Source organism: Ceratotherium simum, chromosome 3 (assembly GCF_057802395.1).
Source record: "Ceratotherium simum simum isolate JZ-2026a chromosome 3, ASM5780239v1, whole genome shotgun sequence".
Lineage (NCBI taxonomy): Eukaryota > Metazoa > Chordata > Mammalia > Perissodactyla > Rhinocerotidae > Ceratotherium > Ceratotherium simum.
The window spans coordinates 85,921,419-86,209,776 of record NC_141902.1 but is presented as its reverse complement, the minus strand read 5'-3'; the positions used below and the strand labels follow the sequence as shown (position 1 = coordinate 86,209,776).

At 38.9% G+C, this 288,358-nt stretch overlaps 1 protein-coding gene across 4 annotated transcripts; it reads left to right on the top strand.

The window, feature by feature from the left end:
* Nucleotides 1–45,985: 45,985 nt before the first annotated feature.
* On the top strand, nt 45,986–278,962 carry MCTP2 (multiple C2 and transmembrane domain containing 2). Of its 4 annotated transcripts, XM_087428887.1 has the most exons (25): nt 84,432–84,704; nt 85,223–85,326; nt 87,840–87,888; nt 95,971–96,507; nt 109,917–109,979; nt 111,187–111,295; nt 131,955–132,097; nt 132,883–132,959; nt 133,499–133,610; nt 137,429–137,464; nt 149,372–149,536; nt 151,696–151,826; nt 161,637–161,823; nt 164,131–164,224; nt 177,590–177,692; nt 179,070–179,172; nt 194,379–194,480; nt 196,859–196,933; nt 198,780–198,899; nt 239,434–239,556; nt 242,291–242,332; nt 255,227–255,336; nt 267,953–268,062; nt 273,779–273,876; nt 276,055–278,962. In XM_087428887.1, the coding sequence occupies exons 4-25, from the start codon at nt 96,040–96,042 to the stop codon at nt 276,121–276,123; spliced, it is 2,640 nt and encodes an 879-aa protein (XP_087285013.1). In that variant the 5' UTR covers nt 84,432–84,704; nt 85,223–85,326; nt 87,840–87,888; nt 95,971–96,039; the 3' UTR covers nt 276,124–278,962. The 4 variants fall into 4 exon arrangements, with proteins under 4 accessions (XP_087285012.1, XP_087285014.1, XP_087285013.1 ...); XM_087428886.1 differs by lacking the exons at nt 84,432–84,704; nt 85,223–85,326; nt 87,840–87,888 and adding an exon at nt 45,986–46,126; XM_087428888.1 differs by lacking the exons at nt 84,432–84,704; nt 85,223–85,326; nt 87,840–87,888; ... (1 more) ...; nt 196,859–196,933; nt 198,780–198,899 and adding an exon at nt 45,986–46,126.
* Nucleotides 278,963–288,358: the final 9,396 nt, after the last annotated feature.

Genomic DNA, 288,358 nt, shown 5'->3' with positions numbered 1-288,358 from the left:
TACAGTGTGGGGAATCCTCTTTTGGTCAATGGATGCCTGATTGGTTGTAACTTAGAGGGGAGAGCCAAAGGGAACAACTCACTCTGCCATGATGCAGACGTCCAGGTTCTATTTCTAAAACAATACACCTCAATCATAAAACCTCTTTCTTTGGGTAACAGCCGGCAAACATGTCTTCAGCAATTACATCAGTCAGAGGAGAAATTTCCATGAGACTTCTGTGGGCCATGAAAAGTCTGGTACAGCCTGCTAAATGTAAGTCGTTTCCAGTGAAAGGCATGCACGTGAAGAAGCAGCGGGCTGAGAGACACAGGTGCACAGCAAGCCATCAGGCACACTCTGGGCCCCAGCCTGCTCAGGGATGCTTTACATGCGAGGGCAATCTTAAATCTTAAATCCAAGCTGTGAAGTAAAGTAAGACACTGGAGAGAGACTTTCTGTTTCTGACTATGTGACCTAGGTTATTCAAACACACACTCTAGTTGCAAACAGATGAAAAAAAGCCAAAGAAAGTATTTTTTTAAGTCTTTAAAACATGAGAGAGCTTACCAAGACAGTGAGGAATTATTAAGCCAATAGGACCAAGAAACTACCTATGCAGATATATACATAAACTTGGAAGATATTTTTGCCCTAATGGTATTTTTTAACCCAGGAAACTTTGAGCTTTCCTTTTGATAGTCTAATAGGGTAAGGGGATAGACATGAAAGGGCTGGAAAGGTCTCTTTTTAGGGTAATGGAATTGTTCTAAAACGAGATCATGGTGATGGTTGTGTAATTCTTTATATATGTTAAAATCCATTGAATTGTACACTTAAAGTGGATGAATTTTATGGTATGCAAACTATATCTCAATAAAGGTATTGGGGGAAAAAAAACAAAACCTCAGCAGCTAGGTCTAACACCAATAGGACACAAGTAAGTTTCAGAAAAATTTTAGCAAATAGAGGATTTAAAAGAACACAGAGAGATAAAAATAAGGAAATACAAAAGGATGGATAAAAGACATAGAACATAGTATAAAAAGATCAGTATATTCGTGATATGAGTCTCATATAGAACAGAAAGTGAAAAGGGGTAGAGACAATATGTGAAGAGAAAATGGCTGAGAATGTTCCAGAACTGATGACAGATTCCAATATACAGATGCAAGAAGACCCATGAATCCCAAACAGGATAAATAAAAAAGAAATCCACATTTAGACACATTATAATAATACTGGAGAAAACCAAAGATGAAGAGAAAATCTTAAAAGCAGCTAGAGAAAAAATAAAGATTACCTTCAAAAGAACAAGTAGACTGAGAACTCATTAACAGCAGCAGTAGAAACCAGAAGACAATAGAATAATATTTTCAGTACATTTTAAGAAAATGTCTAACAAAGTAAAATTATATACCCAGAAAAATATCTTTCATGAATACTTACTTGGGGAGATGTATTGGATCTTCTGCATGTTCAGTTTTTGCTTGGAAAATTCAAAGTATCAAAATCTGAGGCCTGGAAATAAATTGTTATTATTTAGAAAAAATCACAAGGAAAATAATCATGATATTTCATTATGCACTGATAGATCTGACATCCAATTTTTCCAAGAACAGTCCAGTCTAAAGAATTAAATAGCCAATAAGTTGTAATATTTTAATTGCAAAAACAAACACACATAGCAAACTATTCTGCTACGTATATCTTCCATTTCCCAGATGCAACACTTTGATGCAATCCCTGACACAGGAAATTTCGCCTTCATTCCCTGACATAAGAGATTTGGCGTGTGGGAGCCTAACAAAGTTTTATCCATGTAAATGTTTAATGAGGGCACATTACATTCCAGGCAAAAGATTACTTGTAGTCTTTACAGATCATTGATTCAAGGTAGTTCATGTTTATCTCCGTTAGTGGTGCTGACTCTAAGTGAGTACATAGATTAGAAAAATTAAGAGACAATAAAGAATAAATTAAAAAGGTAGTGTAAAAGAGGTAGAGACTAGGGTAGAAAGAAAACTACGTGGATTTAAAAGGCTGAAATAAAGGAGGTAATCAAGGGATAACCATAGAAGAGAAGAGCTTGAGCTGAACCTTGAAGTTAGGTAGGACTTAGATCATTGGTAAGGACTATGAATCACATCCCAGAAAGGGGAATGTTGGAATAAAGGCATGGAGGTAGGGATGGATGCATGGTGATGGCTAAGGAATAATGAAATATCTCTTCTACCTGCCTGTCCAACAGACATATTTTTTAAGGATAATTAGTACAATGCTTCAGTAAATGAAAAACCATTTTAAAATAGAATTACAAATTAACACACAGAGAAGCTCAGAAGACAATGAGATGAGGCTATAAAAAGATGGGGTTTTAAGTGTTGGTGGACAAAGACATTGAGTCACTCTAATGGTCACAGTCGAGAATATGCTTTCAAAAGTGTTCCCTATAGTACTAATTGTCCAAATGCATTTTCATAGTCCCCCTCGAAAGTTCTTCACAACTCTTATTCTGTTTCTTTCCTATTTTTCTGTCTTTTATGCTCCCCATCAGGAAGGTCAATTACAAAATATCCTAAGAAGGAGAGGCTCTTAGGGATGTACTTCTGGGAAGATCAATCTCTATAAACTTTCCTTCAAACAATCATCAACTCTAATTTTCAATTGTCAAATCACTCTTAGTCAAATCCAATTTCGTACCTCAAAAAGAGTAAACAAGAGATCAAAGAATAAATCGAAACCTGAGGAGGGAGAGCAGGAAGTTCATTGAAGAAGGTGAGGTTTGGTCCACAAAAAAACCTTTAGAACTAAAAAACAAATTCAGCAAAGTTTCAGGATACGAAATCAGCACACAAAAATCAGTTGCATTTCTATGCATTTAGAACAATTTAAACATTGTCACATATAAGAATGTTATATGAACAATATAACATTTTGAACAATTCAAAAAGGAAATTAAGAAAACAGTCCCATTTATACTAGCACCAAAAAGAATAAAATATTTAGGAATACACTTAACCAAGCAGGCAAAAGCCTTATACACTGATGTGATATTGTGATTTATAATAAGAAATATATATTTGGTCTTTGTCCCGTTTCTGGAACAGAGTTCCTAAAACCCTTAGAATTTCCTAAGTGATGAGAGCAAGGGAGGTGTCTTTCATTATGTTAATGAGGTAACTTTTGGACCATGCCTAAGGATGGGGGCTGGTTGCCAGGAGAACTAACCATGTGATTAAAGAGTTGGAACTTTGAGTCCTATCACTGGCCTCCAGAGAGTGGAGAGGGACTGGAAATTGCATTCAATCACCAATAGTCAGTGGTTTAATCCATCATGCCTAAGTAATGAATCCTCCATAAAAACTGAAGAGGATGGGGTTGAGAGAGCTTCTAGGTTGATGAACACATGGAGGTGCTGGGAGAATGATGTGCCTGGAGGTGGCATGGAAGCTCTGTGCCCTTGCCCCATTCCTTGCCCTATGCATCTCTTCCATGTGGCTGTTCCTGAGTTATATTCTTTTATAATATACCAGTAATCTAGTAAGTAAAATGTTTCTCTGAGTTCTGTGAGTCACTCTAGCACATTAATTGAACCCAAGGAGTGAGTCATTGTAATCTCTGATCTATAGCTGGTAGGTCAGAAGCATGGGTGATAACCTCATCTTGTGACTGATATCTGCAGTGGCGGAGTTGGGGGAGAGCACCCTTGTGGGACGGAGCCCTTAATCTGTGGAATCTGATGCTATCTCCAGGTAGCTAGTGTCAGAACTGAGTTGAATTGTAGGACACCCAGCTGGTATCCAGACAATTGCTTGTTGCTGTGGGGACTCCCCCCTCATTGGTACTAGAAATTGGTTCTAGAAAATGGAACTGAAAATTATAAAACATTGCTGAAAAAAGAAATTAAAGAAGACACAAATAAATGGGAAGACATCCCATGCTCACGGATTGGAAGACTTACTACCGTTAAGATGTCCATACTACTCAAAGTGATCTACAGTTCAATGCAATCCCTGTGACACTTTTTGCAGAAATAGAAAAACACCATTCATACGGAATTGGGGTCATGGGACCCCAAATAGCCAAAACAATCTTGAAAAAGAAGACCAAATTTGAAGGCCTCACACTTCCTGATTGAAATATATTACAAAGATATAGTAATCAAAATAGTGTGGTACTGGCATAAAGACAGACATGTAGACCAATGGAACAGAATAGAGAGCCTAGAAATAAACCTTTGCATATATGGTCTTTGCATATCAGATTTTCAACAGGGGTGCCAAGATCACACAATAGGGAAAGGACAGTTTCTTCAACAAATGGTTCTGGGAAAACTGGATATCCACATGCAAAAGAATGAGGTTGGACCCTTACTTTATACTATATACAAAAATTAACTCAAAATGGATCAAAGATCTAAACCTATAAAACTCCTAGAAGAAAATATTGGGGGAAAGCTTCATGAAATTAGATTTGGTAATGATTTCATGGATATGACACCCAAAGCACAGGCAAAAACAGCAAAAATAGACAAATGGGACTACAACAAACTTAAGAACTTTTATGCATCAAAGGAAATAATCAACAGAGTGAAAAGGCAACCTAGAGAATGGAAGAAAATATTTGCGTATAATTGATAAGGACTTAATATCCAGACTATATAAAGAACTCCTACAACTCGACAACAGAAATAACCCAATTTAACAATGGGCAAAGGACTTGAATAGACATTTCTCCAAAGGAGATACACAAATGGCTAAGAAGCATATGAAAAGATGCCCAATATTACTAATCATTAGAGAAGTAGAAGTCAAAACCATAGTGAGATATCACCTTATACCCATTCGTATGGCCACTATCAAAAAAACAGAAAATAACAAGTGTTGACGTGGATGTGGAGAAATTGTGTCCCTTGTGCACTATTGGTAGGAATGTAAAATAATGCAGCTGCTATGGAAAACAGTATGGAGATTCATCAAAAAAATTAAAAATAGAATTCCCATATGATTCAGGAATCCCACTTCTGAGTATATAGCCAAAAGAATTGAAATCAGGATCTCAAAGGGGTATCTGCACTTCTATGTTCATAGCAGCGCTATTCACAAGATCCAACAGGAGAAAGCAACCCAAATGTCCATCAATGGATGAATGGATAAATAAAATGTGGTGTATATATATATAATTTAATATTATTCAGCCTGAAAAAAGAAAAAATCCTGTCACATGCTACAGTATGGATGAACCTTGAGGACATTATGCTAAGCGAAATAAGCCAATCACTAAAAGAAAAATATTGTATGATTCCAGTTATGTGAAATATCTAAAATAGTCAAACTCATAGAAACAAAAACTAGAATTGTGGTTGCCTGGGGCTGAGGGGTACAGGAAATGGGAAGTTGTCCAGTGGGTATAGATTTCAGATTTTCAAGATTAAAATTCCTACAGATCTATTGTTCAACTGTGTGAATTTAGTTAACGACACTGAACTGTAAACTTAAAAATAGTAAAGATGGTAAATTTTGTATTATTTTTTTTACCATAATTTAAACAATAAAAATAAAGAAAAGAAATGTGAGGCTTGGGATTTGAGTGGTAGGGAGTTAAAACTTAGCTCTGTCTTTGACAAATGACTTCACCTTTCTGTGTTTCGGTTTTCTTACTTATTGAGGGAATTGATCTAAATAATCTTTACGGGTTCTTTCCAGTTCTAAAATCCAATTGCATTGTAGTCATAAAAAGAATATCCTAGCCATTCACTCTGAATAAGACAAAGTCTTTTATAATAAAAACTTTTGAACTCCTTATCTTCCAAAAAATCCCTCTACTATACCTATTCAATACTATCAGAGAGAGAATCAATTCACACTTGATGCTTAGTGATCAGCATTTCAATAAGTAACTCATGCTGGACTAACATGATGATAATTTTAAAAAGGACAATGTTTACCTTAAGCTAGAGGAGTACCTAATTATTAAATATTCATTATATGTTTGATTATTAATCCTTATTGTGTGTGTGCAAGAAAAATTAGAACAAAGTCATTAAAAGCAAAAGATTATTTTGGAAATGGTCCTAATGTCAGGTGAAGATGGTCTGAATGAAGGAAGTGATAGAGGGATGGAAAGAAAGGGATAGAGACGAGAAAGGCTGAAGATGAAACTTAATGGGTGTTCAAAATATAAAAGTATCAAAGGTGTTCCTGAAGCTTCAGTACAGAGGGGTTGGGGTAACAATGTTATAATCAATATTTGTAGAGAAGATGGTGCCTACGTTGAAATCCACAGGACAGAGATCAGGTCCAGAAATAAAGAGACATCTCAATGAGACTGAATGGCTTCTTTCAAATAGAGTGTTTTAAGAGGGAGAAGAGCAAGCAGCCTTGGGCTGAGCCTTGGGACATGGCTGTGGTTCGCTGAAGTCGTTAAAATGGGAACAGGCGCCTTAGATGTTATACAGTTTAATGAATGAGGAAGTTTATAAATAAGGAAGAGGCCCAGAGACAGGTGTAAACAGGAAGGAAGAGGAAGTGATGAAGACAGAAGAAAGAGGCCAAAGAGGCAGAGGGTTGGCCAAAAAAGTGCCCTGTACCAGAAGGCAGAGGAAAATGCTGGCCGGGAGGTATTGGTTAGTGGTGTCCTTGCTGTAGACATGTATGGGAAGGAAGACACTCAGTGTGGGAAAATTCCGGAAAAGGCAGGAAGGGAAAGATTTCTAGGCCCAGATGGGAGAATTAGCCTTGGAACTGTAGGAGGAAAAGACGAGAGAACGAGTATAGAAAGAAAGTTTATTAGTTGGAATTGATTGCTACAAGCAACGACAACAGAATTTAGCTAACTCAAGCAAAAAGGAATTTATTTGGCAGTCTTTGGGGCAACTATCAAAATTCACAGGAAGACCAGATAACCAGACTTAGAAAAAGGGCTGAACCAAGGGAGATGGGGCCCAAAAAAGACAGGCAAGTTCAAACCATGGGATGAACTTAGGTTAGGCCACAACTGGCACTGCTGCCAGTGGACACTCAAACTGAGAACACAGGTGTCATCTTGCTATAGCTATTGTCAGCTCAAAGCTGTGAAACCCCCAACTGTTCTCCCAAGACTCGAAAGCCTGGTGGCAATTGGCTAGACCCTATTTGTTAAACCTCTGTCACCTGCCCAATGCCCCACTGCCATGACTTCCAAGAGTACCCAACTCTTCCGCTTTGGCAGTCAGAGCCTAGGCATACTTGGTTTCCTACCAGGACCAGTGCAGAAATTCCCTCAAAGAGTAAGGCTCCCACAGTCATGAGTAGGCAAAATAAGAGGCACATGTCCACCACATCCCACCTTGCCATTTCCCAGAACTGCACTTCAAAAACAAAAGCAAAACAAAACACACAATGCAAAAGGCTTCTACCTTACATAAAACCAACTCACTCCGTACAACTGAAAATATTCTACTCTGCAAACCAAGCAAGTAAAATCTTTCCACTTCATTCAAGCTCCAGCCCCAAGACCTCTGACTGACATCTATTTTTTTCTTATTTCTGTAGCTATCTTATTCTGATATATTACAAACCACAAAATAATTACAAAGTAAGACTCCAATGCACACGCAGTTTCGGTGGAAAGACAAAAAATAAGGAAGTTGGTTAAAACATTTGCACAATATGATAAGGACGGAAATTCTGGGTAATAGCTCTACTCATCTTCTCTGCATCAGGTCTCATGGCTTTGGGTAATATTGATGGCTTATCTACACCACAGTCCACTCCATACCTACTTTGCCTTCTGCCCACACTTTGACAGTTGGTGGTGCTGAATCAGTGGGGTGACCCAAAATGTCATACATGAGTATTTCAGCCCTCAGTGGTCCTACATGTATAGGGTTATAATAGTCTTCCAACTGTTTTTCATTTTCTGTTTCTTTTTAAAAAATCCTACAGTTATATATTGGACAAGAACAGAGATGAGACTACCTGATAGTACATCAACCCTACAACCATTACAAAATGATGCCCTTCACCACATTGTAAGATTTTAATTCTCTTCAGCCAGACTATTCCTGATTTCTTCGTGGGGGCTTATGTAATATGAAATTATGAAAAAGTTGCTATATCCCTACAAGGTAATGCAAGTCCCTACTCAAATCCTCTACAAATGTTCCCAACTGTTTTATTATCAAAATAAATATTTTTAAACAAAAGATGGCTTAAGAACAAATCAAAATACCTCCATAACCTGAAACCAAATTCCAGCTTTAACTATGTAAATAATGAGTAATATTTTCTTCTCTTTGATTAAACCATTTTCCATTCAAAGTAGAACAAGAAATAAATCACACTTGAAATTCTTATTCCACATACAACTGTTACAGGCTGAATTCATATGTTGAAGTCCTAACTCCCAGTAACTCAGAATGTGACTATATGTGGAATAGGGCCTTTAAAGAGGTGATGAAGTTAAAATGAGGCAATTGGGATGGGCCTAATCCAACGGAATTGCTGTTCTTTTAAGAAGAGGAGATTACAACACAGCCACACACAGAGGGAAGACCACGTGGGGACTCAGGGAGAAGACAGCTATTTGAAAACCAAGGAGAGATGCCTGGGAATAAACCAAACCTGCAGCCACCTTGGTTTTGGACTTCCAGCCTCCAGAACTGTGAGAAAATAAAATTTTGTTGTTTAAGCCACCCAGTCTGTGGTACTTTGTTATGGCAGCCCTACTAAACTAATACAGTAAACAATTCAAAGGAACCAACAAAGCTACTAGTAAGGAAAAAAATGTGTGATTTACCATCTGCTTCTCATATATGTTTTAAATATCTTTCATATATCATAAGTGTATAAATTTTATAATTCCTGGTAGAAAAGCATACTTGACAATTCTTATGCAAATCAATTGTAAAATGTTTCTGCTGTGTTGGGGCAGGCAGTAAAGATCATCTTGAAGGTCCCCCAACTTACTTGATGAGAAGACCCGATGTTTGCTGGTTGTATTGTTGTGAGTTTCACTGAGTCATCTGGGTTGTTTTTCTTTCAGAAAAGGCTTTATTAGTTTAAAAGGCATTAGGCTAGACTTCCAAATTTAAATGACCATTTACTGATGAGATTCATAAGTGTCTTAGGTCAACTGCCCCCAAATCAGACTCTCAGACAAGGAGCATTGTACAGAGATTTATGATTAATGTAATCTCGGGGGAAAACGTGCGAGTGGGGAAAGCAGGAAAGGGAAGGGGAAGAAGCCAAACTGGAGCTTGATTTCAGGCAAGGTTTTACAGAGAATTTCTTCAGGGGATCTCTGGAGTGTAATTTGCGCCTCAGCGCTGTCCTGACCCAAGGCAAGAGGCATAGAACTTTCAAACTCCCAAATCCATCAGTCACTGGCTTAGAGGAAAGGAAATTCCCAGATCCTGCCAAGGACGGTCCTTTGAAAAAAGAGTTGTAGGTGCTGGCTTTTAGGAGCAAAATCTCCTGAAGTTTAGAGGCGCCCAAAATACAATAACAGGGACCCAAGGAGACCTGGTGGGAGTAGCAACATTATACCCGTTGGATTATTCTTTTACTCCTACTTATCTGTAAGCTTCTGGACCATAACCTGGAAGGTCACCATAACTCCTGCAGCCTGCATTGCTTCAGGAACTTCAGCATCACTAAGATTTTTATTAAGCCCAGATACTCCTATCATTTACCATGCATGCCCCCTCCTATTCCAGGAATTCCTTCAGGAAAATTACCAGGCTTTCACTCCCCAGCAAAATCAACTGGAGCGAGCTCACTGAGCTATAGAAAGTCATCTTTATTCTTTCTCCCTGGGCCCTCTCACCTTCTCCTCAAGCCTTCTTCACTCTTTCCATCCTTCCTTTGATCTCTTTCTCTCATCACATTTTCCACTCGTACTCTTTGATGTTCTACAGTTTTCTGGGCTCTTGGTTGAATTTCTTTCAGCCTTGGGCTGGCACCCTTACTATAATCCAGCTTAACAAGAACAATAATCCTCACAATCCAAACAGGAACAATATCATGGACTGCTTTTTTCCAGTGTCTCAAGAGAATGTATGCTTTCTCCTGCTGCTGTCAGCTGGGCTGAATTAAGATTTATTTTCATGTCTCTGTCACAGTCTGGGATAGGAGTATTTAGCTTTTGCAACTTGAAGAAGTCCCTTGCTCTCTTGGCCTGTACATTGACTAATCGAGAATTCGGCTTAATATGGTGTGGTGGAAGCAGGCATACAAGAAGTGTGAGTCATGTGCTGATACAACTTGTCTACACCTTCGGGGCCTGCTCAGGCCTAATCTTTATATATTACTTCCATGTGATAATATTTTGCTAAATGGAATAGACACACAGATCATATTGGGTAACTCAGGGCATTTGGTCACCTGGTTTCCCATAACCAGGAGTTCAGTTTTTATCAAGGCCCAATAGCAAATGAAAAGCTCTATAAAGAATAATTTCTTGCTGAAGAATAACTTTACTAAACCCCAGTGGTGTGAGATTCTCCTACTGGGGTTTGTCACAGTCTTATACAGTATCTTGATCTCCCTCCAAAACCTTAAGTACCGTTCACTGGATCTGCTTAAATTTCAATCTGGACTGTCTAGGGAAAATTTTTTTGTTCTGGGCCCCGTTCAGATTGGGAAGTTGTACTAGTTTCCTAGGGCTGTTGTAACAAGTTACCACAAACTTGGTGGTTTACAACAACAGGAATTTGTTCTCTCACAGTTCTGGAGGCCAAAAGTCATAAATGAAAGTGTCAGCAGGTTTGAGTCCTACTGGAGGCTCTGAGGAAGAATCCATGCCATGCCTCTCTCTTGGTTTCTGGTGGCTGTGACAGTCCTTGGCATTTCTTGGTGTGTAGATGTATTACTCCAAACTCTGCTTCTGTCTTCACATTGCCTTCCCCTCTGTGTCTGCTTAGATCCTTCCCTTTTCTCAAAAGAACATTTGCCATTGGATTTAGGGCACATGTCCTTATAAGGTCTAAATCCGGGATGATCTCATCTCAAGATCCTTGACTTAATTACATCTGCAAAGACCCTTTTTTCAAATAAGTCACATTGAAAGTCTCATGGGAGGGTGGGGGGAGGACACTTAGACTCACAGTCTTCTGAAGGGTCCGTGTGTCTCCATTCCACTCTGGCAGTCCCACATGGCAGAAAAGGAAAAATTTTATTTCAGTTGAAATATTTAGCAATTTTCAGGAGTACTTTTGCTGGTTGTTTTTTTTTTGCTACATGATCCTTAAACTGCAGGAGATAAAATATTCTTTTAATATGGTTAAGTTCCTGGGTTGTAGTATATACTGTGCACCAAAACTTCAGAAATGTAAACTTATCATTCCTTCTCTTTCTTCAAGCGGTCCAGTAGTATTAGAGGAAGCAGCCTCATTCTATCTTTCTTGAAAATTCCATGCCCAACAAACTTTGTAATGGTAGAGACACCACGGCCCCAACACTGGCCCTCAGTGGACACTTTTTTCCATGTGATCACATGCAATAATTTAATTCATTATTTCGTTAGTAGCTAAGTAATTGTTTAAATGTGGCTTCCAGAATCCTATTAATACAACAGGGAATTTCATTATCTTCAGCCCCAACTAAGCCAAATAGACAATCCCAAACCACCACTGCTATCCCATCCCCTACCATGTCCCTTGGTTTTTCTCTACTTCTCAGAATCCATTCCCATACATATTCCTCAGATTCAGTCTCTTACTCCAAGTGGTGATGAGGAGGCTGCTGCTGCTCTGAGACCCTCATCCTCTCAGCTTCAAGCCAAGTAGTAAGAGAAAGGTTATCTTTCATAAGAATCCAGCAAAATTCTCAATGTTTCTCATTGTTTCCCTGGGGCACATGTCCAAACCCTAACCTGTCACCATGGCCAGTGCAATATTCTGCAATGATTGACCAGGCTGGACCCATTCCTAACTTTTGGGAGGGTCCAGGGCAAGATTATAAATAGAGGTCCATATAACATATGTTGAAATATTCTAAAATTAAAAATCAAATTATCTACTAAATAAAATATGTTCTACCCTCTCACCTTAATAATCATTCTTAATAATAACCTAGGAGGAAGCTTTGCATTTAGAATTCTCAGAATCCTTGGAGTCCTACTCTGGATTATAGCATCACAGAGAGGTAGCTCAAAGCCTCACCAATTCTCTTTCCTTTCCTGGCTCTGGCTTGCAGCATGAGGGGCCATGCATGCATATGTATGTCCACTCTGGCCTGCACTTCCATGCTTAGTCTTCATTCCCACCAACAGCCACCTCTTACCCTCCCCTTGAGCCTAAGTATGAGCACACCAGCTGCGTGGTCTACCTTCAGAACGGGGAAGAGATTTCCACGTGTCTTGGAAGCAGGTGGGGATTTGGGGGTGTGTAATTTGGGGATCCTGGATACCTAGATCTAGAACATGGACTAAAATGGGACGTGTGAGGTCTAGCTGGGCACATCTTCTTAGCCTTGTGGATTCTCCACACTGTGGAGATAGTTATGATGCAGGAAGACCAAAGCAGGCCCCTGTAAGCACAGGGTCCAGGGCAGGGCCCTACTTGCCCAGACCTAGGGGCTGTGCTGAGCAAAGTGTAAGCGACTTGTTCCCCGCATAGCCAGGGATGGAATCAATACCATTGATAGACAGGGCCTGAGAGTGTATGAATGCAGGTCTAGGAGTAGTCTCCCAGAAAGAAATTAGAGAACCTCTTTCGATGTAGTGTAAATGGATCTTGGGTGGCCAAGAAATAGCAAATGCCAACTGCACACTTAACATCCAATATTCTTCGAAGGTAGACATTTTTTTCCATCTCCCACTTTGCTGCTTTTCTATGTCTATGGTAGGTTTGTTTGGCTCCCTTCCACCTTAGCTTTCTCTCTGCTTTCTTCATTAGCTTACGGCCTTTCCTCTGCCCTAGTGATTGCGGGCTCTGACCCAGGTAGAGATTCCATTGAGCTTTCTCATGGTGCATAATACCAGTCACACCATAGCCTCTTATGTGGATAATTGCAGCTGCCTCCTAACAGGTCTAGTTCCATGAATCCAGTTTTGTTCCCTTACCCCTACACCCTACACCCTGCCCTTCATCGCTGCTGCCATTCTGTAGTTGGACATTTTCCATTCTGTAGTCAGAGCAATACTTTAAAAAAAAAAAAGAAAACCTTTAAAACCCAAATGATGCACCTACTAGTAACACCCCCAGCCCTCAGGAAAACACTGCCCTCAATCTGGTTTACAAAGCCCGCATGGTGTGGGCCAGGGTGGCCTCTCCTCATCCACGTCTCTCCACTCCACCCCCTGGTCCCTTCCTCTCCAGAGGCAAGGGATTTCTTTTAGTGCTTTAAACACTTTGTCTCTCTCTCCTTCTTCTTTTCTTGTGTCTACTCTCTCTCATCTCCATATCTTCACGAAGGCTTTTCCCTCTCTCAAGCACCTTACGCCTCTCTTTCCTCTCTCTTTCCTTAAATTAATATTAATTATCCTTTAGCTTTTAACATAACAGTTACTATCTCTGTGACGCCTTCCCTGACTAACCAAGACAGGGTCAATTTCCCTGGTTGTAGAGTCCCACAAGAGGATGCAGCATCATCACAGGTCAAACCATTTGTATAATGATATATTTCCTAAATTAGGTAAATTCACAAAGAATGTCACCTTTGATCCTCACCACACCTCTGTGAGGTTCTTGGTTTTATCACTGTTTGGAAGATGAGGACACTGAGGCCCCAGGCTTGAGGGACTTGTCCAAGGCCACATGGGTAGCGATAGGAGGTGTCAGCAGACTCCTGGGGCTCACTCCAACATGGAGCAATAATAATTAGATTAAGAATGACAATTGTATTAGAACTTCACTTGCATCTCCTAAGATGTCCAGGTACCTCGCCAACGCTCAGTTTGTAGCTTTGTCTGAAGATGGGACCAACTGTGGGAGGAAGTGGGCAATCCCTGTAAGGAAACAGATGTAGGAAAGGAAAATTGGATCTGGTTCCTGTCCCTCGTACATGCAAAATATGGGGGGATTTACAGAATACGCTTATAAATTATAACTTTATGCTGAAAGATATAAGCTTAGCCAAAGCAATTTTAAGGGGAGAGTGGTGATTCTTATCAGATTTGGTGTGTTCTATGTCTCAGAACTTGATTGTAAATTACAAATTGAATCCACCCAATAGTCTACGGTAACCAGCCTTCCTGGTTTGTCTTGGAATGAGGGGTTTCATGGGACACAGGGTTTTCAGTGCTAAACCTGGGGCAGTCCTGAGCAAAATGGGATGAGTAGGTCACCCTACCTAATACAGACACCCATGTATATACCAAGGTTTGGCAAATGACCTGCTCCCTCTTTTTGTAAATAAAGTTTTATTGGAACACAGCCATGCCCATTCATTTATGTATTGTCTATGGCTAATTTCACACCACACTGGCAGAATTCACTAGTTGTGAGAGAGATTATATGGCTTGCAAAGCTGCATATATTTACTATCTGGCCCTCTACAGAAAAGTTTGCTGATCTATATATCACCTGGAGGAGATTTTGAAGAAGAGTTGTGCAAAGATGGCTAAAAGATTCCTTGAGGATGACCAAACTCATGTTCTGAACTAAAAACCATGCATGTTTCACTATATGATTGACAACCATCAAATGGCTTTATATGGTGAGGTTATGACACAAATATCCATTTACTCCTTAATAAGAAGGTAATGATAACCCTTAACCAGAAGAACCAAAAGAATATTTGCTGTTTTATTCTATCTAAAATTCTCTTTTTTGTCTAAGTTCTCTTTGCCCTGGGATTTAGCTTCCTCATATCAGGATAATTTGTAGAACTGTAAAAACTCTCATAGAGATTAGAGGACACTTTAAGATAAGTGTTCATTATTAATAACTCCTCACATTGTTACTTGGCTGATTATTCTGGACTTTCACTTCCTGCTTAGTGTCTGAATTAGTCATAGTTTCCAGAGAAGTAGAACTAATAGGATATATAGCTAGATAAATGGATTTGTTATTTGCAGGCTGGAGACCCAGGAAAGCCAGTGGTGTAGTTCAAAGGCCTAAGAGCCAGTAGTGCAGATTCCACTCTGGGTCTCAAGATCTGAGAACCAGGAGCTCTAAGGGCCTGAGAAGATAGATGTCCCAGCTCAGCAGTCAGGCAGACAGCAAATTCCAACTTCCTCCATCTTTTTGTTCTATTCAGGCCCTCAGTGGATTGGATGGTGCTTACCCACATTGGGGAGGACCATCTGCTTTCCTCAGTTCACCAACTCAAATGCTAATCTCTTCTGGAAACACCTCATAGGCACACTCAGAAATAATGTTTAATCAGATTCTGGGCATCCTGTGGCCAGTCAAGTGCACACATAAAATTAACCATCACAGTGTCCAAACTAAAACACATAACCTACTGGAGAGAAAAGTGATCATCCCTGGCCTTACTGGTCTTTCTAAGGAGGACTTGCTCAGAGATAACAGCATTTAACATCTTGGGAGCCACTCTATGGGCTGCACATACACAGGGGTCCCGTGCAGTATCCCGCCTCATTCATCTCAGCAACTCATTGAGAAAGGTGGAACGGGCCCTTCTGCTCTGATGTTACCCAACCACAGAGTTGCTCACAGAGGTAAGTGCCCACCCTGTGTTACAAAGTTACTAAGCAGTGTTGCTAGCATCCAAGTCTTCCTCTTTTTCTCCAAGTCTAGTGCTTTTTAGCTATAATGTATTGCTTCCTGTGTCTTTTGGGATAATCCCTAGTGCAGCCATTAAACAAAAAGAATTATGCGGTTTTAAATACTGAAATATTGCCCAAAACATCCTTACTAAGGACAAAATAATTCACTCCTGGAAAAAGAAAGGTGAAATCAGATTTATTTAGAGAGAACTTGCTGGCTCCTAGAACACTGTCTCTGGCATTATTCTCTCAGACACTCTGAAATCTCATAGAGATTAGAGGACACTTTAAGATAAGCACAAGCCTCAGAGCATGGCGATAGGGAAGCCCTAAGAACGCTGCCACAGATACTGACTTCAGTAATAGTCCTTAAAGAGAATATTTAACTGACAAAATAGCGCCCCCAGCCCCCAGCCTCCCTTTCTTCAGATGCCTTTTAGGAAACCTATTTTGACCCACAAAGTTTGTTTTGGATGATCAGAGAATTTTTTGTGAAGGGGACTTCAAGGGTAATTTCAAACAACCCCATTTTGTTGTCAGTGGGAACTGAGGCTCAGTGAAGCTAAGTGACATGCGCAATGTCACACCACAAGGAAGTGAAGTTCATTGATGGGACCTAGATCTCTCGATTCTTAGTTCAGTGGTCCTCCTTCTGTGAGCCTTTCCCATATAGCCCTTGTTATCTTTTTCTACCAGCTACAAATGACCTTGCAAGTGTACTTCCTCAGAGAGCTATGAGCTTGGGACATTCAGTACCTGCCACGTGGAAGTCAATCAAATCTGCAGCCCATCTCACTGCAGCCTAGTCCTGGCCTTGTTTGAGACCTGAGTTGTACCTTCCATTCTGACTCCTTTATTTTCCTTCTCTCCTCTGTGACTTGGTTTCTTTTACTATAAGTGGGATTGATAAAGTTTGCCTTTGTGTGCACTCAGGAAATTATTTAGTACAATACAGGTCACTTGTGTGAAAGGGAGTCAACATATGGTAGTGAGTACATGGTAAAGGAACAAAGGCCCAGGGAGGGAACACAAAAGCACATTTTCTGCTGCTAACTAGCAGCACTCACTGAGGGAAGCAAATAGTTTGTGTGTAATTCTGTCAATAAGCCTGAGGCACACACCGGTGAAAATCCTAGAAGTGAATATGTGAGCTATGGAGACAGAATTAAGGAAAGAAAATCGAGAAATGAGCTCTGTGCAGAGCAGAGTCACTTCCTGTGGTGTTGTGATTAGGGCTCAGGCATCCAGCCAGATGAACTTGGGGTGAGATCCAGTCTCCAACCCTTGTGAACTTTTTGACCTTGGTCACATTGCATAACCTCTTTAAGCCTCAGTTTATTTTCAACAAAATAAGGAATAATAAAAATATGCACTTTGCTGAGTTATTGTGGAGGTTGCAAACAGCATCTAATGCTGTGCATGAGAACCTAAGAAATGTTAGTTGTTGTTATTATGATGATTATTATTACCAGCACCTTCATCTTCACCATCTTGGCTTAAGGTAGCACCATTTATCCCCCTGGGAGGATCAATAGTTAATGAAAACATCCCAACTAGTTATATACACAAACTATTTATATTTTATTATATGTATGTTTGTGGACACAGTTATAGAATCTTCTATCCAAAGTCACAGGTCACATGTGTTTTAGAATTCAGAACTTTTGAGACTTTAGACAAGTTATGCAGTGCATATAGCATATGCTCGTAACCATCCCAGCAAGTTCTGGAGTAGCACCCTATAATCAATCACATTCACTTTTGTGTCGGAGGTTCCCAAGACCTCTTCCAGGTCTGGTGATTTGCTAGGAGGACTCACAGGACTCAGCATATAGTCGTGCTGATGGCTATGATTTATTACAACAAAAGGATACAAAGCAAAATCAGCAAAGATAAAAGGCTCAAGGGGCAGAGTCCAGAGGAAACAGGCATAAGCTTCCTAGCATCCTCTCCCAATGGAGTCACACAGGATGCACGTAATTTCTCCAGCTACAAAATGTGACAACACACGTGAAATGTTGTCTGCCACAGAAGCTCATTAGAGACTCAGTGCCCAGGGTTTTTACTGGTGACTCGACACATAAACACCCGCTGCCTAGCACATACCAAACTTCAAGACTCCCAGAAGGAAAAACAGGTTTCAGCACAAACCACATTGTTTCTATGAACAGTTTAGGCACAGTGAGCCGCTCCTAAGGGTTAGGGAATGGTAGCAACGCTCCTGAGATCCAAGTGCCCAGATGTCAGCCTGGGGCCAACCTCACAAGCAGGCCTTTCCTAGGATAGCAGTCTCAGGCCTGCTATGTTAACCCTTCCCACACAGCTTTCCGCAGCAAAATATATGAATAATTACACTAAGAGGGATAAAGATGAGTAATTACACAAAGAGGGACAAAGAATGTAACTAGCCTCATGCCACTTCAGCTCAGGCTTTGCCACTAAATCAACTCAGATCAGGCTGGTCATTACTATAAAGTATGTCATGAAAATCTTCTGGTTTTCAGAGCTTCTTGGGTTTTGGAATTACAGATAAAGGGTTACAGCTCTATCACGTTCTCTCTCTCTCTCTCTCTCTCTCTCTCCTCTTTCTTTCTTCCTTCTTTCCTTTACCTTTGCTCAGTTTTATTATTAGGTAAAATTAATAACAATAGCACAAAAGTCAGGAGATAAGAAATGGAAGTGTGTTATTATAGGTTTTATACCACATATAAAGCGGTGTGACATCACTTGAAGGTAGTGTGATCAGTTCAAGACAAACCCTAAAGCAATGACTAAAATAACAACACAAACAGTAAAGCTAATGAGCAAAAGGAGACAAAAGGAATCACAAAAAATAGATTTAATTAATTCCCAAGAAGTTAGAAAAAGAGAGAAAGGGAACAAAGAACAGATGAGACTGATAAAAACAAATAGCAAGATAATAGATCTAAACCTAATCCTATCAATAATCACATGAAATGTAAATAGCCCAAATATCCCAGTTAAAAAGCAAAATGTCAGACTGGATAAAAAAGCAAGACCTACCTATATGCTGCCTAGGAGAAATAAACTTTATAAAGATGCAAATAGATTAACAATAAAAGGATGGAAAAGATATACTATGTTAGCACAAAAAAAAAAGGAGTGGTTGTATTAATATCCCACAAAGTAAATTTCAAAGAATATTAGTGGTGATAAATAAGATAATTTCATGATGACAAAAATGTCACTCAAGAGGACAAAGCACTCCAAAATGTTTATGCACCTAACAGAGCTTTAAAATTCACCAACCAAAATCTGCTGAAACTGTAAGAAGAAGATAGATCCAGGAATATATTCAGAGATTTTTATACCCCTCCCTCAATAATTGATAGAATAAGCAGACATTGAATCAACAAGAATACAGGAAAGTTGAACAAATTACCAACAAACTTGACTTATTTTACATGTATAGAACAATCCACTCCAAAACATCAGAAAACACATTCTTTTCAACCACACATGAAACATTGATAAAGATAGAATTTGGGCCATAAAACAAGTCTCAATAAATTTTAAAAGATTCAAATCATGCTAAGTATGTTCTATGATAAATTTTGAATTAAATTAGAATTCCAGATTTGGAAAGGAAGGGATGACATGAAATTTTTATTTTCCTCTCTTGACCAAGCACTGCAGAATGGGTGTTGACATTTCTAATTCTTTTCTACCTTTGGTAGGATCTTCTGAAAGTGTAGGTAAAAAGCCTTTAATATTAAAAAGGCTTATAATTCAAAAGATTTCTTGTTGTCCAGGAACATGAATTCCTTGGGTAGGCATCTAGGATGTATCTGCAAAAGACATTGCATGGGAAGGCCTGAAGCTGGCAGAACCTGATTATAGAGTCCAGCAAAGTGAGCCCTACTGCCTGTCCCAGGTGCTTCTGCTAAATTCATTTTCTGGCCGTCAGCGTTTATGTGAGTAACCTGTATACTCTTAGAGATTAGACTGGAATGCTTTCTGTAAATTTTGTAGGAAAAGGGAAATTAAAACAGGCAGATGGGACCAGATTTTAAGAAGGGAATTTTCTGTTGGATTTTTGTTTTAAGTCTAAATTTTTGTTCTTTTATCTTGTTAGGGAGTCCCTAAATCTATCTCTTATATATTTTCTTTCCTTTTCTTCTTAAGTGTTGGACAATTGTACTTCCAATATCCTGATTTTTACAAAATCTGCAAATGTCCGAAGGCAAATAGGAAGGAGTCTGAGTGGACTTTGATTTTTGTTCTAATTTCTGTCTTTTCATCTTTAAGGGAGTCTTAATGGCTAGCTGTTACACCAATAAGAGAGCTCCCTAAAAAAGTTTTTCCAATTTTGAAGTTTTTCCAATTCAAAGGACTCATCATCTGGCCGTTGATAAGTAGGATAGCGACTCAAACCAATAAGCCTTTTTATGGCTTAACCATGGACACAAGAGGTGTCCCCAAAGGAGAGTGTAAAGGAAACAGCTCTCCTAAAATCCAAAAAGTTCACTCTCAAAATAGTCTAAGAAAGCAAAGGCTTTCATTGCACAGGCAGTAATAGTGGTGTAGTGAAAATGGTGTCTCTGGTCTCCCAGAATGTGGGACACCTCCAGTCACATACCGGCTAATCTGTGACACCAGGCAAGCACTAGTGGAATGAGATTTTTCCAACACTAACAAGCAACGAAGGTTGAGATAACAAAGGCCCCTTATGGACTGGGACCCTTATGACACACTTCCCTGAGAGCTGGCACAGTCAGACAAAGAGTGTCTCAGAACACCAGTCTATTTGACAGGCCACCGGATGCACCCCGGTAAACACAACCTCTGGATTGGTGGTGGTGAGAGAGGATTTTCTCAGTGAACAAAATGCCAAGCTCTCAAAACAGATAACAAGATGGAAGCGAAAACCTCATACTGTGAGTTGGCTCAAACGGGGAAACCATTGTCAAATAAGAAAATATGAAGACTTTTTTATGTTGTTTCTGTGTAAGTATATGTTATAAGAGTTCCAGAAATTATGTGAAATTCCTGGAAGTCTAATATGTTCTGATATGAAATGTTGTCTGTCAACAAAATTGAGCCTCATGCTAAATATCAGGAAAGTGCTTTAGCTGGCTTTCATGCAAAGGCAGCAACAACAGAATCTGTAAAAGTTATGACACATGCGGATGAAGACCGCTCTGCTTCTGGAAAAAAAAAAAAATTTGATCCTCATTGTCAGACTTTTGCCATCCTGATGTCCTTGTAACATGGCAACAGTCTGCTCCTGAATCAGAGAAATTGAGATGGGTAAACAATGGCTGCAAATTAAACAGTCGGGGCTATGGGAAACCCAAGATGGCCGCTTGGTTCTTCCAAGCTCCCTGGCAAAGCCCATTGTTCAGTTGTTACATTCCTTCACCTGCTACAGGGAAAACTATTTCTTTCTCAACAGGGCCCAGAACTCCCTCCTTTGGGTCCTTTGAACACCTGCAGCTGGACTTCATTCAACTGCCACTTAGTGTGGGTTATCAATATGTTCTTGTCATTGTGTGTATGTTTTCTGAAAGGTTGAAGCCCTCCCTTGCCACAAAGCTGATGCCCTCACAATGGCAAAAAAAACTGTTAGAAAATGTGTTTCTCACTTGGGGTATACATTCTACAATCTCCAGTGATCAAGGCACCCACTTCACTGGACAAAATATTAGCCTTAATGAAAACTTTGCAAACTTTTTGGAATTATCACTGTTCCTCTCACCCTCAATCATCAGACAAAGTTGAGAGACCTAATGGAAAAACTGTATTCAAGCAGAACGAGAATAAATTACATAGGACTGAATGAACTGATAAATATGATTAAAATTTTTATGAATTTTTGTCTGAAATATTACTTTTTTTTAATCATTTGTTTTCCAGATAAAAGGAAATTTTTTCCCCCTAAGTCAACTATGACTACAGCAATTGGTAAGCAGAATTGAAACATTTATATTTTTCTGCCACCTGATCCCTCCAGAATTCAGAAATTTAGTGATCATTCTTATTTTCAGGGTAACATATTTATTTGCCTAAGTTCAATAAGAATCTGTTCTCCTTGTAGCAGGACACAATTGGAAACTGTTTATATTACCAAGGCTTTGACTGGAATGTCATATTTGAGAGAGAATGTGCATACACTCAGATATGATCAGCCAGCTTTAAGGAACCAAGATTGACTGTATGGTGCCAATTAAGCCCCTTGGAAATATTGGTCTGGTACCTGGCTTATGGGGTTCCCAGCAGCCTTACGAGGTGAGTAAGGAAGGTCCCTTCCTGTTAGGTACGGGAACCTCAGGATATCTTTGGAACCTCAAGAAGAGAGGAATTCATCCAACTCTATAGGTATTGGAGGCAAGTCTGATGGCAAGTCCTTGTTTTGGTTTCCTGGCCTCAAGACGCCTTTAAAATTTCAATCTGGAGATTCCTTATGAAAGTTTCCAGCAAAGGAGATTTAAGAGTCTTTATGATCAATTGCTATTCTTGCTGTACTTATGAAAATAACAGGCTAAGTTTCTGGAAACTATATTTATTTTACAAACAAATTAGTTTTACTCTGATTATCTTTGATAGAAATGGAGATGATTTTAGAGACAAAAAAATGTGTTTCAATAGAAACTATAATACACCTTTGTTGATATTAGATTCTAGTGCTGTACATTGTCTGTAAACTGGACTAGATCCTGATTTCCTCTGGTTTCCTCCAACACCTGGCTACAACCTTCTAAACTAACATATCCAATTTTATGCCAATTTTTGATTTGGAATCATTGAGAACTAAAACTGCTCTTTTTCCTGAAGCCCTGCAAACTGAAGCTGAACAACTTGATATAAATTTCAGCGAAATCACCAAAACAGCTTATGTATGGACAATATTTATACCTGTATGGGCTACTCAGAAAGATCATCAGAGACATGCAAACTGCAGACTAGGAAAATCTGTCGGATCACCACTGCCTGCCCTCACTCCATCTGAAAATACTTCCACTTGGACGTCTAGAAATCTCCTCAACTGACTGCTTTTGGAACTCAGAAACTGGAATAATACTCTACTCCAATCATTAACCATTGTTTTTCTTTTGCTTCCATAGAAATGCCTTTTATTGAATACCTGATTGCTTGCACCACAGGCCTAATGTTAGAAGCCTACCTGGATCACTGCCTCCTGAAATTGGACACAACTGTTTAATTGGACTGATCTATTCTCTAACTAGAGAGACTGGTTCAATGAGATGGAACAATCTACCAACCCAACTTCTGGAATGTGGAACTTCTCGTGAAGTTTCAAACGCAGGACCAAAGCAGTTCAGAACAGGCCTGCCCAAATGTGTCACTTTGGCATGTGGAGTATTCTGAGCTAAAGGCACTCAAGACCCTGTGGGCTCAAGAAACTTCTACCTCTCCCTTAAAGAATTTAAATTGAGGGCCTTGCCCATGATAAGAATTATTGCCAGAAAAAAAAATTTTATGACCTATTGGTATGGCAGGGTAAACCTCTAATTAGTGAACATCTGCTCTTCTTATCACCCTATAAATTACCCTCCTCCGCTCTGAAGCCCCAGGCTCCTATCCCATTCCTTGGCTCAAGATGGCATAAATATCTCACTTTACCTTTCTGTCCCTGAACCTCTCATGTATGTGGAGTCTCTGATTCTTTCATGTATGTGGGATTCCCATACATATGAAATTAATTAAAGTTTATTTTCTCCTATTAATCTGCCTCATGTCAATTTAATCTTAGACCAGCCAGAGAAACCTAGAAAGTAGAGGAAAATTTCTTCCTCCCCTACATAGGTCACAGAGGAAGAAATAAGAGAGACTTGAAGCACAAATAGGACTTCATGCACTTTGCTGGCTTGAATTTGGAGGGGGGTATGCGGCAAGGAATGTGGGGAGATTCTAGGAGATGAGGGTGGCCCCTGTCAACTAACAAGGGAACAGAGACCTCTGTCCTACAACTGCAAGGAACTGAATCCTATCAACAAGAATAAACTTGGAAGTAGAGTTTTCCCTGAGCCTCTAAATGAGATCCCAGTCCAGCCAGTACCTTGCTTTCAGCCTTGTGATACGCTGAGCAGAGTATCAAGCCATGTCACGATGGAATTCTGAGCTAATAAATTGGTGTTGTTTGAGCCACTAAGAATGCTGTTATTTGTTAGGTAGCAATAGAAAACTAATATACTTCCCAACTCATTCTATGAGGACAGCATTACCCTAATAGTAAAACCAGACAAAGGCATTACAAAAGAAGGTAACAGACTAATATCTCTCACAATCAGTGATGCAAAAATTCTAAACAAAACCTTAGCAAAGTGAATCTGACAATGCATAAAAAGGATAATATACCATGACCAAGAGGGTTTATTAAGCTACGCAGGATTGCTCTAACATGTGAAAACCAATGAACATACTTAGCCATGTTAAATTAAAAAGGAAAAAACAGAATAATTTCAATAGATGCAGAAAAAGCATTTGACAAAATTCAAAATCCATTCTTGACTTAAGAAACTTTCAGCAAACTAGAAATAGAAGGAAACTTTTTCAACCTGATTCTCTATAGCTAACATATGTAACAGTGAAAGACTAAACGCTGCTCCCTTGAGATTAAGAATAGTAAAGGTGTCTGCTCTAACAACTTATATTCAACATTGAACTGGAGGTTCTTTTCAGTGCAATAAGACCAGAAGAAAAATAAAATGTACCCAATTTGAAGAAAAATTGTCTTTATTCCTGGATGACATGATCGTCTATGTAAAAAATGTAATTGACTCTACCAAAAAAGCTACTAGAACTAATAAGTGAGATTAGCATGGGTGTGGAATGCAAGATAAACGCACAAAAATCAAATATATTTATATATACTGGCAAAAAAAATCAGAAATTAAAATTTAAAAAACAATAACATCCACAATAGTATTCAAAAACGAAATATTTAGGGATAAATCCGACCAAAGACGTATAAGATCTGTATTATGAAAACTATAAAATACTGCTGAGAGAAATTAAAGAAGACCTAAAAATTGGAGATATATTTCCTTGTTCATGTATTGGAAGACTCAATACTTTTAAACTATTGCTCTCCCCAAATTGATAAATAGATTGAAGACAATCCCAATCAAAATTTCAGCATACTTCTTTGTAAGAAATGACAAGCTGATTCTAAAGTTCATATGCAAATGTAAAGAACCTAGAAGAGGGCCAGCCCTGTGGCTTGGTGGTTGAGTGCGCGCGCTGTGATGCTGGTGGCCCGGGTTCGGATCCCGGGTGCGCATCGAGGCACCACTTCTCCGTTCATCCTGGGGCCGAGTCCCACGTGCAGCAACTAGAGGGATGTGCAGCTACGACACGCAGCTATCCACTGGGGCTTTGGGATAAATAAAATCTTTAAAAAAAAAAAAAAGAACCTAGAAGATCTAAAAAACTTTGGAAAAGAAGAACAAATTTGGAGCACTAATGCCACCTGATTTTAAGACTTATTATAAGTTACAGAAATCAAGAGACTGTGGTATTAGTGTCAAGCAAACAAATAGATTAATGGAACAGAATAAAGAGTGCAGAAATAGATACATGGACACATACATGCACGATTAATTTTTGACAAAACTGTAAAAGCAATTCAGGGGAGAAAGGATAATCTGAAAAAACTGGATATACATATGCAAAATAAAAACAAAAAATAACTCTGATCCTTAACACGTACAAAAAATTAAGACAAAATTGATCATGGATCTAAATCTAAAACCTAAAACTATAAAGCTTTGAGAAGGAAACATACAAGAAAATCTTTGTGACCTTGGATTAGGCAAAGAGTTTTATTAGATACAATATCAAAGCATGATTAGGAGCGAATAAAATTTTTAAAAATTTGACTTAAAATTTAAAAATGTCTGCTCTTCAAACAACACTGTTGAGTGACTAAAAATACAAGCCATAGACCAGGAGAATATTTGCAAAACCTAGATCTGATGAAGGACTTGAATCCAGAATATGTAAAGAATTCCAAAAACTCAGCAATAAGAAACATCACAATTTAAAAAATGGGCAAAAAATTTGATCCAACACTTTAGTATAGTAGATATATGTATGCCAAATTAGTACATGCAAGCATCACAAGTCATTAAGGAAATGCAAATTAAAGCCACAAGGAGATACCACTACATACCTATTAGAAAGGCTAAAATTAGAAACCATAACAAGTGCTGGCAAGTAGGTGGAAATGTTGGAACTCTCATATACTGCTATTGGGAATGTAAAATGGTTCATCCATTTTGGAAAATAGTTAGCAGTTACTTTAAAAATTAAATATATATGTACCGTATGATCCATCTATTCTACTCCTAGTTGTTTACTCAAGAGAAAAGAAAGCATATGTTCTTTCAAATACTTGTACACAAATGGTCACAGCAGCTTTATCTGTAACTCCCATAAGTTAGAAAGAACCCAAATGTCCATCACCAGGTGAATGGATAAACAAATTATGCTATATCCATACAATGGAAACAATGACCTATTGGTATACACTACAACATGGATAAATCTTGAAATAATTATCCTGAGAGCAAGAAGTCAGATAAAAATAGAGTGCATTCTGTATGACTCTGTTTATATAAAGTCTAAAAAATGCAAATTAATCTATAGTCATAGATGCAAAGGGGCATATGAAACTTAAGGGGGAGATGTATATATTCACTGCCTTCATTGTGGTGATGGTTCCATGGTTGTATAAATAAGTCAAAACTTATTACTTATTAAACTTAATTGTACACCTTACTATGTATACTTTATTATAGGTAAACTATACCTCAATTTATTTATTTATTTATTTATTTATTTATTTATTTATTTATTTATTTATTTATTTATTTTGGTGAGGAAGATCAGCCCTGAGCTAACATCTGTTGCCAATCCTCCTCTTTTTGCTGAGGAAGATTGGCCCTGGGTTAACATCTGTGCTCATCTTCCTCCACTTTATACGTGGGATGCCTGCCACAGCATGGCTTGATAAGCAGCGCATAGGTCCGTGCCCAGGATCCGAACCCATGAACCCTGGGCCACAGAAGTGGAGAGTGCAAATCCAACCACTATGCCACCAAGCCACTCCCTCAATATGTTTTTTCATATGTTTGTGAGGAAGATCAGCCCTGAGCTAACATCCGTGCCAATCCTCCTCTTTTTTTTTTGCTGAGGAAGACCAGCCCTTGGCTAACATCTGTGCCCATCTTCCTCTACTTTATGTGGGACGCCGCCACAGCATGGCCTGACAAGCAGTGCGTTGGTGCGTGCCCGGGATCCGAACCCAGGCCGCCAGCAGCGGAGCTCGCACACTTAACCACTACGCCATGGGGCCGGCCCCACCCTCAATATTTTTTTAAAGTAACAGTTACAACAAATTCTAGTGTAGGATCTATTTCTAACAATAACATATTTAATAAACTTAAACTCACTGAAATTGATTTTAAAGGTTGCAACATTCTATGAAAGAGTGTTTTGTGAAAGAATGTTTCACAACACTCTGTGAAAAACTAATTCTTTCTGAATTAGTCTCTCTAACTGAAACAGAATTCAACCAGTCAATAGGCTTGCTAAAATTTTTTGATTTTTAAGATTTGGTTAAATGGTTCTATCTGTGCAAGTCTTCCTACTCTCCAATTAAGACGGCAAACACAAAAAAGCAAAAGCCCTTCTGTAGATACCACTGGGAAATGTGTCCTTTAGTGAAGCTGTCATTCCTGGCAGCAAATCCTTGTCATTAGTATATCCATGGGTCCCACATTCCCCCGAGCTTTCACCTGTGAGAAGCTGGAGTAGGAGACAGCAGCCTCATGTCAAACTTACTTTATTTATTCACGCATATTCCTTTAATATGGGCATTCAGTCTCTTTTAGTATTTCTCCTAAAAGGAGGTAGGCATAACCTATTTTAAACCACCCACAAAATAAGCAAATAAAAAAATATTTTCACTTTCCTTTGTTCCTTGTCTTCTCCCAAACTCACCTAAAAACAAGAATTCTGTTTTATATGAAAAGATCCATGCATGCAGAGATTTATTTCCTTAAAATATGTCATCTTTATAAAGAAAAACTGCCGATATGCAGGCTGTATAAGGGAAGGAAAAAAATAAACCTTAAAAAGAAAAAGAGATTATATTTAGTCCCTTGTACACGTATATTAGAAAACATCTTTGCCATGTGAATTCATGGAGGAGGGTCTGTCTGAGATGGGATCCTTTTAATCTTGAAAAGAGGGCAACAGAGAACACTGTAAAATCTACCAATAACCCCTGGATGAGTCCAAGAGGACTGGGAGAGCCTGAGTCTCTGAGGTACCCCTGGGTCTCCTTAATTTTGAAACTTACATAGTCCCTTTATGTCATTGCAATGGAGCTGTGCATTTGCCCAGGAAATGCTCTCACACTTTACAAGGCTTGCTTTAGGAGGGGCAAGGCATGACTTAGCAGAGCCTCTTTGCAGATTACTGGAAGTCCAAGTGTTCCTCCCGTTCTGGCTTGTGTGGGGATAAATGAGGCACCATTTAATTGGGCTGGTGGTTTTTCTTGTGCTTTCCTGTTTGGAGAAGGATATTGACAGCAGAGGATGCCAGGTCACTGACTCATGGACAGTGGAAACTGCCAGAGTGCAGAGCAGGGGACCACACCCACCTTCTAACCTTCATGCTCTTCATTTTTTTTCCAAAAAAACTAGACCCCGGTCTAGTCAATAAAACAACAGACCAACCCAGATTGGAGAGCATTCTACAGTACACCTGGCCAGTACTCAAAACTGTCAAGGTCATGAATGACAAGAAAACTCACAGACCAGAGGAGACTGGGGAGACATGACAGCCAAATGTAATGTGGCACCCTGGACTGGATCCTGGGATAGAAAGAGCCCATTGATGGAAAAAACTGATGAAATGTAGGGGCCAGTTCTGTGGCGTAGTGGTTAAGTTCAGCTTGCTCTGCTTCGGCTCCCCAAGTTCACAGGTTCAGATCCCGGGCGCAGACCTACACCACTTATCAAGCCATGCTGTGCTGGAGACCCACATACAAAATAGAGGAAGATTGGCACAGATGTTAGCTCAGGGCTAATCTTCCTCAAGCAAAAAAAAAAGAGGAAGATGATTGACAACAGATGTTAGCTCAAGGCAAAACTTCCTCAGCAAAAAAAAAAAAAAAAAAAAAGGATGAAATCTAAATAAAATCTGGAGTTTAGATGATAGTAAATACCAAAGTCAGTTTTTCAATTGTGACAAATGTACCATAGTGTTTAAGTCATTACCAATAGGGGAACCTGGATGAAGGGTGTACAGGAACTCCGTGTACCATCTTTACAACTTTTCTGTAAATCTAAAATTACTCTAAAACAGAAAGGTAATTAAAAAATAATTCTGAGAAAGATGTTTGTACCTTGTTGAAACTTAAGTGCCTACAAAGAAAATTTATAGCTGACAAGGATGATGGGTGAATAAATGAAATAAAGTTATCTAAGCAGATGATGTGTTTAAATCTTTGCCTCTTTGCTCTGAATTCCATTGTTTCCTTCAAAAAAAAAAATTGGAAAGTCTGGTGAAACTAACAAGTAATTTAAGTTAAAAAAAAAGTCTTCAGAAAAATGTAAGCCCCCATATCTAAGGGACAAAAAGGACTGCACAAGGGAAGAGGTAACATCGTATATATTTTTTTGTACTCCCCTTGTGCAAACACACATCCAATGTAACACACGGCATGCAATAGCTGTTTACACATCTGTCCCCTCCATTATACCTTGGTTTCCTTGTGAAGCATTATCCTATAGGTTTAAAAGTAGTTTTTAGAATCATTAGATATAAATATAAATAAATTCCACCTTTCCAATTTACTAGCAGAGACTCTGAACATTTCTCTAAGCCATGTTTTAGTTATAAAATTAGGTACTACTAATTAATCTTCCGAAGTGGCTAGAAGGATTTCATAGTGTTTAGCACTGCGCCAACACATAAGTACTCAATAAATGTTAATGTCTTTTTTCATTAAGGTGTAGAGAAAAATATGTGCTTCCATGAAAAACTATGCATTATCTATAGAAAATCCTTCCAGATTATCCAATTTTAGCCTTTCATTGCCCTTGAACTATTTTATAACTCAGTAAATTTTAGATAATTAATAGCAATGCAAAATAATTCTTGTGCATAGTTATGCAAATTAACTCTGTCCAGTAGAGGAACAACTACCCCCACCACTGGAAAAGGTGGTTTTACATCTATTTACAAGTTCATTTCAATATTCTTTTATTCCATTGTTGGAGGAGGTCATTGAGAGGATGTGACCCCTGGTTGACCCTCAAGCTGAACCCTGGGCAATCAGAGGCTCCTCACTCCCTCCCCTGCCCTTGGAATGTAAGCTCTGCCCACCATTCCCATAGTGGGAGCCAGTTTTCAAGGATGTAGCCTTGAGATAGCAGGTGTTGTTGAGACCATCTGGACTGAATATGTTACTGAGACCAGTTAAGGCCTCTATATAAACTTTTAAGATCACAGTGTACAGGTGCCGAGATCTACTTATCTTGCAGCCACCCAAGACAAGCCTCATATGTAAGTTCCCTCGTTTATTAAATTCGCCACCTACGAATCTGGAGTGGTCTGCCTCTTTCTTGGGTCTCTCCTTGCCCTCCCTGTACGGGGTCCAGTTTGCAAACCAACATCCATACAAGTTTGTGTTTTTTGGGCTTCCCCTTTTGAACTGGTTGTAACATTTTAGCAGAGTGTCCTCATTAATAATGAGTTAAATAAAATCTCTGACACATTCATTTTACATCAGTATGGTAGCCACGATTTCTCCATTTTTGGAAAGTTATCCTCTAATAAGGACATGCATATTATTTTATTCATCTTTGCATTCCCAGTGCCTACTCTGATATAAGATGTGCACTTAATGTTCATCAAATAGAATTGACACTGGATTTCAAATATATGGGCAGTTAGAAGGAAGATGTGAGATGAAATTCAACAAAGACATTGGGCTACCTATTGAAGATCTTTTTTTTTTTTTTTTTTGTGAGGAACATCAGCCCTGAGCTAACAATCGTGCTAACCCTCCTCTTTTTGCTGAGGAAGACCGGCTCTGAGCTAACATCTATTGCCAATCCTCCTCCTTTTTTTTCCCCAAAGCCCCAGTAGATAGTTGTAGGTCATAGTTGCACATCCTTCTAGTTGCTGTATGTGGGATGCGGCCTCAGCGTGGCTGGAGAAGCGGTGCGTAGGTGCGTGCCTGGGATCCGAACCCCGGGTCACCAGTAGCGGAGCGCGCTCACTTAACCGCTAAGCCATGGAGCGGCCCTGAAGATCTTAACAGAGCTGCAGAGAAGGATAAAATTTCCAGTGTGAGGCAACTGTGGCCTTATCAATTAAGGCCCAGAACTGAGCCAGTCTTTGCTCAGGAGGAAATGCGGCTACTTCACGGCCACACAGCCAGAAGCAATCTTTACCATTTAAAGGATGCTGAGGGGGCTGTAGTGGAGGTGGATTATCACAAGCAGTAGTAATCCTTAATGCACACCTGCTAGCCCCCCCAAATAGTCAAAGAGCTCATGCTATCCCCAAAGGCTTATGTGAAATGCTTAAGACCACAGAGTTTAGATTTGGACCAATCTAGGTTCAAATTCCAGCATGTACTGGCTACATGACTGTGGAACTGGGAAGGGTGACTCGCGTGGAAACTTGCATGGTCTAGCACACAATATCTATCAATGAAAGTAACCCTTACATTATAGTTACTGGAGAACTGAGGTAAAGTTGTAACAGGTCAAAAAGCCTAAGGAAATTCAAAAGAGAAGACAAGATAGAGTATAGTTATTTCATTTGAATTAATATTGTAAAATTGTCTTTATTAATCACCATTACAGTTTAACGATCATTCAGCCCTCTGCCCTCCTTTTACTACTGGAAAGCTAAAGCCATTAGGGGTGGTTGAGGGGCTGTCCCGAAGTGGCATGGTGAGTGCATGTCAGAGGTGGTGTCAGAACTTAGTCTTCCAATCTCCAGATGTAGAGCTCTTTCTGAAACTGCACCAGCTCCTTGTCCCAGATGGATGGCAGCGGAGCTGCTTTCTGCTTCAAACAGCCCATCAGAGCGCTTTAAAGAAAAGGATAAAGAATGTGATGCAACGCAGAGTGCAGGAGGCTCTGGGTGCCATTCTCAGTGCACTTGAGAGCAGCGTTCTCGACAGGAGGTCCCTAAAATTTTGTACAAGGCCACTGACTTTAAGGGCTTTAGGTAGGTGACCTCTTGGCTCTTTGTCTATTAGGCCAAATATTTTTGTAAAATTTATTAACTAAGCAATGATACTAGATCATCATGTTCAACAAAATGGGTGAAAAATGCTCACCCAGTTCATTCTAGGATTAAGACTGCAATTTTTTCATAAAATTATGGGGAAAAAGAATCTGACATCTGAATACTAAGTTAGCTCACAAAAGGCCTTCCCTGGAGGGGGAGCAGAATAACTATTCACTTTTCTTTTGTTCTTTTTGTGACCTTGCTCTTAAGTGTGTGTGTGTGTGTGTGTGTGTAAGTGTGTGTATCAAGCTTCTCTGTTCAACAGTATGGTAGGTATTTGGAGAATAAAATAGAAGGGAAAGACATCTAATTTCTATGACCTAAAAATCTAATAAATAAACAAATATGTCCAAAAAAAGTCTTGTTCAAAAATGTTGATAGCACCTTTATTTGTAATAGCCCCAAACTGGAAATAGCCAGGAGTCCATCAATAGGATGGATAAACAGACTGTGACGTATTCTTATAACAGAAAATTACTCAGCAACAGAAGGACAAACCACTGATACATGTGGGAGAATGGATGAATCTCAAAAACTATGAGAAGAGAAAAAAACCTTTACGCAAGAGTACAGATATATTATCCCATTTATTTGAAGTTCTAGAATAGGCAAAATTAATCTGCAATGAAGACAATGTCAGAACTGAGTTACCGTGTGTGTGTTTGTGTGAGTGTGTGTGCATGTGTGTGCATATGGATTTGTGTACGTATGTGTGCATAGAGGGGTAGATATTGACTAAGGAGGGACATGGAAGTAATTTTGGAAGGTGAAGATAATGTCCTATATCTTGGTTACACAGATGTACCTATTAATCAAAACTCAGTGAATTGAAACTTAAGATTTATACTATTGAATTTATATAGGGTTTGTATCAAAGGAAAAAAATTCTAGTTAAAGTAAAAAGAACTCTAGTTAAGGGGGCCAGCCTGGTGGTGCAGCAGTTAAGTGCGTGCGCTCTGCCTGGGCAGCCCAGGGTTCACAGGTTCAGATCCTGGGCGCTCACTGATGCACCGCTTGTCAAGCCATGCTGTTGCAGCATCCCATATAAAGTAAAGGAAGACGGGCACACGTGTTAGCCCAGGGCCAATCTTCCTCAGCAAAAAGAGGAGGATGGGCAATAGATGTTAGCTCAGGGCTAGTCTTTCTCACACACACACACAAAAAAGAACTCTAGTTAAAAGTACAGATGGGAGGATGCGTAAGAAAGTTTCCAGTTTATTTTGAAATGTGTCCAAAATTAAACAGATTGGTTGATGGGCAGAGGCATAGATGTATAGATATATAACAAAATGTGTAGTGGAATCTAGGTGGTGGATATACAGGTTTTCGTGGTAAGTCTCACAAGTTTGTTGTAAGTTTGAAATTTTTCATAATAAAATGTTGAAAAAGTACCCAATGAATTTGAGGAAAAAAGAATTACATGGAATGAGCTTTATCGTCATCATCATTATCGTCACTATTACATCCACCATTCATTGAGAATCTGCTTTGGTTCAGATATATTCAAAATATTCATTACCATTACACTAATCTTCTGATGTAGATAGTATTTTCAACTCACATATAAGGGAAATGAATTTGCTCAAAGTCACTAGCTGATAAGTGGCCAAGCTGAGCTTATATTCTACACCAGGTTTGTTCTACTTGTTTATTTGCTTTTATTCTCATTATGACCATCCTACTTCCCCAGTGTGGGTCAAAAACAACTAAAATATAGTACAACGTTCTACAGACTCAAGTTTAAAATTTTGTTGTTCAGATTATAGGATACATTGGGTAAGCAGAAAAAGGAATGATCAACTTGAGCAATAATTCCATGGAACTGTATGGATAAATTAGGAAGGAGAGCTAATTTGAAATGGGAATTTGCATGACTGACATTGTGGTGCAAATGGCTCTAGAAGTGGCAAAGTCTAATTGTATACCAGGAACTACTGGACTGGATTTGGGATGGACGGAACCACTGTCGGTCAAAGACAGCTTGCATGTACTGGAGTTACTCATCTGAGTACAGTAACAGAGAGGCTGCCACCTTTACAAGAACCTTTTAATGATGTATTTGTACCTTTGTTCAGCTTACAAACGACAGATGCATAAGGGTGCTTTAGATCATGAGTCATATCTTTGATTGTTTGCCAATTACCTTGGAAGGCAAAGTTGCTAAGTGACTTCATGCTTGGTGGCTTCATTTCCAAATTACTTTAGGTTATATTACTCTAGAATGCAATGAGATCTTGTCCAAGTGCCTTGAGGAAAAATCAGCTTATTCTCAGTATATTTCAAAGAGAATGAGAAGCAGTGCCCTGACCTAAAAACTATGCTTGGTATCATTGAGACCCGGAAATTTGTCTGGTTGGTGTTAAAAAGACTGCCAATATTCAGAGTGGTGAGCCCTGTGTGAATCTTAGATATCATTGTTACTTGTGCAAAGATACTATTTAATACTGAGGCAAAGACTGATAAAATATGAATGCTAAATCCACAAAGGCTTACACTTAAAGAAAGTAGACTATTTAGACTATTTCTCATAAGATGGCATAGGCTGTTTAAGATACTGCTTCCTTGCTTTTGGCTGGAATTGGATCAACTCAGTGAATCAACACTGATGATGTCATAGCCATCAGCTCTCTGACTGGGTATTGATGACATTATCAGAGGGCTGGACATGTTTATCAGAGCTACTGGTCAGATATTTATTGTAAACAAATTGAAAATAATAATATTAATATAGTGAACCTCTGGAGTGCAAATACTAAGAACCTTTGATCTGGGTCCAATCTCTTGAGGAAATCGCCTGAAAAATGACACTATAATTTGACGAAGAGTTAAGTTATGAACTCAGATATCCTAACTCCTAGTGTATTTCTCTATGATTTTTAAAAATTTTAGTCAAGTCTCTTCTCTCATATAGAATAAATGTCATACAGGTCACTGAGAGGCTAAGATAGAGTCAAGTATCCATAGGATTAGACTTCAGCTTCTGGCCATGATAAAATAAAAGAGATTAGATTTACCCTCCCACAACTAAAAAAAAAAAAACACAACCAAAATATACAAAACAATGGTTATCAGGCATTAGACAGCAGATAGTACTTTGATCCCTGAGACAAAGGACATAAATGAGGCAAGCCCTATGAGTGGCCCAGCTTACTGTCTGGAGAGTTTTCAGGCCTCAGACTAGGGATGGGGACACCAGGCAGAGCCCAATGGCTTCTCTAATTTGAGGAGAGATTAGGGAGGCCAAGGTGGCCATAATTTGTGGAGGGGAGTACACAGAGGAATGATCTAGAGAGAAAGAGAAAGAGAGGAGAGACACAGAAATCTACAAAGGATTCCCCTCAAGTGTTAGTTGAACACTAGTTAGCCCATGTATATTAGGAAACAAGGGAACTGCCAAAATTGGGGAAAAACCATCAGTAGGAGCAGGTGGAACAATCCCCGAGGTTCATACAGGGCCAGGAATAGTTCAAGTTCCCATAAGACTTTGGAAAGATCTCCTAATACATAGGGTAGAATCCTCAGAAGGTGGAACCCCAGACCAGAGACTGTTCTGGATCTACTCAACAAAGCTTAAAAACAAGCCTTGAGAGAATCAAACTATTTCCAAGTAACTTATCTGCCTTCCAGAAAAAAGCCCCCAGATACTTAAAGGAATAATAATTTAAAAGAATCAGCTGTCAACAACATATAATTCACATTGCATTACATTTAATCAAGATTTACTTAGGCATGCAGAGAAGCAGGAAAAAAGGCCCATAACAGGGCCGGCCCCGTGGCTTAGCGGTTAAGTGCGTGCTCTCCGCTGCCGGCGGCTCGGGTTCGGATCCCGGGCGCGCACCGAGGCACCACTCCTCCAGCCATGCTGAGGCCGCATCCCACATACAGCAACTAGAAGGATGTGCAGCTATGACAGACAACTATGTACTGGGGCTTTGGGGGAAAAATAAATAAATAAAATCTTTAAAAAAAAAAAAGGCCCATAACAAGCAGAAAAAATTATCAACAGGAAAAAATCCAGAAATGAAACAAATGCTGAGAATTAGTAGACAAGGAGGATAAAATAGTATTATCAATATACTCTGTACATTCACTGAAGTAGTGGAAAGCATGGGCATGATAAGAAAAATAAAAAATATACAAAAGACCAAAGTCAAAATTCTGAGAATGAAAAATAAAATGTCTGTGATGAAAAATATATTGGATAGGATTAATAGCAGATAAGACATTGCAGAAGGAAAAAAGTAATTAACCTGACCACATAGAAATAGAAACTAGGGGCTGGCCCAGTGGCATAGTGGTTAAGTTCGCACACTCTGCTTTGGTGGCCTGGGATTTGGAGGTCGGATCCCGGGCGTGGACCTAGGCACCGCTCATCAAGCCATGCTGTGGTGGCATCCCACATACAAAACAGAGAAAGACGGGCATAGATTTAGCTCAGGGACAGTCTTCCTCAGGCAAAAAGAGAAGGATTGGCAACAGATGTTGTTAGCTCAGGGTCAATCCTTCTCACGAAAAAAAAGTAAAAAAACAAAGAATAGAAATTATCCAAAATGAAACACACAGAGAAAAGCAGCCCAAGGGGGGAACAAAATGAGCAGAGCATTTGTGAGCTGTGGAACTACATTAAGTGGCCTAACATGTATGTAACTGGCATCCAGAAAAGAAAAAAGGGAGGGTCATAAATAATATTTGAAGAAGTGATGGCTGCAAAATTTTTCATTAAATCCAAATTTGATGAAAACTATAAACTCACAAGTTCAAGAAGCTCAACAAACCCTAAGTAGATCCTGCATCAGACATTATTGCATGCTTGGAGTGCTAATTAGGTGTGATAGGCAGCCTGTAAACTCTTAATCTGTGGCCTCTGGTTTTCCTGCCCTTGTGTAAACCCCTCCCCCTGCACATGTGATGCATTTACTGATTTGTGTCTAACAAATAGAATATAGCAGAAATGATGAGATATCATTTCCAAGATTAGGTTATAAAAAAACGGTGGCTTCTATCTTGGACTCTCTCTTTCTCCCTGTCTCTGATTACCAGTTGACATAACTTGGAGACACACAAGCAGCCCATGTGGTGAGGAATTATGGTTCGCCAGCAACCGTGTGAGTGAGTTTGAAGCAGATTCTCCAGCCCCAGTCGAGCCTTGAGATGACTATGGCCCTGGCAGATGGCTTGACTACAACCTCATGAGAGATTCTAAGCCAGAAGCTCCCATCTAAGCCACACCAGGATTCCTGTCCCACAGAAACACTGAGATAATACATATTTGTTGCTTTAAGCCATGACTTTTTGGGTAATTTGTACACATCAATAGATAACTAATACGTTGGGTATATGTATGAATCTGAAACCAAAAAGCTTATATTCTACAGACTGTCCTTGCACAGAGTAGGTATTCCAGAAATATTTGGGAAACGAATGTTTGAAAGATAAGACAGGTACCAAAAATAACTATTTTATAAAGATAAAAGCAATTGCTCTTGATTGAAGCATTTTAAGATTGGTAAGAGTATCGCTAGCCAGCCCTTGTGGTCTAGTGGTTAAGGTTCAGCACTCTCACGGCTGCAGCCTGGGTTCGTTTCCCACTCAGGGAACCACATCACCCGTCTGTCAGTTGTTACACTGTGGTGGCTGTGTGTTGCTGTGATGCTGAAAGCTATGCCACCGGTATTTCAAACACCAGCAAGGTCACCCATGGTGGACAGGTTTAAGTGGAGCTTCCAGACTAAGAAAGACTAGGAAGAAGGACCTGGCCACCCACTTCTGAAAAAATTGGCCATGAAGACCCTGTGAATAACATTGATTAGCACCAGAAGATGAGAGGATGGCACAAAAAGACCAGGCAGGGTTCCACCCTGCTGTACACAGAGTTGCTAGGAGTCAGAATCGATTGGATGGCGCTAACAGCAAAAGGGTATTGCTATGGGGGTTCTTGGAAGAGAAGGATTGCTTCTGGGTGAGAAATGAGGGAATTCTTTGGGGTGGAGGCAGTATTTTACGCAGGCTTTGAGGGGGACAGCATTTGGCTACATTTTGCTGACAATGAGTCTAGGCACTCCCAGTGAAAGAAGCAGTAGGGCGGTGGGAGAGATGGGAGATCAAGCTGTGTGTATAGGAAACCGTGAGCAACAGGTAGTGTGAGAAAACATGAAAGAAGACATTGATGGAAGAAAAGATACTTTTCATGCACAGATAATTGCGACTTCTGTCTTCAGCTCATATTATATAGATACTGCATATTAACACAAAACATTAATTCTTGCAAATAACTCTTTTATTTAACATTACACTCTTCTTAGTAGCAATGAGCATATGCATCTACCAGAGGTGAATTTACAGGGATGAGCTAATGAGTTTTCTTATTCTCAGAGAATAATAGTCAGATAAAGCCAATGGTAGCCTGCTAATCTCTTCGCTAAGCAGAGTACTGCTGTATTTCAAAAAGCTGCGATGACAGCTACACCTTGAAAGAGCTGTGATCACAAAGAAGAAAAATCCATTTTCTTGTCTGACTTACATCACAGCTACACGCAGTATGAACTTTGATTATACTGGGCCCATTTGACGTACTATCTTATTTATCTTGGCACTTTCTGATCTTCTCGTCCTGCTGGTTTATAGTTTTTCCTTGCCAATTTAAATTCCAGCTTGCTTACCCACACTGCTCGTTGATCACTTGCTTTTTCATTTTTAATTTCCGCCCTTAGGTGTCCAGTCACACTTTTCTTGGGGCTGCTAATTCTGTCCTTTATTCTCCTGCCACCTTTCATCATTAAGTGACCATGGAAGTTTCCAGCTTGTTGGGGACACAGCCTCCTCGAGCACACTTTGTTAAAATGTGCACTTTGGAACTAGACAAAACATGAGCAGGCCACAGGACAATGTCTTCAGAAGCATTTTAAAAGCTGGCCCTCTGAGCCTACTCCTTCTGACTCTACTTCCAGCTCCCAGAGAAATATTCTTTCATTTAACAAAATTGGAATTCACGTAATATACTAAAATACGGTTTGTTCAGTGAAATAACATTATATTGGGACTTTGTTCTCAAGAGAAGTGATTAATTTTCATTGCTGGAGAAGAAAGATAGAGTCTGTCAGAAATGAGGCATTAGAGACACAAAACTTAACAAAGGTACAGAATGTTTTAATCTCTGCACGAGCATGTAACTTTTTATGGAATTCCTGAGCACATTTTACCAGTGAATGTGTATAGTGAAGCATACTCAGTTTGAAATATAAGGCTGGGATTTTCAAATGAGAGTTACCGAAGCAGAACCACATTTTGCAAATTCATAAAGTAGGGCTCTATTTCACCAAACACCATCAGAAGTAAGGAGACAGGTCACAACTCACACTCAGGGTGGGTGCAAAGGTCATTGTAAAAAGTTCAAAACTACAACCAAATATATCTGACATTGAGAGAAGAGACTAAGAAACTCTCTTCCCTTTAAATGGTCTAAAACATATTTTGTGTTTGAGTGAATAGGGTTTTATTCTTCCCGTTCTTTTTTTTTTTTTTTTATTCTTCCCATTCTTCATTTTATTTTATTTTTTTTATTTTTTTATTTTTTTTAAAGATTTTATTTATTTATTTTTTTCCCCCAAAGCCCCAGTAGATAGTTGTGTGTCATAGCTGCACATCCTTCTAGTTGCTGTATGTGGGACGCGGCCTCAGCATGGCCAGAGAAGCAGCGCGTCGGTGCGAGCCCGGGATCCGAACCCGGGTCGCCAGCAGTGGAGCGCGCTCACTTAACCACCAAGCCACGGGGCCGGCCCACCATTCTTCATTTTAAAATCGTCCTACTAGGAAGCTCAAACTAAGCAAAATTATTTTTCTAAAGAATAATCCCTTTAAAGGCTGTGTAATTTTTCAATATAGTTAGGTGTTTCCCAATAGGGAAAAAAGAAAAGATTTAGCACCAGTATACTGGAAATTAAGAAATTCATTTAGTTTTTGTTTTTTTTGTATGTGAGGAAGATTAGTCCTGAGCTAACATCCCATGCCAATCCTCCTCTTTTTGCTGAGGAAGATTAGCCCTGGGCTAACATCTGTGCCCGTCTTCCTCTACTTTAGAAAGGACGCTGCCACAGCATGGCTTGATAAGCGGTGCACCTGTCCGCACCTGGATCCGAACCTGCGAACCCCAGGCCACCGAAGCGGAGCACGAAAACTTAACCGTTACATCACCGGGCCAGCCCCTAAATTCATTTAGTTTTTTTTTTTTTTTAAGATTTTTTAGGGCCGGCTCCGTGGCTTAGCGGTTAAGTGCGCGCGCTCTGATGCTGGCGGCCCGGGTTCGGATCCCGGGCGCGCCCCGAGGCACCACTTCTCCGTCCAACGTGAGGCCGAGTCCCACGTACAGCAACTAGAAGGATGTGAACCTATGACATACAACTATCTACTGGGGCTTTGGGGGGAAAAACTGAATAAATAAAATCTTTAAAAAAAAAAAAGATTTTTTATTTATTTATTTTTTCCCCTCAAAGCCCCAGTAGATAGTTGTATGTCATAGCTGCATATCCTTCTAGTTGCTGTATGGGGGATGCCGCCTCAGCATGGCCGGAGAAGCGGTGCGTCTGTGCCCGCCCGGGATCCTAACCGGGGCCGCCAGCAGTGGAGCGTGCGCACCTAACCGCTAAGCCACGAGGCCGGCCCTCATTTAGTTTTAAAGTCAAATTTCTTACTATTTTCTTCCCTGTTTTGGGCCCAGATTTTCTCAGGAAGTGGCAACAATAGTCATTATAAAGATGTACCTAAAAAATTAGTGAAGCAGGTAATTGTATACCAAGCCAGCTTGAAAATATTGTTATTATGTGTTTAATAAGACCCCATGTATTTCTTGACTACTTTTCAATCCATTAATTAGCGATTCTTTACTTTCTTTCTAGGTTATCATTACAGCCAGTAATTGGGGGCTGGATGAATTAAAACTTATTCAAATTATATGTCCCAGACAGTCACTAAGATAGACTGGAGACTTCAAGTCCAAAATTTGTTAATATCCTCAGCCAAAAGTGTAGTTATTATTTCTCCCTATGTATCTGTATTTTAATTTTCTGATTAAATTAGTAAGCGATTAGGGGAGTATTGCTAGATGGGTCTGGCTTCATTCCTCAAACTGATCTTCTGCTGGTTGAGCGTGTGCTCATCCTTGGGTGTGAGCCAGGTGTCAGCCATGAGCATCTCCTTGCTCAGCACCTGGGGCTGCATGGCGTCCCTTCTCCTGCTAATTCTCTTGTATATTTCTACCGGGTCTCCTGTACCTGACTCTCCACTTTTCTCACCGGGCCCTGCAGGTGCTGCTGTCAGAGACTCTTCCCTCTGACATTGTGTGGTGCTTATTTGTTTACATGTCTTTTTCCTCACCAAAATGGGAGTCCTTGCAGGGCAGAAGCTATCATATCTTATTTATCTCATGTCCACAGTGTTTACCATAGAGTTTGACACATTGTTGATCAGGGGACACGACTGACTACCTGGCTTCTGGCCACCTGCATTATGTGGCCAGCACAGAGTTAACAACAATTGAATTTGAGTGCCTTTAGGTGGGAGTGCCCTCTCCAGTTTGCGACAGTCTCTATTTTCTTGTATGTGGCCATAGTCACACGTTTATTTCACCAGCCTGGCCCCTGTAGGCATCCCAGTTGATGGCCCTAGTTGTAGCTGCTCGGTGTGTGTTATATGGATGAATGTGTCAAAGAATGTACATCTTATTGCATGGAGAATTGATCATTAGCCTAATATTCTGGTTTTAAAAATTCCTTTAGTTTCATCTCAGACTTAGGACAGTAAAGATAGAAAAAGATAACTCTACTGTATGATGTACAAAAAAGCCGTCTGAATATCTGACAGAGATAGGCCACTCTGAGCATTCTAGTAGTCAAATTAGAGAGGAAAACAAATTCAGTTGTGTCATTTATAGAACTCAGGGGATGCAAACAAACCAGTTGCTGTGGGAAAGCCTAGGTTTGCATTCCTGAGATGATTGACAACTTCTACCTCGGATCATCTAAAAACAGGCACTGGAATTTTAAAAACAATGACCTTGACCAACATTCCAAGTGCGAATTCAACAACCCATTTCTCAAGGCTGCTCCTAAGATGCCCTCACTACAGCCAGTGGCAACACACTGGAGCACAATCCAGCAAAAGCTATTCTACATGGGGCCACAGCAATGCTGTGCAGTATGACATGCTCTCCTTGTCTGGTTTAATCTGGGGGAAGGTTTAAGCAATAGCTAAATGGATGGAATTCAGATCACAGACATAAAAATGTTAGTGCTGAGGGAATACCCTTGAGCAAGGTTAAGCTTCACCTGAAAAAGCAAATTTGGGTCTGCTGTACCCATCTGATGAATGAGTGGACTAAGGCTCTTAAGATTTACCCACCATGTGTCTATTTTAACTTTTTAAAAGCAGCTATTACTAGATGCTTAACTTGGCCATAGAAATTCTCACCCATAAAGCTATAATATCCATAAAACTATAAGTTTGAGCAACTCACTATCTATAAACATTTCCAGCTAACTAGCTTATGTTAAATATATGTGTAGGTATTTGGAATAACTTGCTACATAGGATTATTCTTAATAAGACAAGTAAATTCTAGTGCTGGTTTCCAAAGAAATGTTTTATAACAAGTTTTCTTTCTGAGTAATTGGAAAGTAGGATTCCTTTTCTGTTAGAGAGCGCTCTTTTGTTCAAGAAACTGACACCCTACCGACCACCTGCAGAAAAACACAGCAAGTTAAGTGGCCGAGCCAGCACTGGAGTGAGTCACTAAATTTGGTCTCTGCACACCTGCCACTATAAAAAGGGGATATGCTTTCCATAATCTGTCATGGCAATTACAGGATAGAAAACACCTAACTGAGCAAATATAATAACAAAGACTAATTGTGCTAACAATAAAAGGAACACCATTTTCTCAATGCCATGTAACAAAGGGCATACGCTTCCTTATAGCACACACTAAACATATGCCACCTGGACAGATGTCTAAATGTTGCCTTAACCACGACATTGGTTTCACCTCGTGGTAGGTCTAGATCTATGTGTTTAGTATCTCAGTTGTTTTTCTACTTCAGCTTTTATTGGCCCAGAAATGACAAGAAGCACCAATGAAGGAAAATGTGAGGGATGCTAGGTGCCAAGCCCTTATATCACTGTTAGCAGATCTCAGAAACCTTTCTCTTGGGCATTCAAGGGACTTGTACTCCCAAGACTAGCCTTGAGTCCTCCAACTAGAGCCAGACTGGACTGACCGCATGGCCAGCTCTGGCGGGATGACATAAGGAGGCCTGTTGAGATTCCCTGGGAGCAGAGAAGAGCCGAACTTTCGCTCCTGTGCATTTATAAACAGAGTCTTCTCTCTTTTACAGAAAATTCCTTTAACCTCATGGCCAGAGATTCTAGGTGACTACAGCCATTGTAACTCATCCTGTTTAAATCGCTCTGGCTCATTCAAACAGGCAGAGTGCCATTGCTAAGATACTTCCACTGCAGTGCTTTTGACTGTTATGACATGCAGCATCAGCTGTGACAGCAAAGGAGCACATGGGACCCGCAGAAGACACATCTGCCACTGAATACTTAAAAGAACAGGTGAAATTATCAGATTGCCATGCAACCAAGCATATGTTGTCTAAGATGTAAAAGCAATTGATAGGATTCCAATAAAAGAGTGGAGAGTGAGAAATCTCCACCTCAATTATCATATTGACAATAGAGTTGTGTCTTCAGAGGCCAAATACCCTGTTGCTCATATGAATTAAGAAGGCAAGACAGAGAAGGTAGCCCATTATAACTGCAGATTTTATTTTTAAAAAAGTAACAATTATGACATCATTGACAGTGCCTAAAGGCTTGGTTCAAAACCTCTTTAAATCAAGAAATTCAATGTAACCATAGTGTACTGAAAATTTATCAGCCACCTAGATGAGCCCAACTGCTGTCCTACGTACTGCGTTTGGTTATGCAGTGAAGCTGAACTGGTTAAAGCAAACACTCTTTCCCCGGGTGGAATATATTAGAAAGAGGCAGGTAACATGTTTGAACAATTAAAAAAAAAAACACAACTCAAGGAAACCGGACAGAGGAGCATGTTGTGGTGAAAGAGAGGAGGTATGACCTTAGATTTCTGTATCTTTAGATGTTTCACTTTCTATAGTTTAATGATTGAAAAATGCTGTTAGTCATTTGCAACTTGCGGTTGGACTGCCGGAACCACAGAACAGGAACTCCATTGTGGCAGGAGTTAGAAGCAAAAAGCTTTTCGTGTGGGTTCACTTACTATTTTAATTCACTTGTATTGTCAGTCGGCTTTAAAGGTACGGCTGCTACTTCTCTTCCCTACTGCTCTTTCTCTTTTATACTTTTCCTGAATTCCCTCTGCTCTCTAAGGCATCGGATGTAGCCTGCAGGGAGAGCACAGTGCAAAGAGCCCAGACTTGCCATGGGCCTCAGGTTCTCTGACTCTGCTACTAACTTGACTCATACCTTCAGGCTGGTCCTTTCACAGTTCTGAGGCTAATCTTTCTCATCTTAAACTAGGGATATTATGAACTGTCTCACAGGTTTCTGAAAATTAAATGTGATCACGTGTTACATGCCTAGCGCAGAAACTGGTGACCAGTTATGTTCATCACTGGCAGCTATTATACTTTTCACGATGACGGTAGTACTGCTTTCTATCATGTCCTCAAGTCTCACATGTTCTACATTTTCTTCTTCCGGGCCCCCTCCATTTCCTACCGTACTGTTATTATCATTAGCTGACCTTTACTAACTGCTTCTCAAGGTCCAGGACACTGTGGGAAGTACTGTATGAAAATCATCTAATTATTTCTCAAAATCTATGCAATAGCTATGATTTTAATCTCAGTTTATTGAAGGGAAAGTTGAAATTCAGAGGCATTAGGCGAACGCGCCGGTTTACACAATTAGTCGCCGAGCCAAGATTTGGTTCGAGGTCTTTCTGACTCCAGAGCTGACCTCTTAACCCCCAATTACCCCCATTAACCTCCTGTCCACCTCACAGACCGCCCACTCGCATAAAAACCTATACAATACCGGGCCTGTCCCACACCCAATTTAGCGTGTTTCTATAACTCTCTTGTATCTAATTTCAAAACTGCTGTTTCATGGGGGTGGTGGGGTGTGCATGTGAGTCCCTGACCTCCTGGAAGGCAGGGATGGTGTCCTGTGTATCTCCTCCTGAGCCGCCCGACGCCTGGCAGGGCACAGACTCGGCGCCCAGAGGACGCGGGCTCGGTAACAGACAGGAAAAGAAACTGACCAGGCAGAGATAAAGAGTCAATAAAGTGCAAGAGGATTATAGAGGGAGGAGGAAGCCAAAGAGCGCAAGGGAAAGGAACAAAAGGCAAATATTTACTGAACACTTAGCGCCCGTCATCGCACCTAGGATGGATCTTGAAGGGTCTGTTGTACTGGGGCAGCTCGCTGGGCTCGTAGGTCGGCTAATCTATATAGATGAGGAACTAAGGCTCAGGAAACAGAGCTCTGTGCATCTGAGTGGCCGACTTCCACCCACATTTGCGCACAGGTGGCCCGGGTTTGAGGGGTTGCCTGGCTCTGGTACATCTTGCCAGGGTCAGGGTGGTAAAAACGGAGGCTGCGCTCTTCCCACTGATCCTTTAGGAACCTACGGGAGCAAGGGTGCACTCCTCGGAGTATCAGCGACGACAAGTGACTAAGCAATTTTAAGTTTGCAAGCCACACTTGTCCTCTTTCCTTACTCTGAACTAAAATGCGAGTAGACTCAACTCTCCTAGTCACTGCCAAGCTTTTTAAACTCATCTTCTTTTTCCTGTGAGACAACCCAGACGAATGAGTTACAAGTAACCTCTTCCTCTTCCCCCAGCCGGTGCCCAGAACCGGGCGGCGGCGCTTTCTCGCAACAGCCGGCAAAGCCACCGGCGGCCGCGCCCGCGCTTCGGTCGGGGGCGGCTCAAAGGTGACGCGCGGCCGCCTCCTCCCCTTGAAGGCGGGGCTCGCGTGCCGGGCTGGGGAAGTCGGGCGGCCCTCGGCGAGGCCCCCTCCCCTGCCGCCTCCCGGCTGCTCCCTGCGCGTGCGAGCGGCGGCCACGGCGACAGCAGGTCCTGCGCAGGTGAGGGGCGCGCGCCGGCCCCCTCTGCAGCCCCCGGGACGCAGCCTCGGACAGGTGAGGGCGGTGCCAGGCTCACCTGGCAGCGCACGCGGGCGGGGCATCGGGGTCGCCGCGTGCTCTTTCCTGCGGGTGTGTCTGATCTCAACAGAAGTGGGGAGATGGGGAACCCGAGGCACCGGGATGGGAATTCAGGGGAGCTCCTACCCCGGAGCTGCTGGTTCAGGGGTCAGAAAGGTGTTCTGAGGCCAGGAGGCAGAAATACGAGGCGTTGACCGGTGGAGAGCGCCTTGGGGGAGGGCAGCCTGCCCCAGGATTTCTACGCATTTTAAAGGACAGGCATTCGTCTCCCCTGGGCGCCCTGGAGTTAGTCAGTCACCGCCACCGCCGGGACTCTTTCTGCAGGTCAGTCCCTGACTTCTGTGGGATTTGATGCGCTCCCTTCGTGGAGACCTGGAGATTCAACTTTGGTTCCTTGCGCAGACATTTGTTCAGCCGCACGAGAGCAGGAAGCCTTAGGATAATTGTGTACAGAGTGTCTTGTCACATGAAAAAAAAAAAAAAACTACGGTGATGGTGGTGGTGAACCTGAGAGGCGATTGCTTCCGCAATTAGTTCCTCAGCCCACTGTCCATTTGTTAAGCAAATGGTGCGCTGAGGGCTTGTAAATGTGGTTGGGTTTCTGTAAGCTAGATAAGGACGTGTTGAACGAAGTTCTTTGCGATGTCTGAGGGTTTCAGCCGCGTCCAGGTGCTTACGTGAGTGTGCTCTGGAAGTTACATCTTCAGAGGCCACTTATAGTTACCAGTTTCCCCGTGAACCTTGGGACTTGAGAAAACCTGTTTCACCGACACACTGAATCGCAAACAGGTCTATGAATTATGATTGCCCTTAGCATTCCTTTTTCACTTGGGTCAGCAGCATTTCAATTTAACAGATATTTGTAGTACGCCTGTTCGAGGGGAACCTCTGGAGGGCCGGGCTGGCGTGCTGTTGGGTAGCACAGGTGTTGATAGAAAGGGGAACTTCAGAGCACTCGTTGCTCACAGATGGATGTACAGAAAGAGACCAAGGGCACATTGTGCCTTTGTCTCCGCGGCTCCTCTTTGATCTCTGGTAATAAACATTTAAATACAGGGAGAATGTAAATCTTTGAAGAGTGTCTTGTCATTAGCCTGTGCTGACATCCAAAGTGACAAGGGTTATCAAAACCACCCTTAAAATAAAGTTATTAAGAATCGCCTCTGTGCCAAGCACCAGGCTGGGCAGTTAGTCGCATAAAATACGCAAAGTAGATAGTACTTTCCCCGTACTGATGAGAAACCGAGGCAGGAGGAATCCAGCAATTTGTTTAAGGGGACTGGTGGACCTGGGAATTGAATGTGGACATTTCTAAGTGCAGAAGCCATGCTTTTTCACTATTCCATGCTGCTGTGAGACAGATAGTGTAAATTGGCAGATTTAATGGAATAAGAATTCAAATTTATATTCATGAAACAATCCATGTCCTGGCAGTCAAAGTAACTGTCATGAATAAAATGAACGCTGTTTTCATTCTACTCGTGTGGTTAAACTATGACCAATCTAGGACAAGAGGATGAGCAGGTATTTTTAAAATGTAAAATGTGTGTCTTTCTTAGTGTATTTTTCAGGACCTAATATATCCAAGTCGGGCAAATTACTAAAAATTTATATGTATTCCTTGTATGTTACACATTGAAGTAACAGCTGATTTTCATACTATTCATGTATTTTAACATATTTCAACTTGATTTCTTTCCATAGCTTCCAGGTGAATAGAGCCCGCTGTTGTCACCCAGAAAGGACTTTGTGTGTATAAATCTAAAATCATACAGGAATATATCTAATATTTATTTTAAAAGATATATCTATTTTTCCTTAAATCTATCTCTAGAAGTGTAGAATCCTACAATACACTTATTTGGGAAGGAATCCTAAAATTCCTAATTTAACCTTTGCGTAAATGATCCATAACAACTCAACTGACAGTTTCCTTAAGTGCATGTAAACCACAAAAGTGATTTTCAAATTAAAATTATAATACCGTATAAGATGAGAATGAAAATAGTACTTAGAATTTTAAATAATATTTCCTGACATGGAGAGCATTTGCTTTCTTAAAACTTTCCTTATGATTGTTGGTAATTACACAGAAAAATGGAGAGGTTTCATATTTAAATTACCTTAAGGTGTTGAAGAAAGGCTTTTTGCCTGTGTTGGGAGGATCAGGTAGGATATTCTGCCTGGATAGTGCTTGGCATAATTTCTTTTTTCTCTGTCTTCAGTTGACAGTGAAATTGACGAGCCACCAAATGCTCCTCTCTAGGAGCATTTGAGATCCTACCTAGAACATGTTTATAAAAGTGTGCTTGGCTTGGTTAAGATGCTGTAATGCAGGGGCAGAGTGGGTGATGAATTAGAGAAATTCCCAGAAAAGCATAAGGGCCGAGGAGAAGAGTATGCACCAGGTGTGAAACGGGCAGATCCACATTTTGTGAGACCTGAAAGGTAAACTATTTGGGGATCCTCTTTAAGAAAAATAATACAAAATTAGTGATGAAAGTGAATGTTTACTTAGAATGGAAAAAGAAATTACAACCATGTGTTGGAGATTTCTGTCTCTTTCTGCTGAGCTCTTTTTGGGCAGTTTACCAGAAATGCTTACATAAAAATGCTTCCTGATTACAACCCTCTCCCTGAGAACACTCAGCATCTCCCAGCGATGTGTAGCACTCGTAGGGGCCTATGCCAGTGAGAGGCCGGAAGCTGAAGCTCCATTGCCTTCACAGAGAGAGAGGGCGAGTTGTGGCTGGAGGCAAAGGACTCTTGGTCCACTGAGCGGAGAAGAGGCTGTTGGCTGGGGTGGGAGGAATCATGGGCTCATCGGGCACTCGGGGCACTTCATGTCCCATGAACATTCTGAGAAAAAGGTCCTTGGTCTCTAAGACCTTCTAGTTTGGTTGGTTCTCCAGGGATGCCTTTGGCCATTGGCCCTCCCAGTTTTCATTCTATCATCACCATTTATTGAGAGTTTTCTATGTCCCAGGCACTGAGTAAGGCAAGGTCCTGGTTGCCAAGGAGCTCCTAGTCTCCTGGAGCTGATTTCATTGATGACAGTATGGTGTTGCAGATTCTGGCGTGGAGGCCTGGAGGGCTCCTGATGCTTGAGATGAGTTTGGAATTTTTGGTGGAGTTATGAAGATGAAGGAGTCCAGGAAGAGCATACTACGTGTGTAGAAGGCCATAGAAAGCCCTGGGTGTTTGGGTCCATACACTCTCCTCCACTGATGAAGTGAGGCCCCCTTAGTCAGTGTTTCTCAGCATGTCTTTCCAGAGCAGCAGAACCCACATATATGAGACTAACTTGTTAGAAATGCACATTCTCAGGTTCTACTCCAGCCCCCTGAATCAGAAGCTCTGTGTGTGGAGCATAGCCATCTGTGTTTTAAGAAGCCTTCCCGATGATTCTGGTGCATGCTAAACTTTGAGAACCACTGCTGTTAGTATTTGAGAGGACTGGTAAGGGATAGAATCCTCTGTGGAGATGGAAGGAGGGGAATGAGATTAATACTAATGCTAATATATTAATATTGTAATATAATTATAGTTTATATTTCTGTCACCAACATAGAGCCCTCAGATTGTGCCAGGCATTCTGCTAAGAAATATTAACTCTTATAATCATTAATACAACCCCACGAGGCAGGGCTATTATCACCTCCATTTAAATGTGAGAAAACTGAGGCGCAGAGAGGTAAGTGTATTGTCCCTGGTCACACAACTGGAAAGCCATTCAGCCAGGATTCGAGCGCAGGCAGTCTGCTTCCAGCACCTTCCCTCTCATCCTGCCTGGGAGAGTTTTCATGGATGTGATTGTTGTGTGTTGGCATTGTGGGAGAGGTCTGGAAGGCAGGCCTGAGACTGCTTGGAATGGCCCTGTTTAACAACCATAGTCATTTGCTGACCACTTGGGGTTAACAAATTTTTCTTTAGGGACTAATTACTGGATTAGAGAGTAAGGATGTTCTTGTCATTTTCTGCTAGTGCAAATTGTTAAAGTTTCATAAGCAAATGGACATGATTGCGTATACATGGTTGCATAACATGGAAATGCCTCTTTCCTCAGCTTGATTATGGGCTCACATGGATTTCCCCAGTGGGTGACTGTGGAAGGTGGCCTTGTTTCAGAATGCTGGGATTTATCTGGATATTAGCACGGGGCTTCTCTTCTAAAGGCCAACGCCTTCTCCAGGCCATGGAGGACTTGAAGATGATGGTGTGTTTGTCCATTATGTCCTGGAAGGTATCTAGAAGAGCTGTGCTCTGCATTTTTAGTTTTTTTTTTCCCAGGAAACAATTGTTCTCCGCAGTTCTATACACTTTATCACAGAATAGCTCCGTCGGGTCAGGCAGCCTGAGTAAGAATAAAAAGCCATAGATATGAGTACACGTGTGAGTGTGTAGAATGGTGGTTTGCCTTTGGGTGTGAACCTTAGGTTACTGAGTCTTCATTTCTTCAGAGACAAATGTTTAGACAAACATTAATTTGAGCTTCTGGCGGGCAGGAGAATTTAATTCTGGGAGTATTAGCTGTCTCATCCATGCATTCATTCATTCATATGGCGATTTGTTGTCTGCCTAGTTGTGCTAAGTGTTAAAATACAGTGGTGATCAGACAGACATGATCCCCACAGACGACTAGGGAGAACTTGCTCTGCAATGTTATGGGTGAATGGAGTTAGATGCCCTAATTCTGTCAGTGAGTCAGTGGGCGAGGAGGTAAGAAGTTATGCTAGTTCAGGAGTGAGGTTATAGGGCTTGGCTTGAGGCAATAGGGAAGCAGGGGTGTGGGGGGATTTGACTGATATCTAGGCAATTACAGTGACGACCAGGTGAGTGTGGGTGAGGGGCGAGAGGGAGTGTTGGGGCTGAGGTTTGTGCGTTGGGCTCCTGAGTTGGTGCCAGTAACAGAAGTGAGGACTAGAGAGAAGACTGTTTTCAGAGGATAATAATGAATTGCGTGGACATTGTGAGTTTGAAATGTCTGGATGGCTCCAAGGCAGAGGTTTTGGGTGGACAGTTGGATAGGATAAGGGTCTGCAGTCCGGGAAAGAGGTCTGCAATACAGAGGTTTGAAAGAACTGGTCTTTTTTTTTTTTTTTAAAGATTTTATTTATTTATTTTTTCCCCCCAAAGCCCCAGTAGATAGCTGCGTGCCATAGCTGCACATCCTTCCAGTTGCTGCACGTGGGACGCGGCCTCAGCATGGCCGGAGAAGCGGCACGTCGGTGCGCGCCCGGGATCCGAACCCGGGCCGCCAGCAGCGGAGCGCGCCCACTTAACCGCTAAGCCACGGGGCCGGCCCGTGAAAGAACTGGTCTTTAGGTGGCCATTGAATAATCGTCTAATTGTCAACTGATTGAATAATGCAGCTGATATAACAACCGAATCATTCAATGCATTGCTTAATATCAATGATTTTGTCGTGCTGTCTCCTAAGGAGATTGGGTCAGTGAGAAGCATGTCAGGAAAGAAATGTGCACTTTTCTCCTGGCTAGGCAGGAGAGGATCGGATTCCAGTTCCTTTGATGTGAAAGGTGAAAAGGGTTTACTTCCGCTCATTCTTTTGAGGGTGGAGAGGAATTCTCCACTCCCTTGGCCTTTAACATGTTTGGTAGCCTGAGCTCTGGCCCGAGCGAGGAGGTGCTCAAGGCGGAGGAGCAAACAAGAGCAGGCTGGAGCAGGGGTGTGACAAGGGGAATGTTGAAAGCTGGTTTTCAGAATTGGAGCCCATGTAATTGTCACAAGGTAAAATGCTTACCGTCTTACTGTCGATTTTCTTAATTTGTTATTTTCCATTATTAAAAACACTCACATCGTTTATGTACTATATCATGTTTATGGTAAATGAATCGTAAAGATCATGCAGCGAGACCAGTGTTGTTTTGTAGCTACTGCTATACAAATGTTACAAGATCATTTTTTTTCTAGAAAATGTAGGTTTTCCTAGGTGCTCAGAGTTAAGCCGAAAGCTTGTTTAAGATGTGTTGAAAAGTAGCTGAGGGGCCCGCCCTAGGGTGTAGTGGTTAAGTTCAGTGCACTCTGCTTTGGTGGCCAGGGTTTATGGGTTCAGATGTGCAAACCCATACCACTCATCAGTCATGCTGTGGCAGCGACCCACATGCAAAATAGAGGAAGATTGGCACAGATGTTAGCTCAGGGCCAATCTTCCTCAAGCCAAAAAAGAGGAAGATTGGCAACAGATGTTAGCTCAGGGCCAATCTTCCTTAGCAAAAAATAAATTTTTTAAAAAGTAGCTGAAATAGATATGTGTTCTTTTATCCAAAAGCTGTTAATTGAGCATGTATTATGCGTGCTATGTGCTAGAGTTTCCCTTGTGAATAAAACAGGTAGCTCCCTGTCCCCTTAGAGCTTAAGCTTAGAGCAGAAGTCAGACGGCTTAACAAGCGAGCACAGTCAAGTGTGCTGTTTGCTAAGGCTGAGGCATTGGGGGCTGTGGGAGCAAGTGGTGAAGGGAAGCCTCCAGAGGCAGGGCTGCCTGTGCTTAGCAGGAAGGAGCAGAAGGAGTTAGCCAGCAGTGGGCAGAGCGTCCTGTGGGCAGGGGCATCAGCATGGAGCAAGGTTTGGAAAGAACAGAGAGATTTTTTTGAGAAATTGATGGATGCTTTTGAGGAACTGAAAGTTTAGGATAATCTGCTTCAACTTTGAAGTTAAAAGTCACCTAATAAACTAGAATATTCATGAGAGATCTGTGAACTGATCAGGAAAACTGAAAAAGAAAGTATTAAACGTATCTGTGTGACTGTGACCCATGTTCAGTTCTAAGAGGCAACCAAGGTGACAATGGAAAAAAACCAAAGCAAAACAAAAATAATGATTGTGTTATATTTTTTGGTGGTGGGGGGGGACTATTTTTAGCCTTATGAAAGATGTTGGGGTTTAGTCTGAGACCTTAGGTAGCATATCAGAAAAGAATATTGTATTACCTGAACCACAATAACCACTGTTATTGCTATAATAGTCTTGCCTAATGTAAAAGATTTCATATATGTATAATTAGCTTAGCTTTCTAGGTTTGTGGTCTGGAAATGACCTTTGGGGTCAGCTCTCCCACCTCCTGATGTCCCCTCATGAACAAGCCGGGGCCGGGAGGTGCTGCAGGCTTGCCTAGCCTTGTGTGGTCAGTCAATAACAAAGTCTGTCGGGTAAAATGTCTGTCGCTCTTTGTCCTCAGTGACACGCTTCACTTGCACGTTTCTTGTCTGTTGCTGGAACAGGCCCTGTAATGAACTATCTCCATCTTCTCTTGAGTCTTTATCTCTACAGAGCTCCCTCCCCCTTCTTCCTTATTTCCTCCTTGGTGTGTGGCATGCACTTTCTTCCTACAGAGTTTAGTGTTTTGAACTTTGTAGGAACCCTTGGCAGAAGTTACCTTCAGCATTTTAGGCCTGTCTAAAGAGGTAGAATTTCTCTGACTTTCCTGTCATTCTCTTAAATCTCACGTGAGCTGGCGCAGAGACACTTATCCTTAGCCAGGAATGAGAAGGAACGTTCTCAGGAAGTTTCCTGTGTTAACATTGAACCAGAAGACACGGCAGAACTGAGAAGGTACATGATGAATTGTTTTTAAATAGCGGGAACCATTATGTGACCAAAACAAAGTTTGAACATGTAGGCGTGGCCCTGGTTGTTAATCACAGATGGGTATTCAGTTCTTTATTAACTCCTTCCTGTCCAACTTCCAACCTTGTGTCAATTTCTAGCTTTATCACCATGAGCTCAAGATCCTAAATCACTAATTTATTGCTTAGTTTTGGGTTCAGTTGGCAATAGGTGCCTTTTTGTTTAGTGTTTGTTTCCTTTAGCGGAAGAAGTTTTTTGCCTTTCCTAGTTTACAGGACATACAGACTCAGCTGCTCTAGATTTCGGTTCGTGTGCCAGCTACCTGACACTGCTGAGCTTCTACTAGGTGGCAGCATCTTCTTATACTCACTCTGATCCTCTCAGGAGCCCTGCTAGGTAGGGGTCATCCCCATTTTGTAGAAGACAACACTAAGACTCAGGGAAGCCATGTGAGTTGTGCGGGGTCACCCCGTTGGATGGAATTTTACTTTTTTCCCCTACTATTCGATTCCAAGGCAGTGCTATTTCAGTCATTCCACTCTGCCTGGCTTCCCTGGAAAGGTGTTTAACCACAAGACTAGAGAATCTCCAAGACCCATTCCAATTAAGATTCCAGGAATTTCTCTGCATCCTGGGGTTGGAAGCAGCTGCTCCACGCATTCCCAGGGTGAAGGCAGAGTTGAAACCCTTCACCGCAGAGGCTGCTTTAAAAAGCTACAGCGATGAAGCCTGGAATCCTGCTAACCCTGTTCTTAAGATGGATTCAACATGGTCTTGATACATATATCGCTTTAGAGCAATTTCCTGCCAGCAGATTGTGAATACACGAACCTGGATAGTCTGGAAAGGTCTCTCTCCTTCATCTGACCCAAGTGATACCTTAAACACATGATTGTTATAACAGATTTGTGGAGCAAAGCAAGCAGTCTCTTATATCGAAACATCATGCTTAATGCCTGGATTTTCACAGGAGAACTACCTCACAGGGTTTATATTTTTAAATCGATGTCAGCTTTTAAATACATGCAGATGTTGACATTTCAAAACCCAGATAAAATTCCTGTGGTGCTATTGATAGGATCTAGATACTTTTTTGTTATTTATTTATTTTTTCATTTATTTATAAGCATTAGGTCCATTTATCACATGAGGTCTTTTAAGGGTCCACAGTATACAACTGAGGTTGATATTCTAGTTGATGTGGTCTTGGAGAAGCTGGAGTTACTTCTGCTGAATGTTCTGCTTATCCCCATGGGGGCTTCTGAGACACCACCCAGGAGCCCTCCTTTAGGCTGGACATAGAGCCTGTGGCCTCTTAGGACATGGTAGCAGATAGGGAAGTGGGAGGATGTAACTAAAGCTCCCTGGCACCCTGCAATCTGATGGCCCGTGCACAGCCTCCTGTGCCTTTGAGTAGAACGCTCATCAGTGTTGTCGGCATTCTTTCTAGTAGGAAGTCAGTCATTTTACTATATGCAGTGAATGATTAGTTGGGTTTTTTTGGTTAAACTATTTTTTACAGTAAATTTTGCTGATCAATTCTGACTGTCTTGTCAGTGTGGTTTTGATAGTTTCTCTGGTTTGTAGTAATATCCTGAATCTGGCTGGTTCAAACACCGGCTCCTCCCAAGGAAATGTTGTTTCCTGCTAGTGGCTGTGGGTCAGAGCTAACTGACTTAGTACTTATAGAGAATTGATTTTATTGTTGCTTTTGACATTATGTGATAAATCATAGTATGAAATAGTATAGAGCAACCCCCTCTTACATACACACACATATTTACACTGTGTTGATACCTGAATATATTTTTTTTTCTGGAAATGAGCACTAGAAACTTACTAGTGGTTCCTTCCTGGAGTTGGGCTAGTCTGGGCTGAGTCACTTTTCATCACGTGCCTCTCTGCACAATTACAATTTCCTGAAGGCACACCTTGAAAAAATATTGCCAGGGTTAATTGGATGGTGAGATAGCAGGCCTTTTTTTGGAGTCTCTAAAATGTCATTTAAAAAAAGTCATCCTTGGATATGAGAATGTTAAAAATATTTTGAATTAGTTTAACATTTTAAAAAGTCTTTGGTATTTATTATCAGATTTTGTCAGCCAGGCATCATCTCTGTTTGAAATTAGAACTAGCACTGCAGAGCATGATGGCTGAAATGATTAAGGAGAGGAAAGTTACAAGTTATTCTGTCCACCCAACAAGCCTTCTTGGAGGCCACCTCTGATGAGGTAGGCATAGGATGGGACCGCTTAAGAAACTTCCACCCAGTAAGCCAGCTGTGGAGGCCCACGCCATGACTCCCTTAACCCACCAGGACCCACTTACTGGGAAGAGCCAGGGTTTTGGATTCAGACAAACCTGGGCTCAAACATCCACTCTACCATTTGTAGGACTTCAATGTCTCCAAAGCTTGGGTTTCTCAGTTATAAAATGGAGGTGAAAATACTTACCTTGGGATGCTGTGAATATCAGTAATAATCCCTGTAGAGTGCCTTGCTTATAATAGGTACTTCATAAATTCCTATTATTCAAGGAAAAGAGGGAGTCCGTCTACTTGGTAATAAGTAAGCCTGCAGAGGTTTGCATAAGTGAGTGCCCACAAGGTTATGGCAACTTTTCCCCCGAGATCAGATACCTCTGCACTGCTGATGTTTTGTTCTACATTTTCTCCTAACCAGAAAAAAAGTAAGAAAGGGTAGGAAAGAAAGCATGAGTAGGAGCTAGTACTCAATTACACTATTTCAAAAAGCAACTGGAGATACATTGTAGGGAGCAATAAAAATGATCTAATGCAGACTGTTTTCCCCACTTGAGGCTATTCTTTTTAGAGATGAGACACTACCGTCCTTTTTTTTTAACTTTACATTTTTACTTTCACTTTTAAGGTGTTTTCCCCTTTTGCATGTTTAAGTCTTGAGGTCAGAAAGCAGATATTGGACATGCACACATCCTATTGATTGTGCTGGATTTAGCATTTTCTTGGTGATTACAGTATAATTTTCTGAAAGCCCAGCCACTCGTGGGGGAAGCCTGACAATGTTTCCTAAATATATATGGATGAAAGAATACCGAGGAAGACTGTCTTTGAAAGGTGACACCTAATCAGTGGTGGTGTTGGGTTCACATGCCTACATTTCTGATTGCCAAAAAGGAAAAAAAAAAGAAAAAAAGGATTGATTAGCTATGATTTCCTGTTTAAATCGGGCAGTATAGAAAATGGAAGTGGTTCCTAGTTTCAAAAGCTTGTCTCCTTGGAGAGTCAAGATCCATCTTCATGAAAAGATGATTAGTGGTACCCTCTTGGGAGCAGAGAGGATGTTAAAGGCCGGTGAGATCTGTTTAGGCTGAGGGGGGAGGGAAAATGTGAATTGAGTCTGGAATGATGAGGAGGAAGTGACCCTCAAAGTCTTGTAGAGGTTGCCAAGGAGAGATTGGCACTGTTTGTCCCTGTTCCTCTCACCGTGTGTGGCCTCCTGGAACTTTGCTGAAGGCCTGTTTGCAATGCTGCACATTTTAGGACTGGAGACTGTGAAGCAGGAAATTAGGTGACAGAGACTGAGGGGCAAGGTTGCATGAAGATCAAGAACATGGAGTTGGGGTGCTGGGCCTGAATCTTGGCTCTGCTAGATATTATCCGTGTGACACTGAGCAAGTTACTAAAGCTTTCTGTGCCTCACTTTACCCATCAGTGAAATAAGGCTTTAATGGTACCTACCTTATAGGTTTATGAGGATTAAATGACAATATACCTAAAGCTCTTGGTACACCATGCCTGACGCATCTCACGCCACATGTAAGGAGTAGCTGCTGCTACTGTTGTTTTAACGTTGATGGTAGGGAGGCTCATTTTAGCTTTAATGAATTGTAATGCATCACGTTTGCCTATCTTGATAGAACCTAATGATTGCTTCCTATTTAAAAACTCATTTGCAGTATTTTAGCTCAGTGGGAAGATTTGTTCAGATATTTCTGATCACTCCAAGCCTTTTCCTAGCTGACGTTCTATAAAATGAATCGCAAAGTGCATGGGACGAGAGACTGTAGAAAATTGAGAAAGTTCATTTGTGAATTATCAAGTTAAGCTGTTATATGATAGTGTCCACTTCATCGGGCTGACACTGGCATTGATGGAATCAGAGTGTGGGGAAAAATCGATATAACCTTTTTAAAAGATGGATTGTTTTAATATTGATAATAGTGTTCTTTACCTTTTCATTTGACAGATGCTGCTATAATGGAATGCCTGATTAATGCTAATATGTGCTGACTACATTCTGATAGTAACTCCCTTGGGTATTTTGAGACAAAAAGTTCTATGATCTGGGCAAATGTCACTTTAATGCATCACTAACAGGTTTAGAAGTACATTCTTCAAATAAACCATATTTCACATGAGTGTAGGAAATATTCATTAATCTATATTTTAAAAATCTTTCTTAACTCACAGGCAAGGGAAGTCTTGGTGTGTATGTGTGATTCATTTTAATTCATTAACCGCAGTGTTCCTCATTTGATTCAGACATTTGGATCAGTTCACAGGTAATCAAATGCACATAAATCAGTTCCTCATGAATGTGTCTTGGAGGCCTCACCTGTTGCCTTTTCTTGGTCCTGACATGCTGGGGGACACCAGCTATCTCCAGGATCCTCAGGATTAAAAAGCATCTCAGTTTACTGAAATCCAAATGCTGATGGGAAGAGAGAAAAGGGGGCTGGGTTTGTAGACTTCTGCCGTCATGTCCACTCCTAGGATCCTTCAGTTCTTGGTTGATAGTTTCAGAGATCAGTTATGTGAGCTTCTTCCTGTGGTGAAGTTCAAGGGCTTCATTGTCAACTTGTTGACTGTGATTTTGTAAAGGTGATAAGAGGAGTAGACTGTTCCATTATGAAATGATTGAGGAAAACCAGAGGAGAGGCACAGCCTGATAAAACATGCTTCATCCTTACCATGGTTACGCCCAGGCCTCTAGTGAGGCTGTGTCAGGACTGGTGGCCAGTACTGATTTAGTGCTCTGTATCTGGTGCATGAAGCTGCTCACACGCCTTACCACAGAGCAATAAATATATTACCCAACGTTATTTAACAATTAAACATTTATTGAAAAGCTTAATAATTGTGAGGCTTTTGAGGTTGATGGGATATGCAGACTGGTCTCTAGGCAGGCTTGGAGCTCTGGTAATCAGCCATTGTAGTAGTAGAAGGAATTGCCCTCTGAATTCATTCATTCATTCGTGTATTCATTCATTCCATCAAAACTTATTTGCTATGTGCCAGCTCTTGTTTTAAGTGCTGAAGATGCAGATGGGGACTGGGCAAATACAGTCCCATCTCCTTAGAGGACTTAATTATTGTAGGGGCTGGGAGGTGGATTGGGGAGACCAAGTAAACAAGCTAATGAGATAATTTTGATTATGAAGCCATGATGAATGTGAGGTGTGACAAGAGATTGTGGTGCAGAAGTGCAACTTCATACTAGAGGGTCGGGGTCAGGTCAGGCTTGCTAAAGAGGTGATGCTGGGTCTGAGACCTGAAAAGAGCCTGGGGAGAATAGATTGTGTAACCAACTGCCTCAAACCAAAAAAACGAAATCCCTAAACTTCACCCCAGATGTTGGCTGCACCCATTTTCTCCTTGTTCTGGGGGTGCTGATTCTCCTTCATCCAGTCATTACTGTTAGACATGGTAAGCCTGAACATCCTGGAAGTGATGGCCTCTCCCAGGCGAGGTCTTCATTGTGGGGCTGTGAGCCTTCCTCCTTGGGCACAACCCAAGTCGACTGAACCTTTGCACCTAACGTGAGCTCCTTCTGTGTTTACTTTCCGGTTACACTGACTGGTTAGGTGAGCCTAGAGCCTGCTTTAATTTTCCTTTCATGCATAAAACACATGTAATTTCACCTGATGCTTTTAGCTTTCTGTAAATGACACACCGGTCTTTCATAGTCTCACACTATCAAGATTCTGCCCACTTGTGTCGAGACACCTGCTGGAAATTAGGGCTTCCTCTTCTTTCAGTCTGAATCTTTTCAACTATGGATTATTTTTACCCTCTTTCTATCATTTATGGAGTTTGAATTATTTTGTGTGTTAATGGAAAATGAATAAAAGCAGCCAATGAGGCTTTGTGAAGGTGCAAGCATCTGAATCAAGTACCTTCATGCTCCATCAGTGGAAACGTGCCCTGCAGTGTAGACCCTGCCACGGTGGCTGGAGCAGGTTCTTTGTATTTCATGTTGATTCACTCAAAGTACAGAACAGTACAGTTTAGCTCTTTCAGAATAGAAACAAGTGATAATATAGAATTATAATTTTATAGGAAAACAGAAATTATCAAATAAAATATTAAACCCAAATGTAGATGCTTTTTAAGCCCTTGTGTAGCTAGATACTTATACAGGATGTTCTCCCTCTGGAAGCTTCTGTTCTGCACAGAGACAATTAACATGAAAATATTTTTTTGTAAATACATAGGAATTATAGTAACCTAACAATAAAACAGGTTAAATAGATGTCTTTTGTGATTCCCTGACACGTCTGTACCACGTGAATGAAGGGACTACATTTATTTTTAAGAATTTATTTTTAGAATATTAAATTCTAAAACTGTATACATGGACTTTTCTATCTTGGCTGTTGGACAAGAACTCATTAGCTATGTCATGTTTTGAGTTGCTAAGGTCCCTCGAGTTGATGGTTTTAAGGAACGCCATAGAATACACTTGGTCCCTTGGCAGGATCTATATTTCTGATGTTAGTGCCAAGACAGAGGTGGCAAATAACTGGCATAGAGCCACTGTTCCCCTTCCAACCCAGGGCAGACATGCTGATGACATCATGTTTCCCGCTGAGCCTCAGAATCCTTTGCAATAATAGCTCTTCAGGCAGCTGCCATCAATTGATCTGAGCTGGCCATCAGAAATCTAGTTGTCATCCAAGATTATTTTGAATTAAACTTTCCTTTCTGCTGGGGAAAGCACACACAAACGCACACATACACAAAATATCACTTCACACAGTACTTTTATTTTTACATGTGTTTATTACACAAACAGCATTATGTCAATACCAGAGGAAATAAAAATAAAAAATTTGGAAAAAAAGCAAATATTTCTGCCTTGAGAAAACTAGCCATTAAACGTTTTTCCATGTTTCCTTCCAGTCTAGTCCATACTTAAACATCATTTTACAGAGCTGTAAACATAATTTAGTTATAATTTTGTAGTTTTTGTGTTTTCCATTTAAGATTATATCAGAAATCATTTTCCAGGTGGCTACATAGCATCAGAGAATTAAGTTTAAATGGCTGCATTAATGAAAATTAGTGGTTCATATTTCTGTTCATGATGTATGTGTATTTCTACAAATTCATCACTGAAATAGTATGTGTTTTATGCTAAATTTCCTAGGCTTGTAGTGTATTTATATTTTACATTAACCTCGTTGTCACCTTGTGCAAACTGTGCAAGGCATTCTATTCCTCACCTGCAATCATGGAGTTATTTAAAATTTCAGGTGGTGTGTATGTATTGGCAGTTAGTATAGAAGCCTATGAACCATGTATTTTTGTGTGCATTTTCTTTAAAAAACCCTAAATCGAAAAACACATTAAGGCAGATCGCTGGGATCTCCAAAGAACTAACACCATGGAATAACCTAGAAAACAAAATTATCTAAGTGAGCTTATACCTTACTATGGGGACTGAGAGTTGTGTCAGGGTCTTTGTATGTCAATTTTATATAATGATGTGAGCTCTGCAGGGAGAAATCACTCAGAGAACCATAATAACATTAAGAAAAAAGTGGCCTGAAATAATATATTTTGATTTTTATGCTTATTTATAGAATTCAATATGAAGGGACTAAGAGAGCAAAATCGACAGCATAGCCCAACAATTTTAGTACAAAAATGATCTGTTCTGGGAAAAAAAACTATCTCTGTTATGTTATTAAATGTGACTATTTATAGAGTGAGAGGCAGCAGAAAATGTGCTCATAGTCAAGTTTTAGCAAATATCTTATTCAAATGGGAAGCAATATGTTGATATTTATAAATTGACATAAGCAGCATGACTGTGGAAAATGATTTGAAAAGAGTGGCCTTTGGGTGGCTTTTGTTTGATAGACAGTATATAAAAATGTGCAAATTTTACATAAATGTTTGGGCTGGGAGCATCCCTTGAAAAATCAGGGCAGCCCTTGGCCACAGTGAGGAGGACCTTTGCTCCGGGGAGCCCTGTGCTCTCTCTGGCTTGCCTCAGCCTCCACTGCAACTCATCTGACTTCAGCCTGCACATGCTTTGCTTCTTCTCTGGTGCCCATGGTCACCTGAGGTTTTGACTCGACTATAGTAACATATGTCTTATTTTACCTAATACATCCTCTTAAAAGGTATCACTTTGTAGATCCCTATATTCACTCCAACTTGGCTTAAAAGTCAATTTTACAACTTATTTTTTAACTTAAAAAAATGGAGTAAAATACACATCTCATAAAGTTTACCATCTGAACCATTTCTAAGTGTCCAATTCAGTGGTATTTAAGTACAAGCACATTTTAGTGTACCACCATCCATCTCCAGAACTTTTTCATTTTCTCAAACTGAAACTCTGTGCCCATTAGACACTAACTCGTCATCCCCCTCCCCCAGCCCCTGGCAACCACCATTCTACTTTCTGTCTCTATGAATTTGAAGACTCTAGGTACCTCACGTAAGTGGAATCATACAGTATTTGTCCTTTTGTGACTGCCTTATTTCACTTAACATAATGTCCTCAAAGTTTATCTATGTTGTAGTCTGTGTCAGACTGTCCTTCCTTGTATGGTGGAATAATGTTCCACTATATGTATATACCACATTTTGCTTATCCGTTTATTTGTTAGTGGACACTTGGGTTGCTTTCATCTGTTGGCTATTATGAAAAATGCTGCTATGCACCTCGGTGTACAAATACCTCTTCGAGCACCTGCTTTCCCTTCTTTTGGGTATATATCTAGAAGTAGAATTGCTGGAACAAATGGTAATTCTATGTTAAATTTTTTGAGGAAGGAGTATCCTGTTTTCTATGGAGGCTGTACCATTTTAGAGTCCCACCAGCAGTGTACAAGGATTCCAATTTCTCTAGATTCTCACCAACAGTTATTATTTTCTGTTTTTTTTAGTTTTTATTTTTAATAATAATAGCCATCCTAAAGGGTGTGAAGTGGTATTTTATTGTGGTTTTGATTTGCATTTTCCTAATGATTAATGATGTTGAGTGTAAGTTCTTTTTAAAAAGTTTACTGCAGGTATAAGACACAACCTTTAAATTGTCATTGAAAGAAAATTACCTGGAGAGTCAAAAGAACTGGATTCTAGCCATGTCTTTATACTAATTAGTCATTTGACCTTTAGTTCCATTTAGCAAACATTAATTAGGCCTCTGCCAAGTGCTGATCACTGCACTGCAATGCCACAGAGAGGAGAAAAATAAACCACAGTGTTTCCATTCATGCCTCTGGTTTATAGTTTTCTTGTCTCTGAAAGGAAACAGCTTAAATCTTTTCTAATTCTAAAGTTTTTAACCTGTAATCTAAGGTTGTAAGTGTAAACCAGTGTCTCTTCAGATGAGGCAGGATTCTCTGCCATCAAAATAAGACATGAAAACTATAATGTAGAGGGGAAAAGGCAATTGTGAGATTTTTTGAGGGGTCTGTGATTAAAATCTGAATCTTATTCACAACTTCCACTTAGTTTGATTTTATATGTTTTTATTTATGAGTTTGATTTTTTTAATTTAACCTATCTTAATCAAATGATACTATTTATTGTATCTTCACTGTCATAAGATTCCAGAGTATCTCTTTTCTCTTTACAGCAAAGCTTCTTGAAAGGGTGTCTCTTGTCATATCTTACTTTCCTAGCTTGCTGCATTCTGGCTTCTGTGTCCCCGAAGTCTCTATTTGCCCTCCCAATAGCCAAAAAAATGGACCCACCTCAACCTTCATCAGCTGACTTCTCTGGAGTATTTGAAATGGTTGTTCACTCCCTCTTTGAAACTTCTTCCTCTTTCAAGCTTCCTTGATCCTACTCTCTTTTCTTCCCTGGCTGTCCTGTGTCTCCCTGGCCAGTCCTCTTTAGTTTTCATTATGAGTTCTCTTTTCTCTGTGCTGGCAGTAAACGTCCATGATCCCTATGGTTCTGTCCCCAATTCTATTGTCTTTTCACTTTGCACACTTGCGTGGGAAGGGGAGAGGTTCCTATCTTCCTGATTTCTTTTTTTTTTTTTTTTTGAGGAAGATCAGCCCTGAGCTAACATCCATGCCAATCCTCCTCTTTTTGCTGAGGAAGACCGGCCCTAGGCTAACATCTATTGCCAATCCTCCTCCTTTTTTTCCCCAAAGCCCCAGTAGATAGTTGTATGTCATAGTTGCACATCCTTCTAGTTGCTGTATGTGGGACGCCGCCTCAGCATGGCCAGACAAGTGGTGCGTCAGTGCGTGCCAGGGATCCGAACCTGGGCCGCCAGTAGCGGAGTGCGTGCACTTAACCGATAAGCCACGGGCCGGCCTCTATCTTCCTCATTTCTATCCCAGACCTTGTTCCTAAACTCTAATCCTGAATATGCAGTTGGGCTATAGTCTGTCTCAACTTTGACAATTTATCAGTCCTTCCAACTGAACACATTCAACATGGAATTCATCTTGCCTTCTATAAATAGCTCTTGCTCCTTTTCCTTGTGTTCATTGGTAGTTCCACTGGATTCCCTGCTGCTGGTCTAGAACCCTTAGATATCTGCCTTTGCCTCACCCTTACCCTACCAACACATATAATCAATAGATTAAATAATTCAGCTTCTCAATCAATCGCCTCATCACCATTCTAATTACTATTTCCTTAGTCTAGGCCCTTGTCATGATGGGTTGATGCATCTCCTACGTGCTCCGTTAGCGTCCCATTCCTAACACCTCATAGGTTACACTGCATTGTATTGGGATTGCTTTGTTATCATTCTCTCCGACTGAATTCTGAGCACCTCAGGAGAATGAATGGTGTATTTCATTACCTTTATTACCATTGCATTCCATTTTTTTTTTTTAACTCATATAAAAATGAGCAGTAGGATAGTTCCTTGTTTTATCATGTCACAGATCTAATTCCACTGCAATATTCATACAATTGTAACCAGTAAAGTCCAAAGACGGAAAGATAAAATTTTCTCATCAGCTTAAAAAGAAAACGAAAAACAGGTGTTGTTATATAGCTCACTGGTGGCTTGAAACCAACATCTGTTGTTAACGTGGCTCTTTATGCTCTGGAGGACACTGTTTACTTTCACCTTCAATGACTCAAATTTCAAACTGTGTAAATCAAGGTTGCACATGCGTGGACAAAGAGGATGGGGCAGCAGTGGGTGACATGATAGAAAGCTTTGAATACCTCGATGGTGGAGTGGTGGAGTGGACAGCAAATATTTTCTTTGTAGCATTTAGATGTTCCTTTCTAATTGCCTCTGTTTATTATTGCTACTTATTCATAGGATATATAAATCCCATCACTTTTTAATTAGCCTTTATAATTTTCTGTACTGTTTCCCACTCTAATGCACTAATAGTTATAATGTTGTCTACAGTGTCTTTTTGGGTTTTTTAATTCTTATTTTAGAATGATGACTGATTTACCCTGAAGAGAGATTTGGCAATCTCCGGTTAGGGATGGTAAGGTAGCCTAAAGTATAAGAACAGATTTTGTGACAGATTTTTAGAGAGAAACTGGTTGAAATCCTGACACTGCCATATATTAACTGACAAGTTGCTTAATATTTCTAACCCTTGATTTCTTCTCGTGTTTAATTAGAGTAATTTTACCCATCTCTGTTATGGTTGTGAGGATTCAGAAAACTCTTAGACAAAACATGTTCAGTACACTGCTTGCCCATAGTCACCACACAATAAAAGGTCACTAATTATTATCCTTAAACTGATTACTTAGATTAAACTAGATTTGGAAATTTGGTAAATGGACCCAATGAATGTTTTCTTGAAGTAATTATTTCATATGTGGATGAAATTGAGATCAACATGATGCAGCTAAATGTTAAGAAAACATAGATTTTATATTCTGATAAATACTAAGTTATAGACATATTTGTTAGTGAATGAATTAATTAAATTGTCATACTTGTCCTTAAGAGAGTAAACATTAATTTGTCATTGACCACAACCTTAGATGACCAATAACTCTTTACAGTCGTGTGTTGCTTAATGATGGGGTTATGTTCTGAGAAATGCGTTGTTAGGCGATTTTGTTGTGCCGACATCATAGAATATACTTACACAAACCTCAATGGTATAGCCTACCTCACACCTAGGCTATATGATTCTGATCTTATGGGACCACTGCCATATACGTGGCCCATTGTTGACCGAGATGTCCTTATGCGGTGCATGACTGTATTTAGAAACTAAAGACTTTACCAGAGAGAATTTTCAAACTCTGTTGCATTGCTTATAATTTAAACAATGTTACTATATTATGTCTCTAAAGTTGAAGTTTTCAGAGGAGTTTAATCTGGAATTTTTATAAAAGATGAGTTATACTTGGGAAAGGTCAATGAAAGTGATGCTAGGTTTGGCAAAGCTGGGATTTATGGAAACACAGCTTTTTAGAAGTCTCCTTGGGAGATTAGACATGTTCTGCCTCCTTTTTCTAAAGACAGTGTTCAGTAGATAACATTGAATAATATTTAAAAAATAGTCCCTAACGTTTTGATCTTAAAGCTATACACTAATTTTCCTGGTGAGATGATCAGTCTAGTCAGGACTGTTACAGAAATGATTTCAAATATATCTTTAGGGAAGACTGCTAAGTTTCAGCTGTGGTCAGCCAGGTACTTTGGAGAACTAAGAGAGAAATAGGACTAGATCTTTCTAGTAGAGAGAAGATTTTCTTCTGTATAACTGAAATCTTCAGTATTAGCAACCATTTAGATATAGATGGCTAGAAAGTTAACTTAATTTTTTTTAGCAGTTCTACTTTTGTCCATAGCACTTATCACCATCTGACATAATGAATATTTTCATAATCATTTCTTTTATTTGTACCTATTTTCCCTGAATAGTGATAAATCCCAGTTAGATAAAGACCTCTAAGAAGGAAGAGTGTACCCTATGGGGAATCCTGGGGTATTTTGGCAGGAGGGAGTAGAGGAGGGCTCTGGGCTTATGTTGGGTGGTGTTAAGGAAGAACCAGGGGAAGCCAGGACCACCTCTGTACTGAGGGCTATCCTGAAGCCAGGGTGGCTTAACGATTGAGTATCCCAATAATCTTTGCTCAGGAGTCAGGAGGAATAAAGCAGGGTTGGGGGAACCGGTATGAAATAAATAATCAACAGTAGGGGGTTATTATTTCATTTAGCAGCTATGGCATGATCGTAATCTTACAGGAAATGTTTTCTATTGACCTTACCCTCTCTGTTAGTACATCACAGTGTGATTTTTAGCAAGGATGACTTTTATTTTCTCAAATGTCCCGTGAAGGCTTTTTCTTTACTGCCACATTCCAGTGTCCAGAACAATTCTTGATGTACAGTAGGAATAAAATACACACACCCATCCTGTTGGATGAATAATAACTTTTATTGATGATAACCTTGTCCTTCGACTGTACCCCTACACAATAGGGGGCTCTTTTTAGAAAGGAATGAAAGTCCTAATAAACACTTCCAAAATTTGCATGGCATTGTTTAGATTGAGAGGCTATGATAATGTCACTAGTGAATATCAGGAAGGCAGACTTTCTCAGGGATTAGTGTCTTTTCTGTGAGTGTGGTTCTCAGCGAAGTAAAGGATCTTTTTGAAGGGAAGTGTAACTTTCTTATGTTCTTATTTCCTGCATGGATGGACCAGCCAGTGCATAATGACAGATGTGGTGTAGGGCTTGGTATTTCCAGCAGTGCTGTAGATCCACTTTATTGAAATCTGAATAACCAGAAAGCTAAAAACAAAAAAGCAAATAGCAAATCAAAGAACCTTTGATCCTTTACTCTTAGCTAGTGTTACTCTTCTGACTCTTGCTTTGTGTAGGGTAGATTCTCCCAGCAGCCAGGGTGATCCTTCAAATGGACAATAGATCAGAGCCATCCTCTGACCAATCTTCACCTCCCCTAGCCCTCCCTACTGCCAGGACTTCCCTGCTCACTTAAAATAAAATCTAAAGTCTTTGTTGGCTCTAGCTCCTTCTCTGATGTCATCTCTTCCTACTGTCCACTAATCATCCAGGTCTGGCTATATTGACCTCTTTGCTATTCCTAGGATACAGGGTGCATGCTTCTGGCTTTGAGGCTTTGCATGGACTCTTCCCTCTGTCTGGAATCCTCTTCCCCAAATAGCCAGTGGGCACTTAAAGGTATCTGCTCATACGTTACCTCCTCCTCTGTGAAATGGCTCCATCTCCCCCCTCCATGCATATATATCCCCCCTGGAACACAAGCTTCGAGAGAACAAGTCCCTTGTCTGATTTGGCCACTGAACTGATAAATGTATAAGAGGTCAAGGCAGACTTGTAAAGCTGATCCTGGGAGTCCATTCAAAAGAGGAACTTTCACCATATATTATAGATCAGACAAATTCAACCTTATCTCCCATACATTTTGCGTCTGTCACAGTGGTACATATTCACTACAATGACCTGGGAGCATTACAAAGAAAAGTCATTTTGTTTTTGGAAACATCATCATTTAAAGAATATTTATAGTCATTTCTGCATATTGACCTTTCATTGTGCTCCAGTCTCATGAGGGTTTCTAATCCCTGTGTGTTATTAATGATATCCCAGCTAAATCAAGCCTTTACTTAACCAGATTTCTCTAACCCTGCTTTATGGTAAATAGATTTATTTTAATGTTTGAGTTTGAATTTCGCCACTACTTATGAGTGACTCCTCTCTCAAAGGAAATGCAAATCTTTTTTTTCCTACCTGTGGCTCATCACATGGGTCCACAGAAAGGCATCTGTGTGTACTTTTGAAAATGCAAATTATATGAATGGGCCGGAGGAAGCAAAGGGAAGCAGTGCACAATGTAGTTTGTAAATGTTAGAGTCAACCTAAGACAAATGAGATCATTTGTGAAATTAATGCTTAATGAATTCCCCAAAACCCGCTTTAGCAGAGCTGACAGCAGTATTTACCAAAAACACTAAGTCACACTTGCAATTTTTAAAAACAAGCATCTTGCCTATTTAAGCATCTTGTCTGGTTTGTATTATGTTCATTACTTGATACTTCTTTCTGAAAGAACAGACACAGTTCTAAAAATAGTCATTGCCTAAAGGGGAAGAACAAATTCTTTTCATAGTATTGCAGTTTTTTTTTTTTTCCCCAGCAAATTAGAGGGTTTAATTGTTCAGTTGGCTCTAGAAACATTCTCCCCATGAAACGTTCATCATGCATCCTATCAGCAGGTACTTTTTGAGCGGGCACACCCAATGTAAGTTTATGTATTTACTTATAAATTATGTACATGTACTGTGATACTGATATTACATATATTATTAAACATACACAGAAAGATTAAAAGGACACATTAGATCAGTCTGAATGGAAGCTCCAGTCTTTTCTTTGCACACCCCATGGCTATCCTGGAGCCTCCCTAGGGTGTGCTCAGTCCACTCTGGGGACTCCCTCCTGCAGCCTAGAGCACGTCATGGATTTGCAGGATCTCAATAAAAATGCACCATGAAAAGGTGCCCAAACCCTGCACAGGGAGGCTGGAAGGAGAATAATTTGCTAAAGGTCCTGAAAGAAACTCACTGAAGTCTTAATTCTTCATCTTCAGCGATAACGTGTTAAGGTGCATAGCCCGGTGCCCGGTGTGGGCAGCTGGTTAGGAAGCGGAAGTTGATGCTCCACGTCTATTTCTGGGGCTGTTCTTCTACTGCAGCTGTTACCGCTGCTTCATAAATCTCTTCTCTGAAATTTCGAATTTCAAAAACTTCTGAAAATGGAAAGTTTTTTTTTTTTTAACTTCTTTGGTAGGAAACTCTGACCTGAACTCTTTTTTTTTTTTGTGAGGAAGATCAGCCCTGAGCTAACATCCATGCTAATCCTTCTCTTTTTGCTGAGGAAGACTGGCTCTGAGCTAACATTCATGCCCATCCTCCTCCTTTTTTTTTTTATCCCCCCCAAAGTCCCAGTAGATAGTTGTATGTCATAGTTGCACATCCTTCTAGTTGCTGTGTGTGGGACACGGCCTCAGCATGGCCGGAGAAGCAGTGCGTCAGTGCGCGCCTGGGATCTGAACCCGGGCCGCCAGTAGCAGAGCGCACACTTAACCGCTAAGCCACCGGGCGGCCCTGACCTGAACTCTTATGAAGCTGTTTGGTCTATTTATCCTATGTAGTGTGAATTTATTATTTTTTAAATTTTTTAACATTTTTTTAACTTTATTTATTTATTTTGCCCCTCAAAGCCCCAGTAGATAGTTGTATGTCATAGTTGCACATTCTTCTAGTTGCTGTATGTGGGACTCGGCCTCAGCATGGCCTGAGAAGCAGTGCGTGGGTGCATGCCCGGGATCCGAACCCCGGGCCGCCAACAGCCGAGCGCGGGCACTTTACCGCTAAGCCACGGGGCCGGCCCTAGTGTGAATCTTGATGTGTTTGATTATGGGGTGCTGACTCAAACACCAGTTAGGTTGTTATGTGATATATAACACTTCCTTTCTGAAATCTTAAATTCTGAATTCCAAAACAAACCTGGCCCAAGATTTTCATATAAGGAAAAGTAGAGCTCTGCTGTTACTACTTCTGCTCTGAAGCCTGAATTGCCCTGTTGTTTAAATTCTTCTGTCAGACTAATTTTGTAAAGGACACTGCCTTTTGGGGGTCATGATTACTTGTGAAGACTTTCTTGAATCTCTGCTGTAGAAAAGAGTGTTCCTGCCCTGATTTGGTCACTTGTACCACTGTTGTCATTTATACCTTGACTATGATAGGATGGAACAACTGATGACTCTAGTCTAACTCTTGTGCGCTTTGATGCCCTCCTCACTGCCAGATAATGGCCCTTTCCAGATTCCATACATTTGGTGAGAGGCCTTCTGACCTCTCTGTTGTTTATCTTTCTTTTTTTTTTTTATTGCGGTAGCATTGGTTTATAATGTTGTATGAATTTCAGGTGTACATCATTATACTTCTATTTCTGCATAGACTCCATCATGTTCACCACCCGAATACTAATTACTGTTTATCTTTCTTAACCTCTCTCTTGCCCTTTCGCTAGTCACCAGCTAGGTCATTTGCTTTATCTCAGGAATATACGAAAAGACTCTACTCCCACCTCTAACACTGTTCTCCTTCTGTGAGTCCAGCTTCCGCCCTCATCATCTCTGTTTTCTTACTCACAGAACCTTGACGTCCTCTTCCTGCGGATTCTGGTCACTGGGCATCTCAGTGGAGATAATAAGTCTGTGCAAGATTCCTTCGCAACTCAGAATCCAATGGGACTTCCTCTAGTGTGGTGTATTTAATTCCAGAATGCTCCACCATCTCTTCGTCATCTCTTCACCAGGCTGTCTACCCCCTGGGACCAGGCCCACTCAGCGTCCTTGCTGTTCAGGTGTTGGCGTCCTCTCTTGATCATAGGATGCATCCCTCACTGACAGGCTGCCATGCTTTCCAGAGTGACAGTTTTAAGCCTTCTTTTGCTTCTGACCTCTCATCTGCCCTCATCTCCCACCACAGGTGAAATGGCTGGGCATACAGGTTGTGGCCAGATAGTAAATGGGGTTTCAAATTCCACGTTAAGGATTTTGAATTTTTTCCTGTAGGTGGTGCAGGGTCCTTCGAGGGGATTCCATCTCTACTTTGGCAAGACCATTGCTCTGGCGGTGTGGAAGAGAGATTATAAAGGAGAGAGGGTTGAGAAAAGAGTCAGAGGCTTAGAGTAAGCGCTCAGCTACCCTTAATACCCTTTATTTCATTCTCACTTCATTCTCATTTCAAAATATTAATGTAATTGACTACTTTACCACTTGATTAGTGAAGCGGCCTGGCAGAGTGGAAAGCACATGGACTCTGAGCTGGGCAGCTGCGGGTTTTAATGACAACTGTGCCGCCAAAAATAAGCTGGTGACCCGGGGCAAATTACTTAATTTTTTTTCTGTAAAGTAGAAATTTTTATGATTACTCATAATCCTTGCAGGATTTTTGTATTATATAAATTAAATTTGTAACATGTAACTGAGTACCAGGAACATAGTACGTGTTCCATAAAGGTTGCTGTTTATTCTCCCCACGCCCACAATGAGATATTTGCAGTGAGGTCTGACTTTGTGAAATCATACATATGAAGTTGATTCTTTTGATATTCCAAATAGTGTCTCTATTAATGGGTAGAGATAATAGTGGTTTCATCATGTTAATAAAAGAAATAGTTTTTTAACCATATACCAGGCTATCAAATAAAATCCCTTCTTGACTGGTATTTATGTCTTTTTGGAATGAATTCATGCCACAGTTTAAAACTAATGATAAACTTAAGTGTTTCCCATTATACATAACTTTGGAACATCCCTTTTAAACCAGTGTGGTCTCTGTGAGATTGCATTACTTTGTTGATTAGGAAATGATATTTATTTCAGGACTTTTGAAAAACATTATAATTTCTTATATATGTCAATTAATCTAATTAGACGAATATTTAATTACTTTTGGGAAACTAATAAGTCAATATTTTATTTCCTTCCCCTCTAACTATTGTCATTATACATTTTATTCCAGCAATATAATCTACTGTATTTTTTTATTCAGGATAATTTAGCTTATTTTAAAAGATAAAAAATAAATTATACTTAAAGGGTTTTTAGTTGAAGTCACATAAAATATTACAGTGTTATGAAGTACCAGTAAATGAAACTTTATAATTTCTTGTTGTGTGATTATCATTAAATTCATTATTTCATGATGTCCTTTAATATGTGTAATATTTGCTAACTGAGCTTCATTTGAAAAGAATTTTTTGAAATTTGCACTTGCCATTTGTCCATCTCGTGTGTATATATATGTCTTTCCTAGGCTGTCTTTTAGCAAGTTATTACATGGACTGTTTCTTTTGAGAGATGACTAGAAATTGCTGGAAACATATTGGCCTAGCATCATTTATCAATATCAATGGTCTATAAACTTGCTGTTTTAACTTTAATTGTGAAAGAAAATTCAACCATGACTGCAAGATTTATAGAAGTCGTAGCTACAGTGTTTATATGTTCCATTTAGTATGCATTTAAAATATATATTGCTTCTCAAAGCATATTTTAAAAGGTTTGTACTATATTACTTTAGTTGCAGAATGAATTGGGCGTATAACTCCTCTATGGAAAAAAAATCTAGATTATTATTTCTTCTTTATAGTGAGAAATAGACTTATGTCTTTGTGACCATAAACCTGTTTATTATGCAGGATGGGACATGTTATGCACTGGATTTTTGGCTGAATACTGACTGGACAAAATGCCTATCAAAAGAGATATAGAGTTGATTTTCCTTATTCACTGTGGTTATGTTCTATAATGTCACCAACAACACTGAATTAGCGAATACTGCCCCATTGCGTCTATGGGAAATACAGAGTTAGGTTCCTGTGAGCGTCTGGTCGACTTTTTGTCAACCTATTAATTCATAACTTTTTTTTATGTGTGTTTCTGTGTAAAGACACCTTATCTTATATATATCATTGATTCATTAACATTGAACTCTCAACCAGCAGCTCTATAACTCACGCCTCAACGAAGCTTATCTAACACATGTATTTTCTCCATAAGGCACATCACAGCCTTCTTGTGCTTAGGAGCATTAGACAGCACTTCAGCACTACACTCGGGGGCCATTTAAACAGTAAAATCACCAAGAAGAAGCTAAACAATGTGAAAGAGTGGCACTACATAGACCTGAAAAATGATGCTTGTTTAGAGCATAAGAGCTGAACCAAGAAGGCAGAGCATCGACTTGTTCAACCTCAGCTCGGACTATGCACATCGGGCCGCTCAAATTTTTTGCTATTCTGTGACTGTCTGTGAATGTACACGAATATGCTGCCAGGGTTGCAAATAAATTTTCGTGAGCAGGCAAATTCATAAATACAGGATTTGTGAATAATGAGGATCGACTATAGTTAGAATCAAGTAATTTTGAGGCCATGTACGCCTTGAGTTGCTAGTTGAGCAGTTAAACCATTCCTTCCCAAGAGCTGGATCTGGTAGAAGTGAGAGTAGATCCAAGCTCTCCTCCTGGAAGGACTGGATCTCTACCTGGTGCTAATGCTTGAGACCTCCTAGATGTTTCTCACCTCTTCTGGGTCACAGTCCTTGTATCCACTTGCACAAGTGAATCACCTTTACCTCCTCTCTCTCATCCTGCGGTTAGCTTACCCATCCTGTCGTAGTTCCTATATTGGGAGATATTATAGTGTAGTGATTACGAAAGCAGGTTGTGGATTCAGGTGGCCTCGGTTCAAATCCTGGCTTTACTACTTACTATCTGCCTGCCCTTGGGCAGGCTATTCAACTTCTTTGCACATTGTTTTCTGATCTATACAATGGATGTAATAACATTGTCTACCTTGTCCTGTTCGCAATTGATGAGAGCATATGTATTTAAGATGTGTCAGGCATTTAAAACAGCTGTTGGCTCATTAGCCCTCAAATGTAAGCTATTAACCCACTCAGTTATCCACACCCAACTTTCCTTCTTATTTTTCTTAAGGATTTCATTATACACCACCTTCAAAAAAACCTTCAAAAAAAGTTAAGGAAAAGAATTAAGGTGAAAGGTACTCAAGTATAAAAAGGTAAAGCTGAGGTGATGTGAGGACAAACTATGAGGTTTGGGAGAGAGAAACTCTCAGTTTGGCCCTGAGTTCTGACCAGTTCCAAAAAAGAAAGGCCTGATTCTCATTATCTTTTAGATAAAAACAGTTGTTCCAAAAGTGCACAGCTATTTCTGGAATTGAATAATTTCTTTCTTGATTCTTCATAGGCACCTTGATATTCAGATACCTGTTACGCTGATTTGTAGTATGTTTGTGTGCACGTGTGCCTCTCATTGACCTTGGAATCTTGGAGGTTGGGTGTTACCTCATTGAACTTCTGATCTCCAGGTCTAGCCTCCAGATACTAACTCTGCAGAGAAACCCCTGCTTCTGATGATTGATTGCCAAAACACTTGTCTCTACAAAAGCCGTGTGTTTGCTTTTCCTTCAGTTTTATCATACACACAACTCTAGTGCAGAAAAAAGGCATTGGGTGTTCCATAAATATGGTGAAGGCGTAAGAGGCACATGAAGGAACTGAGTCCAGTGTGGCGTGTATAAGAGGCCACATGGACTTGGGAGACATTGTGGCTGGGCCCTAAAGACATGGTCTCCATGCTTTTGGTTCACGCCCTTCTATTATTAAATATTTTAAAATACACACTCCTGTGTATGCATTTATTTACCTGTAGATTGCTGATACATAGTTCAAAACTAATATAGTATGTACATTATAATTTGCATTAAAAAAGATGTTGAAAAGGAGGGATAACTGTTCTAAAAGTAGATTGTGGTGATGGTTGCAAAACCCCCCAAATTTACTAAATATTATTCAATTACATACTTAAAATGGGTAAATTTTATGTTATATAAATTATGCCTTAATAAAGAAATTTTAAAAAGGATGAGATGAAATTAGCAGTATATAAACATTTTAAAACCTAAGTTTAAAAAACCCTTTACTCTCATGCAATTTATTAATAATTAAATACTCATTTTTACTAAGAGCAATGTGATTAAACGTGTCATCAACATTTTTTATTACCTAATTGTTTGATTAAAAAAAGGCTCATTCTAAGAGTATAATTACCACTCTTTAATAGTTTTGCCTGTGTTTCATTATTAGTATTATCTTTAGTCCATAGTTTCTTTGCAAGAATCTTTTTCAGTAAATTAGATACCCTCTTTAAATCTCTTTAGCCAGGCATGCAGGGGCATATGCCCACGTGCACACCCACACACCCACACTCTCTCAATATGCAGCGCCTGGAGGCTCCTGAGAGCATGTGGCCTGTGATGTCTGTACTGTGAAACTTCCGTTCTTCCCGCAAAGCAGCTCATAATAGCTTGTGATTGGCTGATATGTGGATTAGGTGAGGGGACCACATGCTCTTCCCCTTCCTGGCTTTATCAGCACCTTGAGCTATGGGCATTATGTGTGTATATGTTTTGGTTTGTTTGTGTTTTCATTGTTATAATTTCTTCTCTGACTCCTCCTCCAGGAAGTACGCTCCCTGAGTCCAGGGACTATGTTTTGTTCATTGTGGCATTTCCGGCGCTTTGACCAATTCTTGGCACAAATTCTTGGCTTAATAAATATTGTCAAATGAGCAAGTCAATCTGTGTATTAAGTTTTAGCGACAATGAATTTTTCTCAATTTTAAAATAAAGAAAAATATACGTAGAAGTTTTCTTATTTAATTCCTGCCCACACTGAGGGACTCACACCCAACTTTGGAGACCACTGCCTGTAGATGGGTGGGTCATGAAAAGCAGAGAATGAGGTACTTTACTGCCATAAAGGTGTGGAGGCGAGCAGCAAAGGCACAGAGCCAGGAGAGAATGTGCTTCATTGAGAGACCAGACTCCCCCTTCTGGCATCTGACATTTGAGTCAGACCCACCTTACCAGTCTCTCCTTATAAAGGGAAGGAATGAAAAAGTTTAATCAGAAATTGAAATAGGTAAATGTAATACCTTATTCAGAACACTGTAAGGCAGTTTTGAAATATTGTGTAAAAGGGGCTGCTGGTGATGTTTGAAGGATTTGTAAGATGTGACGAGACGCATTGCGACATAGGACTCCTCCACATTGGCAGGACTAGCAACGACCGGGAAGTACTCAGATGAATTGCATCATGTCAATTTGTTTTGAAGAACTGCTTTGTAACTTGACTGAAACCAGTCGGTTCAGTTTTCTTTTTCTTTTATTTTTTTAAGATCAGGTTTATTGAGGTATAATTTACATAAAATAAAATATACCCTTTTTAGGTATAGTTATCTGAGTTGTGAGACATAGACATTCATGTAACCACCACCACAATCATGATATCGGAGGTTTCTGTCACCCTTCCTGAAGTTGCCTTGTCCCCTTTTGTAGTTAATTCTCTCCCCTTCCCCTGGCAACCACTGATCTTGTTTATGTCCACATAGTTTTCACTTTTCCAGAATGCCATAAAAATGGTATTATACAGTATGTTGCCTTTTTGGTTTGGCTCCTTTCACATAGCATAGTGCCTTTATGTTCATCCATGTTGTTTTATGTATTAGAACTTCATTTCCTTTTATTGCTAACTAGTATTCCATTGCACAGATGTACCATATTTTTAAAGTCCAATCATTAGTTAGTGGAAAGTTGGGTTGTTTTTAAATTTTTGACAATTTGAATAAAGTTTCCATAAACATTCATCTACAGGTTTTTGCGTGGACATCTGTTTTAATTTCTCTTGAATAAACACCTGTAAGTGGGTCATATGGTAAGTGTATGTTTAATTGTGTTAGAAACTGTCAAACTGTTTTCCTAAGTGTCTGTACCAGTTTGCATTCTTACCAGCAATATGTGAGAGTTCCACTTGCTCTGCATCCTTGTCTGCACTTTGTGTTGTCAGTTTCTTGTTTTTGCTTGTTTATTTGTTTTTAGCCATTCTAGAAGATAGTTGGTTTAGTTTTGAGTGAAATGGTATGGATATAGTCTTACTTTCATTTTCCTCTTTTTTTTTTTGCTGGGAAAGATTCGCTCTAACGTCTGTTGCCAATCTTCCTCTCTGTTTCTTTTTCTCCCCAAAGCCCCAGTACATAGTTGTAGATTCTAGTTGTAAGTCCTTCTAGTTCTTCTATGTGAGCTGTGGCCACAGCATTGCTACTGATAGACGAGTAGCGTGATTCGGTGCCCAGGAACCAAACCGGGCTGCCAAAGTGGAGCATGCCGAACTTTAACCGCTAGGCCATCAGGGCTGGCTCTTATTTTCCTCTTTTTAATTCTTTAACTTGGTGTTATCACTTCTCTTTTCCTTGAGGAAGTCTCCCCACCTTGATTTTCCACTTCACTGGCTCCTTTTGTGTATACTATAGGATTAACACCTCATCAAAGACCATCAACAGTTCTATTTCTGTGTATTTGTAGTATATGTTACACACTGCCTTGTTCTCCACTGAATTCTTACCATTAGATTATAAACTTCTGGTGGGCAGGTTTTGTGCCATTCTGATAAGAACCAGAAGGCACTCAGGTAATACTTCTATATTGATTGATTTTTAGGGGATGAGAAAGAGTAGAGTCAGCCCTGAGAAAATTATTTTTTTTTAAAGACTTATTTTTAATTGTTTTGTATATGAAATGTTGTTGGCAGTTTTTTAGGACTTAAGAGAAACATTTTTGCCAGATTTCGAGTTCTGAATCGGGGATCAATTGGCAGAACACTGTTATTAATGTTATTGCTTAAGATATTAGTATAAGGACTTTTTAATTACTCCAACTACATTACTGTGTCTTCTTCACTTAGGATCAAATGCTGTTTCTAAAGTGCCCATTGAAATGTTTCCTATTGAAGCAATTAGGCTTGCTTGGGCTTGGTTTCAATTTCTGCCAATTTTCAAGCTTTCTTCAAATTCAACTGTAAGCATAATTAATATTTTGACAGATAATAATATAGATTTATCCCTACAACTTTGGTTATCTTGAGTCATATCTTTTTAATGATTACATTATAAAAATTTGGGCTTGGTTTCAAATTCTGCTAATTTTCAAGCTGTGATCAAATTCAATTGTAAGCATAATTAATATCTTTAGATAATAATATAGATTTATCACTCCAACTTTGAGTTTCTTGAGTCCTATCTTCTCAGTGACTACCTTATAAAGACTTATTGAAATCTGATGTCTCAGGATTAATTTTCAGTGTTTCCTATGTAAGCACTCCCCTGTGGATAGAGCAGCTTTTATAAGGATGAAATTTATCAGGCTCACATGTAGATGATTATGCATTGCTATAGGCTGTTTTATAGTATTTCATGTTAGTTTTTCCTCCAAGGCATATATATATATTTTTTGCAGGGAAAGTTTTGCCCTGAGCTAATATCTGTTGCCAATCTTCCTCTTTTTTTTTTCCCTCACCAAAGCCCCAGTACATAGTTGTATATTCTAGTTGTAAGTCCTTCTAGTTCTTCCATGTGAGCTGCTGCCACAGCATGGCTACTGATAGACCAGTGGTGTGGTTCTGCACCCAGGAGCCAAACCTGGGACTGCCAAAGCAGAGCGCGCCAGACTTTAACCACTAGGCCATCCGGGCTGGCTCTCTTCGTCACTTTTAATGGAGGAAAGTGTGATACTTTTATTTTTAGTATCTGTCTTAGAGACTGCCTTAAGGGTATAATTGTGTGATTATCTTTGAGTATATATTTTCAAATTGGTTGCAAATCTCTAGAGGTCATCAATAAAATTATCCATAGCACGTTAGAATTATTGAGTTTTCTTGTCTGCTCAGAGGTGGTATAATTGCTAGACAATAGGTATTTGCTGCTTCTGTTGGTATAGGTATGGGCTGGGGTAATGCTTTGAAAGATGATGTTATAAGAGAAACTACTGGCTTGATGTTTTGGAAGTAGGGGAATGGTAAACTGTGTGAGATGCTTATTTAAAAGATGGGTATTTGCATGTAAAATTTCCTTCTTGCTTTTGACAGGTACAACCATTTCTCTGAAAGATTTTGCTTTCTATTCTGAAAATTTGTATTGATTTGGTGGCTTCCAGATATACACAATTTGTTAAATATGCTGTTTCATGCCAGAGTAGGAAGCCATGTATAAGGTTTCCTTTGCTCTAAATTAATGTTTGTCTTTAAGCTAGAAATTAATATCTGCTCTTCATACTATCCTTCTGCCAGTAAAGTCCTAAAGATACTTCAGGTCTTCTGTTTCTGCAGATAATTCCTAGAAAAAGAAACCTTTAAATGTGATCAAATGTTAGGCAGGACATTTGTGGTTTATCAGTTGTTTTCTAATGTAGGAACTGGTTAAGAGAACTGTGTGTGGTTTAATATGGGACCATTAAGCTCAATTATGAGAAGAAGTGAATTACCTTCTCTTACATTGGGTGTATACTGTTAAGAATATGAAATTGTTTATTGGACAATGCTTGATTTTCAAAACTTGGGTCTGTAGCCACATGGCAAATAATATTCTGATAAGGGAATCAGGAACGTGTGTGTGTGTGTGTGTGTGTGTGTGTGTGTGTGAGTGAGTGTGTTGGCAAGTGGTGGGAGCAGTTCAGTCAACAAGTAATTATTGATCACTGTAGCCAGAGAAGCATGTGCCTTTAGCATGAGTATTACATCTATTTACCTCTAACCATGATCAAGTGTTCTCACCTTGACCTACAGCCCCCTTCTCCTTTAGCCTAATTTTTTGGAAGTCATCTAATCTGTTGCCTCCATTTCTTCCTTTCCCACTCCCTTCTACATCTACTCTAGTCGGATTTTCTTCCCCCTCACACCACCAAAACAAGTCATGCCAAGATTACCAGTAATCTCTATTGGACCACATGGATGCTTTCAGGACAGATGTTAACTAATCTGCATGCAGCACTTGATGCCCTTGACCACTTCTTCTATAAAACACCCTTCCTTTGTCTTCTCTGTTTTGGTTTCTGTTTATCATAAGGTGACAACACACTTTTTCCCCCTCTCTTGCTATATCTTTTTAGTCTCCTTTGCAAGTTTATCTTGCTCTAACAGACTGTTAAGTGCTGGAGTTCCTTAAGGCTCCTCTCATCTTTCCATTTTCTACTCTTCTTGGCACTCTCATGCATTGCTATGCCTCCAGTTATCATCTGAATGCCAGTCTCTCCAAAGTCTATCTCTAGACCTGACCTCTCTCTTGGCTCCACAGTCATTTGCTCAGATGCCAACTTGGCTTCTCCAGCTGAACTTCTTAAACACAAAGAAGCCATGATTGAGTTCAGAATATTCCTTCAAAATCTGGACTACTGAGTGAATGGCCCTGGTACTCTTTAATTGGGCTGGACTCAATCCCCTCTCTCTCATCCCCTTTACTGCGTCCCGTCAACTCAACATCATTACTATTTCTCAATACCTGTGCTCTTTGCTTTATTGATAGAACAAGAAGACAAAAGAATCAGAAGAACCTATATCTAAACAACACAGTCAGCCAGCTTCAACTAATTGGCATGTATAGAACCCAAGAACTGCAGAATTGACCATAAGCTGGGCCATAAAGAAAGCCCCCAGTTGCAGAGGAAAGAAAACATATGGATTTTCTTTCTGACTTAATCCTTAGGAATTAAGCTAGAAGTTTAACATAAAGATAACTAGACAATCCCTTTTTTTTTTTAGCAATTAAGCACTATACCGCTAAAAAAACCTATGTGTCATAGAACTTAGGGTGGAAATTAGGAAGTATTTTGAATTGAATGGTAATTAAAATATGACATATCAAAACATGTGGGATGCAACTAACTCAGTGCTTAGAGGGAAATTTATAGGATTAAATGAATATATAAGAAAAGAATAGTCTGAAAATCAATATCTAATTTTTCATGTTAAGAATTTACAAAAAGAATAACAAATCACAGAGGGTATAGAAAGAAGGAAAGAGTAAAAATAAGGACAGAAATCAATAAAGTCAACAAAGGAAAAGTCAGCTTTAGAAAAGATTAATAAATAATCTATATTTACTGTAAATATAGATTGTATATACTATAAATATAATATATAAATACAAATAAGAAATAAATATTTATTTATTATCAAAAAAACAAGAGATAAAGTATATTGTCAATATACTGTTACATATTGAATGGGAAGTCATGGTCAGTGCAGAAAGGAAAAAGAAATAGTTATTTTAGAAAAGATGAAACAAAATTGTCATCATTTGGAAATAATTTAGTGGTCTACATTGAAAGCCAGAATTAATTATAATTTACAGATAAGTTATTAGAGTCAATAAATGACCTCAACAATGTGGTTGGAATTAGAATCATGTATAAAAGTCAATTGTTGTCATATATACTAGCAACTCGCAATGAAAATATAATAAAAATATCAATAACTACAAAGCTATGAGGTAGCTAGGAATTAATTTAGCAAAATAGGGGGAAGACGCCTGTTACGAACATTTTAAAAATGTAATTGATGATTATTAAAGACTCTTTAAAGTTACCATATGATTCAGTGATCTTGCTCCTTGATATTTACCCAAATGAGTTAAAAACTAATGTCTGTACAAAAAACCTGCACATGGATGTTTACAGAAGCTTTATTCATAACTGTCAAAAATCAGAAGTAACCAAGATGTTCTTCAACAGGTGAATGGATAAACAAACCATGGTACATCCATACAATAGAATATTATTCAGCGATAAAAATAAATGAGCTATCTATCAAGCCACGAAAAGGCATGGAGGAAACTTAAATGCATATTACTAAGTGAAAGAAGCCAGTCTGAAAAAGCTCTGTAATGGGTTTCCAACTACATGACATTCTGGAAAAGGCAAAACTATAGAGACAGTTAAAGGGTCAGTAGTTGGTAGGAGTTCAGGGGGAGGGGAGGGAGGAATGAATAGGTGGAGCACAGGGGATTTTTAGGACAGTGAAACTAGTCTGTATGCTACTGTAATAGTGGATGCATGACATCTACTTTTGTCCAAACTCGAGGATTATGTAACACAAAGAGTGAACCCTAAGATAAATTATGGACTTTAGTTAATAATAATATATCAGTAACAGTTCATCAGTTATAACAAATATACCACATTAATGCGAGATGTTAATAATTGGGGAAATTGTGGGATATATGGGAACTTTTTGTATTTTTGCACAATTACTCTGTATACCTAAAACCGCTCTAAGAATAAAGCCTATTACAAAAAAAAGGTATACAGAAAGTAACCATATTTGTGGCTAGGAAGATAACAGTATCATGAAGCTGTCCTCAGATTAATTTGGAAAGCAATTGCCAATCAAAATGTCCATGCTTTTATTTTATTTATTTATTTTTTTGTGAAGAAGATCAGCCCTGAGCTAACATCTGATGCCAATCCTCCTCTTTTTTTTTTTTTCCTGAGGAAGACTGGCCCTGGGCTGACATCCATGCCTATCTTCCTCTACTTTATATGGGACGCCGCCACAGCATGGCTCGACAAGCAGTGCGTTGATGTGCGCCTGGGATCCGATACGGCGAACCCCGGGCCACGGCAGCGGAGCGCGCGCACTTGACCCCTTGTACCACTGGGCTGGCCCCTCTATGCTTTTATTTGGGGGTGAGAGTATTAGACAAATAAATGGATTCTAAAATTTACATGGAAGGGCAAAGGAAAAAAGAAACCAATCTGCAGGACCACAGTAAGGTGGGGGCCTTACCCAACTAGATATCAAGACTTACTACAAACCTGTAGGAATTAACAGTTATGTGGTATTGGCACAGGTATAGATAACCAGGTAAAGACCTTATATATGGAAATTATATACCTGATAGAGATGGCCTTGTAGGTCATTGGGAGGGTAGGGTGGGTCTTATCAATAATAGATGTTTTGACGTTTGATTATCCATGTGAATAAAAAATAACACTTCCCCTCCATCTCAACCCATGAGCAAACAATTCAGGATAGAATGAAGATTGTGAAACGCAAAACTTGAGAGCTTTTCCAAGAAAAACATATGAAAATATATTTGTGACCTCTAGGATTTTTAAACCATACCCACTGCATATATGACACACACAAAAATTACAGCATGTAAAAAACATATATTGATAAATTCAGCTCACCGAAATTTTTTGTAAATGTGAATCTTGGCATCATATAAAGTAAAAAAAAAAAAAAGATATTAGGTGAAGAGACTTGCAACAGAAATTAGTGAGAAAGCATTATTACTAGAATTTTTAAAGTGCTGTTTCAAATAAAAAAGAAAAAAAACCCAAAGCTATCATCCCAATAGAATAATGGGTCTCCTTTCACAATTTCAGATTTGCAAATATTAAAAAATCTTGCAATACATGTTGCACAATAGGAACTCATTGGCTGATGTTGGGTGTATTAATTAACATACCTACTTTGGAGAACAATTTGGGAAATACCTAGCTAGTCAAGTTTAGGATACGTAAAACTCTGAGATATGGTGTTTCTCGATGGGACCTCACTTGTAATTTGGGCAGGATAAGTCTCTCTTCTGGGGTTTCATATCCCTGATTCACACCCACTACACGTGAGTTATGGCCCCTAACATGTCATTAAAATTACCACACCTTCTTCAAACATTTCGAATCACTTCTAGGGGGCCAGTCCATGGCTGATTGAAAGACTCCGGGAGAAACTAACATATGTATCAGAAGACAAGTCTAAGAATCTTCTTTAAAGCTCTGTTTATCTCTGTTTGTACTAGTAAAATAAGGTAAGCATCTTAAATATCTATCTGCAGGGAAATTAGTAAATTATAGCATCTTCTGACAGTGGAATATTATACAACTGTTCAAATGACTTTAATAAAGCTACTTTTATCAATTTGTGGATAAAGTTCTTGAAGGAAATGTTGATTGAAAAGCATGGGGTAATATAGCACTTATATAAAACTTATAGTAAATAAAGTTTGTAATTATGAAAAATAGTGCTATGTTTTTATATCCCTGCATAACATCTAATAAAATACCTGAATACAGTTTTAGAATATTGGTTACTTCTGGCAGGGCATGATGGGGAAGTCATCAGAAAGACGCACACAGGAAGTGTAATTGTAGTTAAGTTTTTATTTCATAAGATATGTCACAGGCCGGCCCCGTGGCTTAGCGGTTAAGTGTGCGCGCTCCGCTGCTGGCGGCCCAGGTTCGGATCCCGGGCGTGCACCGACGCACCACTTCTCTGGCCATGCTGAGTCCGCGTCCCACATACAGCAACTGGTAAGATGTGCCTCTATGACATACAACTATCTACTGGGGCTTTGGGGGAAAAAAAAATAAATAAATAAAATTATTAAAAAAAAAAAAAAGATGTAAAGGAAGAAAGGCAGCAAGTGGAAACATCAGCAGCTGAAGTAGAAGGAATGCCAAAAAAAAAAAAAAGATATGTCGCCAGTATCTCTGTTACATAATTTTCTATACATATTCGTATGGCTAAAAATTATTTTTTTAAGTAAGAAAATTAAGTGTGAAACAGCAACAAGAGTAGGTGTAGGAATACATAACCAAGGCTGGTAATGTTTGAATGGAGCTAATAAGTTCAGAGATTGGAAAATGATTATGAACTGACATATATGAAGAATGTTGGAGTGAAATAAAAAAATCAATCAGTAAAAAAAAAAGATCAATAGAGTAAACAGTTTAGATCAAGAAAAATCAGAAAAGATTAGAGAAGACCTCGGGGTAGGAGAAATAATATTTAAACCTACTTATTTAGTATTTATTTAATATTTGCAAAGCCCTTTGATGGATGGATATGATCTCAATGGATCCTAACAAAGAATATGGCAATAAAACAAGAGACATAAAATGAGAAGCGAAGTCTACGGTACATGACATGGTGGTGAGCTACTTCTTATCTTTTTAAATTGACTTAATTTCTTTAGGTACAATTAAAGTAAAAAGCGGGATGCTGAAGAAGTTTGCATTTATGATCTCTGAGAGTCAGTGTTCATACTCTTGTACTGGCTATAGAGAATTAGAAAGCTGCCAGTAATTACGAGTACCTGGAAATCATTGTTTCCACCTCCCTTTCCCGCCCCCAGTTTTCATGGGATAACTTCCAAAATTATAGGATGGTTATTTAGGCCATCCATCCCTGCCAGACCTCTAGACGGAGATAGTTCAATTAAAGAGAAATGGTAGGCAGCATTGGGAAGGATAGAGGCCTGCATGGTTTGTATTCCCTGGTAAGACTGAGATGTCCTGCAGGGACAGGCTGGCTCAGCTTTTGCTGCCAGAGCCCCACCTTCCCCCAGAAAGTTGGGTTATTCCTTCTTAGCTGTTGGGTTTCTGGTTCCTCTGACATGTTTCTGGATGGGCAGATGCTGCTCACAGTTAAGCATGGCCCAAAGAAGATTTGATTGACTGTTTCTCATCTCATTTTCTTTGATTAACTGTTTCTCATCTCGTTTTCTTTCCACTGGCCTTGCAGACCCATCAATTAATCGTTCTTTAAGTTGAGCTGCCTTTCTTTTCTTGCTTGTATGTTTAAAATTTTAGTGCTGTAGTGAGATTTCACTTTTCCTTTTCTTCTTTTTTTAAAAAAAATCTGGTTTGTTTTCTTTCAGTTACTCTTGGTAAGGAATGAATCAGAATAATTTAGATTACTTTTTCCACATCTGTCCATTTTGACAACTTAGGCTAAAGCATTGAAATGCCAATTAACATTTCCGTGTTGAGGTCCCTAAGACCACCCCAAGGTTCAGTGACTCTCTAGGAGGAATCACAGGGCTCAGTACTGTGTCATATTCACAGCTATGATTACTACAAGAAAGAATACAAAACAAATCAGCAAAGGGAAAAGTGCATGGGGCAGTCTGGAGGAAACCAGGCGTGAGCTTCCAGAGTCCTCTCCTGGTAGAGCCGCACAGGACATGCTTGATTCCTCCAGCAAACCAGATGTGACAACACTTGGGAAATGTCCACCAGGGAAGCTCATTAGAGAGATTTTTGTATTGGGTTTTGATTGTGAGCTGATCACGTAGGCACCCTCTGCCTAGCGTGTATTAAAATTCCAGACTCTTAGAAGGAAAGTGAGTATTGAGCATAAACCAAATTGTTTGAATATACAGTGTAGGCCCAATAAGCTACTCTTGTCAGTTAGGATGGTGGGAAACCTTCCAAAATTCAAGTTCCCGGATACGAGCCAAGGAATAACCTTGCAAGCAGGCCTTTTAAAAGATAGCAAGGTCAAACCTACAGATTATGCTTTTCTGCACAATTTCTTTATTTTTTTGTAGAATGCAATGTTAACTCAGTCAGGGCTCATTTAAAAATTATGTATACCTTTTGTAAAACTGATTCTGGTCATTTTGGGGCAAGATAGTTACTGTGGATATCTTGTCAGAGATGGAATTAAAGAGAAAGTACAAATATCTGAATGCTTTAGAAACCCTAGCCCTCTCTCTCCATTCTTCCAATCCTCTCCAAGCACAGAGTATGAATTAGGAGTGATGATAAAGAGGTAAGCAATTCTTGGACGTCTTTCTGTGGATGGTATTCTTGAGAGACTAGTAGTGGGGCAGAGTATGGTATTAGCCAGAAGAGACAGGAACCACTTCTCTATTAATACATCTTGTTTCTTTCCAAGAACATATGTAGTGGGATTGAAAAATGTATTCAGTCCTTTTGGTTGATCTTAATTTTGGAGGGGTTTCTGTCCCCATGATATATTTTTTGATAGTAAGTCTAGCATATGGAATGATCTCTCCTCTCTCAATTGGATTGTAAATTTAGTAGCAAGTTGAATGATAGATTGAGAAGCTGTATTTTAGAAGAAAAAAGCCAAATTTAGTTTACAAGCGGAGACATTGTCTGTGCCTTACATGGAACTGATATGGGGAGACCTTTCCACTAAGGATAGTCTCCTTTCGATAGGAAGGAGGGTTGTTTCTGCTACAAGCACAATTAAATATACTCAGGTGTACAGATTCTTATCCCAGTTCTATCAGAATGCTGAATAATCCTTCTGTAGAATTTCATTTGCCTTCATCTTTTCCCATAAGCTGAGCATATACCATGAGATTTTCACTTTTATTGAATTTAGTTTTGATTTTTCTTTTTTTCCCTCCATTTTAACAGAATGTGAAATTTTCTTTCTACTGATGAGAAATAATGGTTAACTAAAAAGATAGCTCAGTAATGACACATTCTGACTAGTTTTAACTACTTGCTGCTGTATCATTTGAATTCTGTTTAGAATGTGAAAACAAATACTTTTCATCACATTTACGCTAAAGGAGAATTTTGAGAAGCACAATTTGAGTCAGTGTGACTGGAGAACTCTAATATGCAGAGTAATAACTTATGCTGTTGTCATTCTCACCTCCTTCCTTCCTTGTGTTTCCTGTTCAGAGTTTGTGGTCCAGCTTCAATCAGAAACTTTTGGGCTGGCATTTAAAAGGTTTGTTGTTCTTTTTCCATTTGGCCAATTGCTAGTAGCCATCTGGGGAGGATGTCTGGGTTAAAACCATAATAAATGAAACTTCCATTAAGCTCCTTGGCTTGGGGCCATTTCCTGTAAAGACCTTGTCCTGCCATTGGTGGTTTGAAGAAGCAGAATGCTTATTTTTGTTCAATAAATGAAAGCTCAAGTTTAGTAGGTAGAGTAGCATAGGTATCTTGTTTTGTGAAGAGATTCTGCTTCTAGTGCTGATGGTGTGTAGAGCATGGGCTACATTTTAACTTATAGCCTTTTGGATGTTTATGATAATGACTTATGAACTTATGGTAGAAGATGGAACAAATATGTTTGTTTGTTTTTAAATATCCTTTGAGATAAGGAAAACTGAATATATTTTAATAGAGAGTTGGATTTAGCTCACCAGCCTTTTCTTCAAACCTAACTGATCCTTGGAATTATTCTGTAAGTTTCCTTTATTCTGGAGAATGCATTGTTGATTGGAAGGATGATATTTTCAAGCATCAAAGAGACCACAGTCCAACAGTGTATTAGCTTTACACACACCTTTAAGAACTCCTTTTTTTTTTTTTTTAATTTTTTGTTTATTGCAGTAACATTGGTTTATAACATTGTAAAAATTTCAGGTGTACATCATTGTACTTCTATTTCTGCATGGACTACATCATGTTCACCACCAAAATACTAATTACAACCCATCACCACACACATGTACCGAATTATCCCTTTCACCCTCCTCCCTCCCCCCTTCCCCTCTGGTAACCACCAATCCAATCTCTGTCCCTATGTGTTTGTTTATTGTTGTTATTATCTACTACTTAATGAAGGAAATCATACGGTATTTGACCTTCTCCCTCTGACTTATTTCACTTTGCATTATGCCCTCAATGTCCATCCATGTTGTCACAAATGGCTGGATTTCGTCGTTTCTTATGGCTGAGTAGTATTCCATTGTGTATATATACCACAGCTTCTTTATCCATTCGTCCCTTGATGGGCACTTAGGTTGCTTCCAAGTCTTGGCTATCGTGAATAAGGCTGCAATGAACACAGGGGTGCATGTACCTTTGCAAATTGGTGTTTTCAAGTTCTTTGGATAAATACCCAACAGTGGAATAGCTGGATCATATGGTTGTTCTATCGTTGATTTTTTGAGGAATCGCCATACTGTTTTCCATAGTGGCTGCACCAGTTTGCACTCCCACCAGCAGTGTATGAGAGTTCCCTTCTCTCCACATCCTCTCCAACACATGTTGTTTCCTGTCTTGTTAATTATAGCCATTCTGACAGGCGTGAGGTGAGGTGATATCTCATTGTAGTTTTGATTTGCATTTCCCTGATAGTTAGTGATTTTGAACATCTTTTCATGTGTCTGTTGGCCATCTGTATATCTTCTTTGGAGAAATGTCTGTTCAGGTCTTTTGCCCATTTTTTAATTGGGTTGGTAGTTTTTTTGTTGTTGAGATGCATGAGTTCTTTATATATTTTGGAGATTAAGCCCTTATCAGATGTATGGTTTGCAAATATCGTCTCCCAATTGTTAAGTTGTCTTTTCGTTTTGTTGATGGTTTCCTTTGCTGTGCAGAAGCTTTTTAGTTTGATGTAGTCCCATTTGTTTATTTTTTCTGTTGTTTCTCTTGCCCGGTCAGATGTGGTGTTTGAAAAGATGTTGCTAAGACCGGTGTCGAAGAGCGTACTGCCTATGTTTTCTTCTAGAACTTTCACAGTTTCAGGTCTTACATTCAAGTCTTTAATCCATTTGGAGTTAATTTTTGTGTATGGTGTAAGGTAAGGGTCTACTTTCATTTTTTTGCATATGGCTATCCAGTTTTCCCAACACCATTTGTTGAAGAGACTTTCTTTTCCCCAATCTTTTTTTTTTATGAGCACATATTTTTATGTTTAGATGTTTGTAGTTCTGTATGCCTGGTTCTGTACTACTTGCACATTTGGGGAAATTATGGTCAGAATGCTTTTGCAAAGCTTGTTAAAAGAGCTCTGGTTCCAGGTAAAATGGAATAAAACCACTCTAACCTTTTTTTCTCACTAAACACAATATGAAACCTGGATAATATGCCTAGTGAAGCTAATCGAGGTCTCTGAAAAGTCAATATCAGTGTATAGATTATAGAAGAACACCAGAATTGAAATACCACTAAACCAGAGACAAGTTTACCACTTTTTTCCCCTCTGCTAATCCTCCAGCCTGAATTCGATACAGTCCAAAATCCAGAAGTCAGTATTGGACACAGACAGAGATCCAAGAGACACCATCCTGTTCTGGCTCAAGGAATGGAAATGTGAAGCCCTAAAGCTCAGAGAAGGGAGAAATCCCCCATCTTTTTGGCTCCTTTTTCTCTGTTTTGTTATGCCCCCAGCTCCCTGGCAATCTGGTGGCAAAGGCAGTAGCAGCAAACGCAGCTGGCAACGAGAAACAGCAGGAGCCAAAACAGTGAATTAGGGGAACCTTTTTTCTATTTGGTGAAGCTGTAGTTCTTAGTGGCAGGGTTAAACCATTTCTTTCTTTCTTTCTTTTTTTTGAAAACTGGCTCAATCCTCCCATTACTCTGGTATGCTCATAGCAGTGGATTGTTTCTGATTGGAGGATTGAAAAGGGGAGTTCTAGGGTACAAGAAAGTATCAGGGGAGACAGCTGAGAAGGAGGGGCTTGGGAAATGATTACATAAAGGCATGAATTCCTGAACTCATCACAACCTGCACATGTGTGGATCTGATCCTTGTTAGCATACCAGCAACTCTGGAATGGAGTTAATGAATAGAATTCCACCCAAGTCCCAGACTGACCTCTACATGGTGTGCACCCAGGGCAAATCTGAATGGCCCTTTATAGCTTTTGAAAACGGAACTGACATTGGAACCCCAGCCCACAGATGGTGGGTTGGAATTTATGGCCGGTAGCTTACCAATTCAAGTGCCTGATAAAACAATAATATCAACATTCTCCGTAGATTTACATAAGGCACAAAATTTTATAAGAACAAGATGTTCAGGATACCGTTTATATTGGCATATGAAGAACTACAAAAATTTCAAATCATGTGGAAAAAGACAATCAATGGGTGACAATGGAAATATGACTTCAAAGCAGCTATTATAAAAATGCTAAAATGAATTATCATGAATCCTGAAATAAAAGTTATGATAGGAAGTATCAGGAAAGAAATAGGAGATATGAAGTAGAACCAAATGGAAATTTTAGAAATGAAAAATACAATAGGCTTTCTACCTCGCCCCCCCCAAAAAAAACAAAAAACCTCACTCTATTGATTTAATAATAGAGTGGAGATGACAGAGGAATCAGTAAACCTGAAAAGACATCAATAGAAATTATCCAATGTGAACAAAGGGGAGGAAAAAGATTGAAAAATATTGCACAGAGACCTTGGGACTGTTGGACAATAGCAAAAGGCATAATGTTTCTATCTCTGGAGTCCAAGAAGGAAAGGAGAGAAAGAGTGTGGCTAAAAAAGTATTCCAAGAAATAATGGCTGCAAACTTGCCAAGTTTGGCAAAAGACATAAACCTATAGATTCAAGAAGCTAAGCTAACTCTAAACAAGATAAACCCAAAGAAATATACACCCAGGCATATCATAATGGCTGAAAACTAACGACAAAGACAAAATCTTGAAAGCAGTCAGAGAAAAGTGACACCTTGTCTATAGGAGAATAGTGATTCAAATGACTAAGATTTCTTATCAGAAACCATGGAGGCCGGAAGGAAATGGTATGCTATTTTTAAAGTGCTGTAAGAAAAGTGTAGAATTTATTATCCAGAACAAATATCCTTGAAGGTGAAATGAAGACATTTTGAGATGAGGGAAAACCAAGAGAATTTGGAGTTAACAGACCTACTATAAAATAACTAGTTAAGGAAATTCCATAGACAGATGAGAAATGATACCAGAAGGAAATTTGGAATATCAATAATGGAGGAAATGGTAAATATAATAGACTATTCTTCTTTTCTTGAATTATTTAAAGTATGGTTCATGATTGAAATCAAAGTAAAACATTGTCCGATGGGAATTTTCAGTGTGTTTAGATGTAGTATATAAGACAACTTATAAAGGGAGAGAATGAGGGGACCTATATGATGTTATGGTAAGCAGAGTAATTTCCTCCCTGTTTCCCACAGATATCTACATCCTAATCCTGAGACCCTGTGAATATGTTACATTAAATGGCAAAAAGGACTTTGCAGATGGGATTAAGACTGTAGACCTTGGGATAGAGAGAGATCCTTTATTGTCCTGGCAGGCGAAGTCAAATCACATGAGTCCTTAAAAGTGGAAGAGGGAGGCAGAAGAAAGGATCAGAGGGATGCAGTGTTGAGAAGGACTTTCCTGGCTGTTGTTAGCTTTAAAGATGAAGAAGAGGGCCAAGAAATGTGGGCAGCCTCTAGAAGTTGCAAAAGGTCCTCAGATGGCAGCTAGCAAAATAATGGGAACCTCTTGGTCTGGAATGACCAAGAAACATATTGTCTTCTAGATCCTCCAGGAAAGGATGCAGCCTTGTCAATACCTTGATTTCATCCTGATGAGATGTGTCTTGGACTTCTGACCTCCAGAATTGGAAGATAATAAATTTATCATGTTAAGCCACTAAGTTTGTGGTTTTTTGTTATGGCAGCAATAGAAAACAAATGCATGTGGTATGGTTTCTCTATTCCAATTGAAGTGCTAAATTATTGATTCTAAGTAGAGTGTGAAAGGTTAACTATGCCTGTTGTAACCCCTAGAGCAACCACTAAAAATATATACAAAGAGATATAGTCAAAATTACAATTGATAAATTAAAATGAAACACTAAAAAAAAGTTCACATAACCCCTAAGAATGCAGGAAAGGGGAAACAAATAAAATGGCAGACCTAAATACAAACATATCAATTATTACATTAAATGTCAACTAAAAGATAGAGATTGTCAGATTTGGTTTAATCAGTAAGAAGATGTAACAGTTGTAAACATGTATAGAAATGACAACAGACCTTCAAAATAAAGAAACACAAACTGAAATAACTGAAAGGAGAACTAGGCAAATTCACAATTATAGTTAAAAAATCTAACACTACTCTCTAAGTAATACAAGCAGTAGACATCGAAAATCAGCAAAAATGTAGAAGAATTGAACCATCGACTAGCTAGATCTAATAGATATTTACGTAACACTCCATTAAGTGCTAATTGAAAATATTTCTAAATGAATATAAAAACAATCCTTTTTAGTGTATTTGCAAGTTAAGCTATGAGATGTGAATAATGTATTTGTGTCTTGCTAATGTGAAATACAAGTTCATATTTAGAATAACATTTTTAAAAGCAGCAAAAGTTGTAAAATATTTTAAAATTTAAAGCCAGAATGACCCAATATAAAATAATTGAAATAATAATAATTTAAAAGCTAGCTAACATTATATTAAAAATTTACTCTGTGCCAAACGCTATTCTAAGCACTTTATATGGACTAATTCATTCAGTCCTCACAGGATCCCTATGAGGTAGTTGTGGTTAAACTCATCTGTAAAATGGAAAGAATAATGAAATATAGAGCTCTTAAGTAAATTGACTAAGATATCCACATTGGGGATTATGACAACAATATCAATAATAAAAAATAGCTTTTCTTGACTGAACACTTCCTCTGCGTTGGACACTGTGCCTTACACTTTTTCTCATTTTGTTTCTAAACTAGGTATTATAATCCCCATTGGATAGGTGAGAAAATTGAGGCTTAGTGTGATGACTTGCCCCTGTTGGTACATCTAAGTAGAATGTAGCAAAGCAGAAATCCAACCCATGGAGACTGTCTGTAGAACCTAAGGTCTTCATCTCTGTACTGCCTACTGAAGATACTGCGTTCATCCTGGGAACTGAGAATGGTTCATCCTTGGATGCTTGTGGTCATCAGGCAGGGGGCACAGAGTCACATAGTCCTGACCTTCAAAAGGCATTGACTTCCCAATGACTATCCTGTCCTGGAGTGAGATAGGGCTGGGTAAAAGTGCTTAGATCCTTGATTTTAGAAAATGTGTTTTGTTGTGGCTTGTGACCGCTTCTATCCTCAGCCAAATGTGACAACCTAAGTACAGGCCATGTTGGAGTGACCTGACCACACAGTTCTTTTTCGTATTGCAGGGGTTGATTATGAGGCACTTGACACTTAGAATGAGAGTTATTGCTCCAAATTTGATTTTGATTTGTTCCCTAATGAGTCCAACCTGTTGTATCTCAAATTACCTTTTTTCCTGCACTGCATTTACCATACTCTGTTATTACGTGTTTGTTTGTGAAGTATTCCTTTTAGTCACATCAGCTGTTTGTGGGTGATACATTCCTGCAATCTTACATTCTCAGGCTGAAGGTCTGAAGCTTGCTTTTCCTAATATTTCCATTTTAGAAGTTTTGTGAGTTCTTCTGACCTGGTACATTGCGATATGGACAGACTTCTCACTCTTATAAATGTTTTTCTCTCTAGGCACCTTTATTTTATTTTATTTTATTTTTTTTTAAAGATTTATTTATTTATTTTCACCCCAAAGCCCCAGTAGTTAGTTGTATGTCATAGTTGCAGAGCTTTCTAGTTGCCGTATGTGGGACGCGGCCTCAGCGTAGCCGGAGAAGCGGTGCGTCGGTGTGCGCCCGGGATCCGAACCCGGGCCGCCAGCATCAGAGAGCACGCACTTAACCGCTAAGCCACAGGGCCGGCCCGGCACCTTTATTTTAATATAAATTTTAAGGATATTCGTTGAGATCCTAGTTGACATAAGCCTGTGTTTGTCCTTCAAAATGCACCCTTAACTCTGGAAAGGAAGATGCTAAGTTTAAAGCAAGGATTGGCAAACTGCAGTCTGCTGCCCGGTTTTGTAAATAAGGTTTTATTGGAACACGGTCACACTCTTTTATTTGGGTGTTGTCTATGTCTCCTTTGGTGCCACAACAGCAGGATTGAGTAGTTGTGACACACCATCCAGCCCACAAAGTCTAAAATATTTACTAATTGGCCTCATCTGGAAACTGCCTGCCCCTGGTTTAGAGACGTAGAAAAGCACCCACTTGATCATACAGGTTAAACATGCTATTATTTTTCTAGTAAATGTCTCTAGCTCTGCTTTCCCTGGAGAAGAAATAAGTAGTTTTCTTTTTCTTTTTAAAATTTTTTCCACCACACTTTATTGAGGTATAGTCGAAAAGTAAAAATTATATATATTTAAGGTATACAACATGATGATTTAATATATGTATACATTGTGAAATGATTAGCACAATCAAGTTAATTAACACATCTATTACCTCACATAGTTACTATATTTGTGTGTGTGCGGTGAGAACGTATAAGAGCTGCTCTCTTAGCAAATTTCAAGTATGCATGGCTATTATAAAAAAGACAAGATATAGCAAGTGTTAGTGAGGATGTGGAGAAAAGGGAACCCTTGTACACTGTTGGTGGGAATGTAAATTGGTACAGCCATTGTGGAAAACAGTATGGAGGTTCCTCAAAAAATTAAAACAAGAACCACCATGTGAGAACTAGCGATCTTGCTTCTGGGTATATCCAAAGGAAATGAAATCAGTATTTTGAAGGGATATCTTCACTCCCTTGTTCACTCCAGCATCATTCACAGTAGCCAAGATATGGAAACAACCTAAGTGACCGTTGAGGGATGAATGGATAAAGAAAATGTTATATATGTATATACATATATGTAATGGAATATTATTTAGCCATAAAAAGAAGGACATCCTGCCATTTGCAACAACATGGATGAACCCGTGGGACATTATGCTGAGTGAAATAAGCCAGACACAGAAAGCAGTCTTCTTCTGAAGCATTTTTTTGTGTGTGTCAACCTCATAGTTTCATTCATTGCTTTAACTTTTCTATAACTACTCTGATAAAAATCTTAAAAATTCAGTTCCTTAAAAATGCTTTTCCTGATATTTGTAGACATTACCAATCAAATGTTTCAATCTTGTTCACTGTGAAGTCCCCTAACACCACTGAGAAGTTTCATGTTCTCTCTCCCTTTATTCTGTTTTCTAGGGGTCACTGAAGTTGTTTTAGTAGAGACACACTCTTTTGCGGAGTGACTTCTTGTGTCTTCATGCGGCCATGGATCTGGATAAACCATCTGTCTGGGGCTCCTTAAAACAGCGGACCAGGCCTTTGCTAATCAACTTGAGCAAGAAAAAGGTGAAAAAGAACGCAAACAAACCCCTAGACTTAAGGGCGAGGCATCACCTGGATCGCCGCCTCAGCCTCTCGGTCCCTGACCTCCTGGAGGCTGAGGCCTTGGCCCCCGAGGGTCGGCCTTACTCTGGGCCCCAGTCCTCCTATACTTCAGTGCCCAGCAGCCTGTCAACTGCAGGGATCTGTCCCAAGACCAGCGGTAGCTCCTTGAAACAGTCTGAAGAAGAATTGGATTGGAGCCAGGAAGAAGCTAGCCACCTCCACGTGGTGGAAACGGACTCCGAGGAGACCTACGCCTCTCCCACCAAGGACAGGAGAGCTTCCAGCAATGGCATCTTTGATCTGCTCCAGAAAACTCCCCTCGGAGAGGATGCACCGGAAGAGCCGGAGGTGAGACCAGGGCTGGACACTTTCCTGAATTTTTCTTTTCTTTTTTTCTTCTTTTTAAGTGCATTCAGTGCCCTTGGAAAATTTGGTTAGGAGTTATTTTTGTGGTTAGCTTGAATGGAGAGAATGTCATTTACAAGAATTTAAATTAAGGTAATATTGATTGCACACAGTGTTCCCATTAGATTTAGAGTTGACCTCTATGTATTTTAAAACTATACCAAACTATACAAACTAGGACACTTAAAGGCATTAAAAGCCCTATTGGATGAGTACTCCTTTTTCCATCTCTGGACAAAGAAATTAACAGCATAACTTTTCCTCTAACTTTTTGCTTAAATGTGTATCTATCTCTCTGTCTCTGTATCTTTCTCTCTACACCATTGCCCAGTCCTACCATAGAGAAAAATGCACATTAATATTCCTAAGAAATGTATGAATGTATTTCTCCCTTTGACTGCCAGAGAGGTTGAGCTTCCTTATACACGTGCGTGAACACTTACTTGTGGGCAACTTCACTTGAATTCTCTAAAAAAAACTAAAAAGCCAAAAAGTAAAGGAAACAAATTCCTATCAATTCAGTGATTTACACAAAGCTTTCGTATTTCAGTAAGATCAAACAGCCGAACATAATTATGAGGCAAATCTTATATTTCTAGGAAGAGTTTAATTTAAATTCAATCACTAGATTATTAAATCATGATTTGGATGATCAATTTAATCAGATTTTTTTCAATTCTTCCATTAATGACACTGAAGTAGGTCACAATATTGAGTTAAGGGGTTAATTTTTCTATATTCCAGGTTAGTGTTATAATTGCATAGAAAACTGGTTATTCAATTGGGATTTTTGGTTTTAATTTTAGAATCAAAGCCTATTAATTATGCCGTACATTTGAGTTTCATTGGGGAATGGGATTGTGCATGTTCTGAGGATGTTGTGGTCATATTCTTTAAATTACTTTACTATTTTTTTCATTACCATTAACATTCATGAAATCCTTTTTACAACAATTTTATGATTTTTACCGTTTATAAAGTTGAAATGTGTTTTCACTCATCAAAATATAAATTAAGTGAATTATTAAACTAGTTCAGTATGAAGGAGGTAACGTTGAATTATATACTGAGGTTATCTTTATCTTCTTGTTACTTATTAACTGACTGGAAAAAAATGGGTGGGCTTCTTGGCTTTGATATGCCAATAATTTCAAATTAGAAGAATTTTTTTTTAAAGTTAGTGCTGTGAAACTATTTTAGCATTTCAGTAGACTTTGCTGAATATAAAAATTTGAATGCCTTCTCTAACTCAGGCACCATAAGGGTTACTACTGGAATTAGAGATGGATAAGAAAGTGACCCTGCCCTGAGTTAGGATCTACTGGGAAGCAGCTTTGCAGAGCACTAATTGTAGCATAAGAGGCAAACAGATATCAGGACTGTCCGTGCAAACCTTCAGGCCGTGTCTTCTGGGAGCTCAGTGGATGGAGGAGATCAGTGTGTGGGGACCAGGGGCGTGTCATGTGTGAGGCAATGTCCAAGCTAGCACAGAGGATAAGCAGGATTTGACAGGTGAGGAAATATGGTGAACATGGGCCTGAAGTGTGGATGGGGGCAGTGAGGGGTGGTGAGCGTTTTGCTCTGCCTGGAGCAGAGGCTTGGGGGGCTTCCTGGTGTGAGGTATGTCTGGAAGGGTGGGCTGTGCTGAGAGGCTGGTCAGTGATAGCACATGGATGGTTGGCAGATGGAGGGTTGGTAGCGGTTATTTTCTCTTCTCTGGGCTAAATGCAGAAAAGCCTGGAATACACAGTCCTTTCAGAATAGGTTATTCTGGGTAATTTGGTTTTCTCTTTTAACTCAACTATTTTTAAAAAAAAACCTTCTTTCTCGAAAGACAATCTTTTGCTTCTCTTTTCCTGCCCTGGGAAGTACAAGATAGGACTGAGACTGATTCTTTCTTCCATGGCCACTTGAGTGCCATTTATCTGCTTGGTGGCCTGTTTGCAGGGGATGGAGGGACTGGGCTATAGCTAATCAGACCTGTAGATCACTTGTGGTCAAGTGCATTGTTCTGCCTACCCCCTCCTTCCTCTCCTCCTCCTCCTCCCTCTACTCCCCCTGTATTTGGTGGGCCCCTCCCATCCTTCCTCTACTCCCCCTGTATTGGGTGGGCCCCTCCCATCCTCCCTCTACTCTCCCTGTATTGGGTGGGCTCCTCCTACTCCCTGAGGATCTAATTTTTCACATGGTACAGAAGTTAGCACTCCCTTACTATCTTTTCCACTAGGCTGTGTTAATTTGGGGACTGGGTGTGGCTGGGGGAGTCATGTCTAATTTGTCTTTGTTTTCTCAGCGCCTAGCTTGGTGCGTGGTACAAAGCATAGGCTCAGTCAATATTTATTTAGTACAGAAATCAATGATAGAAATGTGTGCATTCAGGTTAAAAGTTTTTTGCTAGTGATTTTATTGTGAGTTCTCTTTAGTCTATCATTTAACTGAGGTCAGCATTTTTTTTTGAAAGAAACACATCATACTATAAATTAATTCTCTTTTTATATCGTATTAACTGAAAATAGAGATTTACGCAGGTGTAGACTTTTCAGCCCAAGTCTGATACTGATTTTAAATCTGAATGTGTTATCTCTGCCTTTTTTTCAATGAAGATGGAAGTCCTGGCTGAATTCATGTTATCTGTGAGTTTTGGAGTTGGTTAATGCAGATTTCCAGCATAGTTCATCTCCTTTCTTCCTAATGAATAGTGAGCAGCTTTCTATCACTTTCATGGAATAGGGGGAGAAACGAGGAGGAAGGAAGGAGTTGGCATGTGACAAGCCTGGTGTATAACAAGGACAATTAGATGATTGCCAGGTATCTTTGGTGTGACTTATTTTGTTTGTAGCTTTCCAGAGAGGGTAAAGCAAGGAACATCCGTGGTCTGAGGCGCCCGTTGGGGTTTGCCTCACCTGTTTTATGTCCAATGCTGACTTGGCTCCCGGGTGAGCTGCAGCAGTGGGATAGGACCCCAAATCTTGGTATTGTCTAAACGTTCTACAGTCACTTTCCAGTCCTGCCAGTGTCAGCAAAGGAAGTGAAGTGTTGGCTTACAGTTATGAGGAAATGGAATGATGAGGCAAAGAAGAAAATTAAGGATGAGGGAAGAAGAAAAAGGAACATGAGAATGTAGAGGCCAGGTAGAGCCTGGAATAGTCTCAATGCACGTGCTCAAATGAGCCGTAACACCAAAATGGGAGAAAGTGGGTTCAGAATAAAGGATACATTGGTGGAAGAGGATTCTCCAGACTCTTGAGCCCTGGATTCATATCACACTGGATCTCCCATAGGAACCCGATCTCAACTTGACTTGACAGAATTCACTGTCTCCCTGAACTGCCCTCACACATACAGACCATCATTTCTTGGCAACATTGCCATTATTCACCTAGTTGCTCAAGGAAAAACCTGTGAATAATGTTAGACTGTTTTACTTTCCTTGCTTTTCACATCTTGTGCAATCTTCATTTATCCATCTCATATCTCTCTCCTCCTCCCTTATCTACTTCATTCTTCTCTTACTGAAATCCCCTCATCCTTCAAGGCCCAGCTGAAATCTTCCTTTTCCGTGGTGCTTTTCCTGACTCTACAATTAGTATACGCACCCTGGCTTCGTTTGCACAGTATGCCACTTTTACTACTATTGAGCACTAACCTCATTCTGCTTTCTGTAGAAATCTGTAGAGAGAAAGGGATTAGAACAGGTAGAGGAGGGAGAGAGGGGAGGGCAAATGGGTACTGGGCAAGGGTGTGACTGGGTAAGACCCTGAGAAGGTAACCAGGCTCCAAGACCTATATACACTGTCCAGTGGCCATCTGCCCTGTGGGTTGCTCATGATAACCAAATGATAATGAGACTAGCAACAAATGGCAATCACAACTAATTTTCAATGAGAATAAAATACTGTGTAGACTTTAAGGTTCATTTTGATATAAACAGCTCATTCTTCCATTGTTGTTAAGTTACTTTGGAAGTCGACTCATAATCAACACCTGCTTCATTAACTTCTTAGGAGAAATGACTACTTTGTAACTTATTATGCTTGAAATACTTGCAGAATGTATGTTAGGTACATTTCCTCCCTGAAGTCAGCCTATGTGAGAAGTCACACAGAATCAAGAGATTGCTTGGTGAATATGAATCATGGTGAGAACAGATAGGTTCCACACTGAATGGCATCTGGCATGCCATCCATCTCAGAATAGGGATTGAGCTGCAAATGAGAACGGGACATACTCAAACTTTGTTTGCTAGGGCCTCCTACATCCATCTCCACATGCCAGCCTGCCTAGCCCATGAAGCCAGGATTCTTAAAGTCCTGTGGCATAGGTTCTTTCTTCCATCTATAGCATTCAACTCCAAACTTTTACCTAGGCTTCCTTGTATGACCTCTTCCTTTTTGTGGTTGACACATTATTTTATTAGTTGTATTACCACTTTCAATCAGGCTAATATATTATCATGGTTGCCCGGCCACCAGGTTATCTCCTTTAGGTGACTTTGGTTATCTGGCCTCTGATGGATGAAAGGAGGTCTTAAAGTTTCATTTTCATTGCTCTCATCACTAAGACTTGGGACTTAGGAGGTGGTAAGTGCACGTTACGTTACTGCCAAACACCACCGTCACCTTGTATGGTCATCCGTTGCTTAACGATGGGGATACTTTCTGAGAAATGCATTGTTAGATGATTTCGTCATCGTGAGGACATCATTGAGTGTACTTACACAAACCTAGATGGTTTAGCCTACTACGCACGTAGGCTATATGGTACTAATCAGATGGTAATCACACACCATCACGTATGTGGTCTGTAGTTGACTGAAACATTGTTGTGCGGCGCGTGACGGTATTTAGTTAGTTGTTTAGAAGTCAGCCTCTCTTGTTAGATTGGGAGCTCCTGAAGAGTAGAGATGATGTCTTCTTTTTCTTCTGCCAGCCTTTTTGCAAACCTTGCTTATGTGAAATATATTGATTCATTTGTCTCTGTAGTTGACTTGCAAGCCACAGACCACTGCTAGGTGCTGTGGGGGCTCTAAGAAATTCAGTTGGGTTGGGAAAGGTGATGATACGTGGAGGCCCTGCGTGGGTAGGGTGAGCTCTAAAGGAGTTCCCAAGTGTCAAGTTAAATGTGCAGAAGGTAAGTTAAGGAAACTCAGAAGGAGAGTAGCTTATTTTTTCTTCTTTCCTTCTTACCTTGCTTTTTCTTCTCACTCTCTCCCCAGTCAGCATCCCTCCAGTAGTTATTTTACAAGGTACTCTCTCATACCTTGTAAAATCAGTTAAGTATTTAGTCAATACAGACAGCTGCCTCTGGTTCCTGTCCCCAGCATTGATGACGGAATTGAGATTAGACCCAGATACTGGAAAAAATGACCAATAATACTAGGCAGTGTCTAGTCAGTGCTAGACAACTGGTTGAGGTGAGAGGAGAGCGGTCGCTCTGAGTAGGTGGTCAGGAAAAGCTTGAGAGGGTGTATTTTGACGATAAGGCTCAGATAGGTGGAGAGTAAAGCTGAGCAGTTAGGTTTCATGTCCATGAGGCTAGAAAAACAGAAAGCTCTTAGCTCAGTACCTGGCAGTCCCAAGTACCTCACAAGGACTCACTGCCATGATTATGGTTGTATCTATTGGTGTTATTATAATTATTTTTATCATTACGTTTTTCAGAATGAAATAGCGGGCTGAGAAGGTTTAATGATTTACCTAATGTCATCCAGCTAGTAAGAGTCAGAGCCAAGATCTAAATCCAGGACTGGCTAAATCCAAAACCTGTGCACAAAACTGTGTGTACAATAAGAGTTTGGAAATGCAATCCTGCATCTTGAGAGAACTCAGAGCTGGTGGTTTAAAAAGTTGGTCATCAAAGGAAGACTTATTTTTCTGTGTCCACTGTGCCTCTTTTTTTTTTTAATTTTATTTATTTATTTTTTTTCCCCAAAGCCCCAGTAGATAGTTGTATGTCATAGTTGCACATCCTTCTAGTTGCTGTATGTGGGACGCGGCCTCAGCATGGCTGGAGAAGTGGTGAGTTGGTGCGCGCCCGGGATCCGAACTCGGGCCACCAGTGGCGGAGTGTGTGCACTTAACCGCTAAGCCACGGGGCTGGCACTGTGTCCTTTTAATTGCAGGGATAATTATAGTGATCGAATGGGCTTATTGTCATGGTCAGTAACTAATAATCCTGAATGGAAGGATTATTACCCCCCCATCACCCATGAAATCTCAGAATGGGGTACGTCCTTCCCTGACATTTCATTTGGCAGTTGGAGTTTTAAACAACCAGCTTTGGTGCTTGCTTGTGTGGTGAGTTAAGTAGTTTCGAGAAGTACCCTACTGGGATGTTTCCAGAAACTCTGCTTGGCAACCACAGAGCTTCAGTTTAGTGACCACAGAGAAGCCAAATGACAACCACAGAGGAGAGAAAACAACCTACAGTTTGCAAAATGAGACAAGTGCATCAGTTTCTTTTCACTTCAGTTATTTGTTCTTTGCTATTTTTGTTTTATCTTAAAAATCATTACTCAATATCATGGTGTTAGCAAGACAGGCATGTCAGCCGTGTCCGAGGGTCCTTCATGGACTTAGCCTCTTTTTTATTCTTCCCTCCCTCCTTCCCCATCTGTTTCCCACCGACTGTGTGCTGGTCCTGTTCTAGGCGCTAGGAACCCAGCAGTCAGGAAAATAGACAACAATCTATTTCCTCAGGGAGATCCTATTCTGAACGGTGGCAGGCTACAGATGTCTTCAGAAAGCAATCAAGTTAATGGAGAAAAATAAAGCAGACAAGGCGCTCGGGATTGCTGGGGTGGGGGCGTTACAGTTTTGAACAGAGTGGTCGGGAAAGACCTCTTCTGAGATGATGACATTTACGCAAAGATCTAGAGGAGGCAAGGAAGCAAGTTGTGTGCATGTCTGGAGAAAAAGCACTTTTGAAGGAGAAAACAGTAAGCATAAAGGCTCTCGGGTGGCAGGAGTGTGCCTGCTATGTTTCAAGAAGGGAAGAAGCAGTGTGGCCGGAGAGGAGGGGATGATGGTAGGAGATGTCAGAGTGACTTCTGAGGTGGCATCATGCAGCCTTTCCCATCCTGCCAGGCAACTCTGCTAGACAGCAACTCCCCGGGCACTGAATGAGCAGGATACAAAGGAACCCTGTGGGCTCAATGCTGTGTCTCTGATAGGCGGGGCAGGATGGACAGTAGCGTACAGGTGGTGCTACTGTAGACACTGCAAATAACAGTAAGTAGAAGCTTTGCCTTGGAAGAGAGCTGTGGAGGAAGTGTGCACAGGCTGATGAGCTGTGTATGGAAGGGCAGGTGGCATTGTCCTGAGGCTTCATCAGCCAGACGTCTAACTGTGTCACGATAACAGTGTCAGCAGGGAAAGGATGGTCGGAATGGAGGGAGGGACTTGGGTTACTGACCACTTTCATTGCATTTTTTTCTCCAGTCTTCCCAAACACATCTACTATCTTAATAATAATAATAATAACAATAATAATAATAGAATAGCAACACCAATCTAATACCACTTACCCCGAGAGGTTATATGTAAGGAAGTCTGCTGAGTGCAATATACATGATATCTCATTGGACCGCATCTATTTGGTTCACTCTGTATATAGATAGCCGAGGACTGTGTCTGGCCCAGAGAAGGTGCTCAGTAGATATCCTTTGAATGAATAAATTTTTCTTCTAACAACCCATAAGGTAAGTATCTTTTTTTGCCCCTTTTAGTGATGTTCCTGTGTCCTGAATTTTAAGTGAATTTTTCAAGGACCCAAAGTTAGGAAGTAGCAGAAGTGGGATTCAAATCCAGGTCTTTCTGACTGCAGAGCTTCATCTGCCACTGTGCAGAGCTGCCTCTCAGTGTGTCAGGCCAGGTGTTCTGTTTTTGGATTCTTCTGGTTCTGGGTACAGTGAGAAGAGTGGAGTATTCAGGATACGCAGGTGAAGGCCTGACTCTCTTGCTTCCCTTTGGCAACCATTTAGCCTCTTAGCTCTGGCTTCTTTATGTGTACATTGATGATATTAACGACTAATGACTTTGATGCAATGTAAGAAGTTAATAGGAGTGTGTATTGTAAATTATATAGGCTAAGCCAGTTAAGTGCGCGCGTTCCGCTACTGGTGGCCCGGGTTTGGATCCTGGGCACACACCGATGCACCGCTTGTCTGGCCGTGCTGAGGCAGCATCCCACATACAGCAACTAGCAGGATGTGCAACTACGACATACAACTATCTACTGGGGCTTTGGGGCAAAAAAGGAGGAGGATTGGCAATAGCTGTTAGCTCAGGGCCGGTCTTCCTCAGCAAAAAAAGAGGAGGATTGGCGTGGATGTTAGCTCAGGGCTGATCTTCCTCACAAAAACAAAACAAAACAAAAAAATTATAAAGGCTAAGCAAACGTAAAGGGGACCATTATTCTTTTAAACTATCTACTGGTAATAAGCATGAAAAAACATTTATGGAAGATCAGTGGACAAATATCACTGAATATGGAAAGAAAGGTTTTAGAGAATTATATCAGGGGTTGACAAACTTTTTCTGTAAAGGACCAGGTAATAAATATGTTCAGCTTTGTGGAGCATAAGGTCTCTCTTCCAACTACTCAACCCTGGTATTGTAGCATGAGATCAGCCATAGACAGTATATAAATGAGTAGGTGGGGCTGTATTTCAAAGTTTAAACTTTATAAAAATAAGTGGTGGGCTGTAATTTGCTGACCACTGTTTTACACCATCATGTGATTGAGTAGGGTATATGTATACATGCACATGAACATACATACACATGACTTATATTTTGTATATTAGATAGTATTCCAGGGTAATCACTTTTAGAGAACATTCTTAGGGGTGGGGGAAAACTAAATATGTATATCTTGATTGTATGATCAATAACCTTCCAAAAAGTTGTGTAAAGACTGAATATGAGTAGACTCAGCCATCTGGTCGACCTGAGTTTTTCTGAACAGACATTCCAATTTTGACCTCTAATTGCCATGTGGGTTTTGATTCTATCACTGCATCCAGGCATGGCTTCATGGTCTGTCTAGCCATGTGATCCCCTTTGCTCATTTTGCTACTTCCTTGCCCTGTAGGTATTTGTGTTTGTGACTACTGTTGTCCAAAGTCTTCATATTCTCAATAACCTAGATGTGGGCTAAGTAATTAAGCACATATGTATTATGTGTATCATTTGCTATATACATATATATATATATATATATTTTTTTTTTTTTTTTGTGTGTGTGAGGAAGATTGGCCCTGAGCTAACATCTGTTGCTAATCTTCCTCTTTTTGCTCGAGGAAGATTGTCGCTGAGCTAACATCCTTGCCACTTTTCCTCTGTTTTATATGTGGGATGCTGCCGCAGCATGGCTTGATGAGTGATACGTATGTCTGTGCCTGGCATCTGAACCCGCGAACCCTGGGCCGCTGAAGCAGAGCACCAAACTTAAGCTCTATGCCACTGGGCCGGCCCCTATACTCATATATTTTAATAGAGTATTTTTCAAAGACTATATTAGTGATCTTCTCAGCCAACTTTTTACTCTTACTTAGCTCTCCTTGGTGTGGGTTTATGTATCCTTCCACTGAAGTTTAAACAGCCAGTGATTGCTTAGATTGTTTATAATTTGGCTTCCTGTGTGTACTTCACGGTGAGATCCTTCAGACAACCATGGAGGTGGTATTTGTATAAGATCACATTTAGTGTACACAAAAGGAAAATGTTGTTTATTTACGTCAGTATCTTGCTCTTAAGATCCTTGGTAACTAGAGATTTTCTTTTTTAAATAATCATCTCATCTATCCTAATATCTTCCCATATCCTATTGAAATTTAATAAATTTGCATTCTTGCAGATGGAGATTCTCATCTAAAGTGAATGCAAAGTATATTACCTTCCTATAAACTTTGGTTTACCAAGGTAGTATGGAAATATCAGTGCAAATTTGCTGTCATTAAAAGACACACACACACACACACACACACACACACAAACCACTTATCTGAAAGGTAGCAGTGAGAATTGTGTGAGAGATGACTAACCTCATACTAATTTTCATGCCCAGATGTTAATGCTGTATTTCTGAATGTTTGTATGTAATTAGATGGCTTTCTCATATTAAGACTTTTAATCATTGTTAATATTCAAAATTATTTGCCCTTTCCTGAGTATGTTCTTGGAGATAATTGGTTTGAAATAGTTAAAACCAATGCTTAATGGATAAACAGACTGGACATCTACACAATGGAATACTATTCAGCGATAAAAAGGAATGAACTCTTGATACAGACAACATCTTGGATAAATTTCAAAGGCATTGGGCTGAGTGAAAGATGCCAGTATCAAAAGATTTCATACCGTATGATTCCATTTATATGATATTCTGGAAAAGATGAAACTGTATGATGAAAACAGATCAGTGGTTGCCAAGGGTGGGGGATGATTTGACCACAGTGGGACAGCATGAAGGAGTTTTTGGGGTGAGGTGATAGAACTGTTCTGTGTCCTGATTGTGGTGGTGGTTACACAAATATATACATGTGTTAAAAATCATAGCACTGAAAGCACATGCAGAAAGTCAGTTTGACTGTGTGTTATTTTTTTTAAGTAAAATTAAAAAACTCAGAGTGCTTGATTATGCTTGTAGAGAACATCAAAAAAATTTTTCTAATGGTTGCGGGATACCAGCACTTCCTGATGATGAAAACATTAATTGTGCTCTTTTTAATGAAAAACTCATTGATGTAGTTACTAGGTTTACGAAGAAGGTGAAAATAACGCAACTTTTATCAGTGGCTAGTACCTTCAGCTCTATGCAGAGTGTAGGGAAATACTCAAAGTTATGTGTCCCCCTGCGGCTGTAACTCGGTCCTCCTGTGCCCGTGTAGCGTTTCTCCTCTTCTTTATGGTGATCACTTTCCTTCCTTGGTGTGTATATATGGTGTGTGACAGTTACGGTGGCTGTGGGAACCGTAACTTTAAGTTCTGTGACTTTTCTGTGAGTAAAACCAGCCATAATATTGAATAATGTCATCCTTCACATTTAATTTCCATGTTGTTGTAAGTGGAAGACATTGCATATTTGAATAAAAGCTCTGTGTTCATTTTTGATAGCGTGTAATTGATGGTGGTTATGTGGACTAATTTTGTCACTTAATTAACATTATCCTTAAGTCCAGTGAGGCCAACTCGGGAGAATGTGTATGGTGTGCCAGTCTGAGGGGTGGTGCTTTCTAAGCACCCATCTGTCCACTCTTTTATTTGACAGAGGAAGATACTTGACCACCATGATCCTTGGCTAGTAACTGTGCACTTTACAGAGAAATTCTGATCCCAGCACAGGTAGTTTTGTGGAATTGCCTTCAAACAGAATTGGTTAAGTGGAGCATTGATTCATTTCATGAAACTGGAGGCACTACGGTGGGATGTTCAGGCTGCAGAGGATCAGACAGCAGATGTTACCTGCTGGCTCTGCATGTGAAGGCATGGTTGGACTTTTTTGGTTTTATAAATCAGGCAGAAGAGGAATTGGTAAGCTTCTAGGAAATAATAGTGTGCAGTGTAAAAGGCATGAAGAGAAATCTTTTGAAATTGGGAGAGTTGAATAAGGTTCTGATTGTTGTCATAAAGTACTCTTTAGACGGTCCCGTCCAACTCACCTGGATGTCTTTCTATTTTTAACAAAAGAGGAGGCACCAAGAACCAGAGTGGGCGTGTTTAGGAAAGGCCCTGCTGCTGCCTCTTGCCTTGTGTGCTAACAGGTAAAGCATGGAGAGGACTCTTGTCCTGGCTGGGCAGTGGTGGCACTTCCAGGGCCAATGGGCTCTAGTGACTGAGGTCCTGGGACTCTTAGAGAAAGGTTCAAGTATCTGAAATCACTCTTGATCCTGTGTGAATCAATCTCAAGTGAAGGAATATTCACAGTCAGGGGACCTTAGACCTGGTGTGGTGGAGAAAGAGGCAGATGTGAGAACCACAGATGCGAAGAACAGGAGGGCCTCTGTTCCTGATGGTGAGGGCTTGTGTGGCTCCAAGCTGTCTTGTGATCAGGGCTCACTTCTGCCCAGTTGCAGCATTTCTTGATGTCACTGCAGGCAGAGGAGGTGGACCAGAGCGCCCCTGTTTGTTTGCCGCCCGTCACCATCCATCTTGAGGTCTGAAGAATTGCCTTCCTGCTCTGGAACCTGGGTTCTGTTACTGCCTCAAGTTCCACTTGAGAGAGAGAGAGAGAGAGAGAGAGAGAGAGAGAGAGAGTGAGTGTCTTGGAAGGCAGGCCACCATCCAGGCAGGATCTCTGAAGTGTGCCAAGACTTCCCTGATGGTTGCTGTGGATGAGAAGGACCAATGACCACAGTGCTTCTGCTTCCCACCTCCACCCGCAATGGTTCATGGTCATCTAAGCAATCTCTGCAGGCTGTTGCCTACCTCTAAATTTGCCCATAACTTTGGAGTTAGCCAGCCTTCTTTGGAGGGAGAAATCCATTGTTTTTTACACAAGAAATCAGCCATGGCTAATATGTCAAGCAGATAGGAACATATCCAAAATGCTGGAGGCCGTTTGCTCATTTCCCTTCCATCTCTGCCTTTCCATGCAGTCAGCCATCCTCACATCTAGCCCAGAGACCTTCATAAAGTCCCAGAGCTCCTCCAGATTCCTCATTTTTGCAAATAAAACCTGCCACAATGGAGATGTCTACTGTCTCCCACACTGACTGCTGTATGATGCATACTCCATTGCCCTGTGGAATCACTTCCTGGGTATCTGAGGCATATGTAAATGAGGAAACATAGACGCTTCCCATTCTGAGGTCATTTGTTCAGAATTTGCATTTCCTGGTTTTTGGTTGGTACGTGTACAGTTGCTAGACTCGTGGAGGGCTGGCTTGAGGAACGTCTTTCAGCACACATTTTGACATGTTTCCTCCCTGCCTGACAAGCTCGCCTGCCTCTCTGGTTCCTGAGCTGCCGTTTGCCCTTGAAGGCTGGGGGCCAGGCAGACCCACCCTGGGAGGGACCTCACGGGAAGGCCCTGATGCTCCCGCTTCCTTCACCAGGAACAAAGCTGCTCTCATGTTAAACCCTGGATGAACTAGGGATGCAGGAGTGGCCCAACAGGAGAGCCAAATGGGCCTTTTCCATGCTCTGATCAATGACTGAGAAGGCAGAGGCCGCAGCCAGATAGACTCCTTGTATTGCCGAGACTTGCCACGCACACAGAAAGGCAGCCTGCACGTTTGAAACTAAGTATGCAGATGACAGATTCAAAGGGAAAGACCTGATAAAGGATATCCTTGCAAGTTGGTTTTCTTTTGCTTTTTTAAAGCAGAGTTTTTTTCTTTTTATTTACAGAAGCTCTGTGGAAGTGTGGATCTAAATGCTTCTCTGACATCCCAACAGTTTGAAGAGCAATCTGTGAGTGACAGTTCTTAAAAACAAACACTAAAGTAAATATTGTAATATTTCTTATCAGATGTTTGGATCTGTGTTTCTTTGCCTCTTTCATTTCTAAAGAATGCTGAACCGTATCCACCAACAAAGACAGGCCTTGTGAATTATAGCTGGACAAGAGGAATTCAGTGTCTGTTGATTTGTCAGAGTGGGATAGATTCTTCTAAAAATACAGAGCAGCTATGAAATTGAGTGAGATAATACAGGAGACAAAGTCATTTTGAAGTGCTTTGAAACGTGGACAGGGAAACTTTCAAAAGAAGGCTGTGGAGGGTGACTTAGCCACGGGCTCGATTAAGTGAATGTCAAATAAGTGAACGATAAATTATTTTATCTGTCCTTTCTCTTTGGAAAGACAAAAATTTGAACTGGTGCAAAACTGTAGTTCAAAACTTCAGTTGGATTCATTTAATAAATATTCAAAAATAGACAAGTTTGGCGGCATGCCCATAGGAGTTGATGCATTCCTGGAGAGGGAAGTGAACTGCATTAGGGGGAGGTGAGACTGTGAGGGTAAGAGTAGGGGACACCAATAGGGGGAGCCAGAAAATGAAATAAAAATATGCAGAAGGTGGGAGAACGCTGCATAGAGACAAAGTGAGGCACCTATGGACACAGGGGAGGGCCGTGTGTGGGATGGACATGCAGGCTCAGTGGGTGAGCAGCTGAGTGGTTGTGAGCTGAAATTTTTTTCTTCCAGGCAGAGGAGGTGTACCCGAGTTGATAGAGGTTGGTGGGAAGGTGAGAAGAGATAAGGGAGACATTATATCTGAGTTTGGAAATGTAGACACGTGTCGTGGGAGCTAACCCCACAGCTGCACTTCTGCACGCTATTTCCTCTCTCCGTGCTCCACCGTGAGTTACAGCATAAAGAATCCTGCAGGAAATGAAAGAGTTATATTTATACCACTTATCTATTCTTCTTGAAAAGTTAATATTGCAAAGATATCATCATGATGGCCGCTGAATGCTGATAGAATCCCACTGGGGAGAAGTAGAGAGAACATGTTAACAGAGCAGTGTAACCAAGTCATCAGAGGGAGTGGGAGTGGGAGATGACACTGAAGATTTGCCATTGTAGTGAGCATTTGTTTTTCCTTAAATTAAGAAGTGTTTCTGAAGCTCAGTTCCTTGGGCCCAAGACAACTGACTTACTTCTCCGTCTGTGCAGACCCTCGGGGAAGCTGGCGATGGCTTGAGTAACCTGCCCAGCCCTTTTGCCTACCTCCTCACCATACACCTGAAGGAAGGCCGGAACCTGGTCATCCGAGATCGCTGTGGTAAGGCCTGGCTCTGATAAGCTGTTTGTAGTCTGCAAACCTTTCTCTCTCCCCTTGTATCCACGTTGTTAGTCTTTTCTATCTCAGCATGGTTTATGGAGCTCAAATCTAAGCCTCTCCAGGTATCAAGGCATTTGCAGCAGATTATTTAGACATGCTGAATCTTACTGTCTTTTTCTATTATTAAATTAATAATAATCATCAGCATCCTCATCACGTAATACACATAGATGGAAATGCCCTTTGAACCGCGCTCCTTCCTGCCCTGAAATCCCACTGGGCTCCCCTCCCTCGGGATAACATCTGTTCCCTGTATGTGATTGATTTGTTCACCTTTTCCACCTGTTTCTGTGTATTCACACACACACGTATACACATACATATATATATTTAAACTAAAATGATATTGTAATGTCCGTATTATTCAGCAATAAGCTTTTTTAACTTCACAATATGTGTTCAAGATTGACCATGCTTTTCCATGTAAATATATCTTTCTTTTAAATACCATACAATATTCCATAGTATGAAGTGTTATTTATCTGTTTCTCTCCTAATGATAGCTGTTTTCCTCCTCCTTTCTCAGCAATATAAATGATGCCACAATGAACATCCTGTGTATGCCTTTGTATATAGATAAGGATGTATCTTAGAAAAAAATAGCGTGTCTTTAAGAGCAGACAGTGGAGCCAGACTGCCTGAGCTCAAATCGCGGCTTCTCCATTTATTGGTGTTTGATTTAAGAAATGCTCCTTGACCCTCTGTGCCTTAGATTCCTTATCTGTAAAACGAGGATAGTAATATTAACCTACCTTATAGGCTCTTGGAAGGATATATAGTAACTTATATAAAGGGCTTAAAAACTACCTCTGGTTTCTAGCACTTAATAAAAGTTAATTGTTTTTAGCAGCTGGGACAGAACTCAGAAATGCAAGTATAGGCTCCAGGAGATGCACGGTTTTAAATTTGAAAGATGCTGGCAAATTGCTCTCCAAAATGGACAAAGTCTGCTCTCTCCTACACTGTGTTTACGTGTTCCCCATCTTGTCACTGTTGAATATTTACTTCCATCACTCTTCTGAGTTTTCAACAGTCTCGTGGGTCGGGTGTCGACTGTGCTCCCTGGATTACGATCATGATGAACGTGGCCATTTGTATGTACTCTTCTGTGAATTTCTCTCTGTATCCTTTGCCCAGTTTTCAATTGAGTTTTTTCTTCTAAATTTTTGTAATTCTTTATAATTTTCAGCATTAACATTTGCTCATTATATGTTGCAAATACTTTTCTCCTAGTCGGTTGCTTATCCCTCATTTTTATGGCCTCTTTTGTCCTTCAGAGGTTTTACTTTTCATTATAGGCAAACATATCTGTTTTTCCTTTGTGGTCTTTTTTCATTTATTTTGTTTAGTAGGCAGGACCATTTTATTCTAAAGAATTTTGTGTCTTTCTTCAGGTCTTGGCCAATTTCTCCTGCTGCTGCCAATTTCTCCTGCTGCTGCCTCTACTCTGTTTTGAAACACCTGTGAAACGAAGGGTGGGCCTCCTAGACTCTTTTATCTGTCTGCTGTCTCTCTTAGCTTTTCTTTCTCATTCTTCCCATGACTTTTTCCTTTTCAGAAGAATTCTCAGCTTGGTCTTCCAGCTTAGTCATTTTCTTTCAGCTTACCATTGGGCCATTGCGTTCACCTATTGACTTGTCATTGCTTTCATTTTTATAACTGCCTATTATTGTTTCATGAATGAGATGATGCCGTCCTGTTTTTGAGAGTATTAGGTATACATTTAAAATCCGTTGCATGCTTGATCCTTTGGATATCAGTTTGTTGTGTTTGCTGCTCATCTTTTTATTTGTGTGACCCTGTTCCACCGTATCTGGATGCTATTTTTGCTTATTGCATCTTGCCTTCTCTGAGAGTGAAGAGGGTTGGGACGAGCAGCTGGACCGGGTGAGCCTGTAGTTCAGGCTGGCTCCTTCCCATTCCTCCTAGTCATCACCAGCTCCTGGTTATCACCTGCCACCTAAAGCCTTCCTCTCTGGATTACTGCTCATGCTCACTGTTCCTGCTTGCAGTCAAGTGCCCTTGCTGGTCATTGCTTGACACAAGGGGGAGAGGACAGTTCTGGCCCACCCAGATGCTCTGCATATGCTGTGCCAACCAGCCACAACCACAGCTCAGGCCATTTTCTGCTTCCCGTATCTGCTGCCTCCAAGCTTGTAGCATTCCTGATTCACCTGCCACACACCCTCCCATCCTCCCATCCCACCTCTGCCCCTGAAACCTTTTTTGCTGTGACTCTCTACTGTTCATGTTTTGGGCTATGGAGCCTTCCATCAATCTGATCTCACCTGACTTCCATCTTTCAGGGCTATATAAAATATGCCCACTTTTTTAAAGAAAACAAATTAGTATCTCTCTCTGTCTCTCTGTGTATCTTTTTGTATTTTCTCAGTTGTAGGATTTCAAAGTAGTGAAAAAAATCTCCTTTTCTACCTATTGGTAAATAGTATTTTCTTTCAAAATCATAATTTCTTATCTATCAATTGTGAAACTTCTTTTGTTCTGTCTTTGTGTGCTATTGTTATAAATGTATGCATTTTAATAGATGTATTTCTTATGGCTTTTAATGATTCGGGGCAGATAGCATTTCACACCTGAAATAACATCTAAGGGACATGATCATAAACTAGTGTAAAGTTTCCTCCTACGAATATCCTGACTCTTTCTCTGAACCTGCCTGGTGTCCATGGGTGCTTCTGTCAAATAATGATCACCATCAAGCTTGTTTTTTGAAAACTTATCTAGAGATTAGAAGTCTGTTCTGTGGAGAAGGTATTTAACTTTACTAGGAAGAAAGTGTTCTAAACCTTTAAGAAACGTGCTCTGTTTTAAGTTTTTGGAAACCTCCAATAGTATGTAACTTTGGAGATGTGCACAGGCCCTGGACCTCTTCTACGGGCCAGCTGCCCCTTTTCCAGTTTTCCCATCTTTTCTGCTTCTTTCTCCTATTGATGTGAGTTATCTGGTGACACCACCCTTGATATGTCATCCTGATACACTTACAGCAGATTCCTAGTAGATGGTCAGTAAACTTAGCAGATGATGAAGAAGCCATGTATATAGTAGAAAATGACTGAAACAATGGGGTTTATGTGTGTTTGCTCTGTGTCTCGCTGTTTTAGGGCCAAAGGAGAGACTGTAGTCTGTGCTCTAATCCCAGCCATTGTCACGTCTATCTGCATAGTTTCATCACAATTAAAACATCACATGACAGTTTGGCTTTATCTTGTGTAAACCTAATGTTATCGAAGTATAAATACCTAATAAGGAGTCTAGGTTATAAACTGTGCTGTTCCAGCACCTATGTCATTTATAACCAGTGGTAACTGTTCTTGTCTGTCTTCTTATATTTATTGGAAACATTAATCATTATTTATTAAGCAAATAGCCCCCTCCCAGCCAGTTCTTTTTCTATACTTGGGGGTGTGGCATGCCTCCCTATACTGTGACTATATTAATTTCTGCTTAATTTTCACAAATATTAAGTTAGTGACCAGGGTATGTTCCGGAGCCCACTCCGGAAGCACTCAAATGTCCACTGTTGATGTAGGCAGGGATCATAACTCTTGGCTCATGTGCTCCCACACCTGCCTCCTTTGCCTGGACTGACCTTACTTATCAATATAGCTGTATGTTCTGTGGAACCCAACACAATCTCAGAATTTTATCCAACACAGTTTTTTGGAGCAGTAGTTCTCAAACTTGAGTGAGCATCACAACAACCTGGAGGGCATATGAAAATACACATTGTCCCCATCCAGGGTTTCTGATTCAGCAGGTCTAGGGTGGGATCCAAAAATTTGCATTTCTAACAAATTCCCAGGTGATGCCAATGCTTTTGGTCTAGGAACCACACTGTGAGAACCGTTGTCCTAGGCAGCTACTGTCTACTAGTGGGCGCTGGCATTTGAAAAGAAACATATGCTTCTCCTGGTAGGTGAAGTTTACCTCTCTCTTAGCCACATTTTCTTTTCCCAGGGCTAGACCTCATTATGTATTTGCTTTCCAGTATTGGTCTCAAACTTTACTTAATTTGTTTTCTCTGAACATAATTTTATTTGATACTAGCCCAATTAACATAATTTGGTACAAAGAACTATGTGATATGCTGAAGTAATAAATATGAAAGAATTTTTGAATTATCTATAAATTTACAGTATTTATTCTATATAACGTGTTCTCCAATTCTGTAGATATCAGATTGATAGCTGACTGTTGCAACACTAAATATCCTTCAATATCTATTCAAATGGTACTCCTCCTTTGTAGTCTTGTAAGTTTTTCACAGACACAGGCTCCCTCTCATCTCAGTCCTGTAAAAAATTTACCTCTATAAAATATACACTTTTATCCTTAATTGGATAAGTGACTGATCCTTCCTGTTAAGGTATTAGCACTATATTAGCTGGGAGACTATTTTATTCATCTTTGTACACCCTACTGTGCAATACTGGTGGTTTGCACATAGAATGCTTTTAATAAATTTTAGTTCTTCATTAAGGATATCCAACTTAATTGCAAGACTTAAAGAAAAGGAGTATTAAAGGCTGTAGTAAGAGGGAAAACATCTTCCCAGAAGGGAACAGAGTTCATTTACTCACTCCTTTCCTCAGCAAGCATGATTGAGTCCCTTCAAAGAGACGAGCACTGCACTGGTTCTCAACTGGGACCTGGTGATTCAAGTCAGGAAAAGGACTCACGAGATTTTAGAGATGCAGGATATCATGCAAATCACCTGCTTCAACCACTGACTTAACAGAATCTTCAATTCAGGAGATTGAAGTACAGACACTAAATGACTTGATCAGGGTCTCGTGGGGAGGCAGAGGTTGGGGCAGGACTCGGGGCCCACTAGGTGGCTCCATGGAACAGAGAGAGGATTTGGACAGTACAGTCTAGTTTTCTCAGCTTGGGTCTTCTTATGGAAGCTTACTCAACCTCTCTGAAATTTAATTTACCCATCCGTAAAATGGGCATGATGTAACTTGCCCTATACTGTGGTTATAAGAGTTGAAAAAAAGAAAGTATATATTGCATAGTGCCATACATATAGCAAATAGTCAATAACTGATAATGTGTTATTAGAGTTATTAATGAATAATAATAATGAAAATATCCCATGTCCCTGACTCCCAGTACAGAGCTTGTCTGTGTCAACATCCCCATCGTGACCTGAGCAGTCGGTCCTTGGCTTGGGTCAATTTGTCAGTACCCCTGTGCCCTCTCTCTATGCTCCATCTTCAGCATAGGAGTTTGTTTATGTTTTATTTTCCTTATATATTGAATCATGTATTTAATGTTTCATTCTAAAATATAATAGATCAGATTGATCAAATAGTGATTTTCAGTTATGACAGGGAGGCCTTCAAAGGGTTGTTGATGTGTGTTGTTGCATCCTTGACTGTAGAGGAGCTGCTCCAAGATAGTTAAGTCAATTGCGCGGTCTCATTTTTGAATTTTTGGGGAGAAATAACATTTTTGATGAGTCATTCTCTGCTAAGGAAAGAGTTCGATATTTTCTTTGGGTTGTTATGTAATCATTACTGCTTATGTAACTCTCCCTCTAGAACGTGGGTTGGCAAACTTTTTCAGTTCAGGGCCAGAAAATAAGTATTTTAGGATTTATGGGCCATAAGGGCTTACTTACAACTACTCAACTCTGCTGGAGGAGGGCCAGACAGCCATAGATAGTGTGTAAACTAATGGACACCACCGGGTTCCAATACAACTTGATTTACAGTTGTCTTGGGCTGGATTTGACCAGGGGCCAGTTTGCCCACCTTGGTCTAGAATATTATGATCTGATTTGGATTTTTGCTCTAAGAAACTGCTTTTTAGAGTTGGCAAAGTAAAAATTGTATTTAAAATAAAGGAGATATAATCTAATCAGGAAGTGATCTCTTGATCACTTGACATGATCACATGAATTGACACTCATGCTTTCAAATTAAGTATCTAAGGAAGCATTTCAGGAATATGATATAAAATAATGCAGAAAAATCTGGAAAGATTGGGTAGAGAACTCATGTTCTTCTGTATTTTCACAGGCAGTAAAGGGAAGAGTCATGGTATCCCTCTCAGGAAAAGACATTTTTGACACACCTCAGGAAAGGTGTGAAGAGGGGCTTAGAGGGTTTATGATTTAGGATTGGAACTTCTGGTCACTTCGCCATCCAGGAACACGTGGGGAGGCGCCTCTCGGAAACCAGGGCACCCCCTCTCTGTCACCACAACATCAGGACAAGGGACTTCCTTGGTGTAAAAAGGGCTGTGAACATTTTATCTAGATCTCTCACTTCTCTGCCTCAAACACAGGGCTGGTTTGTTAAACAGACTATCAAGGTGGGATTTTGAGATTTTCTGGGGGTTTTGGTGAAGTTCGTTAAACCACAAAGCTGTTGATTGTTCTTTGGGCAGAACCAGGAGGGAGCTCTGGCTTCAGAACAATGCATAGGGTATGCAATGGTGTCGGGAAAGTAGTGTGTAGTTGTCACCCAGGGCACCTCAGGGTGTTTAGTTGTCAACATCTCTATCCTTTGTATGGAATATGTGTGTGTGTGTGTATACACTGAATAGACCCAGCAAAACCTACAGATCATTAAAAAGAACAAAGTTAGTGAGGGACTAAGTAATAACTCACTGTCATGAACATGCCTATCCATCCATACGTCACTGTGGATAGAAGGATCATATTATGGGAGGCTGAGAAGTTTTAATTAGGTCGTTCTAGAAGCGTGGCCACATTTAGAAGGTTGCTTCTTACAGGTCATTTTCCAGTTCTTCAAGAATTTCCTTCCACTCTCTGGCGTGTCATCCTTCAGCCTTTACTGGACTCAATCCAGTATTGGGGAGCCCAGTACTAATGAAGCAGCCCCGTGTTTTTGCTGGGCAACTTGGGTTGCGATAGTGGTCTTTCTAAGGATGAGCCTCACTCGAATGCTGTGAAATGTCCAGGCATTGCCTTGAGCTCGCCTTCTTGAGTGATCTATAGGAGAAAAATCACAGCCCTCCTCCTCTCTCTGCTCTGTCCTGGTTACTGCCTGTTGCCCGTCTGCAGATCTCTCTTAGTCTCTGTCTAACCCTTCCCCCTTCCCTGTGTTGGAGGAGGTCATCGACAGGACACGACCGGCACTTGACCCTCCAGCTGGACCTGGGTCATCAGAGGCTCCTCACCCCCTCCCCTTGTCCTTGGAATGTACGCTCTGCCCACCGTTCCCACAGTGGGAGCCGTGTTCAAGGACGCAGCCTTGAGAGAGCAATGTGTTGTTGACGCCATCTGGACACTTTACATGATGGAACCCGTTAAGGCCTCTATATCAACTTTTAAGATTCTGGCGGGCAGCTGCAGAGATCTACTTGTCTTGTGGCAGCCCAAGACAAGCTTCCTATGTAAGTTCTCTTGCTTATGAAACCTGCCACCACCCAGTCTGGAGTGGCTGCCCCTTTCTTGGATCTCTCCTTGCCCTCTGTGTATGGGAGCCCATTTCAGATTTCACCCGGGAAGCTCCTAAGGTTTTGAACCAACACCCTGTCGCTCTATCTTTCTATTCCCCTCTTCTTCCTCCTGATTCTTCCTTTTACTCCTTTGTAGTCCCCATTTCCTTCTCATTTTGTTTTCTGGAAGGTTCTACAAGGTGTAAAGTTTTTGGCCAAACAAGACACATGCCTGTTTTAAGTTCTTGATCTGAGCCATTGTCTAGTACCTCTTGAGGGTCTCAAAATTTGACATTGATAAAGCAGAGCAATATGATATGACCCATCAGTTTTAAGTCCAACGGCTTCATAATTGGGTTGACGCATAGAGAAAGTTGAACCTTGGCTCAATATCCCATGGAAGGGAATGTGGCCGAGAAGCTATTTCGATGTCTTAGAGCTGGTAGTGCTCATGCCAGCAGCCCTGTTTCCTAGGCCTGCCCTGAGCACCAACTTTGTGACATGAGCAGGTCTCTTGTCCTGGGAAAAATGCTCTGCTCCAACCCCCTTAAATCCTACAACATTAATTCCTGGAAAACAACAGCCCTCGCATTAAAACCCTGTTATAACGTGTGTCCTGCTGTGGACTGGAAGAATACTGTGTTGCTGGTGCCCTCTGGTGGCCAGTTTTCAGTATTGCAAAAGGGAAAGAAAAGCCCTCTGAAGCTCCCTGTAACATTACTAAGGCCATAAAAATCACTGGCTGTAGGCCTGAAGGTTGAGGGTTGATGGTCTTTGTGATGTGAGTTTTAGCTGGTGAAAATTCATGACATCTTCATCCAGCAAACTGCTCTCTATTCCCCACACAGGTAGATGGCTGTTCTTTGTTTTCAGAGCAGGGACAGCTTCATTTGCACATTGCATTCATACGAATGCATTGCGTAAGTCATTTTCCTATTTGAAAGGAATAGTTTAGACAAAAGATTTAAAGATCTCCCACCAGTGTGAAAATTCGGCTATGTAATAGGTGTTTCGTAAATTATCGAACTGCTACCCAAATGTTCAAATGTCTGGACCTCTGATTTCAGTCCTATTTTCCTTTTACTGATTTTTAAAAAATCAGATCACTACAATATATTCAATACAAAAGTCCAGGCAGCAATGACCTAGTGCGATGCCTTCATCCACGCCGGGTTTTCCCATGTTGGTCACCATGAAATCTAAGGGGCATTTTCTGAGTCAAAGTTAATATGGGGAAAATAAAACCATCAATCCACCATAGAGTCCTTATTCAAATAATGCACCTTTAAAACCCAGTCTCTCTTTCATTTCTGCTGTCTCACAAACGGAAAGTAGGAACTGATCTCGGAAAACACCCTTAACAACCACTCTTTGCTCCCATGGGGGGAAGGTGAGGGGACAAAATCTATCTCAAAAAGAGAGAAAAGCAAAAGATGTGCAAAAGGTGCAACAGATTCTGAAGAAACTGGGAAGAAAGGGCATTATAAAACCAGCGGAAATGCCATAAAGTCCTTCCCTTTCCCAGAGGGAAAACGCAAAAATAAAACCCAAACAAGGAATAACTAAAACCAGACACAGCAATAATAATAGGTCCTGTTTACGGTAAATTCCTAGGTTACCCCCCACACACACATGTCCCCACACGTGCCCACATGTCCCCACAGGCACAGGCATAGGTTAATCCTCACCGTCACTGCCGGGTGATGTCCCAACAGTGTTCTAACCCAGGTGGTTTGCACCTGGAGTCCACGACTCTTACCACCGTCCAGGGCTCCCAGCACTTCACAGCACGCACAAAGGAAAAGGATGGTTTTGTTGGGCACAGCAGGATAAATGGGAGGGACCACTGAGAGGCTGGCCCCATCCCAGCAGAGCTGCCCCGAGGCTGAGAGGATGAACACTTCAGAGTGCCCCATTCAGAGCACACCAGTTGGGAAGCTCTACGCTGCTCCTCATACACAACACAGAGTTCTAGAAACACCCACGTGTCCCTCGGTTATAAAAAGGAGAACGTGTTTCTCTCTTAGTCTAATACAAAAGTATCCTTTCTTTTTAAAGAAGAAATATATAATCATAAAAATTGTACAATCATAAAAATTTTATTTTGAGAAGAAATTAAAAGCTGCAGAGGGCATCATTCATCATTCTCTGTTTCATCAATGTTCCAGATCAGGAGCATTCAGCATTTTTATTATTGGCAATAATGCCACAGCAAACATTCTTGTGCCTAAATCTGTGTGTACAACTTTCATTTTCATGTCTTTGCAAGTCATTTATTCGAATGGGTTGGATGTTTTCTGTCACACGATCTGAGCATTTCAAGACTCTCATTGCAGAATTGCCAGCTCACTCTTGAGAAAGACTTCTCTGTTGCACTCACCCACCCATAGCGGATAAGTGGTCCACTTCCGTTTCTCACCTACTCTGGGTATAGATTATCTTGGTTAATTTGATAGAGAAAAAGTATTATCTTGTTTTTGTTTTAATCTGTACTAAGAAATTTGGACCCTTAGATATGTCTGGAGGTGAGATATTTGCTTCTCCTTTGTCCAGAGCCTATTCCGTCCTTCACTGTTGCTCATTCTTCTTGTTCTTGGATATGTTCACATATATTTTTCTAATTTGTCATTTGCCTTTTAATTTTGTTTTTAAAGTTTTTGTTGCAAAAATCTTTTCAAGTGTTACAATCCTGTTCTGGATGGTTTCTTCCTTTGTTTTTGTACCTCGAAAGGCCTTTTCTCTCTTGAGAGAGGTACACATTGACCTATATTGCTTCCCTTTTCTGTCTGGTTTTACATTTTTCATTTCTCTCTTTGACTGTCTCACTTTTATTTTGATTACTGACCTGGAGTAGGAACTTAGTTTTACTTTTTGAAAAACATGGCTATTTAATTAGCTAGGACTAAATACTATATTCCTTTTCCTAATAATTAGATTGCCACTTTTTAAATTCTGTATTGAAATGCAATACCTATTTGGGTCTGCTTCCTGGATTTCTGCTGTGTTCTTTTATTCAAGTGCCAGCACCACACTGTATGTTTTACTGTATGGAAAGGTCACAATCGGTACTTTTTATTTTGCAAAAATTGGGGTTTGCTTCACATTGGAGTACCTTCTCTGAACTCCAGATGGCATGAGATTATTGGTATGCTTGTGTGGGAGCCACAGGAGCAGATTTGGCCAGTGTATCAGAAAGACTAGCACTCAAGAGCGAACTTGAAACTTTCAAAGATGCGAACACTCATCCTGGAACACGGGTAGCCATTGGTTTTCCTGCACTTGTTGGGTTTCACCGAGGTCCCGTGGCAAGCAAGTGGAGCTGAGTTTTGAAAGCTGTTTCTGTTGATTCCTTTCCCACTTTGATACAGTTATCTTCAGTCCCCCATGTTTGTCCTAATAGCCTTTAATGTATTTCCACAAGTGAGCTCTTTTCTCTGGAGATTTTTGTGGTAGGTTTTGTTTTGATACTCTATGCATCTTCATGGATTGATTAGAAGGTCTTGATGCTCTCCTGCTTTATAGAGTCAGTCACCTGTTCTTTCAGTGGGATTGTACCCAATTCCTATGAAGTACCCTGGAGCAGAATTCGCATGTTTCCTATCTCTGCTGCAGGTAACAGATTGCCTTACACTCAACTGAAGATCATTGACTTGAATTTAATTAAGCATGTCTTCCATTTGGTTCAATGGGACATCTCTATAGCAGGTGGTTTTATCATGTGTTCATTTCTATACCAATATAATACGTGCAGCATTGTATGCTGTGTTTCCAGTAGTTCTTTGTGCTTACTTTGTTTCATTGTCTGTGATGTCAATGTGATGTGTTCTGCTTGAGGGTCTGTGCATGTTTTACCCAGAGAGTGAGATAAACAGAGGGTGTATCTGTGTATTTCTATATGTCCGTGATTTCCTCGTGGCTTTATTTTGATTTCAGCTGTAGCACTGGGCATTTGGTTCTATCATGCCATCACACCTCAAATATTCTCGTGCTGAATTTGAGGCAGGGAGCATGGCATGTAATGGTGAAGGGTATTAGTCCAGAGGCTATCACCATGTATCAAATTACATCCAATCTTAGTAACCCAAAACAACTATATGTTCTTAAATTCTGGGGGTGTGAATTTAGACAAGGCACAAGTGGCCTGTCTTGCAACACATTGCCTGAGGCCTCAGCTGGGAAGACTTAGAGGCTGGGCTATTGGGACTGATCACTTGAAGACTTGAAGGCCTGTTTACCTCCATGTTGGGTGCCTGGGATGGGATGACTGGAAGGCAAGGACTGTTCCCCAAAGGAAGCCATTCATGCAGCGTTGGCTTCCTCACAGCATGGTGGCCTCAGAGTTGTCACACTTCTTATGTGGCAGCTCAGGGCTCCAGGAATGAAGGTCCAGGGCACAAGGCAGGAGCTGTGTCACCTTTTATGGCACAGCCTTGGAAAGAACACTGCATCACTCCCACCATACTGCATTGATGGGAGCGGTTGCCCCGATTCAAGGGGATGGGATGGGTACCCTGCTTATGGACGAAAGGAGTATCAAAAGTTGGGGAGTTATGTTTTAAAATTGCTCTAGTTCTGAAGGCTTTACAGTGAAATGGATCTGTATCTGAGGCTTGGCTCTGGGAATGCACTAACTTTCCTCATCCTTAAAACAGCAATATAAATAGTGCTTATCCCTTATAGTTTTTGGAGGATTAAATGAGATCACACCCATTGTTAGTGTTATTACTAAACTTCAGTCCTTTTCTCTCTTTTCCATAAAGGCTGGTGTCCGTTTCATTAGACTTAGATTTATGCTTAAACAATATCTTGGGCTTGGAACATTTTTCGTATTTTTTTAATGGAAGGGAGAATGTTAAAGTATTAATAATGCGTGTACTTTGCAACGTGGGTTTCTGGAACACCGAGAGCCGACATATGTATAGATCTGGTAGTTTTCACCATTTACAGAGACTCTGGCTAGTGTCTCTGTGCATTGGCTCTCTGGTTTCCTCTTGTCTTATTTCTTTTCCTCCTATCTCCTTCTAGTCTCTTTGTACTGCTGCATCCCAGCCATTGCCTTTCCTCTCTTTCTTCTTGTCATGTTGTTATGTCCTCTTCTGACTTAACCTGGATCTTTCCTTTCTGGTGGTACAGGGACAGCCATACATGATGTCTCTAAGCAGAAGTTCACACCCCTGTGTGCTTCTAATCACCTGATCAAGAATAGGGGTGCACACCTCTTCTCTTAATGACCACTTCACCAAAAGCCAATGTGTTCAATAATCTATTCACCAAATGGCTTACTTATTGAATTTATCAATATATCGACAATGTTTTTCTTTCATCTGTTTATAAATTTATAGCTATTTATTTTTAGAAAGTTATTGGATGAGACCACTTAAAAACAACTTTGGAGGTCTCTGGGTCATATTAGTTAACTGGTTATGAAGACAAAACAAAAACAGAATTTTAAATAATATTTAATTTGTCTCAGGCCAAAGAGAAGGTAGAAGAGACTGGACATGTCATAGCCTAGGCTGCAAAGCCTGGAAAGGGGATGGGTAAGGACAGAAAAACAGAGGATATTAGGAGGAAGACGGGTGGGGAGAGGCCTGAGAGTAGGGGACGATAGGGGAGTCTGGGGGTGGGGTGGGTGGGGCTGAAGGAAGTTTAAGGAGGCCCCAGGAGGACCTCCCTCCTCACAGCTCCCTATGTCCCATTATTTATTCCATATGAAGTTTATAAATAGTTCAAATAGTTCAAATTAACAAGTTTGGGTAAAATTGCTAACTTTACATCATTGATCCCACTGTAGATTAAATTGGCCATTGGAAATTCTTTCAGAATTTGGATTTTGGTAAATTGCTTGGAGCTATTACATCTCAGAGTCTACTTGTGGGCAGGCCTTGCCCAAGGGGCCATTGGGGTGTTATATGCGGTTGGGCTCCCTTAGAGGAGGGAAGTCAATCATACTCAGGGGAAAAGTTCTGGAATAGTTCAACCAGGATGTGCTAAATGGCAAAACACAGACAGACAGCAAGGCTGGTAGAATGTTAAGGAGGAAACTGTTCTTTTATGGTTGGTAGTAAAAGAACAGCTCCAAGAAGCATGCAGCTGCCATATGCAGTTGGATGGGCCAGGGTGAACCTGGGAATGTGCATCTTCCCTTCATTTCATTTTAGTGGATAAAACCTGGCTTGGAATTCTGCTAGGCTTGAACCTACTGCTATCTTAAGTGATATAAATTTTGCTCAGCAAAGGAAAAGTAGTTTATTCTTTCCCATGTGACTGTGGAAAAATGCCCTCTGAATTTCCATAATGCCCATTGTGGTTTCTGAAGCAGTCAGTTAGGAATGCAGCACTGGGGCACAACTTGATCTGAAAATCTCAGTTTAACTGCTAGAGGGCAGCAGCAGCTGTGCAAAAATCTTCCGTAGCATTTTTTCTGAAAATCAGATCTGGCTCTTTTATTTTAGCCAGCCTCAAAGAAAGTCTGAACTGGTGGACCCCATAAAAAACAGATCAGGTTTAGTTCTTTTTCGGGCAAAAAGAAGAGATTCCAAATATGTGTGTATATTGAGAAGGTTCTAAATGTATGTATATAAAGAGAATGAATAGTCACTTATTACTCTTAAGCCAGAAGATAAGAATAAAGTCAAATTTATACCTTTCATATGTTTCCAAATACTGTTTATGCAGGATGCATTCATCTATATGCAGATCAATTTCCCTACAGACTCGGTAAATAATTGTTGACTTGAATCTGAACTATTAAGATCTGCCAACAAAAATTATCAGATATTACAAAATGTAAACTTGTAAAAATATGGAGATAGTTTCCTTTCATGAACAAACAACTACTCTGAGAAATGCATTTAATTAGGAAACTTTTCTAGCTTAAGATGACTTTTCTTTTGGAGAGACTGTATGGTTAAAGTTTTTAACTTAGCAAATGAGTTTTGCTGATAGTAAATAAGTGGGTTTTGCCTGCAAATACTGCTTTTGCTTTCAGTGCAGTGGATTTTTAGTTCAAATTAGGAGTGATGTTTTTTAAACTATATTATGTAGTAAGTTTTCATATATATGCACAAATATACGCATTGATAACCATTAAACTGATTAGTAAAAGTATATTTATAGGTATGGAAGGAGGCTGGTGTGTTATTGACTGAAGACAGCAGGTAAAAAATACAATATGAAGGCTGATTCCTTCTTGTGAAAAGTATGTGTGTTTGTGTGTAAGGTCTAAGTACACATCAACATATTAAGCTTTTCTAGATGGTGGTAATTTTCTTTCTTTTTCTTCTTTTTTTTTAAGTGCATCTTGACTTTCTACTTTTTCTACTATGGCTATGAGTTGTTATATTAGAAAAAGCAAAGAGAAGTTGTTTGTAATTAAAGCTTCATTCCGGACTTCTTTTATTTGCGTATTAGAGTGGTTCTTGAGCCAGGCAACATGATATTGTCTATTCTATTGACTACTTCTGTTGCTACTGGCCATTTTTTCCATAATACTCTCAATGTGGTAGCAGCCCTTCAAGATGATAAGTAAAATGCCAAGAAGAGAACAAAATCTTCAAATAATATGGTTCTTGATGACTCTCCTGATGATAGATTTAAGTTGTCGTATGTCCTTCTCACTGAGCTGCCTGTTATTTGCATCAGACTATATCTGTGAAGTGCTTTGAAATCCTCTGTGATAACCCTAGGACTGTAGGTAGGGTGGTAGTCAGTACTCATGAATACTTAGTGGTTATACTAACTATACTTAGTTTTTATACGTCCCTTTCCTTCCAGGACAGCTCAGATTGTTTCATGAAAAATTTCTCAAACCACATGGATCCTGGTGGGAAGTGTATGAGATAAGGAGTTTTCGATTCAATTTATGAAGAGAGAAGGTGATATAAATTTCACACCTTTAGAGATGGCAATAGAAGGGACCTTACAGAGATAAATTATCAGTATGTGTTATCTTGGACAGCTAAAATTGAGTAAATGAATATTTAGTGCTACATATATTGTTATACACTCTCCCCCTTTTAACTTAATTAAGTAGTAATACTAAAAATAGTAGCACTAACTTTGGGACTCACTCAGTAAATGGCTGGAGTCTGCTATCACTGAAGTATATTGGTTCATTCAGTTCTCAAAATAATCCTATGAGGTTGGTATTTTTCGATCTTACAAGTGAAGACAGTAAGGCATAAGGAAATGAGTAAGTTACCCAAGGTGACAGAGTTACTAAAAGGAAGGCCTGGGATTTAAATCCAATATGCATATCTTACTTTAAAGTTTATTCATTCATTTATCACATATTTATAATACCTCTACCATGCGTATTAGGCAATCCTGGGAATAAATATTACCTTCCAGAGCTTTGATTTGGAGGAGTTTAATATTATATTCATAGGTGGTCCAAATAAAATGTTTTCTATACTTAAATAATTTTATAAAATACAGAGTAGAAAAGTTTTAAACTGTTTTTATTGTTGTCATTGTTTGTCTTTGATGCAGTTCTTGGCAAAGTTTAATATTTTGTTCTATATTGTGAAGTTCCAAGTAAGGAAAGAGTAAACAGTTTTTCCCAATTGTTTGATGACATAACGCTTTCAGTCCTTGGAGCATCTCTCGAGATGAGTGTTCCACGGATGAGTGAGTGCTTTGTGAAAACCTGGATCGGTACCTCTTATGGTGTGGGTGCAGCTTTCTCCTCATTCCTCAATGCCCTGGTGCTGTATTATCTCAACTACCAGGTTTTATTTTTTTTTGCTTTAGCCTGTTTCTTCTTCCTTCTGAATTATAAGCTGCTGCCAGATTTATATTTCTAAAGCTTGGCTCTGATCATTTTACTCTCCTGCTCATAAGTAAACCTGAATTTCCTTCCCTCCTCACACTAAAATAATTCCAGATGGACCAAAGGCTTAAGTGTAAAAAATGAAAAACTACAAAATCAGTGGAAGGAAACATAGCTGAACTAATTTAAAATCTTATAGTGAGAAAATTTCTTCTAAGCAAAATGTTAAACTACAAAGCCGTAAATAAAACTTTGGTAAATTTGACTCAATAAAAATGAAAATAACTTATTGCAAGATATAATGTGTTTAAACAAATTAGGACAAGATTTATAGCCAATGGCTGATTTCCATAATTAAGGATTCATTCAAATCCATAAGCAGATGACAAACCATGAGCCCATAGAAAAATGGGCAAATGATATGAACAAGAATTTCCCTAACAAAGAAATACAAATGTAGGTCACTAAAATATGAAAGACCCTAAGCTTTACTCAAAACGTTAAAAATAGAGAAAACTGGAGATACCATTTTTTCACTAGCTATTGGTTTAGAATAAAGGTTTATAACATCTAATGTTGGTGAGCATGTAAAAAAATAAATACAAAACATATACTCTTCATGGGAGTGTAAATTTGACAAACTTTGGAACAATAATTTGACACTGTCAGAACCCGAAAAGGTACATATTCATTTGCCCAGTAGTTCCAATGTTAAAAATTTCTTTTGAATCTGTAATCACTTATGAACTCCAAGATAGTCATACAAGGATGCTTATCCTAGTATTGTTTGTACTAGTAAAACAAAATTGGAAGCGACATAAATGTCCATTATTTGGTAACTAGTTACATAAATTAAGATGCGATAACACAATGAAAATTTAAGCAATTGAAAAAAAATTAAAACCTGCTGAATCTGTATTGCTTGTATGAACAGAACTCCAAGGTATGTGATTTGTGAAAACATAAAGTCCAGTGCAAATAATATGATTACCTTCGAGTTAAAAACAATTCTTGTATTTTTTCCTGTAAAACACCCAGGAAACTGGTATATTTGAGGAATGGGAATGAGGAACGGTTGAGGGTAGAGATTTTACTTTTCATTTCATACCTTTCAGAGTTGTGTGCATGTCTTACATTTGTTAAAACATAAAAATGAGAGAGAACAGGAAAAACAAAACCACCCTGTATTTCTTACAGAACAAAACTAAAATCATTTTGTTATTTTAGGGGACTTCAGCCTCAGACTCAAAAACCTGCCTTTTAAACTTTATTTCTCATATTTTTTTCCCCTTAATTTCTGGATAAATTGAAATGCTTGCTTGGCACTACACAAATCGAGTCATTTTAGTCTCCTTCCCCTCTCACCGGCAGTACCAATTCCTCCTAATGAATGACCTCAGTCCTTCTCTGCATGTTAAGATCCACCCATATTTCAATTCCCGTCTCCTTTATTTCAGCCTCCACCAATGCTCCAGCTAGAGCTAATCTCTCCTGCCTGTGAATTAGCATAACCCCCAAGTTCAATTCTATTTTGACACTTACCTCTTGGACCTTGCCTTATGTTTACGGTGTGCCTGCTGCCCGCCAGGTGCTGAAGAAAAGGATCTGGGATCGATTTTCTTTGGTCACACCCCACGGTGCCTAACACTGAGCCACGCTCCGAAGTGACCCGTAAGTGTTTGTGGCATGTGAGCGATCTTAGCAGGCCTGACAGGTACAGACCAAGGGAGACTTGACAGTCCATAGAGTCATTGAGTACGAGCAGAAATAAGAACTGGCACACACGTTGTCGGGAGTGTAAATTGGTGCAACATTTTTGGAGGACCAGTGAGTGGCTGGCTGTTCATCTCTCTCGGCATACACAGGACCACAGCGTATTTTGAATGGAGCAGGAAACTCCAGCCGTTGATGCTTAACGCCTTGATATTCTAAATTTGAGGTTGTGTGACTCCATGGGGTCTTGCATGGAATTGGTGGCAGCTCCAGGATGAAGGCAGCCCCAGGATGGAAGAACCGTCTCTGGCCTCCTAGCTTCATTCCCCTCCCGAAGTACCACCCTACCTCTTTATTCCAAAGAGCCTCATTGTTTATGAAACTCTCAGTGAAAAAGGTTAAAGTCCACCCATTCAGGTGTCATCTCGTCATTTGTATAATCTGAGAGTTGCATTCCTGAGCCGCCGACCCCTTTTCAGAACCTGCCTAGTTGAGATGTCACTTCCCTGACAGTGAGACACTTAGGCTCGGAGAGAAAAATCACAGTGTGCTCCCCGCTTTCTCAGGTTTTCCCTAACAATTAACGCTGCACTAACTTGACACCCTCTTTCCTTGTTTGGCTTTGTAAACCCTGGTCCCTTTTTCTATTAATTCCAGACATTAATATTTTCTTTCACACAACTGCCGCCATTCACCCGTGAAACAGTTTGAACATTATGTAGCTGTCAAGATGCCTGGGGATTACCCAGTATGCTTTGCCTGTGAGAAAGTGACACCACCGAGGCCTAGTTTTGAGATGTTTATTTTGAGAGTACGCTGACAAGCATGAAGGCCTGATCCCAGAGTGGCGATTTCATTTAATTAAAGCCCTCTTTTTATTATAGTTTTTCGCCTACTTTTTTTTTTATATATATATCAGAATGATTGTTAAAGTCTGACTTGCCAGAGGTGTTCTCTTGTACTATAAAAGGGGGGGGGCGGATTGCTCACTCACTAGTGAGTATTGCACTGAATGGCTGTGAATGCATTCATTTTTACTATCCTGCTCAGAACTGCAGCTCCGCGTGGTTGTGTGTGCGTGTGTGTGTGTATGTGCGTCCACGTTTAAAATCAAGACTGCTGGGCTTCTGCCCCTGTGTTGCCAAACTTAAAATGTGAGAGTTGAAGACATATATATGCATATTTTTAGTTTAATTTCTTTATTTTAAAGTTAGTAGCCTCACAGTACTGGGAGGCTAACTTACCAAAATTATATACCTTGGTTCATCTATTAAGACTTTTAAATGATGTATGTTATCTTGCTCTATAGTGATGTTACTTTCAGCTAAAATAGTTGGGAAATGTATTGCATCCATTTTCAGTAATTTTTAATACTGCAGCTAAATGGAAACATAAAATCAGGAAAAAAAATTGAAGTAATTAATGATGAGTATTAACAATTTGGTAAATGTTTGTGACAGAGTAGCCTAGTTAATTTTTGATGTGATATTCTTAGACTATATTGGCTTGTCTTTAATATCAGGAATTCATGTCAATACATATGTGGGGGCCTATGCTGGGCACCGTCCAAGGCACCTGGGATATATTAGTGAACAAAACAGACTGTTGGTCTTTGTGCACTTATTCATAGTTCTAAGTTCCACAATTAATTGTAATGTCATAGCTGCCTATATGAGATCTTTTTCTTTCCTTCTGGCATCATCAGCTGACCTTCATTTATCCCCTCATTGATCATTCATTCGTCTGTGCCTTCTTTATTCATCCTTCACTCCGTATTAATGCACAAGTATGTCCCAAGTGTGATCACACTTGCATGCGTGTAAAACACATGCACAACTCATAATTCGTATATTACGTTTGTGAGCTTGTTTTTTCTCATTGATCTGAAAAGTGTGAAGGAGCGTCCGTCATCAGCCCTTCTTTCTGCTTTGGATATAGCGGCTGGAGGGACATTATTGATTCTTTTTGGCATCTGTTTTGAAGCTCCCCAGGAGAATCTGGGCGGGTCAGGGGTGTCGCCCCAAGGCCAGCTGAGGGCCTGGTTGATGCCGAGTTCAGCTGGCCGGGAGAAACAATGTCCGATGCTTTGCTGCAGGTGCGGGAGGCAGCGAAGAATGGCAACTTTGTCGATTTAATCTCTATGCCCCCAGTTCCAGTCTTAGCTCTGTCGCCCCATCTTTTGAGCCAGTGGTTCCAGAGATTGATTTATTTATTATGATTATATTCTAAAGTACAGGGTTCTGTTGAGTCAGCCATCTGGCCAAATGTTGGAACGCAGTTTCTTTCTCTTTTCACTGAGTCACTGCCATTCTTAGGAGGGGCAGACTTCTCCCCAGGACTCCTGACACTGTTGGCTGGTGCCGGTGGATTTTATTTCTTGAATTTTTGTGGTATAGTGATGACGTACCCACAATGAAACAAAACAGAAACAGCTCAAGGAGCCCATTTATATTCTACCACTAAAAGCAAAGAAGAATCAGTCATTTACCCCAAATTGTTTCATTTCTCTCCTCTCCACCTCTGGGGCCTTCAGTCTCTGCATAGGGAGACGTTTGTTCTGAGTGTGCTCAGTGAGATGCTTTGAGCCTTAGGGAGTGTGGAAAGAATCTTCACTTAATGGAGACACTAGGCTTTTACATATATTTTTAAAACCTGTCTTGCTCTCTTTTTCTTTTAAAGGCACAAGCGATCCCTATGTGAAATTTAAGCTGAATGGGAAGACACTGTACAAAAGTAAAGTCATATATAAGAACTTGAATCCAGTTTGGGATGAAATAGTTGTATTACCAATACAAAGCCTTGACCAAAAGCTACGTGTGAAGGTAATCACAGGTGGCTTTCACATCTGCTCTTTTATTAAAACCATTTATTTCTCTGCAATCTTTGCCCTCTTAGAAGTCAGCTTCCCAAAAATTCTTTTATTATTCTTAAGCACTGGGTTAAAATATTAGTATGGAAGGAATTGTTTTTACCCTTTGTTGAAACTGTATGTTTTTTCCTCAGATCAATGATATATACTCTACAAAAAAATCAGACTTAAAATAATATCTCTATTGACTGTATTTAAACTTACTGAATGTGAAAGAATTATTACTGCTAGTGCCGTGGCGACGAGTACTACGGCCTGTCTCATTAGGAATAACTTTATACTTAATAGAGCTTTAAGCTACCGGTTGTAAGTATCAATTGCTCTAACATCTGGGTTAAAACTGCATGAGTTGAGTGCAGGATGGGATTGCTATAGAATATTTAGCAAATTTCTATTTAATTGGCAGATCTGCTCACCGTGAAAAATACTAAATTTTAATGAGAGACCGTTTAAACTACAGAGAGTGGTCCATTGTGCATAACACTTTAATGCATGTGAATACTGCCTTAAAAGTATTTTGTGGTGTTGTTTTGGCTGTGGTAGGCAAAATGGGCAAGTTTGAATAATTTTGCTCTCCCCATTGTCTTGGCTAAATTCTTCTTTTACTGTACTGTACAAATTATTTTTAGATCTAGAAGACTGAATTCAAAATTCTCAGCCTATTGCATTCATTAATAATTTGATAAACTCAGCTGGTTTACCGTATTAATGTGTTACTGCCCTCCTCCCTCTTTGTAGGTATATGATCGAGATTTAACTACATCTGATTTTATGGGTTCTGCATTTGTCATTCTCAGTGATCTTGAGCTTAACAGGTATTGTGTTTTTACCTTCCAATTGTTCTTAGTGAATTTTAGAGGGAATTCAAGATAATGTTAAATGGTATTTGTGTATATCAAATAACAGAAAAACAAATCTGAGTAAAGGAAAGAGTGCATTAAAATGTAAGTTTTTCTATGATTTTTGCTTTTTAGCTCCCACATGTATTCGAGTTGACTAATATGGAAGATATTAAATCTTCCATGTGTTCTAAAAGGTGTATTGAATTTTATACTTTCAATTGTTAATATTCAGGTTCATTAACCTACCTAACTTAAAATTAAAACAAGTATTCACATTTTATTTGGGCCATAGGGGAGAAGAATCAGTTAACCAACTGTTGAATTAGGCAATACCCAACACTTTCTCTACCCTGAAGATGGTTGGTTTATTTTCACTGAATTTGGTGCTTTTTTAACTTGTGTCTGACGCTTATTCGGAGGTCGGAGACTTTTACCATAAACTCCTGATGCATTATAAGACTCCATAGTACTGCCAATAAGTGCTAACCTTTTTTGTTGCTTTTTGCTTGTAGAACGACTGAACACATTTTAAAATTGGAAGATCCAAACAGTTTAGAAGATGACATGGGAGTGATTGTGTTAAATTTGAACCTAGTAGTAAAACAGGGTGATTTCAAGAGACATGTAAGTGTGGGCTTTTTGTTCTTTTGTAAATCCTTTACTGCAATTGTGCTTTGGTTACTGGACTCCCAGATGACTGATAGTTTTGTAATTATTTTTTGGAGGAAACAAATAGTTTTATAGAAACTTAAAGTACCTATCTGTGGTTGTATAATCCTTTCTTTTGGAACTCTGGAAAGAAAATCCATTAAGGCATTATCTCTGTTTTGGCTAGGAATGTGGATAGTATTGCTTTTATTAAAATGTATATACTGCTTATGGTTTGCTTGTAACATTATCTGAAATATACTTTTACTAGGTGTTAAGTTTTCCATTTGCTATTTTCTTAGGTACTAGATGATTTAGGCATTATTCAATTATGAAAAGCAGTTCCCAGGATTTAATTATTGCATTGTATATTATTAAGGTGATCATGTATACATTTGCAGCATTTCGGTTTCTTCTTCTTCTTTTTTTTAAGCTACCAATCTATTGAAAGTACTTTTGGGAAGATATAGATTTTAATATTCTCTGATCTATTACATGGAAATTTCTAGTTAATGCACTACTTGTTGAAGATGTCTATAACATCAAAAAGCATTGGATTTTGTGAGGATATGATAGAGACTGTGTTCTTATGAGCAAATTCGTGAATATAAATCATAATCTTATTTTATATTTAGGGATTATGCCTTATAATTCCAAGAATTAAAATAAGAACAAAAGTATCTTTGATTATGTTATTTGAAAGGTATTCTTAAAGCCAACTAAAATACCTACTTAGAAAAGGACTAAGACGTTAGAATTTAAGCATGTTTAGAATCTGGTATGAAAATCTGAAGCCTGTTTATAATTAGGCTTCCAATAATACTTCTTGAATTGAGTCAGTGGGGTTGATGAGAATATTCTTGATGTTGACATCACCTTTTCTTTTAGTTGTAATTTATTTTCATGATGAAAATCATGACCAAGTTACTGGTAAACTCACAGAAAATAGCTTCAAGTGGGAAAACTGCACAATCACTTTTCAGTTGCCAGAGGGTCAACTAAATTGTTGCTATTTTTAATTTGAATTCTTTACTTATGAGCATTTACTTGACAATAACTGGAAAAAAACTCCATTTATTAATTTTTTAAGAAGTGGGACTGTTAAAACTTGAGACCTCAATAAAGCGGGTATTTTGATGTTAAAATGTCTTGAATTGGTGTTGAAAATAAACTTTTTTTTCCTCTCCAACATAGTGAAGGAGGGATTTTCCTTGGCTTCTCTTAGTCTCGACAGTATTGCAGTATCAATACGCACAGTAGGTAACCAGTTCCTTGAGCTGATGCCAGGTTAAAATAACATGCACTGTAAATAAGTATCATTTGCCACATGGTTGAGCGATTGCCAGCTGACATGTTCTGAAAATTTCTTACTTATTTAAGTGAGGTTTATAAAGTTGGATAATTTCCTCATGAAAACAGCTGCATATCTAAGCTGCATACTAGCTGCATATTTATTCCCCTTGTGAATTTTTCTGTAGTATATTGGATTGTGTTTGGCAGTAACATTGGCACTTAAAATATATTTAAATATTGCCAAAATTTGGAGTTTTCAAGTAATGCTGTTTTAGTTAAAATTTATTTCAAATTGCAGAGCAATTAATACTAGAAGCAGCTTAAGTTTGTTTTTATAAAACATGACAGAGAATATCTTTTCCGAGTCCTAAGAGTAGCTGTGTGTGCTGTCTCATTTTCTTTGTTCTTTGCTTGTCTGGCGGAGGTCTAGTGGACAATATATTTATTTTATATATGTTTTATGGAGTATTATAATATAGAAAAACCTGCCTGCTCTCATTTGTTCTGACTGGTAGTTGTATTTTTCTGTTTATATACTTGATCAAAGTGTACCTGAGCGAGGAATAATGTATCCTGGGTCATGTGTGGTTCTTCAACTTAGGGTGCATATCAGGGGCCCTGCGGATAGAGTAGATATCAGAAAGCGTTTGTTCTTTTCATTGAGTTTAAGTTAATATTTAAAGACATCCTAATATTGGGTTTTTAAATGGGAATAATTAACACGCACCACTGGGAAGACAGTCGATAATTTGATTGGGAATAATGTGTTTATAAATTTCCATTTTAATTTAAAGTCTGGTGGAGAGATTTCAGTTTGAAGTCTCAGTTTTGTACGCAGATTTCTTCGCAAAACGTCCGTGAATTGACCGTCTCGTCCAGGGATGTGAGTGTATATGGGCATGGTACAGTTAGAAGGTCAGGGACTGGCTGGAGGGCTGACGAACCTGCCATCTGTTTCCTTTTCTTGGCAAAAATAGGATTGTGGTTAGAATTATGGGCTCTGTCATCAGACTGCCTGGGTTTGAATCCCAGCTGCAGTACTTTCTAGTTTTGAGAAGTTACATTATCAGGTCAAATTCACAGAATTACTTAACCTCTCTCAGCTACAATTTCCTGTGTGAAATGGGGATAAAAAAGAGTATTTTACAGGATTGTGAAGATTGAAATTATCAACTATAGTGCTTGTCATGGGGTAGGCACTCGATATATGGTAGCTCTTAGTATTGTAGTAAGCAGACAGAAATATTCATTTTCCATTAATTTCCTTAGCTGTTTTGTTTACCTTTTATGATTGTTATAAAAATAAAATGAGTTACATGTCAAAGGGCCCTAAAAAGCCATGTGTACCTATAAGATGGTAATTAATTTGAGTGGTTGTTTTGGGTGAAAATATTTATCAATATGTTGTTGAGAAAATACAAAAAGAACTGATATTAATACTCAGATTGTGATATCTGTAACTCTGTCCTGTGCTAAATGTTAAACTCACAATTTCACCAAGGGAAGTGTTTTTAGTGAAGAATATTTTCAAGTGATTTCTGTACCAATGTTTCCAGTTGCTGGTCACTGGATTGTAAGTGGATTTCCTGCGAAGACTGTTTATTTTCTGTTTTATAATTTGTTGGGAAGACATATTGGCAAAGTGGATAGGTCATTTGCCTAAAGGTATTTTTTCCTTAAGTACAATAGTAAATGTGGTCTGCTCAATTAGATTCATAATTGAATCGTCATCTTCCAAATTTGTCCAAGTTTTAACGTCCAGTTAGCTGGTTAACCAGCCAAAGTACAGCTTCGCAGTACTGGACGGTGACAGGAGTAATGAGAGGATTTTGCTAGGAGAGAATTTTAATTGTAGACGAATTTCAGCAGCCTTAGCATGACAAATGAGAGATCAAAAGAGAACAGCAGTGAAGTTACTTGCTGTTCAGAAAATTTTTTCTTCCCTTGCTCAGTGCCGTATTAGCCTATTTTTCTTAATTGTGCAGGAATGACTCAGATTTTTTTTCCTATTATTTTGAATATTGAGATTTAATCAGTGGAGGTAAATGGAGTTATTTTTCTAGTATCTAAAACTATGGAAACCTAAACATGAACTAACATTGTCCTTAAATTTCTTAAACATTTTCTTAATCCTTTCTGAATATTTCAAGTAGGAGAAATCTGCCTTTTCACTTTGCTTTTAGAGGTAAAATTATAGTGTTTTAAGGCAATTAAATTAACAGCATAAATGTATTTCTAAGGACTGAGCAATATTCATATGTCCTTGTGTTTTCGTTATTGAATACTGTGAGAAAACGATGTAACACAACCACAGAAATGTGATTTTTCTAACTATTTTCTTGTTCAAACATGATTTCTCTGTAACCAGGTTACAGAGAACTTGGGTGTTAGTTGTTTGAATGTAGTCTGTACCATCTAACTAATATAATAATTATATCATTAACGATTCTATTTTTCTTTCATTTTGCTCCTTTTCACCATTCAACGGACACAATCCTTAGCGTTGGTCAAATCGGAAGCGTTTAAGTGCCAGCAAGGTAAATATAGCTGTTTTCTTTTCTTTACATCGTTTGCTAAAAAGTTCCCCTTTGTAGCAAACACAGATATGTACATGATTGATATTATCCAACCTTTGCATCTAACAACCTCCTTTTCCTCTTACTGCTGTTATGAATAGGAAGGAAACAACCTCCCTTTTAAAATTTCATTTAATAATGGCACAGCCAGATGTTTGAACTTACACTTGGTTTGGTGGTGACATTTTATATGTACTGGCCACATTAGAATGTTACACTTCATTAAGCTTGGATTATTTGGAGTGTAGTGCAGTTAGATTTAGTCCTTTAGGAAGTTATTTACCATTAGATGGAAACTAGCTTTGGTGTTATAGGGGCAATAAAAAGATTAATTGAGAGGAATATACGGTGTATTTTATAAATCTCTTTTATATTACTTTTATTTTACCATTTATTACTTTTTTGGTGAGTTAGTTAAAAGATTTCTTCATGAAATACTGGTGATTTTTTACATTGTTAGTATCTTTTTAAGCAATTATGCACTGTTTTCCAGTTTGTAAAAAGTAGAGGAGTACCAAGGTAGGAATGCATTATTAATTTATCCGGTTATTAAATTAGCACATTGTAAACTAAGTAGCTAAATGTCAGAATTAGTGTAAAAATAAAGCAAAAAAAAACAAAAGAATATTTTTAACTTAATTAAGCAGCTCTGCTACTTTTTAAAGAGAAATGACCAACGCGGAGGTGACCGTGATGTGTGTGTGGATGGAGGGGAGGATTCGTTGACAATCTCTGTATGTGCATTTATTTACACACACACATATGTGCACAAATATATGCCAGCTCTAATTTCTAACTTCATGATACTTCATTTGTTTACTTCTCCGTAAAATAAGGAGATTGAAACCAAGATTTTGTCAGCGTATAAGAGCGTGTGTGTATGTTTGAAAGAGAGAGAGAACAAGATTCGTAACCTGACTAGCCCAAAGGCGTTTTGGAAGAAAGGCAGACTTTCCAAACCTTGCTTTTTAAAATACAAAGGAATCAAAGTTCTGACTCTTACTAAAATGTATATCCTTTGCATTTTGAACACTTTAAAAATAACCAGGATAAGGTGTCTTGTTATCCTACCAGTTCACTTGGTTTCCAAGACTCTGGTTCTTTTTAGAAATAAAATTGAGAGACAATAAATAAAATGTGAGGCTGTCTCAAAAATTCCTCCAACTTTTGTCTTATTCCTTTATAGTCACTAGAGGGTAGAAGAACATCATTTCTTGCCACAGAAGGGAGCCCAGCTCTCGCTCTCCCATATTAAGAGTTTCTGTAACCATCTGAAGCAGTAAAGTTTCCCAGCATGCTTTGGTGAAACCTGACAAAGCAGTATTTTCTCGTTTATTGATTCTGCTGCTGCACTAAAACACTGGTACTGTACATCAATAACCATCTTTAGTTAGGGAGCTCCGGCCTGTGGAAGAGCGCTGGCAGTTTGTGGAAGAACATAAAGGCTAGAAAGAAAAATTGTGAGCTTGGGGAATATTGGAGTCCAGGGAGGACAGGCAAGGTTATAGAAGAATGGCCAAAGGCATGAAGAGGGAGAGAAAAAATGTTGACGGCCTGGATAAAGATATCAAAAATATGAAAGGAACAGAGGATCCTGGAGAGCAGTATTTATATCTATATTGTGGAGTTGTGTCTTACTGCTAAGCTGCTATCTTCTTTTTTCCCTATCATGGTACTTTCTAGAATTTTGACTTAAGTGCACTGGGCTCAGAGACTTAATAAATGCCCAAACCTAGTACCTATGTTTAATCAAACCTTACATGAATAGAGCTCATTGAAAGCTATTTGTGATCTTATATGAGAGATGCAGTTTATATATTGTTGAATAATTTCAATTGTTGGGTTGACTTTTTGCTAGGGTTCGCAGGTTTGGAGAGAAAAGTGAGAGAATTTCTAATATGGCTTATGGAAATGAGTCACGTGGAAAATCTATAGACGCTGTGATTAACCCTCTGTAAAAGTAGTTAAAATACCCTGATCAACCTATCTTGGTATTTTTAAACCATAAGCTTCTTTTTTAGGATTTCCATATTATATTTAAAAGTTAGGTAACAGAAGTTTGACATAAAGAAGATTACTTAGCTATGAGTGTCTAAAATTTTACTGGTCCTAAGAAAAGTATTACCTATAAGATGTCATTGACTTTTTCACCTCAATCTCATTGTTATAGTAACTTAGCTTTGTTTAGATAATTGCTTCTTAAACCCATACATTTATAATTTTGCATCATTCAAAGGGGTCCAGAATGGCACAGTCTTTGTGGACTGTCTTCTAAAGTGCTTCCTTACTATACTGACCTGGATTTTAATACAGTAAATATGTAGAGATTGCCTTTAAAAATAGATTTTGGTTTCATCCAAAAGCTTTTGTTTACCTTCTGATGAGCATTTTAAAATGAGCATTGAGAATTTAATTGAGTAGGGCCTGAATCAGATAGTTCTTTTTGGATACATATTATACATAATCTTTGCTGTAAACAGATCTATTTCCAAACCTTCCTTCTGCCTTTCTAATGTATGTAATAGTTATAGAGATAGAAAATTAACAGAATTACTTCTCTTATATCAAATAGTCTAATGGAAAAAAAACGCAGTGATAAAACATGGAATTGATGAATCACTGATTGTATTCAGAAATTCTGTGTGCGCACACACACACCCCTACTTTCATTTGTGTCTGTACAGGTGCTCTGGTTGACCACAGTACCCTTTTAGTTATGGATTTCCCTTACTTTAGATGAATTTGCAGTGAGATAAGTGTATATTCTTACATCACTCTCATGTGACCCACTGTTTCATGCATTTATATGTCAGTGATCTAAGGTGAGACACATCACATACTAGTGTGATATTTTTTTCTGTATGGAATTAGTTGACTAGTGGTGCCAATTTTTTGCCTGTTTGGCCTCGTATTCTTTTTTCTGTGTTCCTCTCTGTTATTGCAGGGGCTGATCACTGCAGGATACATTTTCTACGTCCCCCTCTCGGGTGGCCTCCAGCTGGCTTTATACCATGAGTGGACTTGGCAGGACACTACAGGGCAGGACAAGGGAGAAGCCAGGCTGTTTCTCCCCTCTCCTTCGCTCCCATGGTGTCTCAGACACGCACTGCATTTTGCATCTTCCATTAGTCCGCCCTGCTGTGGTTTCAGCTTCTGTCAGGTGATCCTGACCCCAGTATTTACTCTTTTTGTCTCTGTAGCCCAGGGGTTGTCGAACTTCACCTGAGGGCGAAATCCAGCTCTTTGTCTGTTTTTGCAAATAAAGCTTTATTGGAACATAGCCATACACATTCGTGTATAAATTGTCTCTGGCTGACAGTGGCAGAGTAGAGTAGTTGGAACAGAGACCTTATGGGCCACAATACTAAATACTGTCTGGACCTTTACATGAGAAGTTTGCTGTCCTCTGCTCTAGCCTAAGAGTTTTAGCAGCTTCATACTCTTGCTTTCCTTAGGTTTTTCTCTGTATTCTCTGTTTGGTCTCTCAGCAATTCCCTCACCTGTGAAACCAGTTGTCTGCATTATAGATCCCTCTGTTTTCAATACCTGGAATGGTTTTCTTTTCCTGGTGGATTCTGAAACAAAATATAGAGGCTAAGCCCTTGCTTTTGGCTCTTTTTTTTGTGTGTGTGTGAGGAAGATCGGCCCTGAGCTAACATCCATGCCAATCCTCCTCTTTTTGCTGAGGAAGACTGGCCCTGGGCTAACATCTTCCTCCACTTTATATGGGACGCTGCCACAGCATGGCCGGAGAAGCGGTGCATTGGTGCGCGCCCGGGATCCGAACCCGGGCCGCCAGCAGCAGAGCGGGAGCACTTAACTGCTACGCCACGGGACCTGCCCTGCTTTTGGCTCTTTTTGATAGTTTCTTTAGTGGCATTCTTTGTAAGAATCGTGAATTACATGGTGAGGGCTGTGCATGTATTTAGGTCATGCCCTTCCTTGTCTTCTTTCTCCTTTTCTACTTTCTCTTTTTTCCTCTCGCTCTGTCTGTCCCTCTGTTTCTATCTGCCTGACGTCTAGGACATACAGCAGGCAGTCAGCCTCTCAGAAAGGCGGAATCGGGAGCAATGTTTTCCTTAGGTTGGCCTTGAACCCCGAGAGCTGTCCTATTGTGTGGACCAGCCCCTCCTGGCTCTGCTTGTTTTTCCACTTTGGCTTTTTGAAGTCTGCAGACCCCAGACTCATGGCACAGCAGCCCGTGTGACAGGGTATTGGTTGGGTGTTGTGACTATTTGGTGGGGCGTGCTGTCTTGCTGTGGCATGATGTGGCACCTCTTTCAGTTCTGACCCCTCCGATATCCTCCCGTCCTGGAGTGACCGACTCTGGGTTAGCTGCCTGACCAGATGAGTGGAATCTGAGAAGTCTTGGCCAATGTTATTACGGTTCTCCTTTTGCCTTTGACTCGGTCCTACAGGTTGACGATATCAATTTTGCTTCTGAACACTGGTTCACTTAAGACCTCAGTGCAGGGTTAAGCACTTGGCAGACAGTCTGTTTAGAGGCTTTATTATTTTGCTAAGGGCTCGGACTCTGGTGGCTCGCAAAGCATGGTTTTAACATGCTTAGTTTCTGGCAGGTGTCTTGCCACAAGGCTAGTTTAATGTGGGGGAACTTAAATTGTAAGAGGACAGTCAGAGAAGTTGGAAGGAAGCTCTTGCTCTCTCTCTCTCTCTCTCTCTCTACCTGTCTGTCATGACCTGCTCTGTGACCAGAGCCCAGGGGAGAACCAGGAGGAAGTTTAGATGATCGTTTTGTCTAGCTGTATAGTTTTGGGTTGTGAAAGAGCTGTTCAAACTGGCACGGACGCCTCTCTTCCTACTTGGTCGGTCGGTGCCCTGTGTAACTGCACCTCTTCCTCTGTTGGAATCACATCCCTCGCTTCTGTGTAGGCCCAGGAAGTAATACAAGCAAAAGCCTTTTGCCAGACGTGTGGTTCATTTTCAACCAAAGGGAGAGTGTTGTGCCTGCCACACTCTCCCAATCAATAGAGCACTTCTTGTTTGTTTTGTTCTTTTTCATTTTCATACATTCTTAACTGAACTCATATGCCCACCCATAGTAACACTTTTTAGCTTTTTATTTTCTTGGTTAAACTCAAAGGATTGGAAAATTGCATACCCAAAACAGCCGTATATATCTATATATCTATATGCCTATCTGTCTCTCTCTGTTTATATATCTCATTTAATCTACCTAATTTATTTGTCTGTCTATATATTTGTCTGTATCTATCTATATATCTAATCTAATCTATCTCATTTATTTGTCTGTCTATATGTCTGTCTGTATCTGCCTGTCTATCTATTGATCTGTCTAGAAATGGCACTGCACGGGCCCACTGCTGAAAATCCTAACCCCAGTGCCTCTGCTGCCTTGTTATGAAGTCTAGGTCAGCGTTACCCTGGGCAAAATGACCTCTGGAGGCTTCCCTCATTTCTTGGGGCCTCAGTCATGCTCAGGGAAGGCCATGAGTTTATTGGAACTCTCAAACCTGAGTTTTCATCAAATCGCTCCTATCAGTGATATTAGAACAGTTTTGGCCAAAAACCTCTCACTGAGCACGTACTCTATTGGCAGGAATACTGTCCTGGGAATTTGAAGATGGATAAGACTTGGCCGTTAGAACTGATGAGTTAGTAGGAGAGATGAGAGTACAGAGGTGGGGATGTTCAGAAGGTACAGTTAGACCCTTGTCCTCGCCTTGCAGGTGGGCGAGGTGTTTGAGTGCTGGGGACAGAGAAAGCTTTCAGAGAAAGAAGACCGGAATGAATCCTACCAAATGAGAAGGAGGAGGAAGTGAATTAGTATAAGATAATGTGCATGGTCAGCACTCCAACCTATTCATTATTGGGATCCAAACAATTTGGTTTTCAAAATGGATCCCCTGGATGAGCAGCATGAGCATCACCTGGAAATTGTTAGAAATGCAAATTCTTGGCCCCCATTTCAGACCTCTTGAATCAGAAATTCTGGGGATGGGGCCCAGCAATCTTTTAGCAAGCCTTCCAGGTGATTCTGACACCCATTCATGTTTGCGCACCACTGGTGTGGACTAGGGTATGATGTGGGATGCTGGGAGGGGTGTGAGATGAAGGTAGAGAGGGAAGAAGGGCAGGCCTTGTAGGCCAGTAGCCAGTGCTGCTAAATCTCAGGTAAGGCTGGGATTGGGGTGAGGCAAGCGAGGTGCCCAGAGTGCAAAACATCAGAAGACACCCAGCCTCAGGGGCCAGCCCTGCCCTTGCAGAAGCCTGAGAGTGAGTGCCTCACTGGCCTGTGTAGTTGCAGTCCTGGACAGGGTGTCCTTCAAGTGTGGTGTTTTTTTTTTTTTTTGTGGTGAGGAAAACTGTCCCTGAGCTAGCCTCTGTGCCAGTATTCCTCTATTTTGTATGTGGGACACCACCACAGCATGGCTTGATGAGTGGTGTAGGTCTGCGCCCAGGATCCAAACCTGTGAACCTGGGCTGTTGAAGCACAGGGCGCCGAACGTAACCACTACGCTGCCGGGCTGGCCCTGCTCTTGGAGTATTTGAAGTGAAAGAGAGACACAGAAATATGGGACACACAAGTGAAGGCCAGTAGGATGACACAATGAATCAAGAAATACTAGATGAAGAATATTATTGTATATGAGCACAACATTTAACTGTGAGCTTCCAGAAGTCAAGGTGTAAGAGAAAATCCTGTTGAATCACATGGCATCACATGGCATTCATTTTTTTTCTTTTATTTTTTAAAATAGTAGTAAGTAGTAAATGCATTAGAAGTATTTTCGTTCCCTGGGTCCTAAACCCTGAGAGTCATTGGGTATTTATAGACTTTATGAATTTTTTAAAAATTTTCTCTTAATCTAATTTTTATTTTTAATAAAGTCCAAAATTGAACGATGATATCTCCACATAATCAAAACATTCAAATTTAATATAAAATTTTTATAGCTAATGTCTTTGTACACACAGGTCATTCACATCCTTGGGGCTGTGATATAGTTTTTGTCTACAAATATAAATCTCATCTTCCTTGTCCATGTCCATGTGGGAAATTTAAAAGGCTTTCTTTCTATCCTTATGCAGGGATTTCTGTGTAGTTCCAGGAGGATTTATGCCTCAGGATTCCCTTCAGATGATATAAGGAGCTGCTGAGAGGAGCTTTTCTGGGAGCCTGTTGCATGAATGTATGGATCTTCTCATGTCACGCTATAAAAGCTGTTGACAATGAGCAGTAGTTTTACATGTTGAAAAAGCTTGAAAGGAATATTTCAGGGAAACCTTTTATAGACCGAATGTTCTCCCTTAGCTTTTCTTAGTGGTGCCAACATAGTTTGGAATCTTGCTTTACTATTTATTTTGCCTACAGAGTTAGTGTTTTTTTCATGCATTTGTTTCCATTGACTGCCTACTTTCTCACAATGACTTAGGAAAAATAATTAATGAGAGTCAAAATAAGATGCATTGGCAACATTGGAATACATATTTTTATACTTCTGTAACTGAGATGATATAAAAAGTATCTGAGGACCTAGTAGGTATGCCCTGCTAGAAAAATCTGGTGAAAAACTTTTTTCACTTCCCGTCTTTTTAATTTTCATCCTTTTTTATTTTTTGGTATTTTGTACACCCAGGGGAGTACTTTGAATAATTACCCCATGGCATTGGTCAGCATGGTCAGTTCTGGACTGTGGCACAGCTAAATATAACATTGCTTTTGATGACCGCAGGCTGCGGCCCCAGCTCTTGGACTCCATGCCCTCTTTTCAGGATCTTTCTTTACTCCTGACCTTTCTGCCGCTCTTCCTGGCTTGGGACAGATAAGAGGCACTGAGCTGACACGTCCATCATCCCTGGGTTTTCCTTTGCAGCCACGCCAAGGAAGCGGGATACTGGAGTCCACATCGCCGTCTTCCCAGCATGCCACTTGGCCAAAATCCTCAAATAATGCATGTTGCCAAGCTGTATTCCATTTTATGTGTCCCAGGAATGACAATCTCTTCACTGTTTTGAGAGTCTTTTCCTAGATCAAAAACTCTTGAGAATTGTCCACCTGTTGGAAGTGAGCAGGAGTTCCACGGCTTGCTTATGCTTTGAATCTCTCTCCCTTTCTTCCCTTCCTTCCTTGTCTGTGGGATTTTCAAGACCCAGAAATAAATGAGTGTTTTTGAAGCTGTTTCATTTTTATGCAAGTCAATATGTTTCTAAGTTAACTATCACACCTTGTTTTCTCTAGCAATAACTCACTGGTGGGTTTTAGGTGGAAGTCACTCTTTCTGTTTAGAAGAATGGGTGTGGATTTGCTGGGCTGGGGGTAAGGAAGAGAGAGCCTATGAATGACTCAACAGAGAAATAGTAAAAGGTTCTGACCCTTTGGGAGGAAGGAGAAAAATAACAAAACCCTGATGTACTATATTTCATCCATTATGTCTGCTGAGAAATTAGGGTCAAGACCCAGAAACTTTGCTCTCTCTCCCAGTGTTTGTTTCAGCTCAGGTGGGGTGGCCTTCTCCTTTGATGGGTCATTTCCTTCTCTCCTTTCACATTCCAAGCTGCATTAAGATGACAAATTTCACTTACAGGCTCCGGCACAGACATGAAAACCTGAGCTATTGAGCTAACAGAGTGAGTGCAGAGGAGTCGATTTATTGTAGGGAGAAAGGGAGTGTTCAAAGAGGACAAAAGATTTTGAGAGCCCAGCTCTGCATCAGAGGACATGCAGGATGGCCCAGATGCTGCCCCAAACCACAGACTCTGCTGTTAAGCCTCATCACAAGTCTCAAGGCTGGAAGAGAAATGTTAAAGTAATTAGGAAACTTCTTTAAAGCACATACACATACCCCAGAATCTGTTGCTCACAGGTGAAACTTTATTTGGACATAACCTTATAGTGGATTTTGCAGAAATATTTAGGATGAAATAAGTGGAATCAAGGTCTTCTGTTCTTTTCTATCTGTGAACTCTGCAATAAATACTTCTCTTTTCCTACCCTCCCTTTAGTAAGGGGAAAAAAGAAATCTTGAACAGCAAAGAGCAGGTCCATCACATCAAATATGACTGCGTTAAATACTAAAATGTTCAAAGTCCGACTGTGATAGATAAAGGCTTTGATGGAAAGTGGATATTTCCCAGGGACATTACAAGCAATAATCCAGATGTTGTGGTGTAATGCAACGAGTGTCCGTGGATAGATCAGGAGCTCCAGCCAAGCCTCGCCTGATGTAGGCCTTCGCCTCGCCCTCCCATGCTGTTCCGCCATATGGAACCTATCTCTAGGCCCCCTTAATAACCAGCTTTGGATTCCATTTTCACAGAGCTCATAGAGCTAAGTGGGGCTGTTTTATGGACAAGTTAGATAGAAGCCTTTCCAAGATAAACATCCAATTTGAAATTAGGACATACCAAGCTGCAAAATTATTTTAGGGCATATTTCATGGAAGCACTGCCATTTTTCTTAGGCAATTGCCAGACTGTAGGATGCCCTTTGATCCCTTGTGGACATTACTCCCTTCTTTATAAAGAGGATTTTGAAATAGTTGCAGTGTTTAGGGAGGAATATATCTGTCGGAACTTTGAAGCATGGCCATGGGACAGGTCATGCTTTAGCTTGTTGGTTGGCAAGTCAAACTTTAAGGAGAAAAAAATAAAAAAGGAAATTGCAGCAGGATGTATGAATCAAAATCTCATTTTCTTTTTAAAGAAAGAAGTTTTCAGCCCGTATACTTAATAAGCTATAAAATGTATTGTGTATCTACATCTTTATGCACACATATAAACACATAAACATATATATTTATGTGTCTGTTTATCTATAAATTGTGACGGTGTGTGTTGTTTTTAACAAATATAAAATTGCTTAACTTTATTTCGTAAACCTTCATTATTGAATGTATTCTATCCACAACCCAACTGTAAATAGAAGCTAAGAAAGAATTGTTCATGTTCTCCAGAGGAGAGGTGTTTTTTTTTTTTTTAATTAATTCTTTTCCCATCTGCTTTCCCTGTTCTGTCTCAGCATCTCCAAAATCCCTGTGTGTGAGTGTGTGTGTGTGTGTGCATTTCAAGAGAAAAGTAACACAAATATAAAGTTTGAGAGTATAGATTTCCTTAAGTCTATTTTGCTTAAGGTACAATCAACCCTAAAATGATCAGCCAAATGCTTGGTGTGGCATTGTTGCGTCATTTATTAAGAGTGGTGGAGCGACGTGTGTTGGGTGAGGTAAGCTGGTATATAATTAATATGGTACTGACACACCATTTGTTGTGATAAATTGTGACTGGTGTCCGAGCAAATTGGTGTCTAAATGATCTCAAAGATATATTGAGCAGATGACAGGAATGAATATATAGTGTTAGAAATTCATTGCTTTGCTATGATACTCAACGCCATTTACATTCTTCAGTCCATTTATTTCTCCTTCAAATAAAGCAGTCCATGCTTGTGCCATTTCACTTACTGAATGGAGAACGTAAATGAACTCCACCAACTAAATGCAGCGTGTGGATCATGTGGGGATCCTCACTCAGATAAACTAACCATAAAAAGACATTGTTGAAACCTTCAGGGAAACATGAATGTGTGCTGGGTATTTAACAGTATTAGGGAATTATGGTTACTTTTGTTGAGTGTGATCATGGCATGGTGCTTATGTAAAAACAAATATGTATTTTGCTTTCACATATTTCAGCCAGAAAAAAATAGTGAAGGGATAGATGAAATAAAATTGGCAAAATATTGAATCTGGTGAATAAGTACATGGAGAATTATTATACTATTCTATCATTGTGTATGTTTGAAAATTTACATAATGGAAATTAAAAATAAGATGTGCTTGTCCTCAGGCCCGCCCTGTGGCTTAGCGGTTAAGTGCGTGCGCTCCGCTACTGGCGGCCTGGGTTCGGATCCCGGGCGTGCGCTGAGGCCGCGTCCCACATACAGCAACTAGAAGGATGTGCAACTATGACATACAACTATCTACTGAGGCTTTGGGGGAAAAAAAAAAGGAGGAGGATTGGCAGTAGATGTTAGCTCAGAGCCGGTTTTCCTCAGCAAAAAGAGAAGGATTAGCACGGATGTTAGCTCAGGGCTGATCTCCCTCACACAAAAAAAAAAAAAAAAAAAAGATGTGCTTGTCCTCTTTATAATTTAATAATAGGAGATGTTGGCCTTTGTCTATATTCTGTTTAAGATGTGTGTGAGTGTGCGTGAGTAATATAATTTAGAAAAGGAAAAAAAATAAGTTAACAGTTACTGAACCCCTACTGGGTTTCAGGCACTGTGCTATGTACTTTGTACATCCTTCCCCTCCCCCAAGATCTGCAAAGATCATTTGACTGGCTAGCTGATTATAAGGCTGTATCGGGAGTTGTGAATCTCACTGTGGTGCTGGGCGTTTCAGTAGGAGCCCAAGGAATAAAGGGAAGTGGGGGCAGATTCAAGTGTGAAGGATAATGCAAACCAAAATTCAAAACCGTTATTTCTAAATGCCCAGAGGTATTTTGTTTCCCTGCAAAGCAATGCCTTATTCTTATATCTCTGTTTCCCAGAATGCCTTTCTTCCTTTCCCACTATTAAAATAGCCAAGGGCCAGTTGAAGGATTCCTACCAAAGAGCGTGTCTGGGTGGGAGTACAGGCCAGTGCCAAATGCAAGTGTTGCTCATATCCATCCTTCGCTATATTGTTACAAGTCCAATGCTTAGGAAGGAAATCGGGTGACTGTGATTGCAGGTTTGCAAAACCAGTGAAGAATAATAATGCTTTCACCAGGCAGAGAGTGCTATTTATAACCAAATATTGAAAGCTGGAATTCCTGTGATCACCAAATTCACACTCAAGAATTATCAGCAAGTTGATATGTCATCTTTATTTTTTGTATTAGTCCTCTCTGATACGCAACCTACGGCTCTCAGAGTCCTTGAAAAAGAACCAACTCTGGAACGGCATTATAAGTATAACTTTGTTGGAAGGGAAGAATGTCTCAGGAGGAAGCATGACAGAGATGTTTGTCCAGTTAAAACTGGGAGATCAGAGGTATAAAAGTAAGGTAAGTTCTGTCAATTCCTTAAGGAGAAAAATATCTTTAAGAATGAAAAAAACTGAAACAATGTTTTCTCACCCTATGTTTCAAAAAATAAAAGTAATTTATTTTTAATCCTCCTGATTATATTAGGAGCATCCCAGAAAACAAAATAATTGTATAGATGTAGTCAATTAATATGGGCATTTGATTGCTTAGTATAATTTATTTTAATATAGTAACTAGAGCTAGAGAAAACATTAAAATAGATTTGAATGCATAATTTATTTTCATTTTGAAAATAAGCAAACGATGTTTCACACAATGCGGGAAAAGGATAACTAAATGTTTTCAAAATCCTACAAAAATAAAATAGCATATTATAATTGGATAAAAATATTTGATATAACTAAAGTATTTTAAAAATTATTTACTCTTTGCTTTCTCTTGTTAGTATTAACACCAAAAATAGACATCTAGTGCTGCTGGTTTTTTTGCTGTGATTTTTAAGAAATAAACTATCAAAAGTATTAAAAGTGGTTTGTTTTGAACAAAAGTAATGGAATTTTTAGCTCTCTTTAAAAATCAGTCATCTTACTCTGCTGATCCGAATTCCATTTAATTTTTAGTCTTAGAAATTTGGTGTGGTTTTTATTTCAAAAACCATAGTCTCCAAACCATGGTAATTAATTAGTTTTACATAACTGTCAGACAAGAATATTTCCTATGTTTTAGGATTGAGGGAACTAGGGTACTTGAAAGTTAAGTCACTTGTCAAAAGCCACACGGAAAAAACAAACAATGGAAGATTTTGAAAATAGACCCAAGGATATTTGCAGCTCAGGCTTTTCAGAGTAGAGAATATAACAGATGCAGACAACTTGGAAAATGATTTAGAGAGATAAGAGGTTGTCTCTGCGGCACAGTTTTCAGTGCAGAATCAAATATTAACATCATTTACTCCAGCACAATGAGTAGAGAATCGACGCTCACATCGAAGAATCGTTTATAAGAAATGCGAAAAACTGAGGGCGACTTATGGCAGAAATACGCAGATAATTATTTTAACCAGGTAGTTCAGGCTGTGCTTCACAGCGAGTGTATCCAAGGTAACCACATCTCTCCACTAAGATTCCTTTAGCCAGCCAGGGTCAGGCTAAGGATTTATAGAAAAATTATTCATCACTAAGCGCACTTAGCGTTTTGGACTAAGGTGAAGTGTAGAATTAGTCCAATATCTCCTACATTCCCCTTTGGGGAGTATTGCATTTAATTTGTGGTCTAACAGGTTTTTTTTTCTTTGTGGTTTCTAAATTCTGTGATTTGTTAGAGTACGCCCAATGTGACAAACAGCTTAAGTGATGTTACGTGAGGTGGGCCACAGCTGAGGTCTGAGTGGTCCCTTTTCCCGTGCAGGAGTGATTGGCGCCAGGATTTCATAGTTGAGGCTGTGCCCTTCGAGCCTGATACTCAGTGGCCAGCATTTTTGCTCACTTTTTATTCACAAATTGAATCTCTGCATAAATAAAACAAAAATGAAAGTCTTGCCAATGAATCAAACACATAAGCAGTTTGAAATCACTTTTGGAGAACACAGAAACACTTGTGGATGTTTCAAACGATGCTTATTAATTTTTAAGTTCGGCTGCAGTGAGATTTCCTAGTCTTTCTGTCACTCTAGTGCCTGGATTCAGTAAACTCAGATTTAAAAATAGGCAGCAACGTACAAGTTATGGGTTTCTCATGTAATGCATCTGACAGATGTTAATTAAGACCCCAAACTGTTAATTTATATAGTTCTTAAGCCAGCACTGAATGGGCGTGCCAATAAAAATGTTACTTGCATTTGATTAACTAATAGTAATAACTTCTGTAAGAGAGAACAACTGTAAAATGTCTATTGAGATATGTCATATATAAATATAATTTACGGTTTCTTGTGGGGTAATGGTATTCTTTCTAACTTGGTGGATAAATGATTGAATCTGGCCATGAGCTAAAGGACTAGTGATGTTTTGCAATTCACGAAACCTCGAAGTCTCTTTCATTCCAAAAAGGAAAGTTGAACTTTGTAAGGGAGAGGCACATCGTGATCTCCTGCAGTGTAGAAATGAAATGAATGTGTAGCTGCTGTAGCAATGAATGGCATTTTAAGAAAATAAATATTATAACTGCATGTTTTCTAGACACTGTGTAAGAGTGCAAATCCGCAGTGGCGGGAACAGTTTGACTTTCACTACTTCTCTGACAGGATGGGCATTTTGGACATTGAAGTGTGGGGAAAGGACAGCAAAAAGCACGAGGAGCGTCTGGGCACGTGAGTCTGCTCTGCTTTCTAATCTGGGGGCTGCGGGGGGGTGGTACTATGCAGAGCTTGTCTCTGCCTGAGGCTGGGCTGAGAGACTGTCTTGACCTGTCTGGGCTTGGAGTAAAACCTCATGTCCCCACCCCAGGGAGCCATACAGAAGCTGAACCCTAATCTTTTTTTTTTAAATTGGTAAATGTCATTTAGTTTTGATCAAAACAGAGGAAAACAGTATGCATCAGGAATTCTCTGAGAAAGATAATGTACCATCTCAGACTCTTTGGGAAATGTTTATATAAATTTCCGATATACCCTATACTTTTGGTTTTGGTACTTAGTGAAATACCATCTAATTTAGTAAGAATATAAAGCTAGGTGTCCCAAAATGATGGAGAATTTTCAGTGTCCTTGATGAACTTTGTGGCAAACCGTAATGACATCTATTAAGGCCAGATCTGTTTTCTTTCGTTTCTTTACTTTGGACCATCGCAGCTTAATTGAGGGACTCACCCATACATAACGAACGGTACTGTGAGAGTTATGGCTTCCTCATAGGGCTGTTGTAAGAATACAGTTACATGAGATTATGCTGGCCCATAGTGAGCATGAGGGAAATGCTGGTGGAAGCATATATCATCTCTGATCTTTCAAATAGCCCTGAAAGTTAGCAGCATGTTTCTCATTGTATAGATGAGGACATGGAGTGCAAGAGGTTTACAAACAACTTGGCCATGGACTTCAGAGCAGCGAGTGCTGGGTCAAGAGTCTGTGTTTTCAAAGACCAAGTTCTTTCTGCCTTTTGTTCATCCCGTACACATACAATTTTTATACAAACCTTAAATTTAGAACATAAGTGTTTAAATGACCCTCAACAGCTGTTTGTCGTCTTTTTCAAACCAAGTTCTCTGGAACCCTGGGGTCAGGGAGGTGCCTTGGGGTCACTCCTTGGAGAATGGGGGGTCTCCTAAAACCTCTCCCCTGGGGCCAGAGCATCTCAGCTGTGCTCTCTCTTGGGGTTCCATTTGAGGGGAGAGTTTATTGCTGAAAACTAAAGATTGAAAACGCTCATCTGGTATAAAACCCCTTCATTTTACAGAGGAGGAAATGTAGAGGCCCAGGGAGGTGACGTGTTTTTCATCAGCAAGGAATTTAGAGGCAGAAATGGGATGAGACCCAGCTAACCCAATACCTCGTGCAGTGATTTTTCTACGTAAAATACTTAGCACAGTGTCTGGCGCGGTGTTAGCTCTTCTTGCTGGCATCACCCTTCCCACGTCAGTGGCTCATCCTGAGATAGGTGGGTGGAGAGTTTGGTACTCATGGAACGTTCCTCCAGTGTTTCTCAACAGAGGGACCCTGTTGCATGGGACTGTCTGGGATGTTGCAGGATGTTTAGCAAACCTGGCTCTCACCCACCTGATGCCAGTAACTTTCCCCAATGTTTGCATGGAAAATAAACACACATACACACACAGCACATCCACATTCCATCACGCATGTCCAGACACCCCCGAGTAGAGCAGCACTGCCACCAGTTAAAACCTCAGCACTCTATCCTCCATGTGTCATAGCTCTGGTTGTATTGCTTTGCATGGCCCCCTCATCCCCAACTCTATGGTTATCTAGCAAGTAGCAGTCATTGCTTCGTTGGCAATCTCCCAGGCTAGATTTGTGCTTTCGGAGAGCAAACTAGGTCATGCCACACTCTCCAGCTCAAGCAGGAGGCCTTCCTGTGGTCAAGCGTTTCACAGATATCACCTGTCAGATACTAGTCTGGTCTTGTCTCTCCCTCCTCCACCTACACAGGGTGACTGAGACACCTCAGACACTTCTCATTGCCTCCGACACTTGTCACCACTGTGCCATACCAGTGCCCTGCCCACACCCATGGTGGGAGGATCAGACACTTTGTGCTAGCCCGTGGAGCAAGGATAAGTTATATTAATGTACAAATGCAGAGAACTCCGTGTCCCAGAGCATTATCTGAATGGTGGGAACTAGAGCCTCCGGTGATGAATGGCCGACCTGTTCTTTTAGTAGGTGCAAAGCATAATGCCCTTTCATTCCACATGTCATGGTGCTGTCATGCGGCCTTCACATAATAGGAAATGCTTTTCCAAATGAGTAGTGTTTCTTTACAGACACAAAAAATAATTTAAGCTGTCCCTTTTATTCCATGTTTTGTCATTTTGGTATTCATTTATTATTTTAGCTATTTCCTGTTTGTGACTTAGACATATACCTGCCCCAGTGGCCATTCTGTCCTTCCTCTGCATGGATTTAAAGGATTTTTTTGGTATCCTTTTCCTTTTTCCTCTCCTGAGGTACAAAAGATAACAAAAGTATGTCTTGGGAGCTGGCTACACGGCATTACCCTGCAAAGAACTTCCAGGTTGGGGGAAACCTACGCTAAAAAATATGGTGCTTCTCAGAGTTAAAGGAGAGATTGTGTTGGCACATGTATGTCACAGCCCTGTTACTTACTGTTCCTTCTCATTTTAAAGTTTTCACTTATTTCTTTCTCATTTCATTTTCCTTGTTGTTGCAATTCTAAGGCTCAGTTATTTATCTCTCAGCTGTAGGAAAATACCTTAATGCAGTAGGAGGCTCTTGATGCTGTGAGTGAGTCATAACTGTCTCCTAAGGCCTGTCTCCTATCTTGTTTTTGGATAACACCTTGATGCTGGTAATTTACAGCTCTACTTGGCTTCTCTGAGGAAATTCTCAGAGAATGAGAGAAGAAACACCAGCCTTTGAGTTGCACATTCCGGGGTCGCTGGTAACCACACCGTTTGCTCGCTGTGTGACCTTGGGCAGTAAATTTGCTGGTGAAATCTGGCTCTCTATCTGTGTTATGGGGTCACTGGCCAACTTGCAGGGTCATCATGACTGTCAGCAACAATGTCTATTTGATACTTAGGTCTTTTTTAGCACTCAAATAGTAGACATTATGACTATTAATTTTGAGATTTTTATGTATAGTAATTATATATCCCTACAACATTTGCAACTAAAATTATGCAATTTAAGTAAATGAAACATGACTAGTCAAATTCAGCATAGTTTTGCTTTTTCAAAACAGTATAGACATTTTTTGTAGAAGTGAGCAGTGTATATCTTTGAGGATATAGTGGAAGGACGTTCATTGACTCGAAGGATTGAGTGGTGTAGATTAGCTTGAACGATGCTGGGTTTTGTAGCTGTAGACAAAAAGCTGGAGTAGTGATCGGTTATGTTAAGAGAAATCACGTTGTCATTGGTGGGTTGCTAGCTTGGTGATGGTTAAAATATGGCCCTGCCTGGCAGCCAGCCTCCTCCAGGCTCCCCTGAGTCAGGTGGAGCTTTCTGAAGTCCCCTTGTGTCGTGGTCCATCTGTGAGCTTCCACTGAGCCACAGGGAACTCCCGAGGAAGATGAGCTGGTGGGAGGAAGGTGCTCGAGCAGATCCAATGCCCCCTGAAGCCTGGTGCCCACCAACTTAAGTGTTTATTCATGGGCAAGGAAAAAAAAAAAAAACAGTTTCTGATCCTGGAGTCGATCAATGGTCCAGAGACAGTGAACTTTTAGAGGGAGTAAGAAATAAAGCTAAGTTTAACCTGCTCCAACTTTTAAACAAAATGTCAAGCATATAAATATAGGTTATCCCATTGTAAACCTGTGCCATTTCAAAATAATCATATCATTTTCTTAAAATATATTTTACATTTCAGAGTGATTCTAGAGATTAACTTATAGAATATTCTAGACTTAACTTAGTTTGGAGAAGTTAAGAACGAGAGTCCACAAGCCTGTTTTAACTGGGCTGCCTCAGAGTCAGTCCTCTATCCCGTGTGGTGCCTTAGAAAGTGGCTCTGACATTCAACCAGTTTATTAGTGCAGTGGAGAATCAGGGCTGGGAAATTCCTCTGGACAAATTGCACCCCATGTCGTTGATCTGCTTTTACAGCCGGGCTTGACACATTCGCCGTTTTCTTCCTGTTCACCCCTTTCCTTAGCCTCTGAGATTTACAGCTTTTAAGACTATAGCACTCTTTTCTGCCCCTTGCATTTAAGTTAAAAGCTGACCAGTCTGTAATATAAAACATAGAATTATGGTAATGAATAAGAGGTTAAAAGCTATCATGGCAAGTGAAACTTGAGCAGGTTTGGCTGACTGATATGGTAAAATTATGTGTTGAATTAAAACATTAAAATGCTGTGGGATTAATGGAGAAAGACAAGAACAGGAGGTCAGAAACAATGCTAAATCAGCACATTAACTGCCTGTGGGCTGGAGAGGAGAGCTTTAATATATGCCTGTTGCCGAGGGGAAAAAAAATAATTGAGTCCTTGTTTTCTTCAGGTGAATAGAACCATGGACTTTTCAATCTGGGAGGCACCTAGTAAATATATTTATTTCCATTCCTTTCTTATACAGGAGGGAGAGTAGAGACTGCAAAGGATTTAGTGAGTTAACATAAAAAAGAGCCTTTATAATTTGGATGTTTTGCCTTTGAGTTTCATTATGCCACTGGCATTCTTTTGTTTGTTTGTTCATTTTGTTGAACAAATACAGAGCACATTGTGTATCAGACAGCCTGCAAAGTGCTGAGGATTCAGTGGAGAATGTTACAGATGTGGATCCGTTCCTCAGGCACTCATAAATTTTGAGCTACTGCAAGTCAGCAGGCAGTGGCTTGGGAGTGGAAGGGGCTGCTTCCTGGAAGAATAGAGGTCTAAGCTCAGACCTGTAAGAGGGGTGGTAGTTAGCCTGACAAGGAGATTGCAGGAGAACTCTCCACGAAGATAGCGCAACATAGGCAAAGGGCTAGAGAGGAGGAAGACCACAGTCTCTCTGAGAAATTTGAAAGGAGTGAAAAGAGTGGGTGGTGACATGAGGTGAGACTAGAGAGGAGAGCAGGAGTGAGGTCACAAAGCCATAGGGTTCCATCTCCTGCAAATGAGCCATGGCAGCTCCTCTCCAGGCACAAAGGCATGAGTGACTCTGCTATTTTGTTTCCATGATACAAAGCCTGTTATCGCAGTGGAGCTCTTATTGACCAAATATTCTAAGATCCAACTTGGGAATGAGAATTTCCCAGTCACCTAAGGGCCAGTGTGTAGCACCTTCTGAATCATTGTCCACACGTTGTCACTCTCCCGCATGTGAGGTCCCACACGATGCCATGGGAACAGCCCTAATACAGTAATGCCCGTTAATCACATTTCTTGCATAGATGCTCTGGGCGTGTGTTTTCCACAGTTTCTATCAGATAGAAGAGCAATTTTATAAATTTTATTGCTTTCTCAGTTTTTATTAACTAACATTGTTGGAAATGTTGGCCAGAGTTTCTTGGGCTATGGTTGAGTTAAAAGTTATTTTTTAAAAATTATTCTTAGGTCAATATCTCTGATATCTTTATCAGTGTGTTTGTATTGTCAGCAACTAACCTTGAAAATTTTTTAAATACTTCCAATGGTGTAATTCACCACAGCTAAATTATTAGCATTTCTTTAGGTTAGGGGTCAGCAAACTAGGGCCCATGGGCCAAATCCTGATGGCTGCCTGTTTTTGAATAAAGTTTTATTGAAAAACAGCTGGGTTCATTTGTTTACATAGTCTATTACTGCTTTGATGCTACAAGGGGAAAATCGAGTAGTTGCAACAGAGACGATATGGCCCATAAACTAAAAATATTTACTTCTTTACCCTTCGTAGAAAAAATGGTCTAAGTGCCTATCATTTATTAATGTTGGTGTGATTTTTAATGATAATTGAAAAATTCATTATGGGAGCCTTTTAAACCACATATCTAAAACTTAGTTTATTTTTCAAGGAAAATTTGCATCCACACTAGTAAGCTAAGTTTACATAAATGCTCATAAAAGGTTTCCATTTGTGTAGTTTGAGAAGAAATTAGGGGATACAAAATGGAGGAGAAAAGAATACCTAACACCACCTGTAACATTCTGGAATCAGACAGTGAGTGAGCAGTGTTTATGGGAACGTGAAAGAAGGGAGGAGGAGCGGGTATTTTCTTTGCCGGGAAGCTGGCTGGATCTCTTCTCCTCGGCCTTCTCAGGGGCTAGTCCTATACTCCACCCTTAGCAGGTAACTAAACAGATAAAAGAAAACTTTGGAAAAGACAACAGATGCTGTAATGCTTCAGTAGCGACTAGAAAGAATTAAGAGACCAACCAAATTATTTAGTATTTTCTTTGGGTAGAATCTGGTACACTATAGGAAATGGAAAAAGAAGCCCAGATTCTCCTTTCAAGATTATGCCTTTGATGAATATATTTCAGAATGTTTTTGTCTTACAGAGTTTAGAATACTTAACTTTACTTGAACCTAAAAAAAGCCTTTTTGTTCACGTGATACTTACCTCTCTTCAGAAGGTTCTATGAGTATTGCAATAAAAGTATCTGAAATTCTGAAAAAGTCTTTTTTAAAAAAAATTTCTGATGCCAGCCCAGTGGCGTAGTGGTTAAGTTCTCGTACTCCACTTCAGCGGCCCAGGGTTCGCGGGTTCAGATGCCAGGTGTGGACCTACATACTGCTCATCAAGCCATGGTGTGCTGGCATCCCACATACAAAACGGAGGAAGATTGGCACAGATGTTATCTCAGGGACAATCTTCCTCAAGCAAAAAGAGGAAAGACTGGCAACAGATGTTAGCTCAGGGATAATCTTCCTCACCAAAAAGAAAAAAATTTTCTTATACTTCTTTTGCTGATAATACAGTAATCCCCTTCCTAGTTTGAGGTTAACGCAAATAATTCTTCCAGCCTCTGGCTGACCTTTAGACATGAGGATGAGCTGGAGCAATGTGGACAGGTCTTGAAATAGAGGAAAATGGGAGGCCTAGAGGAGAAGGTTCTGTATGAAGTTCGTTTCTTCTTACTCCCATCTTTCCTTCTTTCCTCCGGAATGTGGGAATAAATAGAGAAGAGATGCAGAGAGCAGGTCAGTTGTAGAGAGTTTATAGAAAGTCATCTTTAGAGGGGAGCTAGTTGTTAACACTGGGGAGAGAGTACCTTTAAATTAGTTCTTAAGACTTAAGACATCAATTCACATCATGGGCAGGGACCCTAAGAGGCTGGGTCATAACCCATGTGCAAAAGGATTAAGTTTTAATTTTGGTTGATATGATGCTGATATATTAATTTAATTTGTTTTTTCAAGTTACTAAGAAAATGAAAGTAAGTATTTGGCTGAATTCACTCATTAGTTAACTGAGAATGTAGAATCCATTAGATTGTGCTGAAATCCCCAATCTGTGGTTTATGGGGCTCTTTTATCTAAAATATGCAGGGCCATTTTCATGCAGGTGTTCTTTCTTCATTATCCTAATAATATTTAAAAATAAGATACGTGCAAAAATTTCACAGTAGGTGGAAATGACTGAAAAGTTTGTGAAAATGTATAATTTCTGAGAAGAAACCCAATATTTACTTTGCATTTCATCTGGTATGTGATTCAACGTTTGTTTAAAATAATAAACTGCTGTGTTCAAGTAAGTTGTGCCTTTAGGAGAGTTTGCAAAGTTTTGTAAATAGGCTCATATTGCTCACAGTCTTTTTAGATGACTTCTTAGAATTAGTCAGGTCTATTTTGAACTATCCCAGAAAAATTTTATTGTTGCCTAATTCTGCATCATTTTGATTCCCAAACATTTTTTGTTCTCAGAGCTCTTTTCTTTAAATAACTTTTAGTTGTTCAAAAAATGAATAAAACCACCATCACAACAAAAAGGTAAACTTTTAAAGGACAAAAATAAATTGCCGGAGCCGGCCTGGTGGCACAAGCGGTTAAGTTCACACGCTCCGCTGCAGCGGCCTGGGGTTCCCCGGTTTGGATCCTGGGTGCGCACTGACGTACCGCTTGTCGAGCCATGCTGTGGCGGCATCCCATGTAAAGTAGAGGAAGATGGGCATGGATGTTAGCCCAGGGCCAGTCTTCCTCAGCAAAAAAAGAGGAGGATTGGCAGATGTTAGCTCAGGGCTGATCTTCCTCACACACAAAAAAGTAAATAAATAATAAATTGCCATTATTAATGTTAAAATAAATGTGCCATAAATAGATTATTGGTAATTTGGACTAATGAAAGTGACCACCGGAGAATATTCTGACACATTGGAATCATTCATCTTCTCATAAAAAAGAGCTCCATTAAATGAAAGTGTATACAACAGTGTAAAATAATGCTTAGTATTCTAAGCAAATGTACAACTGCCATATTGGTTAAGGAGTCGTGGGTACTTAGTTTTGTAGAAATGAGGTAAAGCATTTGACTTCCCTTTTTTTCAAGCAAAAGTAATTCCCCATTTACATACTTGCTTATGAAATAAAAATATTTAGTAACCCTTCTTTTCACAGTAGTAAATTTTAACTTTAAAATTTTCTTCTTTGCTACAGAAAAAGAATTGTTTTGATTCAAATCATAGAGGATTATTGAAAAAGATTTTTTTTTGTAATGTGTCTTCAGTAGAAATACTTGTAAAAGCTTTAATTGCCACTTTTTCTGGTAGCTGGGATCACTTTTGGTAATTAGAAAATAAATACCCACATAAATTCAATTTTATAGGTACATCAGTATTAAAATTTTTTTATTCTGTAATAAAAACTGGTATAGACTTTTAGTAATATTGCTATTTTTCTTTTTAATTGGGAAGGGATTGCAAGCTTTCTTTAAAATTTATTAAAACTTTTTACATATCCATGTGTCTCAAAATTGTCATTGCTTTATATATTAGGGAAGTTCACCTATTTCTAATTCTCTGCAAACATACAAAGTCCATTGAAGATTTAGGGTAAGAGTCCATCCTTGTCGCACATTATGAAAGTCAGTGCTTCCATCCTTTTATACAGTCTTGAATATTCATCTTATTCAATAACTATGGAGGGCAAATGAGAATAACACACAAACGCACACACACACACATATCACATCTGGGAACTACCACTGCCTTCCCTCCCTCTCTCTACTTGGACCCTGCCTCCTTTACTCACCTGTGCATAAATATAGCAGGTGTGGTCCAGGCAAACCCAGAGTTTTCAGTGTTAAACCACATAAATGGCTTAGCACTTGAGCCCCCCTTTTTGGTGTTTGCTTCTGTATTTAAATGTGTTTGAGATTTTCAACATCGCCAGAACATTGGCTGTTAAGAGGCGGAAAACATGCAATTTATAGCAGATGGGTACAGCCTTTCCTAGCAGTGCTGCTGAAATGGGATCAATCAACAGCACTTCATGCTCCATTTGTCCAAAAGAAATCCACCTGGGGAAACCCTGTGGAACTGGGCCTATTAGGAAAACACCTTAACATGTTTCTTAAATAAAAACTCGCCAGTTGGCATTAATCTGGAGGAAAATGGTTTCTCCATTAACCCTCTCCTTGCATTTCTCTTGTCTTTTCTCCTTTTTTCTGAACCATGACCCTTTCTTCTTTTTCCTGGTGAAAGACACAGCACAGAGAAGCCGTACAAAGCCCTCATCCATAACGCCTAAACTTTGAAACTTTTTTCCTGCCTATTTCTTGATCTCGTCTTTCTGCAGACCTTATTCGGCGAAGATCCGACTCTTCTTTTTTCATTTGCCATTCCCTCCCTGCCTCCTTCTCTTTGATTTTCTTTACCTCTTCCTATCCTTAATTTCAGAGTGTGTTAGGTTGGGAGTAAGTATTATGAGCCAGGGGGCGCCTGCTACCTTCACTGCTCAGTAAACCCAGGCCCAGACAGAGTGCGGTTTCGGGGATGAGGAAATAAAAATCAGGTGCTTTGGGGGTTCCAAAGTGGCCGTGAGTTAATCACTTTTCTTTCTCATTTCCTGCAACTTTTCCAGGTGTAAAGTGGATATCGCGGCGCTCCCTCTGAAGCAAGCCAACTGCTTGGAGCTGCCGCTGGAGAGCTGCCTGGGGGCTCTGCTGATGTTGATCACACTCACTCCCTGTGCGGGGGTCTCCGTCTCCGATCTGTGTGTGTGCCCCTTGGCAGACCCCAGCGAAAGAAAGCAGATTGAGCAGCGATACGTGAGTGCTTTGCCTATTACGCTGCTCCCACCTCCCCTCGCCACCGCTTTTAAGTTAAAACAAAGTCTATGATTGAAACACTGCATAAAAAGAGATCTTTGTTCAAAGTTTAATGGTATATCTCATAAAACAAGACATCAGACCTAGAGGTTAATGCATTAGTGAGAAGGTGAAGGTAGATTACAGTTTGCCTTGCTATATTAAAAGCCAAAGAAGGTATTTTGAATTTTTAGCTTTTAGGAACTCTGGGGAAAATTGAAATCCTCAAAGAGGCGAACTACTGTTGAGATGTCTGCATATGTAAATAGGAATTTTAACATGTGTTCACAAAAATAGCATTTTTTTTTTTACCAACCATTAATATTTGCAATGTTATACTTTTCCAGAACCTCTTAGGATCAAGTGAGAAAATGCTTGTGTCTTACAAAGCAAAGCCTAAGTCTAGGCAGACACAGAGACTGTTATTCTGTCCACCCTGGATAATAACACCAGTTTGTGATTTTTGCCTAAGTAGTCACAGTGTGCTTAAAAGTCCACTCAGCATTTTTAAATCAGATGGCTTTGTCCTCTTCATTTATTTTTTGTACTTTGGCTTTACAGCTGTCTTTATTTGAATTCTGTTTTTATCCCATCTTGTTTGTAAATCAATACATTTATTTTATTGCCACACACGAAAGGCATGTTTTAGGAAAGTGGCGTGAAAATGAGGCAAAGATGAATCCCTATTTAATGAGAATGTTATTCTCAGCATAAACTTTAGTGCCTCCAAAATTCTTCACTGTGCAGGTGTATCGATTAATTGAATAATTCTGTATCTTTGGGAGTAGGAAACTTAGCCACACATTTATTGTCAACACAGATTTTGCATGCGAGGTTGGCACATTCTAAAGAAGTTTCAACAAATTCCACCATTCATATTCTCTGTGATGACTTTAGTTAGCAAATGAAAATGTGACGGTGAAAAATTAAGCTTTTTCCCAAACTTTCCCATGGATAAATTGCAAAATTTACCAAATTCATGAGGAATGTCATGTATTTATAAGGTGACATTAGATAAGATCGTAATGACTGCTTTGAATAATGCCTCAGGATTTGAGGAGTACTAATTGAAGAGAGGTTTGAAGAGGCTAACAAAATAGAAATATCAAGTGTTTTTTTCAGCTAGTGACCTGGCTAGCGTGTGAGAGGGAAGGAAGGCTGTGTTACAAGACACAAGTTCCAGCCCCCTTGATTTGTTTTTTAGGTTGTAATAATAGATAATCTTCAAAGGCATTCCCACCTCTACGTTGTAGAAGTGTTTTATTTCAAATGTTTTCATCTTAGCTTAAATACTAGTTTTTTTTTTTTTTAATGTTGAAAATACAGAGCTGAAACAATTTTCAAAAATTCTTAGCAATGGTGCATATTAGGTTAGGCAAACCTTACCTGTTATTAAGCTTTTGTTTTTCTCTCCTGAAATGCCTAAATAATAAGGATTTTACTATCCTTCCATAAATCTCTAGGGTCGGATTATCACAGATTTTTAGTGATCTAATGATGGCGGAAATACTATATCCAAAGGTTTGAAAGCAACATCTTTTTCAGCAGAAGCGTTCTGGAGGCATGCGAAGAGAGTTTATCTGCTTATCTCTTTCATGCACAATTTCTGAAGGATGCAGTGTGTATAGATATCTAAATATTGCTATACATGCATAAGAATTATCAGTGGATATATTCAAGCTTTGGCTCATGCAAACTAAAAATTAAAGTAAATATAAATACCAGGTGATACTAGATGCTCAATCTCTAATATAATGAGCTGGCTAAAACATGGACCAGAAAATTCACTCTATTTCCATCCCTCCTCTCTTTCTAGTGGTAACAAGTATCTATGAAGGGTCCAAGTTTAGTCCTCTGCTATCCATAAAGTTTGCACTAACTAGGTCGGAATTATGTTGCCTTTTGGGTGGTTTAAAAGTCTCATTAAAGAGAAAGAAGGGGAAAGAGAGAATGAATGTAGTTCCATACACATTTTCCCAGTGGGATATCTGTGCTATCACCAGGGGGCGATGTTAAAAGTAGATTGCATGTGCTTTGTAATTTGTTTATTTTGAAGCTGTAGTTAATTAATTCTCAGTCACTTCTAATCTGGTTGCTGTAAATGCCTAACTGTCCTGTTGACTGATATAATGCCTTTTGGAACTTTTCTAAGCATTACATGAGAAAAGTGAGGATAAATCTAGAATGTACTTCCTGTAGGGCTTGATGGTATTAAATAGTATATTAGAACACTATTTTCATTTGTGATCTACTTTTCTTCCCCTCCAGTGCTTACAGAACTCCCTGAAAGATATGAAGGACATCGGCATTTTACAAGTGAAAGTTTTAAAGGCAGTCGATCTCTTAGCAGCTGATTTCTCAGGTATAAAACATTTTCATTTTTAAATCATTTTTGCTTTTATATATTTCCTGCTTTGAAATGATCTTTTGGCAAAGCAACATGTTTTCATAAGTAGAAGCATGTGTGCAGCGATCGTGGTCTTTCCAGTAGAGTAACAGAAGAATAAAAGATGCAGACAAGCAGTTTTTTCATTTAATGAAGATTTTTCACAAAATTGTTTTCAAATAATTTTACTATGATTAGATAATGTACTAGACGATTGGCTTTCAAAGATATTGGTGGTTAATTAGTGTCACAACTTCTTTATTTTTAAATTAATTTGTTGATAAAGCTTTTCTACAGTACCTCAAAGGACAGATTCGACTCCTTGCCTTCGCTCCCTCTCAGTGCTCTGTGCTGACAGTGTTTCATTCTTCATAGTATAGACCACGTGATTCCTAAATCTGAGTGTGAGAGCCAACCTGGCTGGCACTTCTCTGTAACAGTAACCGAAGTCTTGGCCATGGACCACTTTGCAGTTGACGCTGTCTTATACAAAATTTTCTTGGTGCTTCACTATCTTGAACAAAGCATGTCTGCTTTGTCCTGAATTATGCTCGACTGTGACGAGAGGAATCCAGACATTCCAATGTCTGATCGGACGGCGAATCTCCACTTACTGCCAAATTACTCCCTTTTACTGACTAACAATATAGACACTTGCATGACGTGCTATTTACCAAGTAAATTGATGGATACAAAGAATATTATACAGCATAGTTCTGTCTGTTGACACAGTATTGCATGTCAGTTTTTTAATCTCATACTTTTAGAATGTGGTCTTCTCTTTCTTCCACATAGAAACAATTACACTATATTTGTGTAACTTCTGAACTTCTGAGACTGAGTTTGAGGAAGCTTAAACTTTGGAAAAGAGAATTTTGATTTTAAGCACTTTATATTACAAAAATGATGGAAAATATAAACTTAGTTTAAAAAAAAAGGAGTTCTCCTCACCCTCCCTCAAAAAATGAACAGATAGAGATCACTACACTGTAAGCCCCTGAAATAAGGTGATCTCTGTCTTAAGGAAAAGGCCAGTGAAAAGATCCAAAAATGGTTTTTTGGCCAATATGAATATATAAATTCATCTCAGGGTTGTGAGGAAGATCAGCCCTGAGCTAACATCCACGCCAATCCTCCTCTTTTTGCTGAGGAAGACTGGCCCTGGGCTAACATCCGTGCCCACCTTCCTCCACTTTATGTGGGACGGACACAGCATGGCCTGACAAGTGGGGCGTCGAAGCCTGCCCGGGATCCGAACCTGGGCTGCCAGCAGCAGAGTGCACACACTTAACCACTATGCCACAGGGCCGGCCCCTCTTAATGATTACTTCTAATGATTACTTCTAATATTCATTAATTTAGTTGTAAATGTTTATAGTCTCATATTGATTTAGAAATTTTCCTTTTAAAACTTATAGTTTATGAAAATACTTAATTCAAACATTTAATGTATGCCTTTGACATGAGTAATTTTGTTGTCACTCAAGTGCATTTAGAGTTATCTACCAGTTTTCCAGAGCAAATATTTTTACTTCCATCTAAGTGTTTAGATTCAGCACTTTTTGAATCTGATTGCTGATGTTTCAGGAGATGTTGTCTCCAGCCCCAAGAACCCATTTATGGCTTCGAGCAGTATTTTCGAAAATTCTTTCTGTAGTTGTATATTTTGTGATCTCCAGGCACTAATTGCAATGCATTAAAAGTTTCTTTAAAGGCTTATTTATGACTGCATCCATTTGTGGAAACACTTTTTTAAAACCTAGTTTTTTTACCCATTCTATCAGGTGACTTTCATAAAGCCCCCAAACTAGTTTTTTGGAGGTTGTTTCAGGCCAATGTATCTTCTCCAAAGAGTACTTTGACTGTTAAAGTGAATAGGAGAGGAACCTGAAAAATGGGAGTCTTGGTAAAGACCACAATATAAACAAAACCCTCTTTTCAGAAGAGTGATTTTGGGGGAAAATGTTGGTGTCATTTTCTTTATATTCAAGATATTCAGTAGATAGTTTTGGCATGGATGAAGGTGAGTACCAAAGGATTCTGGTAACGAAAAGCAGTGGTTAGAAATCAAATAATGCTGTGTGCTTTGACTAAATGCCCTGGTGTTTTACTATCTCTGTATTATTTATGAGAAAATTATCACTCTTCTGAATTGAAGCAAAGATCCTTGTCATTAGCTAAACATGTCTTTAGACCGTATTGATATTTATTTTTAGAATCAAATTTCACAGTCTATGTTCTTTATAGGTTGGCAGGCTCCTATGTGAATCCTCCAGTCTGTTCCCAACAGGAATATTGCTTTAGGGCAACAAAGCGGACCTAATCCAGAGAATAGTAACTTTTCTAAGTGAAAAAAGAAATGGATTCAGATGGCGGTGAGGTAGCAGTAGGGATGTAGTTAATACCTCCAAGAGGTTTGTGATCATATCCTATGGGGGAATCACACATTATTGTTGTTATTGTTACCAGTTCACTTGATACAGTAAACAGCGCCAACGTCACTTGATCGTGGATCGCAAGAGCTACCCGTAATTGCCAGTACCAGGACATTTAAGAAATAAGTAACTATTTATACCCCATGCCCAGCATTTTCCAGTCAGCCTTGCTGTATAAATGAGTGTTCCAGTGCAGTTGCTCAAGGAACAGAATATTCACCCCTGCAAATAAAAAAGAAATACATTTACTCTGAATAACCAGGGGCATTCTCAAAGAACGGTGGACGTTTTAGATAGAGTGCAAAAGGGAACTTTCCAACCTTCCTACTTTTCTTTCATTATAGATTTTTCGTTTTTGTTTTGTGGTAATTGATTGTTTCTTAAAAACAATACCAAATAACCATAATAACTGATGCTTCAAGTTTGTTTCACCTAAGATTCAGGGAACCTGGTAAGGCGAAGTCCATGAGGGCAGGTCTTGGCAGTGGTCCAAGTGGAGGTCACGGTTACAGTTTGCAGTATGCAGGGGCCTCATGTCCTAGAGGAGGAATGGATGCACTTGGTGAGCCCTGTTGTCAGTGGTTTGCCTATTTTAAAGTTATCTATATCTTTGCAAGTAACAATTAGAAAAAGAAAATCAGTCAACTGTGCCCCTGTGGTCAGAGTAGAAAGGATATTCCTCATTAGTGGTTCTTGAAATTATGATTATATAGTCATAAGATATTAAACTTTGGAAAAATTAAATCCTCATTACTTTCCTAGTATTTTAGGACATTGGAATAATATATGTATGTATTATATACATAATATATATATATACTACATATATACACATATACTATGGTGAATTTCTTTTCCATTAAAAATTTTAAAATATGTATTTTATATACAGAAAAATTAATGTATCCTTTCAAATATGTTAAAAGATATTAATAACCTAAATCTACGTATATTGCCAATAGTAAGATATTTGCAGAAGATAAAGGCACCAATGCTCTAATGTAAAAAAAGATATTTATTGTTTTTTCAATTAATTCATTATTTTATAAATATGCTTTTTATTGTGTGATTAAATCTATTCAGTATTAATAAATTTATATATAGCTTGGCATTTTTTATGTCTGACATTTGTATATAAGTGAGAAGACTTTTTGTTTTAAAGAATCTGAAGTAATCTGTCTTCTCATGTAGCCCATCCCTCTAAAAGTGGTGAAAGATATTTTAATGTTCTCTACAGCCAATATTAGATGTGGATAGCCTTAAGCAGTTATTCTAATAGAAGAGCCTGTCAGATATTTTTATTAAAGAGTTCGTCTCATAAACACCTTATGCCCAACGTAAGCTAAAATTTTTAAGAAATAGGTTATCCAGTCTGATGTCGTTACTTCTGTAGTAAACCAGGCCATAGCCTTGATTCACGAAACAGATGATAAATTGTGCTTGGAGACTCAAGGTGAGCAAAGCTGTTTGTAATGTTGAATGAGACCAACGTACTTCACTTAACTGCAGCTAGTCCTCAAACTCAGCTGTTTTGAGAACAAAGTGACCTGCGTTCTAATGATTAAGAGAGAGAGAGAAACGTTTTGTTCAGGACGAAGCTGAGAAATGGGCAGTGCAACAGGCTCTCTCTCCACAGTAGAAGCTCAGAGAGAAGGGTGCTGCATCTTCTGCTGTGCCAGGGGCACGTCAGATTCATGAAGTGACGGTGCTGGAAAAGAAAAAACAAAAACAGCGGAGTTTATTTCATAGACTATGAAAAGATAATGAAGTAGACAATAGATAAATAGAAAATTGTTCGAGAACTGAAATATTTTCTGGTCCGAATTGTATTTCAGCACAAATGACAACACTTACCTTACCCGTTGAGAGATCAACCAGTGAAGACTAGGAAACTGTTTACTGCAGTTCAGCGCATATACGGAGAATTGTTCTGGGTAGCCTTATTATAACTGATGGAATATTGTGAGGAGGCTGCTGGAATTGTAACATGTCGGAGTTACTTCGGCATATCATTGCTGAAACCATTATGGTCACCGTTTGCCTAACGCACCTGCCAGAATCCAACACCTGGGCAATGACTCTTCTCTTATATTCTTAGAATCAAAATGTGGGTTTCGTACATCTTCCTCCCTGTTCAGTAAGCTTTCTCTTTATTAATTTTGTTCTTTAAAATAATTCTTATATATTGACACCCTTTCCCCTGAGGAATCTTCCAGTGGCAAGACTGGTTATTCTGTAGTCTCCTTCTGCTTTATTCCTCCATCCTCTTACCACTACCAAGATGCTCCTGCCCATTAAGAATTCTGGCATAAAATAGAGGAGATAGAAACTTAGGAGAGTTTTCTTTACTTCACCACGCCAACAGTAGCAAGAGCAAGCAAAGCAGTGTTGCAAGCCGTCCTCTGTGTGGGATGATAGTAAGTAATATAACAACATAATGTAGTATACGTTTCAATATCCCTTCTTTTTGCAGCATGATCCTGTTTAATTTTTCATGTTCCTATCATTGTAGTAATCTGTATGTCATGATGAGAAGCTGGGGGATTATCAGGAGGCAATGAAGCAACAAAACTAGAAATACCATCTTTACTCACAACTTGGAGTTACTTTTTCTTGAGGATTTTTCTTTCGTCCTTGTAACTTTTTGGCACTTTTTTGCCATACAAATCCCACTCATCAAATGCAAAAAGTTTCCCAATGTATCTAGATCTTGACTTCTTGGCAGTAAGGTTGTCACTGGGACCCTTTGTCTGTTTCCAATGTTAACAAGACAACTACCAAGTTAATATAATCTTAAAATATCTTTCAGAGGAATGGAAAAGACAATGTTTTCAAACAAGAAAAAAATGTGGGTTATTGTGAAGTAGGCTTGTTTGATAAATAAGCATGTTAGGAAGCAAAACAGTGCCTGATCCAGGAGAACAAAGATACGTTTAATTCCCTAACTCCCTGCTTCTCTCCAGGGAGCCCAGTATAGCTTCCCAACTGCTTTTTAAGTTTGTTTCGACTTAAAGTCAACTTGGTGGTAGATCTAGTGATCTTCCAGAAATAATCGCTGAGCACCTACTGTAGATCAGACACACCCCTAGGAAGCTTATGATCGCTTCATTCTTCCTGCTCTGCTGCAGAATGCCAGTAGAGGGCGGTGTGTACCATTGAAGTGGATGAGGACCTTGTTCAAAATCAGTTGGCATTTGCAGTTTGCTGGTTCCTTGGCAGTGCCATTAGGAGGAGCTCTTGGTCTGTTCCACACACATAGTTTATTCCCATGACTGTAATGAAGGTCTCCATTCTTTCATTAAGCACAACAACCCATTGCAAGTGACTGTAACTCATGCCTTAAGTAAATCAATGTTCAGTTCAAAGATTTATTCACTGAAGATGAAAATTAGATGTTATTTTTTTGCCCTTTGTTTTTATGCTAGTTGCCTCTCATTTTAATCCCTATATATTATGGTACAGAAGATGTATAGAAACAGAGACCCATGTGTAAATCTTGGTTCTACCACATACTGGCCTTGGGTCCACTCTATAAGCCTCCATTTCCTCATGGGTATTTTGAGGGTTAAATTAAAACCTAAATGAACACACCTGACACATATTACATGTTCAATAAATGCTATTTCCATTCTTTATTAAATTTATTTTATTAGAGAATAGTTGATATGGGGAATTTCACAGGTTATTGTCTTGATATTTTGTTCATAATTTCCCTGATTTTAAATAAAGTTGGAAATACCAGCATTGCTAATCACTTTTAGCTTTTCAACCACTTTTAGAAATCTATAATTACTATACTATATGTTTTTTTCTTTTTGTTTCTGTTTCTATTGCCTGATAAAAGTGAAGAAAAAAATATGCTTTATGGTAGGAAAATTCTCACACTTAAACCAGTTTAGTGCTTGCATTCTCATTCTGATAATCTGGATAGTAGTTTTATCAATGTAAAATACTTTTGTGGGCTCATCAATTTTTTTGTTATACGTAAAAGTACTATTCTGAGAAACCGTTGACCAAAATCCGACATTTTGATCCCATGTTACGGAGTAGAAATATTTCAGCCATATGCTATAATACTGACTTTTGAGGAGCTGCTGTAAATTATAACACTGACCCTGAGTTTTTTGTTTTTGTTTGTTTGAAACATAAAACTACTTGTCTCGGAAGAGAAATAGTCCTATAGTTATTGTTCCCTGGAAATTTTAAATCACGTGTCCGTTTTCTGGTTTGTTTTCATTGTCTGTTTTTTCTGAAACTGTATCCATACCAATACCTTTCCTCTTAAAGGTGCCCTATCTTCAAAGGATGACTGTAATTGCCATTTCTCGAAAGCTGAGCAGTCATGATTGAATGCTTTTAATTTTCATGAGAACCTGATGGATAGCTGAGCCCAAATCAAGACCAACTTTTTAAAAACACATCAAAAACTACATAAATCTGTCTTTGGCAGGCCATCTGCTTTAACAGTCTGCCAAAGAACACGGTCTCTAGTCAATGTAAAATTTGGGAGTATATAGAAGATTGAGCAGTTTGTGACTTACTGGCACCTTGAGAGTGAATGAATTCAGTCCATTTGCGTTGTTCTATGAATTAACAAAGCAATCACTTCAATCTTCCTGGTCGACTGCTTAGTAATAACTTGATTTGTTCAGCATACGTACCTCCTCTGTGTGAGAGCCTGTGGTAGACCCTGGTGACATGTGGGGAATGGAATTGGTCCCTGCCCTCACATGAAGTGACTAAACCAGCAGCATCTTGCTAAGGTCAAGAACAGAGTGCCAAGGGTCATTAAAGGGACACCTGACTGGTTTTCCTGCAGAAAGTGGTGTTTTAGCTGAGATGTCAGGGATGACAGCAGACGTGAAGGAAAAGCATTTTAAAATGAGGGAACAGCATGTTCCAAAGCTTGCAGGGCTTTTCCAAGGTCTGGAAGAAAGCAAGTGAGAATAGAGGACAGAGCAAGGGGGCCCTGAGGGGAGAGGAAGCCAGTGTCTTAGGTGGGACTGGATTATATAGGAACAGATGGGCCAGGTGAAGAAATCAGGGGACTATTTAAGTAGGGGAGTGATATGACTGATATGAACTTATAAAAGTTTATGCTGGTGGCTGTGAGGAGCAGGGGTTTTGAGGGGGCAAGAGTGAGAAAGGGGAGATGTGAGGCAAATTCAGTGGATGATGGTGTTTATGGAACTTGAGTGGTGACTGGGGAATGAAGTTTGAAGAAGGAAAAATTCTTATGTCACTAGTTCTTGGTCTATGTGCTAGAATATTAGAACATCAGAAATTTAGTTACATAACAGATTAGCAAACTTAAGTCCTTCTCTTCCTTTGCTGACCTCTCAGGCCTAATGTAGACCTGTCTGCTCATTGCTCTGGACGTCTGCCACAGCCAAGTGAGCAGGGCCCCACCTGTGTGGCCATAGAGGCCATTGTTTGGATTAGAGAAGCTTGCAACCTGATCGGGAAGGCAGGACATACTTGAAAATTTAGGCCCAGGGTGAATAGAGATCAATGTCTCTTCTTCTTTTAAAATCTATCTCAGCTCTTAGCTCAGTGCTTTCCACATTGTAGGGAATCATAAAGTATTTGTTGAACAAAGGAACATCATACAGTGAGGCATTATAATACCCAAACTAATGACCACAGGAGTCAGGGGCAGGGGGTGGGGGCTCCCTGGAGCCTAAGGTTGTAGAGAAAGTTCCATGAAGATGATGCATCTTGAACTAGGCCTTGGAGGTTAGTTGGCCTTTGTATTTTTGGAAAGAAGGTGTTTGGGGGAGCAGGGAGAGCCATTCCACATGCAGAGTAGGAAGCATGACTGATCCCCATACCTCTGTGTGCTGGTTAGAGTTGGGGGATAGACATGCCAACCTCGATAAAGGGTTTGGGAATAGAGGATAGATCAGGATGGATTGTGTGGGATAAGTTGTCAGAGAGCACAGATTTTCAGAATGAGCATTAGAGTTGGCTCCAGTATATGATAGTAAGGTTTATAAGCAAATGGTTGGAAATAAGGCATGAAGGGAGAGTTTCTGGAAGTCTAGTCTGGCATGGCCCTGTTGGTCCCTCACCTTCCCAGCCTGTCTGAGCTGTCAGGCTCCACACTTACCTTCAGTAATTATCTTCTAGAAATCCTTCTTCTAATCCTGCCCCTTGTATTGACAGTCTCTGGTGGCTCCTAGCTGCTGGATGAGTAAAAAGAAATGAAATCAAATGATGAAAAGTACTGGTCATGGCCTTTAAGGCTTCAAGCCAGTCTCTGCATTTATCCACCCATATCTCATATTTCCTGGTTGCCACTATTTAGCTGTGTATATCTCTGTGTGTGTGTCTGTTTTTCTGTCTGTCTGTCTATCTTCTTAATAAATTTAAGGCTCTGATCTGTCCCTATCTCCTCAAGGAGGACCTACCCATTTCTGCTAGCCAAATCGACCCCTTCTTAAACCTTGTTTAAGATTCACCTCCACTATGAAATCTTTCTGGACTTTAACCAACCAAATTAAATTTGTGTGAACTTTAGTTTCCTCATCTGCAAATGGCACAAGCATTCCTCACCTCAGAGAGTTGATGTGAGGGTTAAATGAGAACCTGCATAAAGCATGGTTTCTTGCCCAGAGTCAGAAGACCATGGCTCCCTCCAGCCAACATCCATCACTGGGAGCTAGGAATTTCCCTGCTGCCCTGTCTCACTGGGCCATGGCACTCTTGACGGGGGGTGGTAGGGGGCATGCATACGTATGTGCCTGCATTGGGCCCCTTAAATTAAGTTTGTTGGTGCTGTTGAGTTGATTCTGATTCCTAGCGACCCTGGGTACAGCAGAACAGAACCCTCCCCGGTATTTTTGCACCATCCTCTCAGCTTCCAGTGCTGTATCAAACAATGCTCCTCTGCTATTCATGGGGTTTTCATGGCTAGTTTTGTCAGAAGTGGGTGGCCAGGTCCTTCTTCCTAGTCTGTCTTAGTCTGGAAGCTCTGCTGAAACCTGTCCACCATGGGTGACCCTGCTGGTATTTGAAATATCAGTGGCATAGCTTTCAGCATCACAGCAACACGCAGCCACCACAGTATGACAGCTGACAGAAAGGTGGTGTGGTTCCCTGACTGAGAAACGAGCCCAGGCCGTGGCGGTGAGAGCGCCAAATCAGAATCTTAACCATTAGACCACCAGGGCTGGCTCTTAAATGAAATACAGGGCTAAATGTGGAACAGAATTGTACAAATGTGGAATGTAAGAGAAGTAAGGAAAATATACAGCTGAAGATCAGAAATGAGAGCAACGCAGCTGCTGGCAGGGAGTGTGAGGAAAGTTTTCGTTGAAAAGGTGACATTTGCTGAAAAGCAGAGATTATTATGAGAGTTCCTTGAAGGTAATGACTTGGTGGTCTGTGTACATCAGGGTCTGGTTCAGTGCCAGGAGCAGGGTTGGTACTTAATAAATATTTGTCAGATGAATGTGATGTGACCTCTAAAATACATTTATTACTTGTCATTCAACTTCTGTAACTGATATGAAGGTAAAATTATTTAAATGAGAACCCTCTACTTGACACTCAAGGAATATAAATGAATTTTAAAGTGGTGTTGAAAAATAGCAAAGACTATCGAGTGCAAGCTGCTGTAACACCACCATGAAACTAATCGCCAGTGGTGGAACTGTGTCAAGGTGACATGGCATCTGGATGTAGAAGAGGTCATCTAGATGTTTTACCTGTAAAAATAGGGGAGCAAAAAGAAACAGTGCTGACCCGAGCATATATATGTCAGTTGGCCTGGTGCTGTTTGCTCGGTACCATTGGGGAACATTTGGACATTTCATTTATTATGGGAGATCATTTTTATCACAAGTAAAAATATTCATTATTTAAATTTTATTGAAACTCCCCATATAATCTGCAACCTTTTAAGGGAAAGAAATCAATCCATAAAGCATACATAAATTACTCTGTAAATGTTTCAATATCTTTGTTTCTCCTTCCCCCCTCTGCCTGTTTATACTGTAAATATTAATAAATGCAGCATTTTAATGAGCTTTGACGGAATTATCTTCAGAGAGTTGGTGCAGTGTGTTCCTTGGAGACACACAACTGAAGTTCCCAGTTTCTGGAAGGAAGTCTGTTGCTCATTAGCTGGGACAGCTAAGAGTGTGCTGGCTCAAGAGAGAGGGGGCCACGGCTCGAGCCCACCTGTGTCTGCGCAGGCCCGCCGCATCTCTGCCCTGCTGTGGAGTAACCCCAGGGCTTTCATTAAGAGTGTCTGACGACTTCCCCGGAGCGAGTGCTGATGGGCTGTCATGTTGCTTTCTCTGGAGGAGCGGTGCTGGCACCTCCTAACAGTCTGACAACCGGTTAGGTAGCTGTTTCCGTGTGAGTCGAGGAATCGAGCGTCGTCTACCTGAGCATTAAGCCAAGAGCACATGTTCTCTCTCATGGTCACGGGTTTTGAAGAGGCAATGTATTCCTCCCCATCCAGCCCCTACCCCGTCCCCGGCAAAATGCGTTCCCAGAGTAAACCTGTCTTTAATAAGCAAGACTTTTGGCGGATGCAGAGGGGGTTTTGTGTTGGTTTGATTTTGGCTGCCCAGCATCTGGAACCCTTTCTAGGTTGGGAGGTTTCACATTGTATGTTTTGGAGAAGGGGTCACAGCCCACTGTCATTCATGGAAGCTGAAAAGCCAGTACAGACAGTCGCGGACTTACAATGGTTTGACTTTTGACTTTTCAACTTTACAATGGAGTGAAAGTGATACACATTCAGTAGACACCGTACTTCGAATTTCGAATTTTGATCTTTTCCCAGGCTAGCGATATGTGGTATGATCCTTTCTCGTGATGCTGGGCAGTGGCAGCGAGCCGCAGCTCCCAGTCAGCCACGCAATCATAAGGCTAAACAACCGATACACCTACAACCATTCTGTACCAGACAACCATTCTGTTTTTCACTATCAGTACAGTGTTCAATAAATTACATGAGATGTTCAACACATGTTGTAAAATAGGCTTTGTGTTATATGGCTTTGCCCAACTGTAGGCTAATGTAAGTGTTCTGAGCATGTTTACGGTAGGTGAGGCTAAGCTATGCTGTTCAGTAGGTTAAGTATGTTAAACGCGTTGTTGACTTAGATATTTTCAACTTATGATGGCTTTATCAGGCTATAACCCCGTTGTAAGTTGAGGAAGAGCTGTTCTCCCTTTCTGAGCCCTGGCATTAGGGCATGAGTGCTTGGCTAGGCAGGAGCAATCAGGTGCTTCTGCTGAGGCCTTTACATCGACATCAAGTGAAGCAACGAAGCAGGAGTGGAGAATTCACAGTAGAGGCAGCCACACTCAGGGTCCAGGGACGGGAGTGCCTGGGGGCCAGTTTTCCTGGGAAGCAGAGGGCACACCAGGCTTTCCTGGGGTGAGATATTCACTGAGATTCTTGTGCCTAACTATTCCTAACATGCTTTGGTTTCTAGTGATTTTCAAGCCTGATTTTCCAATCTTTGCAATGATTCTGAGAGCTGTTTGATATTATTTTTAAAAATTCCTTTTCTACTAAATTTAGGCAAGGACCATTTCCACTGTTTATAACTGACAACCCAACTCATTCATTTATGTCCATGGCTTGATCATTGTCTCTAGGCCACTGAGATAATAGCATTTACTTAAAAGCTTTGGCCAGGCACCCAAGTGTCCAGGCCACTAGTCAGTTGAATGGAATCTCCTGTTTAATACTGAAACATGCATCTGCTCTTCTTCTCTTCTTTCCTTGAAATATAATCCTGATGCAGGCTCCTGTATGTGTCAGCCTCTCTATTGATGTGCAGTACCTCAGAACTCCTGGTTATTAAGTGAATTAGATGTAAGTTCAGTGACCTGAATGGTAGGCCAGTAGGTCAAGAGGCGTGAGCACTCGTTGCATTAGGCCCTGGCCTGGGATTCCTTGGCCATTTGTTGGAGGAGCATCTGTCCTTATGCCCCCAATTAATTTAGTGTGTGCTGCTTTGTAAAGTGCCAATGTGCTGCAGAGGCAGGCGATGTGTTCATGTCGTATGGACATTATAGAACCATTTATTCTTTCCCTGACAGTTCCAATTCTAGATCCCTCTGCCAAACCCAACAATAGGGGAGAGAATTTTTGCATAGTGGTGTCTGTCCAGCTTTAGATTTTTGATTTTTTAACCTTTTTTTTTTCCATTTTTCTTTTGGAAGATGTGTGAGGTAGGGTGGAAAAGGAAGAGGTGAGATGGGAGAAGTTAAGAGTTAAGCTTCATTTTTTCTTTCTTTTCAGATAAAAACTTTGAACTTACTTTATAGAATTATACTTTTGCATGTTTATGAGCACCAAAAATGTAGCATATATGTTCTCATAAAGTGCTATATATATATAGGATCATACGCGTTAGTGGCCACTCACCCCAGAGCAGTGTTTTAACTCCGAAATAGCCATATTGACACTGGTCTCGCTTCTCTCACAGCCGTGTAGAGCCTGTAAGTTACCATCGGCTTCCAGTTACAGGAGCATGATTATCTATATTGACTCAAAGAGAGTTTAGGAAGGAAACAGACAAGCTTCTGTTTTAAAACAAAACCCAGAAGTGGACTCTCTCACATGCCAAATTGACACCTGCTCCTATGAAACCTGGTGGTCATTGGCTCTCAAAGCTGCATCTGGTATGGTCCCAATCTGTTAAGTGTGCTGAAATTTCAGCACTCGTAGGCCCTGTCCATCTCCCACATTCCCACATAGCACTTCCACAGGGCTTGCTGGAAGGAGAGGTTCACCTTAGCCCTTTCAGCAAGCACAATTTTATTGTTATAGAAGTGCCTGGCTTTTGTTTACTTTGCCTCTGTTGCTTTAGAGATACTTTTGTCTCTGACCAGGGAGATTCATTTGTCTCTGACCAATGTCTGTGTTCTCTTCCAGGAAAGAGTGATCCTTTTTGCTTGTTGGAGTTAGGCAATGACCGGCTTCAGACTCATACCATTTACAAAAACCTCAACCCCGAGTGGAACAAAGTTTTTACATTGTAAGTGCTTTAGCTTCTGGAATACCAAGGAGTGGCTTTAACTTAGAGACCAATTATCTCTGATATGTTTGGGGCAGGCTGTGGCCCTTGAGTGGAACTTTCTGTCCATTTTTATGTGCAAAGAGTGAATTTTATTGTTTTTTCCTTCTGAAAGCCTTTTATCCTTTCATTTTATAGAGTATGGTGTTAATAGTAGAAGAGACCATTCAGAACTGCAAGGGAGTGTTATAGGAGGCATTTGTAAAGTAAATCTTTTAGTGACTAAATTAATCTGTGAGTAGGTAGAAGCTTCCGTATATCCAGACTAGTTCATTCCTGGGTTAAAGAAAATTACAAATGGAGACCTGTCTTAAATTCAAGGAGCTGTATGTTACAAGATTATTTTAATGTCTGAAGGCGTGTATTCTGCCAGAGTCTTTTGGAAAATACAGATTATCTGTGATTTCTCAAAGACTACCAAAGGCTTTTTGTATTTGAGCCTATCTGAATGACCTCCCCACAGCGATGTCCTGCCCGCTCTTTCTAATTCAGGCATTTAGGAATCTGGATATATTTTCTAGTTTGTTTTAAATTCCGAAGCACCTGACCCTCAAGAGGAGGCATCTGTTGAATTTGGGTGAAATGGTGGCACATTGCCCTCACAATGCTGAAGAAATGCTCTGTCTGTGCTCATAACTGAAAGAATAAAGTTTGTTTTGAATGGAGTTGATGGTATAGTGGAAAGTTCTCAAGGATCTATGAGCAGTGGATTAACTCTGCTAAGCAAGTTTGCAAATTGCCATATGCAAGAGTCTCTTGACTGCCCAACACACTGCCAATGACCGTGGCTCCATTTTTCATTGTTGCTGATGTCTGGCTTCTGGTCAACATAAAAATGTTTCTCACTATGCATGGGATTTTTATTATTTTGTGTTTCAACCGTAGGAAATTTTCTGTGAATCTCAGGAAACAGTGATTTTGACCACTTTTTTTTAAAAAAGGGGAATTCTTCATTAATTTAAAGTAAAGAAAATCTTATTTTTGCTCTTCTTATTTGGAAGCTACTTGAAAATCACTGTCCTCTTACGCTCCTCATTCTGTCTCCCACTCTCTTTCTTCATCCTGTTTCTTGAAGAGTCCTACCCTTGAGTGCACATATACATGGAAAATGTCATAGTAAAAAAGTTGGCTTTTTTTCATGTGGATGTCTGAATCTTCTATGATGGAAGGTTTGGGAATACAGTCAGTTTGATTTAATTTTTGCAATTTAATTAAATGGTAGTTTTATGCTCTAAGGAGATACAGACTTAATTAGTGAAACCATGTTTTCAGATCTTTGTGGAACAGACTTCACTTGTGTGTTTTTGTATATAATGCGTGGTGTGTTTCTTGTTTCAGTCCTATTAAAGATATCCACGATGTTTTGGAAGTGACAGTGTTTGATGAAGATGGAGATAAACCCCCTGATTTTCTTGGAAAAGTTGCCATTCCCTTGCTGTCTGTAAGTTGCCTTTGTTAATAAACAATTTGTGAGTCATTTTACAGTTGACAAGTTTCTATAGTCTAGAGTTGCTTTATCTTTGTCAATCTGGGGGAAAAAATACTCCCAGCTATAGCAGGAGACAACTATTTTATTCCTATTCTTATCTAGTATTTTCAGACAAAAAGCAACATGATTTTCTCTGTGTCAGTTGAATATTGATTTAACCAACCAAAAGATTTTGACTCGTCTTGCAATTCACTCTCAATCTTTCCATCTTAAGATGGGAGTTGCTCTTTGGTTTCAAGGAATACACTTCTATAACTGATGTGAAACACATACATGTATCAGTTCTACTAAAGACTGTTTTTGCAAAAGTTCTATTTGTCTTTTTGTAGTCATGTTTGCTTTCAGTCTCAAAAAATGCTTTGTGGAAGAAAACAAAGAGCCTCTTTTGGAGAAAGAAGGCTGTTTCTGGTAGTCCAGTTAAAAGATAACATCCTAGAGTAAGCTAAGAGCTGAATGAAAAAATGCCCTATAAAATTCGGAGGAGAAAGCACCAAATAATACCTTTATATGGGTAAAGGAGGGAAGCTGGGCTCTGAATTCACCTATTAATCGGACATTAACGCTTGTACCAAATGTGTTCTAGAAGAGAGAATTTCAGTCTTTTATCCTACCATCAATACAATTTGTTGTAGAGTCATTATGGCTTTATCAGTCAATAAGGCTTTATTTATTTCTTCCCAAAGACTTATTTTTCCAAAGCTATTAGTGTGTTTTTGTGACTGGAGCAGACTGTAATTTAGCCATGAGATTAGACTAGCTCACATGATGTTTACAGAGGGGGAAACACTGCACCTCTCAGTATCTCTTCAGTGTTTGATCACTTGGTTAATTTCTCCCCAAGTTCTCATATCCCTGATGTTACTCGAAGAGAGTGCAGGAACAGCTGCTCCCTCGTAGAGCCAGTTCCTGCCAAAGGCTCTGAGCCATCAGCAGCAGGCCACGCTGACTCTCCAAGAGGAGATAGTAATTTGGGATTTCCCTCCTTTTTTTTATTACAACTTTGTCAGTTATTCCTGAAAGAATATATATTTCTGACATTTCTCTTCTTGTTTTTATAGATAAATCCTTAGTAGCATATCTTATTCCTTGCTGGGTGAACACTATTTGTGTCTTTTTTAACCTCCCTCTGTTTGGCATATAAAAGTTTTGGATATTTGGTCTTTCTGTAATACACCAAGTTGACCGACCCACTTTCTTCCCTCTGTCCCTGCCTCCCTTGTAATGTACGTTATCTGTGTGCTGTTGAGTTCGATCTAAGAAATTATCTCCAGCTAAATCAGGTTTAGGGCTTGTCAACCTGAGCACTGTTGACATTTTGGGATGGATCATTCTCTGTTGTGGGGCCTGTCTTGTGCATTACAGGATGTTTAGCAGCATCCCACTAGATGCCACTGGCACCCATCCACCCATCACTGTTGTGACAATCCGAGACTTCTGCAGACATTGCCAAATGTTCTGAGGGGCAAAACCACTCCAGTGGAGAACCACTGACCTAAATTAATACAGTTTTCAAACTATATCCTTCAAAATACAAAGTGGAATGATATGTGAAAGACTTCTTTTAAATGCAAGTAGCCCCCAACCCCCTTAACTTTTCTCAGGTCACTGATAAGCTGCCCCACAATCTATGCATTCATTTCTTTGATAAATGTTTATTAAGTGTCCGGGTTGTGCCAGGCCTTGTTTTAGGTGATAATGCTCTGACAGTGACTGCAGTGAAGCTCCAACTTATATTTTGGTTGCAGGAGGTAATAAACAAACAACAAAAAAGAAGCAATAGACAGTATCTCAGGTGGTGAAAGGTGCTGTGTAGAAAGTAAGGGGAAGGGGGCTTTAAGAATATGTGTGTGTGGAAGGGGTACAGTTTCCCATGAGCTGGCCAGGGAGGGCCTCACTGAAAAGGGGCATTTGAGTGAGAACTTAAGGAGATGAGGGAGAAAGCCATGTGGATATCTGGAGAAACTCTTCCAGGCAGGAAATCTTCGAGTTCCAAGGCTCTAAGGCAAGAGCTTGACTGTCAAATTCCAGAAATAGCAGGGCAGACGGTGTGGATGGGACGGAGTGAGCCTGGTGGAGAAGAGCAGATGTGGAACAAGAAAGGACACAGGGGTGGGGTGGCTGGGAGAGGACTGATGAAACTTTTAAAGACTTTGGCTCTTTCTTAGTGGTGATGGGAAACCACAGGGAGGTTTCAAGCCAGGAAGTGCTTGGTTTGGTTTACACTCTTTGTTTCTAATGTAAAAGGGCTGTGGCACATCCAGACATAACCCCAGATCTGAAAGGTTTCTACTGTGTAAAGGCAGCATGGCCTGAGACACATTATTACACCATGCAAATGGTATAGGGACTGTAGGGGCCCAGGAATGTTTTGCTGAATAAGATGCTTCAGCAGCTGTTTTTTGGTGTGGCTGTTTCAATTCAGATCCATCTCCACTTCTTTGACTAATAAAGTGGGAAGGTGATCAGGTCTTACAGGGGATCTGTGTGGCTCTTCCTCTCATTCGGTGGTCCACTTGCAACATGCGTTCTCCAAATGAATTGATTCCCTATCTAGAGTGTAAATATGATAGAAAAAAAAAAAAAAAGCCATAACCCTCAGTATCTATAACAAGCAAATTTTAAGTTGTTCATTATTTCATTAATCATTTTATTTTCCAAATAATTCTAACTTGTGATTTAGAGGGTATGTTTTAAAATTTATTTGTTTAGATCTAGGTTTTTTCCTTATTTAATATCTGTTGAGTAATGCTTAGCTAGCAAGCCCTGTGCTGTGCACTTATCATACGTTAAATCATTAATTCTCTGACAACCTAAAGAGGCATGCTTTCAGTATTATGACCATTTACAAATGAGGAAACTGAGGCACAGAAAAGATGCTGTAGCTGGTAAGTAATAGAGGCTAGATTTGAATTAGGCATACTCATGTGAGAGCCTGAGCTCCTAAGAGGATGTTATACTGCCATAGTGAGTGCCTATTAAGTAAATATCATGCCCAAAGCAATAACCAAGATCTGTTTTGTGCAACCACTGGGCTCAGTGCAAAAGTGTGGGTGGGCAGGTGGGACTCAGAGTCGAAGACGTGCATATCCTGGGTGATGCCTGTGGAATGAACACATAAGACCTGAAATATTGAGGAACAAGAAAATGTGAGGTGGGAGGGATCAATTAACTTTAGGAAGACTTTAGGAAATGGAAAGTCTGAGCTGGCCAGGAAGGAGTAGGGTGTTGATAGTGGCTGGTGGGTGAGGGGAAGAATGAAGACCATTCCAAGCAGAAGGTAAAGCTTGAACACAGAAGCAGAAGTCATGCTCTGGAAACAGAGAGGCCTTGATTCCTAGGGCTCAGGGTGAACGGGGAGGCTGGAGAGGGAGACTGAGTGCAGCTTATGAAGGGCTGAGGGAGGTTGGGGTTGATTCTTTTAACAGGGAGTATGGACGGCCTGGGGATGGAGATCTCAGAGCAGTTGACTAGGAAGAAAGTTTTGACTCCAGTGTGAAGCAAATTAGAGAGGAAGAAGACTCTTCCTGGAGGAATTGGTTGAAACTCCAGAAATAAGCATCAAAGAGAAAACTCTTAGATTTTGTGTTCTGTGCTTCTGAGAGGAAGGATCTATTTCTCTGCTTTTTTAATAGGAGAGAGAATCATAAAAATGGATTCGTTGGTACTTCGCTATTATCTCTATAGGATCTGGAACAGTATTCGATGATACCTTATATTATATTTAAAAACAAAAATTGTATTTCTTGGAGAAGCATGTGAATAATTTTTGTGAGAGTACATTTTCTTTAATCAAGTCATAAACTAAAACTTGATTTACACCTTCCGAGAAAATGCAAACTACATTTTAAAATGTCTAAGTATAAAGTATCGAACGTACTTCAACTTCTAATCTCTCTCAAAATGGTAATGTACTAAGTGCATTTCACTCTGTTAAATAAAGAGCCTGTTCTGAATTCACTATATCTTTTAATCAGGATGAATGTGCTGGCTGACTATTGGCTCGTTTAAAATCCATATTCTAAAACCAGCATATCTATTAATGGTGGTGAATTGTTCAAAGCATATACGTTCAAAGATATACATCAGAATTGAAGGAATCCAGGCCAACGAGTCATCCTTCTGTATATCTCATTTCTGGTCAACGTTTAAAAAAATAGTTATTTCAAAAAATGATTATATAGCTATACAAAGCTTTTTACTCATGAGTAAAAACAATAGAAAATTGTGATTCGAATGCATTATAATCTGAAGACTTCTAATATTTGCTCATTTCCACATTACTCCAAAAATCTTCTAATCAATAACATAGTAAATATGCATTGGAAAGCAATAAGCATATTTTAGAGTTTTAAAACATTCCAGCATAGACACTATCACCTAATAATTATCTGATTCAATAGATTTATTTAACATTTCTCTCCTCAATTAAGTGATCCTAATTTTCTCCTGAAAATCAGTCTGGTTTCTTCTCATCTGGGTCATTCCTTTTATTCAGACATATGTTCACACTCTCAGAATTATCTAATGGACCAATTTCGGAAGACTTTGAAAATCAGCTTTCTGTAAAATAGGAAAAGCATATATTTATTGTTATATCCAAGAAGAAATCGTTTACAGTTTGATGAGGTCCTACATTTTGAGACAAATTGGAGTCCTCTTGCGCGAGCCATGCCAACACGTGCAAGTGGGTCTGTAAGCAGAGGCACAGGCCTTTACGTAGCCTCAGCATTCTCTGTGAATCCATGTGCACAATAACTAGCTGCACCAATAACAGCTTCACTTAATTAGTTTTATGGGACAAATTTTCTATAATTGCTTGTACCAAATAAATGTCCAGGCAAATCTTCATTTGCATTTCCAATTAAGTATTTGCCCAAGTTTCACTTATGATGAGCTTTGCACGTTGTAATGGGCACACGTACACAATCCTATTTTTTTAGGTTAATGCTGAAATTTTGTCCATTAAATAATATTTATAGTTTACATTAATATCTATGGTTGTATAACCCCATAAAAATTTTAGCAGGACTAAAATGGTGGTTTTTGAAAACATTCAGCTCTCCTCCCCGCCCAATCCTGATCCAATACATTCATTGAAATAAATAAAGGATGACAAAGTAAGGCATCTTTTTCTGTCGGCCCTGGAAACTAGGAAAGGGTGCCTTTATCATGCTGGAATTATCGTGAACCACATGTAGTGTGGAAGGTGGATGATTGGTTAGGACACACAGGCTAAGGGAGAAAGAAGCACTAGTGGGATTCCTGTAGTGACCTGTAACAAGAAGATGGCAAGCATAAATCCGAGCATATCATGCATGATGCTAAATGTTGAATGGGTTCAACTCTTCTGTTAAATGGAAAAACCTTACAAGGAGTCAGAGAGTAAAGTCTAACTGCTGCTTCTTTGAGACACCTCAATACGGAAATGGATGAGCAAAAGTATAATACACAAATGTAAATAAATGGAAGTCAGAAACAGAGGAGGTTTTTTTTGTGGGTTAAAAAACAATTATCAGTCAAGTTATAATAGACTTGAACCTTTATGTGAATAATTTCCTGTAGAAATGTAAATATATATATAATATCTGAAATATAAGAAAAAGTTAGAATCACAAAATCATAATATAATCTATCCAGCTTTAAAAATATCAAAAACAAAAAATAAGGTTGTGAAGTGATGTTTCTTGAAGGCCCGAATGTTGCAAGTCCACGTCGCGGGCAGTGGACGCTAACAGTGACAGTCAGTGCACACCATCTACAGCTGCTACATTTCTGGGGATGAGACCCTGGAATTTCCTTTTCTTAGCAGGGTCTCAGATGAATTTTAGGCATGCTAAAGTGGAGGTTCTCAAACTTCAGAGATTAAGCAATAAATTTGGTGTACTGTATGTGTGTGTATGCACCCACATAAACATATAAAATATTCTGTTCAAATACCCATTTAACATGTTTAAGTATTGATCACATTGTGGGTCCAAAATGCCTCAGTAGATTTCACAAAGGCAGAAACTGTACTGTGGTCACAATGCTAAGCAAATAGAAATTAATAACAAAAATGAAAAAGTATCAAAACACTTGGTGGAAAAAAAAATCTCTAGTAGCTAATGTAGATACCAAAAGTGCAATTTTAGACTTCTTAGAAATTAACAATGAAACACTATGTAAAAACTATGGATACGGGCCAGAAGTATTATTCAGAGGAAATTCTTACCTTGAATGATTTTATAATTAAAGAACAAAGGTTGAAAATCAATTAAGCTTCTCATCAAAATGAACTAAAATAAATAAAATAAAACTAAGGAAATTAGAAAGGAATTGATGAAGATAAAAAAAAGAGCGATAGTGTAGAAAATATATGAAGAATGTATTTGATAAATCCAAGTTTTAGTTTCCACAAAAACCAATGAAACAGGCAAGCCATTTACAAGGCTAATAAAAAAAAGAAAAACATATGCTATTAAGAGTGAGGATCAACAAGAAATATAGGGATCGCTATGAAGAGGACAACTAAATTTTACTGAGGAGTATGAGAGAAAACTTGAATAAATATAGGGACAGCCCTTGGGAGAACCTGAGTATTGTAAAGGTGTAAAATCTCCCTAAGTTAACTATAAATATAATACATCTCCCCATTTGGAGAAATTAATGTGTAAAAATAGCAAGGAAAATTATCTTAAAAAATATAGAGGAACTTGAATATCAGGTATTGAATACACTGTTTAGTGAAAATAATTAATTATGGGCTGGCCCCGTGGCTTAGTGGTTAAGTGTGCGCGCTCCGCTACTGGCGGCCCGGGTTCGGATCCCAGGCGCGCACTGACGCACCGCTTCTCCGGCCATGCTGAGGCCGCGTCCCACATACAGCAACTAGAAGGATGTGCAACTATGACATACAACTATCTACTGGGGCTTTGGGGAAAAAAAAAGGAGGAGGATTGGCAATAAATGTTAGCTCAGAGCCAGTCTTCCTCAGCAAAAAGAGGAGGATTAGCACAGATGTTAGCTCAGGGCTGATCTTCCTCAAAAAAAAATAAAATAAAATTAATTAATTAATTATGAAAATATCAGAAAAAGTTATCAACTCATTCCACCCTTTTCTCCCTGCCTCCTGCCTACCTGCAAGTAAGAAAATAACAGATTCAAATCATGTAATGAACAAGTTTTTTGAAACCTAAAGGCACAGACAGTTCTTACATTATTGAAATTTATTAAGAACATACAGAAAGTGGAAAATTTATGAATTTATTTCCTGAGACTAGCATAATTCTAATATCAAAAACACAGATTTAATAAAAACAAAATTATATACCTTTCATGGAATACCAGTAAGACTCAACATATTAGGAAGTCTAATTGTATAATTTATATCATTGAGATATTAAAGGAGACAAAAAACTTGACAATCTCAATAGATGTGGAAGGGGCACTTGGTAAAATTTAACATAGATTCTTGATGATGAAAAAATAGTCTAATAAGTTAGTAATTGATGAACACTGCCTTACCATGATGAACAATATCCGTGAGAAGTATCACCAGCATCAGACATTTCCTGGAACACCAAAGATATTCCTTCTATTTCCTCATCTTTAAAATAAAGATAACAATAGTTTCTACTGCTAGGATTGTTCCAAGAATTTAATAAGTTTATGTGCTTATGAATTAACTGTTAAAAATTAAGTCTTTAATGTCAGATCCAGTGAATGCAAAAATATAAGAAAAAATAAGTTATATTTTAATGAAGGGAACATATTATTTGCAGGTACTGTCTGATAACATCAGATATTATCTATAAAGAAAATTAGTAGATGACATATTGGAATAAAAAAAGGTCAGTAAAGTATAAACAAGATCAAAATTAAGAAAAAAAAAAAAATCAATGGCCATACCCAATAGGAAAACATTTAAACAACCTAAAAATAGCATCAAAGAGTATAACAGCAGGAAACAAAAACGATTATAATGCTTAAAACCTGCGTGAGGAAGTTTGAGAACTGCACTGAAGGACATGAACAAAGACTAAATACTTGGAGATCATTTAATATATAATAGACTTGAAACATGAAGTCACTGAGGAAAGGGTGAACTAAGTGATCGCTATGTAAGTGATGCTGGGAAAATGGGCTGCTTTTCCATCAGGGGAAAATGTGTCAGTGTGTTACACCAAACACAACAGCTATTTCAAGTTGGATTAACGGTCAAGCACTTGAAACAAACTCCATAATTAAAACTAGTAAAATAACAGGGAAATCCTATATAAGCAAACTGAAAAACGGGAACGATAAAGGAAAGAAACCTTAAGATGTCAATATGGCGAAAACAAAAATCGCCATCGTGAATTAAAAGACAAAGCATAGACTGGTGAAAAATACTTGCAGCATAAAAACGAATGGGTAATATCACTAACTTAAAAGGTTGTTTCTTTTTAATCAATAAGGAAAAGACAAGTCAACCTAGCAGGAAAGTTAATTCAAAGAGGTAGAAATCTGAGTAGCTAATAAGCATGTGACTGGCTCATGCTTTATTCAACCATGATTGTGGCTGTTAAAAGAGTGCAGAAGAGGGAGCCAGACCACCTGCGTTGGCACCGGTCTTCTCCCCTAACAGGCTGTGTGATTTTTGACAAGTTCCTTAACCTCTCTGTCTCCATTTTCTCCTTGATGAAATGAAGATAATTCTCATAATACCTTCATTGGTGGTCTGTGGTGAGGACTGAGATGGTTTGGTAAATGTGAAGTGATTACAGTAGCACACAGTAAGCTCTTATAGTGTAAGCCACCATCTTCACCACCCTTGTTTTAGTAACTTTTAAGTGATCAAATTAGTTTAAGCAATCAGATTAACAAATATAGTAAAGATTTTTCATCGGCAGTGATAATTAGGTATAGAAAAAAGGACTCTTAAATGCTGTTGGAGGAAGCATGACTTGCTATAAGCTTTGTAGAAGGTGCCTTGATAAAATGGATTAAAATTTAATATACACATATCTTTGAATATTTATATTCTGGGTGGCTCTTCTAGAGAGGAAACTGGGACTTGGAGATATGCAGTAATTACCCATGGTCACACAGATGCTAAATGCCAGAAATGGGAATTGAAACCAAGTCTGTCTGGCTTCACAGCCCTACCATGGCCCACTGTTGTTAAACATATGAAAGATAATGTTCATTCTCATCAGTTATCAAAAAGCACATATTACAACAACTTGAAGCCATTTTATTCCTATGAAATTTATGTTTATTAAATAAAAATGCCTACGGTTGGCAAAGTTGCAAGGAAATGGACAGGCTTGTTCACTGAGGCTAGGAGTATAAACTAAGACAGCATTTAGGAGGGAAAATTGGCAATACTTGCCAAAACCATAAATCTAGGCATATCCTATGACTCAGCAATTCCACCTTTAGGAATTTATTTCTCAGAATGTATCATGGATGCACAAAGACATCTGTGTATAAAATCATCACAATTGTTAAAAATTGGAAACAATCTTAGTGAGTTACAATGGAGGACTGGTAAAGTTAATTATAGAATATTCGTAAACAACCGTTCGAAATTATGTAGAAGAATCTATTATTACATTAGGGAATGTTTCCCATACTTTTATTTTTTTAATTTAAAAAGACAAGTGATTAAAAAGTATATAAATTAAAATAAAACTAAAAATAGATGTTATTTAACAAGCAATTTCTATGTACTTGTCACTGTTCTTACTGCTTTTTGTTATTTCACAACAACCTCTGAGATATGTATCATTTTGTATTAACATTTTACAGATTAGGAGACTGAAGAACAGAGAAGTTATGTAACATATCCGGAGTTATCCAGCACTTCTGGGGCAAAGCCAGATTTTAAAATCAGTTTATCTGCCTCTAGAGTCTCAAATTTTATCCAATACACTATGATCCTATTTTTATAAGATAAATAAATACAAATGTACATTAAAAACTAAAAATGTGTTTATTTGTTGAAGAATATAATGTTGTAAAAATTGTATTTTTTCTTTTTTTTAAACCATTTTTGTAAATTTTACACAATTCTTACAATTAATATATGTTACTTTTGAAGATAGATTATATTTTAGGGAGAGGACTTGATAAGAAATGCTGGATACACCAAGGTTTTCTGCCATTTCTGAAGTTCAGAGGTGGGTTTTGGATTCGGACAGTGAATGGGATGGATTGCCTGGGAAGGGAGAAGAGGTGAGGTTTAAGTGGAGAGGGTCTGGGGTAATGAACTCAGTGCTGCCTCTACTGGCTGGTGGTTGACTGTATCAGGGCAAACAATGACTTTATGGGCATTTTAATCTCTCGTGCTGTTTGTAACTCATGCCATGGGAAACAGGCCTAATTCCAAGTGGCAACATGAATGTGAATCACTACCAAGTAAAGTATGTTTATTTTCCTCTTGCCCAGCCAGGTGTCTGTCCTCATCATAATTTATTGGAGAGTCACTTTGTGTGTGCATCAGCTAATACCAACTGGTGTATTGTGGTGTTGTCACACTGTTTTCCCTTCTGTGTAGAATGAAAAGCATCTGATAGAGTAATACTTATTTACACCCAAATATTCTCCATTTTCTTATGTGAAGGTCAAACAATGAGGGAATCAATATGACTCTGTAGCTTGGATTTTGATCTTAAATGTGTATGTTTCCTCCCTAGACCAACTGATGGTTTTATTCCTTCCTATTGATTCTGATTAACTTTGCTATTGAATCAGTTAGTAACTTGTTACATCGAAGAATTTTATAGTGAAGTGTAATAATGATAATTCTTTAAAAAGAGTTCCAGATGAGAAAAATATTTTTTTCTCTGTTCTTGCATACCAACCTCTGTTATATGCTGATTATAAAATAGTTTAGTTTTCTGATATAATAAATATAATATTTCTTTGACTCATCAATTAATTTTATAGCCCAACTTTTAAGAAATTCTTTATAGGGCCAGCCCCAGTGGCCTAGGGGTTAAGTCCAGCACGTTCCACTTTGGCAGCCAGGTTCATTCCCCGGCGTGGACCTATGCCACTCATCTGTCAGTGGCCATGCTGTGGTGGTGGCTCACATACAAAAAGAGGAAGATTGGCAATGGATGTTAGCTGCAGGTGGATATTCCTGAGCAAAAAAAAAGTTCTTCATATTTATTATGCTTAAAGCTTATTTAGGCTGATTTAAAATTCTATTATATAGAAAAAAACTAAATAGTTTAAACATGATTTAAGGTCAGATTAAAATTCAAATCAGACTATCTTCTCTGTAATTTGTCCTCTAGCTCCAAGATCCTGAATCGCTACTCAAAAACAGACTTCCTGTTCTTTTTCATTCTCTGGCTACTTTAACCAGGAATTAACTCTTAGCCTGCTCTTGGTAAAAGCTTTCTGATATATCCTATTGTTTCTGAAAATAATGTAAGGGGACACATTTCCCTGATTGTTTAAGTTGTATTCCTAATTAGGTTAAATGTGTATTACCGTCCTGCAGAGATGCCGTCCCCAAATTATTGGTTAATATCTGCACTCTTCACCTATGAAAAGGCCAGTATGTATGCAAAGATACATGATAAGTCAATTTGAAGAGTTTTCTTGTAACACTAAATTTAAAGACATTATTATTATTATTTTTAAATTATTTTATTAAGGTTATATTGCCTTATAACAGTGTAAATTTAAGGTGTACATCACTATATGTCAGTTTCTCTGTAGACTACATCGTGTTCACCACCAATAGTCCAGTTTTTGTCCTTCACCATACATATTTGCCCCTTTACCTCTTTCACCCTCCCCCACCCTCTTCCCCTCTGGTAACCACCAACCTGTTCTCCTTATCTATGTGTTTATTTATCTTCCACATATGAGTGAAATCATATAGTATTTGTCTTTCTCGGTCTGATTTTTGTGTGTGTGTGTGTGAGGAAGATTAGCCCTGAGCTAACATCTGTTGCCAATCCTCCTCTTTTTGCCGAGGAAGATTGGCCCTGGGCTAATATCCGTGCCCGTCTTCCTCTACTTTATATGGGATGCCATCACAGCATGGCTCGATAAGCGGTGCATCTGTCTGTGCCCAGGATCTGAACCCATGAACCCTGGGCCGCCGAAGCAGAGCATGTAAAGTTAACTGCTACGCCACCGGGCCAGCCCATTTGATTTATTTTGCTTAGCGTAATACCCTCAAGGTCCATCCATGTTGTCACAAATGGCACAATTTTGTCCTTTTTTATGGCCGAGTAGTATTGCATTGTATATATATACCACATCTTTATCCATTCATCAGTTGATGGGCATTTGGGTTGCTTCCCTGAAAAACATTATCTATTATTTTATCCCATGACCCTTATATTTGGGTGAAATGGAATCCTTGCAGATGTCAGCCTAAGAAGACTCTCCAAATGAACTTAGAGACCTCCTTTTGTCATAAATTGAAAAGTATATCATTCTTTTTTGCCCTGACTGACAGAGATCTCAAAATTAAACTTGGGTGTTAATTGGAGTGACTATCTCATACCTAGAGACGAAAGCATATATAGATTCTCTGCTCTGAATTTTCTTTTGGCTCTGCTTTAATTGTCCTATTTAATAGAGGTTTTAAAATTATAAACTGCTAGAAATAATTTTCAGAGTTCTAAGTATAAATAATAAACATAGTTCTCGACAGCAAAAATATATGTTTAGTTATCATTTCCTATTATATAAATGCTCTCATATAGGAGTTTAGCAAGTTGGGATGTTACAGAACTTTTTATCCTATATTCTTGTGTTGGGAAGTTCAATTATATAAAGACCATGATAAAGGAAAATATTGAAAAAATAGTCTCTTTGGTTACTATTTCAGTTTAATTATGACACTAAGTATTTTTAATCCAAACATGTCCCAAATATAAAGAAATGTAAAGTAGAATACTTCCTTTTTCCCTTACTCTTTACCTTTTCCCAAAAGATATTCCTTATAGCAGACAGACTGAAAAAGAGGAATTAACCAAATATTCATCAATAGGAGAATTAATAAATTGTGGTTTATTCATATTTTGAATATTATATAGCAGTTTAAAAAAATGAGGCAAATCTATATACTAATACAAATTATCAAATCATATTGATAGACACAAAATGAAGTTGCAAAATACATATACTTTGACACTTAGGCAAAAAATTTAAAATACGTTTTTCAAGGACATATTTATGAATATAAATGCTCAATAAAAATTTAGGAAGGATACATGCCAAATTTATATCTAGTTTCCATCCAGGGTAAGGAATTGTGATATTTATGGCAGTTCAAAGGGACTTTAGTTTTCTTATGGAATTTTTCAAACTTTTTACAAATTTTTAAACTTGTAATTTATACATTTTAAGATAATATTATATTAAAGTGCCAAACATGAATAGGCTTAGTTATACCTCTACCTTTTCAAAACTACTACAGTGTCCGTAGGGTGATTCTGTCTTTTGCTGACACAACGCTAGGACATTGAGAAAGAGGAAACGATGATTTACCAAATCAAAAAAAAAAAAAAAATTCTTTTATTATAAAATATTTCTTTTTATACTGATACCTCTTGTTCTTCTGCTGACCTTCCCTAACCCTTAAGAAATCATGGAAATTTTAAGATAACAGCACAAAGACTGTGGGTTGAAGCAAATCTAAATTGGACCAAAGTCAGCTTGGCAAATTGTCATGCTGTTTTTGTATTTATTTCTTTCAACTTTAACACTCACAATTTATTAAGTGAGACTGTGGATAAAAGAGGAAGCTCAGAATCCTGTTTGGACACCGTTTAGGAAGGAAACCAGGTCTTTATGGGGCACCCCCTTCCTCTTAGCCACTGGCCAGGAAAACCATCTTTCTGTTTAAAACCTATTCAATCTGAGAGAGGTGGGGTGACTTTGGGAAGGAAGGTGACCTCTCCCTTGTAAAGTGGAATGGCTCTGTTTCCCCTCGTGACTTATTCAACTCATTTCCACCACTGTTTATAAGAACACTTGTGCTGAATGCTTGTAGTGACAGCAATAGTCATTTAAAATATGACTCAAATTTCATGGCCTCAAATTTCCTATGTTATTTCAAATCTTGGATCATTACAATCCCAAAAGGAGCTTTTGGTCAGCTCAAGTTTTGCTGATGCCCATTAGGAGTTAACAGCCATGCTTCTTATAAGCCAGAAGTTTAATCAATACATATACTGTGTATACTAAAGGCATTGCTGCTATCAAATCTGAAAAGAATATGCCTTAATGGGAGTCAGTTGTTTCCGAATGACACGGGAGATGTTTTTCTTAGATGCCTTACTTGCTGGGGTCCACAGGTAGATTAGTGTATGGAAGTGGCGGGAGATGCTGGCTGAGAGAGGATGTCAGAGCAACGTGTGCATTTTGAAGGTTTGTCAGCCCTTTGTGCTTTTTGAATGTTTTTGCATTTTGACCTCAAGTTTAGCTACACTGATTTATTTAATTTGCATTGCTCTGTGGCTGTGAAACACTGGTCATTTTATTAAAATTGGTTCCTTTATTCATTTCTTGAAATATTTTAATAACGTGTTTATTTTAGAATAATTTTAGATTTATAGAAAAGTTGCAAAGCTAATACAGAGTTCCCATATAGCCTTCACCTAGTTTCCCGTAATGTTACAACTTAGATTGCCATGATACATTCATCAAAACTGACAAACTGGCATTGTACATTACTGTTAACTAAACTCTGGTCTTAATTTGGATTTCACCAGTTTTTCCATTAATGTCCTTTTTCTGTTCCAGGATCCAACCCAAGGTACAACATTGCATTTAGTCATCTTATCTCCTTAGTCTTCTGATTTATGACAGTTTCCAAGTCTTTCCTTTTTCTCATGACCTTGGCAGTCTTGAGGAGTACTGGCCAGGAATTTTGTAGGATATTCATCATTTTTTAATAAATAAAAATGTATAAACTCTGAGATTTTTGAGGGAAAGCCCCTATAGACTTAGTAATAATTTGTACCACTAATTTTCCATTAATACACCAGTTTCAGCCTGGTTGTTACTTTATCTTCTTATCAGTTACAACAGCACTCTAGAATTAAAAGTTGATTTATGATGGATTTAATATTTGCTTCATCTCTGTGTACATGCTCCGCTTTGCCAGTTCATCCAGTTTAAACCCCACAGAAAGTTTGTATTTTGTCTATTGTTTGTGACAGATTCGAGATGGACAACCAAATTGTTATGTATTGAAGAATAAAGATTTAGAACAAGCTTTTAAAGGAGTTATTTACTTGGAGATGGACCTCATATATAATCCGGTAAGTCTGTCTAGGCCATACCTCCCAGCTTCTCTACACCTAGAGGAAAAGGTGACCAGCCTGGAGAGGCTCAAATCAACGTAAAATGTTTCAGAATTCTTGCAGCTAGAGAGAAAGAGAACTGTGTTTTAAAACAGCCATAAAATCAGTGCTGGACACTCCGGTTTTCAACGGCTATTAATCCTGTTGGGCCAGTAGAATTGATGGTGTGTAATTCTCAATAAATCTAAATGTCAAGGAGAAAAATAAAAGAGAAAATTAGTTTTTTAGCTTTATTCCCAATAATCTTCTTCCCAGGCAATAGTTGGCTGTTGGACAGAGAGATTTTCAAGCCTCTGTCATATTATTTAATTATTATAGTTGATGTCTTGCCATCCAACACTATCAAGACAAGTAGTTACTCAACTGGAAACTACAGTTAAAGGAGAAATTTTTTTTAAGTGTATCTTAAATCTTTAGTTTAATGTAAAATGTGTAAATATACATTTGTTTGCCCATCTTTAGGTATGGGCCTGAAATTTTTTTCTTAGCATGGATTTATTATTTTTAGTTCTACAACATATTCCTTGCATAAATATACCTATGAGATCTATGGTAATTTCTAGTTTCAGTTTCTTTGAAGTAGAGATGTACTTTAAAGATACTGGAAGAACAGTCAATATAGAATTCTTACAGATTGTTTTTCCATATAATCATTACCTCAATAACAGTATCTTTTTAGTGACCTACCTTTATCAAGGATTTCTAGAGCAACATAAATTTCAGCTCTTTTGGTCAGTGCTTATATTTCAATGATTTGTATAATAATTAATTAAAATATAGAATTACAATCGTGTGTAAACTGTCATAGACAGATTTGGGAATTAGCACAATTGATTCTTGCTGGGCATACGATTTGACTCTTGTGAGCAGAGATTCCTAGGCATGCAGGAAAGTGGCCTGTTTAGCTGTGAGCATTCATATGCCATGGTGTGAGCAGTAGATTCTAGAAGGGGTAGGGAGAGCACAGTTTAATCCAGGGAGTGGTATGAATGAATGTAGAGTAATGGAGCTTCGCAGTAATTCTAAGAATGGCTGCCATGTTTTAGCCACCTACAATGTGCCAGGCTCTGACATTATTTCGTTTAATCCTCACAATAAACCTGGTAAATAGGTATCATTAATGCCATTTTGTGATGAGCAAATGGAATTAAACAGGAGAGCTGATTTGCTAATAAATGAATGAGTCAGGAAAGAGATCCAGATCTTTCTGACTCTGCAATTATTCCTGTGCTACACTGCTTCTTGTTTAGTGTCTTTAAGAAACTATTCATAGGGCCGGCCCGTGGCTTAGTGGTTAAGTGCGCGCGCTCCACTGCTGGCGGCCCGGGTTCGATCCCGGGCGCGCACCGATGCACTGCTTCTCCGGCCATGCTGAGGCCGCGTCCCACATACACAGAAACTAGAGGGATGTGCAGCTATGACATACAACTATGTACTGGGGCTTTGGGGGAAAAAAATAAATAAATAAAATTATTAAAAAAAAAAAAGAAACTATTCATAAAATCAGTGGCAGCGGAATTTTCTGTTTTATTCCCAGTAATGCTAGAACTCTGGCACAGTCCCCAGTATGGAGAGCTGTTGTTATTCCTCTTCTTCCCTATTTCTTTCCCTTTCTCTTCAAGGAAATCATATGTGCATGTTGCACCACAGATCACCCTTTATCTCCTATTTTCTATTGGCAAGCACTTTTTATATAGACTCTGCACACAGGTAAAACCTGAGTTATCGGGGGGGAGTCTTAAATAGAAAATATGTTAGTTAAGTGATTTTGCAGTCGTCCACGATGTGGAGGAGAAGGACTTGAATTCTATTCTTTGAGGTTTTCCTTAGTGTGGTGATTTGGACAAACCTCTAAATCCCTCGGAGCCTCAGTTTATTCCCTATAAAATGGGGCTAACATGACTCATCTACTTATGTTTCCGGATCATTGAGAGGAAATGAAATTCTCTGTGGAAGATGTTTTTGTAAGCTGGAACCTGATTTTCACATGCAAGGTATTTTTGGTGAAAGTTGTCCAAAACCTTGATGTGAGACTCTGAATTGAGAACTTCATCAACCCAGTCTCTACAGTGGTTTAAAATACCTCCATTGATTTGCAAAGTGGACACAGCTCTCTGGCATCTCTGGATCCAGTGTGACCCCCCGAGTGACTCTCATGAAATGAGATCCCCAGAAACACATACAGGGCCCAGGGGTATCCACCATTTCCCTGCTCCCTGCCAAAGGCCTTAGGGTCAGAAGGTATTGGTTTCCATGTTCTTCCAGTCACCAAGAAGAAAAAGGGAAGAATGAAGTCCATATAAATGCTACTCTCTTTAACAATGATGTCTTTCTAGATCAAAGCAAGTATTAGGACCTTTACTCCTAGAGAAAAGCGCTTTGTTGAAGATAGCCGCAAGCTGTCCAAAAAGGTAGGTCTGTACAGTAAACTGGCTTGTTGGTACACTCAGCACCCAGCACCCCAAGTACTTATTTATCATTACTTGTTTGTATCTCTCCCTCTCTCTCTTCCCTGCCTATCTCTTCACTCCTTTCTGCTTGTCTCCCCTTCTTTCCCAAAACAAGGACTTCAGTCAGCTCAATAAGAAGGGAAAGACTTACAACATATCTATTGGATGAAGCAGAGGTGTCAGCGCTTTGTTAATCTCCTGAGTCATTCTATAAACAAACGTTCCTAGCGTCAAACCTGCGTAAACGTTCTCCTGAATTTACGTGTCCTGCCTACCTTGCTTTAATCACAGCCATTTTAGTCTCAGCCCTTCTAAGTTCCAAGGGCATATTCTGCCATGGGGTCCATAAGGGAATTAACCCAGTGGATCTTTAGAGACTTTTAGCTTTGGATTCACCCGCAGCTGCTCCTGTCACTTTTGTATTGTCTAAATTGGGGATGTGTTGGCATTTTACCTCGTGTTGAATTCCCTCTCTCTCCCTCTACCTGTTGCCCTTAATTCCTCTCTCATCAGTTCAACAAAAAGTGAAGATCAGGGCGCAGTAGGGGAAGTTTCACATTTTTTTTAACATGACCTTTACCGTTCTTTTCAGAGTCCCTCCCTATCCTCTTAGACACCGTCCAGGATCTCACTCTGTAGCTATTGTCCCTCTTCAGTTGTGTAACAAAGAACAAAGTGTCCCTTTTTAAAGTGTTTATTACTTCCACCACTTCCTGTGTGGGGAGCAGCTGTGCATTACATAAAGCGGTTAAATATAAAGGCAGCTCCTCATCCTTTTGTTTCCCATGAACTTCTGGGCGCACTTGGGAAAGGCCTTAAACGTCTTCTGAAGGGAGCATCCCAAATGTTTAGTTTCTGTCTGCCATAACATTGAGTGTAATATTTATTTTGTGTAATCTGAGTAAATGTCTTATTTTTTTATTATTATTATTGACTTTTGCTCTGTTTACTTGAAAGTTAAAACCTGAGTTGAAGTAGGTGGGGTCGCTGCTTTTCAAACACAGTGAAATGAATCTGCCTACAACTGGGAGAAAAGACATTTCCTTTGCCCAACACACCTCCAGGAGGGTGGGGTGGGCTCCGACAGCACCAGGGCATTTGGGGCTGAGATCTGGGAGTATGTCAGGATCCTCCCCATGTGCCTCTCACCACTGAGTGTCCCCAAATTTTCATAAAGTTGAAACTTGTACTTATGATGCAAATACTTAAAAGCACTTACTGTGTGGCAGGCACTTTTCTAAGCCCTTAATTCTCGCCACAATCTGCAAGGTAAGTACTAATATCAACCCCATTGTATAAGAGAGAGATTAAGAAACCAATCCATGGTGGTGGGAGAACCGGATTCCTTTTCTAGGACTATACTTACAGACTTTTTCTCCAGGACTAGATGAGCTAAAACACTTGCATATTTCTACTATAAATCTATTCATCTCCTTCCACACTAAACAACACAGACACTCATTCCCATTCTCTCTGTCTCTCTCTCAAACATACTCACACACACACACAAATTCACACACACGAAATGCTTGGGTACTGTAGCTTTAACCAGCTTAGTTTTGTGCTGAACCTTATTGAAACAGGCTATCCTCCATCAAAAGAGCTATAAAATGCATTGGATTTTCTTTTCCTCTATGGATGATCGTATTTTAAAAAGAATTTCAGAAGAAGTATTAGGATTTTTCTTTTCTATTATTATTTTAATTGGCAGCTATACAAAATATAATTTAAATGACCACGTTGCCTGATCTAGAGCATATTTGGAGTACTTAAATCTAGTTCACTGTTTTCCATTTTTTTCAATCAGATCTTATCAAGAGATGTAGACCGTGTGAAAAGAATCACCATGGCAATATGGAATACAATACAGTTCCTTAAAAGCTGCTTCCAGTGGGAATCCACACTGAGAAGTGCAATAGCATTTGTGGTAAGCTTCCTTTTTTACGTCCAAATTATTTGCTTCTGAGTCCCGAATCCAAATGCAGATGGGTTTATTTTACTGACGTAGAACAGAATGCTAACACATTCAACATAGCTGAAGTTTACACCTGTAAGGAAACTTTAAAACATAAATGTATACATTCATCTTTCTAAAATATACTACAGCATAGGTGATTATGTAGGAGATGTCTTTTTAAGACCATACGTAAGTCAGATTTACCCTTAAATTGCCTAAATCTTACTCATATACTATCTCTTGGTAAGTTTAAGAGAGCCAATAGTATATATGCGGTGGTTATTATAGCCGTGTTTGTATAATCCCTACGTTGTGTATATGTCTCTCTTTCTATACTAGTAAATACCAGGGTTTTTTGAAAAATCACAGGACTAAATTGCTCTAATTTATGTTTTAAGTAAATCATTCACAAACTTTGATATAAAAAAACATGTATTCATATCAAACCACTTGAGACATAACTGATCACTACACATTATACTCAACACTGCAGAGGAGACCCGCCAATGTATGTGAAATGCACTCTTACTTCTCTCTGATAACATTGGCCCATCCTTATGAGTGTAATAACATCACGTAATCTCAGAGCTGCAAGAGATCTTACCATCACCTAAGTCAACCACTGAGAGTCCAAGAATCTTGTAAGGAGATGAAAGTTGGCACAGCGCCCTCACTTTACATCTCTGTGCATTCTCCTTCATTGGTAAAGGGACTTGTCCTTGGTCAGACTGGTAGTGTCAGACATGGGAGGAGAAACCAAGTCTCTCAACTGCCAATCTTGTACATTTTGTGTTATGCCATTAATTTCTGTACGTGAATGGTCTGAGTCATGATCGTCAGTAAGTCATGATCCTGGTTCTTCTGTCTCCTGTTTTCTGTTGTCAGTGCTCTCTCCTACCTCACAGCCTCATTAAAAAAAAAAAAAAAAATTAGCTCAAGGTGTCAGTGGGTGCAAAGTCACTCCTACCTTTATTATGCAAGCAAGTATATCAGCTCCATAAGAGGCTTTTTCTTTGCCAGGGGAGAACATTTTATTTGGTCTAGTTAATTTTAGTTTTTCATTGCTTCAGGATGTAGAGGACCTGTGAAGGCTGCAGCCTTGATCTGTAATATATTTTTTCTTTGGTCTGAAGTTGCCAAAACAATTGGCCTTAACCAAGACATGAAGGAGGATTTCATTAATCCATATCTGTTTTTGTCTTGGCATTTATTCATCCACTCCCCTTTCTCATGTTCTCCTCAGCTTGGGGGCTTCATGTGTTGACTTCCTCTTCAGTCTCCCCACCTCCACTTCCCACCTGAATTCTCTTTAAAAACTTTCCATGAAATGTTCTATGATTCTGGGCAGAAGAAGAAAGTCAACACGATTGGTGGCTTCTTCCAGTCAGCACCCCAGCCAGCCCCTTCAAGGAGGAGAGGATTTCCTTTTTCTTGAGCTTAGTTTCTGGCACTGTGATTTTTAGAAAAACAGAGATCTGTTGCACTGGATTATGTAGGGGAATGACAGAAATGATTAATGGGCCGCCGGCTTGATCTGAAGAAAGATTAGAACAAATGAATAGAAATAAGTTGTCTAATAGAGGGGACTTCTAAACGGGAAGGAAGCCTTGGCAGTGGGGTCACATCTGCACTGCCTGTGCCCTGAGTATGTCCTCTCTGTGGGGGCCACACCGCAGAGCCCTCTGTCAGACTGGCGGACGCAGGCTGCCATATCGTCCTTTCAAATCTCTAAGGCCCACAGAATGGAAGATAAATGTGATGCTCTTACTGCTGGTTCGCTGAAGTGTGATTTTGCAAGGATACGTGGGTTTATGAGACTGTGGAAGCCCCACTGTGTGTTTGTTGGGGGACATTTTCCTTTGGACATCTTTGAAAAAAGGCAGAGTCAATTAGGAAGGATACATGCATAAACTCTCTCTCTGGGTTTTCCTGAAGGTTCTGGAATAAAGAGTGCTCACTTAAACACATTAAGTTTTCAGTTTTAATTTGAGACTCTATGTGTGAAATTTTATCTCACATTCACTTTGATCAGCCATGGTGGATCTCAGAGATACTGCAGATACAGAGAGGTGGGTGTCTCCCCTCCCTAAGCTGATGAAGTATAATTTTATTAGAGAATATTTTTGTTACTCTATCATGAAGTTCATTCTAAAGCTATTTCTGCTCTTAAAGCAAGAACATATAAAGAAAATGCAGTTTTAGGATAAAATAAAAAATATATTTGTCTCCCTTATTTTGTTTAAATAAGATTATAGGTAGCCAAGCCTTCATTTTTTTTGAACACATTTTGTTTTCATGGATGTTGCCTACAGACTTACATTAGCTGCTTGTAGAGTACTGATAGGGGATCCACACCTGGAGGCTGCCCTTGGCTGTAGTGCTGTGCCCCTGACTCTCTGAGACTCCATTGAGGGTTGTCTTTCTGCAAAGTGTTGGATCCTCAGGTTCCCTGGGCCAGAGAGAGAGAGGAAGGGAGGCTGTGACGCTGAAGCCTGGCTCCTTCTCTTCCTTGCTCCACTATCGAGAGTGCTGTATTTCTCACTGGTGAGGTGTTCTCCTGTGATCTGCTGAGGACAGAATGCTGCTCCTGGTCCTTATTCATCAGTGTTAGGATTTGTTCATGCTTCATCCGCTTAACTTGCCATGATGGGGGCAGGACAGTTTCGTGGTGGCCTGAAGCAAGGTCTTAAGTCAAGGATTTATTAAACAATGGGACTACATTTGAAGGCCTTTCTATTTTAGAAATTAGTGTAAGTGATATTTGAGAGTTCACTGCCTGGGTGTGAAAAGAACCATTTTGGCTGAACCAGTCCCCAGTGGGGCTTTTCCTTCCCCTAGAGGTACAGAAAGTGACACTAGCACACAAGCTAAGGGCAGAACTATAGGAACTTTTTTCTCACTTCTGTTTTGTCAGATAATATAAAATAGCCTGTTAACATCATGTTAATATCTCTATTTTCAGATGATACAAAGCATGAACGTTATAGGATCATGTTTAGTGTATTCTGGCTGTTAATTTTAAGACTTTATGAAAGCAAACCATACATTTTCTAAGGATTCCTATGGATGTGTATATGAATATATCATGTCTTGTTGAAAGCAGGAGTTAAAGAAAAGCTGCCTAAGATCTAGGTCCATGTGGTGTCCGGTCAGAAGTGGGTACAGTTTTTCCTTTTTTCACTCAAAAAGTCATATTCTCAATTTTCCCACTTGAAAGACAAATTACTATGAGATGACAATTTATTGACAGAGGCCAAATGTGACTAAAATATCATGCCTAGAAGAAGCCTTATATTATATTATGTTTCCCTCTGAATGGATTTGTAAATATACGTGCTATTTTATAGACATGCACGTGGTCATTCCCAGATGCAGACCTTGAACTCCAGGAATAATTAATAGCTCATGTTGTTCTAGCGCTTACTGTGTCAGGCACTGTCCTAGGCATTTTACAAATATTAACTCATTTAGTTCTCACAGCAACCTGCTGATTTAGGTGCCAGTTATTACCTTCTTTTTACAAATGAGAAAAATGAGTCCATAGAGGTTAAATAAAGTGTCAGAACTCATATGGTTTTAAGAGACACAGCTGGGATTTAAACCCCGACCATCAGGCTTTAGAGTCCATGTGTTTAACCACCGGACATATGGCCCCTTATTGATGCCCAGGATGTAGGATTATGGTCCTTGTATTTAGATAGACGATAATGACTCTGGGGACAACCATATTGGTCATTTCAGATATGTATTTAGATGTTACGAATTGGAGTTAAGCCTGTTTCAAGATGCCTTAGTGGAAAGAAACCCTCGTTATATGGGTGGGAATAATTCTCAGTCACAGTTATCATATTTGCAAGAGATGGAGCCAAAATTCAAGAAGCAAAAAAGGTAGAAATGTCTGTAATCTCTTTGGGGAAGAGCCCGGACCCTGGGAATCACATGCATATAATATCTTTGGAATCCAGCTTGATGGTCTGGAAAACCTCAGTGCCTGGCTCCAGGCTGAACCACAAATTGGAGTCTGAGTTATTTTTTCCCCACTTTTGGGAGAAGCTCTTAGATGATGTAGAAGGGGTTTCAAGGGGACTGTGAAGGCTGAAAACAACTAAATGGAGGGGCCATGGAAGGAATCTATACTTTTCATATTCTCTTCAAGAATTCCAGGTTGTCCAAAATAAGAGAGAGGAGTAGAGAAGAATAACTATCTACGTTAATACATTCCTTCAAAATGTCTTGAAACAGTAGCTGTCAGAGAGATAGGCCCATATTTCTAGTGTATGTGGGGGGCTGCTCTATTGTATATCCCCGTGTCTCAGTGCAAATGCATTATTTGGTGATAGTTAAGATGAATTGAATTTGTTCTCAAAAGATAATTTCACATTGTGACATTTGTATTGTAGAACCAATCATATGTATGGATTTTTTTGTTTGTTTTGTTTTTCGTTTGGGTACTTATATTTTACAAACCCCAATATTGTCTTTAAAAAAAACCTAGGGTTATTTTATGGTATAAATGCATTAATTTTTTCATATGACACAAAAGCATTTACTTGACAGGTGGCATCATCAGAAGATTATTTTAAATAGCAAAGGTCTCCTCATGCTGTAAAAAAGGATTGCATTTATGTAGTTTCATTTTTCCACCAATCTTCCAGGCACACACCTCTATTGCATCAAGGGAGACAAGTCTGTGGGGCATTGATGGATTCCTTATTTTATTAAATTTTTACTTGGACGTTTGATGCTAAAAAGTAATCTAAATCTACCATATATCACTGGGTATCTTCATAAAGCTATGATTTTAACATCTGTGACTTTTTTCCTGAATTTTTTGAGTATAGGAACAGGAAGACTTTATTCTTCAAGGTTGACAGGGCCTGCAATATGATACATAATTTAAGGCATCAATCAACCCCGCCCCCAATAAGGTTAAAAATAACAATTCTCCACTGTTTTAATGATATCCCACATTGAACATATACAGCATTCTTAGCTTTTGGAGATCCTAAAATTTTGAGAAATATAAAATGATTTCACATTGAACTTAAAAACACAGCAGCAATAACAGAACTGACCCTTCCAACACACAGCATGTGTGTGCGTACAGACACACACACACACACAAAGAAGCAGAGGGCTTTTGAGAAACAGAAAGTTTTTTGTTGAACATTTTGTGAGAACAGTTTAATAAAAATTTCATATGAGACCTTGAGGATTGCATCTGTCCATGGTCCCCTCTGTGGCCCGAAGAACATTCAGCTTGAATTGACTTTGGTACAAATAACAACTACAATGGAAATTTTATTTTCAGATTGGACTATTAAAATTGTGCTGGCCAAATGTCTTTTTGATGCTTTAGCTGTTTATATGTCAACTGTGTCTAAAAGATTTACTTTTCCTTTAAATTCTATCACCAATTTATTCACAACTAAATGCACCTGCATTTGATTACACTTTTGGTGCCTATTTCCACATCCACCAGAAGTCACAACTGGACGTGCAGAATAGATACCACTGCCTATTCAGTAGGTGTTTCTGCAGTTGGAGCTCAAAGATTAACGATATTTCCATAAAGCTGAAAAAAAATCCACAGTTGCAATAACTATTTTGTCTGAAGGAGAAGATTTTTTTTAGATATCTTAAATGCATTCATATGTACTTATATGCAAAATGTATAAATATATTATGTAAAATACTTAAACTATTTGACAGTTTATTTGTGTTATTTAACATTTATAAGATGATTTCTCAAATCTTCTTTTTCACAGAGGACTACATAATAAACTTTCAGAAATATTTCAGAGTTTTTATCCAGCATTTTTTTCATAAGGACAATCCATCATTACACATTGTGATTGTAATTTTTTACAACATAATTGCACCTTCTATTGACAACTTCTCAGGCATTAACTAATTATGCCGCTTAATAAAATTACAGTAATTGCATTAAAAGATTATCTGTTGAAAATTTAAAAGGACACTCTTAACTATTTTAGCATATTTTCATGTTTATATTTTGAACTTTATAATTGAATTGCGCTTCCAGACAGAATCATAGCTACACTGACTGAAATCAATTGGTATGTTGGAGCATCCCGATTTTGACTAGTAAGCATCAGATCTTTATTTTTTTCATCCTAGAACAGCACACATTGCCGGTCTTCACACGGCCCTGTTAGATGATAAGTGACTGGTTAACTCCTCCGTCTGTGTTGTGGGTCCAGCCCCAATATGAGAACGCTCTGTCACCGCCCACTACCTCCCTGAGCTCTCTCTTGGGGCGCCCTTGCAAGGACACCTGTTCTGCCTTCTGTGAGTTTTCTGGTTAGGAGCCATTGTCTTTTGCAGATTCCAGTGGATTCAGTCTAGTTCACGCTACTGTCCAAAGATACCCTACTGTTAATTTGAACTTGATCCTGATTTTAAGATCTTAAATCTCAGAGAAAGAAAAGACTCTAGACATGATGTCACTTCTTTACCCAGCCAATGCTTGAGTGCCTTCTTCAAGCTTGTCCCTGATTCTCTCTCTCCCCCTTTCTACAACCGCTGTTCATCCAGTGTCTCATGCACTGTTAGATATTGAGATACGAAGAGGATATTTTCATGTTAAGTAGTCATGAGTCCATGTGTCTCCCTCTCCTCTTTTCCTGTCTCCCTTTCTCTTTCCTCTCTCCCTCTCTCTTTCCTCCTTCTCACCCGACCTAGCCCCTCCTCCCAGCCTCTCCCTGTACCTTGACACCCCCCTACTTTCTCTCCCACAACTTCCCTCCAGTGTCCTCCTCGCATATGTAAAACCAAAGTGGTAACCTTTTAGTTATTAAAGCACACCAGAAGAAAAATTAAATTTGCCCTTTGGAGATCAAATAAGGTAATATTTTTAAAATGTGAAATGAGCTACAAATGAGGGTAGGAATTCTTATCTGATTCAACTATTGGTAGGTGATGGTGTTGCTCTTCTAATTCAAAGAAAGGGCACGTGCACTCACGCGAGCGCGCGCGCACACACACACAGAGTTGCTGTTTCATTGCAAAGGGTGTTTTATATGAGAACCTGTTCACTGATAGGGTAGAAATGCAAACTATTGTATTATATGCCATGTAATTGCCGTTCAAGAGTCAACTCTTTCTAGGGCCCATAAATGCGCACGGAACCACCAAATGCCAAAGCATGCATCTTAAGGCTGTGCTAGTATTCTTCATGTTTGACCTAATAAATTAAATTCTTTACATCAAAAATAGGAGGGATTTTATTTTGGTGACCTAATACTTCAGGTTAATGTCATACACTAAAAAATTATTCAGTGTAACATAGCCATTTGATTGAAGGATTGTTTTAGGACATTGTGAGCTGCAGAATGGCAAAGGCTCAGACTTTTATCTTTGTGTATATTCTTTTTTGTGTGTGTGTGTGAGGAAGATAAGCCCTGAGCTAACATCCATGCTAATCCTCCTCTTTTTGCTGAGGAAGACCGGCTCTGAGCCAACATCTATTGCCCAAAGCCCCAGTAGACAGTTGTATGTCATAGTTGCACATCCTTCTAGTTGCTGTATGTGGGATGCGGCCTCAGCATGGCCGGAGAAGCGGTGCGTCGGTGCGCACCCGGGATCCGAACCTGGGCCGCCAGTGGTGGAGCGCACGCACTTAACCGCTAAGCCACGGGGCCGGCTGCTTTGTGTATATTCTTACTGCTTACAGTAGTGTTGAGTAGACAGCAAGCATCTAATCAATGCTTCCTGAAGAGTGCTGGAACTAATGCAAACCATCTGTTCCCAGGTAACGGCTTTCTTTTTTTTTTTTTTTTTAATTTTATTTATTTCTTTCTTTTTCCCCAAAGCTCCAGTAGAATGTTGTATGTCACAGTTGCACATCCTTCTAGTTGCTGTATGTGGGATGCGGCCTCAGCGTGGCCGGAGAAGCGGTGACGGCTTTCTTTTTATTCCAACTCCTCCTCTGACCATGACAGTCTATGGCCCTATCAGAGGGTAAAATCCAGAGACAACCTAGCAACTTCGTCATCATCTTGTCTGATGTGCAGTTTCATAGATTTCTCTTGACCCTGCCCCTCCAGGGGAGGTGGTGCTCATTTGCAGCAAAATGGCCAAATGGCAGCCAGCGGTAGAATGCAGGAGGAGGGAGGAGCTGGCAAATTTCTAACCTGTATCAACAGCCCCTGAATCTGGGGGGATTTTATTGTTGATTCTTATGGAGCTGAGTGATTTTTTTCCCCTCTCCATCTGTTTCTATATCTGACACCTAGATGTGCAGACATTTTGTATGATGCAAAAATGGAAAAGAATATTTAGAAATAAAAGAGAGGGAGGGAGGGAGGGAGGGAGATATCGAGTGCGGATGTGTGTGAAAACAGTTGTAACCAATTCCCTGCTTCTGTTTTGACCTGTTGAAGAACTGTGCTCAGCACTTATATTTCTGGCTAATTCGATATTGCCTTTTTTGTGGTCCGAGTATTGTCATTTGTTTCTAAGCTGTCATTTTTATTAGTCTCACTGGCTGATCTTTGGTGCTCCCCATCAGGAGGCGTGTGCTCTCCTTGTCTGGCTGGGCTTGGCAAGCCGGTGGGACGGCCCTTTTACAGCTGTGTGATGCTTGCGCACTTGCTGGGGTAGCCTGTAATTAGACCCACCACAGGTGACAGTTACAAGAGAGCCTGGTAATCATTCTAGCTGCCTGATCTGATGTTTATGGAGAGAAACCTTCTTTGTGGTCTGGTTAGGGTTTACTGGGCTGGGTTGTCCTCTTGCCATTTGATTTATGGTTTAGAAAGGTGTGTTTTGCTTCGTCTCCTCCTGTCATCGGATTGTGTAAATAACAGAGCTGATTTTGGGAGGAAGATTTTCATTGGCCTGATATTCTAGCTGTCACTTCTATAAAAAAAGATACCAATACAATTAAATCGAAATTCCATTCAGTATGTCATCATCTGAGTCATGTTCCTGCAGGGTGTTTACTGACTGTTTTAATCTCATTGAGATTTTCTTATAACTCAAATCCATATTTTTTTTGGCCCTTTAAAATGACTTTTCTGTTTCTGCCCAAGCTTTCAAAAGTTTTTATTTCAACTCATTCCAGGGATGCTTCATTTTGTCAAGGAAACAAAGAAAAAAAAGAGAAAGAAATGCACGTCTTAGCTCAATTGACGTTGAAACAAGACCCCCATGGCTCCTGTTTTAAGTCTGGAAAAGCATGGAGCCATAGAATGTTAAATCAGAGGGACTTGCATGTTCATCCATAGGGGAAGAAACTGCAGGCTTCTGTAAAGTGACGTTCCCAAGGCCTTGCAGCTAGTTAGAACAGAGGATTTTCAGCCCCTATACCATCTTTACAGTGTGTGACTTTTGTGGTCATGAACTTTGCAGTTATGGTTTTAGTTCATGAGTATGAACTGCATCTACACAGTATCCATGGATTATGTTATTAAAAAATAAAAAAACACTTTTCCCCCTCAAGTCTTACATTTAGAAAATATTTTATAAGTCTGTAGAGTTGTTGCTCAGAGGGGTAATATGCTCTGGATAACCAAAAATCCGTATTGTTACTTAATGTGCGTTTGGCTAAGCCTTCGCTTACTGCAGATGAATCTTCTTCATCAAGGCTTTATGGTGATAGTGATGATGATGAGGAAGATGATAACATGACGATGATGATGATCTGTGTTTTTGTGTTCTGGAGGTGTTTAAGTTTTTACTTTTGCTCTTAAAACTTGTTCTGACTTTATTGGTCTACAATAACACTTTTAGTGAGATACTGTTTTACATTTGTCTTCTGTTTAAAGAACAACAGAATCCTAAGTATGAATTTGTTGATAGCAACATTTCTTCTGCTCTGGTATAAGCCAGGTACATGCACTTATAAACTTTTTTTGTAAATTATTCCATGACAAAAGCTGCTTTCCCTAGAAAGCATTGACATCCTCACATTTTTTGTAAGGAAATTTCTATAGGCTAATTTCCCTTCAGAATTCTACTGTGCAAAATAGGAAAATATGATGTGTGCTTAGCTGTTAAAAAATTAGCTGCCTGTAGCCTCAGTCAACTACACCTTTTCCAATAAATTTAATTTTGCATGTCATTGGTGATTTTTAAATTTTTAATAAGGTATATGTTTTCAAAAGAAAAATAATTGATTTCCTGGCAATTTAGTACACACATACACAAAAGGGGGGACCAGGAGGAGGAAGAAGGGAAGAAAGGAAAAGAGAAGAAAAAGAATAGCAAGTAGCCTGACCATTGCTCTAGTTAATTTAAAGAGAGTCCTGCAGGTGGCGATAGAAACTCATAAATGACAGAAATCCCAAGGTACATTTCTGTGGACTGCTTCTTGGGGATTTTAATTTCAGCAACTTATTTTTAACTTGATACAATCATCTACAAGCAGAAATCATTATATTAGTAAAAGAAAAAAATCAAATTTTCATGTTGTGTAATCTCTGTTTTTATAATAATTTTATCAGATATTCCATGGTGTGTTTATCTTTATGCACGAAGGATAAGATCCAGATTATTGCTGCGTTGGTGCAGATTTCATATGACAAATTTTAAGTCTGTTTTTCTTTCTTTTACTTTTCTTAACCTACAGCTAAAATTTGATGGCTATGCCATTGATTAGATTTATAAAGTCCTTTGCTCTTGAGTATTAATTTGCTTAGGCATAATGCCGTGTGGGAGTGTGTACGCAGACATACCTTGAAATCACAGAATCAAATCCAGTTGCTTCCAGAGGGGGTTTCCTTCCTTAGCTAATTGTTGAAGGTTAGTTTTAATCTGAGCGAGGTCACAAATTTCTTGAAAGCTAATTTTACCCAGGGATAAAAATAAAAATACAACATAAACAATTTTTTAAAAAACATTAGAAAACGCATAATGGATATAATATTTTTTAAATTATTTTCATTATTTCATTTTGCATATTGGGCATTTTCAAACCAAACTTAAAGCATTCAGTGGATCTTCCTTTTCTGCTAGTTAAGGTTCAAAAGTTCTTAAATTGCTTTTTGTGAATATATATGTTCATTTGCCATTTTTTCTTCAGTTTGGGTTTGAAAATGCTAACTATAAAGTGATTTGCTTAGACATAAAGCTAATTTTCAGCTCTCCTCTTGTAGTCTCATTAAAAAAAAACCTTTCAGTGCACATTTTTAAGGGGAAACTGCCTTGATTCTAAGAAAATGTAATTGTTTTGGTTTAAATGCTTTAGGCTCTAGATGTTGAGTGTCAACAGACAACTGTGATAGTCTTGAGAAAATTATGTGAGTTTCAGTCTTTGTCTCTCTTCTAAACGTTTCTCTAAGTCTTGTGGTGAAGTTCAAAACCAATAAGGTCTTGTATACCATACCCTTGGATTCAGAATTTCTTGTAATAAAAGAGGGAGAGAAAGGAGGAAAAAAACCTTCTAGCCTTCTTATATTCTGTTTCAATTGCTATTCCAATTACTCATGAGGGAGAAGAGCGGAAAGCAAGTCAGACCCTTGGAAAACCTATTTTGCTGCCTTCATATAAAGAATATTCAGTTCTCTGCTCTGTTAGCAGCTGACCAAAATCTAATCCATTAAAAAATATATCGTGGTAAGCAGTTCTTGAAAATGTTTATAATAAATGGTAACAGCCAAGCTTCCACTGTGAGATTAGCAGTTGGAACAGGATGTGTTCATCGGGAAATAGGTTATTGCCTCGCCAGTGTGTCCTGGCGTGTAACCTGCAGAATAGATGAAGGCTTAAAAGCTTGCGGGCGCAAGGAGTTTATTTGATTTCCCCCTTTGCTTTCTTTTGCATATTACAGTGTTGTTGATCACACACGATGTTGTTTCTCAATGAATCTATTATGAAGTGCATTTTGTAGACAAAAAGCATGGAATGTTTTGGAGGTCGCCACCGCCCCACCACGTCCCATGCTCATCAAATGACCTATGCCTATTAATGTAACTAATTCACTTTTACAGAATGGACTTTGTAGCTTTAAAAAATAATAAGAGAATTGTGAAAGACTGTTTTCCAGAAGTGTGGACTCACCCTCACCCCCATCTTAAAGAAATACTGCTGAGGATTATGGTGATTTTCCTGCTTTTTGCTTGATTGCAGTCCAGTCTCAGAGCTAGTGGACAGCAGTGCTCATGAATAATGCCTTCTGCGTGGATGATACCTATAGTAACCCACGGAGTGACTAAGAGATCAAATACCCTGGCTAAAAAGCCTTAGGGAAGCATTATGTGTCTGAGGTCTGATCTATTGTCTGGGAGGTCGGAGAGTGTTAATGCACTCTGCAAAGATTACACTCCCTCTCTAATTGCTCCGACACTTCCTTAAAGGATTTAAACAGTCAGGAAAGGTGATGCTCCTTGTCAATTTTTGTCTTCTGCCTACAGTTGAAGTTTATCTGTCTTTCCACTGAGACCACTAGATCAAGTAACCTAGCAAGTGTCAAAGGCGTAAACTCGGAATTAAGAGTGAAAGCAATGAGGGATGTTATTTACAGCTCCATTATTACTTGCTCTTTAAATGCTTTGCATTCCATTTCTGGTGTTTACGTTGTGAAAACGACGGCCTATCTGTGTTCAAGAGGGGGAGCAGAAAAGAGTCCCAGGCTTCACTTGGACTTTTGATCAGTTTTGTTTTCATAATCTTTTCTCAATGCCATAAGGCCTAGTGTGGCATTTTGCATTTAGGTTACTTCAGTTGAAGATGTGGAGAATGGTGAACTTTAGTATTTCCTCTGTACTACCTCCCCCACCAACACACATACACACACACTCACACACACACACACACACCCCCTTCTGAAATGTTCATCCTGAATTACACATATACAAGACCGCCCCACACATAGGACCTGATAACTTTGTTCAGACTATGATTGTAAATTTCAAATGTCGTGCAAACATATTTTTAAAAAGTTCTCCTCTCTACATTAGAGAATTCTTACTCAATCCTGTGTGTCCAGGAGCTGATATTAGTAATTTTATTAGACTCTGTATCTCTTATGTTGCTTTGATTATAACTCAGTATTTTCTAAATGACACTGAAAAGCTTAAAGGAAGGTTTTACCGGTGCTTCTAGGATGGTTTGTTGTTAGTGCCCTTGAATTGATTCCAACTCCTAGGGACACTGTTTATGACAGAGTAAAACCCCACCTGGTTTTTCTGCATCATCTTCTCACCTTTCGGTGCTGTATCAGACTGCCATTCATAGGGTTTTTGTAGCCAATTTTTTTTTTTTTTTTTGGAAGTGAGAGGCCAGGTCCTTCTTCCTAGTCTATCTAGTCTGTAAGCTCCACTGAAACCTGTCCACCATGGGTGACCCTGCTGGTATTTGAAATACCGGTGGCTTAGCTTTCAGCATCACAGCAACACGCAGCTGCCACAGTGCGACAACCCATGGAGGGGTGGTTGTCTCGTGTGGTTCCCTGACCAAGAAACAAACCCGGACCTCGGAGGTAAGAGCACCGACTCTTAACCACTAGACCACCAGGGCTGGCTTCCACAATGGTAGCTGAGGAAATGTTGGAGATCTCTATGTCTGAGAGAGCACATTGAACTCCTCAAATTCATAGTCTATACTGCTGTAGAAGTGAGGAGAGCAAGCTCGCATTTTGCCTGAGTATTTTCTACCCACAGTTGCATCCTTAAGAGGTAAGAATTCCTCTTAGATCAGTTCAAATTGCTAATATATGTGGCCTAGAGACTGAAATATATTTCAGTAGCTTCCAAAAGAGACTTGGGAGGATTCCCTGTAATTCAAGATGATAGTCTGAATGATGGGTGGAGGGGATTTTTTTTTAAGAGATCCTTGTTTGTCCCCTGGGATTTTCACACCTTTCGGCTGATGGCACTGTATTATACTCATACTGTATAAAGCTGTCAGTGTATTCATTATATGTGTCTCCCGAAGACTCTGAGCAGATGACGAGAACAATTGCTAGAGGGGAAGAAACACATTCGAATCAACATCTTCAGAAGAGAATTTCTCTAGTGTCTCCTGTTCCTGCTCCTACGTGGACTGTCCCTCGCACTTTTTCTCATTGCATGTTCTCTCACACTGTTGGTAGATTACACTGAATGTTTCATCTGTATATAAAAATTAAAAATTCAAACAAAAATCTGGCCCACATGAAGAACAGGCCCTTTGGGCATATGGTTCATTATGCATATTCATTTAATTACTAAAACACTTGGGATGGCTTTCCTGCCCTTGCTTTCAACTTGCAAAGTTGGGTCTTTTCTATTGCACAGAAAATGTAGCACAGAATTCTGTTCTGAAGGAGAAAAAAAGAAAAGGAAAAAAAAAAGGAGCCTTTGAAGAAATTATTGGAATCCACCAAAAGGAGGTATGATTCTCAGTATGAAGCCGACAGAAGTAGGAATTTCTCTCCTTCTCTTTTCCCGTCTTTTTTCTTCTCTTTCTCCCTCCCATTTCTACCACTGCCCCTGAAGGCTAGTTTTACTGTGGTTAGTTTATATGAATGTGAGCAGGGAGGAATGTGAGACTAAGGATTTAGGTTTCAGTACATTCCCTCTGAGCGACTCAAGTCTCACGATGAAGCTGTTTCAGTTTTATTGGTTAGAAGGGAGCGCTATGAAAGTGTGACTTTAATTGATTTTTCAGGGCAAACAGGTGGTGATGGTTTAGACATGGCCTTGCCTCAGTGCCACTCCTAATTTGAGGCCACACATATAATAGCTTTATTAAAATAAACAATGTCCTGGCTTTGCTTTTACCTGAACATCTGCCTCTTGGTTTGGAAAGAGCCTTTTAAAATATTTTCATTCTGTTCTTAAATGGATCAGATCCTAAAAAAAGCTGAGGAAGACTTTATTTTCTATTTATGTCATCAAATATATTATTTTTTGTTTAAAATGAAAGACATTAACATTCAAACAGCATCTTTAGATAGGATCATTGTTTCAGGAATTTTTGTTGTTCTTTTAGGCACGTTTATTTACATGATACAACAGATTTTGAACATAACAGGCCAAAAATGGAATGCTGGGTTTTGATTTGAACTTTTATTTTGGTGAGCAAAAGATTGTTATAGTGAGTGCGTGTATGGGTATGTGTGTGTGTGTGTTTCTGTGCATGCATGTACACGCTTAAAGAACATATTTTGGATTTCTTCCTGGTTTATAGTGATGTCTCAGCATTGTAGGAAAGCTTCTTGGATTCCTCCTGATCAAAATAAATTCAGGACTCGGAAAAGCATTTTTAAGCGAAAGGAAGATCCAGACTTTGGCATCGTTTTTGTTTTTAGTGGCAAGTATGTGTGGCTCTGATACAAGCACAATTTTTGTTTTTGATTAAGCAAATAGGTAGTCTATCTGAGTAACGGGAGACCATCCAAGACATTTCTTGATATGATTCCTAAAGGAATTGTACTTTGCTATAAATAGCATCGCTCCCTAATCACTATTGGTGGGTTCCTGATTTAAGGCACCTTGGTCTGTTTTAAGCACACTGGATATGTGCAGAGCTGTTGCAGGCTTAATGTGAACGTATGGCGACCCTCCTTCTTTTAGTGCCAGAAATAAAGCTATAAGTGGAGTAACTTAATACAGTGAACTGCTTCCCTTGATCACTGCACTAATGCTAATTAGATACACTTGCTTTATTACTCAGAGCGTTTTTTCTGTATCCATTCTGATATAATCTTTCTATGAACATGATGGAGTAAGTCGTAAGTGTTAAGTTTAAGCTTTTAGTCACAATTGCAGCCTAATGTTCATGTGACCAAAGTCAGAGAACACATCTAGAGAATGCTTTGCCCACTTAGAGTACAATTAGAGCCCCCTCGGACTTCTACCACGGAGGGTGCCCACCATTACGCCTCTGAAGTGAGTGAGACACTTATCGGTACATTTAGTGAAATTTTTTCTTGACCTCTTCAGGATACCCAGCTTTATGGGGAATAAATAAATGTGTGAGGATTTTCCTCCCTTCCCTTAATCAGAGCCGAGAATTTACTGATGGCTTTGAAAGATGTATTTACCAAAATCAGACATTCAACTGCTCAATTACCAGCTTCTGCAAAAATACGTAATGAGAAATTTGTTGTCTGATTGTAGGAATCTAGACCTGAAATTATGATCATTCTAGGGGGAAAAAGGCAATAGTCACAGCACATTAGATGCTTTCTTTCATTTAGTTTAGTGCTTTTCTACTTTTTAAACTAGTTCTGCCTTTATGAATGGTATGGGGACTTTTATTGGGCCATAGGTGATTGTTTGACTTTTTTCCCCTTATATAAAATCATCAAGAAATGTGAAGTATAGGGAGGCCAGTAGCATGATACATACATTAAAGTGATGGCATTTTAATAAATGCTTCATATTTAAAAGAGCGAAAAGATTATGTATTTAGTAAGAAACATATGTATAAATACAAGTTACAAGCATTTTTTTTCTGTTTTTAAAAAATCTCATAATACATTCAAAAGGGGAAAAGAAAAGTCAACAAAAACTCCATGTCTGGAAGAATACAGTCTAAAGATTTCAATTTATATTTAATATTAGGATTATGTGGACTTTTTATTTACAGACTTCCTCTAAAATCAGAATGGAATTAGCTACGTTCTTCATAGAAATGCTCAGTCTAGTGTTATTGTGAAATTGGCAGTTTGAAAATTATATACATTGTTTATTCAGTCATAGAGGATGATAAAAGTGAGAAACACACCATCCAGGTGTCTTTCTGCAAAAGTATTGGGAATAAATTACGAGTTGGGGTCATTCCCACACAAAACTAGAACTAGTCGTTAGAGTTTTGCCTCTGAGGACAAGGCAAGACACCCAGTTTGTTTTTCCCCCATTGAACTGACCAGATCATTCTGTGTCATGTAGGAATAGTCAAAGACAATGCCAAGTAAACACCAGAAATGGTGTATTTCAATGCTCAAGAAAATAGACAGTTAATGAATGTGGATTCGACAAACTTTCTATATCTATGATGGCAACCAGAGCGTGACTTAGAGGCACAGGTTGAAATATGAAGGTTTTATTAGAGGACAGGAGAGAAAGGTGAGGGTCAGGGCAGGAAGGGCATTTCAGTTCTGGGCCCATTTGGAGTAGAGGTTTGCCAAAGCCTTTCTTCCATGATTGGTGTCTACTTTCCCCTTACCTCTTTCTAGGTAGAGACTAGACCAGGAAGAACAAATCCCTTCCTGGACTCACTGGTTCCTTCCAAAGGTGTAGAATTGGTTTTCTGGTCAGTCTAGATAGCCTTTCATAATTTCCCTAGGTGTATTCACCCCTTTTACATTATAACACTTTATTAGTTTTCTATTGCTACTGTAACAAATGACGACACGTGTAAGTGGGTTAAGATAACACAAATTTATTACCTTACAGTTCTGGAGGTGAGGAGTCTACCACAGGTCTCACTGGGCTAAAATCCAGGTGTCGCAAGGGCTGCGTTCCATGCTGGTGCCTCTAGGGGAGAATCTGTTTCCTTCCTTTTTCCAGCTTCTAGAGGCTGCCCACATTCCTTGGCTCATGGCCTCTTCCTCCATTTCAAATCCAGCAAGGGTATGTTGTTGAGTCCTCACATGGCGTCGCTCTGACCTTGCTTCTGCCCTCACATCTTTTCCTGACTTTCTTCTTCTGCCTCTGTCTTCCACTTTTAAGGACCCATGTGATTACAGTGGACTCAACCAGGTGATCTGTGTTAGAAAGTTGATTAACAACCTTGACTCCATCTGTACCTTTAATTCCCCTTTGCAGTGTAACATATTCAAAGGTTCTGAGGAATAGGGTGTGGACATCTTTAGGGTTCCATTATTCTGCTTACCACAACTAGGCCCCTCGTTACTGTCTTCCATTCATGTTGCTTTCTGGTGGATAAGGATTTCTGAAGCAAATGCTATTCCCTTGCGTAGGAAGTAATTTAGTGAGAGGCATAAATTTGGAAGGAAGAGGTTACATACTATGAACATTTTAATGGAGAGTGGCTGGGAGGAGTACAATTACAAATATACAGAAGTCAGATCTTATCAGCAACTTGAAAGGTTTTTGCTATTTGGTTTGCTCCATCTGCCTCCCCTATGGCTGCTACTATATGGCTGGAGGGCAGGAGGCCTAGGAGGAAGCTGTGTGCCTGTCCACACAGTAGATCTTGGGTATGAGATCCCCAGTGGGGAGGGGAATGGATGCGCTAGTTCCAGAGGTAAACCAGAAGGGGTAAAGAGACTAGGAGTGTCTTGAAAGATTGTCCAGAACTCAGAAGTAACTCCTGGTGATTGGATGAGTGTAACTGGGAATAAAATCCAGTGTTTCTCCACATGACTCCCCACAGTTAATCAAAATCCAAGCCATGTTTAAAGAGCCAACAAAAGCCCACATTCTCTGTAACATGTCCCTTAACTTCCCAGACAAAAGCGACCCTGCCCTTTCTCCTGGGCTACTGTAGTTTCTTCTAAAAACTTTTTTCAGTTTCTCATTTCCTTACCCCATTCCCATACTTTGCTACCAGAATTATCTAGATAGATTTCTGATCCTATCATTTCTCTGTTTAAAAATTCGTGAATGACTTCCCATTTAGTTGAGGATTACATCTTCAACTTACTACCATGACATACAGGCCTTTCCAGGTATGGCCCCCGCTTAGTTTCCCAACCTCATCCTCAGCCCGTCCCTCCAGGATCCAGCCCCATTGGACATTTTGCCATCTCCAAGCATGCGAGGCTTTTAAAAATTTTTACCACTGCCATGTCTTTTGCTTGTACGTTGTTTCTCCTGCTAACTTGTTGGTCTAATCTAAGCCCTGCTACTGCCTGGCATTGAGCCTAATACAAAATATTAACTGAGTAAATGTCTTCTCATTGAACCGATGAATGGCCTGAGAGCTTTTCTACAGAAAAAGTGAAGTAGAGACCAACAAACCTTATCTTCCAAGTGGTTTTCTTCATGCGTCTATCACGTCCTTTGACTTGGACCCAGTCGTTCATCTGCTTCAAGGTGCATGGTGATGACTCTTCATTTTCATCACTGCGTTCAGGCCTCTCAACAGTCCTGAGGCAGATGTTACCGTTCTCATTTTACAGATGAAAACATGTTACATAATGTTTCCAAGATCACACAGCTAGTGTAGGGAGAGCCATGATTTAGGTCCAATCAAAATAAATATATCCCGGGCTGGCCCAGTGGCTTAGCGGTTAAGTGCACACACTCCGCTCCTGGCAGCCCGGGTTGGGATCCCGGGCGGGTACCGACGCACCGCTTCTCTGGCCATGCTGAGGCTGCGTCCCACATGCAGCAACTAGAAGGATGTGCAACTATGATGTACAACTATCTGCTGGGGCTTTGGGGAAAAAAAGGAGGAGGATTGGCAATAGATGTTGGCTCAGAGCCCGTCTTCTTCAGCAAAAAGAGGAGAGTTAGCATGAATGTTAGCTGAGGGCTGATCTTCCTCACACACACACACACACAAAAAAAATAATAATAATAAAGTTAACAATATATCATTTAAAAAAAAACAAAGATAAATATATCCTAAGCGCCATTGAATAAATGCTTAAGTTAGAAAATGTAATTGCTTCAGAACTATTAGAAATAACACAACAGGAAAAAGTACAACATAATAGTTAAGAGCACTCGGCTCCATATTCAGACTCACCAAAAATTAAATTATTAACAATTTCATTTCCTCATTTAAAAAATATTGTTTTGATTACTTTGGAATCATATATAATGATGTACCCTGATTTTTTCTACTTACAACCATATTTAAATAAGGCATGATGGGGAACTCAAATTCAGGAATGTGTGTGCGAGAGAGAGAATTTATACTGGTAGCTGCAGGCTGATGGAAACTGTCTTACTCCTTTTTTTTAAATACCAGCAGCACAATGCCCCATGCATAGTAAACACTCCATGAGTGTTGGTTGAATGGGTGTTTGAATTGTTTCATCAGTTCAGCAGTTTTAGTTGATTTGAAACCTGTGATATATTTGACCACCTTGGCTTTCTGGGCATTGATGTAGAATATAGAATGGAAGTAAGCCATTCACCAGAACTTTTCGCTGCTCACTCTTTCTGAGACACACACAACTGTCCACACTGGGGGTGCTGCACTGTGCTGGGCGGGGGGTGGGGTGGGTCGGTATTTGGAATTCATGCATCTGGAGTATCTCAAGCCCTGTCCTCTCACATTTGTATGATCCAAAGCCAGAGTTTGGATTCTGATTTAGGGCTTCCCGGTCTGCCCTCCAGAACATTATGAGCTGTCTTGTGTTGTGACATTACCCAACTGCAGTGCTGGGTAACAGGTTATTGAAATGTGTAGGGTTCAATTAGACTTTTATTTTAATGCTCATTTTCACTCCTGTTTCCATTCAACAAATGTTTGAGTATCTATTACATACAAGACGTTATCCTATGTTTTACAAGAAATACAGAGATAAATTACATATGCTTCACATTTCAAAGAGCAAAACAATTCTGGTAAGGGAAATAGACTTGAATGAAATGGCCATGATACCAGGCAAAATCTATGTGCCTGATATTTTATAGTACCGATTACAGGGCAGTATGAAACACCAGGTAAAATAATGACTTTTCCAACCAGGAGAACCAGTGAGGGAGGAAAAAAACACATTCCTGGAGACACTTGGATTAAGGTACTGAGAAGGAAAACAAAAGCAGTTTTTAAGAACAGCAAATTTATGTGCCTGGAATTTAGGAAACATGGTAGGAGACAAAGAGTCTGAAAGAATTGTAAATATAAATTTAGGCTGTATTTTGATTTGATGGGCCTTGAATAGCAAACTAAGAGTTTTAGACTTTGTCTGTAGAGAGTAGGCAAACATAAAAGCCTTTGAGCAGAAGAGCACCATGATGAGAACTAAGCTTTGAGTGATTACTTTGGCCCTGATGTGAATAGATAGGAAGTAGAGAAAAGTATTACAAGTACTATATGAATTAGAAGTGTGGAAATGTAATCTGAGGTTGTAAACTGGCAAACAATGGGGACCATATTTAATCCACTCAGTGTGTGTATGTGTGTCTGGGAGGGGAGGAGACAAAAAAAAACTATTCTAAAGTAATTGAATTATTCCCATATTTTAAAAAATGGAAGAGTTCACCTCATGAACATTTTTAAAAACCTTTTATTTTGAAATAGGTTAAGACTCACAGCAAATTAAAAAGTAGTGTGAAGAGTTGCCATGTACCTTTCAGCCAGCTTCTCCTAGTGATAATATCTTACATAACTGTCAAAACCAGGAAACTGACGTTAGTACAATTCTATTAACTCAGGTGCAGATTTGATTCAGATTTCACCAGTTCTTACATGCACTCTTTGTTGTTTGTGTTGTTAGTGTTGTGTAGTTCACATATCAGGTAAACATCACCACAGTCGTGATATAGAACTGTTCCATCATCACAAAGAAACTCATTCATATTACCTGTTAATGTTCACATACACCCCCAATCCTGACCCTGGCAACCACTTACCTATTCTCCATCACTGTAATTCTGCCACTTTGAGAATATAATATTAAAGGACTTGTATCATGTATTATTTAACCCTTTGAGATGATGTACTTTTTTTCACTTAGCATAATGGCCTTCAGATCCATCCAAGTTGCATACATCAGTAGTTTATTCTCATCATGAACTTTTGAAAAATCAGACTATTGGGTAATGTCAGACCTAATTTCACATGACAGCAGTCAGCTGAAGTTGAGTAGGGAGTGGACCCTTTGAAGAAGGGATATAATCTGAGCTTACCCTGGTCCCCACCACTCTCTATAGTCTTACACCTGGGCTTCCTCTACTTCTTTACATTTTACCCTGACCTCTGTGGGTATTTGGGTTTGTAACCCTTGGCAGTGGCTAACATTCCAAAACTGATGTAAAATGAGCAGTGTTTCACAGGTTAATATATGTGATATGGGAAAAGAAATTGTATCCCATCCTCAGATAAGTTGGAGAAACAATGTATTAAGTAGTAGGACTTGACAAGAGTTTTTAAAACATTTCTGTGTGCCCTATCGTGTTTATACAGTGTCTGTAAATTTATTAGACCACAGATTTTTTTTTTTTTTTTTAACATTTGCGATGACAGAGGAATTCGTCCAGGTGTGGGGGAGAGGTCCAGGAGGTCAAGGAGGTTGGGGCTGTTAGGAAGAATGGCAGCTGCTCTTTTTGCCCAAGTCTGTCCACAGAGAAAGCAGGGTAACCACAGTGAGAAGTGCTGCTCAGAACCTCAACATCACCCACAATTTTGTAACCATCATAGTTTGGTTGGTGTTGTGTGTGTGTGTGTGTGGTTTTGGTTGGCGTCTTGTCTCCTTTTCTTCTTTATTCCCCATCCTGGCCTTCCTCACTTTCAAAACCGGCTCTTTGTCCTTCATAGCAGCTGTACACCAAGAGAAGTGGGTGCGTGGGAGCCCTCGGTTTTGTGGCATTTGAAAGCATTCCTAGGTCACTGAAAAATCATACCCGTTGTTTCTAGTGGTACGTTACCTTCTGTAGAAAAAATTCTTTTGTTATTAAATATATTGTGTATACGAGGGAGTTTATAAAACTGTGTTTGCACATATACGAACAATTTAAAGAATAACAGTGAGAAACACTTGTATATACCTACCCCCAACTTAAAAATGGAAAATTCCTCTTGTTGAGAAGTCCCTGCTCTGCTTCTTTATGATTGAATCCTTCTTCTTCCCCCATCCCCAGAAGTAATGATGCCACTGAATGTCGTGTCATTCACTCAGTACCCATTGTGGTTTTGCCACCTTTCTATCTCTCTCTAAACAATCTAATTCAATTCTGTCCGTTTTTTGAAGATTTTATAAAAGGAATCATGTAGTACTTTTCTTATTCCATGACTTGCAAATTAATTCCCTCAATACTATTTTTGACGTTCATCCGTGTGGTTCATCTTCATTCTGTACGATATTTAATTTTATGAGTAAATTAGTTTATTTATCCATTCTACTCTAGATAGACGTTTGGATTGATTCTGGGTTTGTTCTATTTGGCTATTTTGGAAAGCGTGCTTGTAAACCTTGTTATAACCTCATCTGGGGGACATGTGCAAGAGTTTAGAGCAATGGCTCCCAGTGTGTGGTGCCTGGACAATAGCAGCAGCAGCACCTAGGAACTTTGTAGAAATGTAATTTCTCAGACCCCACCCCAAATCTGCTGAACCAGAAACTCGGGGTGGGGCCCAGCAATCTTGTTTAAACCAGTCCTGCAGGTGTTTTTCATGCATGTTGGAGTGTGAGACCTGCTGTTCTCGGGTTTGTACTTGGGAATGGAATTGCTGGATTATCTGATAAACATGTTTTGCTTAATCAGTTAATGCCGACCATTTCCCAAGTGATTGAACCATCAGCATCAAATGGAAGGTATCATTGTTCTGCATCTTAAAAAACTCTTGGCGTTGTCTGACTTCTTAATATTGTCAATCTGATGTGTGAAGTAGTACCTTGGTGTGGTTTTAATTTGCATTTTTCTCCTTACTAATAAGATTCATATGTTTCGGGGTCTTTGCGCTCCTCTGTCTTTGTCCTACCTTTGCCTAATTTTCTTTTATTTCATACCTTTTTGTTAATTTGTAGAAGTGTTTTATATAAACCAGACACAAATTCTTTGTAATGGAAATATCTTCTCCAAGTCTGTGGCTTATTTTTTCACTCTATTATCGTTTGATGAACAAAATTCTTATGTTTAATGTCACATTTATCAGTTATTCTCCCTATGGTTTGTGCATTTCATGTCATGTTTAAGGAATCCTTTCCTATCCCGAAGTCATAAAGATATTCTTGAAAATTTTTTTTTATGATTTTGCCTTTTACATTAAGTTTTTTAATCTACTTGTGATTTGATTTCATTTTTGTGTTCTGGGTATCCAATTGACCTAGTACCATTTCTTGAATATTCTACCTTTTTCCCAGTGATCTGCAATCCCCATGCAGCTATAAATGAGGTTTCCATGTACAGGTAGGCTTATCCATTGGTGTCTTATCTATATCTGTACTAATATTTTACAGACATCATTTGGGTTTAGCATTTTTCTTCCCACTTTATTTTTCACCTTCAAGAATGCATTGCCTATTCTTGGCTTCTTGCTTCTCCACATAGCAGTTAGAAGTGAGTTGTGTTCCACAAAAAAACAGAACAACGCAAAACCAAGATTGAAAATAATTCAGACTCAAAATTATTGAGTTAACTGTCAAAATCGAGACATTAGAAAAAGAACCAAAGAATTAAGCCAAATTAGTTAGAAGTAAAAATAAGAGCAAAATCAATGAAGTAGAATACATGTGTAAAATAAAAAAGAATAACAAAGTTAAAAGTTGTCTCTGAAAAACTAATAAAACTGATTATTCTTTTCTGAGAATTTTCAATCTCCTAAGAGTAAAGACGCAAATAGACAACATCAGGCGTTAGAAAGGGAAATTAGGTGAATCAGAGATTAAACATAAGTGTATTATGAAATTTTATGCTGAAAATGTTGAAACGTGTGAAACAGATCAAGCTTGTAGAACAACGTATCAAAGGGACTGGAAAAAAATGAGAACCGGGATGGTCCTAAACGCATTAAATAATTGAATCAGTAGTTTAATGTCTTCCCAGAAAACAAAACGTTAAGGCCTAGGCAACTTTAGAGGCAAGTTTTACCAAACATTCAAGGAGCAGATGAATCCTATCTTATGTAAGTTCTTTTCTAATTGTCTTCTGGCTGTTATCTTTTCTGTTGAAAAGTCAGTTGTCAGTTTGATTGTTGTTCATTGGGAGGAAATGTGGTTTTTTGGCCCAGTGTCTGCCTTTGAACTTTGTTTTGGTCATCAGTTATATGCAGTTTTACTGTGAGGTGCCTGCATGCAGTTTTCTTTCTCTTTCTCCTAATTGAAGTTCTTTATATTTGTAACTTCACATCTTTTATAAATTTGGGGAAATTCTCATCCAATATCACTTATAGTTTTTTCCCTATTCTCTCTTTCCTCTCTCCTTCTGGACTCCAAATTTTTACGTATAAATTAAACCTTTCTCAGAGTGCCATATATCTGTTTTACTATTTCTTACCATATTTGTCTGTGCTTACTTACCATATTTATCTGTGCTTAAAATATAGACATTTTCTGCTAATACTTCAAATTGTGCATCCTCTCTTTTTCTGTTCTGCTATAACGATTTTAAAATTCATATCTGCTAACTCTAACATCTAAATCACCTGTTTGTTCCAGTTGTCTTATTTTTCTGTTGATTTTTGGTCATTGTTTTGTATCCTGACCATGCCTGGTTATTTTTTATTAAATGCTGGATAGGATTTATTAAGACATTTTAGAGGGTATGGACTATGTTATCTTCCACCAGAGAGGATAGAGAGGGGGCAGTTAGGGTCTAGCAAGTCAGTATGATCCAGTTGGGGGTTGAAATGACCCAAGATAGGATTTCAAGCATTTTGAGGATTGTTTCTAGTTTATCCCTATGCATAGTGCATAGCCCTTCAGGAGTCTCAAAAAAGCCTGCAGTGTTTACTAAAGCTCTTTTTTTTAAATAGTCCTTCGTCTTCAATTTTTGTCTCTCGACTCAGAAAGATTACCAAAAGCTTTTAGTTGCCAATTTCTGCTTGGTCTCAACCTTTCATCCTAAGCATGCATGTCTTGGAATGAGTAAATTTCTCAAGGAGATATGCGTGCAGTGTTGGGCTTGAATCTGTGCATTCCTTTCGCCCCTCAAGTCATGGCTGCCATAGTTTCCCTCTACTCCGATTTTTACCTCCATAGATTATGAAGATTGAAGCAAGCTCTCAGCTGCTACTTTGTGCTCAGTCACTATGCCCTACTCATTGAATTGACGAAAAATCAAACAGACCCTGAAGGAGATAAAGCAGTAGCAAGCTGAGGTTCCCCTCACTGCATGTGTCTTCCCTCCTTGATCTTGTCCCCTCGGTCCTGGATGCCTCAGTTCGTTTGTTTGTGTTTATTATCCAGTTTTGCTTCTTGGGTTTTTGTTTGTTTGTTTTTTGTGGCTTGCTTGGTTTTTTTGCAGGAAGATTGAGATAAAAGCTTCTGCTTTATCCTAAAAAGCTGAAGTTTACATTTCTACTTAATATACGGACTTAACAACAAGAGTGTCTTACAATGATTTAAATCAAGCCACACCTCTCCCAATTTATGCGCTTTTGCTGTGCCCTATTTTAGTTCTAGATTGTCTCGTTACACATAAATTAGACTTTTTTTTGTCAATCAATGTTTATTTAGATTGGTATACACATTTACCCTGGCTTCTGAGCACATGTGTTCTTACATTCAGGCTTTATACCAGGGACAGTTTTCCTTTTCTTTAAAATAAATCTTTTGTATATACTTTCATGAGGGTCTTTTGATGACAAGCACTATTGGCTCATGTTTTGTCTGAAAATGTCTTTACTCTTCTTTAAAGACAATTGCTAGATACAAGATTCTGAATTGAAGAAATGAAAGCATATAAATGTTAAGTTCTTGTACCATTTTCTTGCTCCCTTGTTGCACTGAGATATAAAGTCACTCAAATTGCTTTTTCTTTGTAGTTGAACTATCTTTTCTCTCTAGCTGCTTTTAAATGTTCCTTTTTTCCCCAAGTGTTTTCAGTTCTCCTATGATATTTAAAGGCCTAAATTTTTCTTTATTTATCCTGATAAGGATTTTCAGGGGCTTCCTATGTTGGTATCAATTCTGGAAAATTCTCAGGTTCATCTTCGTATATTGCTTCTTCCCCTTTCTCTCATTAGCATTTTGCCCCATCCTGAACATCTGTCAGACATATGTTAGACCTTCTCATTTCTGTCTTCCATGTCTCTTACCTTTCTTATATATCTATATCTGTCTCTCTCATCTACATTCTGAGTGATTTCTTTGGAATTATTTCTCAGTTCACTAATTTTCTCTTCAGCTACTTTTAGTCTGTGGATTAATACACCAATTGTGTTTAAATTTCATCCTCTCTGCTTTGTATTATTCCTCACCAATAATCCAGCTCAGATTCCATGGCCAACTTTAAAATAATTTCTTTACCTCTCTACCTTCGTCACTATACTCACCTAAATCTCAGGTAAGCATGGCTATAGAAAAACCCATTTAGTGCCTCTCCACAGTTCTATTACATTTCTATAATCCATTCTCCTTTCCTGTCTTCCAGACTATTTCATAAATTCTCTTCTTTGTTCAACCTCTAATACCTTCTCCCCATCCTCACTCACTCACTTAATGACCATGGTTGACACAAGTGTCTTCTACTGATATCCAGCCCCCACCATGTCTATCCCCCTACCAACATCTGTGCCTGTGTCCTCTGCTTTCCTTCCTGTGACTATGAATGAACTAAGTTATTGCTAAGACCAACCCTCCACTTTTGCATTGGATCCCACCCCTGCCCAATGATTCAAGAATATTGCTCCAACTCTTCTTTCTTCTGTCTTCTATATCAGTTTTTTTTTCTCTCTCTCCTGAGTCATTGCTACATCCCTTCCAGCTTCCACCCTGTTTCTTTGCTCTTCTTTATAGCAAACTGTTTCATAGAGTTTTTACTACTCACTGTCTACAGTTCTTCTCCTGTTCTCTCTTAAACTCCCTCTTATCTGATTTTTGTCTTATCACTCCACCAAACTGCTCATGTCAAGTCATCAGTGACCAGTTTTCAGTCATCTTACTTAGAAATGTGTTGTTGCCCTCTTCTTTAAAATTCTTTGTTTATCTGGTTCCCAGGACACCACAATCTCCTAGTGTGTACCTTTTTCTCTGGCTGCTCCTCAGTCTTCTTTTCTGATTTCTTCTAATCTTCTCAAACTCTAAATTTGTGCTTTTCTGGAGATCAGTTCTATGCCATTTCTCTCTACAGTTACTTCCTCACTAAAATTATCCATTCTGATACCTTTAAATACTATCTGGATGCTGATAATACACAAATTTATATCTCTAGCCCTAGCTTCTAACGTGAGCTCCAAACCATATATCCAATACCTACTATATGTCTCCACAGGGACATCTAAGAGATGCCTCAGACTCCTCTTCTCCCAACCTGCTCTTCCTACAGACTTTATCTCCATTAAAGGACAAATCTAGTCTTTCAACTTTTTAAGCCCCACACCTTAGTATTATCTTTATGATTCCATTTTTACCTTCTCATCCAAACTGTCTGCAAATCCTCTTGGTCCTACTTTCTAAATAGAGTTACATGACCACTTCTCACTAATTCCACTGCCATCACCATGGTTCTAAGCTGCAATTAACCATAACCTGGATCATCACACTAGCTTTGTAAATGAAACCTGTGCTTCTGTCCTTGTCTCTTTGTGATGTGTTCTTATGCACCAGAATGAACTCTCTCTAATAGGAGTCAGATCCTGTCACTCTTCTGCTCACAACCTTCTAACAGCTTCACAGCTCCCTTAGAATAAACATCAAAGACCTTACAGCCCTGATCCAGGCCCTTTGTGTCTGCTCCTGTTCCTTTTTCACGTCTTCTCTTTCTAGTCATCTTGCTCACTCTGCCTAAGCCACAGAGGGTTCTTGCTATTCCTTGAACACACCAGGCATACTCCCACTTCTGGACTTTTGGATTTGCTGTTCATTCTGACTGGAAACACTATCACCTAGATTTCCACGCGTCCTCCAAGGACTTTGCTTGTATGTTGCCCTTTCAGCAGGGCCTTCCCTGATGACCCTACTTATAATTGCAGCCTCAGTCCCATTGCCTGGGATTCCCTTCCTTTCATCCCTGTTTGTTTTTATCCTTATGGAAGTTTTACCATCTGATATATAATGTATAGTTATTTATTTTCTCTGTCTCATCCCTAATCCCAAAATACAATGTAAGCTTCATGAAGCTTTTTTTTGTTTGTTTTGTTTTGTTCCCTCTTGTGTCTGAGTCACTGTGGTTCATAGTAGATGTTTAACAAATAAGTGCTGAGGGAAACATGAACAGTGAATCTATGCGTGAAGTAAAGTAGTGACACAAAGATGGGCTTAGTGTGTAGTGCCCGGGGATAGGACTGGGGGGGACACGTCAGAGATGAGAAAATACTCAAGCAGTGGAGGCAGTAGCTTTCTACATGAGAGAAGGGTATGTTCAAAAGCACAGAATTCCGAACACCATTTTATGACTTAGGGTATGCAAATGGTACAGCATGATTAGGAATCTAGGATGTTGTCTTAGGAAATACAGTCAAGTCTGAGCCAGTTCAGAGGAGGTCTTAAATGTTAACCTACGAGGTCTAAATGTCATGATGTAGGCCAGGAAACAATGGAAAATTTTAGTTGGGTGAATGGCGTGATGAGAACTGGAGGTGTTTTTTGGTTTTCTGTTATTTTGTTTTGGTATGGTGGTAGCTAAGACATTTTTTTTTTCTTTTAACAACAGTAAAAGCAGTTAACGTTTTCCTGAGAAGGGGCAACTTACTGATTTGTTATCTTAGAAATGAATGTGTACTTGGTCAAATTAAAAACAAATTGTTATATTGCTCTCTTTTTGTGTAACCCTGGAGTTTTTTGGAATAGAAGTAGTATAGCTTTGTCTCATCTTTACCCAATATCATTATAAAATGATCATATGTATGTTAAGCTCTCCCCAAATTACACCCTGTACTTACAGGATGGTCATTCATAAAGATTGCATGATTATTTCAAGAGACATTCTTTTCAAATATGCAGATTTAATCTTTCCTGTAACAAATTAACTGATTTAAACAATATTCTGAAGGAAGTGTACATGTGAGTGTATGTATTTTGCCCTTTCTCATTATTTGTTGTCACAAGGACCACTTCAGTGGTTTTTCACAGAAAGCTAGGCCCCTCTTCAGTTTTTTTCAGATCAAACTCCTTACAACCTCCTTGAGTATTTGTTCAAGGTCATCGAACTTTGAAGCAACAGTGCCTTAACCAAAATAAATCAGCTAGCCCTTCCTTTGTGCTTCTTCGGATGTTGCTTCTTGATACGATTTTAACCTGGGGGTCTAGTAAGGTTGGAGTTTGGGCTGGTGGCAAGGCAGGTGGATGTTGGGTGGATTTTCATGTTTTTCTTCCAAAATATCTCTTCCATTTTTGCTATTACTTTAAGCTTTAACTGTATTTATGAACTGAATTTTGACCTCTTTATTCTCTTTCTTAAAACCCAGTGTTTGGTTTGGGGTGTAGGAATGGGTGATTTATAGCAAAAAGTAGATTTTTCAGCTAATGATGAAAGTTAAGTAAAAGTTGATATATAAATTTCTCAATAATTTTCTACCACAAGTGAACATTTAATTTTGTTTTTGCGTGCTTAATATATTATGCCATCTTAAGTCATCTTATGTCATTCTACTACAAAGTAGAATAGCGATTCAAGATCACCTAGTTAATCTGACCAATGGTGGGTCAAAATCATATTCTGTAAATAATGGTCATATTGACTGGATACCCAAATCTCTGTGGCATGCCTAGCTGTTTATGAAATACAAACATAAAATAACCTATGATTTTGTATGAGCACCCCTACCAAAATATTTGTATTCAAATGAGGATCTTGGTTTTATTGTTCAATTTCTTTCAAATATTACTTTCTTGGACAATATGTAGGTCAAAATGGTGAACTCTAATCTTTATAATCATACTTCGTACGTTGTTTTGTTTGTTTTAACAAATGCAGTGTTTTGGCTATTTCCTTGTCTTGAATCCACTCTCAAATGACAGGAGGACAGAATCTTAAGGTAATTTTAAATGAGGAGATCCCAAAGTATTTGGGGAAATAATCATGTCATTGTACTTGGTGTCCCAAGTTAACTACTTTGAAGTGAGGGCATCTCCTTGGATGTGTAGAAGATATTTAATGGTTGATTGGTTGGTCAATTACTTAGTTAATTAGTTATAGACCACTTTATAATGAAACCGGGCAGACTTAGTCTAATTTGTTCTTTAAAACTCTTTGTGACATAAGATAACATCCTTCTCATGTCATACCTAAAGAAAGAATACCTAGAGGATTTGTTCAAGTGTCTATGACAACTCTGGCTAAGTTCTTCAATCACAGCTAATTTGGAACCACTGACACCCTAAGGTATTTCTATCTTTAGGATTTTCCCCAGAGAAGCACAAAATCTCTTTATGAATCACTTTTTCTCGGCGGAGATTTGGCATATTTCTTATATCTATTTTTATAAAAATTACGGTAAACAAATTTTGGGGCAGAAAGTGAAGAAATGTTTCTAGTTGAAGATTTGAGTTAAAGATTTCTTAAAGTTACATTTTTTAGGGAAGGGATCAGATCAGGTCACCTTTGCATCTGCATCTTGGAACGTAGGAGGGAAAGCCACATGACAGGTTCAGAAGCTTTCTTGGTGTCAGAGAAATCAAGCTTCAAGCATTGGTTCTGACATTTTATAGGTGGTGTTCTGTTTTATTTCTGAATATGGTTCCAAGGTACGGATATATTATAGTCAATTGCTGGGTAGACATTTGGGCTGTTGCCAGTTTTGTTGTTATTTGGAATAAAGCTGCTGTGCTATGAATATTGGCTCACAGATCTTTTCATGGGACATATGTTAAATATTTAGGAGTAGAAAAGCTGTGAATTATGGTAGGCATGTGCTCAACTTTTTGAGAAAGTGCTGTGTGGTTTTCCAAATTGGTATCATTTTGTATTCCTACCAGGAATGTATGAGCGCTCCAGTTGTTCTACTTCCTGTCAACACTTTATCTTGTCAGTTTTTAAAATTTTAGCCTTTCTAATACTTGTTAGTGCTATTTCATGGTAGTTTTTCTTTTCCTAGTGAATAATCATGTTGGATATCTTTCCATGTGCGTTTAGGTATTCATATAGATTTTTTTTTTTGCGTGAAGGGTCTGGTCAAATCTTGTACCTATTTTTATTGAGTTGTCTTCTTACTAAGTTGTAAGAATTCTTTATATATTCTGGATATAATTTCTCTTTCAGTATATGTATAGAAAGTATTTTCTCCCATTTTGTGACGTTTTTTCATTTCTTAATGTTTTCTTCCAAAGAGCAAAAGAAGAATACTTTTGATAAAGTCTGTTTTTTCTATTCTTTACATTATTCTTTATACTTTTTGTGTCCTAAGAAATCTTTGACCATTCCAAGATGACAAAGGTTTTTTTTCTATGTTTTCTCTAGAGGTTTTAAATTTTTAGCCTTTACCTTTATGTATATGATCCATCTAGAGTTAATTTTTATATATGGTAAGCCATAAGGGTTAGTGATTATTTTTTTCTGTACGTGTATCCAATTGTTCCAGTGCCATTTGTTGAAAAGACTCTAATTTCTCCCATTGAATTACCTTGGCAACTTTCTTAAAAATCAATCAACTGCCTATAGGTGGATCTATTTCTAGACTCTATCTTCTGTTCCATTGATCTATGTCTATCTTTTCACCAACACCACACTGTCTTCATTACTATAGCTTTATAATAAGTTGTGAAATCAGGTAGTGAAAGCTTTATTTGCTAAAATTGCTCTGACTATCCTATGTCATTTGCATTTCCATGTAATATTTAGAATCAGCTTGTCAATTTCTACAAAATTGAGATTGCTTACATCTATAGATCAATTGTGGAGAATTGCCGTCTTAGCACTATTGAATCTTCCAATCCATGAACTAGTGGCATATCTGTCCACTTATTTAGATATTCTAGAATGTTCCTCAGCAATGTTTTATAATTTCCAGTGAAGACATGTTGCTCAGGTTTTGTGCATTTTATTCGCATATATTTTATGGATTTTGCTGCTACTATAAATGGAAATTTTAATTTTTCATTTTCCAATTTTTTGCTGCTAGTAGATAAAAATAGAATTGATTTTTTAAACATAACTTTATATGCTGTTACTTTGCTGGATTTAGTTGTTATTTCTAGGATTATCTTTATAGATTCTTGAGGATTTTCTATGTAGAAAATCATGTCATCTATAAAAAGAGACAGTTTTACTTTTCTCGTTTCTGATACTCATGCCTTTTATTTCTTTTACTTTGTTGAAATGGCTAGAACATTCAGTCCAATACTGAATAGAAGTAGTGAGAGCAGATATCCTTGCCTTGTTCCTAATTTTAGAAGGAAATCATGCAGTTTTCTCTGTCATAGAATCATTTTGTCTGTTCTAGAACTTCACATAAATAGAATCATACAGTATGTGCTCTTTTGTATAAGGCTTCTTTCACTCAGTGTTTTTGAGATTTATTCATATGATTGCATGCCCAAGTGTCTTTCTTAGCACATACAGATGTTTTAAACTTCTTTTCTTTTTTTTTTGTGAGGAAGATTATCCCTGAGCTAACATCTGTGCCAGTCTTCCTCTACTTTGTATGTGGGATGCCACCACGGCATGGCTTGATGAGCAATGTGTAGGTCCATGCCTGGGCTCCAAACCCACGGACCCCTGGCTGCCAAAGCAGAGCGCATGAATTTAACCACTACACCACCTGGCCAGGCCTCTTTAATTAACCTTTTAGGGCATAATTTACATATAATAAACCACTGCCAATTATGATCAAATATGATAACTATAAGATTTTTGTAGGTGTCCTTTATCAGATTGAAGAAATTCCTTCTATTCATTATTTGTGTTGAATTTTTTCATCAAATTCTTTTTCCACATCTATTGAAATAATCATGTTTTTTCCTTCTTTATTTTGTCAATATTGTGAATTACATTGATTGATTTTTGAAAGTGAAACCAAATCTTGCATTCTTGAAACATACTCTACTTGATCATGCTATAGTATATATTTTTCATATATTTCTTGATTTGATTTGCTATTATTTTCTTAAGGGTTTTTGTATCCTTGTTCATATTGGATATTTGTCTGTAGTTTATTTCGTTGTAATGGGTTTGTCAGGTTTTGTTATCAAGGTAATGCTGGCTTCATAAATTATTTGTGAAGTGTCCCCTCCAATATAATATTCTTTCTTCTTTAAATTTTTGCTGGAATTCAACAGTGAAACCATTGAGGCCTGAATATTCTAGGTGGGGGCATTTTTGCTAATAAATTCAATTGATCTGTTCCATTTTTTTAAGTTGTATTTTTAAATAACTTTTCTCTTTGTTTAAATTGTCATTGTTTTCCTCAAAGTTGTTCATTTTATTCTCATCTCTGCCTTTATGCTTATAGCATTTATTCTGTTAACATTTAATGTAATTATTGATATTATTGTCTTTGGGTTACCATTTTATTATTTTCCATTTGTCTACTATATTTCTTTTTCCTCTATTTCCCTTTTCTTACCTTTTAGAATTCCATTTTAATTTATCTCTTGATTTTTATCTATTCTTCCCTGCATTATTCTTTAAGTGGTTGCTCTAGAGATATGCATGTGTGCAAGTGTGTGCATATCTGTGTAATCATCCCTTCAATTTTCACAGTCAATTTAGGATTAATATTATATCACTTCACCTAAAACACAGAAACATTGTAACTCTTCTAAGTCTGTTTGCCCACCTGTCCCTACCCTCCTTTATATTTTAATTTTCATATGTATTACATCTAAATACATTATAAATCCCACAAAGATAATATTATAAGAATTGCTTTAAACAGTTATATGGTTTCTAAAGAAAATAAAAGAAAAAAATAATCTTTTATATTGACCTATGTGTCTACCTTTCTGATGCTCTTCATTTCTTCCTGAAGTTTCAGTTTCCATCTGGTATCATTTCCCCTCATTCTAAAGAACTCCTGTAGCATTTATTGATGTGCAGATATGCTGGTGAAAAATTCTTTTAATTTTCTTTTATCTAAATCTTTATTTCACCTTCGTTCTGGAAAGATGTTTTCTCTGGATATAGAATTCTGGATTGACAGTTTTTGGTTTGGTTTTTGTTATTTTTTACAATTAACTCTTTAAAATTGCTGTCACACACTCCTTGCTCCATGGTGTCTGATGAGAAATCCATGGCCATTCAAATTGCTGTACTCACATGCGTAATGTGTCCTTTTCCTCTAGTTGCTTTCAAAGTTTGCTTGTTATCTTTGTTTTTCAGAAGCGTGATTATGATATACATACCTAAGCCTGGTTTTCTTTAAATTTATTCCGTTTGAGTTTCTCTGGGAAGTGTCCAGCCAGTGATTCTTGATGTGTTTTCTTATCTTCTTCTCTCTTTCTTTTTCTGAGATTCCAAATACCTATGTTAGAACTTTTGCAATTATCAAATGGGCCTCAGGCATTCTATTCATATTTTCCAATCTTTTTCTCTCTTTCAGATAAAATGATTTCTTTTGCTATATCTTTTATGTTGATTGACTTTTTAAAAATTCTACTATTGAGCATATCTACTGAATTTTTAAAATATTTCAGACATTGTGTTTTTTAGTTGGGCAATTTTCCATTTTATTCTTTTTTATATTTTCTGCTTATATTTACTAATTTATCTTTCATTATGAGTTTATTTTCCTTCACCTCATTGAACATATTTTTAATAGATGGTTTAAAGTTCTTGTTGGTAATTCGACATATAGTTCATCTTGGAGTTGGCATCTGTTGATGGCCTCTTCTTTGAAAATGGATTCCGTTTTCCTGACTCTGTATGTCCAGTGATTTTGAATTGTGTCTTAGACATTAGGAATGTTATATGGTGGAGACTCTAGATTCTGCTATATTCTTTCAAATAAGGTTGATTTTGTTTTTTTGTTTTAAGAAGGCATTTAACTTCGTTAGAATCAAACTGCATATTCTGTCACAACTCCTGTGGGTAGCAGCTTTGATCGCAGTTCAGACATTGAGTTAGTTCCACATGTATGCCACAGATTGTAGCAGAGTTCACATACCGAATTTGGAGTTTTCCTTTGCTTACTCTCTCCTTCCAGTGTACCTCTGTCCTCTCTGGTGGCCCTGGTTGTCCCCAACTCCTTTATCTGTTTCCTCCATTCAGACAGATGGCAAATTTCTCTATTGGTATCATCAACTGTACCACCCCTGTACCTGCAGCTACTCTTAGGTCAAAGATGCAAAAATGTTAAAGTGACCCCATGCAGATCTGATTTCTTCTTCCAAGATTCCAGCTCCCTTGAAAAGTTTTAATAGCTTCGAGTGGTTCAGAGTCTCAGATAGTTGGTCTTCTTTTTAGTTTTGCCCAAGGTTTCTATTTGTTTTTCCTGGAAGATATGTTTGTTAGGAAATTAATCTTTTACTATAAAAGTGGGAATTATGCATTGATTTGAAAAATATTTCTAAAGGCACTACTGTCTCACTCTAAAAGAGTTTTGGGTCTTTTGAATGTGGTGTTTAAAGATGGCTCAATCTTTGTTGAAAACGCTTTCTGGGATTACTTAACTATACCTGATAGAGGCAAATGTTATGGCAAATGAAGGGTTTAACTAACAGCCATCCCTCTAATATTGATTGATATATAAGTAATTTTATCAAAGACATTTTATAAATAGCTTTGTGATGAAAAAAATAAGTTAAAAATATGCTCTTCTTAATTTTTCTCAATAGTATTATGTCAGCCTCTTTGTACTTGAAGTAATATTTAGCAATTTAAAAGAACAATAAAATCTCACTTATCCAGTACATAGACATTTAGAAACAACCACCATTTAGAATACAGTTAAAACCCCTAATCCTAAAAGAAGTTTAAGAACAGGAAAAGGGAACAATTAGGAAAATTTCTGGCTTTACATAGTAGAGAAATTACTGTATTATTTTCTCTACTTTTTTCTGTGTTCATAATAAAACAAAAAAGTAAAAGAGGGGCCAGCCCCGGTGGCCTAGTGGTTAGTTTTGGTGCACTCTGCTTCAGTGGCCCAAGTTCGGTTCCTGGGTGCAGACCTACACCTCTGTGCTGGCGGCCCACACACTAAAAAAATAAAGGAAGATTGGCACGGATGTTAGCTCAGGGCAAATCTTCCTCAGCAAGAAAGAAAAAAAAGAGCAAAAGAGAAAGGAAGGTTTAAGACGATAGAAAATTATAGGAAAAGATGTATTATGAACTAATAAATAAAAGAAAGTTGATAAAGCACAACTAGATTAACAGACTGGAAGAAGTCAACAACATAATCTGCATTGATTCAAAAAGTATTTCAAAAATTCTATACTTACTCATAAAACATTTGTGTGTAGGTTTAACACTAACAGAAAATATAAGTAGCATATAGATTGAAAGGCAAAAGGAAAAATTATCGTGATTTGCAGTTTATATGATTTTCCACATCAGATCTCCAAAAGGATATATTTGAAATCTCCTACAACTGAGAGACCTCAGAAATAATGTGAGCAACATATAAAAATCAGTATTCCTGTACCCAGCAGTAACCAATTAAAGTATGTAAATTTTGAAATGACCCCATTCATAATAGTATCAAAACTCTAAGTTACTTAGAAAAATATTAGTAAAACATATGCAAAATCAGTATGGTGAAAGTAATAAAATGTTTTGAGTTAATAAAAGAAATCCTGAATATATGGAAGAATAAATAATCCTTTTGATTTGAAAGGTCAATATCAGATTATCAAATCTCTCCAAATTAATATATACATTCAAGGCTATCCCAATCAAAATTTCACCAAGAATTTTATGGAACTTTGCAAATTGATTCTAAAATACATGTGGAAGGATAAAGGACAAGAACTATCCAACATAATTTTGAAAGTGAAGTAATAGAGACTTGCCCACTCAGATATCATCTGGTTACTAAACTACAGTTTTAAAATGTGGTCTGGGTAAAAGAATAGAAATATGTATATCAATGGAGGGATAAACAGCAGACACTCCTGAGGGAACTTGGTATGTGACAGAGATGTCAGTGTACATCAGTGAGAAAAATAGGGATCGGTGCAGTAATCTAATTGTAAACATTGGCTCTCTGTAAGGAAAATGTTCAAATTGTATGCTTTTTTCAAATATAAACCCAAAAGCATTTAAGACAAAATAAGGAACACACATACATATATGCACACATACACGCAATTATCTTTTGGAAGAAAACACAAAGAAACAGCTTTATCATCTCAGGGTGGAATATGATTCCTTAAGTAGAACATCGAACATTAAAGGCACAAATCCTAAGGTTGAAGATTAATATAGCTGACTACATTAAAAAATAAAATCACTGTTTCAACCTAAGTTTTCAGTGACAAGGGAATATATGGGAAAAATTGCAGAGCATTCGTTTGAATGGGGTACCATATATCAGTTAAAATGAATATACTTGATTTATACATACACCATCGATAGATCTATAAAACATAATATTGAATAAAACATTTTTAGGACGATATGAACACTTTGATGCAGTTTATATTATTTCTAATATAAACCTTAGGTGTCCCCAGGTGTCAAGTATTCACACCGATTTTAGGACATGGTTACCTCTGGGAATAGGAAGAGTAGGACCAAGGACGTTTGACGCTGGGAACCAACTATCTGAAATGTTTAATTTTTAAAAAAGAAAGAATAATACATAAATCAGAAAGATAGATTATGGCATGTTAACAAGTCTTTATGCTCAGGGAGTGCATGGGCATTTGTTAAATTAGTCTATGTATTTTTTTCATTCTTGGGATATTTAGTAATGTAATATAAAAATATCACCAGAGGCATAGAGAAAGAAAGAATAGACTGTAAAATTTTATATGGTGCCAAAATAATCCTGATACCAAAACCTGAAAATAACACAAAAAGGAAGCGACAGATAAATGTAACTCATGGATGTCTGTGCAAAACATCTTCAGGTGTCAGCAAATAGAATACAGCAGTGCATTAAAAGACTACTGCACGTCACTGAAGAAGGAGTTTCTCCCAGAAATATGAGGTCACTTCAATATTAGTAAATTATAAATACCGTACACCATATTAATGTTCTAAAATGAGAAGGAAAAACCCTCCTTATTTCAGAAGATAGTGAAAGAGCAATTGATCAGCCACCATTATTCCTGATTTTAAAAATAATAATAAGTAAATCCTTGTTGAAACTGATGGAAGTATTCTTGTTTAAAAAATGTTTTCACTAAGTTTGGATCAGAAACAAAAGAGGATTTATAAAATATTTAAAAGATATAAAGAGTAATTAATCAAAACACTTGTATGTGAACTTTCTAGTTTTAATATGGTTTATATAGCTCAAACTACAAGCCAATGGCAGGCTTAATGTTAGAAAAATGGACACTAGAAGCATTTTCATGAAGTTCAGGAATTAGACAATGATATCCCTCTCAACAGTTTTATTTAACATTGTTTTGTTAGTAATAATGAAATTAAATATGAAAAGAGTAAGTTATGGATATTAGAAAAGAGGAAACAGAAGCAATTCTTTATTTGTAGATTATGTGACTGTATTCTTAGAAACTCCAAAAGAATGAAATGAAAATCTATTTGAAACAATAAGAAAATTCAGTAAAGTTACTAATTTAAAATAATACATGCAAATTATTAGCTTTTAGAGGCAATTACCTGTTTGAAAAATATAATGGAAGAAATAATTAAATTTACAATAGCAACCAAAAAAATAAGCAAGAAACATATAATATCTACAAAAAGAAAACTTTAAAATGGTAGAAAAAGTTTTTAGTAACAGGTAAAACAATACTGCTTTTGGAAAGGAAGATTCAATATTTAAGATGCAGAATTTGCCTCTTCTAAGTTGATATGTTACAAGAGTGACTTTGTGGAGCACTTACTAGCTGACAGTTGATAACCACAAATTATCTTATTTCAGCTTCTGCACTACGTGTGAGTTCGAAAAGAAAGTGAGGCTCAAGTTGCAAAGTAATTTGCCCAAAATGTCATGCCTGCCTCATGTTATCATTAGCATATGTTCTTTTCTTATTTGTCCTATGAATTAGTGTGTTCCTTGGAGGTAGGGCCATGTCTTATTTGCATGTATGTCCCCAGTGACCATTATAGCATAGGCACTTGGATTCAAACCCAAGCTCTCCCTTGTCCTTCTGCAGTAGGAGTCTCAGATTCAGAGACATAGAAATCGGGCAGGTACACGCATACCTTGTCTGGTGTAGGAAGTTCTAGCCCATCATTTTCTTGTGGCCATCTAGCCTCAAAATTGGAAGATTGTAAGATTTTTAAAGAGACTTTGGAAACCTAAATTTTTACCTAAAATATTTGGATTTTTCAACATTGGCAGCCAATTTAAAAAGTAATCATTCCCTCCAGTTCAGATAAACCTCACTGTTGGCAAAATTCGGCCTGTGGCCTCCGTCTTCATGACCTTGGATTTTTCCATACTACTTTACGTAAATTCTGGTACACTAAATCCAGGAACAAAAAACTGAATAGGGTTGATAGGGTAATGGGGTTTCCAGATATGGGGCTACTATATCTGTCTATTCCAGAGTGTGACTGCCCAACTCATTTCTCTATCTTCCTCATTCTACTACCAATTCTAAAACTTCGTTAATCATCGTTTGTGTGTGTGTGTGTGTGTGCGCGCGCGCGCGTGTGCGTGCGTGTGCTTTAACCTGTTTGGAATGATATAGAAAGAGTCCTGGGTTTAATCTCCTTATGTCAATGAGTAGGAATTTAAGATTGCTCCCATACTGTTTTTTCAAGCAGTCATTTGGTCTTATTTGTCTTCCCATCAGGTATTTCTGGTCACTGTCTGGAATTTTGAACTGTACATGATCCCTCTGGCATTATTGCTGCTGTTTGTCTACAACTTCATCAGACCCATGAAAGGGAAGGTTGGCACCATCCAGGACAGCCAGGTGAGCAAAGATGCCAATAATTCTGACATTTGACTAGAGAAAAATGTGTTAACAACAATAAACCACCACCACTGCCAAATCATGGCCCAGGTCCATTGCATTTGAGACTTCAGGAGCAACGCTGCACATGTATCCAAGTTACGGGGGAGATCTCTTCTCAGGTGTAATCTGGAGACTTCCTTCCATGGCATCTTATGTTCCCGAGTCTTGGCCTACATTCTTAGCATGAGGAGAGCCCTCTGGTTCTTGGTCCTCATTTCTGTGCCAGTAGCACATGGCTGTGTGCCCAGTGGTTCTCTGTCGGGTTCCTGTGAATAACATTCTTAACCACTAGAGAAAAGCCTTTGGTGGCTCTCTGATCCCCTTGGGGGCACACAGAGCATCTGGGAGGCTGCCTCAGCCCTCTCCATGGAGTCACCCCATACAATGTTCTCCCCTGACCTGAAGGCTCAGGGGATTCTTGGAGGTTTGCCAACTCCCAGGACAATCGGGGGGCAGGCAGGCATGGGCCCTTCTATTCTCAAGTGCCCAAGTTTTTCTTGTAATTCTGAAACTCCCCATAGTATTGAAGGAAGCACAGGCAAGGCCTCTTCTCAGAGACATCCCCCAGTGTCTACCGACCTTACAACTTTTCCGACTTTCCTTCTCCTACTCCTCTTATCCAAGCCCTCAGGATCTTTTTCTGCTCCAGGTGAGAAGGAACTTGTATTTATAAGCTTGCTTTATCAATATTGGCATACCAGATTTAAGAACCAAGTTTTTAAAACAAAAATCCAAGGTCTCGAGACTTGCTAACATCCTTTCTAGAAAGATCACCTTCACGTTGAGTTTGTCAAGACTCAAAAGCTGACCATCTTCACCTGTCTTTCCTTATAATGTTCTCGTAAAAAAAAAATCATCTCTGAAATAATGGATGTTTCTGGACTCATTTGGGATAGAAGGGAAGTGGGGAAAAGAAGTGTTGTGGCAGGAAGTAAAACCTCAGACAAATTCACAATTCTGTTCTGTTTTATTTTTGATTATTGGGTGCAATAGACATGGGCATATATCAATAGTGAGGGCCCTGAAGATGCTCGAACCAACTAATAAATAAATAACTTTAAAGTACAGGTTCATTTAAGAACTAAGATTCACAGAGGTACAGATGAGGGAAACTTTTACAGAGAAACATCGGTTATAAAAAATGCTGTCAACTAACATTTTTACAATTTTAATCAGATTTTATTTTTCCCGCTATATATACACGATGTTTATAGCATGTATATGTGTGCATATGTGTATATGTATATGTGTATGTATTTGTATGCAGGTTTATACAGATGTATGTGTTGGTACATAACTATACTTATGTGTATATGCATATAAATATGTATGTGTGTGCATAAAACCTTCTTAATTTACAGAACATTTTCAAATTCATTACCTAATTCAATCTTGATAACACAAGCCTGAAAGAAGCAAGAACTACTATTTTCATTTTATGCTTGATGAAACTAAGATTCGGAGTGGCAAAGTGGTTTGCCCAAAGTCACACAGCAAAACAGCACTGGAACAATGTCTTAAGCTAAAGACTCTGTCTTAAGCTGAAGACTTCTAACTCCTAATTACATTTTTTTCCTACCATTGTATGTTTTCATTGTATTCATTTTTGTTCATTTGCTTTCATGAAACATGTGTGCTGCCAATGGTGCATAGGTTATTTCTCCAGGATCAGTGAGTCTCACACAGACTGCTACTTGAAGCTCATGGGAATTCTGGGAGGTAATGCGGTACCAGCCCTGGAGAAATTACCTCATGACTGCTCCATGGTTTTATGGAGTATAGCAGAGTACTCTCTGGATACTTCAGAGTTACTCCCTTTTAAGAGCATGGTATTGACCATTCTTATTACTATTGGAACAATGGCATCTAAACAGCATGCCTGACCTTTGCAAGGTTAAGAAGAAAGGTAAGTGTTCAAGCTGAAAATAGTCCCTGGTTTTGTAATACCCAGCATTATTTCCAAGCTAGCGAACCCATTTGATTTGTGTACTAGCATGTGTTAGCTTTTCAACATTGCAGTGGTATGATTAAAATTTACCTGTTAAATAGCCAAGATTTCTAAATGCATCGGAACAAGCCTATTTGCAGCACAGCTGGTGCTGGGGCCCCTGAACTAAAGCCAGGCGCCCTTTAGTCCAGATCAGAGCCTAGAGTTTCCTTCCCTCACCTGCCCCCCTCCAAGCCCGAAGCCCAAGGAAAACAACAATACCATATAGAAACCTGTAACTTATTCTTGAGATTGATTACATTCAGACTAATGCATTTTCTACTGTCTAATGTTTCAGTAATGGCCCAAAGGGAAAGAGCAGGCATTATAACAATGAGCCTCGCACAAACAGAGTGTGGTGTTCTCAGCCTTAACAGAGCAGTTGGTTCATTTGTCAGCACAGGAACAAAACTGTTTACAGAAAGTACAACTTGGCAATGCATTTTTAAAGCTGGATGCCTTCAAAGGGCACTTGCCTAATAGCTTTATTTATAGTTCACAGTTTTATGTAGATTATGCATATTGTTTATAGTCTTGCCACAGTGTCCCTGAACTTTGAAAGTATTATTTTTTAAGAGGTCATAATGCATCTTAAAAATACTAGTTTAAATTATGTAGGGAAACTTTAAAAGTGTATATAAGTTTAATTTGCATTGGGTAATTTTGGTTGATGTTTTATTAACAAATTTCGGGTTTTCCTTTCAGGAGAGCACAGACGTAGATGATGAGGAGGATGGCGACGACAAGGTGGGTGTGTTCATGGAAGAGAGTGTTGATGTTCTCAGCAGATAAGCGTTCTTCCAGGTTGAGTCAAACTCTATTATTTTTTAGTACTATAGAGTGACCAGTTTAGTAATTTTCTTGTAATTTATAAAGGATATCCCTTTTTAAGATTTTTTTAAAATAAGGATGAAAAGGGATAAAATATAAGGAATAATTGAAATGTTATGAAAAGCGTACCTATAGGAGTCCTGTCATTTGATGCAAGCGAACGTGAGCCTTCCCCTTGGTGTATAAAAGGTAGATGAAAGGCAGCCTAGGAAGTCACAAGTAAATCAGGTAGAATTGCTGTTCCTTGAGGTTCGTGTCTGCACTCTGTGGGGTGGTCACCCACTTCAGAGCCTGTCACTTTCCCAGCTGTTGCTGGCAACGTTTTCAGCTATATGTCTGTGTACATCTGTCCTTTTTCTTCTCCTGGGAGAATCTCTCAAATCTGCTGCTTTTGTTGTCATTATGCTTTCAGACAAACCTTCTGGAATAAAATGAAAAAAGTGAAATGTCAAATGAGATGCTACTAGCTTAATGGACTTCCAGTCTCCCAGAACCTGTGGGTTTCTGGGGCTTCTGATGGTAGTTGTAGAGAAGGCTCGCAGGAGAGGAGAAGGTCAAAAGGGGAAATCTTAAGAATAACTATCCAATATAAAATGCCCAGGAAATAAAGACAAATTCAAAAATACTGGCTCCATGACACAAGCAGCCTTAAAATGATTTGAGTAGGCCAGATGGTTTTGCCCATTTGAAACAAATTGGGTGGATTACAAAGTAAATCTTATTTGTTGTGCTAAGACGATCGTTAATAGCAAAATAACAAAATAAAGTATAATATTATTTTAAAGGGAATCAACTTTTTTCAGAATAAAGTTCACTCAGATGTGACCTTATTCTCGATAAATTGATGTGAGTGTCTTCTGAGTGATAGAACTACTTGAATATTGAAAATAGTCATAGCCAAGCTAAAGTGCATGTTGGGATGTTTTATCAAAGGAAACTCAAGTATTAAGGAAATTATTTTAAACCTATACTAGGCAAAATTCTAAATTTAATAACCAAGTCTTGGAAGTGAAGAAGATTCTGTTTGGCTAAGCCTGTTTAAATGAACCACCTGTGGAAGAGGGCATCCTCGCCTTTTATGGATAATTGTGACCATGTGTCTTTGGCCCATCTGATAAAGGAAAGCATCTAACCAGAATGCAGTGAATGAAAAAGTGGTGTTCAGTAACTGGCAGGCAACAAATTTAGGCCGTGAAGTCTAGACCAGGGGTTGTCACGGTCTAACCTTGCACTGAGGTGCCTCAAGGGCTGTCTGGGGGCCTAGGGGTGTGGAGTCGAGCCATTTGGGCTGTGCACCAAGCCTTTCGGGGCAAGGATGACTGAGTTGGAACTATAGCATCCACATGGATGAGCCTCAGAGCTGTTAAAATCATCCAAGCATGGCCTTCCACACAACAGTTGTGTCAACCCATCCTACGCTGAGGGCTTTGGCACTGGGACTCTCTGGTTTCCTCCAGGGCAATTTCATTCTTGAGATGTTTTGATTGTAGTATTTTCACAGTATTTAATAGCTGTAGCATGGCCATATTTGTTTTGCTTCCTCAATTTCATATTTCCATGAAATCTTCTAGAGGAATAAGTCTAAAATGAAATTTTGGTTTGTATTTATGCCTCTTCTGCCTAACACAGCCCTTCTACTGTTAGAGGAGACTGGCCAATTTTGCAGTCCTCGTCCGTATCTTTTCACTGTAACCTCTCTAAGAGATGTGTAAACTAGATGGATTTTCAACTTGAAGACTTCCTGAGCACACATCCTCATGTATATTACAACTCATCATTTCTTCTCCATGGATAGCAGCCTCCACAACTGAGATGTGCTCGTCATCGACCTGCACACACAGTCCTTGGGCCACTCCCCTCCTTAGCGTGCTGTAGCAAAGGGCTTACCCACAGAGCCCTTCTGGCTTCTGTTGCGTGTTAGACATGACAGACTGTGCTTCTGGGAACTGTAACACACCCAGTGAGAGATGAGCTGTTTACAGATTATAAACACACAGCCGTTTCCTTCCAAACCAGAAGAGGAGAGGAACTCCTTTCTACCCAAACTATCCATCTTGAAAGTGACACTCCTTAATTGCCAGCGCCCCTTCCCACCAAATACCATCACGGACAACTGGGGAAGATGAAAGCCTGCCGGGGCCCCTTGGCACAACTTCCTCAGGAGATGGACGCACTCCCATATTCTGCCTGTCTCCGATGCACAGACCAGGACACGGTCTGGGGTCTGTCATACTTTTATTGTCTGGAATAGAGATTGTTGTAAAATGACGTCACTGAAGTCTCATTCCTTCTCACTGTTAAAAGTCCGTAGTAGTGACCTGTATTAGACACCAAATTAGACTCCACAATTTTGTCTTTTTGTGGACTTTCAGTTATAACATAGAACTTGCAGGTAACTAGTTTTTTGGCTTTTAGAAAACTAACTATACAAACTAAATTTTGAAGAGAGGAAATCTTTCTTTCTCATAGCTGATGGCCCAGGCAAGAAATTGCTTGTTCCCGGTATAGTTTGCTGGGGACTTCGGAACAAACAGATAATGACTAAGTTCAGCCAACAGCAATCAGCTGACATTTCCTATTTGTATTAGATTCCTTATGTGGAATTCTTCTCTGTGGACCATATTTGTACGGATGGATTACAATGAAAATTGCATTAATTTTCTGCACAGTAAAGGTCAGTAATTGAAGCATGAACCAAGAAACTATTGTGTAAAATGCTGTATCCCATACGTAGGAAAGGTCATGCAGAGCAATAATATCTTGTTTTCATTGTGGAAGGTATAAATACTTGCATTAGACTTTCTTTCTTCTTCCAGCCCAACAATCACTTACAGAGAATATTTCAGCATTTACTATTAACATCAGGAAGAAAGAATCATAAGGGCGAGTAATAAAAAAAAAAAACCCTGCCTATTGCTATCATCAAGAAACTGCACTGTGACGCCTGCATTGTGGGTTGGTTTGTTTTTAACTTGGCTGTCAGAAATAAGACTGGAATGATCTGTTCTTTTAGGATTATCTGTGAGTTCACAATTGCCTAACAGTGTTTATGAGGAAACAAGTCACCCTTTTCTGTCCATTATGGCTCAAAAACAGATATGGATGTTTTCCTTTAAGACAAGAAGCATCTAATACATCTGTGTTGATCGATTGTGGAAACTTTTATAATGAAAGGATGCATGAATATTATATCTATACCTTCTTTTCACAAATTAGGACGTCATCATTAAAATTTAAGTACATTTTAAACCATCAAATTCAGTGATTAAAATTATTTCCATCCTCCAAACCTGAGTCCACTCCTCACTTCCCAGGCAGAGCCTTCTTGGAGAAGCAGGTGGCATATGTATTCTTGCTACAAATGAACCTGCATAGTCCTTTGGACGAGGTGGTGGGTCCATCATGCCTCATTCTGTGTGTTTTCTTGTTTCAGAGAGAGACAATGATCTGTAGTATCTCAACCAGGGAAGACTGTCGTTCTTGGAGGAAGTTTTCTTACAGTCTCATAGTGAGAGTAGTTTTGCTTATGGTTCCCTTGTGCTTTCTTAAGAATTCTGAAACACAGCCAATTAGTTTGATTAGTGAATTTTTAACTATTGACTAAGCAGTGGTGCTTTAAAATGATAAAGTGTGATATTGTTAAGAAAATACAAAGTCAGATAATATCTTTGAAAGGTTAACAATAGCAGAATACACACACACACGTTTTCAGGGCGTATACAATCTGTATAGACGGCATATGGTAGAGGACCTGCTTATGGATAATTTTCAGGGAAGTAAAGTAAATGGTTGTTCTGATTTAACTCCTTTTAATTTGATTTAATATGATTTTTAGTGATGAAGTGATTTAATGGCTAACATTTGTATCATACCATCTTACTTCCAAGACTTTAACATTAAAATGGATTCCAGCCAATTCTTTTTTTTTTTTTTTTTTTTTTTTTTATTTATTTTTCCCCTAAAGCCCCAGGCGATAGTTGTATGTCATAGTTGCACATTCTTCTAGTTGCTGTACGTGGGACGCGGCCTCAGCATGGCCGGAGAAGCAGTGCGTCTGTGCGCGCCCGGGATCCGAACCCGGGCCGCCCTCACCAGAGCGCACGCACTCAACCGCTAAGCCACGGGGCCGGCCCTCAGCCAATTCTTAATTATCAGTTTATGCATGTTTTAAATGAGAAGGGGTCGGCTTCCTTATTTTCTGTAGTCCTTTCTCTGACACATCGACTGGCTCAGTTTTTCCTTTTAAAAATCAAACCTCCATTCTTAAAAATGTTTGGGTTTGGGCCAGTCTGGTGGCATAGCGGTTATGTGCACATGATCCACTGTGGCGGCCCAACGTTTGCAGGTTCGGATCCCGGGCAGGCACCGATGCACCACTTGTCAAGCCATGCTGTGGCGGTGTCCTATATAAGTAGAGGAAGATGGGCACAGATGTTAGCCCAGGGCCAGTCTTCCTCAGCAAAAAAAGAGGATGATTGGCAACAGATGTTAGCTCAGGGCTAATCGTCCTCATGAAAAAAAAAAAAAGTTTGGGCTTCATTACCTTTAGAAGTAATCCAGAAATGTTACTAATCTGACCTTTTGAAGCATTATTCATCCTATTACTATCAAGCTTACTAATATTCCTTGTACTTGTGGATTTTCTTCCTGATTTCTACTGTAAGGATTATATTTAGTATGTTACTCCCAAATATTGTGAAATATGATATACCAGACCATAAATTAGATGGATTATCTATCCTTTTCTTAGCTAATGTCTGTGTCTAACACAACACAGTCAGAGGCTCTGATTTTATAGACTGTATAGCATCTGGATATTTAATTTCCAATTGCCTAAAATTTTTACATCATGCTAATGTAGAATTCATTGGACACTGTATTTCAATTATCCGCAAGTCATTGTTTTTGTGAAGAGAGTAGCTGTTCCTCTCGTCTTTCCTGATGAAATCTCCTCAGCTCCAGCATGGTTTGCTCGAAGTCCCAATTATCCAGTGAGTTTACAAGATAATTGATAGAAAGGTGGGGACACCACTTTTTTCCTCAAGAGAAAAGTAATAATTTCAAGTAAGTGATAAATGACACAAAAGTAATAATTTAAAACAAGACCATTTGAGTAAGAATTATTTAAATAATTAGACATAAATAATTAGACCATTTTGAGTAAGAATTATTTAAATAATTAGCCTTAATATTTGTAGAGTGTTTACAATTTTCAGGATGTTTTTATATGCTTTAGCTCATTTAATACTCAAAATAAACCATTAAATTTGATCTTATTTTCCCCATCTACAAATGAACAAACCCAGGTTAAGAGAAGTGAAATAACACATTTCCCAGCCAGGATAATAGCAAGGCTCAAATCCAGCTCTTTTGATCTAAATCCTGTTTATTTTTGACCATACCACATTGCTAAAAAGGAAACGTCGTTAATTTATTGGTCTATTTTTATGCGTTATTATTGACAACATTTATGGAGTGTTTTCTCTGTATTAAAGCCTCATGGGTAAAAGATTGTAACTATAAACAAGGTGTTCAAAGTCATTAATCAGAGTGAGTTTGATTGCTGCTTTCATCAAAGTTTGACACTGTGTTGGTCAGTAAAGATGAAGTGCCTGGGTGAGTCAGGGTGGCTGAAGGAGGTGATGTTTGAGCTGAGTCTTAAGGTGATAAGAATTACTTGCTGCATTATATGATCACATAAATATTTTGTCTTCTACCCTCCTCCTCCTCCACTTTAAAGAAAACTCAAGGACACACACAGCTAAATCAGCAACTGCAGCTTATTGTGTGTTTACCTACAGTAGTTCCAGTTATAGAAAACCATTAGCCTTGTTTGCCTTGTGGTGGCATGGCATCTGTCAATGGGCTCTCAGAAACATAATGAAATCAATCTTCTCCAGGTCTAAATTCCAAATAATTTTTTTAACTGTTCCCAATTTTTCAATTTTGTTTTATCAACATCTTCCTCTTGACGTTGTTGTTCATTCTTTTTACTTTTTTAGCCCTCTCCTTTGATACCAGGTGAGACTCCTGTTGCAAGCCAAAGAACCATGTTGGTAAATACCAGTCAGTGTGGAATTGGTTTATGTAGTGAACAGATAGTTAGAGCAGTTTATTTATTTTTTATTTTTATTTTATTTATTTATTTTTTTAATTTTTTGTTTATTGCAGTAACATTGGTTTATAACATTGTAAAAATTTCAGGTGTACATCATTGTACTTCTATTTCTGCATACTTAGAAATGATGTTGATTCACAATCCAGTCTGTTTTATATTCATTTTCCGAAGCAAAAGTACTACTTGAGAAGGAAGTAATCTGCTGAAAGAGCACAGATTTTTTCCCCTCATTTTAATAGCATGTGCCATGGAGTCGACTGTGTGTGTGTGTGTGTCTCCACGCACGCACAACACATCTCATGGGAAGAAGCCCTCAAGACAGTTCCCAGTGCGTTAAGCCTGGATTCCCAAAGAACAATTTTTAATCTCGTATATCAGAAATATTGCTGCTGCTTCTTTGTTATGACAGATGCTGAGAGTTTTTTTTTTTCATGCTAAATGCCACTCAATCTATTTCTGATGTTTATAATTCTTCAAGTTTTCAAATTGTAGGCTTTTAATATTCAGTGGGATGAAACAGACCAAACATACTCCCGTTTAAAGTTTAAAGTCATATTTTTGCATCTTTCCTCTAGTGGCCGAAATTACTGGGAATGTTTTGACATAGAAATTTTGCATTGATCCCTCTTGGGAATCCTGTGCATCTTGTGACAAATATTACTCAATTTTTAAGCATGTCAAAAGGGTATTTCCTGACATGGTCAATTTTCAGGACTATCTGGTTTTGCTTAGGTAATTAATAGAGAAATGAGAATTTTTTCCTAAATCAGAACATGTGGGAAAGATTTAAAGTAACATACTGATTATATAATTAATTCTTAGTTGTAAATTCATTTTGATGGTGTTAATTTTCTCCCAGAGGCTCAAAGCTCGTTTTATTGCACCTATGGTGCTATACTCATTGGAGACATGGGGAAGACAACAGGCCTTGAAGAAGGAAAGATTCACTTCCTGACTTATTTTTTTTGTTTTTGTTTTTAAAGAAAAAACAACCATGTTATAACACAGGCACATTATTTGTTCTTAATTCAACTGCCTACAAAACTTAGCCAAAAGACTCCATTTTGTTGACATTTTTTAAACAAATAGGCAATGAAAAAATGGTAATCTTGCATTCATCTTTATATAATAATATGCATTTTTTAAGTTATAGAGTTATAGTTTGTCATTATTTTTCTTACAATTATTAATACAATTAAAATTACATTATTTTTTTAATATTCTTTCTGTAAAATGTATAAAAAAACAAAAGGAACCTTATGAAATTTGAATTCTGGATCTGGAAAGTTCCATGCTGTCATATCTTCTATTATGTGGTGATACATGCCTGCTCATAAAGTAGACCCTTATTCATGTAAATTTTACTTATGCCTCTGTGTTTTTTTAAGTTTGTAACGAGAGGTAAAATCCGTTCTTTTTCAAATGTAGGCATCTAAAAATATGTGTTTAGCCACAATTATCTGGTTCATTAGTTTAATCACACCAGTGGCTATCCCTATTTTTATTGCACATTTCCCTCTATAAATTGGAAGCCTCATACGTTAAGGAAAAATATAAGCACATGTGATAGCAGTTCTGTCTTTCTGAATGAATCACTGTTGCTCTCCCTGGGCAATTTGGTAGCAGCAGCAGATGTATGTTGTGTTTGCTAAACTGTGTTCTCACCACATTCCCTGGTTCCATCTGAAATGTGTAAATAAAGCCAGCATGATGCAGATAGCACTGCCAGATGATCTTTCGTACAATGCAGGGCAACATGAGTAGACTTGTCCTGGAAGATCATTGCTTTTGAAACTTAAATTAACCCCAGTATTCTTTAAACTAGACAAGAGGTTATTTGTTCTTTTGTCTCTTTGCATTCTTGAAGGGAGGGGACTTATGTTTAGTTTATGAAGCACCTGGAGTGTACCAAGTGCTTTCCATATGATATAATATTTAATTTTCTAAACACTCCCATCAGGGTAAGGATTATGAGCTCCCTTTTCCAGATGCAAAATTGGGACTCAGAAAGCGTAAAGTGCTTGCCATGATCACAAAGCTAGTAGATGCCAAAACCAGTGTTGAACTTACTTCTCTCTAACTCCATAGCCTGTTATTAACAAAATGTGTAGGCCTGTGAAATTGGTACATCTTAGGGTTTCTCTCCCCTAACTTTTCATCTGTTGATTTAAACCCTGGGTATTACAGCTCTTAAATAAGAATGAATATATTGTATTATATGTAAATTATTGTATGTATTTTATGCAAATTATAACTAAATAAAGTTTGTTAAAATGTTTAGCAAGAAAAGTAATAAATAAATCAGAATAGAAAGAACTGTTTTCCTTCAAATATTTTCAAAAGGCATAATTTAACATACATTCTCATGAATATTGGGCAAAATAATGCTGGAAAGGAACAGTAGATAGAATATGTAACTGAACAAAGTTTCTCAAAATTATACATTATATAGTAAGTAGAGAATGAGAACAGAGACCCATAGACACCAAAGAAGCAATGGCAAAAAGAACAAATAAGAGCTGAATGCCCACCTTGTGAAATGTCCACTAGAAACGTAAGGGGCTTCTTGTAATGCTGAAGGCGCTTGCTCTGGAGTTAATAGTCCTGGACTGGAATTCTGTGCCACTTATGGTATGTGAACATAGACAAATGTGAACATAGACATGTCACTTAACCTCTTCAGACCTCGGTTTTTTATAAATAGAAATGCTAATACCAAAGGCTGTGGAACATGTCCATTGGTATATTGGTGGATATGATCAAGAGAAAAGACCCATGAAATCAGTGGTATATTCTTTTTAAAGAGATGAATTTTGCAGTGCAGAGAGTGAAAAGAACATTTGCTACTAGAATGATGAAAAGAATAGAGGTGTAATGCAAATTGAGAGAACAAAGACAAGAGACAGTATGGACTGGCATTCTGAGGGAAAGGCTTAAGAAAGCCCAGGAGCTTGAGGTAGACCTTTCGAAAGGTCATGCTGTTAGAGTTATGAGGCCTGGAATCTTCTCTCAAACTCGAAGCACTTTTTCCCAGGTTGATGTAAATAATCCTTTGACACCATTATAAGCCTGATACCCTGCTCTTTCCTTGCATCCATTCACTTCTCCATCAACACTCACTGTGTCAGCACTGAGGATGCACCCACCACAGTTGTTGGTGCTGAGAACACAGGGTCCGGTAAGGCAGTCTGGTCTTATCTGTTGATCCACTGGTTCAAGCAGAGCAGAGCAGAGTGGATCAGGAGGGTTATGGGAGATATTAATGAAACAGCTGAGCTATGAAAGTATAAATATTTTCTTGTAGCATAGAAGATACCATGCCTTGCTAAACGCACAGAGATATTGCCCAAAGGCTGTCGAAGCCATTCAGAGAACAGATACGACATTTACCACTAATCATGAAGGAACCTGCTCTCAGGTGAACATCATCAGTCTGATTTTAGGAATGTTGGAACCTTTGAAGAGCTCTCAGTCAACTTCAGCACTTCCCAAAGCTATCACACTCTTGTGAAAAAAGAAATCTTTTAAATTTTGTTGCATTTTGGTCTTAATCAGTTGGAAATTTTTAATCAAAATCTTCAATGACTGAAGTGCTAAGTAACTTCATCTTTGGAAGCTTTTAGTGAATGGAAGTAAATTAAAAAAGAGCTGGCAAAAAAGACATTGCATTATTTTCCTTCACAAAAGCCAGGAATATTCAACACAAAGTAAACTATGAGGTCAAATGCTGTGAGTGATTCAATGTTTAAATGTTGAAGTTACACTTTGGATTATCTCAATTTGTGGAAAAAAAATCTTTTGATTTTTAATAAGAGAAATATATATTCTACTCAGGAAGGGAGGGAAATTGAGAAGCCATTTATTTTTCAGCATAAATTCTGTGAAACATTCAAAAGAATCATAGAGACAACTTTTCTGAAGTCTTGTCTTGAAAAAATGCTTGACAGAGAAAGTTCACATGAATGGATATAAAATATAGTGCCTTTGAAAATATTTGGACTGGAATATATACCGATTTCAATATGTAAAAAATAGAATTGAGAATATTCTCCATGTGCCACATTGTTGTTGTGAGTTTTCAAGGTACCTCAGTGTCTGTAGAGAGTATTTGATATTATGTAAATTTTTAATACTTTGTATTTTAATGTTTTGTATTATATAAATATTTTATATTGTGAGAGTGATCAATATTATGGTCTTTGGTAGAGTCAATTAAAGGTATTGCTTTAATGACCATTAAGTACAGCTCTGCGATGACTGAGGACAATTTTATGAAAAATTATAAATGAAAAGATGACATTAAAAAGTATATTCTTCTGATAAGTAACTCCGACATGGGATTATAAATAGAAATAACTAGGAAACCAATTAAATATATGAATATGTAGTATGAATAATCATTCTTAATGTATCATTTTAAAAATTCAGACAATATAAACAAATTTCTTTTGTTTTAATGCTTATAAAATATATTTTTTATTTTGAAGCACTTATGAAAATAAAAATAAAATGAAATAATTTTATAGATACACTAATATAATAAAACCAAGTTGTCAGCTGATAACTGTTTCAAAAATTATATAATTTCAATTACTTTTACTCTTAAAAGTGTACAGATATGGTCAATAAATTATCTTGTTACTCTAGATACAGTGAGATTCTTTAGCCTAGTTTTTGAATATTGACTACTTAAACTAAAACATCAAATTCATGAAAAAGTAAAAGGATGTTGTGAAAATCGTTTATTATTTTGGTGTACTAACTCGTACTTTCTTCACAACTAGAACCTCAGCATTTGGGTGTTTCATAGGAAAAAAAAAAATCAGTCAACTGAAACAGGAAATTTTTATGAAGTTGAGCCACATGGAAATTTGAGTCATTTTCCAAGAAATTGTTTTGACCTAAACTCTACACTGCTGAAAAGAGGAAACCACTTTTGCCCTTTGGGTCAAATACCCCGGTGCTTTCAAATCCTCCTTTATAAACATGAATACTCATGTGGCAGACAGAGATGGGTTTTCACCATTGTGCCCGTTAATAGATGTTGGTGGATTACTGCACATGAATTGGGTCGCTCTGGCAGCGTATCGAATTTTTAATGCAAACTGCTTGAAGAATTAGTAAGAGAGTAAAGGAAATAAAGAATTTAAAATTAGGGTGAAAAAGTAAAAATGTCCTGCAAGTTTGACATTACAAGAGGAAACAATGAGTCTGACTTCTCCCTCTGTACAGAACAGTTGGATGAAGGAGTGCAGGTGGTAAGAAGTTATTCAGATCATCCCTGTACCCTTTATAAAGACAGAGTGGCAGTGGACCATTCTAACCTCTGCTCCTTTCTTTGGTCTGTTTCAGCCAAGTAGCTTCATAAACGAGGCAGATGCAAGAAAGGAAATTTGAGCTTTTTTTTGACATTTTTGCCATATGAGTGCTTTTACCGATAATCACTCTGGGGTGGTGCGTTCTCCTTTGCTCCATCCATGGGTCCAGTTTGATGGAGCAGAGAATACAAGATGAGGATGAAATATTTTTTTTATCTTTTGCTGCACAGAAGATTATTATAGAAATGGTCTATTAAATTTAGAAGCTTTTGCTCGATAATTTAGTACAGTTTGATCCCAAGTAAAGTTCTAGATAGAAAAAAAAGGTTTTGTTGGTTATTTGAGGTTTTAGGTTTTATATATTAGATGTAGTGACTACAGAGACCCAGCCAGGCAGGAGCTGAGATGACATTAGCTAAATCCTAGTTACAATAGGGTTCATAAGTGAGCCAGAATATGGTATCAGACTATAAGAAATTGTGTAAAAGTGCCACTCTGTAGGGAATCTTCTTTTCTCCAACAGTTGAGTCATTACTGAATTATTTTTATAACCAGCAGCTATCTAACATGGTAAAATACATTTAAGGTTTCCTATAAGCGAAGTGAGGATAATATTCTTAGAAACCTGAATTTCATTTCACATGAAGAACTGGAGACTGAGGAAGATGGACTTGATTTTGCTTCCAATTCCATGAATGAAAAAATCAATCAATTGTTGAGCATCTGCCCAGGGAGTACCCTGGGTAGGATGTAGTCCCCAGCAGTGTACTATCTGTTGACCTTGTGGCCTGTCTCCAGCTGCTTACTCTGTTTCTGAGGTGATTGCCAAAGGATGAATGAAATGTTCTTCAGGCCTGCAGTGGGTTTAAAATGTGACTAGAAATGCAGCAGAGTTTGACTAAGATGCCACAGTACTTGGAAACATATTGTCTGGATATCCAACATGCCATGTTGTTACCTGCTGGAAGCATTTCTGAAGGACTGTGATAGGAGAGGGGTAAGGTGAGCTGGCAGATAACCTTGTGAAGATGAAGAGGAAATCAGGGTCAGCAATGGAAGGAACTGCAGAGTTCTCTGACAAAAGCAGCAGCCTCCACAGAGAAATGAAGCTCTTGGTTGTGTGGGGCTTCCGTGCATCACCTCATGATATTGAAGTAGCGCCTGAGACTCACACACTATATGAGTGGTTGCTTCTGAATGGGTGGGCAGGGATTTTTTGGAGTCAATAAATATTTAAGTTGTAAAAAATGCAGTTCATCTCTTGGAGTCACTCTGTTCATAATAACCGTGTTATTATAACATGGTATAATAATTTCTGTAGTAGGACAATACAAATGAAGTAACTGAGTTAAATCTTGCTTTTGTGTTTCTTAGGAATCCGAGAAAAAGGGGTTAATTGAAAGAATCTATATGGTACAGGATATTGTTTCCACTGTTCAAAACATCTTGGAGGAAATAGCTTCTTTTGGAGAAAGAATTAAAAAGTAAGTTCTACTTATGTTGTGGTGTTTGAAATAGAGCTGCCATCCACAAGAACAGTGAGAGTGCGGGAGTGGGGAGGGTGGGATAAGAAAATGCAAGAAAAAAAACAAAAGCAATAGTATTGGGCAAACCCTGTTAACTTTGATTGGTTTGTTCTTTGGGCTTTTCAGCTTCACGCTTGGGCAATGCCTCAGAACTGGGGTGACCATGTGGCCCAGTTTATACCAATTGTCCCAACATAATTATTAATAGTGTTCCCTTTCACTCTCAAAAATACCCTAGATTGGGTGATAAACTAGATTAAAAAATTAAAGTGTCCTATTCAGAAATAAAAAGGGAAGCAAATATGCTCTAAAGGAGCCTTTTCCATCTGAACCACAGAACACAGTAAGTGCCTTGAGTGAATTTTTTTCTCAGTTCTCCAAAGAATGGTACATAACTAGTAGCAGCATAGATTCAAAGATGTGAAGTTAATTCATCACATACATGGATGCCTTAGGACAGAAGTCAACAAACTTTCCCTGTAAAGGGCCAGAGAGTAAATATTTTCAGCTTTCTGGGCTATGGGTTCTCTGTCACAACTACTCAACTCTGTTGTTTAAGTGTAAAAGCAGTCATAGTTGATATGTAAATGAATGGGTGTGATATGTGTTCCAATGAAACTTTATTTACCAAAACAGGTGGCAGGCTAGATTTCACTCAAATCCAACCCATAGCTTGCTACTCCCTACCGTAGAGCATAAAGGCCGAATTCTCTAATGGAGTCCCAGTTGAGAAAGACTCTTCTATGATTCATGTTTGTTTGTTTTGTTTTATACATCATGAACTCTGCATAGGTTGGTCTTCGTTTGATACCAATGAGCAGAGCAATTTTTAATTTTTTCCCTTTGAATTGTAAACTTATTTCTTTCCCACTTTAAATACAGAATTGTATCAGCTATGTTGTTCTTTCTAAAGATGATTAATATTTTTTTTCTTATCTTACTGGTCAATCTAGTTTCTTTAAGTAAAGAAGATAATGTTTAGAAATTGCATAGGTAAAGAAGAAATTAAAGTTAGTGCCAAACGCCAAGTGAAAGTTTTGTCTATTAAAGTGAAGGGAAATCAATAAATGATAATTAACATCAGGAAATATAAATAGTTAATATGGAACTTTCTTTGGATACTGATCTCCTTTCTCAGTTCTTTATCAAATGAAATCGCCCTTGAATACTCATTTATTATTGGAATAGTAAACATGTTTGTTCTGTTTAAAAAAATAGTTTAAAACCATCTTTAAACAAATTTGGTGAGTTTTTACTGATTTATACATTATTATTCCCATTATCAATGTCTTTTTTCTTTTAAAGGTTTCTTTCTTTCTTTTTTTTTTTTGTTTTGAGGAAGATTGGCCCTGAGCTAACATCTGTTGCCAATCTTCCTCCTTTTTTCCTTTTTTCTCCCCAAAGCCCTGGTAGATAGTTGTATGTCATAGTTGTACATCATTCTAGTTGCTCTATGTGGGACGCCACCTCAGCATGGCTTGATGAGCGGTGCATAGGTCCGCGCCCAGGATCTGAACTGTGAACCCCGGGCCGCCGTAGTGAAGCATGTGAACTTAACCGCTACGCCACCGGGCCGGCCCCCTCCCATTATCAATGTCTTAAGAAAAGTTAAAGAGCAGCGGGATTTTTGCATATACATGTATTGATGCCTAGCTGCTCTATTCCTCTAGATTTCATATAAATTGACAAATGATTCCTGAATTTACCCTCAAAATTGTTTAACAAAAATGTAAGTGACAATAGAAAATATTGAAGTGATGAAGAGGGCATTATAATTCAATGATCAGTTATTGAGTTTCAGGCACTGACTTGGTCTACGAATGAGAGATGCACCCATGACAATGATAATAGCAACATCAGCTGATGTCACCTCCCAGCCAGACACTGCTGTAAGCCTTTTACACATAGTAACTTTCTTAAGGAGTTACTTAAAGGAATTGGATTAAATGATTCCAGCAACCCCATGGAGTAAGGATTGTTAGTATCCCCATTTTACAGATGAGAAAACTGAAGCACAGAGTGATGATTAAATATGTAGCCCAAAGTTGCACAACTAGTAAGCCATGGAGCTTGGATTTGAACCTGCCCTCCTCACTACTACACTGTAATGTCATTTTCCTCCAGGGACCTATTTTCCAATGAGGGAGAAGAACAATAATAAGACAGTTAGAATTCAGTAGCATTGATTCTAGATAGAGGTAAGACAGGATGCTAGGGGAGGTCTGACCAGTCCAGAAAGGGGTGTAGGAGAGAGACAGACAGAGGAAAATTCTGAAAAAGCTATAACTTATCAACTTCTCTGAGAATGGGAAGAGATAGTGGGCATAGAATTGATAAATGGGGGCTTCAGTAGGTGGGAGCCCTTGTGCCAACGCTCAAAGCCCAAGACTGTGCTAGATACAGGGAGATGTAGGGGATTAGATTATCTGTGCTATAGAGGATGGTAGCGGAAACACTTGGAGATGAGGCAGATCATGCAGGGCCTTGAGTGGTTGGAAAAAATCAGTGAAAAACGTTGAGTGAGGGATGTCCTGCAGCAAGGAGGATAAGAGGATGTGGTATGGGGGCAAGACCGAGGAAAGAAGGCCATGTTGTTTGGTAAAACTGTCTCCATGTGTGATCGTCTCTAATAGATAAATGTGGCTGTTGTGCAGTTGATAATGGTAAAGGAAATGTGTCTTATGAGAGAAGAGGGCAGAGTGATTTAAACAGGCCCCCAACCCTGCAGTGCTTTTGAGGGGCGGCTGTGCTCAGCACAGCTGTGGTGGCCATGTCTGAGACGTATTTTCAGCCATGAACAGAGTACTGTTCTGCCCAGCTGCGACACAGGAAGGCTCATACGGCTCCACTCCTATTAATTCTTTGGCCATTCATTATTACAGTGACCTTACAGTTCCTGCTGGGCATGCAAGTGGGATGTCATGTGTAACTCTGCTGGAATTCCATTGTAATTCAGTGCTTAAGGACCAGGAAAACTTCTACCCAGCTTTTGGCAACTAGCAAATAAATAGGCTTACATAAAACTCTCAGAGGAAGGCTTCCCAGTTGCTGACCGGGAGGACCCCAACAGTATTGCATTTACAGAATAAACTGTATTTTCTTTTTTCTACTCTTTTCTACCTTTTCTGATGACCTTCTATAATATTATAGAGATTTCAAATGTACATGTATATCAGGCTAAAACATTTACTCAACATGTAGCCTTTACATCATCTCAGGCAGCAGGCGGGATGGGTCAGAAGAGTGATGTATGTTACACATCCTGTCGTTATGGAGTGGTGGCTCCAGTACTTGTGTCCTTGAGTGGTTAGCGAAATCTCCACGGAGGACGTAATGAGATAAAGGTAGACCTAGCACAGGGAAGTCATTCCTGCAAATGTTCCAGAGTAAGGCATAGAAGGCACATTTGTCAGAAGTAGAACTTTCTGGCTAGGCAGTGATGTTGAGAAACACTAAGCAATGAAGATGAGAAAGCACATTACGTGCAGTGTGAATCACGGTCAGGACATGGGGAATGATAGATTGATGCATCTTGGGTTTAATCTGGGAGTGACATGTTGAAAGGGACAAAGAATGGAGGCAGAAAGACCAAGGAGAGGGCCAGAGGCCAGGTGTGAGGAGAGACTTCACAAGCTAGTGTGAAAGCCGTGCACGTGTGAAAGAAAGCATCATGTGGGGTACATTACAAATGAACAATCTACAGGGTTGTATGACCAGTCATACCTGTTTCCATGGGTAGAAGAGTCAGAGCACTTCATTTGTCCAAGCCTAAGAAAGGAGGAAAAGAACGATTCCGTTGACACAAAGTCAACTTGTGGGGCAGTCCGTTGGGGGAGGAACTAGAGGATGGAGCCGCACCCATCTTACTGGATGTGGTCACAATCATTTTTGTTTAGCGTTTTGAAAATTTGAAAATTATATTCTTAAGAGATGTTATTGAACCCAAATAGTTGAATGATTGAAGGGAATTCATTGAATTGTTTTCATTCATTGAAAGTCTTGGCTCATTTTTTCATTACTGCCCAAATTAGGGATTCACTTCTTAGGATTTAGGGAACTTCCAACTCAGGAAACTGGGGAGGTCTATGAAAATATTTAACAAAGTATTTGATTTCAAGATCGAAAGCTTTGATTTACCAAGGTTCCTCAACCTTGGGTGTTCTGTGGAAGACCAGATATTACAAGATACTCCATGATAAATGGGGAGAGGGTCTAGTAAGTTTTTGAGTGTTAGAGGGATTACTATAAGTATCTTCGAATTAAATTCTCAGTCTTGTACACAGGAATAGCCAATGGATTAAATGAGTGAAATACACCTTCTTACATTTTCTAAAGTGCCTACTGTAAAGGCAGTGAGTGTGGGCTCTGGAGCCAACTTGCTCAATTCGGATCCCAGTTCTGCCCCTTATACTGGGAGTAAATGATTTGGGGCCAATTATTTAACTTTATGACTCAGAGTCCTCATCTGTAGAATGGGAATAATAGTAATTCTTACTTCATAAGAAGTAAGAATTTTTGGAAGAATTAAATGAATGAGTGCATATAAAAGAGTCTAGACCAGTGGGTGGCATGTAGTAATCACTTAAAAATATTAACTATTGTGAATATTATTTTTGGTAAATTGCCTTGACTTTCTTCCTCTGTCTTAAATTTTTTTAAAAAGCAGTAAATACCCGCCTCTTCTTTTTTAAACATTTTACCACTAAAATTGTTAGTTGCTTAGAGAATAATTCATGAGTCAACTGACTTGGCAGTTGAGAGAGAAAATCTGACAGGCTGTTTGCAACAGGGTACACATCTCCATTTCTAGCATCTGACACATAAATACACATGACACATCACACACTTGTACACACACAAACAACTGTTGAGATCTTTGTAAGGATTGCTTTAATTGGAAAAGAATTGACATCTTGATAAAATTTAAGTTTTCTAATATATGAGTGTAGTATATTCCTCCATTTAGTTTACCTCAATATTAGTTTACAGTTTTATGTATAGAAATTGGACACATTTTTGTGAAATGTAGTCCTAAGTACTTGATTTGTTTCATGCTATTTGAAATGTTATCTTTTATTCAGATTTTATTTTCTACCTGTTTCTTACTGGGATATAGAAGTAAAATTCATTTTCCTACGTTAACTGTGTATCTATTAACCTTGGTAAAGTTAGTTATCTTACTTTTATTTGAAGATGATTATTGTGGGTTTTCTATTTCATAAACATATCATCTAGGAATAATTTTTTCTTCCTTATTTTTCAGTGTTTATACATTTTACTTTTGTTTTCTTGCCTTACATTACTGGCCAGTGGCTCCAGTACAGTGTTGGACAGAACTGGTGTTGGTGAACGTTCTCTTCTCATACATGATCTCAGACAGAAAGCCTTTAGCATTTCACCCTTAAGAATGATGTTTGCTGTAGGTTTTTGTAAAGATGCTTTATTAGATTAAGAAAGTTCCCTTTTATTGCTAGTTTGCTAAGAATTTTTATCATGAATGGGAGTTGAGTTTTGTCAAACTTTCTTTCTGAAGTCATTGAGATTATCATATATTTTTTTCTCCTTTATTTTTGTTAGTGTGATGTAGTATTGTGATTGATTTTCAAATGTTAAGCCAAATTTCCATTTCTGGAATAAACCCAACTTTGCCGTATTATACAATACCTTTATATATTGCTGGATTTTATTTACTGTTTTTTTTCCTTAAGATTTTTGCAGCTATGATCTTGAGATTTGATTTATAATTTTCTGTTCTTGAAAATCCCTTATGGAGAAAAGGTTATTCTAGACTCACACTCTCTCTTTATTGTTCTCTGGAACAGTTTGTGTAAGGCTGGTGTCATTACTTCCTTTAAGATTTGATAGAATTTGCTGGTGAAGCATCTGGACCTGGGTTTTCTTTGGGGGAACATTTTAATTAAATATTCAGTTTCTGTAATATATATAGATCTATTTAGCCATTCTATTTCTTCTTATATCTGTTTCTATAAGTTGTCATTTTCTAGGAGTTTGTCCATTTCATTTAAATTTTCTACTTTTTGATATAAAGTTGTTGATAAAATTCTCTTACTATCTTTAATGTCAGTAAAATCTGTAGCGTTGTCCACTTTTTTATGCTTTATATTAATTGAGTTTTCCCTTCTCTTCTTTTTTTTTTTTTTTTTGGTGTTTGTGTGAGGAAGATCAGCCCTGAGCTAACATCCGTGCTAATCCTCCTCTTTTTGCTGAGGAAGACTGGCTCTGAGCTAACATCTATTGCCAATCCTCCTCCTTTTTTTTTCCCCAAAACCCCAGTAGATAGTTGTATGTCATAGTTGCACAGCCTTCTACTTGCTGTATGTGGGACGCAGCCTCAGCATGGCCGGAGAAGCGGTGCGTCGGTGTGTGCCCAGGATCCGAATCCGGGCCGCCAGTAGTGGAGCGCTCGCACTTAACCACTAAGCCATGGCGCCGGCCCCCGTTCTCTCTTCTTGACGGGGATTTATCAATTATATTTGTCTTTAGAAAGACCCAGCATTTACTTTTGTTAATCTTCTCTGTTGCCTGCTTTCTTTTTCGTTAATTACTACTCTTATCTTTATTACTTTCTTCCTTCTACTTTCTCTGAGGTTAATTTACTATCCTTTGTCTAACTCTAAGATGGATAACCAGATCATTTATTTTCAATCTTTCTACTTTCCTACCATAAGCATTTAAAGCTTTACAATTTCCTATAAGCACAACTTTAGCTACATGCCAAACATTTTGGCATTGATATTTTCATTATCATTCAAATTTAGTAAAAACATTTTTCTAATTTCTATTTTGATTTCTTCCTTGGCCAAGTATATTGCTTAATTTCCAAGTATATGAAGATTTTCTAGTTATCTTTTTGTTCCTGATTTCTAACTTAATTGCTTTATGGTCAGAATATATTGACCTAGCCAATGGCCTACTTTTGTAAATTTTCTAAATGAGCTTGAGAAGAAGGTTATTGAATGTATTGTTCTATATATATTCACTGGTTTAATTTGTTGATTGTGTTCAAATCTTTTATATTCATACAGATTTTCATTTTTGGTTGGCTTTTTCTATCAGTTACTTAGAGATGTGTGTTAAAACCTTCCTATGACTGTGGATTTGTCTATTTCTCCTTGTAGTTTGGTCAGCTTTTGCTTTCTATATTCTGAAGCTAAGTTATTTGGTTTGTAGATGTTAAAATTATTATACTTTCTTGGTGAATTGGATCTATAATCAATAGAAATTGACCTATTTATCTCTACATGATAAATAAATAATAAAATTTTGCCTTAATGTCTTGCTTGACTAATATTAGTATGGCTATACCATCTGCCTTTTGTTGGTTTCTTCATAATACATCCTTTTCTGTCGTTTTCTATCAACCTGTCTATGTTTTAGATATCTCTCTTGTTTCTGACAGTCATTATCTTTTAATTGTAGCAGTAGTCCATTAAAATTTAATGTGGTTGCTGATATATTTAGATTTAAATCTGTGGTTTTTATTAAGCATCTTCTTTGTTCTTACTCTATTTTTTTTTCTTATGTTCTATATTTTCCTCTATATGTAAGGCCCCTTTTGCCATTCTTTTAGTTGTTACGCTAGAATTTACAGCATGACTCACCACTGTCTAATATTAATTACTACTTTTATTGTCTTCCCAGTCACTGCGAGGACCTTCTTAATCTACCTGCGAACCCCGGGCCGCTGCAGCGGAGCGTGTGCACTTAGCCGCTATGCCACCGGGTCGGCCCCTGTGTCTCTTCTCTTTGATATCTTCTCTCTTTCTTCTTTGTGATGCCTTCCTAAGTACTTTTTTTGGACTAGCTTACACTGCCCTAATTTCTCTGCTATTTTAAATCCTGTTTAATACATGCATTGAGGTTTTAACTTCAGTCATTGTAGTTTTTATTTTTGAAACTTCTACTTGCTTTGTTTTCAAATCTTCTTGGTCATTTTCATGGTCTCTTGATCATATTTTCAAACCTCTATTTTGTGACTTTTAACATATTAAACATTATTGTTTCATATATTGTATTTGTTTTCAGTATCTGAAGTCTTTTGTTTCGGATTTTGGTGTTACTTCTGCTGGCTCTTACTCGTGATGCTGTGTGTCCTTCTGTGTTTTGCAGTTTTAATATGATCTCATGTTCCTTGGAGTCTTTGTGGAGAGTACAGATATCTGAGTTGAGACTGCATGTCCCTAGAGAGGATTACTGCTTGAGTCACCTCAGGGTACTACCAACCTGGGATCTCTTTTTATTAAATTTTATGCTGAGGCTTTTCAGACTACACTGGTAGCGTAAACTCAGATGATAAATTCCCCTACCAGGCACCAGGATCATGACAGGCAGAGTTCTTTGCATCTGCTTGTGTATAGTGCATTCAGCCTTCTTTCTTTTTTTTCTTTCTCTTTCTCTGTCTTTCTCCCTCAATTCATCCTTACTCTGAGTATGTAAGTTTTATGCAGTGCTTTCCTATTAGAGTCTTCTCCTGGGGGGGCCTTAGGCTTTACCTTCTACCTCTCCTGCAGATAATGGACAGAAGTTCAAAATTTCAGTATTTGGCAGAAATTATTAGAGTGAAAATTGACTTTGGAGCTTAGTAACTCTCACAGTTCTTGCAATATATTTTATTTTACACTCTGTTTCCTTACTTTCATGTCAGCCTAGTGGTGGCTTTCTCTCTCTTTTTTTTAAAAAAAAAAAGAAGGTTTTTTGGGGGCTAGCCCGGTAGTGTAGTGGTTAAGTTTGCGCACTCAGCTTCGGCGGCCCGGGGTGCTCAGGTTCGGATCCCGGGCCAACGCACTGCTTGTCGAGCCACGCTGTGGTAGCGTCCCATATAACATGGAGAAAGATGGGCAGGGATGTTAGCCCAGGGCCAATCTTCCTCAGCAAAAAAGAGGAGGATTGGCAACAGGTGTTAGCTCAGGGCTGATCTTCCTCACAAAAAAAAAAAAAGAAGGTTTTAAAAATTGTTTATCTAGTATTTAACTTTTTTTAAAGGCAGGTGGTATTGCTAGAAAAAGAATCATACTGTATATTTTTTTGTAAAAAGTAATTCCAAGCATTTTTCCATAACTTTTATCTTCAAAATGCTAATTGATATAATTAGCTTTCTTTTCATATTTATGTCACTTTTGTGCAATAACAACAAAATGAGGCTAGCTAACACTTACTGAATAATTACTATGTCCCAGATATTGTTTTTAAAGGTTTTATATGTATTAACTCATTTAATCCCCTCAGCATCTTTATAAAGTAGATACAATTATTATTCCCATTTTACAGATGGGAAACCTAAAGAACAGAGAAGTTGGGTAAATTACTGATGCTAATAAAAGAGGGAAGGAACAAGAACTATTTTTAAATTGTAAGCTATTAGATTAATAAATAATTATTCTTATGCTAGAGTGAAAAAAAAGGTTGTTTTTCTTGCTACCTAGCTATGGATTTGTATTAAGAATCTGTCACTCACTATGTCTCTGCTTTAGAAAAACAAAAAAAAAGGGCACAAAATGGGATATTTGTTTTTACTTATTTTATTTTAGTTTTAATTTATTTATTTTATGGTCTTGTTTTTATTTTTATTATAAATGTATTATAGATCCATTATAAAAGTAATCAAACAGAAAGCCTCCTTTTATTCTCTGTAGCTCCCCCTTTCCTTCCTGTCCCCACATCATATGGAGCCACCGTTAACGGTTTGGAGTACGTCCTTCGGAGGTTTTTTCAATAGAAAAACCTATATGTGTGCTGTTTGTACCTGTGTAAGTTTAGTAATAATTATATATGCATACACACACCTATTAATTCCTGCAGTTTAGTTTTTCACTGTGTCTAGCTTTGAGCCTCTGTGTTGAGGGCAGAGGTATTTGTGTGGGTGTCCTCGTAATATTCTCATTGTTTTCTGAAGCTGTATTATGTTGCAGAGCGTTTCCATTTAGATTTTCCCCCTTATTTAGATATTTATTTTATTTATTGTCCTATTAATGATACTGAGACTATTTCCTTTTTTACTTACTACAAACCATCCTGCAGCAGACATCCATGCCCCATCCCTGTGTCCTTGCGTAAGGATCTCTGTGGGTTAAATTTCTTGCCGTGGCATGCCTGGGGCAATTGTTGAGCCCGTATAACATTTCCAGAAATGTTGTGAAGTTGCCCACAAAACAGTTCTACCGTGGAAGAGAGAAGTCAGGAATGGGCCTACCTATATGTAGAAATTGAGAATAACAAAGAAAACAGTATGATAAAAGAGTGGTGAAAACACTGGTTATTCAAATTTATGATGTCAAGTCATTGGGCTGGGGGAAGTCTTTTATAAGCACTACCAAATCTAGAAATTGACAAGGAAAAACATTGATAAATTGGGTCATGTAAAATATATAATTTTTCTATTTAAAAAAATTATAAACTAGATTAAAAAAAAGAAAGCAACAAACTGGAAAAATGTTTGTAACAAATATGACAAAGGACTGATTTCTTTAGTATCCGAGAAAATATTTTATTTGAGGGAAAAGTCAAGCAAAACAGCTCAAGGGAAAATAGACAAATAGTAACTTTGCATTTTTTTGAGTTTTTATAATGTGCCGGAAACAGAGCTAACCATTTTAAATGCAAATTCTTATTTAATTGTAGCAAAACTCTATGCTATAGGTATTACTATTATTCCCATTTTATAGAGAGGAAATTATTGCTCAGATTGATTAAATCACTGTCTTGTAGTTACTCAGCTTATTAGAGATAGAGCCTGAACTCAAACCCATGCCAGTTTGCTTATAAATCAGTTTTCTTGAGCACTTTTCTTATTTCCTTCCCCTGGCAAGGAAATAAGCTGGAAATCACCAAGAAACAAATAGAAATGACCAGCAAGCATATTAAAATGTGTTCAAATTTGCTTATAATTTAAAGAAGTGAGAAATTAAATATACACACATACACATATAATATTGTATATAATAATATATACTATATATTATATATAATGTATATAATATATAATATTGTATCTCTCCATAAGCAAAGATTAAAATTATTAATAACAGTCTTTAACAAGAGGGGGTGGTATAACTGGATTTCTCTTATACTGTTGATAGAATTGTGACTATTTACACAAATTAGACCATCTCTCTCAGCCTCAATTTGCTCATCTGTAAAATGGGGATAATCCTTACCTGGAAAAATTATTGTGAGCATTACAGTCTAGATACATGAAAAATATTAGCACAATGGCACATATTAAGTGCCCAATAACTATTATATAGCCAGCCCTGGTGGTCTAGTGGTTAAGATTCAGGGCTCTCACAGGAGGCCCAGGTTCGTTTCCCGGTGAGGGAGCCATACCATCTTTCTGTTGGTTGTCATACTGTGGTGGCTGTGTGTTGCTGTGATGCTGAAAGCTATGCCACCAGTATTTCAAATACCAGCAGGGTCACCCATGGTGGACAGGTTTCAGCGGACCTTCCAGACTAAGACAGACTAGGAAGAAGGACCTGGCCACCCACTTCCAAAAAAATTGGCCATGAAAACCCTATGAATAGTGGAGGAGCATTGTCTGATATAGCGCTGGAAGGTGAGAGGATGGCACAAAAAGACCGGGCAGGGTTCTGCTCTGCTATACCCAGGGTCGCTAGAAGTCAGAATTGACTCTAGGGCACTAAAACAAACTGCTATATGCTACTGTCCCAAGAGCCCCCAGCATCCTCTCCCCTAAAAAAGACAACCAAATCTTTTATCTCTTTGTATTCCCAGCACAAGGCAAAGGGTCAAGAGACAAATATATAAGTGAAGATGAAAGTCAGGAAGTCAAAATTCTCTAGGTACTCATAGGCTCTCATCAGAGCATTGGATTTGCAAATCATTTTCTAGGACTGTGCAAGAATTTCCACAGTGTATTCAGTTCCACAGCCCACATTCTATATCTTCGTTTCCACACGAGTCAAAGCAGGCAATAGACACAATGAAAGGATCCAGGCACCTTGTGAAAATAATATGTAGTAACATCACCTACATTATCTATGGGTTGGTGGTATCATGGTTTATAGTCAAATGCTCCCAGCCTATTTCAGGGCTCTGTTAGCCTCCTGGGGTAAATAAGTCTGGAAATTCTAAATACAAGTTGTTAGAAATCACAAAAGCCCTGAAGCACTGTAACAATATCCTTCCTTTCTTAAATGTTTACTGGCAACCATGTATCAATTGAGAGAGAAATACTGACTTCGAAGTGACCTAACTAACCTTTAGTTTTGAAGATCTCCATGCACAGAGCCATCGTGACAATATTGCAGTTTTTAATCACTTTTGAGAGCCAAGTCTTCTCTTAGGAACTATTGGTTCCAGGAAGGCAAAGTCACCAAGATTCTGACAAGTGGAATGGCAATCAGTCTTGTGACTTTCTCCTCAAGAATGTTTTCCAGTGCCCGATCAGTTTGGCATGCTTTTATCTGCAGATTTTTAAAGAAACTTTTCCAACAGACCTTTTTCATTTGTCTAACTAAGAAATAAACATGGCAAAATGAATACATAGCTGTTCTCGAGCATCAGAGAAAATGACATTTGTGTGGTTTGTCTACAGCACATTTAACTGGACGGTCCCGTTCCTTTCCTTCCTGGCCTGTTTGATACTGGCAGTAGCTACCATCACTTTGTATTTCTTTCCACTTCGGTACATCATTTTAATCTGGGGTAAGTTTGGCACTATCCTTTTGCTAACAGGCAATTCCAGGTAAGAACCAATTACTCATTTTTAAAGTGCGACTATAAACTTTAAATGTGCTCTTGTTGGCAATTAAACATGAGATGAAGGAAAGCATTTTGGGAACAAAAACTTCTAGGACCTCCCTGAAAAGACCAGTTGCATGAACAATCAACATAGATATTTATAGGCCTCTTGCATAATTGTAATCAAATAAAAATGTGATTGTGCATGCAATTTCCCTTTGGGCTTTCATAGCCATAAATACTCTTGAATAATATATTGCTGTGGCCCAGTAACTTTCAGGAAACACTGTTATTTAAACAGTGAGCAAACACCTGCATCTTGCCCTTTATATTATGTAAAAGTAGATCTGGCCGCTGCCAGGTTGCTCCTGACACTTCAGCTCTCCTGGAGGAGAAAAATAATCTAACCCAATACTTAAATCCAGCAGCAGTGAGGGGGAAGGGGAGGGGCACTCGGTGACTACCTAACCAGTGTCTGAAAGGAGAGGAAGTTGCTATTTACTGGGGGAAATGGTGTGCCTATGTAAAGTTTAGCTGTTTTAAAAAAGTAGAAACAAAAATGGCCAACTCGAAATAAATTCCATGACTTGATTTACTACTCAAGCTAGCAACTGGAAAAAATACAAGCAGCTTTGTGAATATTTGTGTCTGTTGCTGGGTGGGCTCTGGGTTGATATAAGGAAAGTTCATTGCAGTAAATTAATTGTTGGAGAAGCAGTCAACCCTTCTCCATAAGAGTCTGTCAGTCCTGGTTTCCATTACTTGGCTCCCGTGACTACTGCTGAGTTCTCAACCGTAGTCACTGGTAGGGATCTTCAGATGTTAAGATGTTCAGAGAAGTTGCAAATGTAAGTGACTGCGTTGAGATGCATACATCTTTAAGCAAGAGCTGAAAGCCTGCAAATGCCAGATAAAAGCTTCAACCTTTCTAAAAAAACTAAATGTAGACCTTTTCAAAGAGAATCCACAAAGGTAGAATCCTGCTGCCAAGAAAAGCCAAACCTAGACATTCATAAATGGGAAAAGGCATGGGGAGAATAGAATAACTCATAAAATTTCAGAGGTAGAATGATTTTGAGAGAACATAATCCATTCATTTTCTATTTTGTCCAGGAGGCAAAAATCCTGTATACAGAAGTCTCTCTTCTTTGTAGCAAGCCCAAGAAAAGAAAAAGTTATTCTGACTCCCTCTTCAGGGACCTGTTTTAATCCTTGATGACCCTCACTCTTGGGGAAAGTCTTCTTATATTCATGCTCAGTTTTGTTTGTTTCTCTGCTTTGTTTTGCAACAATTCTAGCACAGAATTTTTTTCCATATTTGACCTTTAGGAGAGCATGGGGCTCTTCAGGGGCCCATTGATTAAGAAGAAATATTTTGTATAAGTATTTCCCTGAATACCTTATATACTGAATGTTATCTGTATAGACTGAATAATTTTATTCTCTCTTGTTTTTCCTAAGTATTAGTTTCCAAATCCATTTACTGATCACATTTAAAACACAGATCTTAAAACTGTTGTCTGACCCTAAACTGAACATGCTTCAAAATTGCAATCATTTGTGTGTTGTTCATTTTTAAGTTTATGTAAGTTGATGGCATGGTCAGCTTGTTAAATACTGTTGCCCCATGATTTCTTCACCATTCTGGTGCATGCTTGGTTTGCTTTTCTGCATCTTTCCCTCCACAAAGAAGACTAAACTGTATTTCCTCCTTTGATTGTCAATTTTGGGATTCAAATTTTTTTTTCTATTTACCCCAAATCGCTTTGACTTCTCATCTTAGCCTCCAAGATCTTGGCAGCTTTCCAACACCAACTTTTTGCATCTACTTAATGAGACATTGCTCTATTTGTTGTTCAGCTTATGGATGAAATTATTCAAGAGCATGGAGTTTATTACGCGCTCCTGGACTGACAGTAAGCCTTTGAGCTCATCCTGTGAACCCTGCCATGCCATCATGAAATATATTCTGCAATTCTATTAAAACATTCTTTTCCAAGATAAGTTAGTTACTAGCTAGCACAGAACCAGGACACGCCTCAGCACATCTCTTTTATGATTGTATCCTTGGCAGAGACTTTCTCATGTAGAAGAAGATAACATTACATGTCTTAAACTTCTAGTGTTCCTTTTAACTTGATTAAGGATCAGAAGACTATTTCTTATTCTAAGTTACTTATTCATTTTCATTGAGTCCTAAAAGTGGTGAATAAGCCCCTAAATTTTTTGGTTCAATGTTTTTAACCCTTTGGAACAAAATTATTTAACTATCTCTCTTATATTTCCACATTCTATACACTCAATATTTTATATAAATGTTTATTAAATATCAGAATTATTTAACATAAGTCTATGAAAACAGATTAATTTCATAATGGCCGTGGGGAATATTCCTTGACTCACCCACTTCATTGCAAGGTTTGAAGGATGCGACACTTTCTTTCCTCTTAACCCTATAATTCCTGGCACAGCTACATAGAGGTAATAGATCTTTAATGAGTACTTGACAAATGCTTTCTGAGTGGGTGAGTCTTCAAGCTTAATACCTGTGATCTACATAGATGGCATTTTTTTGAGCCCACCACCTCTCTTGTGTGGGAGTATTAATTTTTGAAAATTGAGTGAAAAGTGGTTTAAGAGGAGTATCTAAAATTTTCTTTAAGAAACTGTGTCTACTGAATTTTGGTTTCTTAGTTGATGTACGTATTTCTAGACAGCAAGGCATATCTTAGGACTAGATCCCATGTGGGTTTTCTGTCCCTTTTGAGAGGTTTCCCATATTCCTTCCATTCTGTTCTTTGTCATGGCTGCTTAATTGTAGTTTTTCAGTTCTGATCTGAGCCACTTCTGTTTTTCTAAAGTAGATATGAACTCCCCATGCTAGATTTTGAGCTTCTTGAAAGAAGGCATTACAACTTATTTAACCTTGTGTCTCCATTTGGTAGCACAATATCTCTTCCTACATGGAAGATGCTCAGTGTTTGATAGATGAGCAAGCAAGGACCCTCTGCCCCACCTCACCCACCTCCACCAATGCATTGCAGGCAGGGCTACATGCCAGTCACTCAAATAAGTATCTGAAAAATAGAGTTATAATTCTGTTTCAAGTGGTGTTTCTCTGGTGGCCATATGTGCAAAGCAACCATGCAATTGTTCCTCTCTCTGACTTTCTCCAAGTGGTTTTTTAAACTTGGGAGCTCCTTTCAATCCACTGATCTATTCAATCTCTGATCTGAGACCATGAAATCAGTGTCTCTCCTAAATGTTATCTCTTGGTATTTGGATCCCATTTAATTTTTTTTTCTTTTGCTACAAAAATAAATAAAAATTCACAGCAGACATTCCCTCTATCTGTATTGCTTAAGTTAAAAAATCTAAAAGTATGTCTAGCATGCTACTGGATAAGCCACAACTTCCAAATTTGGGTGTGTGATCACGTGCCTAATAGTATATAGACTCTTCCATCACTGCTGCCTTTGTTTTCCTGGCTTACTGACATCTGCAGTAATGATGGGAGCCCCCTTCATTGTTGAGGAATTTCAGATTGCACAATCCTCTTGGCTGTGTTGTCCAGTGTGATTCTCCCATCAACCTCGGAAACTATATAGGAAAAGTCTTTATTATTCAGATTTTCATATAAGAAATTTGAGGCTTAGGAAGGTTAAGTGATTTGTCTGAAACCACACAGCTAATACATGGTGAAGCCAGAACTGGGGCCATAACCCTTGTTCCTTACCCCTCGGCCCCTTAAAGATGACCAAGGATTACACGATCCCCTGTTGACACATGATTTCACACAGTAGATAATACAGTGGAATTACTGACATTTGAGCCTGTGACCCTTTAAAGAAGAATAAGGTGTGCCTCTGAAGCATGGAATCTGAGTGCCTTATAATTTTTATTCTAACGAAGTTTTTCTAATATAGACAGTCTCTATTCATTGTGGACTACTTCTGCCCTTACTGGTGCATTTGAGCTACTGTGCAGGTTTATAATCTTCTCAGTGACTAAGAATGCAGTGTTTTGATCAGCTGTGATATTATCCCTGCCTTGCTGTTCATTGTAAAGACTCCAGATGCGCACACTATATATAATTAACAATAGAAGATATATCTTTTCTCAATATGTCTTTGTCTCCCTTCGTCATTTTGCCTCATCTGTTTTCTTTTGCCAAAAATCCCATGCTACAATTAAATGTCTTTAGAATAATACAGTGAGAGTATTTTAGTTTAAAGGAACGCTGGGGGAAATTTTAGCTGGAAACATGAAGCTTGCTGTGGGGGTAGAGGGAAAAAAGACATAGTGCAGCTTTGACTGGAGAGAAAGGGGATCACTTGCAAGAAGTCTTCCTCAGCCCAACCAGCACGCTGCCATTGACTTGTGAACAATGGCTGGCTCCCATTTGCAAAGCAAATGTAAATCTGACCCTCTCTAAAGAAAAGACTGGAGGATGGTATTGTGTCAGGTATAATGCCATGCAGGATATCTCATCCTTAGATGAAAGCAAAATAATATTTAATGAAAGAAGAAAAACATCAAACCTTTTATGTGTTGGGGACCGTTGAACAGTTAAATGTTACCTTGACTTCGGAGTGGGAGCCAGTCAAGGTACACCTAAGGTGAGAATTCACTGGGCATCGTTGGAATTGACAAGGCGTTCAGATATGATCCTTGTTAAACAAGCATTCTGTGGCAAAACTTCAGAAGGCCACCTAGTCTTTCTGCTTCTAATACTCAGCATGATAAAGGGTTGACATTTGGTGAAAACACCACAGTTTATGAGCTCTGGATCCAGGCACCGCAGCTCCAAGGGGCAGAGGAGGAGACAAAAGGTGGTTGAGAGGAGCTCCCCTCTGAAGAGGAACCATGTGCAGAACTTGTCCTGGACACGCCCATGAGCACAAGGCACAGCCACCAAAGAAGGATGCTCTACAGCATATTGACATGTTACATGTTGAACCCCCTTCTAATTATCACTGCCCCTGTCCTAAATTAGCACAGACTCCATTGCTTAGACAAACCCACGCACTAGTGTTGCGGTCCATAAATTAAGTTAGCAACCATAGTATGATAATTTTCCAATAATAACTTTTCACAGTTTCCTGCAGCATCAGAGTACAATCAACATGTCAAGTTCTGTTCTGCAGTGAGAGAAGAGAAACCTGTGAAAATGAGTTGGAAGGGGGGAGATAGATTTCTGCAGTTTCTTTTTAACAACAAAAAAACAACTCCCACCCTCCACCTCCCACTGCTACATTTGGTCCAGGGGCCCCAAGCAGAGACTTGTTTGGGCTAACGAAGGCCTTTTCCCATCTGGGACATTTGTTTCCCAAGCAGAGGAGGCTGTTAATCAGCATAGTCCAAAAAAACCAATGAGCTCCACAGTTTTAGTGTGTGTTTCTGCCACCCTGCTGCTGGGATTGTAATGGGATTTTCACAGCTGAAGCAGGCAGAGCCTGTCTCTGACAATCCCCTCTTCCTTCCTTCAAGAAAAGGCATTTGTGAATGATTCCACATGACAGCAACATGTGCCTGACTTGAGGTCTAGCAATTGTTTTCACACTAATTTTTACTTGTGAATGCACCCCTCCACCTAGTCAGGTGAGTTTTTAAAGATAGATAGACAGACAGATAGATAGACAAACAGACAAAGAGATCTCTCGGTGTTTCTATTTTTCAGGCATAAATAAATTTACTAAGAAGCTTCGAAATCCCTATGCCATCGACAATAATGAGCTACTAGACTTCCTCTCCAGGGTACCGTCTGATGTTCAAAAGGTATGTAATGAACAGTCACCACCAACAGGGGCCCCGACACAGAAGTCTGGCCAGCCCCAGAGCCAGAGGAGCACAAGGCTCTGCTTGTGTGAGTAATTGAGATAACGAATCAGAAAATCCTTAAAGAGGTCTGGCTTGCAGGGAGGTGGCAAGAAAACCTTTGTCCAAAGCATGAGATGATTGGGGAGAATTATCCTGAAAAAGAGCTGCTTAAGAATGATCTGGAACTCATAATGCATGGCTATAGTGCTGTGGTTTTTGTCCTTTTTTGATTGCTTGCCACTCCAAAGAGGATAAGATGGGCTCAGGGAGTGGGAGAGTGTGAGGTCCAAAGCTGGGGGAGGCTTGCTTATTTTCCTCCTCTTCCGGATGGCAGGCATTTTATGGGAAGGAGGGGACAAGAGGATTACTCCTTTTATTCTTGTTTGCTCCGATTATCTCCTAGGCCTCCCTTCTGCCCCTTTCCCTATAAAGACTTAGGGATACTGAGGGCAAAGCCCCACTTACTCTCATACACATAGAGGCAAAGACGGCATGAAATAATTTGAGATCAATCAGAAGTATTATTCACAGGTAATGGTCAATTAGTCCAGCAGAGTTCTGTTTCTGTGGATATGTAGAGATTAACCAAGGCAACAATACCAGAAAGTCCTGTAGGTAGCCCAATCTGGGCCCCTGCAGATCAGGCTGCTGTACATCCAGAGAAAAGAGGGCAGGCAACGATTTCTCTAATGGAGAATAGAGATCATAGAATAGGTAGATGGAGAAACCATGGCATGAAATATCATCACAATGATCAAAGACACAATCCTTTATTATCTGAGAGAATCACAAATCAAATCTTGATTTTAATCTTTGGGCCACTGTAATACAGTTGGTTCCCCAGCAGCTCTGGGTGGATTGCAGAGACGTAGTGCTAAAAGGCCCTCGAGTTTCTTTCCCCTTCATTCCAAGTTCTAGACATTAAAGTAGACTACAAAATGCTATTTTCCTTTAACCTTCATTTTATGATGTGATTATCTATTAGAATGCATTCTATAAATATGAAGTTATTCATTAACATTTGCATACATGATTATAAAATAGTAACCTGGCCCTGTTGGTTTTGCATTGAAGATTGACAAGTATGTCATCCCCTGCTCCCCTAGGGGACTTGCACAAAACACTCTAAGGAAAGCATACTTTTTTTCATATACCTGCTTTTGACCAAGTATAGCTCAACTTATGTGATGGGGCATGATGTCCTTGGGGAGTTGGGCACAAATGCTCACAATAGTGAGCACATGTGGTCTGTAATACAATACTTTAAATAAAGCCACTCCAACATCAGCCTATCAAAGTCCACACACCAAAGCAATACGATTGCAACGTACCATCACTTGCGTGGCAATGTGAGTTCATGCCTGCGTTCCTAAAGAATGGAAATTTCCATCAAGCCCCCCAAGGATTATCTGTGCACAGTTCAGACACCAGCCCTCAGTGCCGTCGTCCAGTTGGAGTTGGCATGAATACAGAGGGCCACAACAAAAGAGCTTTCGAAGAAGATATACAGTATGCTAGTAAGATCCTCCGTGAATCGCCAAGAGCACTTTCTAATAATACAACAGACAGTTTGCCACTGGGGACCCCCCGAGTGCTCATATTTATCACAGATGTTTTAGCCATTACACTGTAAATGAAATTCATTTTTAAGAGAAATCTATATAAGTCTGGGGCCAGTATCAATTTCAACATTTTTCCCTCTCTGGCAAAATAAATGTATATAATTTGCAGAGACTTTTTTCCCCAAGATTTTAGATATTTTTAAGTGACTAATTCTTAGTAAGTTGCTGTATCATATACTAAGATAAACATTCCCAAGAGGCAGTTATTAAGCTCACTTATGGTGGAAAACAGGCACGCACAAAACTAAAATCATCTAGCAGTGCCCAGAGCAGGTAGAAACCCATGCATCTCATTAGAAAAATCTGCTTTTAATATTTTGGTTTCAAGAAATGATGCATGACTTCTCAAATCCTTCCTGCAATTAATCCCTCCATGTTCCTGTGTTTAGAAAATGATTCATTACCTTTGAACCTTTCCTCCCTTGCCTTGGTTCGTCCTTGGGGAGCCATTAACACACACTGTGGGGAGCTAGGGTTACCTAACCGCCAGCGTCACGTCTGTTTGTTTTCACAGGTGCAGTACGCGGAATTGAAACTCTGCAGCAGCCAAAGCCCCCTTCGGAAGAAGCGCAGCGCGCTCTAGGACACACAACGACTTGCGACACCAGCACCGGATCCTGTGTTTGGTTGATTAGACCAATACTGTCGCTCTTTCAGTGGTACCCGTGGTGTCATTCCGAAACGCGTCTGTGTGCAGCCCTCTCGCATTTGCCTCCCTTCTTCACGCGCCAAGATGCACACACGCGCGTGCGCACATCCGCATGCATGGGCGCCCTAGTGGCGTACCGGTTCAGCCCAGCAGAAGGAAACAGCCCAGAGACTATGAAAGACTTCCATCCCTTCTCAAATAGGAGACAAAGCAGGGCTGCTGTGGGTCTGAACACCCTCCTTGAGAACGGCCAGGAGACCACTTGGATTCGAGAGTGACTTTGAACTTGTTCTCACACCTCCAACAGATTCTCATTAAGATTCAGTGCTTTCCACACTCCTTTCAGATTTTTGTTCGTGCGAGTCAGTTTTTTCTCTGAGTTAACAAGCCTTTGATAGCCATCATCTACCCAAATAATGTATATTATAAATAGATTTTTTAAATAGCTACCAAGTTTAGCCCAGATTGAGAATCTTTCAGCTGTGATTACTGAAGACCTATATGTAAAATTTCAGTAAACGCCTCGCTGCTGGATCCAGTCTACATCACGGTCCACTGCTGGTAATGGATGCCCCAGGAAGGGCCAAAGGGATCCCTCATCCGAAAAGTCAAGTTTTCATGAAAGTTTTTGGTTGCCTTAAAACACCATTTCTTCTGACTTTACTTTTTGCTTATTTCCAGAATAAAATGTCAATATTACAGCTTCAGGAAGGAGGGGAAGGGATGGATGAATGAACTTTGAGAGTATTTAGAAAGATAAAGAAGAGGAGCAAAGGATGAATAAATGTGGCTGCTTACCTGATTGTCATAATCAATTCCTTTGCCTGCCTTTTTGAGCAGAAGGTAAAAATATTTTAGCAGTCCAAATTGATCTTTTGTTCCTCTCCTGAGCAAAATAAGCTACACATAATAAAAATATATCTCAGAACCCTATTCCTAGAAAAGGACCACCTCAGAGTCTTCCTTTGAGAGTATCTGATTCCTGTGGACCGCACCATTTCACAGTAACCCCCCGAGAATAAAAATTCTAATTTGGTGCATATATATAATGTATGCAAGTATCTTTCTGTCCAAAGGATATTTAAGTTGTAAAGACTGTATTTTGTTGACACATACTTTGTATGTGCAGTTTTATATATAATATATATATATGTATTGTAAAGAAAAGTTGAGGTAAAAAGACCTGATTTAATAGTGGGTTTTACTATGTTTTTTTTTTTTCCTCTCTAGGTTGTAATTTAATAATCTTCAAACAAAATGTTTATGAAAAATGCCAAAGATTCTAAACCTTATCATCCCGTGTCTGTTTTTCTTCATATTATATCTTCCTGGGTTGCTTTCTGGCTGAGCCAGATTTCTGCATGATTTGATTTACTTCCAGTTAATGAAGCTGGCTGGAAAAGAGCCTTGCAGAAATTATAAAAGCTCCAGTAAATCTCTTAGTTGTACATACAATAGATACCCAAGAACCTCTTTTGTTAAACCAGTTACTCAATCTTCTGTGTAAACAATGCGTCATTGTCTCACTCCCAACTATCATCTAGTTTATCATAGTCTGTCATTTTGTAACGACCTAAGTCAGACATTTTTAAACAGACATGTGAGATCTGATCAGTCATTTGAATGAAAACTTTCAGCAGCAAAATAACCCCTTATTTATTTAAAAGTGGAACCAATACTTTCTTGTTGTTCTTTTGCTATAGAATTTCAAAATGAAATAATCTGCCCAACAAGAAGGCATCGTTAGTTAGACTTATTCCCTCTGTAGCCTGACTGAAATTCTCAGTGTGAAGTTTAGGACACGAGCAGCAGCTGGGATGCAGGAGCAGGACCAGACCAACCTTTAATAAACTATATATGGAAAACAATTGTTAATTGATTAAGTAGACAGCGGACGTTAAAAATGAATGTTGTAAGTGAAATGTGAAGATTTATACAAGTAATCAGAAACTTGTTTCAATATTCCAGAATGCTTCAGATAAAATATATGCATTATGGATTCATGTGTGATAATTAAAGATAATTTAGTAGGAGTGTTGAAGTTTTGCCAAGCTCTCCTGGTTCTCTTCTCAAATCTCACATGCCCAATTCCAGCCCTGCCTGGATGTCTCACAGGCATCTATACTTCAACAGGTCAGATACTCAGCATTATCCCTCCCTCCGTGTGTTCAGGATTCCTAGCCCCATAGTCTCCTTCTAGCTTCCTTATTTCCCTTATTGGCACTGGTATCTCCCCTGGGCATCCCCTTTTTTGTTCCTCATGCTTTTTTCCCTGTCTCCCAACCCATAAAATCTGGTAGTTCCAGCATTGACGTGTTGTCTTGTCCATTTCTATCTTATCCATTTTGGATTGCCACCACCCAAGTTGAGGCCTCTGTAACCTATCACAAGTCATGGCAATGGTGCGAATTACATTATGCCAGGTTAGTACTCATTCGGACTATTCTTTTCACTTGGAACACTTTCTCCCCAGTTTCTGTCTAAATAAATTCTACGCTTTAAAAGTTTCAAAAGTCTCCTGCCCCACGTGGGCTTTCTTAGTTCCTTGGCAGGATGAAATCCCACCCTTCTCTTTTTCACCCCCACATCTAATGTATCTTTCTGGCATCTGCCATAGCTCATAGTTACCAGAGGGCTTGACTCCCAGTGTCCTCCACTGGATAGCACATCCTATCTGGCACCTAATAGACGCTCTGTAAATACACGTTTAACTGACCGAGTCATAGATGTCTTTTCTTTCTCTGCCCTTTCATGTGTGACTCTCGGAACAGAGGGCTGAGCTGGATAGATTAGTGTGGTCTACCCTAGGAAATAGTTTCTTGCATTAAATGCAAAGCTTATATTGTGTGGTATTATTTATAAGCTCTGGCCATGTTAATTATAAACTTTAAAATTAAATAATGTCTTATACTTGGAGAAGTTCTTACCTACACATCAAAGGAAAATATAATATTTATTTGTGGGTGGTAAAACAATTTTTGATTCTTTTTCTTGTCGTTTATCATTTAATAAACATATATTGAACACTGATGATCTAGCTGAACAAAACAGACTACATTCTCTTGATAGAGCCAGACATTAAACAGATAGTTTTGAGCAGTGGCATGACATTCTCAGATTCAAGTTTTAAAAAGAGCATTCTGGCTGCTGTGGGTAGACTAGCAGCTATGAATGTTCAGAGAAGAGCCAATTGTAGTACTCCTGACAAATTGATGGTAGGCTGGACTTTCAAATAGTGGCACTGGAAAAAGAAAATAATAGAATGAAATTCACAGATACTTAGGGAATAAAGTCAGCAAGACTTAACAGTTGCTTAACTCGTAGGATGAGGGAGAGAGTAGAGTCAAGGATGGCTCTCGGTCTTCTCATCTCCAGGTCTAGGAAGATGGTGTTGCCTTTTGCTGAGGGAGGGAATTACAGGATCAACCATGGGAAGAACTGCATGAGCCAAGTTTTAGATGATATTGAATTGGAGGTGCCCGAGAAGCCTCTAAATGAGAATGTCAAAGAGTAACTGAATATATGGATATGGAGCGTAGAGAAGAAATACACCATACTTGTGAGAGAGACATTTAAGGGCCAACTGATTGCAGCTGCATGTTTCAAGAGATTGAACTCAACAAAGTCATATAGATAAGGATGTCAGCTAATATTGTAAATAGAGATAGAATTAGGAGAAAGTAGTAAACATGAACTCGCATAGAATTTAATGATAGAGTGTGTTTCAAGAAAGCAGGTGTGGTCAATAGTGCTAAATGCTGAGATCACATAAATTAAGGACAAGAATAATGACCTTTAATGACATGGCAATTTTGGGGGACCTTGGCAGCGAGTCATTTCAGTGGAGTGGTAGGAATGGAAACCAGATTTGGCTTGAGAAATGAGTGAATGTAGGAAAATGGAGACTCTGCATGGACGTATCTCATGAAAAGTTCCACTGGAAGGAGAGGGCAGAGAGAGAGCAGTGACTAGGAATGAAAGAAGGTGTACAGGATGAGTTTAGAAAGGAAAAAAAAATAGATGTGTCGTGAACTCAGTGTACACCTATCAGCTACAAGAAATTCTTCATGAATATGAGATGAAGTTATCTATATTCGTTATATAAAACTATGCTCTGTCAAAACCCACCTCACTTTTATGTCATATTAATCTAACTTATGGCAATGGAATGCTTGAAAAATTGAAATAGAATATTCTCTCAAAATATTATGAGTAGTCAATTGATAATTGAATGAAAATTGAAGGGTGACTTCTGAAGAATGGCTTAAAGCTTGTTACCTCTTTATATAGGTGTCTTTGTATAAAGCCTGCTGTTCTCTTCTGGCATTTTAATGTAGTGATTTACGTGGGGAATATGGACAGTCAAGCACATAAGAATAGTTAACATTTTATATGACTTATCAAATGCCAGGTACTTTCTAAGTGCTTTAGATATAATAGCTCATTTAATAATTTTAAAAAACTATGAAATTCCTCTAGTTATGGAAAAAAAACCCCACCAATCTTATACAAACTCTCCCAGAAAATAGCAAAATGATAACACTTTTCTACACATTTTATGAGGCCAGTATAATCCTCATTCCAAAACTCAATAAGGTGATACAAGATGGAAAATTACTTATGAAAATCTCTTATGAATATAGATGCAAAATTATAAAAGATATATATACCTCTACACTGAAAACAATAAGAAGAAGAAGATAAATTAAGGGATTCATGGATTAGAAGATTTAATATATTAAGATGTCAATAGATCGAATGTAAACATAGTAAAAATTATGTTTTTTTGTGAAATTAATCAACTGATTCTAAAATGTATATGGAAATGCCAGAGTCCAAGAATAGCCACAGCCATCTTGCAGATGATGAACACTAGCAGATATCGAGATGTATTGTAAAGCTATTGTAACTAAGACAATGTGGTAATTGGCACAAGGGTAGATAAACAGATAAAGAGGCAGAAAAGATCAGAAGCAGACGCACACTTATTTGGTAACCTGTGACCTAATTTATGTCAAAGGTGACATATTTGAAGTGCGTAGGGAAAAGACTTTTTTGAAAAATGATGCTGGGTCATTTTAGTATCCACGCGGATAAAATGAACCTTGACTCCTTCCTTATACTATTCACAAAAATCAATTCCATAAGAACTGTAGATCCAAAACTAAAAGGCGAAATAAAGATTTCAGAAAAAGACAGGAAAAAGTCTTCATATCTATGTGATAAATGAAGATTTCTTAAGCTGGGAACAAGATGCTAATCATAAAGTGAAAATATCGATAAATTGGAGGTCATTAAAATTAATCTTTTCCTCAAAAAATATGGTTAAGAGAGTGAAAGGATAAGCCACGAAGTGGAGGAAGATATGTAATCTCTCTATATAATCAGACAAAGGATTCTTATCCAGAACACATAAAGATTTTCTACAGTGAAAAGGCAGAAAACCCAGTAGAAAAGCAGACAAGAGATGAACACTTTATAAATGAGCCTATCCAAATAAATGGCCAGCAAACATATAAAAAGGTTCTCAACATCATTAATTATCAGGTAAATGCACATTTAAACCACAAAACAATACTACACATAGCGAGAATGGCTAAAATGGAAAAGTCAATATCAAGTGTTGTCAAGGTTATGGGAAAAAAAATTCTCATACACTGTTGATGGATGGGAATGTAAATTGGTACAACCACTTTGGAAAACTGTTTGGCAGTATCTATTAAAGCTGACTGTATGCATACCCTGTGACCCTTCCCCCAGTTTCACTCTTAACTATATAACCAACAGATGTGTGCATATGTTCAATAAAAGATGCCCAAGAATGTCATAGCAGCACTACTTACATAATTCCAAAAATGGAAACTATATATCCATCAATATCTGAGTTGATCCATAAGTTGTGACTCTGCAATGGAATACTATACAGAAATGAAATGACAAACTAATGTTAAATGTGGCAACATGGATAAATTTCATAATATTGAACAAAAGAAACAAGACAAACACAGATAGATATAATGTATGATTTCATTTATGTGAAAATCAAAGGGAAAACACCATCTGTGGTGTTAGAAGTCAGGAGGCTGTGGATGGAGTGACTAGAAGGGGCTGTAAGCGGGCTTCTGGGATGATGTTAATGTTCTGTTTTGGTCTGGACGCTAGTCACATGAACCTGTTCACTTTGTGAAATTCATCGAGCTGTAAACTTATGACTTGTGTAATTTTCTGCATGTTTACTAAAAAAAAGAAAAGAAAAACTAGGAGGCATGACAATTTTTTCCCTAGCTGACAATTAAAGAAACTGAGGCCAATCACTGTTAGGTCTTTTAAACATGAAAAGAGAGAACCAATTCAAATAAACATTTAAAATTGTGTAAGAGTTGGGAGTCATTTTAAACAATAAATCCAAAGCAGACAGTTCCTACATAATCTTATTGCATTTGAATATTCAATTTCATCTTAAGATAAATCAGTCATCAGCTTTAAAATATCTTTATTATCAGGAGTACTAAAAATGATTTCCCCTAACTGATCCCTAATGAAGCGTTAAAAAGTTGCTCTACACAAGCAAACTGGCCCATACCATAGAACCTCAGGATCTGAAGTGTTCCAGAAAGTTTTAACTTTTTACAGGTTACATTATGTTCATTGAGCCTGGCATTCTGAGACTACGTATCTCACATGAATAATCCATTTTTTTTCTTTTCACTCATTAAAGCTTGTAGAGCAAAAGGTGAAGAACTTTTTTGGTTTCTGAGGAAGGCTATGTGTCTTCTCCTGGGAAGAAATAGAGATAGATAGATAGGTGATAGATGGATAGATACATAGATAGATAGATAGATAGATAGATAGATAGATAGATAGATAGATAGATAGATAGATGATGGATGGATTAGATGATAGGGAGAAAGATAGATAGATAGATGATAGATAGATAATAGATAGATGGATTAGATAATGATAGGGGAGAGTATATGTATATACACACAGACATCTCCTTATATATTGTTGAGGAGGAAAATTTTACCTTCTTAGGTTCAGTAGTTGGAGGACTGCAAATTAAACTTAACTGACAGATTAGCAAGAGAAAAAACAGATTTTAATCATGTATGTACATAAGGGAGTTCACAAAGAAATGTGACTCAAAGTGGGCAGTTAGAATTTGGGGCTTATACACATACAGGTGAAGAGAAGGAAGAGAAGGACTCTTTAAACAGGAAGACAAATGACTTCTCAGAAGGGGGAGAAGGGAGACATGGCACATGGGAAAACAAATGTCTTGCAGGAAAAATGGGCCCATAGGAGAATAGAAGGGAGATATGATGGTTTTGTGGCCGTGTCTCCTTAGGGGTGGTACAGTCTCATTGTCTCTGGTGGTAAGAGTCAACTTTCCCAGGTTGTTCTTGGGGAAGGGATTGAAAACTATTGGGTCCTTTTGGGCGGCTCTGCTTTCAGTCAGATAAAGGAGTTCAGGAGAAAAAAATTCCTTTATCTGTTGATTCACAAATGCCTTCAGCTCAAAATAATTTTTATGCCATGGTGGCATATTCTGAACTCCTTCAATGTGTATATGTATACACATACATACACACATATATTCATAAGTTTTTGTGAAATTTCTCGTATCTTAAAAAGTTGATCTGTAGACTCCAATTAAGAACCCAAGAACCTGTGTTTTCAGGGGAAACATTGCAAGTTTGCCTCTTACTGCATTTGAAACCTCAGGGTGGAGAATATGTTTTCCTAGGGGCCCAGCGTCAGTGGCCTGCTCAATGCCAGAATTCAACTCATTCGTGATTTAATCCAGCTTTTCTCTGGGAAATATTTTATCAGGCTAGTCTTTACAGCTGGGAAATCCTGAGATTTCAGTTTGTTTTCCATTCCTTCAGTTTATTACGATAATACATACAAGCTTCTCTTCTCTATGTATTTTCATTATTAGATCAAAACAACTGGTTGGAAAAGTAAAAACACATGAAATCATTTGTTTAACTGCATAATAAATAGCTGACATAACTGATTTAGTATGCATCTACCAGAGAAATTATGATCTACACGGTGGTAAATGCTCGCCATGATTTTGTTATTGTTTTTGTATTTTTACCGCCAAAAGGCCTACACAAGCTGGAAAAGGGTTCCAGCGAAGAAAAGTTCACAGAGACAAGTGGAACATTCCTTGCACAGTTGAAGGAGGCAGCAGATTGTTTTTTTCGAAGTGAGGCATGAATCACCTGCATTTGATGTGTCCTCCATGCGGGGCTGAGCCCTGGGAGAAACTGGAGGTTACTGGAGGGGAATCTAATATAACACGTGGGAGAAAGAGTCTCTGACTTTGAGAAAGGGTGGCACAGCAATGGCCAGGCCAGGTTCTCTTGTCATGAGGGAGCCATAATTCCGGGTAGAGCTGCGCTTACTAGGGGACAGACACAGGCATGTGTTGTCTCAGACTCTGAAGGTTTTGTCCTTGACTATGTTTATTCTGACTCCCAGGGGCAGCAACTTTTCCTCCAGGGTATTTAAAAGTGCTACTTAGCGTATAACTCTGGTTAGAGAAAAACTCCTTTATCATATAAGAATAATATTTCTTCTCTTTCCTATTGTCTATACTATATATATATATTCCATTTAAAAATTACGTGTAATGTTCAAACTATATATTCTTCTCTCTTCCAAATTATTAACAAAGATGCTAAAATAGGTCAGCACGTGACCTTGATTTCTTCAGCTTACTAACCAGACACCTCTCGTTAACTAGATCCAGTAGCATTTGTCACTATCACCACCTTAAAAAATATAAGTGGTTTTCAACCTACCAATCTGTATTTTTTTCAGCAAATTAAACTTAAAATTGAAGCTTTGTGAGATTGCACTGAATCTTCAACTACTTATTTTAATAGCAAATATCTTGTGATTATTTCTAGATAACCATCCCCCACTCACTATTCTCACATTTAAGTTTCATAATTTATAGCGGTATATTTGCTTATAAAACTCTGGGACCGATTACACTCATACCAGTAGCTACTATTTGTTGATAGTCATTTACATTCAAGGCACTTTGAAATCATAGTTTTAGTCAATTACTAAGATATTTTGCATAATTAACACGGTCTGTCTGGGCTTAAGGTTTTGATCTGTGCTCCAATTCTTGATTTTACATGAACCACTTCAAAAGAGTCATGGTTGGGGGGTGAGGGGGGTGATTACTCTGGGCAATTTTAGAACTATTGACTTGTGAGTGATGAGGTTTCCCGACGGTTCTTTCCCTTGCTTCTTATAAATGTTTCCTTGGTCAAGCTGTCCATGTCTATTGAGCATTCATATTGGCTGTTCCTGTGAAAGATTTCCAAATGAACAGTGTCTCATTCATTTTGATAATTAATGCCCCCTTTTCTCCTAACTCTTAGTTTTTAGCCTAGATTTCAATTATTGATAGTCCTGTGGGAGTATGCATGAATGCAATTCACATGTGGTCCTAAAACTTCCCATTAGTTTTAAACTTGAGTAGTTTCAAACTTCTCTCCCAATGTCCTAATAATCTAAAAAATGGCTACCTTATTTGATCCATGTTTCACCCACGTTGTCTCTTTTACAGCTGTCCATTCTCTAATTCAGAGGCAACAAAAATTTTACGTCCTCAAATAGGCAATTTAGAAGGAGAGAAAACTCAGAGGACTGGTTGACCGCAAATGTGGACTATATTGAAATGAAAACCACTTCTCCTTTCTCCAAATGCATTGCTGGCTTGAGCTGGGAGAGCTCAATGACCTGGAGCTGGATAAATAGAAGTTCAAGTCCAAGATTTGGTACTATGGTACTGATTTACTGTGTGTCTTTGGGCAACACATCCTCCTGGAGCCCCAATTTCTTTATTTCTAGAATAGAAATAATTGAATCCAAATTATGGGGGGTTTGAATAAAGAGTATAAATGCTCAGCACTATGTCAGGCACATACTGTTTGCTTTTATTGAATTAGGGTATACATACAGAAAAGTGGATATATTATAAGTGTGCAGCCTGATGAATTTTCACTAATTGAATATTCTCATGAAACCAGCACCTAGATCAAGAAACTTAACATTACCAGCACCCCAGAAGCCTCTCCTGTGCCCCTTTCCACTGCTACTACCCCTCAAGAGGACATCCAGGGTCTCTCAAAACTTGGCACTATTTGCATTTTGGGCAAGATAATTCTTTATTGTGGAGCAACGGTACACATAACCCTATAGGGATGTTTAGCAGCATCCCTGGCCTCTACCAACGAGATCCCAGTAGTACCTCCTCCAAGCCTGCCAAGATATGACAATCAAAAATGTCTGCAGATATTGGCAAATGTTCCTGGGTGGGGGTGGGAGGAGGCAGAGTCTCCCCCATTTGAGAACTACGGGTAGATACTCTTCTTTATATTACCAGGACCTAAGGCTGGAGGGACACCTCCTATGTGAGCTGTCACCTGTTCTCTGTCTTCCCTCCTCTGTGGTAATACAATAGCAATAACTGCAGTTGAGAGAACTTCTGAGTACAAACTACTATCCACTAGGTTCTCACTGCTTTGGAGTTCTGAAATCCAGGTCATCCCCGGGCCTGGGCCTCCAAATGTCTTTCTTCTCTTCCCATTTCTCCCTGGCATCTGTCACCCCTGCTAGTGGAAATGGAAATTGGTTCAACCACTTTGGAAAACTGTTAGCAGTATTTATTAAGTATTTATTAAGCTGAACATGCACATACCTGATAACTCCCCCAGTTTGTTTCAAGTATTTATTTAATAATTTATATCCAGCCTTTCACAAAAGAGATTTGAAGTAACTTGAAATCCATGACATTAATATATTAATGAAACTGTGCTTTCAGTGGAGAATTACAGCTGAAAATAAGATAAATTATTTCTTTGATTTGTACTACAAGCAAGCTGAGGAGTTCAGGATTAGTATTAATTGTTTTGTAATAAACATTCTTATTTATAATTTGAATCAGATTCTGAATAAATCCACATATTTGATTGTTGATATGTCTCTGAAATCACTTTTTAGCTGTCATGCTTCCACTCAGTATTTTTTTCTTGCAATTTATTTGCTGAAGAAACTAGTTTTTTGTCCTGTAGAGCTTCTGACCATCTGAATTTAGATGATTGCATCCCCATGGTGTCATTTAACATGTTCATCTGTCCTCTCTGTTCCCTGTAAATGGTAGTTGGAAAGAGATGTTCTCAGATGCAGGTTTGTAGTTAAGTGACTGATGATTAGCTTCTTCGACTGTAGTGTAAGTGCCTGACATTAAGGTTTTGGTTGCTGAGGTATCCATTACAAAGACACCCGTCTCAAATAAACACGTTGCCAGCTACACAACTAGATAAAGAGCCAGGCTGCTCCACCAATGAAGCTCCCCTTTCAGAAAGTCCTTGGTGACCTAGATAACTGACTATATGAGTGACCCTGCTTTCCCTTTTCTGTGCTTTAATTCCACCCTTATGTTTTAAATTCACCAATAAAGAGTGAACCTGAGAAACCTTAAGCATCCCACCCTCAACCCCAGTAAAGGCAGAACTGCAGGTCCATACTCTCTCTCTCTGTGACCTCGCTGTGTGGCCCAGGATGTCGTGTACCCTCCAGGATCTGTGAGTAATAAACCTTGTTTTTTCAAAGTTCCCTGATGGTTGTTGCTGAGATGCATCTTGCAATCGTAATAAGAACCACAAGGGCCAGTCCAGCCATCACGTTGGCTCTGGTTGGGGAAATGTCTGTGGAGACTCACTGTAGGCCAAGGTGAGTGCTCCCAGGCATTCCTAGCTGACAGCATCACTAGTGATAGGTTGAGAGCAACAGAAAACACAGTCTGATACTTTTTGACACTATTTCATAGTGCTGGTATACTCTGCCATTAAGAGGAATATGTTAGCAATTATTGAAGTCTAGATCCATTATTCATTAGGACGGCAATGTAGGAACATTTTAAATCTAGCACTTCTGTATTCATTAGCTTACTCTTCAAAAAAGAGAATGCCTCATTCTACTACTTGATTACCTAATAGTAAAATTTTTATAGGAAATTCAGGATTCTTTCTCTCTTTTTTTTTTTACCAATTTTTAAAATAACGATTTATACACTAACATCTAATGATAATCAATTAGATTTTTTTATCTCTTTGTGAACCAATGGATTTAAACATTT

Coding starts and splice junctions, on each gene's coding strand:
- MCTP2 (XM_087428886.1), top strand. CDS start 96,040: ATGGATCTGGATAAACCATCTGTCTGGGGCTCCTTAAAACAGCGGACC. Junction 96,508..109,916: donor ATGCACCGGAAGAGCCGGAG/GTGAGACCAGGG, acceptor TTTTATTTACAG/AAGCTCTGTGGAAGTGTGGA. Junction 132,098..132,882: donor ACCAAAAGCTACGTGTGAAG/GTAATCACAGGT, acceptor CCCTCTTTGTAG/GTATATGATCGAGATTTAAC.